This window comes from Ovis aries, chromosome 3 (assembly GCF_016772045.2).
Source record: "Ovis aries strain OAR_USU_Benz2616 breed Rambouillet chromosome 3, ARS-UI_Ramb_v3.0, whole genome shotgun sequence".
NCBI classification, from domain to species: domain Eukaryota; kingdom Metazoa; phylum Chordata; class Mammalia; order Artiodactyla; family Bovidae; genus Ovis; species Ovis aries.
Genome location: NC_056056.1, coordinates 62,207,477 through 62,495,834, shown reverse-complemented (window position 1 = coordinate 62,495,834; position 288,358 = coordinate 62,207,477). Strand labels below are relative to the sequence as shown.

General features: G+C 49.0%; 2 protein-coding genes and 2 long non-coding RNA genes across 9 annotated transcripts; 1 reads left to right on the top strand and 3 right to left on the bottom strand.

The window, feature by feature from the left end:
- Positions 1-15,592: 15,592 nt before the first annotated feature.
- Positions 15,593-20,060, bottom strand: SOWAHC (sosondowah ankyrin repeat domain family member C). The gene has a single exon (XM_012170629.4). It carries the CDS (start codon positions 19,972-19,974, stop codon positions 18,814-18,816), a length of 1,161 nt encoding a protein of 386 aa, XP_012026019.1. The 5' UTR covers positions 19,975-20,060; the 3' UTR covers positions 15,593-18,813.
- Positions 20,061-36,678: 16,618 nt separating this feature from the next.
- LOC105606430 (uncharacterized) lies at positions 36,679-84,823 on the bottom strand. 4 transcript variants are annotated; one of them, XR_009599828.1, is made up of 4 exons: positions 68,288-84,823; positions 51,758-51,951; positions 46,806-46,906; positions 36,679-46,244 (listed from the first exon to the last, which is right to left on the bottom strand). It is a non-coding gene; the product is annotated as an uncharacterized LOC105606430 (long non-coding RNA). The 4 variants fall into 4 exon arrangements; XR_006059192.2 differs by having other exon boundaries at positions 84,791-84,823; XR_009599826.1 differs by having other exon boundaries at positions 46,806-51,951.
- Positions 84,824-89,170: 4,347 nt separating this feature from the next.
- On the bottom strand, positions 89,171-249,136 carry SH3RF3 (SH3 domain containing ring finger 3). 3 transcript variants are annotated; one of them, XR_006059191.1, is made up of 11 exons: positions 247,547-249,136; positions 168,142-168,396; positions 156,332-156,427; positions 144,314-144,667; positions 138,615-138,688; positions 125,142-125,312; positions 123,401-123,654; positions 114,501-114,811; positions 94,887-95,215; positions 92,352-92,432; positions 90,336-90,449 (listed from the first exon to the last, which is right to left on the bottom strand). XR_006059191.1 is itself a non-coding variant. In XM_027966794.2 (10 exons), exons 1-10 carry the CDS (start codon positions 248,066-248,068, stop codon positions 90,281-90,283), a joined length of 2,535 nt encoding a protein of 844 aa, XP_027822595.2. In that variant the 5' UTR covers positions 248,069-249,136; the 3' UTR covers positions 89,171-90,280. The 3 variants fall into 3 exon arrangements, 2 of the variants coding, with proteins under 2 accessions (XP_027822595.2, XP_060268115.1); XM_027966794.2 differs by lacking the exon at positions 92,352-92,432 and having other exon boundaries at positions 89,171-90,449; XM_060412132.1 differs by lacking the exons at positions 90,336-90,449; positions 92,352-92,432; positions 94,887-95,215 and adding an exon at positions 106,319-113,824.
- Positions 218,999-223,288, top strand: LOC114113930 (uncharacterized). Its single transcript, XR_003588715.3, has 2 exons — positions 218,999-219,284; positions 219,753-223,288. It is a non-coding gene; the product is annotated as an uncharacterized LOC114113930 (long non-coding RNA).
- Positions 249,137-288,358: the final 39,222 nt, after the last annotated feature.

The following is a 288,358-nucleotide window of genomic DNA, read 5'->3' as shown; positions in this document are numbered from 1 at the left end:
AAGAAGCTGATGTTGAATGGTTCTATGAAGACCTACAAGACCTTTTAGAACTAACACCTAAAAAAGATGTCCTTTTCATTATAGGGGACTGGAATGCAAACGTAGGAAGTCAAGAAACACCTGGAGTAACAGGCAAATTTGGCTTTGGAGTACGAAATGAAGCAGGGCAAAGGCTAACAGAGTTTTGCCAAGAGAACGCACTGGTCATAGAAAACACCCTCTTCCAACAACACATGAGAAGACTCTACACATGGACATCACCAGATGGTCAACACCGAAATCAGATTGATTATATTCTTTGCAGCCAAAGATGGAGAAGGTCTATACAGTCAGCAAAAACAAGACCGGGAGCTGACTGTGGCTCAGATCATGAACTCCTTACTGCCAAATTCAGGCTTAAATTGAAGAAAGTAGGGAAATCCCCCAGACCATTCAGGTATGACCTAAATCAAATCCCTTATGATTATACAGTGGAAGTGAGAAATAAATTTAAGGGACTAGATCTATAGACAGAGTGGCTGATGAACTATGGATGGAGGTTCATGACATTGTATGGGAGACAGGGACAAGACCATTCCCATGGAAAAGAAATGCAAAACAGCAAAATGGCTGTCTGGGGAGGCCTTACAAATACCTGTGAAAAGAAAAGCCAAAAGCAAAAGGAGAAAAGGAAAGATATAAGCATCTGAATGCAGAGTTCCAAAGAATAGCAAGGAGAGATAAGAAAGCCTTCCTCAATGATCAATGCAAAGAAATAGAGGAAAACAACAGAATGGGAAAGACTAGAGATCTCTTCAAGAAAATCAGAGATACCAAGGGAACATTTCACGCAAAGATGGGCTCGATAAAGGACAGAAATGGTATGGACTTAACAGAAGCAGAAGATATTAAGAAGAGGTGGCAAGAATACATAGAACTGTACAAAAAAGATCTTCATGACCCGGATAATCACAATTCAATGACCACATCGTGGACACCACGATGGTGTGATCACTCACCTAGAGCCAGACATCCTGGAATGTGAAGTCAAGTGGGCCTTAGGAAGCATCACTATGAACAAAGCTAGTGGAGGTGATGGAATTCCAGTTGAACTATTTCAAATCCTAAAAGATGGTGCTGTGAAAGTGCTACACTCAATATGCCAGCAAATTTGGAAAACTCAGCAGCGGACATAGGACTGGAAAAAGTCAGTTTTCATTCCAATCCCAAAGAAAGGCAATGCCAAAGAATGCTCAAACTACCGCACAATTGCACTCATCTCACATGCTAGTAATGTAATGCTCAAAATTCTCCAAGCCATGCTTCAGCAATACATGAACCGTGAACTTCCTGATGTTCAAGCTGGTTTTAATAAAGGCAGAGGAACCAGAGATCCAATTGCCAACATCCACTGGATCATGGAAAAAGCAAAAGAGTTCCAGAAAAACATCTATTTCTGCTTTATTGACTATGCCAAAGACTTTGACTGTGTGGATCACAATCAACTGTGGAAAATTCTGAAAGAGATGGGAATAGCAGACCACCTGACCTGCCTCTTGAGAAACCTATATGCAAGTCAGGAAGCAACAGTTAGAACTGGACATGGAACAACAGACTGGTTCCAAATAGGGAAAGGAGTATGTCAAGGCTGTATATTGTCACCCTGCTTATTTAACTTATATGCAGAGTACATCATGAGAAACGGTGGGCTGGAAGAAGCACAAGCTGGAATCAAGATTGCTGGGAGAAATATCAATAACCTCAGATATGCAGATGACACCACCCTTATGGCAGAAAATGAAGAGGAACTAAAGAGCCTCTTGATGAAAGCGAAAGAGGAGAGTGAAAAAGTTGGCTTAAAGCTCAACATTCAGAAAACGAAGATCATGGCATCTGGTCCCATCACTTCATGGGAAATAGATGGGGAAACACTGGAAACAGTGGCAGACTTTATTTTTTTGGGCTCCAAAATCACTGCAGATGGTGATTGCAGCCATGAAATTAAAAGACGTTTACTCCTTGGAAGGAAAGTTATGACCAACCTAGATAGCATATTCAAAAGCTGAGACATTACTTTGCCAGCAAAAGTCCGTCTAGTCAAGGCTATGGTTTTTCCAGCGGTCACGTATGGATGTGAGAGTTGGACTGTGAAGAAAGCTGAGCACCGAAGAATTGATGGTTTTGAACTGTGGTGTTGGAGAAGACTCTTGAGAGTCCCTTGGACTGCAAGGAAATCCAATCAGTCCATCCTAAAGGAGATCAGTCTTGGTGTTCATTGGAAGGACTGATGCTGAAGCTGAAACTCCAATACTTTGGCCACCTCATGCGAAGAGCTGACTCATTTGTAAAGACTCTGATGGTGGGAGGGATTGGGGGCAGGAGAAGAAGGGGACGACAGAGGATGAGATGGCTGGATGGCATCACCAACTCGATGTACATGGGTTTGTGTAAACTCCAGGAGATGGTGATGGACAAGGAGGTCTGGCGTGCTGCGATTCACGGGGTCACACAGAGTCAGACATGATTAAGTGACTGAACTGAACTGATGCTTTTCCCTAATTCTAGAAGAGGACAACAGCCTGGTTTGGTGAGAAAAGAAGGAAAAGGAACTCCTGCCTAATTCTACTTGCTATATATTTAGTACTTTACTTAATATTTTAAACCATCCTTGTGACCAATCATTTGAATCTCAAAACCACTAAGTGTTGCTATATGTCCACCTGAAATAATTACAATATCATTAATCAGCTATGCTCCAATACATAATAAAAAGATAATAAAATAAACCATTAAGTGTGATGGGCTGTACATATGGGATTTATCATACTACTGAAACTCAAAAATACATAGCTGCATAAGTCTGAATGGCAAGTAGATGGTAGAGCAATCTTCAGCTGTAAAGAAATAGTAGTCACTTTAAAGGAGAAAAGAATGTGTTTTGCATGAGTCAATTATATCTAAGTATTTTAAAATACTAAAAGCAATACTAATTTCAGGTGAGATCAACATGAATGGATGAAAACTCTGAATTCTAAGACGTTGCATGTGTGATTGATGTCTATTTAGCAAACTCAAATTAGGCTGACAAACGTCTGTTTCAACACAGGTCCTGCAGTTAGCGAACACAGATAGTTACCTGCAGCTAGGTTTGTGGAGCATGACAAGAAGCATACATGTTACAGAAGTTTCTAATTAAAATGACCTCAAGGTTTAGGAGTTAGGAATGCTCTCTTCAACATCCTACACTAGGGGCAGAATTAGCCTCGAATGAAAGGCACATGGTGCTGGTTTAACGTTCACCCCCTCACTCCCATAGCAGCACGTCCCTTAAATACTCCTCTCTTTTGTTCACCTGCTTCATAATTAGCCAAAGGCTTAATTTCAACACTGCCTACACCTGAAGAGTCCTGGGTACAAGCAAGAGGCAGCAGGAGGTGCAGGAAGCCAGTGTGTGCAGAGGGTCACATGGTCCAGAGTCAGTTATCCTCCCTGCAGAGGTGGGGGTGGGTAGGGGAAGCCCACCTCCAGGAACACCCCTGATGGCTTGTGGTGGCTTCAGTATGCAGTGGGCAAGAGAGCTGAACACATACATCATAGCCCAGAATGCTGTTAGACTAACGAAAGCAACTGATTCAGCGAGCTACATCTCCTGAAGACATAAATGCATCCTGTTACAGTCCTGCTCAAGATACTCTCCAGAATCTGTGGGTGACCCCCTCGACTCCAATTCAGAGCAAGAAGTCCCAACCTGCTGCCACATGCCTCTCTCTCACTAACTCTCCCTGCAGCATCCCCAGGGAAGCTTCCCACAAAACAATTGTGTATGATAGGCTGAACCATGGTGGTGTTTTCCTCTTAGCCTCAGACCCCTTCCACGCTCCCAAGGTCTCCTTTGAACACTTTGACCTTCCCTTCCAGAGCCGGAAGACTAATAGGGGACACCAAGCCCTACCGTGCACAGAGGGTAACCATCATATTTCTGTAGAATTAAATGAGCCCCATGACAACACAGGAGATGATGGTCTGGTCCCTCCCTGGGGCCCTGGTGAGCACTGTATGCTGTCCATACCCCACCGCAGGTTCTCTGGGTCCTCCCTCCCTTGTCCTTTTCTCTCCCCACCCCTAACTTACTAAAGAAGGAATTTTTAGGAGACTGATTTTGTTTTGAAGGTCATTTTCCAGTTTTTTCCAGGAACCACAACAGATTTCCTGGGCTGGGGATCCAGCAAAGAGACTGAGAACCCCCAGGGAATTTGATTTGGGGGGCCGATGGGATTTGATTATAGAACTTCCACAGGACTGGGGAAACAGACTCTTGGAGGGCACAAACAAAACCTTGTGTGCACCAGGAGACAGGAGAAAGGAGCAGTGTCCCCACAAGAGACTGAGTTAGACTTGCCTGTGACTGTCAAGGAGTCTCCAGCGGAGGCGTGGATCAACAGTTTGGCCTCAGGCCAACAACAGGAAGGAAACACAGCACCCATCAACAGAAAATTGGATTAAAGATTTACTGAGCATGGCCCTACCCATCAGAACAAGATCCAGTTTCCCCCACAGTCAGTCTCTCGCATCAGGAAGCTTCCATAAGCCTTTTATCCTTATTCATCAGAGGGTAGACAGAGTGAAAACCATAATCACCGAAAACTAACCAAACTGATCACATGGACCACAGCCTTGTCTAACTCAATGAAACTATGAGCCATGCTGTGCAGGGCCACCCAAGAAAGACAGGTCATGGTGGAGAGTTTTGACAAAATGTGGTCCACTGGAGAAGGGAATGGCAAACCACTTCAGTATTCTTGCCTTGAGAACCCCATGGACAGTAGGAAAAGGCAAAAAGATAGGACACTGAAAGATGATCTCTCCAGGCTGGTAGGTGTCCAATATGCTACTGGAGAAGAGTGGAGAAACAAATCCAGAGAGAATGAAGAGATGGAGCCAAAGCAAAAACAACACCCAGTTGTGGATGTGACTGGAGATGAAAGTAAAGTCCAATGCTGTAAAGAACAATATTGCATAGCAACCTGGAATGTTAGGTCCATGAATCAAGGCAAATTAGAAGTGGTCAAACAGGAGATGGCAAGAGTAAACATCGACATTTTAGGAATCAGCGAACTAAGATGGACTGGAATGGGTGAATTTAATTCAGATGACCATTATATCTACTACTGTGGGCAAGAATCCCTTAGAAGAAATGGAGTAGCCCTCATAGTCAACAAAAGAATCCAAAATGCAGTACTTGGGTGCAATCTTAAAGATGACAGAATAATCTCTGTTCGTTTCCAAGGCAAACCATTCAGTATCACAGTAATCCAAGTCTATGCTCCAACCAGTAATGCTGAAGAAGCTGAAGTTGAATGGTTCTATGAGGACCTACGAGACCTTCTAGAATTAACACCAAAAAAGATGTACTTTTCATCATAGGAGACTGGAATGCAAAAGTAGGAAGTAAAGAGATACCTGGAGTAACAGGCAAGTTTGGTCTTGAGGTACAAAATGAAGCAGGGCAAAGGCTAACACAGTTTTGCCAAAAGAACACACTGGTCATAGCAAACATCCTCTTCCAACAACACAAGAGACAACTCTACACATGGACATCACCAGATGATCAATACTGACATGAGATGATTGATTATATTGATTGATTGAGAAGCTCTATACCATCAGCAAAAACAAGACTGGGAGCTGACTGTGGCTCAGATCATGAACTCCTTTATGCAAAATTCAGACTTAAATTGAAGAAAGTAGGGAAAACCACTAGACCATTCAGGTATGATCTAAATCAAATCCCTTACCATTATACAGTGGAAGTGAGAAATCGATTCAAGGGATTAGATCTGACAGACAGAGTGCCTGAAGAACTATGGACAGAGGTTTTGACATTGTACAGGAAGCAGTGATCAAGACCATCCCCAAGAAAAATGCAAAAAGGCAAAATAGTTGTCTGAGGAGACCTTACAAATAGCTGAGGGAAGAAGAGAAGTTAAAGGCAAAGGAGAAAAGGAAAAATGCCCATCTGAATGCAGAGTTCCAAAGAATAGCAAGGAGAGATAAGAAAGCCTTCCTCAATGATCAATGCAAAGAAATAGAGGAAAACAACAGAATGGGAAAGACTAGAGATCTCTTCAAGAAAATCAGAGATACCAAGGGAACATTTCATACAAAGATGGGCTCAATTAAGGACAGAAATGGCATGGACCTAACAGAAGCAGAAGATGTTAAGAAGAGTTGGCAAGAATAACATGAGAATGATACAAAAAAGATCTTCATGACCCAGATAATCACGATGGTGTGATCACTCACCTAGAGCCAGACATCCTGGAATGTGAAGTCAAGTGGGCCTTAGAAAGCATCACTATGAACAAAGCTAGTGGAGGTGATGGAATTCCAGTTGAGGTATTTCAAATCCTAAAAGATGATGCTGTGAAAGTGCTGCACTCAATAGGTCAGCAAATTTTGAAAACTCACCAGCGGCTACAGGACAGGAAAAGGTCAGTTTTCATTCCAATCCCTAAGAAAGGCAATGCCAAAGAATTTTCAAACTACTACACAATTACACACTCATCTCACATGCTAGTAAAGTAATGCTCAAAATTCTGCAAGCCAGGCTTCAACAATATTGAACCATGAACTTCCAGATGTTCAAGCTGGTTTTAGAAAAGGCAGAGGGGCCAGAGATCCAATTGCCAACATCTGCTGGATCATGGAAAAAGCAAGAGAGTTCCATAAAAGCATCTATTTCTGCTTTATTGACTACGACAAAGCCTTTGACTGTGTGGATCACAATCAACTGTGGAAAATTCTGAAAGAGATAGGAATACCAGGCCACCTGACTTGCCTCCTGAGAAATCTATATGCAGGTCAAGAAGCAAATTAGAACCGCACATGAAACAACAGATTGGTTCCAAATTGGGAAAGGAATACATCAAGGCTGTATATTGTCACCCGGCTTATTTAACTTAAATGCAGAGTACATCATGAGAAACGCTGGGTTGGAAGAAGCACAAGCTGGAATCAAGATTGCTGGGAGAAATATCACTAACCTCAGATATGCAGATGACACCACTCTTATGGCAGAAAGAAAAGAACTAAAGAGCCTCTTGATGAAAGTGAAAGAGGAGAACGAAAAAGCTAACTAAAACTCAACATTAAAAAAACTAAGATCTTGGCATCCAGTCCCATCACTTCATGGCAAATAGATGGGGAATCAATGGGAACAGTGAAAGACTATTTTTGGGGGCTCCAAACTCACTGCAGATGGTGACTGCAGTCTTGAAATTAAAAGATGCTTGCTCCTTGGAAGAAAAGCTATGAAGAAAAGACAGAATATTAAAAAGCAGAGCCATTGCTGACAAAGGTCTGTATAGCCAAAGCTATGATTTTTCCAGTAGTCATGTATGGATGTGAGAGCTGGACTGTAAAAAAGCTGAGCACTGAAGAATTAATGTTTTTGAACTGTGGTGTTGAAGACTCTTGAGAATCCCTTGGACTGCAAGGAGATCCAACCCCAGTCATTCTAAAGGAAATCAGTCCTGAATATTCATTGGAGGGACTGATGCTGAAGCTGAAACTCCAATACTTTGGCCATCTGATGAGAAAAACTAACACATTGGAAAAGACCCTGATGCTGGGAAAGATTGAAGGCAGAAGGGGATGACAGAGGACGAGATGGTTGGATGGCATCACTGACTCAATGGACATGAGTTTGAGCAAGGTCTGGGAGTTGGTGATGGACAGGGAAGCCTGGCATGCTGCAGTCAATGGGGTTGCAAAGTCAGACATGACTAAGCGACTGAACTGAACTGAACTCCCAGGTTTTTCATAGAGGAATGCACCGTTTTCTAGTGGTCATTATGGTTTCACATGTTCCCTCTCCTGGAAGGACCTTTCCAAGGACGGGGTCCAGCCCTGGTGGATCCAGGGTGATTCGAAGGTGGGGACGGAGTCGGCGTCTTTGGAAAAATACATATTTAATCACAGATATAGAGAGATTAGAAATGGATAGTGTAGTAGGAAGATCGGTGGAGAAAGAGGCTGAATAACTTGGATTACGTGGAATAGCATCCATGCTCCAGATGGGAATTCAGCCAGAAAAACGGTAGCGAGAAGCGACATGGGGGAATCAGTCTTTCCGGAAACTGATCCGATTTCTTTATTTTGGGGTTTGCTTATATACCTTTTGTTACACATAGGGATGAATACAGAGTCACGCGGGGGTCAGCAGTCCTGACCTTTATCAAAATCAGGTGCTTCACATAAATGTATAAAAAGGTACATCATCTTCTGGCCATGAGTGAGACCTGCTGACATTTTATGATCCTTTCTTTCTGATAACCAAAAAACTTATTTCTTCCAAGGGTGTTTTTTCTTAAACCAGGCACCACCCTCCAAATAAAGTTACATTTCTATAGGGTGAGGGTGTAGTGAGTTACAATCAAGAAAGGAATTTATTTAACCCAAGGTTAACATGATTAGTCTTAAAGGTTAATACTTATATGCTTAAAGGTTAATACTTATTTCTCCTATATGTTAGTTATAGTCATTACAAGGGTAGGGAACATGGAGATTTAGCAGCAAACATCAGCCCAACAAATGAAAATCCTTTCACCAATGTTCCCCTTAAGATCTATTTAGTCTTAAGATATGATAAAATTACATTTTTACATAGCAAGGACACAGTGATTTATAACAAAGTACAGTGATCTATTACAAAAGAGAAAATCCATTAACTCAAAAAGTCTAGTATTGTTAACATCAAACTACTATATTTCCTTTGCTATATTCCAAATACATTGATTAATATATTCCCAGGTGCCTAAGGATATGGAGGCCTGCGGCAATCATTGACTCAACAAGAAAAAGTCCTATGCTAATTAAGACTCTCAAAATACTCCAAAACTCTGTGCTGTTTAAGGTTGAGAGGTAGAAAACAATCATGTGAGTAGTGGCAGGAGTATGGATAATCCTGTCACACAAGCTAGTCTGTCAGCAGAGAGGTTTGACCTGAGACATCCTTGTCCCACCCAGAGCAGGGAATTAGCAGCAATTATTGACAGAACAAATGAAAAACCCTTCACCAATATAATTCCTAACCAACACACTATACTAATAATTTCTAACTCTCCAAAAGAATTTGCCTTTAGTAAGTCTAAAACATCTCGTGCCTCTCAGATTTGGAGGCTGTAAACAATCACATGTGGCCGGACGAACCTATACAGGCGGGCTAGATAACCTTAAGAGGAGTCCGTAAGCTGAAACACTCTTGTCATGCCCAGGAATTTTTATTGCCTTGGAGCTGCATCTCCCAGAGAAACGGTTATGGGGGAGAGCCCCCCGTAAAGTCAGAGGTGTAGGTGAGAGCATAAAACAGACTCTGGTTTGGGGGTTAGATGCTCGGGAACAGGGGGTTTCCTGAGGCATGATCAGCCTTTGCGTATGCCAAGCCTCCTTCCTCATGACCTTTGCCATGGGCGGAGTTCCTCACGCTGGCCCCTGGCAATTGGGTAAAACCTTGGGGAAGATAATCGGGGTAGGGGAGGGTGGCTTTTTAGAACCAAATCACTGCAGGCACACACGAGGCTCATCACCTAGCAGCTCTCCTGCAGCACCACTCAGCATAGGTCTGAGAAAAGAAGAGCTCAAGTTGTATCCTCTTCTTAGGGATCCAAAAGTTGTGTGCAAAGTAAAGATGGTGGGGGACCAGGTGTCCAGAAGAGCTCTTCGTTCCTCAGTCTTCACATTCAGGATGAATGGGCGAGGTGAAGGCATGCGCCTGAGAACAGATAGGTGGCCAGAAACCCACAGCTCCAAGAGCTAGGGGCACACAACGCCCAGGCAAGCAGCAGCAAACTGTCACACTGGTCAGGGTTGGGGACGGAGGCAGGGACGAGGCAGCGACAGGAAAGTGATACCACTGCCTGCATAGCTCAGAGAAGAGTGCCAGGCTTGGAAGGAGCCTAGCGCTGGCAACTAGTGGCCCAAGGTGAGGGTGGAGAGCAAAGGGCATGGTCAGGAGGCTGCAGAAACCCTGGAGGCCGGCATGCACAGGGGCTCGCAGGCTGGAAGCCCAATACCAGCTTTCCCTCGCTTCTTCAGTATCTGCATTAGGTATAACCCAGTAAAACATGGATAAATCATTTTAAGTCAAGGAGAGAGGACAGCCTGAATTAAGGAAAAGTCAAATACCCAAAAGTATAGAAGAAAGCGTCAGCTGGAGTTCTGATGGGGATGCAAATAGAGGAGAAATTAGTAGTTTTTACTTTTCACCCTATCTGTTTCAAGCTACCCATGAGCATACATTTTTTAAAATAGAAAAATAGTAAATAAAACTAGGCATTTTTGTTCATTTGAAGTTCATGCATAATTTATTGGGTATCAAAACTGTAGCAAGTGACTTGGTTTTTTAAAAGAAATTGTGAATAATGGAGCAAATATCCTTTGAGATTCTGTTCTTAACTCACGCATCACACTTTGTAGTGGAGCAAATGTAAGCTTCTGCATATTCTGAAATGAGATTCCAAAATTCAGAATTCAGTTCCGTTCAGTCGCTCAGTCATGTCCGACTCTTTGCGACCCCATGAATCACAGCACGCCAGGCCTTCCAGTCCATCACCAACTCCCGGAGTTCACTCAAACTCATGTCCATCGAGTCAATGATGCCATCCAGCCATCTCATCCTCTGTCGTCCCCTTCTTCTCCTGCCCCCAATCCCTCCCCGCATCAGAGTCTTTTCCAATGAGTCAACTCTTCGCATGAGGTGGCCAAAGTATTGGAGTTTCAGCTTTAGCATCAGTTGTGAGTTATAATTTTACTGTAAGGAAAGTGAATGCTGAGCTGCTGGTTTTCCTCCAGGTCCCCCTGGAATCCCAGGACTACGAAGGACGGTAACCTTCCAGTAAAGCTCAAGTGCTCAGACAACTGGGTGGAGGTTGCGGCCGGAGGAGAAATATTACCACACCCTACACAGTGAAGCAACCCCACCATCTGAGCTAAGGAGATGCCCTTTTCCAGCCCAGATGAATTCTATCCTATGTGAGATGAAGAAAACCAAACACCTCAAAGTCTAGTTCTATTCTTATTCCTGCACAGGAACCGTGTTAGGTGTACAAGTCGTCTGTCTCCCCCACTAGTGCTTATTGGTGATCTGTCGGGTCTCTTCCTCCACAGGGACTGTACATACTCTGCAGCACTGGGTGGTAGCCCTTCCTCTGTGCTCCCAGAGAAATGGCACAGCTAGTGGTTGCCGCGCGGCCTGGGGGCCCAGCTACTGGAGTTCAAGGCCAGGTTCCGCTGCCAACTTGCTTCGTGAACTTGAGCAAGTAGCCAGTTTCTGCCACTGACTGCTCATCAACAAAACAGAGATGCCAGAGTTGAGTGGGGGAGGGAGGTGGGAGAATTAAACAGCTTATTTTTATAACGTGCTTAAACCCTTGCCTGGTTTACACAGTCATCTCCTAGCAGCTGCTGCTGCTGCTGCTAAGTCGCTTCAGTCGTGTCCAACTCTGTGCGACCCCATAGACGGTAGCCCACCAGACTCCCCGTCCCTGGGATTCTCCAGGCAAGAACACTGGAGTGGGTTGCCATTTCCTTCTCCAATGCATGAAAGTGAAAAGTGAAAGTGAAGTCGCTCAGCCGTATCCAACTCTTCGCGACGCCATGGACTGCAGCCTACCATGCTCCTCCATTCATGGGACTGTCCAGGCAAGAGTACTAGAGTGGGGTGCCATTGCCTTCTCCACCTCCTAGCAGAATGAATGGCTTTTACGCAAAGAACACCCTCAGCCAGGAGTCACTCCCCTCTGTGCAAGTTGGGCTGCCAACTGCAACCAAGTAACTGCCTTGTGAACGTAAGCTCATCACAGACTGAATGTTTGCGTCCCTCAGAATTCACGCTGAAAGCCAAACCCCAAGGCGATACTGTGAGGAGGCAGGATCTTTTGGAGGGCTTCATCTCATGATGGGATTAGTGCCCTTGACAGAGCCCCTGTGCCAAGACACCAGAGGGACAGGGGGAGCACACGGCCGCCAGTAACCAGGAAGCAGACCCTCACTGGACACCAAGATGCCGAGGTCTTGATTTTGCACTGCCAGCCTCCATAACCATGAGAAACGAGCTTCTGTTGTTTAAAAGCCACCTATCTATGGGATGCTCTTTCATCAGCCCAAACAGACTAAGACAAACTTGATCACATTCATCAAGGTTGGAGGGACTTCCCTGGTGGTCCAGTGGTTGGGAATCCACTTTCCAAGGTGGAGGACGCAGGTTTGATCCCTGGTCAAAAAACAAAGATTCCACATGCCTTGGGGCAACAAAGCCCACGCACCACAACTAGAGACCCTGAGCACTGCAAACTAATATCCAATGCAGCCAAAAATAAGTAAATATTAAAAAAAAAAAAACCACCAGAAACTTCTGGACAAATCTCAAGGATTCTCAGTTATATTTCTAGAACATTTAGCTCAACATTTCTTAGCGAACCAGAATATTCTAACAGGTACTTCCAGGTTCTTTGATAGAACAGCATATAACATTTGTTTTCAAAAACATAAAACATAATATTTAATTTCATTCTAACCCAGCCAAATGTGGGCTGAAGCTTTGGTCAGTGAGTGGTCTGGAGCAACGTTTCTCAACACAGCATCAATCACAGGGGTGCTTTAAAATGATGTTTCACCTTTCCTGGTCCTCATGTAGCCCCTGACCAGTTATTTTCAAAGGCTGAGTGTTCTACTTCATGGGACAGATTCAGTTCATTTCAGTCACTCAGTCGTGACCGACTCTTTGCTTAAAATGATTATTAGAAAGCTCTCTAAGCTGAAGTAAACTTCATCTCCCTGTTCTCTTGCTTTTGTGGCTTCACAGGACAAGTAGTCATTTGTATGCATAATAATACTTAGACTATTTAAAGCCATTTAAAGCAGATTCTCCTAGGGATTATGTACTTGAATAAACTTGTAAGTAAAACTTCTTATAATCAAATTTACTGTTGAAAATCTCTTAAATTGCTTACAAAGTAAAATCCTAATAAAGCCGATTCCACCTCCAGGATTGAAATAGGTTGTTCTTTGGGCTGGGCTACAGATGGAGTGGTTGGCTGGCAGTGGAGTCACATTGTAGGAAAAATTCTTACCTTTATTCAATTGGAATGAAAGCATATTATTGAAATTATCCATGTAATGCAACATTATGAAAAATTTCCTTAGCGTTTCCATTAAAACAAAACACATGTTGTGTACCTTCAACATGTCAGGCCTCGTGCCAGTGGGGGCACCTGCCACACATTCCCCAATAAATATGGTAAAGGGGTTAGTTGCTCAGTCGTGTCCGACTCTTTGCGATCCCGTGGACGTAGTTCACTAGGTTCCTCTGTCCATGGAATTTTCCAGGCAAGTATACTGGAATGAGTTGCCATTTCCTCCTCCAGGAGATCTTCCCGACCCGGAGATCAAACCCAGGTCTCCTGCATTGCAGGCAGATTTTTTATCCTCTGAGCCACTGCGGGAAGCATAAATATGGACAAGTGGACACTTTATTATAAACTGAATGGGGAAGCCCCTTCCTGGGACAAAACTGACATTTAAAGAGAAGATTAAGGAGAAAAAAGTTTGGTTACATGAAAACAATATTCACAGGAAAAAAATCCGATAATGATGCAAACAACTGCTGCCATATCTTGAAAAACAGGTTCACAAAGGGTCACTTTCTAGCCCTCAAATTGTAACTATGTGACTCATCACTGAAGGAACAATGGTTTGCAGCAAATTCCCAGAGTACTTTCAGGATTAATTTAAAAGAAACTAAATATTAATTAAACTAAATACCATGTATTTAGCAAAATAAAAAATATCTTTCACTAGGAAAAATTACAGATATGTTCACAGGAACTCATCAATGAGCCCTTTTAAGATACACACTTCTAAGGAAAGAAGTTATTCTAGAAATAGAAACCTTGTTTTATACGTTGTCACAAAACATCAGCAACAACACTAAGTTCCAGCAGCAAGGGTAGCAGGATCTTCCTACAGGGAGCTATGAGCAAGTTAACAGCAAGGATTCACGACACTTTGTATCTGCTGAACTTCCTCAAAACAAAGATCAAGGGCAACCTTGATGAGGAAATTAATTAATTAATGTCCAATGCTTGATGGATATTGAAGAGAATGGAAAAAGGCATTCCCTTCTTTCTTAAGCTTCTGTCTGGATATGAAGGGTTTATGGTAGCTGGTTTGTGCAAGAGTCATAGGTTGTTTTTTTTAAATTAATTTTTGAGTATAATTGATTTACAATGTTGTGTTAGTTTCAAGTGTACCCCAAAGTGATTCAGTTATACAGACACATGTATCCCGTATTTTAGATTCTTTCCCCATATGGGCCACTGCAGAGCATTGAGCAGAGTTCCCTGTGCTATAGAATAGGTTCTTATTATCTGTTTTATATATAGTAGTTTATGTCAATCCCAATCTCCCAATTTATTCTTCCCCTTTTCCCCTTTGGTAACCATAAATTTGTTTTCTACGTCTGTCTCTGTTTTGTAAATAGGTCCATCTGTACCACTTTTAAGATTCCACATACAAGTGACAGCATATATTTATCTTTCTCTGAATTACTTCATTCAGTATGATAATCTCCAGGTCCAACCATGTTGCTGCAAATGGCATTATTTCACTCCTTCAATGGCTGAGTAATATCCCATTGCATATATATACCATATCTTCTTTATCCATTCTTCTGCCGATGGACATTTATGCTGCTTCCATGTCCTGGCTATTGTAAACAGTGCTGCTATGAACACTGGAGTACATTATCCTTTCAAACCATGTTCTTCTCTGGATACGTGCCCAGTGGTGGGATTGTAGGATCATATGGTAGCTCTATTTTTAAGTTTTTTATGGAACCTCCATCCTGGCTGTAAGTTACACTGCCACCAGCAGTGTAGGAGGGCTTCCTTTCCTCCACACGCTTTCCAGTATTTGCTTGTGGATTTTTTAATGATGGCCATTCTAACTGGTGTGAGGTGACACCTCATTGTGGTTTTGATTTACATTTCTCTAATAATTAGTGACAGTGAGCATCTTTTCATATGCTTTTTGGCCATCTGTATGTCTTCCATCCATTTTTTATTGTTTCATATATGTGTGTGTGTGTGTATATATATATATATATATATATATGTGTGTGTATATATATATATATGTATATATATATATATATATATATATTGAGCTGCATGAGCCATACGTTATGTTTTAGAAACTAATCCCTGTTGGTCCCTTTGTTCGCATTTTTTAAGGCAAAGGTATGACCCTCTCCTCTAGCTGAATCCTCCACCACTCATGCCCAACCAGAGCACTTTGGCCAAAACTTAGCAATTCAAAGTGCAGAAAAGATAAATGCTGTGGAAGAGCGCTGAGTCTTAAGGTCCTCTTGCCATTGCTTTGTGCTGAACAGCACCAACTTTCATCCCCTCACCTGTAATTAGGGATATATGGGCAGTGACTTAAGGGACAGAAAAAGAACAGATGGAAACTTAAACAAGCACTGTATGAAATGTAAAACACCATAAAATTACAAAAGATAAAAGACTACAGCGATTTAGACAATTCAGAGGGAAAATCTAGTGTGAATCTTTTATTCTGACAAAACAAACTTCATAGATTTTACTTTCTGAACTCCCAAAGTTTCATTTATTTGAAAAATAAGAGACAAGCCCTTCTGGATGCCAAGATTTCAGACATGAATAAAATAGCACCATATGTCGAGGTTGGATAAGCCAGCTGCACTTTATACACCGTAACAGTAAAGGGGGCTGTGACAGACTCATTAGTCTCCACTGCAACTGGAAGAAGCACATGGACATACCTGGATTTCCTAACCAGTTTCATCTCAACAACCTCTGAGTTACTGACATACATATTTCCATTAATGGTAGGCATAAATCCACAAATACCAAACTATATAAATCACTTGCTTTTCATAATCTCAATTTGGAAATTTAAAAAAAAAAAAAAAGAGGAACAGAGTTAAGCAGCTGAAAATGCTGTACTTACTGCACACAAGTACCTCATGACAAGGAATGCTAGAAATTGTTCCCCCAGGAATGATTTTTCAAACTTTAAAGTACATTTTATCAGAAAAGTTAAAATCTTTAAAGTGAAAAGCAAGTTAGGCATTGATTCAGTTTCTAAAGATCTAGCAAATTATAGATTTTCTGCAATTAGGTACTAACAACAACCCACTCCAGAACTCTTGCCTGGAAAATTCCATGGACAGAGGAGCCTGGCGGGCAACAGTCCATGGGGTTGTAACAGTCAGACATGCCTGAGTGACTAAACCAACCATACACATTTAGGTATTAACACTGTTCAGAAGAACATAGAGCTGGTTCTGCAGTGTTTTTATGGCTCACTTCAGCTTCACACGTCTGTAAGCCTAAGACTTAGTGACAAATTACAACTTATCCTGTACTCGATAGGAACCTATTTTTAATTTATACAAAAGTAGATTGTTTTTCACCTAAATGTATGGATAACAGTGCTTCTCAAATGTACACAGCCCACTTCCATAATCCTAAAACAAAACTAAAGGCACATGAATGGACAATACTTTGTTTTATATGAATACTTTTCATTAGCCTTTAAACAAATTCAACTACTATCTAGAGAGGTGTGACCAATTTGTTACAAATTTCTACAATTTGGGAAATTAAAGATCTAAGAACTCTCTAAACACTGCAGTTGTGTGCAATTCGTGTATTGGTTCATTCACTCTGCAAGCTATGAACTCACTCCGTCATCTCCATAGGCTGCAAAATGCATGTTTCAGGAACTGTCTTTTTCTTCTTACAAAGAAAAGACCAAGGGAGAAGGAGTTTTTGGAATTAGATATCTCTCAAATTGCTTTGAATCCTGTTACAAGTGAATTTAATATGTTTCTAAATTAAATTGAACAGTAATTGTAAAGACATTCACCCTAGCATATTTGAATGAAATGTAATTAAGTACACTTAAGTCTTTAATTGCAACGACTGATATTTTTCACTTATATATAAAAGGATTCAATAGCCAGCAGCATTTAAATATAGCAAATGTCCCATCTATTATCTTTCCCTTTTTTATAAAGTGCTATTTTTAACTGGGTAGATTTACTAGCCAGCTTCCCAATACCTTCACTCTATGTCTCTAATAGACTCAAAGAAACATGAAAACTAAAAAGATTTAGTATTTTAAACATTTGCAAAACACTGCTACAAAGTGTTGAGATTATGAATGTATTTCATTAGAAAACAAAAAGTGTACCTTATGTGAGAATCATTAAGTTGATTTAATAATTACTTCATAGAAGCATCAGCTAATATTTACATCAATTTTTGCTCATCACCTAAACCAGAAAACAGCTTCTGTAGGCAATTCAACTCTAAGCACAAAGAGGGTCATATCAAGTAGAGCCAATGGTTGTATAAGCCCTGGAACAAAAACTCCAAAAAATTCAGACTTTTACAAGAGCAAAACAAGTTTGTGAGAATAAGAACCAGAGGCTATTATTTTCCTAGAAGTACCATAAGTTGTTACAATTGTTTTCTTAAAAACTTGTGTAGTTACTAAAGTGAAAGTTGCTCAGTCCAGTCTGACTGACTCTTTGAGACCCCATGGATTATACAGTCCACAGAATTCTCCAGGCCAGAATACTGGAGTGGGGTAGCCTTTCCCTTCTCCAGGGGATCTTTGCAACCCAGGGAACAAACCCAGGTCTCTGGCATTGCAGGTGGATTCTTCAATAGTTGAGCCACAAGGGAAGCCCAAGAATACTGGAGGGGGTAACCTATCCCTTCTCCAGAGAATCTTCCCCACCCAGGAACCAAACTGGGGCTTCCTCATGGCAGGTGGATTTTTTACCAACTGAGCTATCAGGGAAGCCCTGTAGTTATTAATAATGTACCTTAATACTGAGTGCAGGGGTATTAGAGATAGTTAAGAGGAAACCACCCAACAGATTAACTCAAAAGTGAACGTTGCCCATATCTTCAGTTCAGTAGTTAAAGGTGAAACAGCTTTTGAAGAGTTGAACACAACTTACAAGTAGGGTACCAACAGAATTCCCAATTGTATTCACATTATTCCCTAATTAGTATTTGTGCATGTAAACTCTGACCTGGCCATCAGTAGTATCTTAAAGCAAATGAAATTAGTAAAAACAGACGGCGGTGTGTAGTTTTGTTTACACTTACAAATACTACCAGTTTATTACTACTTGCATGTCTTGCTGCTCTTGGAAGAGTGTAAAGTGAAAGTGAGAGTCGCTCATACGTGTCCGACTCTTCGGGACCCCATGGACTATACAGTCCACGGAATTCTCCAGGCCAGAATACTGGAGTGGGTAGCCTTTCCCTTCTCCAGGGGGATTTGCCCAACCCAGGGATCGAACCCTGGTCTTCTGCATTGCAGTTGGATTCTTTACCAGCTGAGCCACAAAGGGAAGCTCTTGGAAGAGTAACCACTTTTAAAAAGATACTGTAAAGTGCAATATTCCTTACTTTGCATGGCATCCGGCAATGTTTAAATCAAAGGAACCTGCAATCATTAACTCTGCACCGGATTTAGATACATTACTAGGTCTTCAAAACAGCGACTCCAGGGCAGAGAGGCTACAGGGGGCAGGGGGCCGAGGTCAAGGTTGGAGGAATCACTTGGAAAGCCACTGCAGCCACATTGCTGGGGAGACCCCTCGGATTAAGAACGCAGCCTTCAGTGTCTTTTCTGGTCTCACTTGCTTGTCTACACCTAGTATCCTATTCCTGACGACAAACAAATCTCAGAACTTTCTAAAAGAAATGATTTTTACCCAAATACATTGGACTTGGGTCTCAATTTGAAAGAGGACGAGTGGCCTTTAAGAGATCGGTCCTCTTCCTCGTCCTCCCCCTCCTCCAGAGGCTGCTCTGGGTCTCTGAAAGAGGGTGTGGTGTGGATGATCTGGGTTCGGAAGCGGATTTTGTTGAGTCTGGGTTTCATCCGGCCACTAGAGCTGCCTGAGGCTTTGCGATTCGGCTCCTTCGCTTTGCCCGCAGTCAACCCCTCGGCCAGGTGGTGGTGATGGTCCCCGCTGTCCTCCAGAGCGTGGGAGAGCCTGCCAGAGATGAGGTGCGAGGGCAGCACCCTCGAGAGCCTCCAGCGCCCTCCCCCGCTGCTCGCCGCACTCTCGCCTTCGTCCTCGTCCAGGGCGCCCACCAGGGTCCGGATCTCCTCGGCGGTGCTCGGGCTCAGGTACTGCGAGGCCTTCCTGCCGCTGTAATCGCGAACGTCCACATCCGCATCGTAGGCCCCGACCAGCAGCTTCACCACCTCCACGTGCCCGTGCATGGCCGCCAGATGCAGCGCGGTGTAGCCGCCGCTCGTGCGCGCGTTGATGTTCACCGGCAGCCGGTGCTGGCCCGCGAAGCGCACCAACAGGGCCAGCAGCTCCTGCCGGCCGTGCTTGGCTGCCCAATGCAGGCAGGTAAAACCGGTGATGAAGTCGCGCTTGGCCAGCAGCCCAGGTTCACAGGCCAGCAGCCCCTCCAGGCTGTCCCAGCGGCCGTCGGCGGCTGACAGCATCCACGCGTGCTCCAGCGGGTCCAGCGTCAGCGAGCCCGCGCCCTCCTCCTCGGCCGCCGCGCCGTCCGCGCCCCCGGGGCCGCGCCGCAGCTGAGGGGAGCCGCCTGCAGCTGGGTCCCGGGACGCGGTGCGGCCCGGCCGCGGCGTGGGGGGCGCATCGCCCAGCGCTTCGGGCCGCGCACCTTCCCCCACCGGACCACCGCGGGGTCGCCTTCCGAGCGACGCGCTCGGGGTGCCTTCCACAGGGTCGAAGAGGTCCGCGCGGTCTCCCGCAGCGTCCTCTGGCTCCTTGGGGCGGCCGCGGACACTGGCGCGCTGTTCGGGCGACCCGCCTAGGGCGCCCCCAACCGGCTGCTCCAGCTCGGCCTGCCGATCCTGAGCCCTGCACTCGGCGGGTCCCTCCATCTCGATAGCGTACCTGGTTGACTCCGGACCTACGCGGCGGGAGCTCCTCAAGTTCCTAGCGCGCCGCAGCCGCGGGACTAACAGCCACCGCCCCCTTGCCTCACCCGCGGACACGCCCCCGTCGGGGGACCCACCCACTTCCGGCCTCCCGGGAGGCGGCCTCCCCGCTCCCGCGGTCCCTGCCCCACTCCGCCCCACCTCTTTTGGGTCCTCGAACCGGCTGCATTCAGTGCCTTCCCTTGGACACGTCTGGCCCCACCCACTTCCGGCCCCTGCACTGGCCACAATGGCCACTCCCTCCAGAGGACACGCCCTGACACGCCCACTTCCGGCCCCGTACTATCCGCAATCAGTGCTTCAGCCCCGCCCAAAGGTCTGAGGAGCCATGGCCGCTCTTCCCCGCCTCTTTTTCTAACTTAGCAATTGTGCTCCATCCTCTCCCAGGCACTGACTGGTCATCCTCTAAAATAGGGGTCCCCAACCTCTAGGATCTAGTGCCTGATGATCTTAAGTGGAACTGATATAATAATAATAGATAGTGTACAATAAATATGTGTGTATATTTGTGTGCATAAATTATTCCGAAACCATTTTCCCCCTCCCCCATCTGTGAAAATTATCTTCCATGAAAGGGTCCCTGGTGCCAAAAAGGTTCGAGACCGCTGCTCTAAAACATCTGGGCACTCTTGTGACAGACCCAATTCGAGGACGCGTCTGGGAGCCCTGACTCGCAGCCCGCCCAGGGGCCCCCAGCTCAATGGAGGCTGCTGGACCCCTCCACTCTCCCTCCTGGACTCCTGCTTCCCGTGCCATCCCGCTCAGCCCCCCACATCACTGAGGCCACAGGACCCCGCCCTTCAGCTCTCCTCCCCTCCGGACCAGACCTGCCCCGCCCCCCGCGCCATCCCGCTCAGCCCCTCACGTCACTGAGGCCCGGGGACCCCTCCCCTCCGCTCCTCCCTCCAGTGCCCCCGCCCCGCCCCGCTCCATCCCGCCCTCCGCTGCTGGACGCGCGGCTCGGCCGCCCGCCGCCGCCTTGCTGGCCCCTCGCCCGCCCAGTCGCCCGGACCATGGCCTCCGAGGTGGCGCGGCACCTGGTGAGTCCGCCAGCCCTACGCCCTCGGCCAGGGACCCCCGCCCTGCCGGCTGGGCCGGCGATTCCCGCCCGCTCCCTCGGGCGGCGCCTCCCGGCTTCCCGTCTCCCCAGAGTGGAGTGTGAAGCGGGCGGTTTGTGTAACGGTCCCAAACGCGCGGGAGCGGGACTGGTGGCGGGCGCCCCACTGGACTCGGCCTCCCAGGCCTCCACAAGCCTCCCACCTTACCCAGCGTGGACATCTTTTGGATTGGAGCCTTTTTTCCCCGCCTTGGAGCCCTTGTCCGTTAAAAGAACGGATGCGACTGATGTTTTCCGTTTTCTGTCCCTCCTCTACTGGTCTCATTTCAGAGTAAGCCATGGGAGGGCCACAGAGGTGTTCTCGGCCACACCAAGCTGTTCCTTGCCCTTTTCACTCATTCTCTTGTGTCCCTGGAGTTTTCCCGACGCTACGCCGTGTGGAAGGACCACTTGTCTTTTGAAAAATTTAACTTCTGATACTATTCATACCAGCGATTGTAATCCACGTAAACAAAAGCTCTTCTGGGACCTGAGACCAAAAAGTGAGACTTGCTGGCCTGAGCAGTCTCTAGAAGTTAAGCTGGTAGGAACCTGGGAGGGTAGGTGATGGGTCCAGAATCACACAGCCAGTTTCTCTGACAGAGCCTGGAGGAGGGTCTTTCTCCTGATTCAGCCAGGTCTCTTTCTTCTCTGTTTTGTTTTTAGAGAAATCTCGGCTTTCCTCTCTGACCTGCCTTGTTACATTTGTTGTGTTTGTGTGCACGTCTTTGTTTCCGAGTGAAGTTTAATCTTCAGAATTAAACATGGGATTTCTTGTCCGTTGCTGTACTTATTTTGCAGTAATGTTACCTTTAATTAAACTTTTTGAGTTAACTGTAAATTCGTGTGCAATTGTGAGAAAAAACAGAATTCCCCAGTAACTTTGCACAATTTTCATTAATAGTTGTTGTTCAGTCGCTAAGTCGTGTCCAATTCTTTGTGACCCCACGGACTGCAGTGCACCAGGCTTCCCTGTCCTTCAACATCTTCTGGAGTTTGCTCAAAGTCACGTCCATTGAATTTGATGCTATCTTACCATCTCATCCTCTGCTGCCCCCTTCTTTTGCCTTCAATCTTTCCCGGCATCAGGGTCTTTTCCAATGAGTCCGCACTCTTCTTTAATAGTAAAATGTTACAAAATCATAGGAAAGGCCACTACCAGCACATGGACACTGATTCTGTGGAGACAGAACTTGCCCCCACCACAGGACCCTTCCCTTGTCCTTTTGTAGCCACACCCACTTCATTTCCACTCCACCTCCTCTTTAACCCCTAACTACTATAATATGTTATTTCTGTAATTTTTCAAGTCTGTTATATAGTGGAATCACCTAGAATATAACCTTTGGGGATTGGATGTTTTTCCTTCAGTAGCATTCTCTGGAGATTCATTCAGGTTGTTCCAAGTATTAGTTTGCTCCTTTTTAATTGCTGAGTAATATTACATGGTATGGATGTAACACACTTTGAAGGACACCTACATTGTTTCCATTGTTGAGCTATTATAAAGCTGCTATAAAACATTTCTGTATGTTAACACATAACATAAGGAAAATGTTGTCTTCAGTTCTCTGGAATTCACATGGCAGTTACTAGTTTCATTAAGAAACTGCTAAACTGTTTCCCAGTTTCTGCATTTTCCATTTCCACCACCAGTGTATGTGAGATTAGTTTCTCCACATCCTCACCAGCACTTGGGGTTCCTGGTTTTTTTTTAAGACGTTCTGATAGGTATGTAATTATATATTGTGGTTTTAACTTGCACTTTTCTAATGGCTAGTGATGCTAAACATCTTTTCATGTGCTTATTTGCCATCTGTATATTTTCTTCATTGAATTTCATTTTTTATGCCCATTTTCTAACTGGATTTTCTTTTTTTACTGCTGATTTTAGAAGTTTTTAAAATATGTATTCTAGATACCATGCAAAGCAAACATATTTAGTTTTGATAAAACCCATTTTACCACCTTTTTCTCTTATGGATTGTACTTTTTTGTCAAGTCTAAGAATCCTTTGCCTAACTCAGAATACCAAAGGTTTTCTCTTATTTTTTTCCTAAGAGTCTTGTAGTTAGTTTCAAATTTAAACCCATGACCCGTTTTGTTAGTTTTTGTATAAGGTGTAAGACTTAGGTCAAGGGTCATTTTTGACTAATGGATGCTCCAACATACGTTGAAAAGGCTATCATATTCTATTGAATTACTTTTGCACTTTTTGTCAATAACTAGTTGAGCATGTTGTGTGGATCTTTTTCTGGGGTCTCTGTTAATATGCAGTCTTGAGTCCTATAACTATATAAAGTAAATCTTGAAATAGAGTAGACTGATTACTCTCACTTTATTCTCAAATTCCAAAAATTTTTGGCTATTCTAGTTTCTATATCTTATAAATTTTAGAATAGTCTTGTCTATGTACAAAGAATTTTTCTGGGGTTTTGATAGATATTACATTAAGTCTAAAATTAAATTAAAGAAAATTGTTATTTCTACCTATGTTGAGTCTTCCAAATAATGAACATGGTGTTTCTGTCCATTTCTTTATATTTTCTCAGATTTCTTTCATCAGAACTATATAGTTTTCAGTATACAAGTCCTGCATTTGTTTTGTTAGATTTACATTTCATTTTTTATCAGTTACAAATGATACCATATTTTCATTGTCCTCATATCGTTTTAACACAGAAATACAATTGAGATGTGTATATTTATCTTGAGTCCTTTGACCTTGCCGAATTAATTTATTCTAGGAGTAAATTCCTTGGAGTAAATTATTGTGTGCATAAAAATTATGTCATCTCAACACAGAGACAGTTTTCTTCTTTCTTTCCAATCTGTATACCTTTTCTTTTCTGCCATATTTGAATAAGTGTGGTGACAGCAGACATTCTTGCCTTACTGTGATGTTGGTGGGAAAGAATTCAGTCCATCATCAGAGCAGCAGGCTGCTGCTGTTCTTTTGTAGATACTATTTATCAAGTTCAAGAGGGATATTTGTCTGCAGGTTTTTTTGTACTCTCTTCGGTTTTATGTCAGAGTAATACTAGTTTCAGAAAAGAAACTGGGAAGTGTCCCCATCTCTTCTGTTTTCTGGAAGAGATTATGTAAAATTGGCATTCTTCTTTAAATGTTTGGTAGGATTCTTCTGCAAAACCATCGAGGCCTGGAGATGTCTTTTTGGGGAGTTTTAAACTTACAAATTTAAATTCCTTAATAGTTACCTGTGTGTTCATGTTATTTCACACTGGGTGAGTTGTGATGGTATGTGGTTTTGCGATCCATTTCCTTCCAAATTGTTAAATTTATGTGTATAGACATGTTCATAATATTCTCTTGATCTCCTTTTGCTTTCTTTAGGGTCTACAGTGATAATCCCTATTTCATTCCTGATACTGGTAAAATTTTCATCTTCTGCCTATCTTTGTTAGTCTTGCTAGAAGTCTGTTAACTTCACTGACCTTTTCAAAGAACTATTTCTGTTTCATCGGGTTTTTTCTGTTATTTTTCTATTTTCAAAAAACTGATCTTTTTCTTTCCTTTGCTTGCTTTTGGTTTAGTTTGCTCTTCTTTTTCTAAGTTCTTGAGACCTTAGATCATTGACTTGAGACTTTTCCTCCTTTCTAATATATACATAAGGTATTAATGAATTTCCCTTTCAGCTGGGCTTTGGCTGTGTCCCGCAGATTTTGGTATGTTTTATTTTCATTTTCATTCCACCTTTATTTTTTAAGATTTCTGTTTTAAAACTCACTTGAAACTCTTCAGGTTTTCAGACCATTTTTTTTTTCATAGATGAGGACGTTAAGACTCAAAGATATATTGTACAACACAGGGAGTATAGCCAATATTTTGTAATAACTGTAAGTGGAAAGTAGCCTTTTAAAACTGCATTAAGATTCAGGGAGGTTTAGTGGCTACTCAAGGAGTCACAGCTAGTGATGATGAGATACACTTTGGCCGGACTGTGTCTGGCATGATCTCCAGCATGTCCTCTATTGGTCAGTTCAGTCGCACAGTCCTGTTCGACTCTTTGTGACCCCATGGACTGCAGCATGGCAGGCTTTCTTGTCCATCACCAACTCCCAGACCTTGCTCAAACTCATGTCCATCAAGTCGGTGATGCCATCTAACCATCTCATCCTCTGTTGTCCCCTTTTCCTCCCAACTTCAGTCTTTCCCAGCATCAGGGTCTTTTCCAATGAGTCAGTTCTCATCAGGTAACCAAAGTACTGGAGTCTCAGCTTCAGCATCAGTCCTTCCAATGAATATTCAGGATTGATTTCCTTTAGGATGGACTGGTTGGTTCTCCTTGCAGTCCAAGGGACTCTCAAGAGTCTTTTCCAACACCATAGTTCAAAAGCATCAATGCTTCGGTGCTCAGCTTTCTTTATAGTTCAACGCTTATATCCATACAGGACTACTGGAAAAACCATAGCTTTGACTGGATGCACCTTTGTCGGCAAAGTAATGTCTCTGCTTTTTAATATGCTGTCTAGGTCGGTCATAGCTTTTCTTCCAAGGAGCAAGTGTCTTTTAATTTCATGGCTGCAGTCACCATCTGCAGTGATTTTGGAGCCCCCCAAAATAAAATCTCTCACTGTTTCCACTGTTTCCCATCAATTTCCCATGAAGTGATGGGACCAGATGCCATGATCTTAGTTTTCTGAATGTTGAGTTTTAAGCCAACTTTTTCACTCTCCTCTTTCACTTTCATCAAGAGGCTCTTTAGTTCTTTGCTTTCTGCAATAAGGGTGGTGCCATCTGCATATCTGAGGTTATTGACATTTCTCCCAGAAATCTTGATTCCAGCTTGTGCTTCATCCAGCCCAGCATTTCTCATGATGTACTCTGCATATAAGTTAAATAAGCAGTGACAATCTACAGCCTTGACATACTCCTTTCCCGATCTGGAAACAGTCCATTGTTCCATGTGCCATTCTAACTGTTGCTTCTTGACCTGCATACAGATTTCTCAGGAGGCGGGTCAGGTGGTCTGGTATTCCCATCTCTTGAATTTTCCAGTTTGTTGTGATCTACACAGTTAAAGGCTTTGGCATCATAGTCAATAAAGCAGAAGTAGATGTTTCTCTGGAATTCTTTTACTTTTTCGATGATCTAATGGATGTTGGGAACTTGATATCTGGTTCCTCTGCCTTTTCTAAATCCAGCTTGAACATCTGGAAGTTCATGGTTCATGTACTGTTGAAGCCTGGCTTGGAGAATTTTGATCATTACTTTGCTAGCATGTAAGATGAGTGCAACTGTGTGGTAGTTTGAACATTCTTTGGCATTGCCTTTCTTAGGGACTGGAATGAAAACTGACCTTTTCCAGTCCTGTGGCCACTGCTGAGTTTTCCAAATTTGCTGGCATATTGAGTGCAGCACTTTCACAACATCATCCTTTGGGATTTGAAATAGCTCAGCTGGAATTCCATCACCTCACTAGCTTTGTTTGCAGTGATGCTTCCTAAGGCCCACTTGACTTCCCAGACTTCTCATTGCAGGATGTCTGGCTCTAGGTGGGTGATCACACCATTGTGGTTATCTGGGTCATGAAGATCTTTTTTGTATCATTCTTCTGTGTATTCTTGCCACCTCTTAATATCTTCTGCTTCTGTTACGTCCATACCATTTCTGTCCTTTATTGTGCCCATCTTTGCATGAAATGTTTCCTTGCTATCTCCGATTTTCTTGAAGAGATCTCTAATGTCTCTCCCATTCTGTTGTTTTTTCTCTATTTCTTTGCATTGATCACTGAAGAAAGCTTTCTTATGTCTCCTTGCTATTCTTTGGAACTCTGCATTCAGATGCTTATATCTTTCCTTTTCTCCTTTGCCTTTAGTGTCTCTTCTTTTCTCAGCTATTTATAAGGCCTTCTCAGACAACCATTTTGCCTTTTTGCATTTCTTTTTCTTGGGGATGGATGGTCTTGATCCCTGTCTCCTGTACAATGTCATGAAGCTCCATCCATAGTTCTCCAGGCATTCTATCAGATCTAATCCCTTGAATCTATTTGTCACTTCCACTGTATAATCCTAAGGGTCTTGATTTAGGTCATACCTGAATGGTCTAGTGGTTTTCCCTACTTTCTTCAATTGAAGTCTGAATTTTGCAGTAAGTATTAGTAATTGCTTACATTTTATGATTCAGGAGATCTTGACTGTATAGTTATGTATTGCTGACTGTGATAGTGGATCTTGTAATGACACTACCTTTTCCTGTTGCCAGAGAAACACTCATAATTTTCTCTATCTTCAGACTGCCCTTTTAAGTGGTATCCAGATCTTTCTATTTCTTGCCTGTTTTGTTTCCTGTTTAAGATGCAGTACTTCTGAATTCTTGTTTTTTTCAGTTATCATTCAGTGATGACATTTTTTATATCTCAGAAGTTTCCTGCATTTGTTTTACTTTCTCTCTTGAAGTTGTGACTTTTAATTCTCTTTTATGTCCTGGAGTTAATCACTACCTCAGTACCTTGTGTTTCTGATCTGGAGTGACATCCCTTCACTGGTCCATGTCCTACAGTCATAAGATAATGAGACCTGATGCAGGATGTAGCATGCTTGGGGCTGGTGCATGGGGATGACCCACAGAGATGTTATGGGGAGGGAGGTGGGAGGGGGGTGCATGTTTGGGAACACATGTAAGAATTAAAGATTTTAAAATTAAAAAAATAAAAAACTAAAAAAAAAAAAAAAAAGATAATGAGACCGAGTTTCCGTCCCATGTCCTCTGAAGCTTTTAACCCATGGCCTTCTGTCATTCCACTTGTTTGCCACTAGTCATGTGCTCCTTGCAATACCTAACATGTTCTGTATTGTTACTTTTTCCATTAAATTTTAGTGAACCTTGCATTGCCCCTTACCCCGTCAGTTAAATGATCTTTCCCTGGTGGCTCAGAGGAAAGCGTCTGTTTGCAATGCAGGAGACCTGGGTTCGATTCCTGGGTTGGAAAGATCCCCTGGAGAAGGAAATGGCAACCCACTCCAGTGTTCTTGCCTGGAGAATCCCAGGGACAGAGGAGCCTGGTGGGCTACAGTCCACCAGGTCACAAAGAGTCTGACACGATTGAGCGACTTGACTTTACTTACTTACGAAACACAGCTTGTAATATTCTTTGTATCCTCCATAACCATGATCATTTTTGAGTCATTTTATTCTTGTTGATTGTTACACATATTAGTTAAAAATTCTTATGGGCAGAGCTGTTAGTCTGCATTTATGTTCTAATGAGGCCCCTCCTTCTTCCAAGCCTTTGAGCTTTTCCCAGGCTGACTTTGCTCCTGACATTGTTCCAAACTATAACTGTTTTATTTACCTATTTATTTTGGTGTGGGAAAGGAGGAAGAAGGTGTTTTAAATTTTCATATTTTACTGCAGAATAGATTTCTTTTTCTCAAGAATACTTACTGGCCTTTTATTTTTAACCATACTAAATTTAATTTTCTCTGATGGAGATTTTAAGTATTCTTAATATAAAATACCTGATTCTCAAAGCTTTTCACTGAGAACTTTAATTTTTACACTTTCTTTTGATCATATCTGGGAGGAAGTCTGATTTAGATGATGCTTTAAAATTTTATTTAACACCCTTTATGTTTTGAAGATCACAGAAATAAGAAGCTCATAGGCTCAAACATAACCACGAGATTGAAAGCTATGATTTTGAATACCTTTAAGACCAATTATGATTTAGCATTCTTATAATATTTTATTACTTTTAGTAAATACGCATATTTTGCTTGAGCATTTTTCCTGTTTTTGAAATTTTTTATTTGGCAATTCCATTTATTTGAAATTAACTACTTTTTCTAAACAAGGCTGGAGATTTCTTCACTGAGAATTTAGCTGAAGCAGTTTAGGTACAATAGAACCCAATGTTCATTACATTATGTGATTCCTTCTAGAACCTGTCATTGTAAAAGTGAACATGTGCCTACATGTTAAAGTTGTCCAAAATTGCTTTAAGTGGTTTCTTTTTCCTTGTTTATTGTTTCGGTTAGTTTAAATAGTGTAACCTAGGCTCCAGTACTCTTGCCTGGCAAATCCCATGGACGGAGGAGCCTGGTAGGCTGTAGTCCATGGGGTCACTAGGAGTCGGACATGACTGAGCGACTTCACTTTCACTTTTCACTTTCATTCATTGGAGAGGGAAATGGCAACCCACTCCGGTGTTCTTGCCTGGAGAATCCCAGGGACAGGGCAGCCTGGTGGGCTGCTGTCTCTAAGGTCGCACAGATGTGGACACGACACGACAGAAGCAACTTGGCAGCATCAGCAGCAGGCTCCGCCTTGGCTGTCTGCAGACCTTTCCTGTCAGAGACAAATGAAGATGTGTGGCTATAGGGTTTTACCGGCTTAGAGAAGCTCTGAGAAGTCCTGGGTTCTGTGGATCAGTGCCAGGTATTTTCCCAGGTACAAAATACTTTCAGACCATGTGTTTGGAGTATCTATTTTGAGAAACATTGTGACCAGATTCTCTCAATAGCCATAAGTGAGGCTATATTAGGAATTCTAGAATTTTCAGATTTCTTTCAGTCTGCTTTTTCTGACACTAGAAAAATTTAAATTATGGAATAAATTGTTGGGGAAATTTTTTAAGATGAACCAGATAGTGAGACTTAAAAAGGAAGGCAGACTCAAACAGAGCATGTGAGGGATTTTTGAAATGCAGCCTTTGGGAGAAATGAAGCAAAGAAAGATGAACCCAGGTGTTTCACCCCAGTTTTGTATCACAAGGGAAGATGCCTGGACAGAGTGGCAACTGTGCCACATGGACATGGAGGGTTGAGGCCCTGGAACCTCTGTTAGGGAAGAGGGAAAAAGATACACCCTCTTGGCCGTGTTCCATTTTAGGGCCATCCTGAATCTTCTTCTGTTTGAACAATTCTCAATACTCTGAGGCCTGAGACAGCTGACAGATGGAAACGTAAGCATATGGTAGTTTAGTAGAGGTTGCATGGTAATCATTTAGTTCACAAACCAGAAGTAGAAATCATATAAGAGGAATAAGTTTTTTTCTGGGATGTCAGACCTGAGTAATACAACTTAAGGGGGAATTAAAATTATGCCATATGTTGAAAAAATAAAATATGCCTCATGAGGAATAAGGGGTTAAGGTTGGGGGAAAGTAGAAGAGGCAACTGCTGTTTGAGATGTGGGTGAGGTGGAGAGCCAGAAAGATGGGCTGGCCCTGCAGGTTTCCTGCCAGGTGGGATGGGTTCCCCAGCCCCTCAAGCTAGTTTTAGGCAGCTCTGTTGTCTCACAACTACAGGGCTCACCAGAGATGAGGCGGGAGAGCTGTGGAACAACTCTGGTCTCCTCTCATGCTGCTCTGAAAAGCCAGACCAAGGTCATCTTGCCTCTCTTCGGAGGCAGTGAGGAGGCCTTTTGTTCTCATTAGCCAGTGTGATGTGTGCAGAAAGAGTTCATAAGTAACGGAATGCTAGGTCAAAACATGTTGATAGATACCATGAATGTTCTGTGAGTGGTCTGTTCTCCAGTTTTTTCATGGGCAAAAATAAGTAGAACACAGTGATATTTTCACTTAGTCGAGTGTATACTTTTTAACTGGAATATTACTTTGAGTTATTAATAAACCAGGACTGCCTAGTTGTTATTCAGTCAGTCAGTTATGTGTGACTCTTTGTGACCCCATCCATGGACTGCAGCATGCCAGGCTTCCCTGTCCTTCACCATCTCTCCCGGAGCTTGCTCAAACTCATGTTCATTGAGTCAGTGATGCCATCCAACCATCTCATCCTCTGTTGTCCCCTTCTCCTCCTGCCTTCAATCTTTCCCAGCATCAGGGTCTTTTCAGATAAGTCAGTTCTCATCAGGTGGCCAGAGTATTGGAGTTTCAGCTTCAGCATCAGTCCTTCCAATGAATATTTAGGACTGATTTCCTTTAGGATTGACTGGTTTGATCTCCTTGCAGTCCAAGGGACTCTCAAGAGTCTTCTCCAGCACCAAAATTTGAAAGCCTCAATTCTTTGGCGCTCAGCCTTCTTTATGGTCCAACTCTAACATCCATTCAAGATTACTGGAAAAACCATAGCCTTGACAATATGGACCTTGGTTGATAAAGTCTCTGCATTTTAATAAATCCATCAGCAGAAAATTGGATTAAAGATTCACTGAGCATGGCCCTGCCCACCAGAGAAAGACCCAGTTTTCCCCTACAGCCAGTCCCTCCCATCAGGAAGCTTGCATAAGCCTCTTATCCTCATCTATCAGAGGACAGACAGAATGAACACCACAACCACAGAAAGCTAACCAAAATGATCACATGGACCACAAAATTTGGTTAAGAGTGAAGACAGGTGGGCAGTTGATTTAGGACTGACTTGGGTGAAGAAACTGGAGTGCAGGACAGTGTGGAGAGGGCTGCGGAGGAAGATGGAAAAAGCCACATGCAGACGTGGCCTGTTTCGGGGTTTACCTGAGCAGTAGTTCTCTACCATTTCTCATTACTGACCTTTCGGGACAAAAGTGAAATTTAAATCAAATTTAGTTAATAACATTTACCTAGTCTTATGAATTGATCCAGTTAATCAAGTTCTCCCTCATGAGAGGAATTCAGTACTAGAATTCCTCTAGGAGAAATGAGAGGGAGTTGGTACCAGGGAAGAAAGGAGAGGGAGTCGGTACTAAAGAAGAAACTAGGAAAAGAAGTTGTTTTCAGATAAGGTTGACTGAGCTTTGGAAGGCCACAAACCACTGAATTTTTTGGTCCCCCCCAGAACCAATTTCTGCTACCTTTATGGTGGGGATACCCCCATTGAGAATGCATGATCTGGAGTAGTCTTTTTAGGAACAGGGCAATAAATGTGCTTTGTCTGCTGCTGGATTTGAAAAAAATTAGTCTAAGATTATAAATAGTATGTTATGGGTTAAATAAGGTGTTTGTCAACCTACCAGGTCTTTAAATGTAATGTTGTTTCTGTGAACCCAAGCAGCTTATTAAAATGAACTTATATATGAGATCGTGATTTGTACTAGCTTTAAATATAAAGAGTGAAGCCTTTTTGGCAAAGCACAGCATTGAGGTGAGTATTAAAGGAAGAGATAGCCATGGATGAGCACAGAGGTAATATTTTAAGCATGAAAAAGATTCATCATCTCATACTCAGCCTGTATGCTCAATCTTAGAATATCACAAGATGCCTTTCAATTGTATTTGCCAATCATGGAAAAAATAGCTGTAAAATTTAAAATATATTTTTTGAAAACTAAAGGAAACTAACCATTATTTTCAACTTCTTTAGATATAGCTTTACGTTCTTAGTGATCTAGGAATATCTAAAGACTTTGCAAACTTTATGTATTGGAGATATATTTTTGTTGGGACACCACTGGGATAACGGAAGTCTCCTGGTGCTGACTGCATCCACTGGGATGGGTTTTGGCCTTGCATTACCACATTTCTCCTATCGACCCCTTGAGCTGAGGACTGTTTTATCTCCATTCTGGGGGGTAAGGGTAAATGGTCTCAAAATTTGTGGAACAGGCTGTGTCTTGCTTTGCTTCTGCGGTGCTGGTACATCTTTGCCTGGACCTTGGTGCATGGCTCCAGCAGCTACTCAGCGCTCCAAACCTCTGTTTCTTGCTGCCATGCACAGTTAACTCCAGCAGCCTTCTTAAACCATCCATTTATACTGTCGTCATGTTAACCGTTCCCTCCTGTGACACAGGTCATTGAGACAATTTCTAGGGGCTCTCTGTTTTAGGAAAAGATAGGCTGCTTGTCATATCGTAACAGATTCTGTTATGTGGAAAAGAATTATAACTTACAGTTTCCACATGACTCTGAGAGCCAAAAGAAACCAATAATGAACTGTAATTTGAACAGTTGGAGAAAATATTTTAATCTCATTTTGTATTTGCATATTTTGCTGTATATTTTCTTTATTGGTTCTCACAAATAATTATACATGTATCATCTCAAATCATTGTCTTCAGATAATCTAAATTTTTGTTAGCTGCTGCTTTCCCATGTATTAATTACTGTTGGAAAATTTTGTTATATCTTTAAGAATTAACTTTATATTGAGCTATAATTTATGCACAGTAACATTTACTTTTTTAGTATAAAGTTTCAGTATAAAGTTTTAGTATAAAGTTCTGATGAATGTATACCATTGTATAACCACAAACACAATGAAAGTGACAGAATTTCTGCCTCATCCTCCACCCCACATCCCCTGGTGCTTGCTTCTCTGTTGTCTGTCTCCTCATCCTCTTCTGCCCCTGCGGCTTCGCCTGCACCATAGATGTGGATTCCTATGGCCTCTGAGCTGGTTTCTTCAGTGCAGAGCAGACCCATCCACCACGTTGCTCACGTTCCTTTACTGCCGAGTGGTGTCCCATTGTGCACATGGGCCACAGTGTAATCTGTTCATCCATTTGCCGCTTGAAGACCATTTGGACTGTTTCCAGTTTTTAATAAAGTTACTGTATGTGTGTTTTAACTTCAGAAACTGCCAAACTGTTTTCCAAAATGTTTGTGCTAGAATTTGCATTCCCGCTAACAACTGCTCTGCGTCCTTGCCAGATAATTTTTTAGGTCATTCTGGTAGGCATGCAGTGACACCTTGTGTTTTCATTTGCATTTGTTTAATGAGTAATGATGTTGATTCTCTTGCCGTGTGCTTATCTGCCATCCCTATATCCTTGGTGAAGCGTCTGTTTCAATGTTTCCCTATTTTTAAAAAACTGAGTTATTCTGTTTCTGCTGCTACTAAGTCGCTTCAGTCATGTCCGACTCTGTGCGACCCTACGGACGGCAGCCCACCAGGCTCCCCCATCCTTGGGATTCTCCAGGCAAGAACACTGGAGTGGGTTGCCAGTTCCTTCTCCAATGCATGAAAGTGAGAAGTGAAAGTGAAGTCGCTCAGTTGTGTCTGACTCTTTGCGACCCCATGGACTGCAGCCTACCAGGCTCCTCCGTCCATGGGATTTTCCAGGCAAGAGTACTGGAGTGGGTTGCCATTGCCTTCTCTGGATTCTGTTTCTAGTTGTCCAAGTTTTTGAAAATATATAGATATTTCTTATGTAAGTCCTTTATGAGATAAATGACTTACAAATCTTTTAGCCAGATATGTGTCTTGTTTTTTCATTCTCTTAACTGTACTTTGAAGAGCAGAAGTTTTTTTAGTTTATTAGGTTCAGTGTATCATTTTTTATCTTGTGCATCACCCTTCTTGTATCTAAAAAATCTTTGCCTAAGCCTAAGACCACAAAGACTTTATACTTTTTCTTCTAGAGTTTTTAGGCCTATGATCTGTTTTGAGGTAATTGGATGTGGTGCGCTTGTTTTTTTTTTTGGCCTGCAGGAGTCCAGTTCTCTTGGCACAAGCCTGTCCTCTTTCTGCTGAGCTGGTCTGCACCTTGCTGAAACTCTGCCCCCACTGCCGCCCTGACTGCTCTGGGTCATGGCCCTCTCTGGCATTTACCACACTCTGTCACCTTCTGACATCAAGGAGGAGCCTCTGTGGGGGACAGAGGGCTGTGTGTGGCAGGGATGTCAGGCCCTGGAGGAGAAAGGGGAGGAAGCAGAATCCACAGAGGCTCACAAGCCATGCAGACTTGGCGAGTCTGGGCCAGCCCAGTACCTGCCAGGGCAGCCTTCACAGGGCAGAAGGGCCCAGGTCCTGCCCCCCTGCCCCCCTACTCTGTTCAGTCCTGGGCTAGGACTGCCTGGGAAGGAGTGGTCTGGGCTCCAGTCCTGCAGGTGCTTACTGGAGGGACAATCTGAGGGGCATACCTTCTGGCTGCCACAGAAGGATGTTCACTGTACAGTTACTACAGTAACGCAATTATTAGAAAGGGTATTTTTTTCTATAACACACAAACTATTCCTTTTCTACTTAAGGGAGGAAAGTAATTTCAAAATAAAATTTCATTTATATTTTAACCCTTATATACACATTACTGTAAAGGGTATGTTTTTTTTGAGCTTAAAATCTCATTATGAATTACTATCAAGAATTTTTCTGTCTTGATGATATTTTGAGGCTGCGTATCAGACTCTGTAGTTACCTTCTTTTATGTGTATTGGAGATGATGGTAAAATTGAAGTGATATTTTGATGGAACCTGGCCTACCCCAAGCTGTCCTAGACCAAGTCTGTCCTCGACCAAGTCTGTCCTCTGGGGAACAGGAGGCCAACACACTGCTTCTCCTGTGTCAAGTCTTACCGATTCAGTTGGATTCTTTTTTCCCTGGTTGTAATTACTATCTACTTCAAGAATCATGTTCCACATAATCTGAATAAGGTAATTTTACTATTTGTTTTTACGAAAATTTTAGATCAGCATATTAACATTTATTTAAGCTGAAGATTTAATAAAATGATTTTAAATAATGTATCTGTGGAACCTTTCAAAGTACTGTCTTAAGCCAAAGAACCCTGACCTATTGAAACCCATAAAATAGATCCAGTTTAACTATTTTGACCTCTCTGCTCTTTTTTTTTTTTAACTAAACTCTAAGAAATACCAGAGGACAGTTAGAAAATTTTGGTTCTGTTCCTTGGATTGGCTTTACAAAGATAAATAGTGGGAACATGAAGGTAAAATGAAGCAATTGTAACCCAAGTCATAATTCTGTTCACCCAAAGCTCATTGTTATGCCTAGAAAGAGGCTATCAGGCAGTCACAGGACTGTTTGTTGGAGGGTCAGAAGAGCTTGGGTCCTGTTGTGAAAGAATCACCAAATGCCTTCCTGTAGCTGACCGATAGGAAGAAGGTCCCTACCACCTATGTTCAGAGGACCCCAGAACAGATTGCGTGCCACATCTGTTGTGTTGCTCACACTCCCCAAGCTGATACTTTGAAGAAGGGGAAGAACCTGATCTTCCCCCAAATGTCCTGGCATTTTTGTGTGTGTGTGATTCTTTATATACTAAAACTTCTAAAAAATGAGTTAGACTTTGCTAAGAGTTAAAAGTACTATATACATTCTTCCTTTCTAGGATGTGGATGTATAGATTTAAATACATGTGTTTGTGTATCTATGATGCATGTATTTAACACAAAACCTACCAACTGTCATCAGGTGTAGATAGGGACTGTTGGTCTCCCTTTTGCCTTGAAATGAGAGTGGACTGTCAATCATTTGCCTATGTTTCTGTGAGATTAGTTCTTAAGATCAAGCACAGGGCTTGTACATGGTAAGAAGGTAGTCAGCAGTGGAGCAGAGTGGAATTCCACTTCCAGGTTTTTAATTTAGGATTTACCACTAGAGGTGCACTGGGTCAATTCTTGTCCCCTTGTTATTTTACCTTCAATAATGTCTTTGTTAATTTATTAAAAACTGTTTTCATTCTAAAATCTGTTTTGGAAATCTGACTAGCCAGGTAGTACCAGTGGAAATATAAAGAACAACTATTTATAATAGTTTTATGTGACTCATTTGTACTTCCTCATCAAACCATTTATCCACAGAGATTTTAAGTAGGCTTTCTGGCATGTGTTCAGAAACACAGGAAATGAATGAACAAAAGTGAATACTTGATATGAACTCATATAAATGACAGAAATGTAACCTTGGTCTTATTAGTCAAAGTTTAAAGTTTAATAATAAAGAAGTACAAAACCTTATTTTTTCTAAGCAAATTTTATATATCAATGATACTGTTTCCTAAGCAGCATTTCACAAAAATTTCAGTATGCTATCCATTATACTAAAAACCCAAGACTACTTACTGTAGTTTTTTAAAGACTAATCTTCATTAGAGTCCTATAGTTGATAAAATTAAGTTAGACATGCAGCACCCACTCCCATCTGATGCTGGCAGACACGGAGGCTCTGCTGTGCTCAGTCTCCCTCCATGGTGCCTGGTGTCCCGACAGCAGGTTCCACCCCAGGTGGACACTCCAGGCCTCATCCTGCGGCTCCCTGCTCCACTTCTGGCCTCTTCATAACTTGACATCAAGAAATGATGAGTCCTTTGTTTCCAGCAAACTCTTCTACTGATGGTTCACTTTATCCAGATAGGATACTCCATGTCAGTTTCAGGGCTCAGAGACGTTTTCTATCTTAAGTGCCGCCTTGCCTGACTGAGGCTGTTGTCTCCTGGGCCAGTGCAGTGTCGTCTTCCCTCTTCTGTGTGTGGCTGTGACCATGGCTGTCTTCCCAGTGCTCTGGCTCCTCTGTGCTGGCTCAGACTGGGGGGTGTGCTCTCCAGCTCACGTGACACATGGTGGCAGGGGTGGGGAAAGTCAGGGCAGTGTGTGTACAGTTAAAGCCACACTAGTTCAGTTCTGGTGGGCTTTGTATCAAGGTGCTTTTCTCTTACACATACACCAGTTCCTGTGTTCACCCTGAGACCTGGCTGTCTCTTAATACACAGTGCATTCCCACTGGCCAGAGCCACTCCCAGCATAGTGCGCTCAGCTGGCTGCTCAAGGTGCCTGGTGAGATCCCAGGGCCCACCTTCAAGAGCTCACGTTACCCAGAAGTACCACGGGAATGGGTCATTAGTGTTCTGCAGAATGCAGTCCTGGCCGCCCCACGTGTTGGCGTTCAAAGTGCCACACATAGCCCTCCCTTGCCACAGCATCAGGTTCCCCTTAGTCCCACATGTAGGCAAGCTGCTGTTCACTGCAGTGCAGCTGTTGTAGTTAAAGATGGTGCATCTGCATGTTGTGCAGTTTATAGAAGCGGCACTGTCCTGGGAGGGAGGGAGGGAGGGAGGGAGGGAGCTCATGCTCTGCTGACGCGGTCCCCACCACAGATTAGGTGGGACGGACAACCACTGCAGATCACCAGTCATGAGCCACAGACACTGTACGTTCACACTCCAGGCCGCCTCTACCCCCAGGGGAGAGAACTGCCAGCTTGCAAGGGTCGGGGGAGGAGGGAACTTGGTCTGCTCTCTGTTCTCCTCCGGCACTGTTTGCGCTTTTTCTTACTATATCCATGTTACTGTTACTTTTTAAAAAGGACATGTTTTCTCCATGTCCTGTGCTGCATGCCAGGATGGAGTGCTCTTGAGGCAGCGTTACTCTGAGAACCCCACAGCTGCTTGGGCCCCATTGGCCTGGGGACGGCTATAGCAGGGGTTCTGTGATGGTAACTTTTACATTTTTGTGAGTGAAGGTGTAAGTGCAATAATGTGTATCATGTGTTGACTATCACATGGTACTGACCTCTGCAGATATACTTCCAGCAAGAAAACCTTGTGTAGATCACAAGTCAAAGCCTGGTGATAATGAAAATACTAGAATTCCTTTTTAATGTAACTATTAATATATTACTTAGATATAGGTGTTTTGTTTTTTAAGTAACATCTGTGTTTTCTTTTTCAGCTCTTTCAGTCTCACATTACAGCAAAAACAGCTCATACGTCCTCACAAGTATCTGACCATGAACAGAAAGTGAGTATGTCTCTTAAGTAGACCAGACCCACCTTGTACTATGGATGCCTCTGTGGTTTCAGGATGCGGTTAGACAGACTTGTTGGTGGTACTCACCTTGAATATGAATTAACTGTTAACACTGATCCAAGTTCAAAATCAGTAATGAACTGAATCACTGTTGAGTGGCCACAGTGTCTCTACCCTGCCTGATGTCAAGCAGATTCAGGTTCCAGCTCTGCCATAGCGGTCGGGGGAGCTGGCCCTGCTCTGGCAGGCATCCTCACAGACTTTGGTGATGACAAGGCGAGGTGCCATGGGATGGCCCTGTAGGAGCCTTCCTGAGCACAGCAGCAGACTTTCATGGTTCCAAGGGGGTTCTGAATGTACTTGCGCAGGAGGATGGGTTTTGGTAGTTTTTTATTAAAAAGTTATTTGAAAAGAGAGGAGTAAATTTAATCTGGTGAACAAGGTGAGTTTTTTTTTTTTTTTTTAAAGAAAACTGCAAACGTGAGCATAGGTGATCATGATTGGTTTCCTGTAGTTCTGTGCTCTGTAGTCTCCTCTCTTCCTCCACACATGCTGCAGTCCCCATCATTTTGATAAATGGTGATTTGTTCATTCTTGCTCTCTTACTGGTAACAGTAGCCTATCCGTCTTTATTTTACCACCTCACAGACTTTCTGAATTACTCTTAACCTGCTTTCTGACACGCTGCTTTGCTGAATCTACTGTAATTGCTCGGTGACTGGTGCACTGAGTGCTCACGGTTGAGTCCTCATGTTCCCCAGCCCATCCTCTTCGTTAGATTGTAGGTAAATAGTAGACAGTCATAACACCACGCTACTTGGTGACTGCAGCCTCAGACCAGCTAGTGTGCATCCTTCAGCTTGTTCTTCTGCACGGTGATTCTGGTAATGCTAAGTCCTCTGGCTTCCCATGTAAATTTTACAATGAGCTTGTCAGTTACTGTACTGACAGCACAGAGTTGGGTCTTGCTCTTTCATCCAGTCTGACAATTTCCTTTTATTTGAAAAGCTTAGACCTTCACTGTCCAGTATGGTGGCCACTAGCCACACCTGGATATTTAAATTAGTTAAAATTAAATAAAATTTGAAAGTTCCTTCCTCAGTTGCAAGTGTCACAACCAGGTATGCCATGTCTGCATGTAGCTAGTGGTTCCTTTGGCAGCTTGGCATTGTCACGGAAGGGTCTACTGGACAGCTGGCTGGGACCACTTCCCTGTAACTACGGACGCGGCTGGTTTCAGTCTACTGCCTGGCCATTTATCTCCTATTTGTCCCATTTATTCTTTCTTTTTTTTTTTCATTTTCCTGCTTCCTTTTTAATTAATGGAGTATTTTTATGGTTGCATTTTATCTCCATTCTTGGCTTACTAGCTAAACTTCTTTTTTTTAAACAGTAATTGATGTGGGCTTTAACTTACCCCTCACTGCCTTTGAGCAGTGTGATGGCAACTCATGGACAGCGCAGAAGTCTTACAGCAGGGTGACCCCTCCCCTCCCATCTTCTGTGCTGTCACGGTCATGTATCCTGCTTCTCCATGTATCATAAGTCCTGCATCACACTGTCGTTAGTGCTTTAAACAGTCAATCTATATTTTCAAGAAATTACAACATGCAAAATATTCTCTTCTATTTATCCATTCTTTACCTTTCTGACCATCTTCATCCTTTCTGTAGATCTGAGTTTCCATCTGTTGTCATTTTCCTTTCTCATGAGAATTTTTAATATTTCTTATCAGGTAAGGCCCACTTGCAGTAAAATTCTTAGATTTTGTGTAAAGATGTTTTCATTTTGCCCTCACCTGTGAGGGATATTTTCACTGGATACAGAATTCTGGGTTGTCAGGGACTTTCCTGGTGGACCAGTGGTTAAGAATTTGCCTGACAGTGCAGGGGACAGGGCTTTGATCCTTTGGTCTGAGAACTAAGCCTGCACGCCACACTACTGCAATGAGAAACCACTGCAGTGAGGCGCCCTCGCACCATGACTAGAGAGTAGCCCTGCTCGCCACAACTAGAGAAAACCCAGCAACAAAGACCTAGTGTAGCCATAAAGAAATGAACAAATTTTGGAAAAATAAAGAACCTGAGTTGTCATTTTTTCACTTTTGGCATTTTACTGATGTCATTCTGTTGTCTTTTGGTTCACATCATTTCTTATGCCAATACTGTGACCATTTTATGTTTTACTTGTCTGTAGTATGTCTTGCCACCCTTGGCTGCTTGTAGATCTTTCTCCATTCTTACTTTTAAATGGTGTGTTCTGATGTGCCTGGCTGTGGATTCCTTTGCTTTTGTTTGTTTGCAGTTTGCTGAAATTCTTGGATCTCTGAGTTCATGCTGAAACAATTAGAATATTATCAGTCACTATTACTTACAAATTTCTGTCCTCCATTCCCTGCTCCCATCTCTTTTCCATCCAGCATTCCCACTGTAGGTGTGTTAGACCATTTGGTGTTGTGCCAGTGTTTTAAGGTTCTGTTATAATTTTATCTTTCCTATGAGAGATTTTTAGCTTGGACAAAGATATTTAGCATGGATATGATATTGAACAAGTCTTTCTCCCATTGTTTAATCTGCTGTTAATACTTCCTCCCATTGTTTGATCTACTGTTAATACTATTTTATTTCTGATGTTGCATTTTTCCATTCCAGGAATTTCATTTGTCATCTTTTGTTGTCAAGAGCTTTCTTGTTTCTGATCCTGTCACGTCACCTGTCATATGTATCTCTTCTGTAGAGAAAGAGAACATTTTTCTTTTTAACATATTTGTCAGAGTTAAAGTTCTTACCAGCTAGTTCAACATGTGGCTTATATGTGGATCTTGTTCTGTTGACCGTTTTCTTCTTCCTTGACTGTGAACTGTGTTGTTTTTTATTCTTTCTGTGTAGTACTTTGGTTGTACAGTTAGGTGTTGTAGATGACACACTGTAGAGGTGTTGGACTCTGTCTTCTTCTGAGGAATGTTGGCCTCTGGTCCAGCAGGCACTAGCTGAGTCACTGGCTGGTCACACTCCTCTCTGTTACAGCAGGTCTACTTCAGTTGTGCCTTAAGCACAAGGGAGGATTTCTGAGTGCTGGGACATGATCCTAACTCCTAAAATGAGGCCCATGTAGGTTTTCATGTGTTTACTGAGTCCTTTAACTTATAGACTTAAAGTCTAAACTCTCCAGGCTGGCCATTCCAATTCCCATTTTCCTGTTCATGTATAGGTCAGCACTCAGCCAAAGACTTGAGGGGTGTGTGTCTGCCAACTGTGGACTCCCTCCTTTCTGGAATTTCCCCTTTCAGCTGACCTGCCTGCCCTTGTCTCCACTGGCTTCTGAACCCAGTAAGACTAGTTCCCTCCTGAGCTCTGTCTGCTCGTACAGCAGTGGCTGGGTCTGCCTTCAGGGGAGAAGCTACAAGGGTGTGTCCCTCACTCCACAGTCTCTCTGCCTTTGGTTGCAGTGACCTGAGGGAACTAACTGTAACTTACCAGCACAAGGAGGTTGAGTGTGATATAAGTTACTCTGCCGCGACTGTGAGCTGGAACTCCATCTGTAACTTTGTGCTGTACCTCTTTCACTTGGCATTGTAATGTGACAATTTATATCTAAAATTCATCATAAACATCTTTCATGACTTTTACACACCACACTCCATTTTGTGAATGATTATGCCATAGTTTGAGTATTTTCCTGTGTGGGGAGATCAAATATTTTAATGTTATAAATGGTGTCAGGCTGTCATCGTAGGAAGATAATAAGAAATACATGTTTTGAGGGTCTAGACACAGGTTTCTCACAAACCAGTTGTATCCTGGGGGAGGTATAATGATCAAAAAAGTCTTTAGCTTTTTTGATGAATTATGTCTGTGCTTTCCAATGTGCCTATACTCTCTCTCAATAAAAGTTTAAAAACTGTTGCCATTGTTTTTGTTTTCTTGCAGCAGAAAGACAGTCCTCGCTCTTTAACCATGTCTGGCCATGTTGGTTTTGAGAGTCTGCCTGATCAGCTGGTCAACAGGTCGATCCAGCAAGGCTTCTGCTTTAATATTCTCTGTGTGGGTGAGTGCCCAGCCTGTCCAGACTTTCTCATCCTGTTCCTGTGCTCACCTCCTTCTTGTGATGGGCAGTATGGTGCCCATCTGAGCAACCTGAGAGCACAAGTACAGATTTTTCTCAGTTATTTAAGTTCTATCAGTTTTTTCTTAGCCGTGCTGCTTTAAGCTTTCTCTTTGCTCTTTAAACAGTACAGTGCCTTCTTCAGAGTTCTGAGTAACTCGGCATACAGGACTCATTTTTATGCTCAGCTTAGAATGAACCACCTTAGCGTGTACTTCTTTCAGGGACAATCCAGCCTTTGCAATATTTGAAATATTTGGGATTCATGAAACCAAATCACTGTAAAAGTTTACCATTCTGTTCTTCATCCATCCTGTGCACCTGTGAATATGAATATGTATCTGCATTTCTTTCAGGGGAGACTGGAATTGGAAAATCAACTCTGATTGACACATTGTTTAATACTAATTTTGAAGGCCATGAATCCTCACATTTTTACCCACATGTTAGACTTAAAGCACAGATGTATGAACTCCAGGAAAGTAACGTTCGACTGAAACTAACCATTGTGAATACAGTGGGATTTGGTGACCAAATAAACAAAGAAGAGAGGTACATGCTTTCCTCTAGTAATAAAACAGTTTTTTTCTTATTACAGGACATCTGCCTTCTTGCTCTGTGTGCTGATTTGACTTTAATCTGTAGAAACCCATGCCATTCTTCCCAGACTTAAATTCTTTAAATAATAAAGCAACATTTTGTTTTTGCTAACAAATTGACATTTTTCTGTCCAGTTGTCTATTTTCTTTAGAATAATTTGAATCACGTTTTTAAAGTGTGCATGGCAGCAAAAACAGTTTTAATTTTTTCCTGATATGACAGTTCGGTGTATATTAAGTGATTTTTACTAATTTTCAGGCAAGACCCGTTTTGTTGAGAAAAAAAAAAAGGCATACATGGGAAATACATAATCACCAAATCCATGGTACATGAATTTTTTTGTGAAGTTCTAACTAAATTAGCCACATTAAGCATTGCAGGAAAGGTGTGATGATTCAATTTTAATTTATATTTTGTATTAAATTAAAAAAATATTAGGTTACTATTTTTTGTCATTATTTCTCCTATGGTATTACAAAGATGATTTTAACTTAAATATGAAATTTAAGCCATAAAAGGAGGAAACAGACTGGGACAATGACTGTTCATTCTTTTTCCTTTTTGAAATTCATATATTTACCTTGTTAGAGGTAGTTTTCTAGGTCCTAAAAGTTTGCTTTAGAGAGAAAATATGTTGCAAAACTGACTCTCATTATGTTTTAACCTGTTTAGCACATTTGTGTGTTCTGCTGTAGATTTCAAGAAACAATTTTTGTGGGCTTTCTGGAAGAAGTAGATTAGTGGAGGAGGCAAAGGCCCATGACACATGGCTTTTTTTTAGTTTTCTATATAGGAATTATGTAAGGCTTTACTTAAATTTATCCTTAGATATTTGGTATTTTTGATGAGCTCATAAATGATATATTTTACAAATATTTCATTTCCCATTTAATGTGTGGAAATATAATTGATCTTGTACACAGAAACTTCTGTGTATTCTCTGGTTAATTCTAGTTAATGCATCTCTAATAAATTTGTTTAGGTTTTCTATGTATGCAATAGTATAGTCTGCAAATAATGGCATTGTTCTTCCTTTCTAATTTGTTTATAAAAAAGTTTTATTGATGTAAAATTTATATACAATAAATAAGATGCATTGGTTTAAGTATACAACTTAATTTTGACAAATGTGTAGTTTTCTATCTACCACCAAGATGGTTATAGGAAATGTCTGTAGTCTTGGGTCCTCTCCTCACATGCCCACACGTCAGTTCTTCCCAGAGGGCGAGGGGCTGCTCTGCAGCCCCAGGGCAGTGCTTTCTCTTGGGGTCAGGCATTTCAGGCAGGAGGATGGATCCAGGCAAGGACTAAGCCTGTCGGCTGTGATGGGCCTTCCTCTGCTTGTAAGTAAATGAGAATAAAGTTGTGCCTCTGTCACCAGTTATGATACTTCCATGTGGGTGTGCCCTTTCCTTACTATGTTAATGCTTTCCACACCACACGAATTTAATTTCAGAAACAAGAAGTCATAGAATTTGACTTAAATAACTTTTAAGTTGCTGATACTCATGTAGGGTTATATGCCATGTCCAGCATGGTTGCAATTAGATGCTTATCCTCCTTCAGCAGCCTGGCAGGTTTGGGGAGCCATGCCAGAGGGCTCCAGGTGTGAATGAGTGTGAGAGGCACATTCAGTGTCATTTCTGTAAAATCATTTAAGGCACAGGTTGCTGATAGTTTCAAAGTACTGCCTATGTACCTGCACATTTGCACATTTGTTTTATTACTGAAGTTATCTATTTAGCATAGAAGTCAACTGTTTGTTCACTGGTGAAAAAACAGATTTCAAACTTTAAATTTATGCAAATACTTTATCAAGATACCATGAATATATCATATTAAATATTTAAATATTTTTTCAGCTACCAACCAATAGTTGACTACATAGATGCTCAGTTTGAAGCTTACCTCCAAGAAGAGCTGAAGATCAAGCGCTCTCTCTTTAACTACCACGACTCCCGCGTCCATGTGTGCCTCTACTTCATCTCCCCGACAGGCCACTCCCTGAAGACACTGGATCTCTTGACCATGAAGAGCCTGGACAGCAAGGTGGGTCTGGAGAAGAACCAATGGTTGCGTTTCAGGATTTAGAGTGGACTATTAAATATATAAATCTATTTATGATATGTGCATATGTCATAACTATCTCATTCTATAAAACATTTAGCAAGTTTCAATTTTAGGATATTTTCCAGAGAAATTCAGTTTGGAAGATGAGACACAAAGAAAAAATGTTAACATAAAATTTCAGTCCTTTTTTAGTGATTAAATTGCATGTCAGAATATGTGTATTCATTTTCATTTAACTACAGAATTTATTTGACATTAATTTTACTTTATGACACTATTAAATGAGAAGAAGCTCACTGATGAAGATTAAGGTCTAAAGTCTCATACAGTAAATTAACTTTAATTTGAACTGTATCCAGAAAACCTATTTTTAATTTCTGAGCCAATGAGCTATATATAAATTCAGGGAGCTGTAAGTAGTAGTATCCAGAAACTAACTCACTTCAGGTTTTTTTGTTTAAAGGATAAAGACTACACTCTCACACTAAAAATGTCTCCAAGGTTCCCCTGTGACCTCTGACCTGGCTAAGCAGCCTGTGAGCTGGCACTGGGAGAGCATGGGGTCTACCAGGGCTGCCTTCTGTACAGGAGTCAGTGTGGGAGGCAGGCGGTGGGCATTTCAGTGCAGAGACCAGCACTGTGGTCCCCTGGCTGAGACAAACCTGGAGGAGCTTGGGTGAGAGTCTGTTCACCTGATGGGATATTGTAACTATTCAGCCAGTTATCTTCACAATTGAGTCTGATGTGTGGAAATCCACCCTTACTAAAGGGACATGAATGCAGGAGTGGGCAGCTTCATCTCAGGCAGACAGAGCTCCAGGCTGAGGTCTGTGTGGAGTTGTCGGGGTGACTTTCAGGGCTGCTCTACTTGATCTCCCCATGTTCTTGGCAAGTTTCCACCACTCTGAGCTTCAGTTTCTTCACTTTTAAAATCAAAACTACAAGAGCATCTACCTCTGAAAGAGAGACGAGGGTGATTAAATCGATAGTGCGTCTTGTTCTTAAAAGATGACTCCACTGCTCTACATGGGGAATTTCCTGTGCAGGTGGTGGTATGTCCCCATCTGCGGGACATCTGCTTTCAGCCTGTGTTGTGTCCTTCAGCTCACTGATGGTGATGAGCTTAGCTGGGAATGCAAGTGCTCCACACCTGCATTTACTCACAGTGGGCCCTCACACGCTCTCCCACCTCTAGGGACACTGGGCCGGCCCCCGTGGTTCTTAGAAGCCCAGGCGGCACCTCAGCAACAAGCACTGGGGGACTCTGAGGATCAAGGGTTGTTCCTACAGAATCTGAGGGTACACAGTGCAGCAGGTGCAGAGGGAAGTGGAAGGGAGGGGAAAGGGAGAGGGGATCAGCCTCTATCAGGATCTGAGGGCGGGGCATCTAGGGCTTCTCCAGTTCCCTCTTTGTGGGCGACTTTAAAGCACCCCCATGGGACCTGGGGCCTGAAGGGAGAGGTGGGTCACCTAGACTTTTTGAAAGGAGTCCTCCAGGAGGGTGGCCTGTTCCTTACCTGATGGCAGCCAGTAGCTGTGTCCTCAGGTGCTGGCTGTTTATTCTAATAGATATCTGAAACAAATGCCTCAGCAGTCAAATGTCAGTCAGATTTTCGCACTACAATGGGAAAGCTTAATGTCAGCTACATACACTGGGGTGCTTCTGCTATTGATCCTGGAATCAATTAGAAGTATAACTTGGCATAGTTTACTGAATATCTAAGTATATATGATACTGAAATCAAGAACTTGGCATCAAAGTTTTATATACTTTGACTAACTTATCTTGAAAGGTATTTACCCAAAATTGCTGGAAAGTTTATTTCATGGTTAGTTGGAAAAATATCCCCTTTGGAACATATTTAAGACTAATAAATCCAAATGTACACACAGTAAATCAATGTGAAGCTGGAGAAGAAAAGGATGTTTAAGAATAGAAAAAGAATTATTTGTTTTTATTTCTACTCTGAAAATTATACCGACAGTTCACTCTTTTGACACACGTGACTACTCAGCCTAAAGTTTTTCACTAAAAACAAGCTAATAAATAACTAAAAACCTACAAACCCTTTAATCTGTGGTGATATCACTCCTTTGTGGATACATTAATCTTACAGAACTGGGACTTCCCTGATGGTCCAGTGACTAAGACTCTGTGCTCCCAATGCAGGGGGCCCAGGTTCATTCCCTGGTCAGGGAACTAGATCCTGCATGCTGCAATGAAGACTGAAGATCCCACATGCCACAACTCGGACCCAGCACAGCCAAATAAATAAATATAAATAAATATAAATAAATATTTTTAAAAAATTTCACAGAACTAGCCTTGCAGGTTAGTCTTCATGTCTCTGCATCTCTTCCACTCTGGCCAGTGACCGGACTTTTAAATAATGCTGAAAAACTAATTCAAGTCGTGAATGTTTTTAGTTGGTATCCATAAAACTTCCCTCTGTCAACATGTGGGTAAGATTCTGACAGTAGGGTCAGATCAGATGCATTCACTGGGAAAAGGGGCTTGCTTCAGTGAGAGGCAGAGGAGGCCTATGGCCTGACCCATAGGTCTGCTGAAATCAGTCACCAGATTACTTAGTGCTGAGATTATTAACAGATAAAAATTCTTAGTGAATTATGCAGGTGATTTCAGCTCATCTCTTACATTCTATTTATTTTGTGTATGATAGAATTGTAAGAGACAGAGGGGAAAATGTGAGATTTCCGAACCTGACTTCAGATGCAGGATGAATTTTGTAAGAGCTCTGCTTCTGAAAAGCAGTTATTACCAGGCCAGCATTTGCAGGAATGGCTGTGTAGGGCTGTCTGGTAAGAATGAAGTGGTGATTTCTACATCAGGAGCCTTCAAGCTTTTCCCTTGAAGGGCCAGGTAGTACATACTTCAGGCTTCACAGGTCATGGGCCTCTGGTGCAACTGCTCACTTCTGCTGTTAGAAGAATGAAAGTGATCGCAGGAAATACATGATGTGTAATGAGTGGGCTTGGCCGTGTTCCAGGAACTCTTTACCTATGTAAACAGGCGATGAGTGGACCACAGTTTGCCTGTCCTAAGGAAATCTGTCAGAGCTTGAGTGGTTTTGAATTCAGAAACTTTGTTATTAAAAAAATAAATCCTTGATCATTAGATTTTGTTTTTCTTTATTCTTAATAGGTGAACATTATACCAGTGATTGCCAAAGCAGATGCAATTTCTAAAACTGAATTACAGAAGTTTAAGATCAAGCTCATGAGTGAACTGGTCAGCAATGGTGTTCAGATATACCATTTCCCAACAGATGATGAAACTATTGCTAAGATCAATGCTTCAATGAATGTAAGCTCTTAATTGAATAATTGTTTTGTATACAAAAAAAGTAACATTGCTACTACATTTGTGAGCATTTTTCTTCCCTATTTTGACCTAAATGAAGTGATACATTTGTGAGACTGGGATTCTCCTTCTGTGGAACCATTTTTTATTTCCTTAGCAAGAGTCCTTTCTGTCCTCAGGACAGGAGAAGATGGCATAGCCTCCCTCTTGAGAGACTTTACAGGGAGCTTTCTAATCTGGTATTTAAGCTCCTCCCTTACAGTGTCACAAGTACATGTGAAATATTCACATAACTTTTAATATAGAATATATTTAGTATATATTTTAATTACACATAACAGTATGATTAAAGATAACTAAGTCCTTTGTGTTACTTAAGGCTACCAAATTTCTTAAATACTTGGTTGGATTTTGATGGATCAAAGGTTTTGGAGTTCTTATGGAACTTCCTAACCTCCCTGAGACTGTTAACTTACCTATAAAATGGGGCTCCCCATTTTCCTGAGACTGTTAACTTACCTATAAAACAGGGCTCACTGTTGCAAGGAGACAGCTTTGTTCACTGCTTGGCAGTGACATTCAATACCTGTCCATTCCATTTCTCCTCTATTCCTTTTCTGATTTTTTTCACTTTGTCCATATTAAGATACTTAAACTAAATATATAAAAAGCTAACTTGTATAAAGGAAGTGATATTAATTCCTGTGTTAAACTCTTTATATCTGATTTTTTGTGTGTGTGCCCACCTGGAATATGTTTTCAGAGGGTAACAATTAAGAGATTACACACTGTCAATCATTAAATATTAAACATAATACTGTTTACATTAGATTTTTCCCTAAATTAATTCTCAGTGTCTGACAGGACAGTCTCCTCACTGCCGTTAAATACAGCCACTGTGTCTTTTTTCACAATCCTCCTCTTGCTATGCTGTTTCTTCCTATTCTGCTTGCTCTGTCTCCAGCTTGGTTGTGTCTTCCTGCCACAGCGGGCTCTCCCTCCTCTAAATTTCTGTAACATTTGTAGTTAGCATAGTTTGGGACTTAAATACTACTTGATATTGGTGTTATGCATGTATGTATACCCTAAATATAGTTAGATACTTTAGTTACATGGTATGTATGTGATTTCTTCAACATTGTCTTTTATACCCAAGATCATGAGGTAAATGATATCTGTGCTAGAATTCTTTTCTTTGTATTCTTATAGCAAAGTTGGAATGCATGTGGGGCATTCTCAGTAACTACTTTTCTCTGTAGGGCCTGAGGATGACCGTAGAACAGCTGGCATGTATTCACAAAGCAGGTTTTAAAAGCTAAGGCATAGCAGACCATTTGACTTTGACACACTTGTCATTTAGTAAATGTCCTTTTCTCTGTTGTCATTGGTATGAGATGTGATTGATATGCTGGCTCCTTTCAAGGGACACCTGCCATTTGCTGTGGTGGGAAGTATGGATGAAGTGAAAGTTGGAAATAAGATGGTCAAAGCTCGCCAGTATCCCTGGGGCGTCGTACAAGGTAAAGGAGATCTACGAGGACATGTGTACTTGTCTGACAGTCTAAAAGCTGAATTTCGTGCATCCTCTGTGGTGATGCTTATTTTGGGTTCTGACTAGCTGTCAGAAGGGCTGGCTGTGTTCTGTTTTAGCCACGTCTGCAGAGCCAAATCGGAGAAGGCAATGGCACCCCACTCCAGTACTCTTGCCTAGAAAATCCCATGGATGGAGGAGCCTGGTAGGCTGCAGTCCATGGGGTTGCTGAGAGTTGGACACGACTGAGTGACTTCACTTTCACTTTTCACTTTCATGCATTGGAGAAGGAAATGGCAACCCACTCCAGTTCTTGCCTGGAGAATCCCAGGGACGGGGGAGCCTGGTGGGCTGCCGTCTATGGGGTCGCACAGAGTCGGACACGACTGAAGCGACGCAGCAGCAGCAGCAGCAGCAGCAGCAGCAGCAGCAGCAGAGCCAAATAGAGCCTCCCCACTTCTTGTGTTAGACCAGTTAGTTACCTGTCAAGGTGTGCTAAGACACTCAGAAGGTGGGAACCACTAGTTGGGTACTTTGAACAGAATTTGAGTGTAAATAGTATTGTTTAAACATAGTACATAAATTAATTACTAGATAATTCTGGAACACAATAAACCTTATAAATTTATATATTTTTACTTATCAAAGTATTGCCAACTATTTCCCAGCCAGCCAGCCAAATGAAGATTTTTAGCATGTATCTAACACTGCAGTGAGTGTGAAATCAACTCTCTGGTTCATTCACTCATGGTGCTAACTAACGGGGAATAGACTACCCCTGCTGATAATGGTTTCTCAGTGCTGTTTTTTTTAATTGACAAATTTTTTAATTAGTGGAAAATATTTACAAAACTTAACATTTTTAATGTTTAGAAGATATAAAGATAATTGTATTTACAACTATTGGTCACAATTAGGTACCTGACTCAGGACCACAAATGTGGCATCGTGTTGGACAAGGATTTGATAATCACAGCATGCAGAGATGGTGTTGTTGAATGTGCAGAATTTACCACCTTGAAGTTTTACTGAAAAAATGTTATATGCTCTTCTCAGGTGGTATGTGAAATGTCCTGAGGATGGTTTATAAACTGGTAACAAAATATTAGTGAAATTAGTGGAGCATACAGTACCAGACAATGTATTTCTTTCCTGTTTCCCTTGGCTACCAAATTTAAGCCAGCGCTCTGGTCTGTTAATGAGCACTGCCTATAATTTGGTGTGTGTGATACAAGAAGTGCTTCCTTGGCTACTTGGGCGAAACAGCCATAGCTCTTTGTCAGATTGATCATTTCGCTGTTGCTTATTTCAATATGTTTTCATTTACTTATCCATTCAGCAAATACCAATTGTGTGTCAGGATTGAAAGTCACTATTGGTATTTTCTATCTCTCTGGCTAGTGGAGAATGAAAACCACTGCGACTTTGTCAAGCTCCGGGAGATGCTCATTTGTACAAACATGGAGGATCTTCGAGACCAGACCCACACAAGGCATTATGAGCTGTACCGGCGCCACAAGCTGGAGGAGATGGGCTTCATGGACGTGGGCCCAGAGAACCAGCCACTCAGGTGAGCAGCCAGCCAAGGAAGGAGGGGGTGGCGGGGAAGATGGTACCTCTATCTGTCCAGGATGATGGGAGAATCTCCCACACATGAAAGACCACTTAATAATGATTTATTATCACGCTTTCTATGCTGCTTGAATCACTGGAAGGCTTCTTGCTCTTGGAGGTCTCCAAGTCCTCATCTGACTCAGGGAGTTAAGTAGAAGGAAGAACACAGGGTAGAATCTCAGGATTTCAGTACCTGCTGAAATGGAAACCAAAGGGAAAAATTCTCATTATTTGATTTTAATTTTGTATTTATATGAAAAAAAAATGAAAGTATATTATTATTTTAAAAAGTTGCAATATGAATCATTAAATAAAACTATGAAGCTGTTTTCTTTCATCCTGATGGAAGATCTGGAATGACTAAATTTAGGAAAATTTCTTATAAAGGAAGCATGAACATTTTTGTGGGGAGTCAGAGATTAGACTAAAGATATTACCATAAGTTACAGGAACTGTTAACTGGCTCAGTGGTTACAGCATGAAGTGTTGTTGGAACTTCTTTTGTTATTTTATATGCTGCTACACTCCTGAGGTCTTTTTTAAAATTAAACTGTGCAAACATGCTAAATCAGGTTTCTTTTTATGTCACTTTCCTGAACAATTCTGCTCAGGACCAGCACTGTTTTAAATCTGCTATGGGACCAAGGGTTCCTCGGCATCTCATTACTGACTTTGCAGCCCCTCCCTGGTGTCCTGTCTGCACCAGAGCAGACACCATGGGAGGGGGGAGCCCTGGAGCCAGCTGCCACTGCAGGTGACCTTTGGGAAGGTTTAGTATCAGGTGAGGCTAAACTTAACACTTTTCCATTCTACAGATTAATGACTGTTTCAGCTCTGACAGCATAATAAACTAAGAATTCTATATATCTCACCCTCCTCACCAATTTTGGGCATGCTATAACAGACTGGTTCTAGTAAAGTGATTTTCTCTGCTGAAGAGAAATTGTCCAGCACTGGCATCCCTAGTGTTTCCCAGAGGCAGCTTCATTTCTCATTCTTCCAAGTCTGAGGTTACACAGAGGTCTCTGTGTGCACAAAGGAGAAGAGAGATAGATCAGTCATCAGTCACCTGTGGATGATGTAGAAATACAGGCTCGGAATTTCTGGATATGGAGCCTAAGAATCACATTTAAGTTAAAATCTGCATCCAGCCCTTTGTCAGGTATGTCCTACTGGTCAGTGGGTAGATGTGCACCATGGGATAGAGAGACCCTGCCTGTGGAGGCCCCCAGGGTGGGGCGGGAGGAGGACACTCCTGCCCTGTTATGATGAGCAGAAGCTGGGCATGAGGAGACCCAGGCGGAAGGCTTCTATGGGCATCCAGGCATAAACACAGGGGCTTGGTAGTGGTGGGGGGGGGGTGGAGTGGTCAGATGCATGTTTACCCTTCCAGGGGAACTGGAAGGTGGACTTAATGGGACTCAGGAAGGGAGAGGTGGGCCGTATAGAGGGGGACCGGGTTGTGCTGTGGCTGTACAGCAGTGTGATATAGTCCAGTCGCTTCCTTTGCCATTCTCAGAAGAGCAGGCCATGTCAGTCATGATTACGGTGCTGGCCAGGGCTTGCAGGTTCAAAGGGAGAAAACCAGTAGTTTCATTCTACTGCTGGAGTGAAAGAATGAACAGACCATTTCCAGTCTTTCTTCCAGGAAAGTGAGATGTCTAATGGGCCCAACTTAGGACCTGTGCCCATGTCTTGGCAGGGTGGGCATAAGCCTGACTGGCTGTCCCACCAAGACGCCTCCTGTGGGGAGAAGCAGCAATACAACAGGAGACAGGTGGTGGGCAGGCAAGGTGAACAGCCATTCTTTTAGTATTTCTTCAGTTTGGGGAGCATCTGTCCATTGGACAGGTGGAGAATGGGAAAGGAGGCTCTTCAGTGGATGGTAGGTAAGAGGGCAGGAGTAGTGGCTACAGGCTGCTAGAAGAGGATGGATGGTAGAAGTAGGAAGGACAAGGACTCCACTCGGGGAGGGGGGGGGCCTGCCTGCTGCCCAGGAGCCAGTGGGCCTCTACCCTGCCCTGGCCTGCAGTCCTAACAAGACGAGATTCCCTGGGCCAGGCATGCACAGTATCTCTCCTCTTCATGCTTTCTCATTTGTGGATACACTGTTTGATAAAATTTCTGTCATTCTTTCTAGTCTGGGGTCTTAGGAAGGATTCAGGAGTGTGGTTTCAAGAACTTATATTCCATCTTTTGGGGAATCTTCCCATTTACTTCGTGTGTGTGCAACAGCAGTCACTATAATTTGGCTGGCATGTAAAATCTGTCCCTCGATATTGTATCAACTAGAAAAATGAGCCTGTCTAGATGATCTCTTCTTTTTAAGGCCCCGCTTCCTCCCTGAAGCATCTTCATTTCCTTTCACTGACTGGTTGTGCAGAGTTGTGATTCATGTCCCAGTCTACCTACGCCAATCTCGTGCTTGTCATGAGGTTCAGGTAATGGCATTGTGTGTACCCTGGAGGTCTTAATTAACTGATCTTTAATTATTTAAACTACATGAAACATGCTTTTATAAACCTCAAATCCCTAAGCTACTTTAGATGAACGTAACAGTCTTGTTGATTATCACTGCTCTAGAGTTTGGAAGATTGATTTGTGTGCTATTTTAGAGTTCCTTAAGTGTCTGGCAAAATTTCTGTGTCATACACTTTGTTTCTTTGCAACTCTCAAGAAGTAGTTCCCTTTCTGTGTTTGGCCTACAGCAGAAGCGGGGGCGCTCAGCAGTCCTGGGAGAGCTGGACCCTGAGCTCAAGGATGAGGTCCCAAGAGAGGGATATAGTGGTTTTCCTGACAGACGCAAGCACCTAGGGTGCTTTTTCTTCTTTGGTTTTCAGCTTTGCCTTAAATCAGTAATGTTTGCAACTAGCATATATGCCACATTAAATACAGCAGCAAGAGAGCTATTTTTCATTCCCAATCCATGGCAGTCAACAGTGGTTGCATAAGTTTCACAACACTAACTGTATAGACCATCCTTGCAGATCCTCTCAGGGTTTCGTTACCACCTTTTTTTTTTTTTTTTTTTTCGTTACCACCTTTTGAAAGACAGTGTGGTTCTTTCCTTACAGTTGGCTCTGTAAGCTTCCATGTCATGGTGGGCACGTGTAACAGATGGAGAGCACATCAGAGCAGTGTTTCCCTTTACCTTCTGCTGAGGCATCATTATAGGCAGGATTTATCGGGGTTAGGAATGTGGGCTTTGGAGTAAGTCTGACCAGGTTCCAGCTCCAGCTCTGTCCTTGCTAACTCTGTCCCTCTGGGCAAATGACCTTACTCTGAGTGTCAGCACACTAACCCTGCAGGACAGTGTTGGTGTCTGTTCTTCAAGGTGCCACAGGGACTAGTGAGAGTCCAGACCAGTCCCTGCTGGCAGCAGCTATTCTCTTAAGTGTCTGGTCTTTTCTCTTTGTCAAGTGGCTTGACTTTCCTCCTGAACAACTCAAGGGCTTGTATAAATAAATTTCTGAGAACATTTTAAAAGTTAGATTTGACATGATTTAGATACATTATTTAAACCAAGTTATGTCTTTAAAAGCTATCAGTCCAGTGTAGGACCACTGAAATGTGAGTGAAGGTGGCATGACTGATTTAGAGGCTTCTTTAAAATAAGACCTAAACATACACAGAAAAACAAAACAAAACAAAACAAAACCTCATAAGAAATAAGATGCCTCCTTGAGACCAGAGGCATTGATGTGATCGAGAACACTGTGTATATTTATAAACTTTGCTCCTAAAAACAATGTATAGGATTGTTCCTCCTTGGAACACATGCTGTAAGTACCACACACTCATGCTCAGCTGTGACAGCTAATATGTAACATTTCTTACTCTGATTTTCCTTCAGTTCAGTTCCGTTGCTCAGTTGTGTCCACCTCTTTGTGACCCCATGGACTGTAGCACACCAGGCTTCCCTGTCCATCACCAACTCCCAGACCTTGCTCAAACTCATGTCCATTGAGTCAGTGATGCCATCCAACCATCTCATCCTCTGTCATCCCCTTCTCTTCTTGCCTTCAGTCTTTCCCAGCATCAGAGTCTATTCTTTTTTTTTTTTAAATTTTTATTTTTACTTTATTTTACTTTACAATACTGTATTGGTTTTGCCATAGATTGACATGAATCCACCACGGGTGTACATGCATTCCCAAACATGAACCCCCCTCCCACCTCCCCTCCCCATAACATCTCTCTGGGTGATCACTGTGCACCAGCCCCAAGCATGCTGTATCCTGCGTCGGGCATAGACTGGCGATTTGATTCTTACATGATAGTATACATGTTACAATGCCATTCTCCCAAATCCTCCCACCCTCTCCCTCTCCCTCTGAGTCCAAAAGTCCGTTATACACATCTGTGTCTTTTTTGCTGTCTTGCATATAGGGTCATCATTGCCATCTTTCTAAATTCCATATATATGTGTTAGTATACCGTATTGGTATTTTTCTTTCTGGCTTACTTCACTCTGTATAATCGGCTCCAGTTTCATCCATCTCATCAGAACTGAATCAAATGTATTCTTTTTAACGGCTGAGTAATACTCCATTGTGTATATGTACCACAGCTTTCTTATCCATTCATCTGCTGATGGACATCTAGGGTGTTTCCATGTCCTGGCTATTATAAACAGTGCTTCAATGAACATTGGGGTACATGTGTCTCTTTCAGTTCTGGTTTCCTCAGTGTGTATGCCCAGAAGTGGGATTGCTGGGTCATAAGGTAGTTCTATTTGCAATTTTTTAAGGAATCTCCACACTGTTCTCCAAAGTAGCTGTACTAGTTTGCATTCCCACCAATAGTGTAGGAGGGTTCTCTTTTCTCCACACCCTCTCCAGCATTTATTGCTTGCAGATTTTTGGATCGCAGACATTCTAACTGGTGTGAAGTGGTACCTCATTGTGGTTTTGATTTGCATTTCTCTAATAATGAATGATGTTGAGCATCTTTTCATGTGTCTGTTAGCCATCCGTATGTCTTCTTTGGAGAAATGTCTATTTAGTACTTTGGCCCATTTTTTGATTGGGTCGTTTATTTTTCTGGAATTGAGCTGCATAAGTTGCTTGTATATTTTTGAGGTTAGTTGTTTGTCGGTTGCTTCATTTGCTATTATTTTCTCCCATTCAGAAGGCCGTCTTTTCACCTTGCTTATATTTTCCTTTGTTGTGCAGAAGCTTTTAATTTTAATTAGATCCCATTTGTTTATTTTTGCTTTTATTTCCAGAATTCTGGGAGGCGGATCATAGAGGATCCTGCTGTGATTTATGTCGGAGAGTGTTTTGCCTATATTCTCTACAAGTTTTATAGTTTCTGGTCTTACATTTAGATCTTTAAGCCATTTTGAGTTTATTTTTGTGTGCGGTGTTAGAAAGTGATCTAGTTTCATTCTTTTACAAGTGGTTGACCAGTTTTCCCAGCACCACTTGTTAAAAGAGATTGTCTTTACTCCATTGTATATTCTTGCCTCCTTTGTCAAAGATAAAGTGTCCATATGTGTGTGGATTTATCTCTGGGCTTTCTATTTTGTTCCATTGATCTATATTTCTGTCTTTGTGTCAGTACCATACTGTCTTGATGACTGTGGCTTTGTAGTAGAGCCTGAAGTCAGGCAAGTTGATTACTCCAGTTCCATTCTTCTTTCTCAAGATTGCTTTGGCTATTCGAGGTTTTTTGTATTTCCATACAAATCTTGAAATTATTTGTTCTAGTTCTGTGAAAAATATGGCTGGTAGCTTGATAGGGATTGCATTGAATTTGTAAATTGCTTTGGGTAGTATACTCATTTTCACTATATTGATTCTTCCGATCCATGAACATGGTATATTTCTCCATCTATTAGTGTCCTCTTTGATTTCTTTCATCAGTGTTTTATAGTTTTCTATATATAGGTCTTTAGTTTCTTTAGGTAGATATATTCCTAAGTATTTTATTCTTTTCATTGCAATGCAGAGTCTTTTCAAATGAGTCAGTTCTTCTCATCAGGTGGCCAGAGTATTGGAGTTTCCATTTCAGCATCAGTCCTTCCAGTGAACACCCAGGACTGATCTCCTTTAGGATGGACTGGTTGGTTCTCCTTGCAGTCCAAGGGACTCTCAAGAGTCTTCTCCAACACCACAGTTCAAAAGCATCAATTCTTTGGCGCTCAGCTTTCTTTATAGTCCAACTCTCACATCCATACATGACTACTAGAAAAACCATAGCTTTGACTAGACGGACCTTTGTCGGCAAAGTAATGTCTCTGCTTTTTAATATGCTGTCTATGTTGGCCATAGCTTTTCTTCCAAGGAGCAAGTGTCTTTTAATTTCATGGATGCAGTCACCACCTACAGTGGTTCTGGAGCCCCCCAAAATAAAGTTCTGTTTCCATTGTTTCCCCATCTGTTTGCCATGAAGTGATGGGACTGTATACCATGGTCTTTGTTTTCTGAATGTTGAGTTTTAAGCCAACTTTTTCACTCTCTTCTTTCACTTTCATCAAGAGGCTCTTTAGTTCTTCTTCGCTTTCTGCCATAAAGGTGATGTCATCTGCACATCTGAGGTTATTGATATTTCTCCCAGAAATCTTGATTTCAGCTTGTGCTTCATCTAGCCCCACATTTTGCATGATGTACTCTGCATATAAGTTAAATAAGCAGGGTGACAATACAGCCTTGACATACTCTTTTCCCAATCTGGAAACAGTTCATTGTTCCATGTCCAATTCTAACTGTTGCTTCTTGACCTGCATACAGATTTCTCAGGAGGCAGATAAGGTGGTCTGGTATCCCCATCTCTTGAAGAATTTTCCACAGTTTGTTGTGATTCACACAGTCAAAGGCTTCGGCATTATCAATAAAGCAGAAGTATGTTTTTCTGGAACTCTCTTGCTTTTTTGATGATCCAACGAATGTTGGCAAATTGATCTCTGATTCCTCTGCCTTTTCTAAATCCAGCCTGAACATCTGGAAGTTCACAGTTCACATACTGTTGAAGCCTGGCTTGGAAAATTTTGAGGATTACTTTGCTAGCGTGTGAGATGAGTGCAATTGTGCAGCAGTTTGAACATTCTTTGACTTTGCCTTTCTTTAGAATTGGAATGAAAACTGAACGATTTTCCTTAAATGTATACAGCTCTAGCCATAAAAGATTTATTTCTCTGGTTAGACAAGATTAGTAAAATTCCTAAATTTTATCACATTTTAAATCTATTTAGCTATAAAATATTTTCATAAGCAGTAAAAATTTCTAATCATGACACACCTGGAAAGCCAGTTTATTGTATTCCCTGTTAAACATTGGGACGTTCTCTCAGTGAGTTGTGATGGAAGGGCTCAGCGCTTCTGCATGTGAGGTCTGTGGTTCCTCTGAAATTTCACAGGTAAGAGAGGCGCTTACCATGGAGTTCCAGGAAGTCCCTGCTTTGTGGGCTACACTGGCCCTACTTCCCTGCAGTCTCTGATGAAGAAACCACAGTGTCAGAGAACTCTGCTGGACAGCTGGATTACAAAGATGCTGAGCTGGTGGAAGAGAGATGCAGTTGGGGTGGGAATGCCCAGGAAGCGGTATAAACAAAGAGCCATGGAAGTGTGTGGAGGGAACAGGGGATTCCACCGAGGGAGACTAGAGGTGGATTCCTGGAGGGATAGGACTTGTGGGGCAGAGTGAGGGCAGGGCAGCAGGCAGTGGCTGGAGCAAGAGATGTGTGCCTGAAACCTGAGGAGAGGTCTGTTTGCAGGATTCTGCAATTTCTAAAGTGCTCTCGTTTTGCAGATAATATAACTAATGCAGAAGGAAAAGATAAGAGAGATCTCTGTTTTTGGTGGAAAAATCTGAGGAGTGGCAGGAAGAACAAAATGAAAGAAAGATGAACTCAAATCCTAGAGCTCAAAGATTATTATTATTACAACAGTGAAAGCAGAAAAGCTCAAAGATCAAGTTGGGCTGAACAATGTGTCTGTAGAAATCAAAACAAGCCTGGACTGAGATGATGCTGGGGTCCCAGGCTGAAATCCCAGATCCTGGTGATCAGACATGGTGACAAATAGAGGGGAGGAGTCCAGAGAGATGGATGGAGGAACCCATGTGGGGTGAAACGAGCACTTCTGGGAGTGCTGGCACAGCAGGGACCCACAGACAGACCCGCACTCCCTGAAGGAGGTGGGCTCTCCCTGCCTGCAGCCCCCTGGAGGCACACACGTGGTGACAGTCATGAGGCCTAACCTGGAAGTTTGAATGTTTGCAGGTTTCTACATCATCTTGCTAACATGAGAGTAACACAAGTAACTTTTCAGTCTTCAGGAGACCTACGAAGCCAAGAGACACGAGTTCTATGGTGAGCGCCAGAGGAAGGAAGAAGAGATGAAGCAGCTATTTGTGCAGCGTGTGAAGGAGAAAGAAGCCATCCTGAAAGAAGCTGAGAGAGAGGCAAGTGTGCTGTTTGCTGTGATTTCTATTTGGGGTGTCCTATTAACCTGGGGATCTATCTCAAGAATTAACAGGTGGTTTTGAAGATGAGCTGTTCTTTAAGAGTAGCTATACTAACACATAGTCTTTGGATGCAGAATTTTACCAAAAAAAAAAAAAAATCACAGGCTGAAAACAAAAAGTTTTGCCTTTGTGAACAAAGTGTCTTTGATTAGAAGTGGTTTATCGAGTGCTGGTAGAGGACTACATTACCAAGAAGGGTTTCAACTATCTTAACTAGGAGGCAGAGATGCTTTACTATGGTTTGATAAGCCCTTTTGAGTTTTGAGAGTCACTCACACTGTTGTTTGCTGGGAGTGGGTGGCTCAGAGCTGTTGAGTGTGAAGTTAGGCTTTCTGGGGTAGGTGGGTGGTCCAGGTGGCCTTTGGGTGGCCTTGGTACAGAATTATCTGCAATGAATTTTGTTTGGTTCTCTTTAGTTTTGTCTGCTTGTGGTTCTTCAAGGATAAATTTTACTTTTACTTGAGTTAAGGTATCTTCTGTAGACTTAACTGTGATGGCTGCATCTAAGTAAATGGATTCTAAGTTAAGATGAGGATCAAAAAGGCAGAGCTGCAAAAAAAATTTCTGAGAGAAGACAGAAATGTTAATACAAATGAACTTGCTAATATGAGAGTTCCTGAAGAGTTATTTGTTCTTGTTCAGTCACTCAGTCATGCCAACTCTTTGAGAGCCATGGACTACAGCACAGCAAGCTTCCCTGTCCTTCACCATCTTCCAGAGCTTGCTCAAACTTCTGTTCATTGAATCAGTGATGCCATCCAACAATCTCATACTCTGTTGTGCCCTTCTCCTCCTGTCTTCAATCTTTCCCAGCATCAGGGTCTTTTCCAGTGAGTCACTCTTTGCATCAGGTGGCCAAAGTATTGGAGCTTCAGCATCAGTCCTTCCAATGAATATTCAGGATTGATTTCCTTTAGTATTGACTGGTTTTATCTCCTTGCAGTACAAGGGACTCTCAGAGTCTTCTCCAACACAACAGTTCAAAAGCATCAATCCTTCGGCCCTCAGCCTTCTTTATGGTCCAACTCTCATATCCATACATGACTACTGGAAAAACCATAGCTTTGACCATACAGACTTTTGTCGGCAAAGCAATGTCTCTGCTTTTTATGCTATCTAGGTTGGTGATAGCTTTTCTTCCAAGAAACAAGCATCTTTTAATTTCACAGCTGCAGTCATCATCTGCAGTGATTTTGGAGCCAAAAGAAAATGAGTTCTGTCACTGTTTCCATTGTTTCCCCATCTATATGCCACGAAGTGATGGGACTATATGCCATGATCTTAGTTTTCTGAAGTTTTAAGAAAACTTAAAAAAGTTTAAGCCAACTTTTTCACTCTCGTCTTTCATCAAGAGGCTCTTCTTCACTTCCTGCCATAACGGTGGTGTCATCTGCATATCTGAGGTTACTGATATTTCTTCCAGCAATCTTGATTCCAGTCTTGCTTCATCCAGCCCGGCATTTCACATGATGTACTCTGCATAGAAGTTAAATAAGCAGGGTGACAATATACAGCCCTGATGTACTCCTTTCCCAATCTGAAACCAGTCTGTTGTTCCATGTCCTATTCTAACTGTTGCTTCTTGACCTGCATACAGGTTTCTCAGGAGTCAGTTAAGGTGGTCTGGTATTCTCATCTCTTTAAGAATTTTCCAGTTTGTTGTGATCCACACAGTCAAAGGCTTTAGTGTAGTCAATGAAGGAGATGTTTTTCTGAAATTCTCTTGCTTTTTCTATAATTCACCAGATGTTGGCAATTTGATTTCTAGTTCCTCTGCCTTTTCTAAACCCAGCTTGAACATCTCAAAGTTCAAGGTTCACATACTGTTGAAGCCTGACTTGGAGAATTTTGAGCATTACCTTTGCTAGTGTGTGAGATGACTGCAATTGTGCGGTAGTTTGAACATTCTTTGGCATTGCTTTTCTTTGGGATTGGAATGAAAACTGACCTTTTCCAGTCCTATGGTCACTGCTGAGTTTTCCAAATTTGCTGAGATATTGAATGGAGCACTTAATAGCATTATCTTTTAGGATCTGAAATAGCTCAACTGGAATTCCATCACTTCCACTAGCTTTGTTCGTAGTGATGCTTCCTAAGGCCCACTTGACTTCACATTCCAGGATGTCGGCTCTAGGCAAGTGATCACTCCATCCATCGTTGTTATCTGGGTCATTAAGATCTTTTTTGTCTAGTTCTTTTGTGTATTCTTGCCACCTCTTAGTATCTTCTGCTTCTATTAGGTTCATACTGTTTCTGTCCTTTATTGTGTGCATCTTTGCATGAAATGTTCCTTTGGTATCTCTAATTTTCTTGAAGAGATCTCTAGTTTTTCCCATTCTATTGTTTTCTTCTGTTTGCACTGTTCACTTAGGAAGGCCTTCTTATCTCTCCTTGCTGTTCTTTGGAACTGTGCATTCAGATGCGCAAAATGATTGTCTAAGGAAGTCTTACAAATAGCTGAGAAAAGAAGAAAAGCAAAAGGCAAAGGAGAAAAGGAAAGATATACCCATCTGAATGCAGAGTTATTTATAATCAAATTATCCATGAGAACATGCATGCATGCTAAGTCATTTCAGTCATGTCCAACTCTTTGCGACTCCATGGACTATTCCCCACCAGGCTCCTCTATCCATAGGATTCTCCAGGCAATACTGGAGTCAGCTGCCATGCCCTTCTCCAGGGGATCTTCCCAACCATCTCTTGCCTTTCTTGCACTGGAAGGCAGGTTATTGCTAATGCCACCTCGGAAGCTTAATTTAACTATACAAACCTATTTTTAAAAATACTCTGATAGTACTTGCTATTTAAATAAACCCAATAGTAAGTAGTTTTGTAAATTTAATAATGTACAAATATATCTTGTCTATAATTTGATCTTTATTTTCAAAAAGTTCAGACAATGGGAAAGTGAATGTATAGGGTACCCATGTCCATCCCCATACCTAGATTTAGAATGGACATATCACCATCTTTAGAGTGTGCGTTTTCCTGGATGCCTGAAGGCTGGTGTAAACATTAAGGGCACTTCATGCATTCCTGAAGCTCAGGTGCCTTCTCCTCCATAACCATGGTGCCAGTATTACACCTAAGAACAGTAATAGCAATGCCACAATCTAACCTGATCATCAGTTCATAATCAAATTTCTCCAGTCATCCCAAGATTATCTTTTGTTATTCCTTTCTATTTGGTGATTTTTTGTTTTTGAACCAGAATTCAATCTCAGGTCTAATATTGCATTTAGGTGTTCTGTTTTGTGTCGTCTCTTATTCGAGAACAGTCCCTAGCTTGAGGTTATTTTGAAATACAAACATTGAGGAAGACTGTGATGAGTAGGAAACTGTGCTGGCTTTTCTTCTGATTAGCATACATTTCTCTTGTAAGAGTTTCTCTCTCATATATCATGGTTCTCAGTTTCTCCAATGAGAAGATGTAGAAGTGGCTTACAGTTGAATTTTAATTTTAAAAAGCCCCCATAAGAATATCTGGGCTTCCCTGGTGGCTCAGATAGTAAAGAATCTGCCTACAATACAGGAGACTTGGGTTCAATCCGTGGGTTGGGAAAATCCCCTGGAGGAGGGCACGGCAACCCACTCCAGTATTCTTGCCTGGAGAATCCCCATGGACAGAGTACCCTATCAGGCTACATTCTTTGGGGTCACAGAGTCAGACACAGCTGAGAGACTTTCACTTCACTAACTTCTTCAAAACATCTGTTAGTTATTCATAATTATCCATGAGTTACACATAATAAAGGGCTTCCCTGGTGGGTCAGATGGTAAAGAATCTGCCTGCCAATGCAGGAGACACTGATTCGATCCCTGGTTGGGGAAGATCCCCTGGAGGAGGGCATGGCAACCCACTCCAGTATTCTTACATGGAATCCCCATGGACGGAGGAGCCTGGTGGGCTACAGTTCATGGGGTCGCAAAGATTTGGACATGACTGAGCAACTAAGCACAATTTTGCTCAAATGTGTATTACTTAAAAGCAAATTGAAAATTCAGGGTGACCAAATGGTTGAAAGAAAAAGAAGTATTATTTGTCACTAGGTGCTTTGTACATTTTTTTTAATGATTCAAACACTGTATTGTATTAATGATGAAATTATGAGTTTAAAGTTGTCACAAGAGTGACAACTTATAATTATGTAAGCTTACAAATAGTAGATTAGGGGCCTGTTTTATTCATATTACAATAATATTAAGAAGTTCCCTCATGACCAGTTTCATCCTGCAAAGCTGATAGGTTATCATCCATACTTTATAGTCAGGTCTGGTGAAGAAGGGCGTCTGGGGTCATCAGCAGTCATGTGAGTGATGATTCACTCAAGAACCATCAGGTGAGCTTCCCTGTGGCTCAGGGACAAAGAATCCATCTGCCAATGCAGGAAACATGGGTTCCAATCCTGATCCAGGAAGCTTCCACATGCCGAGGAACAACTAAGCCCTTGTGCCACAACTATTGAGCCTCTGCTCTAGAGCCCATGCTGTGCAACAAGAGAAGTCACTGCAGTGAGAAGTCCTCACAGCGCAACTAGAAAGCAGACCCCACTCGCAACTAGAGAAGAGCTCATGCTGCAACGAAGACCCAGCACAGCCAAAAATAAGTAAAATTTTTTAAAAAGAACCATCAATTGAAGTTCAGATGAAGGAGGACCATATAATTTATCCTCAGTGTTCATGCAGTTTTGCAGAGAGAAGGCTTTTTAGTAATGACATTGAACAACAGATGTAAATCAGGTTATCTACTGGGTAAACTGGGACATTCAAAGCTAGCTCATCAGTAAGACACTGGCAGGTAACCCACAGGATCATCTAAGTCTGAATTAGCTGACCCTGTTATTAAAATACCCTTGCCAATATGGTTATAAACAAATACCTCCTAATTCACCTTATATATACATTAGGATGATTCTCATGTGGAGTACAGATTTAGCTGAAGATGCGGTGAACATTGGACAGGTAGAGCAGGAGACACACAGGACGGATGTCTTGTCAAGACACTGTTTAAATGTTACCTTTTCTACATCTCTGTCCACATCATTCTAGATGTATAGCCCTTCTTATATCACAAGAAAAAGTACAGTATATATTTATCCTCCAAGTGAAGTATATAACCATCATTCAAATGCTGCTGCTGCTGCTAAGTTGCTTCAGTTGTGTCCAACTCTGTGTGACCCCATAGATGGCAGCCCACCAGGCTGCCCCATCCCTGGGATTCTCCAGGCAAGAACACTAGAGTGGGTTGCCATTTCTTTCTCCAATGCATGAAAGTGAAAAGTGAAAGTGAAGTCACTCAGTTGTGTCCGATTCTTCACGACCCCATGGACTGCAGCCTACCAGGCTCCTCCGTTCATGGGGTTTTCCAGGCAAGAGTACTAGAGTGGAGTGCCATTGCCTTCTCCCATTCAAATGCTAGTACTTCCCAATTTTATACGTTAAGTAGGCTTCTCTGGTGGCTCAGACGGCAAAGAATTCACCTGCAATACAGGAGACCTGGGTTTGATTCCTGGGTTGGGAAGATCCCCTGGAGAACAGAATGGCAACCCACTCCAGCCATGGACAGAGGAGCCTGGCTGGCTATAGTCCATGGGGTTGCAAAGAGTTGGACACAACTGAGTGACTAACACACACACACACACACACACACACAGAATAATCTTTCCTGGTTGGGCAGTTGGCTCAGCCATCATGCCCCTACCACACAGAGCTTCACTGGAAACTGTCTTCTAACTGTAAACACCCAGTTATCTATTGGGGCTTCCCTGGTGGCTCAAACAGTAAAGAATCCACCTGCAATGTTCAAGACCCAGGTTCGATGCCTGGGTCAGGAAGATCCCCTGGAACAAGGAAATGACAACCCACTTCAGTATTCTTGCCTAGAGAATCCCATGGACAGAAAAGCCTGGCGGGCTACAGTCCACAGATTGCAAAGAATTGAACATGACTTAGCAACTAACACACACATGTCTATTTCTTAATTGTTCACTTAATATTTATGCCTCTCCTGTTTCCACAATTACTGTAGATACTTTGAAGTAAACAAGTACAGCTGCACTAAAACCCAGACCTGGAGAGTCCAGAGTGAGTATATGCAGTATATATACTAGGTGTGGCTGAGCCATGGTACTGGGTGCTTCTCAGAGACACTTCTGGGACCCCAGCAAAGTACAGAACTCAGGAAAAAGACACTGGCTAGTCTGGCAAAAAAGGAATGTTGTTTCTGGTATTCACTTTTAAAAATAGATACTTTAAAAAGGTCACTGCACAGCAGAATGTATGATGTCCTCAGAAGCTCCTTTATACAAGAGACAGCAGTGTACCATGTGGACACAGACGCTTCAGAACATCAGCGAGTAGTTTCAACAGCACAGAAGGTCTCCTGCTTTTAACTTTTCAAGTATTTGAAAATGTGTCTGAATTAAAGGCCTTGTAGTGAAAAGTGAAACCACAAGTGAGTGTTTCATGTATGTGGAGTAGACTATTGCTGCCAAAAGCTGTGAATTCCATGTAATGTAAATAATAGTCAGATTCCGCCCACCCCCTTTTCTAGGCCATTTTTGTCTTTACAGTTTTCCTGTAATTTCTAGTCAACCTCATGAGTGACATGTGAAGTACTCTACAGCTTTTCAGAATATTTAAGGATATAAAGTATGTACTCTCCATTTATGGAATCAGAGATTGGAGTCTACTCACATAATGTATAATACACCTGCCCTGCAGCCTCCCTTTCCAAGCATTACCCTCCCTTCTGCTCCTCTTCCCAATTCATGGGGGTGCACACATGCTCAGAGAGCTGCCACTCTACCAACTCTTTATAACTTTTTAAATTAATTTATTTTAATTGAAGGACAATTACTTTACAGTATTGTGGTGGTTTTTGCCATACATTGATATGAATCCTGAACCCCCTCCTTCCCTACCCTATCCCTCTGGCTTGTCCCAGAGCCCCAGCGTTGAATGCCCTGCTTCATGCACTGAATTTGCACTGGTCATCTATTTACATATTTTACATGTTTCAATGCTATTCTCTCAAATCGTCCCACTCTTGCTTTCTCCCACAGAGTCCAAAAGTCTGTTCTTTACATCTTTGACTCTTTTGCTGCCTTGCATATAGGATCATCGTTACCATCTTCCTAAATTCCATATATGTTAATATACAGTATCTGTGTTGTCTTTCTAACTTACTTCACTCTGTATAATAGGCTCCAGTTTCATCCACCTCATTAGAACTGACTCAAATGCATTCTTTTTTATAGCTGAGTAATATTCCATTGTGTTTATGTACCACAACTTCATTATCCATTCATCTGCCGATGGACACCTAGGTTGCTTCCATGTCCTAGCTCTATGTAATATATATATATAAAGGCACATGCAGATGCTAAGGCACTGATCTCTCTGGAAGTGACAGTCTCAGGAATACAAGAGTCTTTGGGCCTCACCTCACCTGTTCAACACTATTCTGTCTCTGCCTAAACTCTTCTGTGAGGTTTGCTGGCTCAGTAGACAGCTGCTCTGTATCCAGAGCATTGAATTTTATTAGGAAGCAGCGTAGCTCTCTGCTGTCTCTGCCCTCAGCCTCTAGTTTTTAGCAAAGTATTTCCTCAGTGATCATATGCCATCTTTTCTATAAACCAAGTCCTACTTTTTGTATACACATTAGGTTGCTGCCCAGAGCTGAAAATAGAAAATGAAACCAGACCCAGAATCACCCCCACCTAAAAAAGTGACTTTTTGATGCAGATTCTAGATGCTGTTCTTGTGTTCTTGGCACACGGCTGATTCATAAGGAACCTGCTAAAGTCCCTAGATTTTTTTTTTTTTTCAGATAAACAATTAAACCAGGGAAATATGAAATCTCTAAACTTTGGCAAAACTCATTTTAATGACTGCATCGAGTATATTTAGCATAAATGAATTTTAAAGTGTTATTTCTCTTAGAGACAAAGGTTTTTTTTCTTAATTATGGTGTAGATCCTACTACGGTGAGGGCAGCTAACCCTTAAACCACTGGGGAGTGAGCTGCATAAGCCCATTTATAGGTGGGTGTTTTCACTTACTAAGTCCACAAGACTGCGCTGTCCACACTCAGCTGAATCACAGATACAGAGCTGACTGTGACATATATCTTCAACAGTGTTTGATTTAGTTCAGATTTCAAGAAGGTGAATGACTGTGGAAAAACACAACAGATTTTTAAGGTTCTTGATTTAAATTGACACTGCTTTCCACACAGGTTCACCAGTGTAACCAACAGCTATTTCACTAGTACATGGTAAATTTATTTGGAAAAGATGGACTTTTTCCCCTATTTCTGATAACTCAATTCTATAATTTATGTCCCTCACTTTTATTAAGAACAGTTTTAGAAACTTTATTTGAAGAGGCTTTTTGGTGAAAATGTGTAGAGCAACTAAAGAGAAACTCTAAGAAGAGGTCAAATGTTTAAAAAACTGAGGTAGGTTTGTGAGGCTGTTTTTGTTTTGCTCATGTGTTTTTGCATGGGAGCTCATTTCAGTTACTGTTAAAGCAGTTCCACATGTGACCATCTGCCTGGTTGCTGTACAGGCAGCCTGAGCAGGGCTGCAGCGCCAAGAGGCGTGGGTGTGTGCTGCCACACAGCATCCTCAGCAAGAATCTCACTTGGCTTCGCAGCTCCAGGCCAAGTTTGAGCACCTTAAAAGAGTCCACCAAGAGGAGAAGCTGAGGCTGGAAGAGAAGAGAAGACTTCTGGAAGAAGAAATCATGGCTTTCTCCAAGAAGAAAGCTACCTCTGAGATATACCAGAACCAGACCTTTATGACCCCAGGCAGTAACCTGAGGAAGGACAAAGACCGCAAGAAGTAAGCCCTTCCCCTGGTCTGACCCCTCCAGCCTCAGTGCCCCCTCTTCACGGCTCTTTGCCCTGTCTCCTTATTCCCCTCTGTCTCCTGCACTGAAACAAAAAGCTCCTTGAGAGCAGAGCCCTGGTCCTTCCCGGTATGCGGATTCCCCAGCAGCTAGAAGGGCACCTGCCACGTGTCTAGTGCTCTGTGCACATCTGAGTGAATGTTTGAATGAATGTGTGAGTGAACCACAACACAATTTGCCACAACGTGTGAGGGTCTGTGACCTGAGGGCACTGTCCACTCCAGGACATGTCCAATAACTACTGACCTCTTGTCAGTTCTGTCGACTTTCATGCCTGACAGAAGCTATATACTTTGCTGGGGAAATTAGAGACATAAGATAACACTTGATAAAAAATTAATTCTTAGGTTTACTTCTTTTAAACAAATTCCGCTAATGATTTTGTGAGAATTTTTATTTTAATAAGGGAACCGAGCTATCGATTGGAACTCCTGTGCTTTGATGTCAGAGCTTGTGAAACGATTGGTGGACGTAAAGATGCAGAGGAAGGTAGAGAGGGACCCCGTGCGCCAGGGCGGCCTTGATAACAGGTGGAGGATGGCGCCAAGGCTTGTAGGTCTGGGGTATGTGTTTAAATCAGTGTAACCAAAGTCTTAGAAAATAAGGTGGTTTTCCCTCCTTTGTATTTTTTTAATGTATTTCTTCCCCTTGAATGTCCTCCTCACTTTGCCTGTTTGCACGCTCTGCTGAGCATCCAGCCCGCCTTGTGGCAGCTCAGATTCTCCTGGGCCTCACAAGGCAGTCCTTGGGTTTCTTTTATCACCATATTGTATTTCAAACCGGTATTATCAGAATTGTTTATAAGTCACCTTCAAAAAGTTAGGAAAATATAACATTGCCTGTGATAGCTTTCCACTTTTGAACTATGGAGTGTTAAATCCACAGGGTTTGGAGTGGATTTAATTGGCCTGTGGACATTAGGTTTGTGGGAAGAAGGAATTCTCATGTATAATCTTTTAACATAAGCTCTTCCAGGCAGTGGATCTGTTTTGTTGGCTGATGTATCCACCCTCAGTTCCTAGAACAGTGCCTGATACCAAAAAGGCATGCCATTATTTGTAGAAAAAATGAATACACTGAATTTAAAAAAATAAACCACCCTATTATCTGTGGGGGGCTGGTTCCAGGAAGACACCAAAATCCACTGCTGCTCAAGTCCCTCATATCAAATGCATAGTTTTTGCACAGAACCTATACACATTCTCCTGTACATGTTAAATCATTTCCAGGTTTTTTCTAACACCTAATTCAATGCGAACAGAATATAAGTGCTAGGGAGATACATGCCAGCAAGTGGCACATTCAAGTTTGGTTTTTTGGAACTTTCTGGAATTTTTTTCCCAAATACTTTCGATCCTCAGTCAGGTGTGGAACCTTCAGATCCAGAGGGCCAACTGTTTACATATAATGTATGACTTCTTTTCAGTGTGTCTTGAATTATAAAGCTAAGGGGCCTTTCACCTTCTCATCATCTCGACTTAGTCCAGTTTTACTAGACTTGGACTCCCCCACTTCATTCCATGCTTGAAAAACCTTTATAGTCACCTTGTGAAAATAAGGTATGGGCTGCTGTTCGCAAAATCAGGGCCAAGCCCACAGTTTAAGAGCTCAGAAAAATATACCCTCAAGAAATGTTGGTGTTTTTCTTTTCCAGAGTCTCACAGCTAGATATCCTATCATATACTAGATGTGTATCTGTAAAAACTTTGTAAAAGAAGTGATTTTTATTTCCTATATAGTTTTCTATTGTACCAAACAAAAGGTTTTTTTTCTCTTTCCAGCTCCAATTTTATGTAAAACAAAGGTTCCAGATCACAGAAGGTCATCACAAGCAAAAGCTATTAAAATGTTAGAAGTATGCTTTGATTTTCTTGCTGTTTTTATTTGATGTATCATTTATGCTGTACTACTTATTCTTTATCTGGCAAATGGCCACAGTTACTGCCATTTATGGGAAAATACTTTTAAGTATGAGGTCAATATATAAGCCAGACTGGATGGTATTACTTATTCACTGTTAGTAGTTTAAGATAAGTTTGTGACGAATTGAGATAATTTCCCCTGATGCCCACTGTCTGTCACTATACTGTGACAAGAGTGTCTGTTGGTGGCTTTGAAAATACAGGACTCATATATATTAGGCTCTGATTGCATATATATTCCAAGATGAATCTTTTGTGTACATACCAAAGGTATGTAAAGGTAATCTTTGGGGAATATGTTTTAAAATGTATTATGTACCTGAAACTCCAGCAGCTCAAAACTTTTAAAGTTTTGATACAATTATCCAGTTGGAAACATGATCCTAAGCTTCTGTATCAGATTACATAATATGTGCATCAGCATTGTGGTCCATATGTTGTGATATGTTTAAGAGCAGAAACACTCAGGTAAATAAGCCCTTTTCTAGTGATAAGTAACTTTAGAACTGGGTGTCCTCACACTGTGTGCATCAGTCTGTATTACATAATTGTTTAAAACTGTCTTCCAGGGTAAATAAAGTTAAATCATCTTACTAAAAATATTTAAGAAAATAGCTATGAACATCTAATATTAAAGATAAAAATGTAGGTAATTCATATTGTAAAGGATATTTGAATTCAGTGCCTTAGCATTTGAAGAACAATTTAATGGCTTCTAACTTTTTCTTAACGTTCATTAAGTTTTCACTTTTTGTACCTGAATATTCTAAATGAAACTGATATTTACTCTTGACAAATAAAATGTATCTACATATTTACTAAACTGTATTTAAGTCACTTTAACTTTTCTTTTTGTATATTGATCTTAAACACTTTATCAGAACTATGTTTGAGTTATTTTAAAACAGAGGTGGATGATCAGTACTTCTCAGACAACAGAGTATTTTACATGGCAGATGTCAGATTCTGAGCAGTGTATTTTTCACAAATTTCTGTTTAAGTTGCAAAAGAAACCTTTCCTTTTGTAGCACAGCTTATCCGGACCAACACTTTAAATTCCATTTTTAATCTAAAGTTCACAAATGTCTCTTAGCCCTTTAGAACTTTAGTAACATAAGTTATAAGTATCACAGAAAAAGCTCTGCACTTTCTTCTCAGGATCAGTAATGCCCAGCCTCTGGAAGGTGGGAGCAGGAGAGCCGGTGAGTCCTCGCAGCCAGGTAGCCTGGCCTCCCGAGCCCGGCCAGTGCTGCAGCGCTGAGCCTTAGCCCAGGAGCGACGCGGCAAGCTCAGTGACCTGACGCGAGTGGGTGTTGTTTGTAGCCTATGATATCAAACTGTGTATAAACAGCTATCCTGAACCATAATAAAGTTACTTTTAAGTGCCACAGTGGTTGTTGGCATGTTACAAAAAGTTATTCAAGTTCCTAGTTGAAAAGATCATGGACATCTACCTCAGACCCTGAGCTGAACAGAAGGGCTGGCGCCTGTGCTGCTGGTGACTCTGCTGTGAAGGAGGCTCACCACGTGTGCATGCCCACAGTGCGAGTCCTGTATCTGCTTCATGTATCTGTGACTCCATGTAAAATTCTACTTTAGAAGAGCTGCATGGCAAAGAAAAAATACTGTTTAAACAACTACAGTACAGGCAGACCTCAGAGACAGTGCAGGCTCAGATCCAGACCACCCATCCAATATAGTCAGTATTGAAATAAAGTAAGTCACATGAACTGTTTTTGGAGTGCATACAAAAGCTATGTTTTCACTGTGCAGTGTTTTTGTGAAGTGTGCAATAGCTTATATCTAAGAAAACCATTACACATACCTTAGTTAATACTCAGTTGCTAAAAAATGCTAACCATCCCGAGCCCTCAGCAAGCTGTGGTAGTAACATTAAGATCTCTGATCACAGATCACCATAACAAATGTAATAATGAAAAAGTTTGAAACACTATGAGAATTACCAAAATGTGACAGACACACAAAGTGAGCAAATGCTGTGGGAAAAATGGCGCCGACACACCTGCTTGACAAAGGGCTGCCACATGCCTTCAGTGTGTAAAGAACACACACCTGCACAATACAGTGAGGTCTGCCTGGATGAAGCTCAGCTTCTCAAAAAGCGTATTAGTTCTCCAAGGTTACAGAGTGAGGTATTATCCACTGATGCTTGAAGCAATAAATTTCAGGGAATAAAATAAAGCTAGACCTGTTTTATTATTTTTATTATAAAGCATTTGAAACATAATTGTCTTTGACTGCCAACCACTAACCTTCATACCAAGGACTGAATTTTTAAGTTCTTTCACACACATTCTGATTCCAGGTTCTAAGCATTATGTGGAAGATTACTACCCCCATCTGGAAGATGAACTGTTTTAAGTCCTGTTTTCCTATTTGGATAGGAAATGGGGGCACAAACCGATGAGGTCCCTGTGGAGCAGCCTCTCTCAGAAAGGCTCCTGCCCAGGAAGCACAAGAAAGCACCGAGGTGACTGGCCTTGAAGGACTGAAGCAGCTTCAGATGTAGGAGGGGAAGAAGGTGACCTGGGTACAGGGAAGCCTGGGCACCTGGGGAAGCAGCTTGGTGTGAACAGAGGATCAGGGAAACCTGGGGGGCAGGATGTGAGTGAGGGTGGGGGTTTAGAGGGAGGCAGGGAAAAAACAAGGAGTTCATAAACCTAACCCATTGAGCAGGAGGAGTCACGGAGAGGTCTGACTCATGCAGTCAGATACTCATTCCAGAGTAGAGGGAAGGGTGTAATAAGGGATGAGCCAGACCATGGGCAGGAAAACTCAGACTGAAGCCCATGCCAGTAGTTCCTACCACAGCATGCACAGGAGAATAACCAGGTAGTGTTTAAATAACACTGAGGCAGAAAGGAATATATAGTAAAAAAAAAAAAAAAAAAAAGTGGCATGGATCAACCTAAATGAATAATGGCTGTGTAAAACCCTGAAAATGTCCTCTGGAGCTAGAAATACAGAGGGAACTAAAGTTCAAGACTTCAGTGGCATGCCAGTTGGGAGTGGAATGAATGGAGTAGGAGGGCCTTGTGTTAACTGGGAGCAGGCAGAGATCCCCGTACACCGTAACCATAACTGAGAGGCAGGAAGAGCACATAAGTGTGGGGACAAAGTGCCTTTCCAGCCAGCAAAAGGAAAACTAGCCTGATAAATGATAACCCAGAAGGAAACTAAATAAAACAGATATGACAGTCAAAAAGCATTTAGTAATATGGTAGATTTAGGCCCAAACCAGTAATCACAATAAATTTTCTTAGGCAAAAGTGTTTTAAAATCTGCTATGTCACTTTACAAGAAAGCATTAAATTTTTCTGTCCTGACAGGTAAAGGTACATTATGTGCATTCAACCAAAAGCTGCTGTGCAGCTGTGCTATGCCGTTCTTAATTACTCAGTTGTGTCTGACTGTGACCCCATGGACTATAGCCCGCTGGGCTCCTCTGGCCACGGGGATCCTCCAGGCAAGAATACTGGAGTGGGTTGCCAGGCCCTCCTTGCTGTTCAGCTATGTTCTCTATAGAAGGCATCACTTCTATAGGATGAAGACAGCCTTGCTGGGGGGCAACCTGGCCTCAGGGGCAGGAAGAAACCAACAGCTGGTGCAGGCACCTCAGGTCTGCAGTGTGTGGGGATGATGTGGCTACAGAAGTCTGTAAAACTCATGCAACTACACACCTTAACAACCTTAATAATGAAGCCTAATAAAAACATTTTGAGAAAGGACAAAATAATCTAATCTCGTATATAAGCAAAGATACAAAAATCCTAAACAGGTTACTAACAAACTAAATCCAGAAAAATGTATTTAAAAAGACAGTTCCTCATATCCAGGAATGCAATGATGTTTTAACAGGAGGAAATTAACCAGTGTAACTCAAAGCATGAACATTAAAAATCATGTCATCCCTCTAGAATCAGAAAATATTGTTAAAATATAGCATCTTCAATATTTTTAAAAAAGATAAGATTCTTAGAACACTGAATAGAAGGAAACGTCCTCAATTTGATAAAGGGGGCCCACAAACAGCAACCCAGAGCAGGCATCACACTTTAAGGCTGGAGGCAAGGAAGAGTGGCAAGACCATCCCTTCTGTTAAACACATCACCGGAGCCAGCAGTCACCTCTGGAGGCAAAAAATTAAGATGACTTCAGTTCTCACAGGTTGACACGGCTCTGTCTGCAGCAAGTCCACCAGAAGCAGTGGTCAGAGCACTGGGGTCAGGAGTCCACAGGGTCACGGACACAGATGCCCACCTGATGCCTGACTGTGGCTGGCCACTGGGCAGGCTTGGTGCCTGACACTATGTTCTCACTAAGCAGAGTCTCAGCTCTTGAAGCTGAGTCCTCAGCTCTGTTCCGCCTACTTTGTATGGCCTCGACAACTGCCCTTCATTAACTGGTTTGTGCTCAGGTTCTGCTTCCCCAGGCCTGTCCAACTGTGGTTCGAAGTCAAGGTCCTCCACAAGGCCAACCAACTTGCTCTCAGGTGCCTGTACATGGCCTGTGCCTCTGTGAGGGAATCCCAAGCAGTCTTTGCTTCAATTCCTGCCTCTGTGGAAACTGTCACTTGTGTGGGCAGAGTCATCACAGGCTGGGGTCGCCCACCACAGAGCCGCGTGGTCCCAGACCTTCAGTTCTCCTGTCCGGGCTCCCAGGGAAGAGCCGACCAAACAAGTAAACCACCCCAGGGCACAGCCCACTGCACGGCCCCTCATGGCTTACTACAGTTGCTCCTTCTGAGGCCTCCCACTCCCAGTAGCTCTCGAGACTCGGGCTTCTATTTGAACTTTGGGAAGCAGGCAGGCTGGGCTGCTACCCCACCAGACAGATCAGCAAAGAGGGTGAAGTGAGGTCCAGGGAAGAGAGACCTGCACTCATGGAGGTGGAACAGGAGTCAGAGTCTGGTCTGACCTGTCTCCCCCTGTGATGGTGGCCATGCCGGGCAAAGGAAACCTGGCACTTCTGAGTCTTTCCAAGCGAACAGTGAAGCTTTCTGTCCACAATACCTGTCTCTGAACGTCTTATGCATCAACACAGGCTGCTGCACAGAAAGAATGCCTCCAGGAAGCAGTGAACTGAGGGTCACGTTCCTGGGCATCAGGAAATAGCTTATCAAGCCCCTTATGTCAGAGAACAGGAGCGGAAGGCAAACAGCCTCTGAATCAAAGCCAGGGCCTGCCCCAGATTTCATTTTTACTCCCCTTTCCCTATTTCCCTGTGGATTTGTTGACTACAGTGTTTAAGATGTTACTCCACACGGGAAAAATACTAGCTTTAAAAAGAGACGTGTACACCTGTGCTAGATTCATGTTGATGTATGGCAAACCAATACAATATTGTAAAGTAATTACCCTCCAATTAAATAAATTTAAATTTAAAAAAAATAAAAGAAAAAGATGCTTGCAAAGAAGAAATACAGATGGCTAATAAACATGAAAAGATGCTCAACATCACTCATTATTACAGAAAGGCAAATCAAAACTACCACGAGGTATCATCTCATGCTGGTCAGAATGGCCACCATCCAAAAGTCTATAAACAATAAATGTGGAAGAGGGTGTGGAGAAAAGGGCACCTTCTTACACTGTTGGTGAGAATGCAAACTGGTACAGCCACTATGAGTAACAGAGTGGAGATTCCTTAAAAAACTGGAAATGGAACTGCCATATGAGCCAGCAATCGAACTGCTGGGCATACACATCAAGGAAACCAGAATTGAAAGAGACACGTGTACCCCAATGTTCATCACAGCACTATTTACAACATCTAGGACATGAAACAGAGAAGGCAATGGCACCCCACTCCAGTACTCTTGCCTGGAAAATCCCATGGACGGAGGAGCCTGGTGGGCTGCAGTCCATGAGGTCACAAAGAGTCGGACACGACTGAGCGACTTCACTTTCACTTTTCACTTTCATGCACTGGAGAAAGAAATGGCAACCCACTCTAGTGTTCTTGCCTGGAGAATCCCAGGGACGGGGGAACCTGGTGGGCTGCCGTCTATGGGGTCGGACACGACTGAAGTGACTTAGCAGCAGGACATGAAAGCAACCTAGACGTCCATCAGCAGACAAATGGATAAGGAAGCTGTGGCATATATACGCAATGAAATATTACTCAGCTATAATAAAAGAATGCATTTGAGTCAGTTCTAATGAGGTGGATGAAACTGGAGCTTATTACATACAGCGAAAGTAAGTCAGAAATAGAAACATTAATACAATATATTAAACATATATATGGAATTTAGAAAGATGGTAATGACGACACTATATGCAAGGCAGCAAAACAGAAACAGATGTAAAGAACAGACTTTTAGACTATGTCAGAGAAGGCAAGGGTAGGATGATTTGAGAGAATGGCACTGAAACATATATTACTGTATGTAAAATAGGTGGCCAGTGCAAGTTCAATGCATGAAGCAGGGCACCCAAAGCTGGTGCTCTGGGACAACCCAGAGAGATGGAATGGGGCGGGAGGGGGGTTCAGGATGGGGGTACACATGTCAATGTATGGCAAAACCCACCACAATATTGTAAAATAAAGAGACTCCAATTAAAATAAATTAACTAATTTAAAAAAAAAGATGCTTGAAGAAGGAAACATCTTCAACACTCCAAGGAGTCTGAATGGTGGTGTTACCAAGCTCATGCTCATCCTGCTCTCAATACAACGGGTCAATAAATCAAGAGACGAGTTGTTGGGACAAGGAGTAGTGACTTTATCTGGAAAGCCAGCACACTGAGAAGACTTGTGCCCCAAAGAACCATCTTGCCTGAGTTAGAATGCAGGCCCCTTTTATACCAAAGGGGAGGGAGTAAAGTCAGACACTTCTAGATTCCCATCAGCCTCCAGAGGGAACATGTGAATTTCATCCTCCTACAGTCACTCACAGGTAGGCCTGGTCAGGAGGGTTCCTGGAAGGTATTTTAGCTTACTGCTCATTACCTGGGAGGTGGGGTTCCCAGAGATGGGCCATTATGTAGAATTTAGGCTTATAGTGAACATCCCTTTAATGACTAACATAGAATACAAGTTAATTCTATTAAGAGGTTTTTCCCTATTACTAGAGAAACTAGGTTAAGAATAAACAAAGATCTCATCGAGAACAATGCCAACCAACAGACAATACCTTTTCAAATGCTAAATGAAAAAAGAACCTAGAATCCCATGCCAGTAGAAATATCTTTCAAAAATATAGGCAAAAGAGAGACATTAAGACAAGCAACAGCTGAAAAATTTCACCACTAACACACCTGGATGACATGAAATGTTAAAGGGGGTGATTCAGGCAGAGGGAAAATGACACCTAAAGGAAATTCAGATTTATACAAAGTAACTGGAAATGGTAAATATGTAACTTAAAATCTTTTTTTCTAGTTTAAAAAGTGCTTTGATATCATACTACTATGTATAAAATAGATAACCAACATGGACCTACCACAAAGCACAAGGAACTATACTCAATATTTTGTAATATAAAGAAAAAGAATCTAAAAAAAACAGATATAATTTTATCTCTGAATCACTTTGCTGTACACCTAAAACACACACAATACTGTAAACCAACTATATACTTCAATATAAAAATCTTTTAAACTGCTTTAAGATAATCAATTGTTTAAAGCAAAACCAAAACAGACTATGGGCTTTTGTGACACACACAGAAGAAAAACACATGAAAACAGCAGCCTGGAGACTGAGGGCAGAATTGGCATATTTGAATAATAAAAATGCACAAAACAAGTGAAGAGGCATAATATGTATCTTTAACACCAGAATGACTTAATTATCAATGATAACTAAATATACATATTGTAAACCCAAAGCAATCACAAAATTTTAAAACAGAAGTATGCCTGGAGTCAAAAAGGAAATAAAATTCCTTTTTATTTTAGGAAAACAGAAAAATAACAAATCCAAAGCAGTCAGGGAAAGAGGGAGAAAAAAGAAATAACGAACAGATGAAAACTAGCAAGACTGTAGATTTAAATCTGATTACATTGTTGTGACCAGTCAGAACACTCCAATGTTAACAGGCAGAGACTGTCAGGTTGGATTTTAGAAGTAAAATACAGTTATACACTGTCTACTAAAACACTACTTTAAATATGAAGACAGAGTAAAAGGATGGAAAAATATATCTCCCGAAAACACGAATGAGACAAAAACTAAAATGGCAGCATAACCCAAGGGGTTAGTCGCTCAGTAGTGTCCAGCTCTTTGTAACCCCTGGACTGTAGCTCGCCAGGCTCCTCTGTCCAAGGAATTCTCCAGTCAAGAATACTGCTGTAGATTACCGTTTTCTCCTCCAGGGAGCTTCCCATCCCGGAGATTGAACCCAGGTCTCCTGCATTGCAGCCAGATTCTTTATCCTCTGAGCTACCAGGGGGGAGCATAACCAAGACAAAGTCAATTCAGAACAAGGACCTGCATAGGGATAAAGGGGTCATTCTGAATGATAATGGGGCTGATTTACCAGGAGAATCTATCAACCATGTGTGTTTGCACCTAATAACTAAGTAAAAGTACATGATGAAAAAACTGATAGAACTTGAGACCTGCAGATACCACAGACGTTAAAAGAATAAACCCACCCTGTGACAGGAAATGCCAACAAGGTTCTCTCGGTAAATGATACAACAAAAATCTACAAAGCTCAAGAAGACTTAAACAACACTATCAATCAGTTTGATCTAATGGACATTTAGAGGTCACTCCAAACCCCAGGAGAGGACACACATTCTCTTCAAGAGCACACAGCACATTCACACAGAACATTTTTTACCATAAGATCAGCCTCAGTGAATAAACCTAAGAGGGCTGAAATTGTGTAAAGTATGTTCTCTGACCACAAAGGAATTAAACTAGCTATCAGTAATGGAAGGAATACCCGGGAAAATACTAAATATTCAGAAATTAAATAATACACTTCAAAAAAACCTACAGCTCAAAAAGAGGCAAATTTACAAAATATTTTTAACTTAATAAACACAAAACACACACAAGAAAATCATGCAATGCAGCTGAAGCATGTGACTGTGTTTGATGCAGGGTCTGTAAAAAGGTCAGTCAGTCAGTCACTGAGATGTGTCCAACTCTGCAACTCCATGGACTGCAGCACACCAGGCTTCCCTGTCCATCACCAACTTCCGGAGCTTGCTCAGACTCATGTCCATCAAGTCAGTGATGCTATTCAACCATCTCATCCTCTGTCATCCCTTTCTCCTCCTGCCTTCCATCTTTCCCAGCCTCAGGGTCTTTATCAATGAGTCAGTTCTTCGCATCAGGTGGCCAAAGTATTGGAGTTTCAGCTTCAGCCATCAGTCCTTCCAATGAATATTCAGGACTGATTTCCTTTAGGATGGACTGGTTGGATCTCCTTGCAGTCCAAGGGATTCTCAAGACTCAAGAGTCTTCTCCAACGCCACAATTCAAAAGCATCAATTCTTCAGCACTCAGCTTTCTTTATGGTCCAACTCTCACATCCATACATGACTACTGGAAAAACTATAGCTTTGACTAGACGGAACTTTGTTGGTAATGTCTCTATAAAGTGGTAAATCAGGTAAATGAGGTCATATGGGTAGCCTCTAATCCAACAGGAAGAGATCGAGACACAGGCGCCCTGAGGGAGCCACGTGAGGACCCAAGGAGGGGATGGTGGTCTACACCAAGGAGAGAGGCCTCAAGAGGAACCAGCCCTGTTGACACCTTGATATCAGACCTTCAGCCTCCAGAGTTGCAGGAAATTAAACTTATAGTGTTTAGGCCCCATTTGTGGTCCTCTGTGATGGCAGCCCTCACTCACTAAAGGGCCCCTTCTCCCAAGAATCATTCTGTGATGCCCATGTTCCAATATCCTGTGTTTTGTCTGGTTTTCTAGCTATGTTAGGTGGCAGGGTAAATCCAATTCTGTTTTTCCATTATGTCCATAAGCAAAAGTCAGAACTGGCTTTTGGTCACTCAGAAACATCTGCTCAATCTATGATCCATTCATAGAATGTCAGATTAGAAAGCAATCTGGTGAAGACTGGTGTCCTCCCAAAAATAAGTCCACAGGTTTACAAGGAAAAGGTTGACTATTATAATAAGAGCCTCCGTGTGACAATGGCTTAAATAGACAGTGTTTCCTTCTCTCTCCTGTGGGCAGGCTGTCCACCGAAGCTTTGACTGGTCAGAGCCCCCACCTCCTCCTCCTCTTCCTCCATCCTGTAGAGTTTGCTCCTGTCTTCATGGCCAGAGACTGAAGTCAACACATCCACACCCCAGCTCTCAGAAAGATGGGAAGGAGGAGGGCATCCCCATTCAGGATCAGGCCTGGCTGCAGGGCAGTCTGGAAAATGCATTTAGGGGCCATCCTGCCCTCAGAGGAAGGAGGTAAAGCCACTGTCTATCAGGTGAGGCTTTTCTATCAAGAGAGAGAGGATAAGAAGCCCTTTCACTGAGACGCAGGAGTGAATTAACCTCCATGGAACCCGGTTTTCCTGCAGATCACGGCAGCTGTAGCTGGGCTTCCATTATACCTCAGGCTGGTCAAGAATCCGCCCACAATGTGGGAGACCTGGGTTTGATCCCTGGATTGGGAAGATCCCCTGGAGAAGGGAAAGGCTACCCAATCCAGTATTCCAGCCTAGAGAATTCCAAGGACTGCACAGTCTATGGAGTCACAGAGTTGGACACAACTGAACAACTTTCACTTTCATGACAGCTGTGTGGCTTAGGAGGCAGGAGCCCCAAGACCGTGAAGTGGCCACTTAGGGACATCCCGTGACAGTGGTCCTTAGACTAAGTAAAAGGAGAAATGAGCAGATCGGATACACTGGGCCCAAAACAAAATGTTGAGGCTTTCTGGGAGCATAGCCTCAGCTGAGTATGATGGACAGGACTGAGTGTAGTCGCTGAAGGGTTTGACCAAACTTTGTGATTTCAATTCTGGATACATTTCTGGGTCTAAACATTCTGAAAAGACCCTCAAGGAATTTAAGAATAGCAGGCCCTAGCCCACCGATGGCTTGTTAGCTGTTATAGAAACAAAGTATAGAAGCTCCTGTTTGTCTGGGAGACCCAGAGGGCAGTGGATTGTGGGGGCTTCCACTACTGTTTCAAGAAAAGCCCTTCTTTCATCTGGTTTGTATACTAGGTTTCCAGATAAGATTTCATTTGAACAAAGAGTTCTGGGGATTTGAGGATATAAAGTTTAAAACAATTTTTACAATTTTACCTGGTTGATGCAACCTGACCTTTTCTATTAATAAACGATTAATTCCAACACCTGGAAATCACCTGGTCTGAAACTGAGGGAAGCCTGCCTGCCTTTCCAGTCCTGCCTAGCCAACCTGGGAGTCCTCTCCCACTCCTGATTCCTGAAGGCAGCTGTGTGGCCACGAACCCTTCCCCAGACCCCACCACTGTACCTGCTTTCAGCTAGACTTTTGGGGGTGGGAGGCCCTCTCCCTGAACTCACCTTGGCAGTTTGGGACTTACTTATGTCATGTCCTGCTTATGGAGAACCCAGTCATGCTGGTTGGTCAAACACAATAAACCACACATTTCTGGAAATACAGTTCTACAATCACTTGAATTGTGCATGAATCTCTTCCTTTGAGGAATGCGTGTCGGTGATTCTGCCGTCTTGTTATATCTACATGTGTGGCCAAGCTTTAAGCAATTGATAGATGTGGTATTTAATGCCTTGACGCCTTCATCTGAATTATAGAATACTCAACTGGGCAGAGCCCTGTGGTATGTCACTAGACCTCCCTGCGGATTGACAGTGGGCCCCACAGAAGATTGTGAAGCATTTGATCAGAACTGTAGGTCCTGGGCTTCTCTGGGGGCTCAGTGGTAAAGAATCCGCCTGCCAATGCAGGAGACGCAGGCTCCATCCCTGCTCCGTGAAAATCCCACAAGCTGAGAACAACTAAGGCCGCCTGCAGAGACCACGCTCAGGAACAAGAGAAACCACCACACCGCAACTAGAGAGCAGTCAGTCCCCGCTCCCGGCGACTAGAGAAAATCCATGCAAGCAACGAAGTCCTATCACAACCAAAAATACATAAATTACTTAAGAAATAAATAAATAAAGAGTAGGTCCTTTGATGAGTTCGCTGAAAAAACATAACTCTGTGATGGGGCAGGCGAGCAGCTGCGAGGTCATTCCCAGTATGATTTACGTTTATTGGAAGGAATGATGCTAAAGCTGAAACTCCAGTGCTTTGGCCACCTCAAGCGAAGAGTTGACTCTTTGGAAAAGACTCTGATGCTGGGAGGGATTGGGGGCAGGAGGAGAAGGGGACGACAGCGGATGAGATGGCTGGATGGCATCACTGACTCGATAGACGTGAATCTGAGTGAACTCCGGGAGTTGGAGATGGACAGGGAGATGTGGCGTGCTGCGATTCATGGGTCGCAAGAGTCGGACACGACTGAGCGACTGAACTGAACTGAGGGCTCTGACGCACATTTAAGATGCGTATTAAAGGGCTGAGTTCAGAGGGACGTACTGGACGTGCCACAGTGTGGGTAACTTGGTGGTGTTGCAGGGCCTGCCCCTTCTTCCCGTGATCAGTCAGCGTTCAGGCCACAGAGCTGCCCTACGACGCCCCGAGGGCGGCCGCCAAACACGATCCAGCATGGAGGGTTGAAGGCCTCAGCGTCTGAAACAAGCGTCAGGACAGCGTCTACGACCGTACACAGAGCGCACCCGCACCCAGGCCGAGCCCGCAGGGCGGCCCAGCTCTGCTGTCCAGGGTCCACACGCCCGGCCAGGAGAGAAGGTCCGGCCGAGTTGGGGTGAGGAATAGGCGGAGGTGTGGCGGAGGGGCCGCGGGCAGCCGGAGGCGCTGGTTCCCCCTCCCTCCTCCGGGGCCTGCCCCGCACCGCCCCGTTTCCTCCCCTCCCCCTCCTCCGCCTGCTCAGAGGCTGCCTCCCGCGCCGCGCCTCAGCCCAGGCGTCTCCGCCGGGTGAGCGCGGACTCAGGATCCCTCTCAGTGGCCCCGAGAGGCAGCAGCGGCTCAGCTTCTGACTTTCACTCAAAACGGGTCATTGGCAGCAAAAAGACACAGATGTGTATCACGGACTTTTGGACTCAGAGGGAGAGGGAGAGGGTGGGATGATTTGGGAGAATGGCATTGTAACATGTATACTATCATGCAAGAATCGAATCGCCAGTCTGTGTCCGACGCAGGATGCAGCATGCTTGGGGCTGGTGCACGGGGATGACCCAGAGAGATGTTATGGGGAGGGAGGTGGGAGGGGGGTTCATGTTTGGGAACGCATGTACACCCGTGGTGGATTCATGTCAATGTATGGCAAAACCAATACAGTATTGTAAAGTAAAATTTTAAAAAATGCAAAAAACGAAAAACAAAACAAAACGGGTCATTGGACTTTTACACTGAAAATTAAGTTTTAAAAAAGCCAGTTACTTAAGTGGTTACAGAAAACAGCATGCCCTGAGAGACCTCCAGACACGGCCCGCCCACCGCCCGGTCGCGCTCCCCGCGTCCTTAACCTTCTCGTGTGAAACACGGCACGAACGAAGCACAGCCGTGTGCCCGTCACTGTCTCACACACACACACACACACACACACACACACTCACTCACTCACTCCCCACGCCTCCCGTTTCTTACAAGAACGCGCGCCATCCACTCCTCGTCTGCCTCTTCAACCAGCTAACGAGAACCGCTGTAAACTTACCTCCCGGGCGGACACAGCTGCCGAGCCTCGAGTGCGAAACCCGTGCGTAAGCCCGAGCGTCGACATGCCGTGCGTGGGCCCCGTGCGTGAACGTACTGTGGACGTGTGTCCCGAGCGTCGACGTACCGTGCGTGGGCCCCGTGCGTGAACGTACTGTGGACGTGTGTCCCGAGCGTCGACGTACCGTGCGTGGGCCCCGTGCGTGGGCCCCGTGCGTGGACGTACCGTGGACGTGTGTCCAGTGCTCCTGGGACACGGGCGCGCCGAGTCCCCTTCCCGAGCCACACCTGCGTCCCTGCGACCAAGCAGCATCCGCCTGGGATCCCCGTATTGCGTGGACCCCGTTTTTCTGATTCCGAGGGCGGCTGCACGTCTTCTCTTAAGGGGCCGTTGGTGTTTCTTTTTGGAAACCGTCACGGCAAGAGCTGCTTAATTTTCTTATTTAGAGAAAAGGGCAGTGAGGTGCCAAAAAGCCGAGAACCTGAGGTGCCTGGCACGGGAGAGAGTCATTCTGCGAACTACAGAGCGGGCAGGGCTGTCTCCCAGCTGGCCTGCGGCTTCACCCAGGGCGTGGGGTCCCTAGGAAGGATCCTCGTCCCCACCCCCAGGTTGAGCCCCGGGGCAAGAGGCAGAGCCCGTCGTTCCGCCCCTCCCCACCCCCCAAGTCCCCGCTCGTCGCCTTCCTAGGGATCTGCGCTCTTTCCTTGATCCGTGTTCAGTCCCCACCACTGCCGGGTGCAGCCCTCTCCTCGCGGGGCTGGCGTCCAGCCCAGTCCCAGCTGAACCGCCCCCTTGGTGGTCCCTCCGCGGCTCGGCCCCGGTGCTCACCTCCTTGGGGGCCTCCGTTACCTGGAGCCTCTTCCTCAGCAGTTCCTTCAGCTCTTACCGGGACCCTTACGGACACTTCCTTATAGGAGACCCCTCTCCTTTTGCCCGACTGGCCCACTCCAGCCCTCCTGAAACTGAGACCGGGGCCTGGCGGCTTCCCCCGGGTCACTCAGGACCCGACCTGGCCCAGAAGAGACTGTGGCTTGTCCAGCTTCAGAGCCAGCCCTGGGCACCGAGTCCTTCCCACGCAGCGCCTCTCCAGCCTACCTGAAGTCCTGACAAGGACCGTGTGATCACTCTGGGCCCACCAGGTGGCCAAGAGTGGCTCCCAACTCCTGTCCGCTGGCTAGCAACCTCAGCCCATCTCTGTCATTTATAACCTGAGAGGGATTGGGACACGCAGCACGCTTGACTCACAGCCCCTCGCTGCTGCCCTCCCAGTCCCCTTCCTGCTTTAGAGGGGGACGGTCCCTTCTGTTTCACTCAGGGGTTGGGGTCCCTGGGAAGGAACCTCGTCCCCACCCCCAGGTTGAGCCCCAGGCAAGCACCGGGGCAGGAGGCAGAGCCCATTACCTCTGCATCTCCTTTCTGCTTTCCTTTTCTTCTGTTACCTCGCCCTTCCCCACAGGGGTGAAACCAGCAAAGGGAAACCTGCCAGGACTTAGATGTGGCTCCTGGAGTTGGGGGAGGGGGGCAGTGGTAGGTGGTTGATGTGTTCCTCTCTGCTGTCAGGACCCCACTAGGCGGCCTGCAGATCCTGAAGGCACTGCCCTCCCTTTGCCCTCATGCCCAACACACTCTCCATGGAGGTCCCGGCTTATTGCCCAGCCTTGCGAGTTGGTCTTGGAGGTCCACTGAGCCATGAGATCTGGGCGCTTCATTTATCTTCTGAGCTCTATTGCCCTTTCTTTGGGATTGGAATGAAAACTGAACTTTTCCAGTCTTGCTGACTTTTCCAAATTTGCTGGTATATTAAGTGTAGCACTTTAACAGCATCATCTTTTAGGATTTGAAATAGCTCAACTAGAATTTCATCACCTCCATTAGCTTTGTTCGTAGTGATGCTTTCTAAGGCGCACTTGACTTCGCATTCCAGGATGTCTGGCTCTGGGTGAGTGATCACACCATCATGGGTCATGAAGATCTTTTTTGTATAGTTCTTCCGTGTATTCTTCACCTCTTAATATCTTGTGCTTCTGTTAGGTCCATGCCATTTCTGTCCTTTATTGTGCCCATCTTTGCATGAAATATTCCCTTGGCATCTCTAGTTTTGTTGAAGAGAGCCCTAGTCTTTCCCATTCTATTGTTTTCCTCTATTTCTTTGCATTGATCACTGAGGAAGGCTTTCTTATCTCTCCTTGCTATTCTTTGGAACTCTGCATTCAGATGGGTATATCTTTCTTTTTCTCCTTTGCCTTTAGCTTCTCGTTTTCTCAGTTATTTGTAAGTCCTCCACAGACAACCATTTTGCCTTTTTGCATTTCTTTTTCTTGGGGATGGTCTTGATTGCTGCCTCCTGTACAATGTCACAAGCCAGGTTTCAACAGTACAGGAACCGTGAACTTACAGATGTTCAAGCTGGATTTAGAAAAGGCAGAATAACCAGAGATCAAATTGCCAACATCCGCTGGATCATCGAAAAAATAAGAGACTTCCAGAAAAACATCTACTTCTGCTTTATTGACTATGCCAAAACCTTTGATGGTGTAGATCACAACAAACTGTAGAAATTTTTCAAGAGATGGGAATACCAGATCACCTTACCTGCCTCCTGAGAAATCTGTATGCAGGTCAAGAAGCAAAAGTTAGAACTGCACATGAAACAACAAACTGGTTCTGAATTGGGAAAGGAGTACGTCAAGGCTGTATGTTATCACTCTGCTTATTTAACTTATATGCAGAGTACATCATGCAAAATGCGGGACTCCATGAAGCACAAACTGGAATCAAGGTTTCCAGGAGAAATATCAATGAACTGAACCTCAGGTACACAGATGATACCACGTTTATGGCAGAAAGTAAAGAACCTCTTGATGAAAGTGAAAGAGGAGAGTGAAAAAGTTTGCTTAAAACTCAACATTCAGAAAACTAAGATCATGGCATCTGGTTCCATCACTTCATGGCAAATAGATGGGGAAACAATGGAAACAGAGGCTGACTTTATTTTTGCAGGCTCCAAAATCACTGCAGATGGTGACTGCACCCATGAAATTAAAAGATGCTTGCTCCTTGGAAGAAAAGCTATGACCAAACTAGACAGCATATTAAAAAGCAGAGACATTACTTTGTCAACAAAGGTCCGTCTAGTCAAAGCTATGGTTTTTCCAGTAGTCATGTATGGATGTGAGAGTTAGTCTATAAAGAAAGCTAAGGGCCGAAGCATTGATAACTTTTGAACTGTGGTGTTGGAGAAGACTCTTGAGTCTTGAGAGTCCCTTGGACTGCAAGGAGATCCAACCAGTCCATCCTAAAGGAAATCAGTCCTGAATATTCATTGGAAGGACTGATGCTGAAGCTGAAACTCCAGTACTTTGGCCACCTTATTGGAAGAACTGACACACTGGAAAAGACCCTGATGCTGGGAAAGATTGAACACAGGAGGAAAAGGGGATGACAGAGAATGAGATGGTTGGATGGCATCACCAACTTGATGGACATGAGTTTGAGCGAGCTCCAGGAGTTGGAAGGACAGGGAAGCCTGGTGTGCTGCAGTCTGTGGGGTCGCAAAGAGTTGGACACAACTGAGCGACTGAACTGAACTCCATTGCCCATCTGGCCAAGTGTCTTTGGTCTGGTTTCCTGGAGAGGTGAGTGGAGGCTTCATCATGGCAGTGCAGCCCTCCCCTCCCTTCCCTTCCCCACCCCCAAGTTCACTCCATTCCTGTAGAAGAGAGAAATAGCTCTTGGGGCTAAGCTCCCCTCCAGCTCAAGTGATGTGAAAGTCCAAGGTTCTGGGCAGTAGTCCAGGCCAGGAGAGCAGCTCCGGGGCCGTGGGCAGTCCTCCACCTGCTGCTGGTGACAAGCTCCCCTTTGGAAATTGGCAGCCTCCTGACACCCCTCCTGCTAGTGGCTGTCAGGCACCCCACACCCAGTGTTCCACGACAGGTTTCCTTGGCCCAGACGCCTGAGGCAGAGCCATGAGTGTGCTCGTCTAGAGGCTGATTCCAGGCGCCCCGAGCCCACAGGACCTGCATGACTCCTGGCATGATGGCTTCCCACAAGCAAGGGCGGGGGGCATCACCTATAGACAGCCATTCTGCCCTTCCAGGCAGGCAAGACCCTGCAGGGCACCTAGAGATGCCCACGCCCACCCAGGCTCAGCTCTGCTGGCCCAGCAGTGGACTCCTCCCTGTGCCGGGTGTGGCTGTCTGGTACCCCCATACCCTCAGTGCCCTACCACCCTACCACACAGACAGGTTTCCCACTCCAAGGCTCTTGGCGGTGGCAGGGCTGTGCACCCACAGGCAGTGGAGGGGATGTGGGGGTCTTCTACCAGCTTAGCTCCCACCCAGCCCGGCCCCACCTGACTGCTCCCCCAACCAGAAACCAGACTTCTCCACGTTCAGTTTTATTTAAAGACTCGGAATCACAGGCATCATGGTTTGTCATCAGTTCGTTCCTCCAAAATCACACACATCTGTGTCTAACAGAAACAACGGGTGCGTGTGTGTGACTGTGCAAAGTGCCAAGCATTTCCCAGCCAGAGCCCGCATTCAACGCATGGCTGCCACCCCTGACTCTGCTCCTGTGGGCCTTTGGTGGCCCTGGTTAGCCCCGTGTCTCTGGTCTCGAGACCAAGGTTTGCACTGAGAACAGAGTAGTTATCTATTTAAAGGAAACTTGGTGAAACCTCCACAAGGTGGCAAATCTGAACTGCGGTGACCACTGCACGTTTTGACAGTGGAAGCCTTGGGTGTGGTCTCCTCTCTACAGTGACAGGAGGGCCTCGTGGCCTGGGGTCCCCCCTCTTGTTCCTTCACTGCCATCCCTGTCAGAACATCTCCAGATGCAGCGGGGCCACTGGCAGGCTTTTCCTAACTCCCACCAACACTGAGGCCCCTCTACCCCCAGGAGGACCGAGGCTGTGAACACCAGGCTCCTCAGGCTCACAGGGTGCCTGCAGAAGTTCTGCCCATTTGCTGTCTCCCCAGAGATCTTTTCAACCAAGTCCTACTAGTTTTACAAAAAGGCAGCACCAGATGTATGAAAAATAGGCAGTGTACGACCTGTTAGAGATTTATAAAGTCTAACAGCTTTGCAGTAAAAAGGTGTAAGAAAGAAGCACGGGAGCAGGACCGTGGTAGCAAGGCAAGAAGCACTGTGTACACCTTGCCCGCGGGAGCCGAGCGCTTCCTCAGGGACCTGGCCGACAATGACCTGGGCCAGGGCACCATGCTAAGGGTCCTGGTGGTGGTGCCTGAGGTATAGATGGGGTGAGGAGCAATCCAGACCGAAGTGAAGCCCGGAGCTGCCTTGAGAACGCTCTCCAAATGCGCTGGGCCTGTGCTCCCTGTCAGCCCCATGAGTAGAGGGCAAGAAGGGTCCTGGGAGCAAACCACCCCACAGTGTGTGGGTCCTGCCGCCTGCCTGGAAGGACTGGGGCCTCTGGTGGCTGCTCCCCTGGGGTCCCTGCACCTCTGTCCCTGGGGGGCAGGCACGGCCTCAGAAGCTCTCCACGAAGCTGCCGGGGAAGAGGCCCGTGCGGCCGTTCCTCTGCAGGGTCCCCTTGTACCAGCCATCCTCACGCTTCTTGTGCACGAAGACCACATCCCCCTCCTTCAGCTCGATCTCTGCCTCGCTCTGGGGTGGGTATGAGACCACCACGCGGTACCTGGGGAAACAGACACCGGGGTGAGTGAGCAGCCGTCTCCAGGGTTCCAGGGCCTCCCACCCGTTTTTGGACCAACGTGCCATAAAATCCACCTGGGTCTCCACTGTGGGAGCTTCTGCCTGCTGAATGCCTGGGCTCTGATCAGGAACAGACACACAGGCCTCAGCAGGTGGCCCCCTCCCCCCTAGGGCTCCCCAGATCTGAGATAGCCCTGCCTGGACAAGGGCACAGGGTGGGTCTGCACTCCACACCTGATCGGAAAGCCTCAAGGAGGCAGCTCTGAGGACCAGCCTTCTAAAGCACCCCCAGGATGAGGGCGGATGGCTGTGACCCGGCCTCCCTGCCATGCAGGCCAGCAGAGCTGCTGGTCCGCACCCCTCCAGCTGGGGGCCACACAGGCATCCCACTGGTTTCCCACTGGCCCTGTGCCCACTGCCCTTCCGGGGGTAATGACCGGGCAGGGGGCTGAGGACTCCATGCACGCCCCACTCTGGGTGATCTGGTGGCCAGAAGAGCACCTGTTCTCACCGGCTGCAAACCGCAGACACCACGGGCTGGGAATGTAGGGTCAGCAAAGTCTCCGCAATGGACCCGCCAAGCGCTGGGCCTCGCCATGCTCCTCATCTCTCCCCACCCCACCCCCACCCACCAGCCCACCATCCACACCACCCTCCTGGGCTAGCACCACATGGCTCAGACGAGAAGCACTCTGGGAAGAGGACCTGTGCTTCCATCTGTCCCCACTCCCTCCAGACCTACCTCAGCCCCACGGCTCTACCTCCCAGCTCAGCTCTGCCCACTGGTCTGGCCCACAGGTGACCCGGACAGGGACCTCCTGCTCCTGGGCTCAGTCTGGCTCACATCCCTGCTGTGGGCAGTGGCAGAGAAGGAGTGGTCGAGGCTGGGCTGGGGAGAGCCATTCTCAGCCAGGCCACCCTCTGTTCTCCTGCGAGTCCCACAAACCCCCAGGTGTCCTCCCTGGGCCAGGGTGCAGACTGTGACATGCTTTCTCTCCAGTCACCCCCTGCCCCCATGTTCTCGGAGCTCTGGGCCCTCCCTCCCCTCCCTCTGAGGGCTGCCCACCAAGAGAAAGAGGGGCAGCAGCTCGCGGCACAGTCCTGGTGTCGTGCGTCAGACACACACAGCAAGTCTGCAGAAGGGGCTCAGAAACCACTCAACTGCTGCAGGCACCATTGCCTGGCGTGCGGGGTGGGGGGCATCCTCTATGTCACATGAGGGGCCCTGGTGAGGACTAGGGGTCCCAGGTAGGGACTGAGGTCATCACAGCAGTGCCTACCAGACCTTGGAAATGATAAAAATATACGCTGGACACCACACCTAAAGGTCTACATGGGCCTGGGGTCCCTGCGGCGTCTGACAGATTCCCACAGACAGCACGTAACAATGTACACATCTGGCAGTTCTAAAAGCCTGACGATTGTCACAACCTCACGGGGACACAGTTGAGGGTCTCGGGGAGACCCCTCCCCCGTGGGGTCCCTCCCCTTCTCCTGCCCCTAGAAGCTGCCAGCATTCCCGAGGAGCATTCGTCCTTCCTCCGACTCAAAGCCAGCACGGCAAGCTGAACTCCTTGTCTGCTGTGAGGACTCCTGTGGCCACACAGGCACGCCTGGGTCTGGGTGACCTCTCCACTTTAGGGTCAGCTGCTTGGCCCATCTGCCATCCTATCCTTGGTGTGGGGATTAAGGCAGAGATGTCTTTGAGAGCCATTATTCCACTATCATGACCCACAAGAAATCAAAGCAAGAAATTTCTAAATCCCAACAGAGCTCGACAGCTGACAGGCCAGCGGGAGGTGAGGACATACCAGCTATGTATGTGAACAGGAAGGACTGTCAATCAAAGGGGGGAGACCACCCCCCCCACCATGATCTCACTCACTGTCATGTACGTGATGTCACACGACACTGTCACACACGTCATCTTTTGTGTTGTTATGGTTGTCCTTGCCCTTGGTGTTCACTGGGAGGAGAAGAGGGCAACAGAGGATGAGACAGTCGGATGACATCACTGACTCAATGGACATGAGTTTGAGCAAACACTGGAGACAGAGAAGGACAGAGGAGCCTGGCGTGCTGCAGTCCATGGGGTTGCAAAGAGTCAGACATGACTTAGCAACTGAACAACAAATTTGTTGGTCCTTTCCTGGGTACTAATTCTGCTGCTTTGCAAATATAATAACCCCCAGGCACCATCATCCTCATGTTGTGTGTGGGGACTGGGACTCAAACAGCAAAGGCACTCATTTGGGTGACATGGCTGTTAAGCGGCGGACGGTGGTACACAGGGGGAGGACGGAGAGGGAGCGCAAGCCGGAGCTCAGCCGACCCCAGCAGGACAGCCGGACAAGAGCTTTCCTGACTCCTAAGCAATGTCCAGAAACACAACTCCCTGTGCACTGCCCAGAGGCTGAGGTGCTGCAGACCACCCAAGGCTAGGTTCCTGGAAGGGCAGTACCCTGGCTCCCAAGGCCCCCTCCTGAGAGCCTGGGGGGTGCTCCGCATGGTTCCTCCACACACACCTGGGCAGTCCCCCTCAACAGCACCCTCAACCTAAAGGTCCTTCCTCTGAGATCACTGTCAGGAGAAATGGCTTGCACACAGGCGGCACCAGACAGACCAGTGGCAGCACCCCTCATCCACACATTGGGAGTGTGGCCTGAGGCTGGGTGAGCTGCCCCAGCCTGAAGGTTACATTGCTGTCATCACGTCCTTGGCTCCAGCCTGTTGGGGGCCAGGACCTGGTGTCCTGAGGGCTGCGCAGGGCTGCACAGGGCTATGCAGGGCAAGGGCCATGTTAGGCAGTGCTGGTCACTAATGAGCTGTACAGGATGCTGGGCAGGAGGGCATCCAGGTCCCCAGGGATGACACCCAGATTAGCCGGGACTGTCAGCGAATGGGAGGAATTCCCTGAATTTTCTAGTTACTCAGAGACTCCTGAGATTTTTCACAGCAGGGTCTTTTAAGCCCCGCATGGAGTCTGGAGGTTGAGAGAGCTGAGAAGAAAAGAACTAGGAGGAGATGTGAGGGCAGCTTCAGGACCTCCAGGGCCTATCACCCTGACTGGAGATGCTCTAGGAGCCCAGCTGTGGGCCTTGGAGAAGGCCAAACCCCTGCAGAGACCATAGCAGCTGGGCTGGTCTCGGGTAAGAAGGAAGGCTCTGATGTGGGAGAGCGGCCCCAAGGTGGAGGGAAGTGGAGGAAGAAAGGCAGGTGTGTGGTGTGTGAGGTTGTGGGTGGCATGTATGTGTGTGTGTGGTGTCTGTGTTGTGTCTGGTGTACATGGTGTGTGTGGTATCTGTAGATTTCCATGGTGTGTGTGTGGTGTCTGTATTGTGTCTGATGTACATGGTGTGTGTGTGGTGTCTGTATTGTGTCTGGTGTACACGGTGTGTGTGTGGTGTCTGTATTGTGTCTGATGTACACGGTGTGTGTGTGGTGTCTGTATTGTGTCTGATGTATATGGTGTGTGTGTGGTGTCTGTATTGTGTCCGGTGTACATGGTGTGTGTGGTGTCTGTATTGTGTCTGATTTCCATGGTGTGTGTGTAGTGTCTGTATTGTGTCTGGTGTACATGGTGTGTGTGGTATCTGTAGATTTCCATGGTGTGTGTGTGGTGTCTGTATTGTGTCTGATTTCCATGGTGTGTGTGTGGTGTCTGTATTTGTCTGATGTACATGGTGTCTGTGGCGTACATGGTGTGTGAGGTGTGTCTCAGGCCACACGGAAGAGCTGGCATTGGTCAGTGTGGCCGATGGATTCTGGGAAGGATTGGTCAGTGGGAAGGATTCTGACCAGGACTATGTTCTCAGGAGATGCCCCTCCTTTTACCATTCACGCAGCTCTCGGAAGAGGAGGTGCTCAGAAAGGAAAGTACTTCCTCCCTGCAGGCTCCTGGCCTGTCTGAAGCTCTCTAAGGACTGATGAGTCACATGGGCCTGCTCACCAAGAGGACGCTGACCTGTGGCCCTTCCACCTGATGCCTTGGTGAACTCAGTTTCCTAATCTAGAAACTCTGTGCTGAACTCTGTGAAATCGCTGGCTTTGGTGAAAAGCAGACGAATACTGGCCATGTCATATGGTTTAACCCTGAGCCAATCTCAGGTGAGGGCGCCAGGCTTCCAGGAGAGTTGCCTGGGGTGGGATCACTCCAGGTTCCTGCGGGGCTGGGGGCGCAGCTCATCTCTTTGGGTTCTGAACACCTCAGTTCCACCAGATTCTCCTTGTAAATCCAAACTCGGGTTGCACATGGACTCAGAATGTGAGACCTGCTCCTGTTTTATCCGAGTCTCTGGGACAGTGCGGGACACCAGGCAGGTTCACTCCCCAGGAATCCCATCATCCCTTTCCCCAGAGTGGCTCCAGACCTCAGAGACCACTGCACCCAGGCCCGGAAGCACAGAGCTCCCCCCGTTACCTCTCTCTGGGAAGTGGCTTGGGCTCAGGGCGGACAGCGATTGTGGAGAACGCGGCTGGTCGGGTGGGTGACGGGAAGCTCAGATCCAATGAGCCCGCCTTCCTGTGCAGTGGCTCCATCCCCAAGGCGCCCTGCATCTCGCCTTCGATGGGACAGGACCCAGCCCTGCTGTGGATGGACAGCAAGGACACTTCGGGCCCCACCGCGCCCTGGAGCGAGGCATCCACTGCCTGGGGGTCATGGGTGGGAGAGGTGGATGGTGGGGAGCGTGACTTCCTCCTGGTGGACGCACCGGCCAGCAGCTTCAGCAGCCCACTCTTCCTGTCTTTCTAGAGACACACAAAACAAAGTTGGGTAAGTGCTTCTAGCAAGCGGTGTGGCCCTGTAAGGAGACTCTGGTCGGTCAAGTAAAGCTGCCTAGAGGAGGGCAGTGAAGATGGAAAGCTTTCCCATCTCCCTTTCTTTCCTGAGATGTGGAAGACACACCAGCACAGACCTAGACCTGGAAGTGCCAACCCGACAACCCCCGCCTCAGGGCCACCCCCTCCAGACTCCTGCTCTCAGGAACCCTGACCTCAGGACCCCCCATCTCAGGACCACATCCCAGCCTGGAAACATCACCAGCGGAGGGCACCATGGGTCTCCTACAGTGGGAGGGGGTGGTTATTCCACATTAGTACCGAGTATCCCGCACACCTTCAGTTGGAGGCCCTGACAGCACTGTTTGTGGTTGTACCACACGGGGAGCCGAGTTCCACGTGTGTCACATGTGTGTGCATGTATGAGTGAGGGTGTGTGGAGGAGGAAGATGTGTACACGCAGAAGTGCTTCCATGGAAATGTGCTGGCCTTGGTGTCCAGTTTGGCAGCTCTCCTGGAACTGACTGTTCTGACATTGGATGAGGACTAGCTAGCTGGCAAGGGGTGTGGTGTGAAACAGGAGGCATTCTGAGTCTGACACGGAGCCCCGGGTCGGCGATGGCCACCACAGCGTCTGATTGGGTCATGGGGCTGGTTGGACCCTACAGTGGCCCGATGGGGACTCTTTTTTCCACCCCAGGCTGTTGGGGAGTCAGCAGTGCTGAAATCGCCATAAAGCACACTTAGCAGGGATGTGTGCCTCAAGGTAAGTCAATAACACTTTAGTAGGAACAAATCCGAAGTTTTTCTCTACTCCCAGCACTGGTACTGATAGAAAGGATTGGAGCTGATGTCCTGAATGCACACCACGGCTGGCATGGGCAAGCCCCAGCCTGGAGGGGAGCAGGCATGGGGGCAACGTGGCACAGGGCAGCCTTGATTAGCATCCACCAAGAGATGAGCATGGGACACATTCAGGAGAGCTTTGGTCAGTTAGCCACCAGGGGGAGCCATGCAGCTGGCTCGGAGGCGTTGCCACCCTCCAAGTAGCCAGGTTCCTGAGGCCCTTCCCGCAGAGGAAGGGACTGCCAGGATGACAGCTTCCTAACTGAGACCAGCAGGGGGAGGGCACCAGCTCAAGTGCACAGAGGGTCCTTGGCGCTCACTTGGGGGCTCTGGAAAGGGAGCCAGGCTGGCAACAGATCCCCAAACTCTGTGGGGTCTCTGGCAAAAACCCACCAGCTATCAAGTGGTCAAGTGGGATCTGGAGATGAAAACTCTAAAAGTAACCTAACAGTATATGTGTGTGCCTGTGTGAATATGCGAGCCTCTGCGTGAATGTCTGTGCCTATGTGTGAATGTGTGTGCTTATGTGTGACTGTATCAGCATGCATACGTATGTATGTGTATGCAGGCATATGGGCATACGTGTGTGTATGTGCGCATGTGTGTGCAAGCACACACAGGTGAATAAAATTAAGATCCACATGATGGGTCCCCAGGCCTGCCAGTGGCCCCGTGGTGCCATCCATGACAGAAGGAGGGGCATCACTGGCTCAGCCTGTATCCCAAGGGGCTGAGGGCTGACTGCCCTTCCTGCTGCTCTGCTGGGCCAGCCAGGTTCTCAGAGCACAGGGACTGAATTCTGGACACTCACCAACAAACCCTGCTGGGGATGCTGGACCACGTGGGCACCAGAGCAGGGACAGGGGTTCCAGGCATGAGCTGGGTTATTGGTGGCATCATAGCCAGAGAGTCCTGCTGGGTGAGTTAGCCAGGACGTGCATGCCCAGTGGGGAGGGGCCTGCATGAGACCTGCCAGCCACCAGGGGGAGGGGCTCTCGAGCCCCGGTGAGGTCTGCCTGTGCCCATTGCTAGGTCTCACCCAGCTCAGAGCTCTGGCTGCTGCTCCATATAAAATCAAGGCGAAGGAGACACAGTTAGGACAGGCCCAGGGCAAGTAGGCAAGGCCTCTTGGGAGGTTTCTTGGCAAAGCCACAGCCTTCCCAGGAGAGTAGGTCGCCAGGCCTACCACCAGGGCTGCCAGCCCTGTGTTGGGCTCCCACCACCTGCACCTGCCAACTGGGTGACAAGGACCACCGTAGGAATAGGGGCTCAATGGGCACAGCAGCCATGCCAGGCACAGCAGACAAAGGAACAGGCGAAGCCAGGCTGTCAAGGTCCATACCTAGGTCAGCACATCCGAGAAGAGCCCAGGGGGACATTATAAAGACAAACACTTATGCACTCACATACACACACACACACACACACACACACACACACACACACCCTGAGATAAAGTCGTAGCCTACTAGCAAAGAATCACCTGGAAACCAGTATATAAAAGAGATATACATTCATTACAGGAGAACCGTAAAACACGTTAAAAATAATAAAATGATAGCTTCTGTCCCTAGAGGGTTTGTTCCTTAGAATGTTAATGCAAAAGGAAATGGCCAAAGGAAAAAGAAATTTAAAGCTTAAATGAAGAACTGCTGCCAATTAAGTCAGTTAAAATTGTGGAAAATTATCTCTGAAATTAAAAGAAGTCAAAGAGAACAGAATATGATTTATAAAATGTGACATTAATTTTTTTAGGGAGTCAATTCATGTAATTAAACGAAGTAAACCTGAGTGCCACGTCTTCCTCATTAATCCACGGGGTTAGATGGCCCCACCTCTCTCACACAGATGTACCCTGTGTCCTGGCTTCTGTTCATAGGACATTTAAAGCTGCTGGTGGGCACACGCTGGATGCTGGGCAGGTGTGGTGGGCAGCACTGACATGGACATGGTTTGGTCTGCAAGGCTTAGCCCCGATCCCCTAGGAAAACCTCAACCTGCAGGACCAAACGCACTTGTGGGTAGGGCAGGCTCTTCCCACCACCTCCAAGCACAGGGCACAGACAGAGCCACACACGTGCACTCTGCCAGATGCCCAAAAGGACATTTCCACGAGCTGAGACAGGAGTTCAGGGTCATGGGTCAAGGGTCATGGACCATGTTCCGACTGCGTCCACCCTCAGTGGCCTGGGGGCATCGCTGCCATCGGGGAAGCGATCTAGTCCCCCAGACGGCCAATGTTGGCTCAGGAGAGCAGGTGCAGGAGGGGCTCAGTGGTACTTCATCTTATTACATATTTTGGAATTTTCTGACTTATTATGTCAAATGTTGTTTCTTCTTAATTTGAGAGGAAACATGATGAAAGCAAAACTTGTAAAAGTTGCTCTGCTCACAGGGTACTAGACACGATGTACCAGAAAGAACTTTTGCTGTTCCACGGATGGGAAGGGAGGTGGTTTTGGAGGAGTGGGGTTGGGGTGGCCCGAAAGCTGGGCTGGTTGCCAGCCAGCTGGGCAGGTCCAGGTGAGAAGCCAGGAGGTGGGGAGGCGGGTGGTGGGGCCTGTGAGAAGAGCAAAACAGTGGACAGCTCCTCGGGGGCCTGGTTGAGAGGCTGGAGTCGTTTGGTGGACACGGGGTGGTGCTGGAGGCAGGGCCAGCGGGATCGGAGGGGAGCTGGCAGTCTGCATACAGGATCCCAGCCACTCTCTGACCCCAACACTGCCTGTTCCATAACTGCTGGAGCAGCATGAGCGAGGGTGAGGGCGTTTGCTCTCCCTTCACCCTCCAGGCGTTACTGCCTTGCGCCTCAGGTCCTTACTCAGTGTTTGCTGACCCACCGGGCCTCCATCCAGTGTCCCGAGAACAATCACACGGTCAGGGCTGACTGGCCCAAACCTGCCTCAGGTCCTGGAGCTCCTGGGACCGAGCCCCACCTTCTCCTGCCAGCCTCAGGCTTCCCTGACACATGGCCCCCAGCACTACGGGTAACCACACACTGCAACAGTGTCCTGCGTACCCCGCTGTCCCAGAGGTACCCCATGTTCAGTGAGGGCCATGGTGTGATATGGACTGGCTAGCAGCCTCCATAGCAGGAAACCTGGGTGCTATGCTGAGCTCTAGCTCAGCAGGTCTGGGCGGGGGGCTGGGTTACCTCCCTGTGGCCCCTGGTCCACCAGACGAGCAAGTGCTGACATCCGCCACTCCTCACCGTCACAGCCTCCCAGGGCCAGGACTGGGTGGCCCAAACCCCTGGGGTGTCAGCACCCTGTGAGGGCCCTGAACTCAGGATTGGACCCTAGTGGTCCCACCTCTGCTGTGTAGCCCAGGACTCTGTCATTGCACCAAGTGGTGTCACAAAGGCCAGCACAGGGAAGGAGGCACTGCGGCCAGGGTTCTATGAAGGCAGGAGACCTGTGCACATGCGCCTGCCCCAAGGGCCCCAGGGTGCAAAGCCAGGCTGGGGCCCAACATGAGAGGGTGGGGGCAAGGGCCACGCCACCTGGCACTCCTCCCAGCAGGTGCCCCTGGGCCTCGTTTCCTCACCTGTGGAGTGGGGGTGACGACAGTCCCTGCTCGGGAGAGCTGCCTGGGGACCGGATGAAATAAGACATGCCAGACATTTGCCTGCTGTCCCTAGCACCCTCTTGTCACCATGGTTACCAGAGCTGGCTGGAGACTTCTTTCTGAGGCCACCAGTCTACCCAGTGACACACGGGTGTCTCTCCACGGCTGCATCTCACTGTCTGGGCACGGAAGTGCCACGCTCAGCCAGAGGAACAGTGCCAGGACCTCGTCTCTTCAGACAGCAGTCCTCACAGGATGCGAGTGTTCACGCTGTGCTTCCCACAGGCTGTGATGACATGTGTGGCAGAGGGGGCCTCTTCCCTGTGCTGAGCTGCAGGGGCTGTGAGCAGAGCCAGAACAGGAAGGAGAAGGCCTGAATGTCTTTCCCCAACAGGAGTGTAACCTGCTGGGCCATGAAGGGCCTCACGGCTCTGAACAGAGGTGCTTCCTGGGTTCTCTGAAGCCCCTGGACTTGCCAGGCTGGGTGCAGGTAGCTTCTCAAAGCAAGTCACGCCCTTCACCAGGGATAAGAGGCTATGGTTTAATTCAGCTGAGAAACGACAAGGTGAAGGGCGGTGGCTATGAAGCTCTGACCAGCTGCCCCACGTCCTGTGAGGTGAGGCTCCCCGACTGACAGCGCAGGACTGCTCAGGTGTCAGGCTCCCAGGGTCTGCCCGTCCCTCCCCTCCAGCAGCCCGAGGCAGATGCTGGCGATGGCCTTCTGCACCCAGGGCTACACTGCATCCCAATCACCCCCACCCTTGGTTCTGCAACCTGGGGGCTGACATGACCAGCTTGGAGCAGCTCTGGGAAGCTGGGGCATGATGACTCCATAGTATGTGTCTCCCCAGGGGACGAGGAGATGGAGACAGAATGACCCAGAAGCCCTTGGAGAGCTATGGAGAGGGACTCGGGGAGGGGTGCTGCCCTCCCTGGTGCCAAAATGGGCCAGCTGGGTGGGCCCTGGGAAGGCCACAGGGTTCTTTAGTCACGAGTGAGGGCAGGGCCTCATGGGTCAGAACTAAGGTACTTCCTGGGCTCTGGGAAGTCCTGCAATTTCCAGGCTGGGGCCCCACACCCACTATCCCAAGGAGCAGCTGGGAGTCTGGCACCCATGGGTCGACTAGTACATATTCTAGGCCAAGCCCCCTGGATCTGTGTCTCTGAACACCCGCAGGCTCTGAAAACTGCCATCCTGCCAGCCTCACTTTATTCATCCCGAGTGGGAGCCACACCCCAAATCTAGGGTGATGAGTCCAAACAGAGGCAAGGAAGGTTCCTCTAGAAATCCAGGGGAGCCCCACCCAGGACCGCATCTCTGCGGACTGACCCGAGCAAGCGGGCTGCTCCAGGGGTGGGGACGCAGTGCCCCCAGGAGAAGGGCGGCTGTGCTGGTGGGATTGGGCCGCACAGACAGTGGTTAGGAGTGAGGGGACTGTGTGTGCTGCCCCAAGTCCCATCTCACTGGCACGTGAAGTGAAAGTGAAAGTCGTTCAGTCAGGTTCGACTCTTTGCGATCCTGTGGACTATACAGTGTGGAATTCTTCAGGCCAGAATACTGGAGTGGGTAGCCGTTCCCTTCCCCAGGGGATCTTCCCAACCCAGGGACTGAACTCAGATCTCCCACAATGCAGGCAGATTCTTTACCATCTGAGCTACCAGGGAAGCCCTTTTATGATTTATATACATATATATAATACCATAACCTGTTTATGATTCTTTTTAAGAATCAGAAGACTCAGGAGGAGCCTCCACTAATGCCGAGAAGCAGGTGGGTAGAGGGCAGCTCCCAGAAGGGACTTCCCTGGGCAATGGCAGTGAGGCCAGGTGTGTGTACAGGGCAGAGCCTGTGGTCGGTCTGTTCAGACGCCGCTCTGTGTCCAGGGTCCTGCCTGGCCTCGCATTTAGCAAGCACCTGCTTTCCCATCTCCATGTGAAACTCCTTCCTCTTCTATGAATCCCAACCCCACCCCCTCCACCACCACCACCCTCCTCCTGCGGCCTGAGCAGAGATGGTGTTCAAGGTGAGGCCTCCCCCATTCTGGTGATTCACTTTTCCTGGGTCTCTCCCACGTGCACATGTTATTAAACTTCGATATCCTCCTATTGATACACCTCATTTAGTTCTTAAATCTGCCAGAAGGACCCAGAAGGGGAGAGAAATGTCTTCCCCCAACAGGAGACACCCCAGGAGAGAGCGGTCGCGGGTGAGCCCCAGTGGGAAGTGGGGTCCCAAGGCCTCCCAGAGTGGCTCCCTCAGGTTCTCTCTGGGCAGCGGGGCTGTTGGGGTGGGGGTGGTGGGCTGGGCAGCCCATCCCCGGTGAGCATTCCTTTCTGGGAGAGCTTGTTTCTCTCTCATCTGCTCTGTCCACCTGCACGCCTTCAGGTCTTCAGCCTCTGTATGTTATTTTCTACCCCCTCCCCTACATGGACCACTACTTGAATTTGTGCTGTAACCCAGCCCCATGGGCAGTGGTGCCTGCACCGGGGAAGTTCCCACAGGAGCCCAGCCCTGGAGCGGGGCCAGACCAGACCTCTGGGCGCTACCCTTGTCCCCAGGCAAGAAGCCACTGGGCAGGACACAGTGAGATGAGGGAGGGTTAAAACGCTGAGCTTTCACTGCATCATAGCTTTCCCTGGACTCAGCGCTCTGACCTTCTCCTTTCTCTTCTCACCCTGATGCAGGAAGGCCTGTTAACTTGGCAGGATTTATAGCTCAACACTAATGTCTTTAAGATTGCTTCCGAGGAGGTCAGGCCAGAGGGCAGATGGCAGAGGCGTGAAGTCAGAACAGCCCTCTGGCTCTAGGCTGTATCTGGGCTGCTCTCGGCTTCCTCCACCAGGACAACCTTGCTTTGAATGTACGTTTCCAATGGGCCTCTGCTTGTTTTCTATAGAACAAATGTGGGGCCACCACAAAATATTAGATTAAATGAAATGCATTCAGATGAAATCTCTGCAAAACCTGGTATCCTCCAGACAGGGTTCTGGAATGGAACAAGGAAGATCAAACACATCCTTATCTACTCAGGTGTGCCAAGTGCAGGTACTTCTGAAAAATTTTTTAAACAAACAGATGGGTAGAAACTACCTCATCCAACCAGAAAAACGGCGGCAGGACGGTCGCCACAGGGGAGGGGCTGGCCACACCGGAAGGGCTCTGCCAGCGGGATGCAGGATCTCGGAGGCTCAGGTAGGGATCTAAGCTGCTATTTCCACTAGCACTAACAACCAGGCCTGCCAGATCTCAGGGACACCGGAGTTGTCTTCCTGGACTCATGTCCTTCTTAGCACAGCTGTTTCCAGGCAATGTCAGGTGACACCACCTGGGCACCAGCTCGGAGTGGCCGGCCTCAGCCCTGCAGATCCCAGACCCTGGTCTGGCTGCTCCTCCCTGAGAAGGGCCTGACTGGGCTCTTCTGCTCCTAAACTCTAAAGAGCTGCCACCACATGCACATGGCTGCTTGTCATCATCACACTAGAATGATTAGGAAAGGATAGATATTTGGAAGAACTCAAGGTGTCAGGACCCCAGTGAACTCAGGTCACCAGGAGCCCCTCCTGGCTCCTCTCGGAGCTGCTGATCTAACAGGGAGGAAGTGGCCACCTCGCAGACGGAGGGAGGGCCTCAGAGTCCACCTCGCAAGCAATCCTGGCAGGAGGATGTGGGAAAAGTTTAACTAGAGCTGCTCACGCCAAAGGGCAGGGAGGGCTGCCTATGGGTTGTGGGTAAGTTTATCTTCCACGACTTGACTCCTGGGGCCGTTTCTACTACGGGTGCCGAAAGCGGAGGCCCTGGACCCTCTCCCAGCGTGTGCCCTGGGGCAAGGACTCAGCCCAGCACAGAGAGGGGCCACAAAGCCCACATCTCTCCCTGGGATGGACTTTGTTGTTCCCCAGTCTTGCCTCAGTGGCAGTGTTTTCTTGCCATCGGCACAGAGGAGGGAGGTGCCAGTGTCCTTCACAAACTACGAGTGTCTCTCTGGCTGGAAGGCAGGCTTCTCTGCACAGGAGGCTGAGGAGCCGCCTGCAGCTTCCCTGCGTATCTCCCTGCTGCCCTTCGATGGGCCCTGCCTCCGGGTTCCAGGGCGACCTATGGAGCACCCACTTGTTCAGCTCTGAGCCGGGGCACAAGCCAGGGCTCACCACCAAGCAAGCGCGCACCAAGATTCTGCTGTCAGTGGGTCAAAGAGCACATGGGTGGCTGAGGGCAGCCCAGGTGTGCAGTGAGGAAAAGGGTGAGTTCTGGAAAGCAAGGCTTGATGACGTGCTGCCAGGATTTCTGGTCACGGGGGAGTCGGTCTCTGGGGAGGGGGCCCTGTAGGGGTGTGAGTGTGTGAGGCACACTGCCGAGGGTTCTGGGTCCTGCAGAGCCCCCCGTCAGACTCCTCCTTCACTGATGAGCAGGGGAGCTCATTTTCATTCTGTGATGAGGTCCTTGGACCCTCTGGTGGGGGTGCTGTCAGCCTGCTGAGATGGGTCCTTCCACCCCAGGGGGGCTCTGATCCACTGACCAGAAGCAGTTCTGGGCTTGCCCACTGCCCGGACGGGCTGGTGTGACAGCCACCAACAGAAGCGGTGTCACCCAGGCTGTGTCCTTTTCCCACCATGGCTCTAATGACGCTCTGCTGCAGTGTGGCCTGGCACCTCCTCCCTTTACTGCTCTGCTGTCCCTGGTGCCATGCACCAGACATGCCCGTCCCCCCGACAGCCGCCTGACCTCTGCGCTGTGTCACACTCGGAGTCTCACAAACGAAGCTGCTCTGCACACTCATTCTGGAGCCCATGGGGCAGGAGATTCCCTCTCTCCTAGGAAGACCTCCAGGAGTGAGTGGCTGGGTTCATGTCTCTAGGGACCGCTGGGCTCTCTTCCAGACCATGTGTACCATCTTCTATTAATATTCCCACCAGCAGCGACCGGGAGCTCTCTGCTCAGCCTAACCCTTTAAATACTAGCTCTGCCTCCCATCTTCACAGAATATGGGCACCCCCATCCTCCCACACACGCAATAAGGAATACGGTTTCTACATAAAAACAGGCACAGGTCTTGTAGACAAGCCCTAGCCTTGTTTTGCACACAAGTGGCTTTCTCATGTCACGTGACAGCCTTCTCTGAATGGGCAGAAAACACAGACATAACTCGTGTCCCGTGTATGCTCCCAGGGTGACCTCAGCAAAGAGGGGCTCATGACCCATCCTGTGGCCACCAGTCAGCTCTCTCCCCAGCAAGTCCTATCAAAGTGGCCACGGTGGTAGGGACAGAGGCAACGTGTGGGCTCAATATCACAGGTGTCCTCCCACCAGCACCTCCTGGCTGCGGCCACTGCCGACTGCCCAGTCTGCCAGAGACCAGCAATGAGCCCCCAACACGCCCCCCACCTCTGGATGGTCAGTGCGCCCTGGCGGCAGGCTGATTACACGGGACCACTTCCACCACGGATGGGGCAGCTTTTAGTTCCCACTGAAATAGTCACTTATTCTGGACTCATGGCTCCTCCCCCACATGCAATGCTTCTGCCAAAACTCCTGTCTGTGGACTCAGGGAATACCTTACCCAGCATCACGATACTTTACATAGCAATGCTTCTGGAAAAAATCAAACTTGACGATGGGCCCCTGCTCGTGGAATTCACTGGTCTCACCCTGCCCCTCACTGTCCACAAGCAGGCAGCCTGACAGAGTGGTACAGTGACCTCTTGAAGATCCAGTGAGTCTGGGGCATCTCAGTGTCACCATGCCCTATGCTCAGGGTCATTGGGAAATGACAACAGCTCATCCCAAGCAGGACAGCTGACGGCCCAGACCCTTCAGCATGGAGCCCTGGGTCCCCAGATCAGAAGCACAGCAGCCGAGCTGCTTGCTGGAGGCAAAGAGGCAACGGAGCGGGTGGTAGGAGAGGCAGTTACAGACATGACAACTGCGGTCGGCCCAGAGATTGCCTTGTTCTGTTAGGAATGCAGCCGTGTGTGTATACCTATAAAACACCTTTGTTTCTTCACTCTCCCATTCCTCATCATGGAACATCAGCAGTGCTGACTTTATACCTCGGCCTTGCAGTTACAAGACACCACGGAGAAGCACAAACATCATAGAGGACTCGGCATGCCCCTGTGGGGGTCAGCTCATCCCAGTGTCTCGCAGCACAGTGATCTCACATCAGCAGAAGCAAGCCCCTTCGCTGTCTTTACTCAGAGATGAGGCTGGGTCAGAGTTGGGCTCCGGGTCCGGCTAACAGGGTACACTGTGATGGCTGCTTCGTGCGGCAGGATGGCCAGGCTGTGGGGCCAGTGGTCAGCCCCTTGTCTGGACACTGTGGGGAAGGTGTGTCCAGATGTGGTCAACTCCACAAGCTGGGGCTTTAGGAGAGCAGGCTCCTTGCAGCATGGGCCTTGATGGCCGGGTGGCTGGCGCCAGCAGTCAAGTGCCTAGGGAACAAGCAAGGTTTCCTGCGAAAGACCTTCTGCCTCCAGATAGCACCTTGATTCCTGACCTCTGTCAGCCTGTCGGTGCCAAGGTCTTTGGCTTCCAGCCTCCGTGATCATCACAGGACCCAGGCCCTCGGATGAGCATTAACTCAGGCCCTGAGGTGTGTAAATGTACCTCTCTATTTGCTCTGCTTCTCTGTGGAACTCTGATTGAACAAACCAATAATGAAGAAAGACTTTTGTAATCAGCAGAAGACATTAGTCCCATCTTTATTCGGTTGCTCAGTCGTGTCTGACTCTTTGTGACCCCATGGACTGCAGCACACCAGGCTTTCTTCACCATCTTCTGGAGCTTGCTCAAACTCACGTCCACTGAGTCAGTGATGCTATCCAACTATCTCATCCTTTGTCACCCCTTTCTCCTCCTGGCTTCTATCTTTCCCAGAATTAGGATCTTTTCCAATTAGTCAGCTCTTCGCCTCATGTGGTCAAAATATTGGAGCTTGAGCTTCAGCATCAGTCCTTCCAGTGAATATTCAGGGTTGATTTCCTTTAGGATTGACTGGTTTAATCTCCTTGCTGTCCAAGGGACTCTCAAGAGTCTTTTCCAGCACTATAGTTCGAAAACATCAATTCTTCGGTGCTCACCCTTCTTTATGGTCCAACTCACACCCTCATACATGACTACTGGAAAAACCATAGCTTTAACTAGACAGACCTTTGTCAGCAAATAAATGTCTCTGCTTTTTAATATGCTGTCTAGGTTTGTCATAGCTTTTCTTCCAAGGAGCAAGCGTCTTTTAATTTCATGGCTGCAATCACCAACTGCAGTGATTTTGGAGCCCAAGAAAGTAAGTCTGACAGTGTTTCTATTGTTTCCCCATCTATTTGCCATGAAGTGATGGGACTGGATGGCATGATCTTAGTTTTCTGAATGTTGAGTTTTAAGCCAGCTTTTTCACTTTCTCCCATCTTAGCATTAAACAGAAATTTCCCGGACTTGTCTAAGGTGATAAAAAGCAAAGACATTAGAAGACAGTGGATGCAGCCAGAAATGCAGCCACAACTGCTAGTCTTACAAAGAGACCATGAAGTGATAACATTTTCTTTAAATTGACCCATCAGTTCTACTTGAGATATGGTTGCAAAGAGAGTGAATCCTCTAAAAAGATGAATGTGCTTCATTCCCAGGCCACGGGCGAACATGTCTTATAATTTATTAAGATGTGGCCTGGAAGGAAATAGGGAGCTCATAACAGTCAAGCCTGTCCCCAGAGTGATCTCGCCCTGGAGGGAAGCGCAGGTCTGCAGCTCCTGTCCTGCCCCAAAGTGGGGATGCTGCCCCTGCCTCCACACAGCTGCCCACACGATGGCATGTGTGACAAGATGGGAAGGCACTGCAGTTCCTGAGGGCCACCTGCTGGCCTGGCCTCCTGTGGGTACTACCTTCGGTTTATGGGCTGTGCCCAGGTTTTTCTCTTGAACTGGTTACATCAGCTGAGATTCCCTGGGCATGAAGGACTGGAAAAAAAAGTCTCCCACCTCTGATGAGGACTCAGCGGTCTCAGAAGACAGCACTAGTGCTGGGCTGGAATTCTGTACCAGATCATTCTAGCTGAGGTTGGATCTCTTGGGCCCATGGCCCACGGCCGCTCGGATGTACTTGGACATCCACCTTTTGTACCAGTTCTCCTGGCTGCTCTGGGTGTTCAGGTGTCAAATCTCCCCCATCCTGATTAGTTACAGTAACATTTGCCCTCCTGGGAGACTTACAGGAGGTGGCTATTACAGGTGAGTCACAAATCGTTTCCATTTGTAGAGTTTATTGTTATTTTAAAAATGAATTTGGGGGACTTCTCTTGTGGTCCAGTGGTTGAGAATCTGCCTACCAATGCAAGGGACACAGGTTCGATTCCTGGTCTTGGAGGATCCCACATGCCCTGGGGCAATTAAGCCCATTTGCCACAACTGCTGAAGCCCAAACACCTAGAAGCCCCTGCTCTGCAGTGAGAGGTCACCACAATGAGAAGCCTGAGCACCACAACAAAGAGTAGCCCCACTCACTGCAACTAGAGAAAGCCTGACGCAACAAAGGCCCAGCACAGCCAAAAAAAAAACAAAACTTCAACACTCTAAAAAAATGAATTTTGGTTTAATGTTTTGCAGCAAAAACCCAACTTCTGACTGGAATAGTTTTCTTGGGTGTCATCCATCCTTCAGGCTAAATGTCAGGTGTGAAACTAAGACCTTAAAAACTCTTTACACCCTTGTTTCTTGGTGGACACAGGAAATGGAGCCTCCAGTGTGGAGATGAACAAGTACCGTTTCACAAACAGAATGCCAACTGGCCCAGGTTCATTTCAAGTAGGCAGCATCTCTTGGTTTGGCAACAGTAAGTGTCCTTTTTCTGAAACTGCAAAATCAAATCCCCTTTTAATCTTTCCTCAGGAGCTTCAGGAATAGAAGCTGTGCATCTATATCTAACCCGCAGTTCTTATGGGGTCTGGCCTTCAGTGAACTGTCAGATACCTAATGCTTCTGGTGCTGCTGCTAAGTCACTTCAGTCATGTCCGACCCTGTGCAACCCCATAGACAGCAGCCCACCAGGCTCCCCTGTCCCTGGGATTCTCCAGGCAAGAACACTGGAGTGGGTTGCCAGTTCCTTCTCCAATGCATAAAAGTGAAAAGGGAAAGTGAAGTCGCTCAGTCGTGTCTGACTCTTTGTGACCTTATGGACTGCAGCCTACCAGGCTCCTCCATCCATGGGATTTTCCAGGCAAGAGTGGCTCCTAATACTTTCGTCCAAATACCTATGCTAGGCATGTATGTAAGGAGATCAAGCCAGTCAGTTCTAAAGGAAATCAACCCTGAATATTCATTGGAAGGATCAATGCTGAAGCTGAAGCTCCAGTACTTAGGCCACCTGATGTGAAGAGCCGACTCACGGGAAAAGACCCTGATGCTGGGAACAATTGAAGGCAAGAGAAGGGGACGACAGAGGATGAGATGGTTGGATAGCATCACTGGCTCAATGGACATGAATCTGAGCAAACTTTGGGAGATAGCAAAGGACAGGGAGGCCTGGTGTGCTGCAGTCCATGGGGTCACAAAGAGCCAGACACGACTGAGTGACAGAACAACAAAGCACGAATGAGCACTTCCTCCTTCCAATGGCATGGTGGCAGGTGCCATGCTGCTACCTCACCGATGCAGGAATCTAGCAGCAGAAGCCCCTGGAGCCCCCACAGGGGCAGTGACGTAAGCCTCCACACCTTTCACACACATCCATTCATTTGGGCCCTCCTTCTCCAAATTCAAGCTCCACTCACTGTGTAGTAGTTTTGGCTCCTGCCCTCCCCCGTCCCCCACCCCATACCCTGATGCCCTGGGCACCCAGCAGGAGAAGCTGACCAACAGGCCCGAGGAAAGGGCATGGGCACTGGCTGAGCACCAAGGCCTGGCCTCACTCCTGGGGGTTACCAGATGCCTGGCCTTGGCCCCCAGGTGTGCATCACACCCTGAAAGCTCACCAGCACCACACTGAGCTAAGGCCCAGAAGTTGGTAGATTGAGGCTCAGCCCAGGACAAGGGCCAGGGGCCTCAGAGGGAGGCCTGGAGGTTGGCCAAGCCCTTCTGGGAGAGTGCAGAGGAGAAGGTCCCAGGCTGGCTCTGAGCTCTCCGCAGACCAGAGGGCCCTGTCCTGTCCTACTTCAGAGTCTGCGACCTACCCGTGTCACCGGCGGAGGGACACTCTGATGGCACATTCTCTCCAAAAGTAAGCTGCCTGTAAAGCCTCACTGTTCTGACAGTGGGGACATGTGCTTTCAGGATGGGCTCACTGTCTGCCCGAGGAGCACTCATCTGCCTCACGCCAGCCCGCCTTCTCCCACCAGCAGTCCAGTTGTAGGGAGCCAAGGTGAAGGGCTGAGGTCATGAGGCCTCCAGAGGCCTGGGGCAGTCAGCAAAGGGCCCTCCACCCACCAGGGCACCAACTCCAGCGCCGCAGCAGGCAGGTGTGCCCAGCACACATGTCCCTGGGAGGACACAGGTCTCCATGGCCCATGGGGGGCCAGACGACCACCGGACTCCTCAGCGACTCATTTGTGGGGTGAACAGGTTCCTGAAGCCCTTGAGAATGTGCCTCCTGGGCTGTATGCTCAGTGAGTTTCCTGTGTAATTGAGCCCCACTGGGGATGCAGCGATGATTGCGGGCAGGGTGCCCTGTGTGGGGGCCTGTCCTCCCCGTAGAGGTCAGTGTGATGTTGGGACCTGCAGGGGATGCCACTCCTGGTGAGGTCAGACCTAGCCCACTCCCCCACTGGGTAGGATGTTTGCAGGATGCCTCCCCCTGTCCTGCTGGTGGGGCTGGCAGGGCCGGGGGCACTGGCACAGAAAGCCAGGGCCTGTCCTGAAACTGGAAACACTTTGGCAACAACCGATATGCTGGTTACAGAGCCAGCAAAGCCCTCCTCCTAGTCCACATCTTAGAAACAGCATGGGCAGCGGCTTGCTTGGCGCATGGATGCCCAATGGGGGAAATAAATTCACAAACCAGGGGTTCTTCACTTTAGGAAAAGGTGCCTGGTTGTTTAAGAGCTTCAACTTTGGGGCTTCCCTGGTGGCTCAGTGGTAAAGAATCTGCCTGCCAATGCAGGATACTCATGTTCCATCTCTGATCTGGGAAGACTCCACACGTCAAGAGCAACTAAGCCTGTGTGCACAACTATGGAGCCTGTGCTCTAGAGCCAGGGAACCGCAGCTACTGAGCACACGTGCCGCAAGTGCTGAAGCCTGAATACCAGAGCCTGTGCTCTGCCGCAAGAGAAGCCGTGCACTGAGAAGCCTGCACACCACAGCCAGAAAGTAGCCCCCATTCACTGCAACTAGAGAAAAGCCCATGCACCAACCAAGACCCAGCACAGCCCAAAATGAAAAACCTTTTTAAAAAAAGTCCAGGGACAATTCAAAAAAAAAAAAAAAAAAAAAAGCCTCATCTTCACGATTTCTTCAGATTGCACATTCCTGAGTTTTCATTAAACATGTCACTGTATCCCTCCCATCATGTGTGGTGTACTTGGTCGCTCTGTTTTGTTCAACTCTTTGAGACCTCATGGACTGTAGCCCGCCAGGCTCCTCTGTCCACGGGGATTCTCCAGGCAAGAATACTAGAGTGGGTTGCCATGCCCTCCTCCAGGGGATCTTCCCAACCCAGGGATCGAACCCAGGTCTCCCGCTTTGCAGGCGGATTCTTTACCATCTGAGCCACCAGGGAAGCCAAAGAACATTGGAGTGAGTAGCCTATCCCTTCTCCAGCAGATCTTCCTGACCCAGGAATCGAACCTGGGTCTCCTACATTGCAGAAGGATTCTTTACCAGCTAAGTTACCAGGGAAGCCCCCTCACATCATATATACACACAATTTTAATCTGGGGCTGTGGTTAATAAAGGACAGTTCGCCTGCAAACTGGTCACCATGAGGTCCCTACAGTAAGCAGGCCTGCCTGCTCTGCCCTGGTCATTGGCCCAACCACAGAACCATGTGAAGTCGTTCAGTCGTGTCCGACTCTTTGCGACCCCATGGACTACAACCTACCAGGCTCCTCTGTCCACAGGATTATATAGGCAAGAATATCGGAATGGGTTGCCATTTCCTTCTCCAGAGGATCTTCCGACCCAGGGATGGAACCCTGGGCTCCCACATTGCAGGCAGACGCTTTACCGTCTGAGCCACCAGGGAAGCCACCGGACTCCATTGGCCCAAACCCACCCCCAAAGGCTTAGCCCACAGAGGCCACACCTTCTGCATGAGTTTGGTCAAATGGTTCACTCTCATGGGACCCCTTCTGGCTGCACTTGAGTCATGTACAACCAGAAGGCAGATGCCCCAGGCTCAGAGTCCCCTCTTCTGGGCCGACCTCAGGGCCTCCTGCCAGCAGTTACCCTGGACTTCTTGCCCTCCAAGTCCTGCACAAGCCAAAAACATCAGCAGTCACGGTCTCATGGAGAGGGGAGGCTACCACAAGTCAGTGCACTGGGGCTGGACAGCCTGGAGACCAGAGTCCTCAGCCTGGCCCCACAGCCAATGCTCTGTGATCCCAGGCAAGTGCCTCAGCATCTCTGAACCTAGGAGGGTCATCAAGAATGAACAGTTTAATGCGAAGATCTTGAGAAGTTCTTTCCAGTTCCCAGACTCTATTACTCTGTGAAAAGGAAATACCAGGGGAAATACTAAGGAAATACCCTTCATCGGCCAGGGGAAAGTTAACTTTCTTCCAGCCCATAAAGTAAAGAATTTTCTACCAGTCATGCGGGGGGAACGTTACCGGCAGTTTTTCCAACTCTCTTCAATCAACAAACATCACCAGATGCCCGCTATGCATGATGCACCTCCAGGGTCAGTCAGGGCTCTGAGATTTCTGAAGTAAGTTTTAAATCAGGACTTAGCACAAAATAGCAACCAACCCCCACATACGCTGACCCTCCTATGTGCTGGGTCTGCCGACCCGCTGCATGTCCTTTTCCATATAAACACACACTGGTCCAAATCCACTAAGCTGGTCTCGTGACTCCTGAAGGTCGTTTCAAACATGGGTCACAAGAAGGACCCTCAGCATGCTGGGGCCACAGACAGTGCTGGCTGGAGCCAGCAGTCAGCCTTGGAGTGGATGCAGGGGAGGGAGGCACGTGAGCGTCCCTGGTCAGGTCTAACCCCCATCCTCCTCCCACCTGGGGCCTCTCAGCGGCTCTTGGGCTGCCTCTACTGGCTACGTTCTTTGGCCTTTGCTCAGCTGAGGCTGCCAGAGGCCTCCTCTTACTGACAGGCGCCCTGCTCCCCATTCTTACCACCCTCTGGGGTCCAGGCAGACAGCCTCACCATCTGGATCAGGTGTTGCCCCCAAGGGACCAGAGAGGATGCTGTCTACTTGAGGGGCATGCTCCAATCAAAGCTGGTTTCATACTGAAAGGTCTGAAACCATCCACAGGGACCTCCCTGGTGGTCCAGCGGCTAAGACTCCACACTCCCAATCCAGAGGGCCTGGACCCCTGGTCAGGGAACTGGATCCCTCCCACATGCCACAGCGGAGATTGAAGATCCTGAGTGCCACAACTGAGATCCATCAGAGCCATAAATATGTGAATGAAATGAGAGTGAAAATCGCTCAGTCGTGCCAACTCTTTGCAACCCCATGGACTGTACAGTCCATGGGATTCTCCAGGCCAGAATACTTTCCCTTCTCCAGGGGATCTTCCCAACCCAGGGATCGAACCCAGGTCTCCCACATTGCAGGCGGATTCTTTACCAGCTGAGCCACCAGGGAAGCCCCTAAAGTGAAAGCTCATTCAGTTGTATCCCACTCTTTGTGACCCTAAGGACTGTAGCCTGCCAGGCTCCTCTATCCAAGGAATTCTCCAGGCCAGAATACTGGAGTGGGTAGCCGTTCCCTTCTCCAAGGGATCTTTCCAAGCCAGGGACTGAACTCAGGTCTCCTCCACTGTAGGAGAATTCTTTACTATCTGAGCCACAAGGGCAGTGCAAATATGTGAATGAGTATTTTTAAAAAGCGTACACTAGAAAGAGAGAGAGAAAAAATACCCCAGGCTGTAGCAAAGCCAAGAGCATGAGAAAAAGCCACCTGGACAGTGAGGCCAATAAAAGGAGTGACCCCTGCTGGGGATCGGGCCCGCCGTCCAGCACAGCCTGGGAAGCACAGTGGCCTGACCACTGGACACGTCTCACTTGCCCTGAAAGACCAAAAGTGAAGAAAGGTCAAACAGCTCATCAACGATTTTTTTATACAGATCCCATGCTGAAATGACAACATTTTTGGATATTGGGTCTAGTAGATTACACCATTAAAATGAATTTCACTTTTTATCTTATTTTTAACTTTCCACAATGTGGCTACAGGAAGACGGCAAGTTACATGTGTGGTCTGAATTATGATTCCATCTGCGGCACTGACATAGAAATCTGGACTCCCGTCTTGGCTCAGCTGACCGCTAGCTGATGGTGACTGAGGCCAGCTCCCCAGGCTCAAGTTTCTTCCTGAAATAAGCCCACTTCCCTCACTGCTGGGGAAGAGTTGAGGGCCAGCCACACCTACGAGGAGGCCGGCACTCTCCCCTGGCCTGTGGCCCCGCTGCCCTGGTGTGCACTGTGGACAGAGCACGGAGGGGAGGATGGCAACTGCTCACATGCGCGTGAGGTCTGTGGACGTGTTATTAGACGTCCTGACACCTGGCAGTGTCTAATCCCAGCAAAGCGAGTAGTTCACCACGACTTTTCTCCAGAAGGAACTGAAGTGTCTTGAGGAGGGGGTGGGTGTTTTTTCGATGTGCGTGAGCACGCTGGGCTTGGATCGCCCTCCCTAAAAGGCGTCTGATGCCAAAGAAGTAGGACCACCCACTTGGCACTTACCTTCTCGTTTTTCCTCTCGTCTGCTCTGCCTCCCGCGCCGGTGGGGCTGGATGCGGTCAGGCCACCGGCGGGGCCCCCTGCGGCCTCCCCGTTGAGGTTGGCGGCGCTGACATTGGGAGGGGTGACGGCCGAGGCTGCCGAGGCGAGCGGGATGGCCGGCCGGGGGCACTGTGTCACTGGCTGGGGGCTGTGCTGCGGGGACCCCAAGGCGGGAGGCCTGAGGCTGGCGGGCAGGCGAGATGGGGAGTTCTGAGTGCGCAGGGGCGACACCGTGGCGGTCGGCCGGCCCTGGACCTGGGCCTGGTGGGCAGCTGGGAGAGAGGGGTGGAGAGGGCGGGGGAAGGTCAGTCTGCAGGCAATCCTGGGGCTTCGGCCTCGCCATCCCGCTCACACCTCTGCCTAGGCCCTCGCCTTGGCCCTTCCCAGGTTCCTACAGTATGAACTGCAGTTGTCTGCCAGTACACTCCAGTTTTACAAACATCCTGTTCAACCCTTCTAGACCTGAAGCCCCTAGTGAAATGAAATGTTTCCTGCTTTACTCTCTACAAGCCTTTTCCAAATGCACATTTCTGAGCCCAGGTGAAACAAAGCCAGCTATTTGGAAGCCATCAGCTGCTTCCTCTCCTGTAAGCGCTGAAGAGCTGGGGGGATGTGAGAGGCGACCACACCCGTTACATTCACCTTCTTTGACGGTGAACAAGGAATTAGTCTGTGAACAATAAAGAAGCAGGATTGGCCCCAGATAGTTATGTGCATATGAAAGAAATGATTTCAGCAATCCTGGACGCTTGTATCTTCCCATACATAGAAGATCACTAAATCTCTTCACGTGAGAGATATAGTTTTCTCTTAATTAACAGTAATCTTTTAATATTTACATTACCTGCCTCTCCCTGCAAACTTGTATGTAGCCTGGCTCCTTCTCCTCAAAGCACGCTCGGGGTCACCTGAGATGCTGTCTCCTGGGCTCGAGTCCTAACATTCCTACTGAATAAAACCTAACTCTCAGCTTTTAGGTTGTGCGTATTTTTTTTAGTGGACACTGTGGAGGATCCTGGAAGAAGCCTGGGGAGGCCCTGGGTTACCAGGCACCACTGAATGTGAGGGGATCTCTGGACAGTGTGGCTGGGCGGTCTCCACCTGGAACTGGAAGTTATGGCCCAGCCCCTGGCTCCCATACCCAGTGGTCAAGCTGGCCCAGCATTAGCCATGATCACTGATGAAGGCTCACCGTCTACCTCCCTACCCCAGCGTAAGTTTTGCATGGTGGGATCTTCACGTTTCATTCACTAACATGTTCCAAACAGCTGGAATGGTGCCTGGCACATAGTAAGCGCTGAATAAAATTGTTTCAGAATATTTGTGTCTGAGAAAAGAGAACTCAGCTAAAACACCTGTACAGATTTCACAGAACTAAACCACTGGAGAAGAAAAGAACACTTCCCAGGAGAGGTGGGGCTCACTTCACAGCTGGTACGAGGGTTAGAATCCATGGGCCCTCAGTCGCCCGCCTGGCAGGACCCAAATGTGTGCCTGTTACCAGCTAAGCCTGCTGGTCTGTGACACCAGAGTAGACGTGGGCTGCTGGAGGAAAGACTGTGGACATGCCATTGCTCTCAGTCTGCCCCCCACTTCTCTAACCTGTCATCTCAGTAACTCTGGGCCCCTGAATCCTGCCAGCTCTCACAGGTCCACTCCGCCTCCCAGGACTGGGTTCAGTGAGCGCTTTACAAAAAGCAAGTGAGTGAAAAATGATCTGCTTATTGTCACCTCTGTCCTTCCCTCACTATCAGGCCATCACGTCCTGTTGCATGGAGGAGCGGATGCTGGAAAGTCCACAACTTCAGGGCCATCTCTGTCTGGACACAACCCCTCAGCCTCCAGGCCCGGGGCATGCACTCAGTTTCTCCTGTCCACTTTGCCCGCTCCTGTAGCTAACCCCGCCCTCAGGCCAGAGCTAGACTCACCTCCAAGTCCAGGTGGGGCTCCATTCCCTCCCCTACTCCAGGAGGGGTCTCAGTACAGAGCACGCCCAAGAAGGGCTCAATACTGACCACCCCTAGAAGGGGGCTCAGTACTGAGCACCCCCCAGCAAGGGGTTCAGTACTGACCACCCCCAGCATGGCCTCTGCCCTTAGATGTCCTCAAGGGTCTGCCTGTCGGTCTTCTGCAGGAGGTGAGAGTCAGCCAGCACCATCAGCTTCATCCCGGAGCCGAGGAGGCCAGCACGTCAACTCTCTTGTGTCCCATTTGTTTACATCCAAACAATTGCTTCTTGAAGTATCAAAATTAACTACCCTCTCTGTGCCTAGAACAAGGGGTAGGAGTCCCACATGATTCCCTCTTCCAGGAGTCTCAACTCACTTCCATACCAGAAACACCACTTCTCACCCCATTCTTCCATCATGTTATCTGGACAAGAGCAACTGTGACTCCTGTCTCATCAACTTAATGGACACTTTAATGTTTTCAGAAAAAGTACTTATTGATCCAGTCATTTGTCTTCACACCAATACCACACTGATGACTGCGGCTTTATCAGTCCAGTTCAGTTCAGTCTCTCAGTCGTGTCTGACTCTTTGCAACCCCAAGGACTGCAAAACACAAGGTTTCCCTGTTTATCATCAACTCCCGGAGCTTACTCAAACTCATGTCCATCGAGTCAGTGTTGCCATCCAACCGTCTCAGTCTCTGTCATCTGCTTCTCCTCCTGCCTTCAATCTTTCCCAGCATCAGGGTCTTCTCCCATGAGTCGGCTCTTCATATCAGATGGCCAAAGTATTGGAGTTTCAGCTTCAGCATCAGTCCTTCCAATGAATATTTAGGACTAATTTCCTTTAGGATGGACTGGTTGGATCTCCTTGCAGTCCAAGAGACTCTCAAGAGTCTTTTCCAACACCACAGTTAAAAGCATCAGTTCTTCAGCCCTCACCTTTCTTTATAGTCCAACTCTCACATCCATACATGACTACTGGAAAAACCATAGCTTTGACTAGATGGACCTTTGTTGGCAAAGCAATATCTTTACTTTTTAATATGCTGTCTATGTTGGTCATAGCTTTTCTTCCAAGGAGCAAGCGTCTTTTAATTTCATGGCTGCAGTCACCATCTGCAGTGATTTTGGAGCCCTCAAAAATAAAGTCTGTTGCTGTTTCCATTGTTCTCCCATCTATTTGCCATGAAGTGATGGGACTGTATGCCATGATCTTTTCTGAACGTTGAGTTTTAGGCAAACTTTTTCACTCTCCTCTTTCACTTTCATCAAGAGGCTCTTTAGTTCTTCTTTGCTTTCTGCCATAAGGGTGGTCTCATCTGCATATCTGAGGTTATTGATATTTCTCCTGGCAATCTTGATTCCAGCTTATGCTTCATCCAGTCCAGCATTTCTCATGAGGTACTCTGCATATAAGTTAAATAAGCAGGGTGACAGTTTACAGCCTTGATGTACTCCTTTTTCTATTTGGAACCAGTCTGTTGTTCCATGTCCAGTTCTAACTTGCTTATTGACCTGCATATAGATTTCTCAGGAGGCAAGTCAGGTGGTGTGGTATTCCCATCTCTTGAAGAATTTTCCACAATTTGTTGTGATCCACACAGTCAAAGGCTTTGGTGTAGTCAATAAAGCAGAGGTAGATGTTTTTCTGGAACTCTTTGCTTTTCCAATGATCCAACAGATGTTGGCAATTTGATCTCTGATTCCTCTGGCTTTTCTAAATCCAGCTTGAACATCTGGAAATTCATAGTTCATGTACTGTTGAAGCCTGGCGTGGAGAAATGCGGCTTTACAATGTGTCTTAAAATCAGTGTTAGCTTTCAACTTTGTTTTTCTTTTCCAGGTTTTTTTGGCCAAGGTCCTCTGCATGCCTATATGAATCTAGGTAGCAGATTGTCAGGTTCTACCAAACAAATGGGTTAGATCTTGATTGGTACTCCACTGACTCCATAGGTCAGTTTTTGGAGAATAAACACCTTAACAACATTAAGTTTTCTTACTCCTAAATAAAGTATATCTCTGTAAATACTTAAGACTTCCTTAATTTCTCTCTTTAATTTGCAATATTTTAGAGTGTTCAAGTCTTATTCATCTTTCATCTGATTCAATCCTAAGTAATTTATGTTTTTAATGCTATCAAAACTGGTATCATTTTTTAAGTGCCAATTTCCAAAAATCATTCCTGGTACAGAGAGAAACAAAATCGACTTTTGTATGTTGACCTTGTATTCTGTAACCTTTGTGTAGATGCCTGTTCCCACCTGGTATGTTTTTCCTTCTTTCTAAAGACAACTGTTTGACATTTTTCATGGTGTGTGGTGACATCTTTTTAACTTCACTGTGTCTGAATAATTCTTTATTTTGCTTTCATTTATGAGAGACATTTGTTGGGTGTAGAATCCTAACTTGACAGATGCATTGCTTTCAGGACTTGTTAGGTTTTCCACCGCCTTCTCACTTGTAGTGTTCCTGACAAGAACTCTACTGTCACCCTTGTTTTTTCCCATGCTAGGTATCTTTTCTTTATTGCGACTCTCAAGGTTGTCTTCATCACAGATTTTGAACAATTTGATCATACTTTGCCTTGTTGTAGTTTTCTTCATGTTCCTTGTGCTTGGGAGTCACTGAGTGCCACTGATCCATGAGTTTACAGTTTTTATCAAATTTAGAACAATTTTGGTCATTGTTTATTCAACTCATTCTTCTGTCCCACCCTTGTCTCCTCTTACTTTGGGGATTTCAATTAAAAATATATTTGGCCACTTGAAATTGTCCTACTGCTCACTGACGCTCTGTTCATTTTTAAAAATTCTCTTCTATCTCTTTGTTTCATAGTTTCTACTGCTAGATCTTCAAGTTCACTACTATTTTCTAAGCAATGTCTAATCTGCCATTAATGCCATCCAGTGTGTATTCTTGATCTCACACTGTAGTTATTTTTAGAAGCTTGATTTCAGTCTTTAAAATATCTTCCATGTTTCTACTTACCTTTTTGAGCATATGAAATGCAATCATAACATCTTTTTTAGCATCTTTGTTCTGGGTCAGCTTTGATGACTGGTTGGTTGATCTCATCTCTGTGGGGCATTTTTCTTGCTCTTCTGCATGCCTGGTGCTTCATTATTGCTATCAGACACAGGTGGGCGAGGTGCAGCTGCCCCAGCCAGGTGAGCTCCTCTGCACGGTGCCTGGTGTCCTGGGAACCGGCTGGTGGGAACAGGCACTTCCCAGCAGAGTGCTTGTGCTCTTGGCTCACGTGGTCCCTCACATGCCCGCTCATCAGTTCTCAGTGTCCTGAGCCAGGGACATTGCACTCTCTGGGGCTCTGTTATCCGGACCCTCATCTCCATACCCCCACCCAGGGAGCCTTCTGGCCTGGCCCCATGCTGTCCCTGTGCTGACACCTGGCCTTCTCCCCAGGAGGTGAGCTGGGACCTTCCTCTGTGTTCTCATCTCTCATGGATCACCATCCTTGGTCTTCTAGTATCCAGTGTCTCACAACCACTGTTTATATATTCCTTGTTTTTTTCAGTTGTTTCTGGTGGGAGGGTAAATCCTGACCTCATTGCTTTATCTTGGCCATGAGCAGAAATCTAGCTTTATCCTTTACATACAAAAATCTGGTTATATCTATTATTTTAAATCCTCTTCGGAGCCCTGCTGCCCACAGGATAAAAATTGAGGTTCCTTGACCCAGTGGAAGAGAAACAGCCTGATCTGCTTCCCTCAGCTTTGTCACAGGGCTCACAGCCGCCAACACGCTTGCCCTCTGGGGCTCAGAGCCTCCCTCGTGCTCCACATTGCATGCTCTGCTCTGAGCTTTAGACCTAACGTCCACCTTGCCTCTGCAGAGAAACTGTCACCAACACTGCTCCTCCTTCCCACCTCTGTCTCAGTCACACTAAAACAGTCATAATCACTCCAAGCACAAACTGTGGTCCTGCTCATCTCCATGCCTTCATGGCCAGAATTCCCCATCTGTTTGGTCCACTCAGGTATTTCCTGTCTGTCCTTTAGGAACCAAGACAGCATCACATCCTCCTGGAGATGGTCCACAGGCCCCTCCACAGTCACCCCCTCCTTCCTCCTTGGTCTGAAGGAGGCACCCCTCCTGCTCCCTATATCTTCACAGCCCCCAAGCCTCCACCCAGTGCTTTTCAAACTCCACTGTAACCTGGGTCTCCTCATCTTCCTCTCTAAGGTGGGGGATAGAAATGGGTCCAGACCCCAGCAGAGCCCTCCTGCACCCAGCTCTCTCCTAGTGCATTTTGCTGATAAATGAATGGCTATGTGGGGCCCTTGCCCTCTGGGCACCATGGCCAAGGCAACCAGGCATTTGTCCATGACTGTGGTTTGGTCTGAGGACACTAACAAGGATCTCCCAGGTGCCAGAGCTGGGGTTTGCTGAGATGGGGCAGTCACTGCAGTGAGTGATCCTCTGCCTGTGCACACTGTCAGCAGTGTGTTCTTGCTCTCCAGACACAGAAGGAAGTGGAAAATGCTGTGGGGACTCCAGATACCTAATTACTGCAATGATGGGGGCATCCTGTATCCTGGCTGCGGCACATGAGTTGGGGACGAGCCCTGGGCTGGAACGCACTCAGCATGCCATTAAACCATCCTGTGCCTCACTCTCCCACACGTGAATTAAACAGATGGAAGAGCATGCCTGTTACCCATGCTGGTTACCATGGTGATTGAGGACACAGAGAGTGTTGTTCTGCTCTGGCTTGCCGATTTCTTTGATTCTGCTGTTATTCCATTCCATAAATGAGATGGGCAGATCATATTCCTCCTTGAACTGGTGGGTTTCTGATATGGTGGAGTGTGGACAGGCCCTCGTAGGGCACTTGGTGCAAAGCTGGGTGGCTGGGATGGATGTACACTCCATGAGAGGCAGGCTTGCCATGGCTCTCAGCATCATGGAGCACAGAGCAGGCTGGGGAATGGATGAGGGGGTCATAAGCAGGAGGCCCTGCCTGGGAGCTCCAGGCCCAGGAGACCAGCACCTCAGTGCACGTCTCCCCAGCTGTGCAGCAGCGGACGGGCACTCCCTGGGCATGCGATCTCTAGGCCTTAGGGGCTGCATCCACAGCTGAAGGCTACAATGAGCACCATCAGCTACCCTGAGCCATGGCCGGCTGGAGGGTAATGGCTGGGCCGAGAGGTCAGCCACAAGTGATATCGCTGCAGATTCTTCCAGGGCAGAGACAACTAGCTCTTCTCCAGGGCCCTACTGGCCAGGTGAAAAACAGACATCACTTTTCACTAATTTAAGGGAAAAAAGAAACATATATGAAGGACTCTTGTTGTTCAGTTGCTAAGTCGTGTCCAACTCTTCATGACCCCAGGGACTGCGGCACACCAGGCTTCCCTGTCCTTCATTATCTCCCACATTTACAAAGTGAGTCTTAGCAAACCTACACCAAGGCAGGGCCAAGCCCACCCACAGGGCTTCCTTGGTACAGAGCCCACTGTGACTGAATGAGAACACCCAGCATGAGGCTGGACACCAGGGTGGGGCTGCTGTCGGGGACTTTCCTGGTGGCTCAGTGGATAAGAATCCACCTTCCAATGCAGGGGACACAGGTTTGATCTCTGCTCCAGGAAGATTCTACATGTAACTAAGCCCGTGTACCACACCGACTGAGCTTGTGCTCTAGAGCCCATGAGCTGCAACTGCTGAGCCTAATGTGCCACAATTACTGAAGCTGGGGCACTCTAGAGCTCCACAATAAGAGAAGCCACCACAGTGAGAAGCCTGAGCACCACAATAAAGAATTGCCTCCACTCTCTGCAACTAGAGAAAGCCTGTGCACAGTAATGAACACCCAGCACAGTCAAAAATAAATAAATTGTTGTTGCTGTTTAGTTGCTAAGTCATGTCCGACTCTTTTGCAACCCCATGGACTGTAGCCTGCCAGGCTCCTCTGTCTGCGGGATTTCCCAGACAAGAATACTGGAGTGGGTTGCCATTTCCTTCTCCAGGGAGTCTTCCTGACTGAGGGAATAAACCCTCTCTCGTGCACTGGCAGGTGGATTCTTTACCACTGAGCCCCCAGGAAAGCCCAAAATAAAATAAATAAATAATTTGGGGAAAAAAAAAAAGACATTCTGAGAAAGAGATTATTTTTAAGAATGGGGTGGGAGTGGAAAGGAATTCTGAATCATTTAAATGAAACTCAGAGGCACATCCTCCCATCCTGGGTCCCTTTCACCACGCAGTGACAATGTTACTGGCTTATGTGTCGGAAAGTTACTGGCCTGGCTCCCAGGAGGACCACGTGAGTCAAGCTTAGCAGTTCTTCTTAGCAGACTGCCAAGCTTCCAAGCAAGATGCGTTTACCCTGTTCACACCTTCAGGAATCTCACCACACTTCCTCTCGTCTCATGCTACACAGGGAGCCACCTAGACTGTCCTGACTTCCGGTTGGTCTTCTACTGATGAAGCTGCATGAGGAGCAATGGCCATGGCTCTTCAGCCTCAGAGCATATCAGGAAGCACCTCTGTGGATTGGTCTCATTACCAGCTCTGTCCTGGGCAGTGGGCAGCGGGGGTGGGGGGTGCTGCCTCATCAGAAGACCCCTTGGTGCCTGGCATGTAGATGCAGGTGACCCACAGTGGCTCACAGAGCCACCCAAAGGTGCCAAGGTAACCTCACTGGTCCAGCCAGTCCTCTTGCTGCATGAAGTGTATAAACACCTGTGAATTTTCTAATCCATTCCAGCTACAGGACAGGCTATGAAGATATGTCAACATGTTCCCCAGGAGTAGCATAAGTTCATGATTACAGGGCACCCCTCCACGGACCGCTCAAGACCTGGGCCAAAGGACACTCATGTGTCCCTGAGATCACCTTCCTCAAATTTTCCACCAGAGTGAGGTTCCCAGGAGGCTGCTACATACCAGTGGGGCCGGCGCTCCGGGCCTGGCTGGCTGCTGGCTGGACGGTGTGCCTCAGACAACTGCCCAGTGGGGGAGAGGCGGCCTGGTGCTGGGCCGGGACCTGGGCTGTGGTGAGGGGAAGGGCTGGCCTCAGGGCTGTGGCTGGGCTGCTCAGACTCCCACCGCCTGGGTGCATGGTTGTGGCCATCCCTTTGGCCAGGGGAGACCCTCCGACTGCATTATTCCGGGGTGGCCCAGCCCCTCCTACAGGAATCCTGAGGAAATGAACAGAATGAAGTCAGGGGAGGGCACAGACTGATAAAGAACCACTCAACCCCTTGGCTCTGAGAGCTGGAGGCCACGCCATCCAGGACAAGTCCTATAGCAGCCCCAAGATGACCTGGGCATGTGGTGCCCAGAGGCCCGGCTGAACAGCAGAGCCCCTGACAACCACACGGTCTCTCCACGTGCATATGTGACAACCAGTGAAAGAGCCATAGGAAACAGGGAAGTGATGCTAATCAAATATTTTGTTCCAGAGTCACTGCCTTGATTTCGTCTAACAAACAGCTGTGTGTCCCCAAACAGAGGCAGAAGGAACGGGCTTGGCACATCTGGCAGGCAACAGGAGGCAGGGGCCCAGCTCCTTCTGGATGACGGACTCCTGGGAGTCCAGGAAAGGGCACAGACAAGCCTCATGTTTGCGGTTTTACCCTAGACTTTCCTAGAGAAAGTGATGTGGAGAGTCCAGGACACACCGTGGAGTACAGGACTCTGAGACAGGCCCCGGTGGCTCCTCCCTTGCACGGGCCAGCCTGAACCACGCACCAGCACCAACCGTGTGGGGCTGAGGTGGGGAGCTCCTGGGATCCACTGTCAGGATCACATGCCTTCCATTTGTCCAAGAGCCAGGAAAACTCCCCATCTGTCTCCACTGGATCTCAGCTGTGAGGCTCAGGGAGCCACCCATGGTGGGAGCAGGCAGAGCCTCTGCTGAGCAGCTGTGGGGAGAAGGGCCTTCCTGCACAGGGCCACAGGGCCACGGGGCTCACAAGGTGGGCCTTTCCAGGAGGGCATGGGGGATGTGGCTCCCGGGCCTGCTGCTGTGAAGGTACAAGTCAGGCCGTGTCAGTGCAGTTCTGGGTGTTTACTTTGCTTGGAGTCTTATTGCCAAGAGAGCAGAAGCTGGTGGGGTGGGGAGAAGAGGGGGTGGGGTGGGGGGGGGCGGTCTGCAGCAGGTCTTTGCAGGTTCTGTGCTGTGAACACAGGGCTGAGGCATCCCGGGCTCCCCAGAGCAAGGCCAACCCTAAATCAAACCTGCAGGGGATGCCCCTCTCCATGAAAACATCTGACAACCCTGGGTCACCTCGAGCTAACTATTAAACTTGCTTTTGCCAGTTTATAAAAATAATGTAACAGTAAATTCGTAAAACACAGGAAATGACAAGGAAAGAAAAAACTTAATTACTCATAATGCTCCACTCAATAATAATGGTTAACTTTTGGGAACATGGAATCTTTCCTTCACATGTGTGAATGGCGTGTGCTTTTTGCACACACACCCACTGTACCATACGTGTGCACACGTACATGCATGCACCTGTGCCCATGAGTTCTGGTCCTGTGACGCGCCCCTGTATGGTGCTCCAGCTCCTCCCGGCCACCTTCTCCCCAGGGTAGCGGGCAGCAGGAAGGCAGGCAGGGCACGGTCCCTGGTCTCCACACGACTGCAGCCACAGGAGGCGGGTAGCGAGGGCCTCACCTGGAGACGGGTGTCACGTAGTTGCCAGGGAACACGCCCGAGAGTCCGGTGCGCAGGGCCGTGCCCTTGAACCAGCCATCCCGGCACTTCTCCAGGACGCGGTACGTGTCGCCCTTGCGCAGCTCCAGCTCGTCACTCTTCTGGGGCTTGTAGGCGTAGAGCGCCAGGTACCTGTGGGCAAGATGCAGGTGGTAAGTGGTGCCGCGGACAGAAGGGTGCCCTCACACACTTGGTGGGCAGTCAGGGGCCAGGAGGAGCCCCCGGGGAAAGACCCCTGGAGCCATGGGCTCCACACCCTTCGCCAACCTGCAGGCTGAACTCAGAGAGGCCCTGCCAGGACCAGATTGGGGGCCGGCTCTGGGCCCATTTTGTTCTCTTTTCTCTGATTAATACCTGATTCTCTGGGCAAGAGAAGGCTTTAGGGAGAACTACGCAGCTTTGGGTGGGTTTTCTTGTTTAGTTCCACCTGCCCACTCACCCAACCATGCAAACTGGAGATTTGGAGGCCCTTTTAAAGAAAAACCAGCCCAATTAGGGACTCCTTAGATAGGTGACTAACTGAAATTCTACTTTTAAGATCAGTGACTAACTGAAATTCTACTTTCAAGATTTTCTAACAGTTTGGTGGTGTGAGCCCTAGCTGAAGGCTTAGACACTGCTCCTCACTTGCCAGGACTCTTTGAAATGTCCTGAGACCCTGGTGCCACCCTCAGAACCTCTGATAAGTGCTTTGCTACTTTGGGGGTTTGTGGAAGGGGTGATTTGACCTAACAGAGAGAATGGTTTCAGGCAAATACCCTGTTTGCAAGATTTGGGCAGTAAAAGTGGTGGGGGCTTCACTCCAACAAAGAAACGAGATGCATTAAAACAATTTTATTTGGCTGTAACCACGTGGCATGTAGGACCTTAGTTCCCTGACCAGGGATCGAACATGTGCTCCCTGCAACAGCAGCATGGAGTCTTAACTGCTAGACTGCTAGGGAAGTCCCAAGATGCATTTCTAAAGAAGTATCATCTCCTGGGCCTCCCTTCAGGATGGGCCTGGTGGGCACACTGCCCCTGCTGGGCCCCAGGAGCCTCCTTCTTTGCCTCCTAGCCTCTGGGATTGGGTGACTTCAGGGGCTACCTGCACCGTCCACCTGCCCAGTGGAGCATGAAGCTATGGACAGAGGGCCATCCGAGGGAGAAGTACTGTCCCTGCTGGAGAGAGTAGGACCTTGGGCAGTGAGCGAGAGGCTCAGAGGTCCCAGTAGCCAGGGCAGCCCCCCCGCCACATGGCATAGTCCTCACACACACCCAGCAAGCCTCCCCCACACCCAGCACAGCACCCACTGGCACCTACTTCCACAGTGGCGTCAACCCAGATTCTAAAAGTAAGACACGTGTTAGCAACTGCAGCAAAGACCCAACGAGCTGTGTGTATGTGTATGTGTCTGTCTGTGATCCAGGGAGGGGCCTTCAGATGACAGAGTGATCTCTGGGGATGAGCTGATGATCCCACTCAAAATCCTGGAATCCCTGAGCCATTCAGGGAACAAGGTTTGTTTTCATCTCTCAGGATCTTCCCATCACAGTGAGAATGAGTTATTTTCAGACTGTGGGCCTTAAGGCACCCTGATTAAGCCTTTACAATGAAACAGTCTTCTTTCAAAATCCCACTTGTACTTTAGAGAAACACACCGTGGTTCCTAATGAGGTAATAAAGTCAGAAAACAGGCAACAGAAGTGAACTTGGCTGAAACCACCACCCGACTCCCCAAACATGGACCAACTACGGGCCCCCATTGGGTGGGGGCACCTCCCCGCCTCACTCTCGCCTCTGGGACCATGGGCTCTGCTGAGCCAAGTCGTGAGCGGGTTTGCAGGCATATCTGGATTTATCCTGTGTCCTGCCTCCTCTAGAGTCATAGCAGTGGGAGGTGATGTTTCCTTCCATTTTCAGCTGTTCATTCATTTACTAGACATCCAGTGATCTTGGCACCCTCAGGCGCTAACCATGCAGGGAGATAGGCTTGCTTCCAAGGACCCCTTCACTCCAAGGGACGGGGCATCCTCCTCCATCATCAGTCAGAACTCTGTTTAGGAGGCACTGCCGTCACCTGTGGGACAGCGTGCAGAGCCCACCCCCCTCAGGTGTCTAGAGTCCAGGCAGGGTGGGAAACTGGAGTCTGTTACAGTCTCGCTGGAGCCCCACAGGAGCTCTGAGGCTGGGCTACTTACTCATTCCACAGCTGAGCAAACTGAGGTTCAAAAAGATGAAGTGTCTCTGTTTATGGAGTGAGTTGGAGGCAAGCAGTTGTTCTTGGCCCCAGGGCCTCGTAGCCCCGTGGGAAGCTGGAGTGAGACCCAGAGCAGGGGGCCCTGAGGCCTGCCATCTTCATCTTTATTCTGAATTCATTCTCCGAGGAGCAATCTGTTCTCTGGTCTCAACAGTTCAAGTTCAGTCTTTCTGTGTGCACTGCTGGGGGTGGAGTGTCAACCAATCTGACTTCACCTGGCACACCCCTGTCCCCAGCCTGTTCCCTTCGATGCCTCAGGGGAACCCAGATTGCCTTGCCAGCGTTTTTCCTGCACATGGGGCTGCTTGTCTGCCTGCGGCTCGTGCGCAGGCTGGGGATGCTCCGGAGGGGCTGGTGGCTCCCAGCCTGATGTCTGCAGTTCTGTGATCCCTGTAGTGCACTGGTCACTCAGGCCTGGTCCGAGTGTGGCCACAGGGAAGGGTGCATCGTCTGTACCTCTTCTGTCCCCACCCGCTTGGCTGTGCCCGCCAGCCTGGAGGGTGCCCTCGGCTGGACCTTGGAGCTGTAGGCCGATGCCCACAGAGCCCAGGGCGGGGAGAACCAGACAGCGCCTGCAGGATTCCCGGCACTCCACCTGCCGCTCCCCTCCGCCTCCCCTCCATTCCTCCTCCGCTCCCTCTCTACTCCTTCCAAAGGACTTCAGCTCTGCACATGCCTCCATAGAGGACACAGCGCCGGCTGCTCCAGAACTGGCCTGGGATTCATTTGTCTTGTTGGATTCACTCACAAAGGCTGGTACTGAAGGTACTTGGTTCAGGCAAGAGTAGGAGGTCTGGTTCACAACGCTCTCCCCACAGCCGGGTGGCCAGCAGGGGGCTCTCCTGCCCATTGGAAGAGGCGTCCCCTCCTCCAGGCTGATGCAGCCCTGGGGGAGTGAGTCTGGGGGCACGTCAGCCCCTTTCCTGGTGCCCTTGGCTGGACAGCATGCAGTCTGGACACGCGGCAGCTGTGGCCACCCAGCCTCTACTTGCAGCTGTGTTCCCATGAGCAGCCTGCTGGGAACAGCCGCCGCTCACCGCATAACTGCTCTTTTCTATGGAAGATCTTCACTTGCTGCTAATTGTCTATAGACTCTAATCAAGCAGTGATTAAAGAATTTTAGCGCCTTCATTAACTTCACACCCTTCTGCTTCCATATGACAGCTTGCTCATTTCTTCTGAAATAAGTGAGATTCTCTCCCATCCTCCTGCAAAGAGCCTGCTCCTGCTCCTCTAGGTGCCAGTGCCTCATGGACTCAGGCCAGCAAAACATGTGCCTGCTTGCTGACCTTAGATCAGCAGGATCGGCTGAGGAAAGGGTTTCAGATAGTGGCACAGGACACTCCTGAACTTGTCTTTTCCCAGGAACACAGCAAACCCACAACCACATTATGGGACCACCTCCTCAGAGAGGGACCTGAACACTGGATGGACAGAGCCTCCACCACTAAGGCCAGGAGGACAATAGAAAGCACAGGAAACAGAGAGACGGACTCTCCAGGAAACCCCTCCCCAGCCACCACAGTCCAGTCAGAAGGGACCCAACCCCTTGATCCTTGCTCAGGAGAGACCAGCCCCCCAAATACCTGGCTTTGAAAACCAACAGAAAATACCAGGAAAACTATAGAAGCACCTAGAATGGAAAACGTGCTCTCGATGGGCCTGTATGCAAACTCATTCAACCCAGAAACCAGCATAAAAATACCAAACTGAATAGCGCACAGGCCACCGAGTAATGTGGCAGCATCTGCCAAGGGTCAGGAGCCGGGAGGATGACGATGATCCCTGGGCACTGACTCACTAGCCAGAGCCATTTCAGAAATTGCAGGCTACCTTGCTTACGTCACCCAGTGGGTACAATTTTGGAATGTTCCATCTAACTTGTCATATCTTTTTGCCTTTTCATACTGGCAGAAATATCAATAGCCTCAGATATGCAGATGGCACAACCCTTATGGCAGGAAGTGAACAGGAACTAAAAAGTCTCTTGAAGGTGAAAGAGGAGAGTGGAAAAAGCTGGCTTATAACCCAACATTCAAAAAACGAAGATCATGGCATCCGGTCCTGTCACTTTATGGCAAATAGATGGGGAAACAATAGAAACAGTGACAGACTATTTTCTTGGGCTCCAAAATCATTGTGGATGGTGACTTCAGCCATGAAATTAAAAGACGCTTGCTTCTTGGAAAAAAAGCTATGACAAACCTAGATGGTATATTAAAAAGCAGAGATATTACTTTGCCAACAAACGTCCATCTAGTCAAAGCTACGGTTTTTCCAGTAGCCATGTATGGATGTGAGAGTTGGACTATAGAGAAAGCTGGGTGCCAAAGAATTGGTGCTTTTGAACTGTGGTGTTGGAGAAGACTCTTGAGAATCTTGGACTGTAAGACTTGAATCTCCTTGGACTGCAAGGAGATTAAACCAGTCAATCCTAAAGGAAATCAACCCTGAATATTCATTGCAAGGACTGATGCTGAAGCTCCAATACTTTGACTACCTAATGCAAAGGGCTGACTCATTAGAAAAGACCCTCATGTCGGGAAAGACTGAAGGCAGGAGGAGAAGGGGATGACAGAGGATGAGATAGTTGGATAGAATCACCGACTCAATGGACATGAGTTTGAGCAAATTCTGGGAGACAGTGAAGGACAGGGAAACATGGTGTGTTGCAGTTCTGTTAGGCTGCGAAGAGTTGGATGCAACTGAGTGACTGAACAACAAAATCTAACCCGTCAGCGTCAGTGGGCGTACCCTGATGAAGCCCACCCACCTCTGCACCTAGGTGAAGTCTCACCCTGGCTGAGTGAGAACTCTGCCCACCACCGTCCAGCAGCTGCTGTGGCTGGGCCCACACACCAGTGTGCCTAAGCAGTAACTACAGCCCCCTACAACAGGGGGGAACACACTGCCCACAGAGGGGACCCTTGAGTGCCTGGCTCTGGTGACCAGGCAGGCTGGTGCCTCTAGGCCCCACAGGATGTCTCCTAAACAAGGCCACTCCTTTAAGACATGGGGACACAGCTGATTTACTAATACACAGACACAAACATAGAGAATCAGGCAAAATGAGGAGACAGAAGTGTATGTTGCCACTGAAAGAAAAGATAAAGCCTCAGAGAAAGAACTAAACAAAATAGAGATAAGCAATCGATCCATTAAAGAGTTAACAGTAATGGTCATCACGATGCTCACACCAAACCCACAAGAATGGACCCAGTGGACCTGATGGACACATACAGAACAGTCCATCCAAAAGCAGCAGGATACATATTCTTCTCAAGCACACACAGAAGGTTCTCCAGGATAAATCACATCAGTTTACAAACAGTCCTCTGTGAATTTACAAAGACGGAAATCATATCGAGCATCTTCTTGATCACAATTGTGGGAAACCAGAAATCAATCAAAAGAAAAATCGGAGAAAATAAAAGAAATCAAAATTAAAGAACATGAATGGGCCACTGAAAAGAAATATCAAAGAAGAAATTTTAGAAATACCTAGAAACATATGGAAATGGAACCACAATGATCCAAAATCTATGGATCACTGCAAAAGCAGTTCTAAGAGGGAAGTTTATAGTGATAGGAGCCTACTTCAGGAAATGAAAAATCTCAAATAATCAAACCGTACACCTAAACAGAAATGATCAACAGATCAACAGAAAACAACAGAAATGATCAGTGAAATTAAGAGTCGGTTCTTTGAAAAGGTAAATTCTCCAACTTCTAGCTAGGCTTATCAAGAAAAAAAGAGAACTGGTCCAAACAATAACATCAGAAAGGAAAAAAGAAGTTATAACTGACACCACAGAAATATAAAGGATCATAAAGACCACTGAGAACAATCATATGCCAACAATCTGGAAGAAATGAAAAGATTTCTAGAAACATATGTTCCAAGACTGAAGAAAGAGAAAATCTGAACTGACTGATTAAAAGTTAGCAGACACAGTTAGTGATCAAAATTCTCCCAAGGAAAAAAAAATCTCAAAGAAATAATATTAGTTTCACCGATCATTTCTGTTGTTTTCATACTCTCTATTTCATTTATTTCTGCTCTGATATTTATTATTTCCTTCCTTCTATTAACACTCAGTTTTGTTTTTCCTTCTTTTTTTCTAGTTCTTTAGGTGTAAGATTCAATTATTTGAAATTTTTCGTGTTTCCTGAGGTAGGGCTTCACTGACGAATTCCACAAAATATTCAAAGATTTAATATCAAATTGCAGGTTGTTTGTGACAAACATAGGTGCAAAGATCTTTAAAAATGTTAGCAAATCAAATTAAAAAATATACTAAAAGGTTCATACGTTGTGACCACTTATTCCAGGGATGCAAGAATGGCTTAACATCTGCAAATCAGGGTGATAGATACTCTATATTAACAAACTGAAGAATAAAAACCATATATCATCTCAGTAAATATTGGAAAAAATGTTTGAAAAAATTCAATATCTACTTATGATAAAAGCTCTCAACAAAGTGGATACTGAACTAACATAGTAAGAGCTATATATGATAAGCCCACAGCTAACATCAAGAGAACACACTGGTCGTAGCAAACACCCTCTTCCAATAACACAAGAGACGACTCTACACACAGACATCACCACGTGGTCAATACTGCAATCAGACTGATTATATTCTTTAGGGCTGAAGATGGAGAAACTCTATACAGTCAGCAAAATCAAGACCTAGAGTTGGCTCAGATTAATAGCTCCTCACTGCAAAAGTCAGGCTTAAATTGAAGGTCATTCAGGCATGACCTAAATCAAATCCCTTATGACTATTCAGTGGGGCTGATGAACTATGATCTAATCAAGGGATTGGTAGACAGTGTGCCTGAAGAACTATGGATGGAGGTTCATGCTTGTCATGTACAATAACATTGTACATTGTACAGGAGGCAGTGATCTAAACCATTCCAAAGAAAAAGAAATGCAAGAAGGTGAAATGATCATCTACAGAGGCTTTACAAATAGCTGAGGAAAGAAGAGAAGTAAAAGGCAAAGAAAGGATAAAGGGAAAGATATACCTGACTAATATCTGATAGACAGAGTGCCTGATGAACTACGGATGGAGGTTCGTGACACTGTACAGGAGACAGGGAGCAAGACCATCCCCAAGAAAAAGAAATGCAAAAAAAAAAAAAAAAAGGCTGTCTGGGGAGGCCTTACAAATAGCTGTGGAAAAAAGAGAAGCAAATAGCAAAAGAGAAAAGGAAAAATATACCATTCAAATGCAGAGTTCCAAAGAATAGCAAGGAGAGATTAAGAAAGCCTTCCTCAGTGATCAGTACAAAGAAATAGAGGGAAACAATAGAATGGGAAAGACCAGCGATCTCTTCAAGAAAATTAGAGAGACCAAGGGAACATTTCATGCAAAGATGGGCTCAGTAAAATACAGAAATGGTATGGACCTAACAGAAGCAGAAGATATCAAGAAGAGGTGGCAAGAATACACAGGAGAACAGTACAAAAAAGATCTTCATGACCCAGATAATCACGATGGTGTGATTACTCACCTAGAGCCAGACATCCTGGAATGTGAAGTCAAGTGGGCCTTAGGAAGCATCACTACGAACAAAGTTAGTGGAGGTGATAGAATTCCAGTTGAACTATTTCAAATCTTAAAAGATGATGTCTGAAAGTGTTGCATTCAGTATGCCAGGAAATTTGGAAAACTCAGCAGTGGCCACAGGACTGGAAAAGGTCAGTTTTCATTCCAATCCCAATGAAAGGCAATGCCAAAGAATGCTCAAAATACTGCACAATTGCACTCATCTCAAACGCTAGTAAAGTAATGCTCAAAATTCTCCAAGCCAGGCTTCACCAATACGTGAACCGTGAACTCCCTGATGTTCAAGCTGGTTTTAGAAAAGGCAGAGGAACCAGAGATCCAATTGCCAACATCTGCTGGATCATCTAATAAGCAAGAGAGTTCCAGAAAACATCTATTTATGCTTTATTGACTATGCCAAAGCCTTTGACTGTGTGGATCACAATAAACTGTGGAAAATTCTGAAAGAGATGGGAATACCAGACCACCTGACCTGCCTCCTGAGAAATCTGTTGCAGGTCAGGAAGCAACAGTTAGAACTGGACATGGAACAACAGACTGGTTCCAAATAGGAAAAAGAGTATGTCAAGGCTGTGTATTGTCACCCTGCTTATTTAACTTACATGCAGAGTACATCATGAGAAACTCTCGGCTGGATATAGCACAAGCTAGAATCAAGATGGCTGGGAGAAATATCAATAACCTCAGATATGCAGATGACACCACCCTTATGGCAGAAAGTGAAGAAGAACTAAAGAGCCTCTTGATGAAAGTGAAAGAGGAGAGTGAAAAAGTTGGCTTAAAGCTCAACATTCAGAAAGCAAAAATCATGGCATCTGGTCCCATTACTTCATGGGAAATAGATGGGAGTGAAAACAGTGGCAGACTTTATTTTTGGGGGCTCCCAAATCACTGCAGATGGTGACTGCAGCCATGAAATAAAAACACACTTACTCCTTGAAAGAAAAATTATGACCAATCTAGAGAGCGTATTAAAAAGCAGAAATATTACTTTACCAACAAAGGTCTGTCTAGTCAAGGCTATCTAAGGTTTTTATAGTAATCATGTATGGATGTGAGAGTTGGACTATAAAGAAAGCTGAGTGCCGAAGAATTGATGATTTTGAACCGTGGTGTTGGAGAAGACTCTTGAGAGCCACTTGGACTGCAGGAGATCAAACCAGTCCATCCTAAAGGAAATCAGTCCTGAACGTTCATTGGAAGGACTGATGTTGAAGCTGAAACTCCAATACTTTGGCCACCTGATGCAAAGAGCTGACTCATTAGAAAAGACCCTAATGCTGGGAAAGATTGAAGGTGAGAGAACAAAGGGATGACAGAGGATGAGATGGTTGGATGGCATCACTGACTCAATGGACATGAGTTTGAGTAAACTCCAGGAGTTGATAATGGACAGGGAGGCCTGGTGTGTTGCAGTCCATGGGGTCGCAAAGAGTCGGACACAACTGAGCGACTGAACTGACTGACTGACCCAACTGAATACAGAGTTCCAGAGAATAGCAGGGAGAGATAAGAAGGTCTTATATGAACAGTGCAAAGAAATAGAAGAAAAACAATCAAATGGGAAAGATTAGAGATCTGTTCAAGAAAACAGGAAGTATAAAGGGAACATTTCATGCAAGGATGGGCACAACAAAGGACAGAAATGGCAAGGACCTAACGGAAGCAAAAGAGATTAAAAAGAGGTGGCAAGAATACACAGAAGAACTGTACAAGAAAGATCTTAATGACCCATGTTGGTGTGGTCACTCACTTAAAGCCAGACATCCTGGAGTGTTAAGTCAAGTGGGCCTTAGAAAGCATACTATAAACAAAGCTAGTGGAGGTGATGGAATTTCAGCTGAGCTATTTCAAATCCTAAAAGATGATGCTGTCAAAGTGTTGCACTCAATACATCAGCAAATTTGGAAAACTCAGCAGTAGCCACAGGACTGGAAAAGGTAAGTTTCATTCCAATCCCAAAGAAGGGCAATGCCAAAGAATGTTCAAGCTACGGTACAAGTGTGCTCATTTCACATGCTAGTAAGTTTATGCTCAAAATCCTTCAAGCTAGGCATTAGCAGTATGTGAACCAAGAACTTCCAGATGTACAAGCTGGTTTTAGAAAAGGCAGAGGAACCAGAGATCAAATCGCCAACTTTCCTTGGATCGTAGAGAAAGCAAGGGAATTCCAGAAAAGCACCTGCTTCATTGACTACACTAAAGCCTTTGACTGTGTGGATCATAACAAACTGTGGGAAATTCCTACAGAGATGGGAGTACCTGGGAGTACCTGCCTCCTGAGAAATCTGTATGCAGGTCAAGAAGCAACAGCTAGAACCAGACATGGAAAAACTGACTGGTTCAAAATTGGGAAAGGAGTAGCTCAAGGCTGTATATTGTCACCCTGCTTATTTAACTTATATGCAGAGTACATCATGTGAAATGCAGAGCTGGATGAAGCTGGAATCAAGACTGCCAGGAAAAATATCAACCACCTCAGATAGGCAGATGATACCACTCTAAAGGTAGAAAGCAAAGAGGAACTAAAGAGCCTCTTGATGAAAGTGAAAAAGCTGACTTAAAACTCAACATTAAAAAAATCTAAGATCATGGCATCAGGTCACATCACTTCATGGCAAATAGAAGGGGAAAGAGTGGAAGCAGTGACAGATTTTCTTTTCTTGGGCTCCAAAATCACTGCAGATTATGACTGTAGCCATGAAACTGAAAGATGCTTGCTCCTTGGAAGGAAAGCTATGACAAACCTAGACAGTATATTAAAAAGCAGAAACATCACTTTGCTGACAAAGGTCCATATAGTCAAAACATAGTCACGTACAGATGTGAGAGTTGGACCATAAAGAAGGTGATGCTTTTGAATTATAGTACTGGAGAAGACTCTTGACAGTCCCTTGAACTGCAAGGAAATCAAACCAGTCAATTCTAAAGGAAATCAACCCTGTATATTCATTGGAAGGACCAATGCTGAAGCTCCAATATTTTGGTCACCTGATAAGAAGAGTCAACTCAACAGAAAAGACCCTGATGCTGTGAAAGACTGAAGGCAAAAGGAGAAGGGGCCAGCAGAGGATGAGATGGTTAGATACCATCACCAATTCAAAGGACATGAGTTTGAGCAAACTTCAGGAGATAGTGGAGAACAGGGGAGCCTGGTGTGTGGCAGTCCATGGAGTTGCAAAGAGTCAGAAATGACTTAGGACTGAAAAACACCAGAAACAAAACATAATACTCAACAGTGAGAAGCTAAAACCATTTCCTCTAATATCAGGAACAACACAAGGATGCCCACTCTTGCCACTTTTTTTTCAACATAATACTGGAAGTCCTAATCATAGCAATCCAACAAGAAAAAGAGAAATCCGTGCAGGAAAAGAAGTAAAATTGTCACTGTTTGCAGATGACATGATACTATACATAGAAAATCCAGAAGATGCCACAAAGAAACTACTAGAAATCTTCAATGAATTTTATAAAGTTGCAGCATATGATATTAATATATAGAAATCTAGCAACAAACTATCTAAAAGAAAAATGAAGACTACAATCCCATTCACAACTGCATCAAAAAGAATACAATATCTAGGAATAAATTTAACCAAGGAGGTGAAAACAATGAAAACTATAAGACACTGATGAAAGAAACTGAAGAAGACACAATAAATGGAAAGATATTTTGTGCTCAAGGATTAGAACATTGTTAAAATGTTCATACCACCCAAGACAGTCTATAGGTTCAATGCAATCCCTATGAAAATTTCAATAGCATTTTTCATAGAACTAAAACAAATAATTCTAAAATTTGTATGAAATCACAAAAGACATCAAAGATCCAAAGAAACCCTGAGAAAAGAACAAAGCTATATTTCAAAAGATAGAGCTACAGAACACACACATTACGGTGCAGTAGCCAGTTAAACTCATGCTGGCCACCATCCAGGTGACGACCACCATGACCAGCAGACACATTACTGCCAAAATGCTCATTATCCTTTGAAAGATGGATCAGACTCCCTTCTGTCAGCTAAACGAAGATCTCCACCCAAACAGCCATGCTCTGGGGTGAGGCAGAGGGAGTGGGCAGGGGGCTGGGGACCACACTGACCCCGCAAGTCCCAGGGTGGTGGTGGGGGGTCTGGGAGAGAAATAAGTCCCTACATGCTCTGCCCCAAACTTAAGCTCCCTGTGATATGGAGGGTCCTTAGGTGGCTGAGGCCTCCAGAATGTTCTGATGGCTCTCTGGGGTGATACTCCTGGAACTCGTAACCTTCTGGGGTCTGAGGCAGAGCCGCCTTCTTGCGTAGCTGACTGGGGCACAAGAGCAGGGGGTGGGCTGCCACCAGGACCCTCAGCGTCCAGCAGGGGAGGACTGGCTATCTCTGAACAAGGAAATAGCTCCTGAGAGCCTGCATGCCAGGCACCTTGTTGGGGATGCCAAGACAAAACCTCTGGGCTTGTCCTTGAAGAGCTCTCCTGTCCCGTCTCGCGCTCAGGAAGCGACAGGAGCCCCACTGTCTCCCACAGAACAGGCTGCTTCTTCAGAAAAGGGTCTGGCACCCAGTTTTCAAGAATGAGATGACTGCCCCGCCTGCCCTTGTGCTCCGTTCCCAGGCTGAAGCGGAGACCTGGCTGGAAGGGAGCGCCTCTTGTCCAGTGTTGTCCTGAATTTCTTCCTGGAGACTCTAGACAGCACCTACTAACCTGCGTCCCCTCAGGAAGCTGTGTAAAGGGGGAGGGTCCCCAGGCCCTTGGTTGGGTCGGTTGCGGCAAGAACGCAGTTCCCACAGAGCGAGCAGGTAAGCGAGGCGCTCGGGGATTCCCATCCGCCGCCAGAAGAGGGCGCGCGTCGGGACTGGACTCTGAAGAGAAGCCGAGCCTGCATAGCGGACGGACGCAGTCGCCTCCTGGGAATCCTACCTAAGACAGGCAGGCTGCACTGTGAAAGCCTCGCGTGTTCGAGACCCTCAGTGTTCCGCAGCGACACAGGCTGACACTCTGGCCGTTCTGGACCCTGGGAGCTTTCCACCCTGCCACGTTGTTTGCCACATTCACATTCTCCACCTTAAATGTTCATTCAAGTATCTGAACAGCAGTTACTTGACAGCAGCCGGCAAGGTGCTCTTCAGAACGCTCCTGAACGGCGATGTTAAATGGCATATCTTTCAGAAGCTGTCATTTAATAAGAGCAGGTTATCTTAATAGACAAACATTTCACTTCCCAGCAGCGTTCAACTGGCTCGATTTGGTGATGACGAGCAGCTCGTTTTGGGGAGTGGGGCGGCGGGAGGCTGCGTCTGGGCCGTTGGTGGCACCTGCTTCTCCGGTCATCCTCTGCCCCATGGGGCCCACGCACACCTCCTCAGGGGCCTCTGGGGCCCTTTCCTGAGTGATCAGTCGGTGTCAAGTGTCTAGACCACCCTCCTGCTCTCACTGAATGTTGGCGAGGCAGAGACGCGGATAAACCTGCCAACCCGCTCTCCAGGCTTGCCGCATCAGCAGTCCTGAGAGCCCAGAACCTAGTGGGTGATACACTAGAAAACCCCACACGGACACGCTGGTAGGGAGGGGGTAGGTACTGAGAGCTGGGGCCCAACACGTGAATGGCAGCTCACACATTGAGAGGCAGCTGGACTCTGGGAGCCGTGCTCTGCTGTTCAGTCGCTGGGGTGGATCCGGCCGAGGAGTCCTGGAAACAGACAAGAACACAGTGAGTGGACTGCAGGCTCCAGGGGGAGCCTGGCAGCCAGTGAACCCTGTCCCTCCCACAGCAGCTCAGGAAACCGCTCCTGCCCACGTCTGGTTGGACAGCGGATGCAGCATTCAATGTGCAAGATGGGGGGTGGGGGAGAGGGCTGCCTTTATTCTCAGGACTTGCATTAGTTACTCCTGTGTTTGTCCAAAAAAAGCCAGACAAAACTTTTCATGCTTCAAGATGTAAGCTTATTTAAAACCACATCCCTGAGTGCTAAGGAAAACCAGTCTTTCCACAGTGAACACAGCAGCTAGAGCGGACAGGATGTGAAACACGGCATCTCGCCTGACCAGGTGTGCAAAGCCTCAAGGGTCCATTCTGCAAGATGACGGAGGGACGGCCCCTCGCAGGTGATCCCTGCCGAGTGCCAGGCACACGGTGAGCTGCTGAGGGGCTGGCTGAGGCAGAAGGAGCCCGTCCACCTGGTTTGCTACAGCAGCTCCAGGAAACTCAACAGGGGAGGACCCCGGGGGTCAGTCTTGCTTCTCACTGACTCTGGCCCTCTGGACTCCTCTCAGAAGGTTACAATGGCCCAGAGGGTCCAGAGCTGTCTCTTAGCTCCATTTCCTGGTCTCCTGCCAAGGAAGGCAAAACACTCATGAGTTCTGGGGATCAGGGCTGGACATATTTGGGGCTATCATTCCCCTCTACCAACAGGACAAGTGGATTCAGGTGAGGAATGGCGTGCAAGACAAGGAGCATTGAGTTTCCTTCCATAGTGACTGGCAGGACAGAGATGCTGAGTGAACGGAGTAGGGAGTGTGAGACCTGGGGGAGGTCACGGGGCTGGGCACTGGACACAGAGAGTCTGATGTGCTTGGATCCTGAGGATAACACAGCAGGAAGCTGACCAGGGGCTGAGAAGTGGGGGCACGGCCTGGACATGTGCGTTCAGGATCAGCACAGGGTCCCTGAGCCCTGAGCTCTCAGCCTGCGACCCTAGGCATGTTTCACCCTTGGGCCCTGACTTCTGCCCCGACCACAGCTCAGTGACAGGGACAGGGTGCACCCCACTCAGAACAGCTGGGCACCAGACAAAACTGTGAAGCCTGGTCCCCAAGAATCAAGCAGTGAAGATAGGGCCTGGAGGGGTGAGGAAATGGCCACTGAGGGGCCTCACCTTCCAGGTGAGATGGAATATTAGACACAGTAATTCACAGCTGCGAGCAAGGAAATGCTGGCCTCATTCTTTCTCCAGCCATTGGAGGTCAGAGGTGAAGATTCAGCCTCGAGAAAGGGCGGAGGAAGGACAGAGGCTGAGCTGAGACTCTGCCGACCAGCATGCCCCACAGACAGGGAGAAGGATCTGCACAGGTGGGTGTGGACAGCTGCGTGGAGCACATCGAACGGGACTGGGTGAGGGAGCTGGACACCCAGGTTTAGCTTGTTTCTGTAAAAGACACTGTGCTTCCATTGGGAAATTTACATATAGATGATAAAGCCAGTACTTATGGAGTTGGGATTTGAGTTTTTAAAAAATTGTTCAGGTTTTCCATCATTTTATTACCAACAGTGAGTGGTTCCAATACATTTTCAAAGTGAGATACACAGAACGACAGAGTTCAATGATCTGAGGTCTGTTTCAAGATCAAGCTTTGGTTGATGTGACCACATGTTTCCTGGATTCCATACATGCCACCTTTGTGGGGGGCCAGGAGGGGCCAGGAGAGGACTGTGGGGTGACCCTGCTGATCAGCCACGCTGCTGACCAAATCTGGGCACTGTGGCCACAGTGCCATTGGAGGGCCTCAGCTGGATGGCAAGACCCACAAGATGACTGGCTTGGATGGAGCTAGACTCACAACCCAACTCTTATCAGAGGGCTCCTGTGCAAATAAAGCCTCCTGAAACAGCTACCAGCCAACAGGCACCACATGTGAAGCCGCATGACCTGGCGTGGCTGCTGAATCCCACTGTGCCTAGAGGTAGCCTTCCCTGGTGTCTCTCTGCACCTCACTGCTCTCCAGCCACTCCAGCCATGATTCACCCGGAGGAGACAAGCTCAGATGAGGCTGCCTCTGCCTCCCAGCCAGAGGAGAGATAGGCTGGTGTGGCTGAGCTCTGAGCCGCAGAGCTGAACCTACGGACTCAGCCTGTCACTCTGGATGACAGATGCTGGGGGCAGGAGGACAGGGTGCTCACCCAGCATTGGAGCCATGAGGATGCCCTACAGGAGCCACAGGGGAGCAGTGTCAGACCCTCCCTGGACACCTGGCCCTCAGCTGAGATGGACACGACAGAGGCCACAGAGCAAATAAGTGGGGTTTCAGGGCAGACCCTCCATTAGAGCAGGGATGCAGGCATGAGAGGCCACGCCTGTGATAACCTCTTTTCCCAAGGGATGAAGAACATCTGAGGTCGTTCAGTGCAGCCCCATGCCCTCCGTTGTGACCACGTGGAACAGGCTTCCTGCCCGGTCTGGGGCCTGTCTCCTAGCTGAGGGCTGGAGGCTGATTCCGCTTTGATTTTTATAGTTGGACTATAAAGAAAGCTGAGCGCCAAAGAATTGATCTTGTGGTGTGGAGAAGACTCTTGAGAGTCCCTTGGACTGCACGGAGATCCAACCAGTCCATCCTAAAGGAGATCAGTCCTGGGTGTTCATTGGAAGGACTAATGTTGAAGCTGAAACTCCAATACCTCACCTGATGCGAAGAGCTGACTCATTTGAAAAGACCCTGATTGATGCTGGGAAGGATTGAGGGCAGGAGGAGAGGGACGACAGAGGATGAGATGGTTGGATGGCATCACCGACTCGATGGACATGGGTTTTGGTGGACTCCGGGAGTTGGTGATGGACAGGGAGGCTTGGCGTGCTGCGGTTCATGGGGTCGCAAAGAGTCAGACACAACTGAGCGACTGAAGTGAACTGAACTTTTAAATGATTCTGGGCCTGAAGGAATTAGCGAGGGCTTGGTAGGAGTGAGGGAACTGGGCAGGGATGAAGGAAGGAAGGAAACGACTCCAGAGCTTTCAGATAAAAATTATTGGGAACGCAGCTCTGGGACAGGATCTTCCTGCCTCCTGGTGACGCCTAGCCCGCCCTCGCCTAGGCCCCGCCCTCGCCCGCTCCCTCGCCCGCCCCGGCCCCGCCCTCTCTCCCGCCCGCCCCGGCCCCGCCCCGGCCCCGCCTCGGCTCTGGCCCCTCCTTCCCGGCCCCGCCCTGCGCCTGCCTGACCCATCTTGGTAAGGTATCGGCTGAGATGAGGCGGAATCTATTCAGTAGACTCCTAATGACCGCGTGCTGGGACTCAGCCCCGGAGGCTAGCACAGCCCGACCAGGGGAGCCGCCAGCAGGGTGAGGACGTGGGTGGCACAGTCCTCGGGGCCACTAACCACGGGGGGGCCGATCCCAGTGACCCATCTGGCCTCGTTCAGCAGTGGCCCACGGAGCATTTGACAGGAGTCTAGGACGAGCCCAAGAAGGAGTGATTCTAAACTGTCAGGTTGTTATCAGGCGCCGGAGGGCAGGCTGTACCGCGGCGTTTCCCGGGGACCCTGAGCAGTAGCCGGGAACCAGGCCTTTAATTTCCCACTGGGATTAATAAAAGGGAAAACGGTCTGTGGGTGGGTGGACTGCACCCCTGCTAAAAGGGGCTCCAAGTCACTTTTCTTGACGCAGACCAAGACCCTAAGAAGAAACATCTCACTTTCATTTTAGTATGTGTCCAGAAAACACTGTCATCACCCTGAGGAGCTGGGAAATGGGCACATTCACTCATCACTTGCTACCACGCTGGAACACAGGGTGTAAAAGATTCTCAGGAACATGCTTCCCAAATAAAAATTCAGAATAAAACGTTTACAGCCAAACTCTTTGCTTAGTTCCAAGAAGAACAGCCAACAGCCTGCAGGGCCAGGGTGCCCGGAGGCAGGGTCTGGGTGGTGAGCCCAGCCCGGCAGAGCCTGGCCTGGGCTGGCCAAGCTCACACCGGCAGCTAGAGGTCAGAGGCCGAGGATCTGAAGGAAACAGTTTGTCCTGGGAGAAGGAGCCATCGTGCTGTGCCAATGGAACATCCACAGTTCTCTCCATCAGCCCCGGGAAAGCTGGCTGGCCATGCAAGACAGAGACCGATGGGAGGCCAAGCTCACCTCAAGCGGCTCCACTCACACTTCACCTGAAGGGGCCCTGACCGGTCCACAGATTCTCAACGCAGCCCTGAGCCTCTGGCTCCAGGTCCACTCGGGTCCACAGACCCACTTGAGGTCATGTCTGGCCACTGCCGCCCCTGCCTGATCAACAAGATTCTCCTGGCTCCCAGGGTGGAAGGAAGCTGCAATAGAGACCACGAGGTTGCAAGCTCTAAAAGGCCAAAAAGCTGGCCGACCCACTTGAGTGCCATCTGCAGAGGACACACCTCCAGACCCTGCCTTCGTCCCACTGGGCCACAGCTGGGCCAAGAGCTGGATAGGCCTCCCCGGGTCACTCTGAAGGGGAGGGACCCCTTAAGTGGGAAGCTTGGGAACCATTCAGTCAGACGCTGAAAATCGCAAAACGCTAAGGAGCTGGGATGAGGGAGGCGGTTACAGGACTACTTCTGACCTGTTGGATGTCGTAAGGTTTGACTTTGAGTCAACAGGTGGGGCCTTTTTTCCACCAAGAAGCGTCCACCACCCATGACCACTGCCCACGAGCACTGCCATTCATAGCCCTGTGAGTGAGTGTGCGTCGTGTCCAACTCTTTGCAACCAATGGACTGTAGCCCACCAGGCTCCTCTGCTCATGGGATCTCCCAGGCAAGCATACTTGAGTAGGTTGCCATTTCCTCTCCAGAGGATCTTCTGACCCAGGGATGGAACCCCTGCCTCCTGTGTCTCCTGCACTGGCAGGTGATTCTTCACTGCTGAGCCACCAGGGAAGCCCCGCAGCCCTGCCGGCCTGCTCTTAACTCACAACGATCGCACCCCTTCTTCCTCCCAACAGCTGAGCGACAAGGGTCCAGAGATGGGCGCAGCTGCTTCCCTTGACCTCTCACCCCTCCTGATGGCCTCACTGAGGGCCTGAGCCTGGTCACAATGTTTGCTTCCAGTGTAACTGTAGGAACACAGGTCCCAGGACCCGGTCATCTCTGCTGCTGACCCCAACCCCTCAACTCTTAATGGACTGGCCTTTTGTGCAGCGAGCAGAACCAGTCTGGCTCTACTAGTTGGCTGTGAGCGAAGCAAATCCCCCTGACTTCCCTGGTAGATGGAGCTGGTGCCTCGTCCCACACAGAAGGGCTCCATAGACCCACAGTCACAGACAGCACATCAGCCAGGCTCACAACCAGATGCTGAAGACATAGGAGTGCTAGTCCAGGCTTTCTCCTGTGTCAGAGGGCTCGGGGGGCTGGGACCGCACCTTCAGAGGCTGTCTTGGGCCCCTGAGAAGTCCCTCATGTCCACCAGGGCTGTGTAAGTGCTGTGGTTGAGATGGAGACTCACCTCCACTGGGACCTGGGGGCCCTGAGGCTGGGGCCCCAAAAGGCACAGGTGCCTGGCCTTCTCATGCCCGCCCAGGGACTGGGGGAGGAAAGTGAGTGGCACTGAGGAGGGCCCCCAGGTCGCAGGCTGTGGCATTACCTGGGCAGGAGCACTGCGGGACAGGTGTACCAGGTCCCCAATCCTGGCCGCGGCCCGGGGATCGCTGGAGCTGATGAGCACGGGGGCGCTGATCTCCATGGAGCGCCTGTGGCCGCTGGCCTGGGTGGACTTGTGCGTCACGCTGAGCGCCGTGAAGGAGTGCCGCTTCTTGGCGTTCTTCTTGCTGTCCACACGCCGCTGGAAGGCGCTGACTGCCCCCGTGCTGCCTGAAGTGGGACCCAGGGCCACGTTGGCCACTGCGCCGGCCTCAGAGGGCAGGGAGGCAAGGCAGCCGGACGCCGAGGCCAGGCCCAGCTTGTCCATCTCCATCAGCTGCTTGGCGGCATCATTGAGCTAAAGAGAGAGGAAGAGGAGGGTCAGTGAGCAGCAGCCGCAACCCACGTCCAGCCTTCTGCTCACGCCTCAAAGCTGCCAGTGTGTTTGGGGTACTGGAACCTTCCAACAGCACGTGCAATAGGAACAGTGTTGAGGAAACACAGTAAAGGCCAGGATGGCATCTGGGCACTTGATTGAAAACCTGTGTTTTCAGGGGTCTGCTCCCTTTGCCGCACTGTGGCCAAACTGTGCTGCCTGGGAAACACCCAAGGGGTGGGGAGAAGTGCCCCCATGTGCTCCCCACCTCGTGGGCCAGCAGGACACACCACCCCCGTCCATCCCCTGTGCATGCAGCCTCTGCTGCGGCAGAGCCCTGTCCCCACAGTCCAGGGACGTGGGCAGAACAAAGGCCCCCCTGAAACAGGACGCACCTGTATACCAGGTGGGGAGCAGGGCCCAGCAGGAACACAGCAGAGCCCAGGCCTGAGCTCCGGGCCACAGTGGGGCACCGTACCAGGGGCTGGTGCAGAGAAGGGTTGCAAGCCTTTGCTGCTGGATTTGCACAGCGGAAGGAAGGGATGGTGCGTCCACAGGCCAAGCTGACAGATCTCAGGCGCTGGAGTACAGCCACACCGAATGGCTCAGGCACAGGGCTGTCTGCATTTCCACTGCAAACACCCGTCCTTCACGGGGTTGGGGTGGGGTCATACAATTCACTCCAGGCCCCAAAACCTGGGATCTAAATCCAGGATCATTTCCTCTGAAATGCTGCCTTCACTGAGGCTCAGCTGTTTTGCTCTATTTTAAGGTTTTACTCATTTGCTCCCTCTACAGTGCTGAATCCCCTCCCCCTTCTTTGCAGGGGCCCTCTGACCCTGGAGGCCGGCTTCTGTACCCCCTGTTCTGCACCTAACTGCGGGGCCACCCAAAGAGCAGAAGCAGGAAGCATGGGCACCAGAACCTGGTCTAAACTACCCGCCCTGTGCCTCCACGTGGCAGGTTTCTGTATGGAAATAATGGCACTGCCGCCACCGCTGGGCTCAACTCCCCCTTAGCCGCAGAGCAGCAGCCCTGGAGCCCCTCACTCAGTCCCAGGGACCCTGTGGAGTCCGTGTCAGAAACCACAGTTTCAGGACCAGGAAATCCAGGGAAGGACAAGGCAGGTATGTGCACGCCCAGAGCACGTGTGCACACAGCAGGACCAGGTACGCCCTGGCCCCACAGTCACACCAGCCACTCAGCCACACGATCAGCAGCCCACCACATGTCTGCCCCGAGCTGACATGTCCACCACCCTGCCCCCACAAGGAGAGCTGGGCTTCAGGGTGGCCTGAGTGCCTCCACGGGTGCTGAAAGGAGGATGAGCCAATGTCCACTGAAGAAGATAGTCTCCACAAACCGCAGGGAGAGTGATAAACGCTGCTTCCCGGCGGTGAAGCCTCTGCACCCCTCCCACCCCTGCCGCGGGCGAGGGGACCCCGGAGGAGCACCCTCCAGAGGCAGAAAAACAGTTCGGCCTCATCCTGTTCACCGAATCTTTGTTCTATGACAATGGCAGAGGGGTCTGGCCTGAAGGTCATGTGGTGGGGGCGGGGGCGGGGGTGCGGTGAGGAAGGGGTGAGGCTGACAGATCCCTCAGGCCTGTGGGTCTGTGGGCTGCAGAGAGGAGCCTGGATTCATTCTGAGAGTAATGCCCCCCGCCCCAGGGACACAGGCAGGAGTGAGGCCTGAGTCACCTTTGTAGAGATGGTCCGGTCCGTATGTGACAGTGGACCATGGGGAGGTGACAGCGGGTGGAGGGTCGGCTGGGATATGGTGACAGATGGCAGGGCTGCTCCGGGAGGGCTGACACCCAGCACAGCTGAAAACTTTTCCTCTGAAAGTTTCTCTTTACCTTAGCTTTATGCTATCAACTCCAGGTAAAGGCAAAGTTCGAAATGAATGACATGGTTGGGCATAGGGGTCAGTGGACAGAGGGACAAGGGCTGTTCCTGGAGCAGGCAGGGGGGCTGGAGTCACCTACTTCTGATGTGTGGAGCAAACTCTGGAGTCCCTAGAGTGAGCAGGCTGGCCTCCCATGGCCCCTGCCCTCTCCCCACGCCTCCCCACTGGGCCTACTGGGTCACCCTGGCCCCACAGTCCCTCAGCCACAGGCACTGGGGGCTGGCCCCTCACCCTTCCTCCTGTCCCCAAGGTGGCTTCTCTGCGGGTTCCTCTGAGCAGGAGAGTTACAGCTCCTCCCCTAGCTTCCTCCCATTTCCAGCTCCGTGTCCTCCACGGAGGACACACTCCCTCTAGACTTCACCTTCTCTCCATCTGTGTCTCTTCCCATGAAAACCTAGGTTTCAAGATGACTCTCCCAGGGCCTGGCTCACAGCAGTCGCTCAGTAAACGAGAGGCAGCTTGGATGGCCACGTGCTGAAAACCACTCTTTCGGTCCAGGGCTCAGATGTGCCAGCAGACTGAGAGGCATGGAGTCCTCAACAGCTTCACACTCAGCTCCTAACTGCTCTCACTTTGAGGCTTTGGAATAAACAAAAGCCACAGAGGAGAGCTCTGAGCCTCTCTGAGTGGGCGCAGCTCAAATTAGCTGTGTTTTCTCTCTGCAGTAACTGATGGAGTTGCAGCGGTTGCAGACAGTGGACAGAGTACACGCACGGGTCAGGTCATCAGGGACACACAGCCTCTCCTCCACACAGAAATGCTGCCAAAGGGAGCAGGAGGAACATGATGATGGGAGGGGTTTCTCCAAGTGGCCCAGAGAGTTAATCTCAGAAGTAATTCCTGGTCAAGTCTTAGAATGAATGTGGAGGCAGCAGAAACAGCAGGGCCATCTCCCCACAAATGCTCTCAGCTCTGGAGGCAAGAAGCCTGGCGGCCTGCGGCCCTTTCCAGCTGCACAGTCAGCCAAGCCGTTCCTTCTGCACTGAACACAGCCTGAACCTCAGCCAAGCCCGGCTCTGTTGTCACCTTATAAACACCTAGAATCAAATCTCTCCATGCCAAATCTGCTTCCACCTTAATTGACTATGCCAAAGCCTTTGACTGTGTGGATCACAATACACTGTGGAAAATTCTGAAAGAGATGGGAATACAGACCACCTGACCTGCCTCTTGAGAAATCTGTATGCAGGTCAGGAAGCAGCAGTTAGAACTGGACATGGAACAACAGACTGGTTCTAAATAGGAAAAGGAGTATGTCAAGGCTGTATATTGTCACCCTGCTTATTTAACTTATATGCAGAGTACATCATGAGAAACACTGGGCTGGAGGAAGCACAAACTGGAATCAAGATTGCAGGGAGAAATATCAATAACCTCAGATATGCAGATGACACCACCCTTACGGCAGAAAGTGAAGAACTAAAGAACCTCTTGATGAAAGTGAAAGAGGAGAGTGAAAAAGTTGGCTTAAAGTTCAACATTCAGAAAACTAAGATTATGGCATCTGGTCCCATCACTTCATGGCAAATAGATGAAACAGTGGAAACAGTGGGTGACTTTATTTTTCTGGGTTCCAAAATCACTGCAGATGGTGATTGTAGCCATGAAATTAAAAGACGCTTACTCCTTGGAAGGAAAGTTATGACCAACCTAGGTAGCATATTTAAAAGCAGAGACATTACTTTGCCAACAAAGGTCCATCTAATCAAGGCTATGGTTTTTCCAGTGGTCATGTATGGATGTGAGAGTTGGACTATAAAGAAAGGTGAGCGCCGAAGAATTGATGCTTTTGAACTGTGGTGTTGGAGAAGACTCTTGAGAGTCCCTTGGACTGCAAGCAGATCCAACCAGTCCATTCTAAAGGAGATCAGTCCTGTGTGTTCATTGGAAGAACTGATGATGAAGCTGAAACTCCAATACTTTGGCCACCTGATGTGAAGAGCTGACTCATTTGAAAAGACCCTGATGCTGGGAAAGATTGAAGGCAGGAGGAGAAGGGGACGACAGAGGATGAGATGGTTGGATGCCATCACCGACTCGATGGACATGGGTTTTGGTGAACTCTGGGAGTTGGTGATGGACAGGGAGGCCTGGCGTGCTGCAGTTCATGGGGTCTCAAACAGTCAGACACAACTGAGCGACTGAACTGAACTGAAGGAAGCCCACCCAAGGGGCAGGTAACCCCATATCCATGGCCAAGGTCCACCCTTGGGGCCACGTGGAATCTGCAAAAGAGCCTTTTCCCCAACTTATTTCTCAGACACGGGTCCACCCAGACCCACTGTGAGGCTTGGGGCTGAGCCTGGGCTTTCTGGGCAACTTTAATGCTCACTGAAGTTTCTGAGTCACTGACTGGATGGGATGAGTCGGGGTGGGAGGGGGGAAGTCGAGCAAAGGCACCTGTGGAAACCATGGCCAAGGGGAGGGCAGATAGGAGGGTGCCTAGGGCGGCCTGAGGTGGGGGGTTGCTGAGGAGCCTGTGTCCCTGAGCAGAATGCAGAAGAGTAGACGGCAGCTGAGGACACAGAGATTCCAAGCCAGGGGGCATCCAGTGGGGGGGGGCTCAGTTGGCTGAAAAATGTTCCCATCCTCATGTGCCTGGTTTGCAGGGACACTGCTGCCCACGCAGGGAACACATGATGGGAAGGGAGGAGAGACGCTGGCACCTGAGCAGAAACAGTCAATGCAGCACAGCTGGCAGCCGTCCCCATGCTAGGCGGGCTAAAGCCCCAGGAGAGGCGTGGGCCCCACCGGCAGCCAGGCCGGGCACCTCCCTGCATTTCAGCCCCAGGTTGCCACACTGTCATCCCACTGGTCTATGGAAGATGGACATTCACTCATGGCAGCGCCTCTGCTTTCTTCTGGGCCCTCTTGCAGCTGGACGGCTCCAGGGAGGCTGGCAGTTCAAGGCCCAGAGGGACTGGTCTCACAGGACTTGCTAGGTCCCTGTGTGCTAATAAGCAGGTGCGCTGAAAGGGTCCCAGCTAAGACCTTGGTGATGGCTGGTGGCTTAGTCCTTATAGAATAGTTTGACTTCTATGGAACACTGGCCCACAGCCAAACAACACTACGCAAATGAACTAACTGCCTCCTGTGTGCTGAGTACTACACCAGGACGAGAAGGGAAAGGAATTGTCATTGGTCTGGCCTCAAACTGGCTACCTGTGCAGCTGTAGAGACAGGACGACAGGGAATCCAAGTCATTACCTGTTAACATGTTACCTCGTATGCATCACATTGTAAGATGTAACTTCACAAACAGTTCAGAAAGTGCTACAGGGGAGAGCGGTCAGGAAGAGCTGGTAGCTATGCACCTACCGGCCTCTGTGGAGGACCCAGGGCCACATCCCATTGCCCGGATTGTGTCTTGGGGTGCAGACCCGAGGGACGCTGAAGTCCGTCGGCTCCACCCCCGTTGCTCCCTCACCCAGCTGCCCTGTGGTGACTGGGCATCACCTGTAAGGGAAGCCCATTAGGTCTGCGTGGAGGCACAGTCTGAACCTGGACACAGAAATGTGAGTAGAACTCATGTCCAGGTCCAGAGGAGAATCCCCTGCCCCAGCTGCCCACTGATGGTGCTCACGATGATGCTCATGAGAAACGGGACATGAAGAAGAAAAGGGAAAAACAAAACGGAGCTTCAAGCACCATCACGTCTCCCCAGCGTTCTACTGCAGGGACCCGTGAGCAGCTCCACTCTTGTTTCTTCCCTGGGACTTTGTCGGGTCACCTCTGGTGTGGCAGAATCAGGGTGTCGTGAGAGTTAGGAGCTGAGTGAGGAAGCAGGGGTTACCCTGGCTTGGGAGATGTGGAGGAGCCCCACCCCCCAGCCCACCTGGAGCGCTGGTCACAGAACAGTGTTTGGACGTGGTTGTAACCTGTCTCCATGGAGAACAATGACCCCAAAGGCTTGCACCTGGTCCTCACTTCTCTGATGGAAGCTGTTTACTCTAGGCCCTGAGCTGAGGGGCCTCAGCATGCGAGAGCCACACCTGACCTACAGACTTCCTGTTCTGCCAAAAATACCTCTCGGGTATCCCAATTTTATCATCCTTGTTTGTCCCCAACTGCAATTATATCAATTATTGCAATATAATTGATATATGACATTGTGCTAAAGTATACAACATAATACATAATGTATTAATACATATGTATACACAACATAATACATAATAAAGTATACAACTGCTTCCCTGGTGGCTCAGAGGTTAAAGCATCTGCCTGCAATGCGGGAGACCTGGGTTCGATCCCTGAGTTGGGAAGATCCCCTGGAGAAGGAAATGGCAACCCACTCCAGTATTCTTGCCTGGAGAATCCCATGGACGGAGAAGCCTGGTGGGCTACAGTCCACGGGGTCGCAAAGAGTCAGACACAACTGAGCGACTTCACTTTCACCTTTCTTTCATACAACATAATGGTTTGTCACCCTTATTTCAAAAATTCTAAACCATCACAGGTTAACAAGAAGGAGCAACAAGGACCATATTTACCCTCTCATCTGAAATGCTAAACACAGATGAAAGAAACACGGCTTTTAGACATGGAACACTGGACAGTTCAGGAGTGAAGAACCTCATGAACCACAGGACATGCAGTAGAAAACATAGCTTTAGAAGGGCGTCTAATCAGCCCCACACTGAGGCGCCCTAGTTCTGCCTAACAAGCTATAAGCAAGGCACAAAAAGTATCACACAGCCTCTCTGTGCATAGCTCAGTACATCCTGCACACACTGATAGGCATGCAAGAACACCCCACATCCAAGAAGCCAAATTCACAACACCGCATCCCCTCAGAGGTGCTATACATGCAAAGCGGCAGGGAATGCAGCCCGTAAACCAACTGGGTCAGTATTCACAGGGCAAGAGTCATCAGCAGACCTAGAACCAGAACCAGAGCCAGCCAGAACTCAGTGTCTGTGGGGAAGCACCAGGGGACACCCCGACCACACTCCCCACATCCGAGCAGCGAGGCCAGTGTGCGCATCAGGAGACACCCCCAGGACACGAGGAAGACACCATCCATCTTCTAAAGACTAGTTCCCTGGATGCCCAGCCCACCCGTCCGTGGCGCAGACGCCCTGTCCATTTGTCCGTCCATCTGTTGGGCACATGCTTCCCATGTGCTACCCCACCGAGGCCGCTTCCTGCTTCCTTCCACACAGGTAGGGCCTGAAGCCCCAGAGTGAAGCAAAACCCTCTGTAGGAAAGAATGGGGCAGGAGGGTGGTTGTTACAAGATGCCCCAGGGAGGCTCTGGGGCCAGTTCCATCCACCCACCTGCTGGCCATGAGGGAGGCCGTGGGACGGGAGAGTCTCAGGAATAGCTACCGCCACGTGAACCCACCTCGAGCTTCACAGTCAGTCATCCAGACGTGGCTGCAGGCTGCTGGTTTTGAACTGATACCATGCATCAGGCCACTAGCCTGGGGGCCTGGGGGTCCGCGTGGCTGCCCAACAAGGGTCCCATCCCACTGACTCTCTTTGGAGAACCCACCTGGCTGCACACCTTTCCTGACCCTCTAACAGCCTGACGGTCACACAGCCATCCCCAGGTCGGCACCAGGGCCACTTCATAGAAGCTGGCAGTGCCGGTCGCTTGTAGGTAGGAAAGAAAGAAGTAGCTAGAAGAGTCCCTTTATCCGAGAGAGCCCCTCTGCTCGGAGTCTCTGCCCTGACTCCCTGGGTGGCTGAGAGAGTGGGAACGGCTGGCCAGGTCCCTCAGATGCTGTGAGGGCCTCCCACCCCTTCCAGAGGCCTTGTTCCCTAGACATGCTCACAGATGCCAGCGGCCGCTAACCATTGCCTCTGGGTGGTGCTGACCACCCACATGGGGCTGTGCCTGGTACCTCCTTGGGTCCTCCTGGTGCCCTCTGGACATGGCACCGTCCACACTGGCAGAGGGAGAAGCTGGGTACCAATGTATCACACAGCTGGGTGAAGCCCAGGTAGCCTGTGGGTCCAGAGTTGGACCAGGACAGCAGCCTTCCAGTACCCCCCAACATCCCCCAATGGGAGCAAGAAGTCAGAACTCCGCCCCCTCACCTCCCTACTCCTCAGTGGGAGCAGGAAGTCAGAAACCCCCACCCCCAAACCCCCAATGAGAGCAGGAAGTCAGAACCCCACCTCCCAGTGCCATGCATCCCCAATATGCAGGGTTTCTTTCCCAGGAGCTATGCCCCCCAACCAGGGACACCCCTGCAGGTCTATCCACCTGGATCCCAAATACACCTAGGGTCTGTGGAGGCACTGAGGTTTGGATGGGGCTCAGGGCTCCTGTGTCTTTCTGTTTCTCCCGAGCCTGGGCGTGGACCTTCTACTAGAAGCCGAGGACCCTCCCCAGACTCCTCCCTGGAAACACTCTGCCTGCCCTGGGGCCTGAGACAAAGGTGAAGAAACAGCCAGCAGTTACTGGGTCAGCAAACCCCATGTGTGCGGGGCAGCCCGCACCTTTGAAACAGAATAGACAGCTTCAACGCTGTTTGTCTCCAGGGATGTTGGCAGCTCTGAGACCACAGATGCTGATGGACGCTCAGAATAACATGCTCTTTTCATAAGGCAAAGTGACAAGGAGACGATAGTGCTCCAGGAGCAAGAAAGGCCAAGTTCAACATCGCAATTAGTGGAGGCTCAAGCGACTTCCACAGCAATCATCGCGCCAAAGACCAAGCTTCTCACACGGGAAGCAGTTGCCATTAGCAACCATACCATTTTGGGCATTACATCTATTTGGCTAAATCAAGACTTCAGTTTTTGCCTCCATCTTCTCCCGGATCCGTAAATAGCACCAATCAGCCTCAGGGATCAGCAGAGGCCTGCAGCACCACCAGCAGACAGAGGCTTGGATCTGGTCCCAAGGTCAGAACTCTCTGGACACCCCCTGCCCGGGATGAGGCTGCCCCCACTTTCTGGGGCTCACTCAGCTTCCCCACCTCCTCATCCAGGATACAGGCGTCTGCAGTTACCCCATGGCCGTGGGAGATCAGGGAGGATCCTGATCCCAGCGTGTGGGGCAGCAGAAGGGGGAGCAGGAGCCAGAGGACAGGCCCACCAGATGCACACATGGCTCCAGGTTTAGGACACAGGCTCTCAACAGACACCACTACGGATGTGTCCATCCAGCTGCGTGGACAGATGGACACAGGCAGCTCTGATGGATATGGAGAGTCAGTGGGAGGGAGACAGGACTCCTGCAGCACCACTCTGGACATCCCCACCTCCACCCTCCAGCCCCTCACGCCCACGTGGAGCCTCTCACACCCACGTGCAGCCCTGGGCTGCAGCCTGCAGCCCACAGCCCTCTCCTCTGGGCTATGTCCTCTCCTCCTTGAAAGCCGCCCTCACCAGTCACTGCACCTGCTCTGTGGCTGTGGTGCCCGCAGCCGCACACCTGTTCTCTAGCATGTCCACCACTGCTCAGCTGACCAGGAGCTGCCCAGCCTCCACGTCTTCCCTTGGTTCCTTGCCCCTCACAGGTCTCAACACCTCAGATGAAGTCCCCATATCACCTCCTACTGCGTCCTGAACACTCTTTCTTGACAAACAACCTTCTGCGAAGAGGCTGAGATGAGGACAGCTGGGCACAGACCTTCAGTGCCCCCTCCTCATCTCTTGTTCCTTCTGAGACCCTCCTCTCCAGCCACCTCCTTCCTGAGGGCAGTCAGGTCAGCCCCTCTACCCCTGGAGTGTGGGCGGCCCTATCTGTGATGGAGCTCCTGCTGCAACCGCAGGTGGGGCTGACCTCCACCCCATCTGTGGGGACAGTGAGCCCCATCCAGTCCTCGGGGCCCTGGGGACTCAAAGACCTCCCACCTCGGCCTGGTCCACCAGAGCAGCCCTAATATGTTTTGGCTCTGAGACTCCAGGGTCACGCCTAGGCTCCTCGCGCCTCCTCGGAGTCTCCCACTCCCCGCTCACCTCTGCTTCCAGACTTCTCCCCTCCACAGAGTGGTCTTCCTGGAATCAGCTCTTCTCACTACAGGGCAGGGGTCCCCGGGGAAGCTCCCGAGAAGTGCTGGCCCCTTGGGCAGAGGTGCAGTGGCCTCATCCTTCGAGGTGTGGATTCCAGTGACTGCCCACGAGGACGTGAGGAGCCAAGCCAATCGGCCTCCCAGGGCCCAGAGCACAAAACGAGGAAACACTGGGCTCCAGTTTGGGGCGTCACGATAGGCTCCTAGGAACATCCCATGGCTGTCTCTGAGTGGCCCCTCGAGGGTCTGCCTGGGAAGAGGTTCCACTGACCAAAGACATCAGGGGCGTCTGGCTTTGCACATCTGGATGGCACTGTGTGGTTTCTGGGTCTGAAGCAGTAGGATGGAGACCACCCCAGGCAATGGAGCAAATGCACAGGTGAGGACAGGGGTCATACCAGGAGCCAGAGGGCAGAGTGTGTGCCCGCGAGTGCCCCTCACGAGGTACCAGAGAGGAGCATGTACATGCGTGTGGCTTTACTGCTGGGGAGGGTCTCAGAATTTCCTGGGCAGCTGATCCAGAGTGAGTGTGAGAACTGCAGGGGGCAGGACATTTAGGAAATAGGGGGAAAGGACCAGAGATGTGGCTGGAAAAGCAGAGGAGGCCAAGGTGCAGAGAGCCCTGGCTGCCTGCCCCAGAGAGCAGCCTTCATCCTGCAGGACCCGGAGCCCACTGGCCCACAGGGCTCAACAAAGGCAAAGCTAGCCACATCCTGGAACTCATGTGCAGTGCACCCTGAACTGGGGACCGTGGGCTCTGAGTGGCAGTGCTGGGAGCTGAGTCGAGACACGTCCACCTGCGATCACAGTCGGCTCTGAGCCTCTGCTGGCTCATCGGTCGCTTGGGGGCAGGGGGTGCAGTCCTGGTGTTCATGCTCGGGATGTGTGAGAGGCAGGACGAGGACTCCTCAGAAGGGTCCAGGGTGCAGGCACCGTGAGCACTGGCTGAAATGATTTCCCAGGATGACTCGGGGGTGCATGGGTGCAGTGTGGAGTCAGGCTGGGGATGCACACACGGACATGCCTGACAAACAGCAGACACACACACAGCCCACGGCAACCAGGACTTGAAAGGTCAAAGGTTGTGGACACTCCCCACTTGGCCACTGTCCGTGACACACTCACTGGATACCTACAGCACATCAGCCATCAGCCCCAGAGAACAGGCAGGCAGCCCCAAGTGTGCTCCACCCCAGGAACTGGCCGCTGACCAGCTGCCCCAAACCCAGAGTCCGGGAGCCTCAACATCTATTCGGTTGCTGGCAGAGTCAGGGGCAGCGTGTAGTGGGGGAAAGGCAGGTGCCTCTGGGGGAAACCCAGAGAGTCTCGAAGAAAGAAATAGGGCTCAGGCTCAGTTGTAAAGAGAGAAGCAGAAGTCCGCAGGGGAGCCCTGCCTCCTGCCACATGGTGAGATGAGGGAGTGACCCACAGGTCAACTCCCCCTGAATTTAGAAGACTATGGGGCAGCTTCCTTCTCTTCAGAAGAGGGGCTCCAAGACCAGGGCACCCCGGGGTCTGATGAAGCAAACCACAAAGGGTAAGAAAAGGGCTGGGAGTCTGGCCTCACCTCTACCTGCAGGGGGCGGGGCTGGGGCGTGGCCTCACCTCCACCTGCAGGGGGTGGGGTTAGTGCACTGTTTCACCTCCAGGTACAGCAGCGGCGGGAGGCGCTGGGGCAGGGCCTCACTTCCAGGTACAGCATGGGGCAGAGCTGGGAAGGGACCTCACCTCCAGGTACATCGGGGGGCGGGGCGGTGTGGGGGTCTCACCTCCACGTATAGCAGTGGGAATATCCCGATCTTGTCTCTCAGCTTCCCCTCCGCCCAGTTGTCATCCACTCTTCTGATTACGGTCAAGACTTCATCCTGGAAGTGGCCCATGGAGACAAGCCCAGGGACATGCACAAAAACAGACACAGAAACAGAACCAAGAGATCAGTCAGTGTCACTGATGCTAAAGAAAGACTCTGAGTGGCAACTCGTTAGGAGATCTGACATGAAAACCGTTCATCCCCCCATCTTCACCCGTGATCGCTTTTCCTCTCTGGCATTGATTTTAGAGGCCAAGACCCTCCGATGGAAGTGTATGGCAATTTACAATCTAGTGAGCACTTTAAAATTCGTGTTCCTAATAATTACTTATGGATAAGATTGTTTTCAATAAATATAAATTCAACTAATCCTTTCTGTGTTTCTACCTCTATCAAAACACAAAATATGACCCAATCCAACTCATTTACTTAGAGTTGTGGAAGTCTGAACAAGCCTGTTAAATTCTTGTCATGCCAGACAGTATCAAGGATACAGGCAGAAGGTGGACAGAGGCAGAGACAGGGGGGTCCCGAAGGAGGGAGACAGGTGGCCAGAGAGAGTGGCCCCACCTAATGCCCACACAGGTGCCCAAAGCTGATAGGATAGTCGAGGGTGGCAGAGGACGAACAGCAAGGGGACGACCTGCCTGGTGCACCCACAGGTGCAGGGACAGCCGACAAGGTGGGGGGCGGGATGAGGAGTGAGGGGATGACCGGCAGCAGCGAGCGTCGGGACCCAGGCTGGTGAGGCCAGGGGAACAGAGGAACCATTCAGGGGCGACCAGGAGAGCCCTGTGCCCACAAGGAACTCCACTCAGATTCAGCCAAAGGGTGGCGCCGAGATCCTGCCGACAGTGCAAAGGAAAAGACAATCGCAGGCTTCTAAGTCAGCGCTTTTGTGAAAGCAAAATAAATCAAACAACAAAAAAAGACATTTAATTTTGTGAAATTAAAAAGAAAAAAATGCCAGATTAATTTTGGTTAAAAAAAAACAACAACAATATCCACGCTGTTATTTGAGACTGGTCAAGAAATTAGACCCAAAGAAATAAAAGAAAAAAATAGGAAGTACAAATACTGGAAAAAAGACCATACGATTTTCTACCTAGAAAAACAGAGTATCAATTAAAAATTAGAATAAGTAAGAACTTGAGAAAGGCTGCTAATTTTAAAATAAATACATAAAAACCGTTGGTTTCCCTATCTACCACCAATAATCAGTTAGAAAATGTGATTAAAATTGGCTGATCATTAAAAAAATAAAGTTGATTCTCTAATTCACTGTATATGCCAAAATTAATTCCATAAGTATTCATGATTTAAATGTTAGGGAAAAGAAAAAACAAACCTTGAAAGTCCAAGAAGAAAATATGAATAGATGTTTAATCTTGAACTGGGGATGGTCTTAAGAAGTAAATAACAAAGACTTGGCTAGAGAAAATTGAAATTCTCTACGTTAAAAACAGCAAGAACAAGACAAAAAGGCAAATACTCTAGAAAAATACTTGCAGAGAATTGGAAAGAAAGACTGAATATTCTTGCTACATGAGGACTTAGAGACACAGCAGGAAAAAGAGATAAATACCTTAAAAGGAAAACGGGGCAAGGGCAAATCACATAATTCACAAAAAGGAAGAAAAGCAAACTGCTGTTAAATACATTTTAAAATGTAATACCTAACATTCAAAAAGTACAGCTTTAGAGAGGAAAATTCCTTCTCTCCCCTTTGTTCTTTGGGTATCTATCAGATGAGCAGGGATGAACACAAGCCAGCCAGTGTGGTCAGTGTGAAGTCTACAGGCACTTGACAACTGCTATCAGGGATATAAACTTATGGCAGCAGTTTGTCAAGTCCTATCAAATGTGAGACCCTATATACACACTGACCTGAAAGAACATTTCTAGAGCCTCTTTCTTAAGAAGATCAAAGACACACAAGAAGATTCAGCTCTGAGCATGTTCATTACAGTGTTTGCTCAACTAGAGAAAAACTAGAGACAAATGTACAAAGAGGGTTAGTTCGATAAATCATGGTATGTCCACCAATATAACGCCAGCACTGCCTAAGGAGGATGGGAAGGTGGAGAAGCTCACAGTCTGGACGTGCAGCAATTCAGAAGATGGGACCCTAAAAACAGAACCTCTCCTCCCCCACTAAAAAGCCAATTTACAGCAGCACCTTTCATGTGTTACATTGTGTCTGAATATCAAAAAGGAAAAAAAATCACTAAATGTCCTAAAAGGCAAAAACAGTTTGAAGACAAAGAGCAAGCATCAGAACCAGACTTAGATATGGAAGGAATGTTGGAATTATCAAACAGGGAATTTAAAACAACCATGATTAATATGCTAAGGGCTCTAATGCATTAGGTAGGCACCATGCAAGAATAGGTAGGCACTGCAAACTGGCAGGTGGTACGTCCAAGAAAGAACTAAAAAGAAATGCTGGAGATCAAAAACACTGCAACAAAAATAATGACTTTTAGAGACTTATTAGTAGATTTAACACAGCTGAGGAAACAGTCTCTGAGCTTAAGGATGTCTCAATAGAAACCTCTCAAACTGAAAAGCAAAGAGAACAAAGACAAAAAATAAACAAAAACCGATAACAGAATGGAATATCCAAAAATTGCAGGATAACTACAAGAGGTGTAATATACACATAATGGGAATATAGAAAGGAAAAGAAAGAAAAAAGTAAACAAAAGAAATATTTGACACAACAATAACTGAGGGTTCTATACCCTGCAAAATAACTCCTTCATCATAGTGAGGGAGAAATAAAGACTTTCTGAGACAAACAAAAATTGAGGGAATTTGTTGCCAGGAGACCTGCCTTGCAAAAAATGTTAAAAGAAGTTCCTTAGAAGAAAAGCTGCATAGGTCAAAACCTTTGAATCTACATAAAGTAAGGACATTGGAGAAGGAATAAGTGAAGGTAAAAGAAAAAATAGGTCACAATAATAACAGCAACAATGAATCTGATTAAGTATACCTATGTACCTACCACATATATGTATATCTATGTATACATAAGTATATATTACATAGTATGTTAGTATATTGGAGAAGGGCATGGCAACCCACTCCAGTATTCTTGCCTGGAGAATCCTGTGGACAGAAGAGCCTGGTGGGCTGAGTGACTAACACACACACAGATTAAGTATATATATTATATATATTGATATACATGTTAAATGAATATCAGCAATGACACAAAGGACAAGAGGAAGGAATTAGGAATACTTTATTATTATATGGTACCCACACTGTATAGTGTTATTTGAAAGTGGACTTGGATTAGTTGTAAATGTGTATTGCAATCTCTAAGGCAACCATTAAAAAAATTGTTTTAAAGGTACAACTGATAAGCTAAGACAGGAAAGAAAATGCAATCATATAAATTGCTCAATTAAGACTATAAAAGGCAAAAGAGAGTAGAAAACAAAATAGGAACAAAAATCAAAGACAGCAAATAGAAAACTAACAAAGGTGGTAAATATTAATCCAACAATATCAACAATCACTTTTAATAGCAATAGTCTAAATGTACAAATTGAAAGAGAACGCCGTGGTGGATTAAAAATTAACAAGACCCAACCATATGTTGTTTACAAGAAACCCACTTTAAATATAAAGATACACATAAATGAAAAATAATGAGATAAGGGAAGATATACCACACTAAAACTATTCAAAAGAAAGCTGCAATAGCTATAAATGAGAAACAACACAAATCACTAATATTAGCAATGAAAGAGGGGACATGACCGCAGATACCTAGGGCATTAAAAAGATAATAAAGAAATATTATGAACAAATCTATGCCCACAGGTTTAATAAACAAAATGGGCCAGTTTCTTTAAAGACACAATCTGCCGAAATTCACACAAGAAAAATACTAATAGACAATCTGAATAAGTCCATATCTGTTAAAGAAATTGAATCAATAATTAATAAACTTCCCAAACAGAAAGCACCAGACCCAGATGGGTTCACTCGTGGATTCTACCAACATTTAAGGAAGAAATTATGCCAAATTCTCCAACAATTTCTTTCAGAAGACAGAAGCAGAGGGACTACTTCCTAACTCATTCTATGATGTCAGCATTATAACATACACCTCACTAAAGAAGATACACAGCTGGCACATGAAATGATACTCCACATCATGTGTCATCGGGGATATGCAAATTAAAACAACAGTGACATGCCACTGCACACGATTATTAATAGAATGGCCCAAATCCAGAACAATGGCAACATCAAAAGGATTGTCAAAGGATCAGTGGTTACCAGGAGTTGTGGGGGAGAGAGGGTAGTGGCTTGTGCAAGCTTCCTGATGGGAGGGATCGGCTGTGGGGAGAGCGGGTCTTGCTCTGGTGGGCAAGGCCACACTAAGTAAATCTTTAATCCAATTTTCTGCTGATGGGCGGGACTGTGAGCCCTCTCTATTAGCTGTTTGGCCTGAGGCGGCCTAGTCCTGGAGTCTGCAGTCTCTATGCTAAGGCTATCGGCTGGGCTGCGCACGAGCAAGTGACCAGCTTCCTGATATCACTGAGGCTAGTTCCCCACCACTCTGCTCTGCTCCAACCCAACCCATACCAGGGACACAACCTCCATGAGGAGCACTGAGAGCCGAGTGGCACCACAGAGCCACCAGCACCAAGTTCTATGGGTCCTGCCAACAGTCACACCTTCTCCCACCACCGACACAGGACCCAGAAAACGATGCCTGGGTCCTCATCAGGCCTCAGATTTGCTGTCATATTTCACAGCCTAGGGCCAGGGTAGGCATCTGCTCTGCAGCCTCTTGAGAATGTGAAGAAATGCACCCCCTGGAACCCTAGCTGCGCTGGACAGGGCAGGCCCGAGTCCAGGGCACAGTGCACTGCTCATGGGGCCGCTGAGGCCTCCGTGAAGTCAGCTGAGCAGCTACGCAGGGACCTCTGGGCAGCACCACTGAAGCTGCAGACTCTCCAGCCTGGGCCAAGGAGTTGGCATCTCAGGATCTGCTGGCCGTACCTATTCTGTCTCATGCTCAACTCCGCTCTTTTAGGATGGGAGCTGCCAGAGACGCAGGAGGAGAGTGGGTGAAGGGGTCTGGGTGAGGGCCAGCAAGACTAGATGGAAACTGCTGCCAGTGGGCAGGTTGGCCGGAGCCTGGTTCCCCAGTGCTGCCCAGGGTGGAGCAACAAGTGTCCTCTTCCTGATGCCAGGACACCAGTGAAGGGCTGGAGAGTAGGACAAGGTCTGGGCCAATCTGGCCGCGTCAAGGATTTTCTGGACAAAAGTTGCTCTGTGACATCTTTCCACCTTCAGACACACAACTCTGCTTCCCTTCCAGGCTCCTCGGCAAGGACTCCTCTCGTGGGTCAGTGGATCCCCTAGGCTACCTCCCTGTTCCAAGCTCAACCAACATCGAGGGCCAGGGCCTAGAGGCAGAGCTCAGGGTGGTCCTGAGCGGCCTTGAACGCACACTGGTCATATGACGAGTGGCCCTCCTTCCTGCTCAGGCTCAGCGGGCAGCACACTGGCAAAGGAGTCAGGCCCCACCTCAAGGGGCTTTAACTGCATTTCTAATTAATTCATCCAATTCTCCCGTGTTTGTAGGGCTTCCCTGTGGCTCAGTGGTAAAGAATCCTCCTGCAATGCAGGAGACACAGGTTCAATTCCTGGGTCTGGAAGATCCTCTAGAGGAGGAAATGGCAATCCACTCCAGCATTCTTGCCTGGAGAATCCTATGGACAGAGGAGCCTGGCGGGCTACAGTCCATACGGTGGCAAAGAGTCGGATACGACTGAGCAATGAAGCATGTATGCACACACTCCTGTCTGTACATGACTCCTGCCAGGGAAAAGCCAAGATGCAGATAGATGAATCTGTTAGGAAGCCCAGGCCTGAGGCTTTTCCCCCCGACCTGCCAGGAGACTGGAGTCTCTACCTGCACTGAAGTCTCTGCCTGCACTGAAGTCCTGGACACCACAGGGTGGCTGGCTGAGTACACTGTCCCTAACACCCTGTCAAAGGGACATCTCACACACTGAGGGCCTGGCCCACACTCAGAGAGTTCCCACAGCAGCTCCAAGAAGACCAGCCCTGGGGGTTGGACCATTTCCTAAATGTGTTGTGGGGTGGATCATACATGGGGAACCTGCCCTTCCAGGGGCCTCCCAGCTCCTCGGCCCACTCTCCCTGCAGCCACGTGGTCTCCAAGAGGCAACGAGAGGCAGAGACCAGGGAAGGCCCTTCAGAACCATCTTGAGAGCGTCATGACTGCCCTCAGGACAGAGGATACACGGGGGCCCAGGCTGCTCACAATGGACACAGTGGCCTTGACCTGGGGGCTGAGGGCTTCCACACCCCCGCAACCCTGCCCGGATGCAGTCACCAGGACGAGATGGGCACATGGGACCCATCTGGGGACTCAGCTCCAGTGCGTGTGTCTGTGGAGGAGGCCCAGCCTCATGGAGTGTCCTGGGCAAAGGCAGAAAGGACAGGAAGCCGTGGGCGTGGAGGTAAGCCCCTGATTGGTGCCTGTTTTGAGGCTGGCTCCCACAATGCTTTTGTTCATTGAATCCTATTAACTCCATTTTATAGTCAGAGGTGAAGTAAATAATTCAAGTGAAAGTAAAAGTGTTAGTTGCTCAGTCATGTCCAACTCTTTGTGACTGCATGGTCTGTCCCTGAAATTCTCCAGGCAAGAATACTGGAGCGGATTGCCATTCCCTCCTTGAGGGGATCTTCTGGACCCAGGGATTGAACCTGGGTATCCTGCACTGCAAGCCCATCTAGGCTACCAGGGAAGCCCTAAATGACCCAAAGTAAGAGATAAAAGTGAAGGTGTCACAATTTGAATCCCATCTCACTCAGGAGCTGAAACTCTGAATACATTTGATTTCTATCCCTAATCAGAACTTGCTTTGGGATTAATGCTGGGCCAATTCACAAAGCAGAAAATCCCCTCATTGAGGAAGGACCAGTAAACAGGAAGGAAGGAAGACCGTAGGGAAGGTTTGGCGGAGCTGCCAGCAGGAGGGGCATCTGCCGGAGTCAGGACAACAGTGGGGCTTTAAATGGGCTTGGCCGGCTCAGAGCAACCAGCCCAGCCCCACCGTGTCACATGGAGGGCACTGTCACACGGATGCCAGTCCAGAGGAATGGGCTGGCAGAGCGGGATGATGCTCTGCTATCACCTTGAGTCTTATCCACACATGCCCAGCTCGTTGGAGTAATTGTGCTTTTTATAGCTGCTCTACCTATAAGAAGTAATTATGCATTCTCTTCTTCAATGAAACAAAGACTTTGGCTTTAGAATGACTTTAATTAATGCAATTTTAAAAAGACTGTTTAAGAGCTGACATCGAAGGTAAGAATCTTGCTTTGATGCACATGCCTCATGCCTTTTAAAACCTCATCCATCCCACCACAGTGATGTCTTTTAGAGGGAAGTTAGCACCATCTGTGGATTTTACACACTCCTTCTTTCCTTGCTGAGTCCAGAAAGGAACATATCCAAACAGCAAAATACTCCCTGGAGGCAAAACCAAGCTGGTCAGAGCCACGTGGTCACTCAAGGTGGTGAGAGGGAGGCTGTTAGAACCAGTATTCCAGGCCAGTGGAGGGAAGCTCAGGCTGTCATGCAAGGTGGCAGGGATGGGGGCAGAGAGAGTGGCAGCTGGAGGGGAGACAGGAGAACGGGCAGGTGCTCAGGCAAGAAGGCTGTGCCCTAACTTAAGGGGTGTGGAGTGGGTGCTGGTGACACGCCTATGTGAACACGGTGGGGAACACAGCGGGGCCACAGTAAGGTCTTCACCAGGAAGCATGCCCTGCCATCTCCAAGTCTCCATGTCAGTCCATAGACTGAAGAGAAAGAAAGTCCTGGAAGAGCAGCCCGAGGGATGCATGGCCCACCAGCTCCCACACCTCTGCTCCCTAAGCGGGCTCAAAGTCCCGGGAAGACCAGGGACCACCTGTCTCAATGGCACAGTCCAGGTGCCAAGGCCCTCGTGATGCAAAGTGGCAGCAGCAACACCACAAGGCGAGGCTCAGGGACCTGAGTTCGCACCTTCTCCACGAGACACTTTAATGCCTCTTTTGAAATACCACACACGTTACCCACTGCCTCGACCAGATACTCCGCACACCTCCTGGGTGACCCACACTGCCTGTCACTCTCAGGAACTGTCCCCTGGATTCCTGCCCTGTCTCCCCAGCCAACGTCAGGCTTGTTGGTACAGCCCAGCTCCCAGCGGGGCTTGGCTCGGCACGTTTTGTTGGTTAGCAGCCAGGTGCCCCTCTGTCCTTTGTCCAGTAGGCTCTGGACTTCCCCCCGGAGGTGAGGGTACCAGGCAGAGGCTGGCACACAGAGCGTGTGATGGAGGAGGAGGACAGGGAGGCCTCTCCCTTCTCTCACGGGGAGGAGACGCTGGCGGCTCCCACACTGCAGCTGTCCACTCAGGGAGCCTCCTCCACGAAGGTTGTAAGGAGGGCCCACCCCGACCCTGTCAGCCGTGATGGGTCTATGTCCTAACAAGGGCTCAATCCAACCCCCGAGGGGCAGCTCTCTTGATCCTTACAGCACAGAGCACCAGGGCCCAGGGGTCTCAGGGCAGGCTGGACAGGGGAGCTGGGCATGAGGGGAGTGGGCACCAGGGGGTCTGCTGCCTGACCTCACTTGGCAGCCCATGCTCCAACCTCAGAGGGGGATGCCTAATGCTGTGTTCAGGGAAGCTGCAGGGCCGGGTGACAATCACAATGAACACTGATGGAAGGGAAGTGGAGAGAGTTAAACGTGAATGAAAAGAGATCATTCACCTTTGGGCTGAACAATGGAATGACCTGCACAGAACAGGCCAATTTTGCTCAAAGTGGAGCACAGGGTACTCATATCCTTGCACAGCGCTCAGCACCACAGCTAAGCTCAGGTCTGAGCAGAGCAGAGGCTCACAGTGAGCTGGAACCTAGCTCTGTGTTTACAACTGCATGCAGGGAGAGACTGGGGGAGGAGACACAGGACAGGACACAGGAGAGGGGCAGGTCTGTGCAGCCTCTTAGAGCTGTGGCTTTGCTAGACACCCACTGACTGGAAACCCCCTCCACAGGCGGAACCTGTCCACTCTGGCTGGGCATGATAGTAACCACTTGCGTTAGTTACCTTACAATAGGTGATACCAACAGGGAGCTTGGAACCAAGAAGTTACCACCAGCTGGAAGAATTTGGGAGAACATACCAGCCCATAATAAGCTCTGCAACCTCCCAGGAACCCTGGTGCTGGAATCCACCTTGGCTGAGACAGGCACACGCCACCAGCAAGGACCCTGAGTCAGACCAAACATAGGCCAAGCAAGATGACTGGCCAGAAACAAGCCGGTAACTAACCCCATTACCTTAAAACCAGAGACTGGGAGCCACATGGAGAGTGGCTCTCCTGGGGTCCTGCTGTTCTCTGCCTGAGTGCCCTTCCCAGTTAAGTCTTGTGCTTTTTCAGCACATGTATCACCTTGGACAATTCATTTCTGAGCGTTAGACAAGAGCCCACTCTCAGGCCCTGGAAGAGGCCTCCTTCCTGCAACAGCTTCAACATCAGGAAGACAGGCTTCCAGGGACCCTGGCAGGCAGTTGTGAAGATCAACAACAAATTGATGATGTTTCCAAGGTCCAGGTGCTCTGGCCCTCCCAGCCCTGGACTGGGATGAAGTGAAGAAGCCAGGAAGCAGGGATGTTCACAAGCCCTGACTCTGCTACCTCTGCACATTGACACTGCACCCTCAAGGCTGGGAGGCTGGAAGCCAGGCCCCTCCGTGTCTCACTTGGTCCCCAAGACAGTTCAGTTCAGTTCAGTCACTCAGTCATGTCCAACTCTTTGCGACCCTATGGACTGCAGCACACCAGGCTTCCCTGTCCATCACTAACTCCCAAAGCTTGCTCAAGCTCATGTCCACTGAGTCAGTGATGCCATCCAACCATCTCATCCTCTGTTGTCCCCTTCTCCTCCTGCCTTCAATCTTTCCCAGCATTAGGGTCTTTTCTAATGAGTCAGTTCTTCCCATCAGGTGGCCAAAGTATTGGAGCTTCAGCTTCATCATCAGTCCTTCCAAAGAATACCCAGAACTGATCTCCTTTAGGATGGAGTGGTTGGATCTCCTTGCAGTCCAAGGGACTCTCAAGAGTCTTCTCCAACACCACAGTTCAAAAGCATCAGTTCTTTGGTGCTCAGCTTTCTTTATAGTCTGGCTCTCACATCCACACATGACTACTGGAACCACCATAGCTTTGACTAGATGGACGTTTGTTGACAAATTAATGTCTCTGCTTTTTACTTCGCTGTCTAGGATGGTCATAACTTTCCTTCCAAGGAGTGTCTTTTAATATCACGGCTGCAGTCACCATCTGCAGTGATTTTGGACCCCCCAAAATAAAGTCTCTCACTGTTTCCATTGTCTCCACATCTATTTGCCATGAAGTGATGGGACCAGATGCCATGATCTTAGATTTCTGAGTGTTGAGTTTTGAGCCAACTTTTCCACTCTCCTCTTTCACTTTCATCAAGAGGCTCTTCAGTTCCTCTTTACTTTCTGCCATAAGGGTGGTGTCATCTGCATATCTGAGGTTATTGATATTTCTCCTGGCAATCTTGATTCCAGCTTGTGCTTCATCCAGCTGGCCATTTCACATGATGCACTTGGCATAGAAGTTAAATAAGCAGGGTGACAATATACAGCCTTGACATACTCCTTTCCCAATTTGGAACCAGTCTGTTGTTCCATGTCCGCTTCTAATTGTTGCTTCTTGACCTGCATACGGATTTCTCAGGAGGCAGGTCAGGTGGTCTGGTATTCCCATCTCTTTCAGGATTTTCCACAGTTTGTGGTGATCCCCACAGTCAAAGGCTTTGGCATAGTCAATAAAGCAGAAATAAATGTTTTTCTGGAACTCTTGTTTTTTGATGATCCAACAGATGTTGGCAATTTGATCTCTGGTTTCTCTGCCTTTTCTAAATCCAGCTTGAACATCTGGAAGTTCATGGTTCATGTACTGTTGAAGCTTGGCTTGGAGAATTTTGAGCATTACTTTAATAGCATGTGAGATGAGTACAATTGTGCAGTAGTTTGAACATTATTTGGCATTGCCTTTCTTTGGGATTGGAATGAAAACTGACCTTTTCCAGTCCTATGGCCACTGCTGAGTTTTCCAAATTTGCTGGCATGTTGAGTACAGCACTTTCACAGCATTATCTTTTAGGATTTGAAATAGCTCAACTGGAATTCCATCACCTCCACTAACTTTGTTCGTAGTGATGCTTCCTAAGGCCCACTTGACTTCACATTCCAGGTTGTCCCCAGGACAAGCACGCAGGAAATATGGCTGGTTTGCCACTGACTGGGTCCCGAGGTCTCAGTGGAGCCTCATATGGCCCAAACACATGCATCCACCCCCAGAACCTCCAAGAAGGGCTGGGCCGTGCTGATTTCTGGGCCCAGCTCCCACTCCAGGATCTGATAGGGGTCTCTGCCAAGGTCTCCCCAGCAAGCTCCCTCCAAGGGCCCATGAGCCCTGCACACTCATGACCTGGGTAACAAGGGTCCTGCCCCCACTACCAGAGAGCACCTATCAGTTGGGCTGGGTGCCCCCTCTTCCATCTGGCAGACCCTCAGTAAGAAGAAACCACTGCTGTCTCCATCGTGGCAGGGCCAGGATTCACATGCTCACCCAGGCTCCCGGCTGGGGCTGTGGTCGGGGGATGGCTGCATTCGAACCCACCTTACCTTGCTGAAGCTCAGACAGTCTTTGTCCTGGTCTCTGTCCTTCATCTCGAAATCATAGAGCGCTTTGCCCTGGGGCGGGGCCGGGGGCAGCGGCCGCACGCTCTGGACGAAGCCGGCAGGCAGGAGGCCATGGTACCAGAGCTCGTCACTCCGGCGCTGCAGGACGATAGCATCCCCTTCACCACACCTGAGTTCCCCAGGCTCTGTCCCCTCGAGGTTGAGCAGGGCTTTGCCGGCAGGTGGTGGAGGAGGGCCCTGGAAACAGAACATGTGTTACTCAGCGGCTGCCTGGCCAGTGCCTGACCTGCAGGGCCCCCAAGTCTCAGAGCCCAGGAGCAGGGATACCTCTGAGGAATACAGGGTACTCACAGCCCACCAGGTACGCACAGCACTTCGCACAACAGCCTAACTAGACTCATCCCAGAAATATGGGCCACGCCCTGCTGGACGGGGTCTGCAGAGGGTCCCCAGATATGCCCCAGGCCTCCCTGAGGGCTGCCTCACACTGAGCTGGAAGGATGCTGAGGAGAAGCTGGGAGACCTTCATGCAGACTCTGAGAGGGATAGGGCCCCTACCCGAGCTCTGGCTCCAGAATGCTTGCCTGCTACCTTGTGGCTGACTGATCATCCCCTGGGTGCCACCCACCCTGCTGCATTCCCGGCCACCACCATTGCACAGGACGGTGACTCAGAACGTGTGTCTGGGGGGTTTCAAGCTGAAAGGACAGACTTGCTGGACTGTTTCACACCCTCCTATATCACCACTGCAGGGCCTGGGGGCACAGGATCCAGGCCAACCAGAGGGAAAGGCACCCCTAGGGCTGAGAGTGCTAATGAGGGGTCCTGGCCACCCCGCCACTCCCCATCTTGCCTGCCATGGCCCCTGGCTTCTGGAGGTCATGGTGGCCTCATCCAAAAGAGCCTGAGGCAGGTCCTTTTTAGGTCATGGGATGCCCCTGTCCTCCTGTCAACGGTTACCCAGCCCACTGCCCTTCTGATCTGCCATCTGGCCTTGAGCCACTCTCGGGCCCCCTGCTCTTGGGTAACATGGGTCCACTGAGCCCTACACCTCACCCCTGGGGCAACTGCCAACTAACTCCCAGTCTGGTTTGTGAAGGCCAGGGCACCTGAATTTCTCTCCTGCTTCTCTGCAGTGGCCAGTTCCCATGGGTCCCAGCCTCTGAGCGAGGGAAAGACAGAGGTCAGATGCCTCTGGAGCAGAGGCAGGAGCAGGCCTACCAGATGGCTCAGGCTCCTGCCACAGCCTCAGGCAGTCACGCCCATCTGGAGGTCCGAGTGCTGGGCCGGGAGCAAGCACACAACCTTACCAGCTCCAGCTACACCTGCTGAGGTGGCCACTCTGCTGTTTGGTCCTGTCAGTGGACCAGGAGGTGGCAAGAGGAGGCAGACGAGGGGAGCAGGATTGGGAGACAGGGAGACACCCACCTCACTAATCCCCTCCCACCCCTCAGACTGCCAAGACCGGCATCTCCTGCAGAACTGAGAGGAGGGGCCACCTTGAGCTTTGTGGTGGGGAGGGGGAGGTGCACTCCTGGGGGTGAAGAAAAGAAGTCAGATGGTGCTAGGGGGCAGCTGCTGTGGGAACCTGAGCCTCTCCCCCCGGCAATGCTTGGAGCTGGTGGGTCTCGCACCTCCAGCCTCTCACCCTCTCATGCTTGATGAGATGAACGAATGAGTCCATAATGAGGTCCTGGCAGGTGGACGCAGGGCCAGGAAAAGACTCTGCAGATGTCACAGCGGTAGCCAGAGGACCCCAGAGACCAGTCCCGGGCCCAAGCTGAGGAAGCCTGCGGGGTCTCCGTGGCCTGGCCCTCTAAGCACCCCTCGGAGGAATGGCTGAGTTGAACACTGCTGCCAAGTTCCACTCCACAGGCTCAAGACACCCGGGAAACAAGATGAAAGGGGAGTGAGAGGGACACACAACTGGGGTGCCTACACTGATTAACACAGCTACCCTGTGGGGCATCCGTGATAATGAAGACAGATGACGTCGGGCTCACGGCTCAGGACTCGGACGTGGAGGAGCTGCGGGATGTCACCCAGGCACGGCAGCCCTAGCTCTGTCTTCACTGGGATCCACATATAGGTGAGCTTTGCAGACGCACTGCTTGCACTCGGCTGCCCACAAGGCCCCCGAGAGACCTTCCCACACCCAGGTCTCACTGTCTAACCCCTGGAAAGACAGAGTGAAGAGTGTGGACAAAGAACTCATTCAGTCTTCAGACTCCAAGGACTCGCAGGTTCTCCCTCCATGCTGCTCCCCAGGGGGCACATGTTACCAGTGTGGAGGCCCCCAGGACAGGCACCACCTGCTTCTACATTCGAGGCTACATCCCCGACCCTGGCCTGGTTCAGATCACATGCTCAAAACACCTCCAAATGGCTGACCCTGTGGGCCACCAAGACAATCTTCTGACTACAGTTGGCTTAAGGGCCTCGGGCTGGAAGGACTTCTCCCAGGATGGGAGGTCAAGAGTTGACACAGCTCTAAACCTTGTTACCACTGGCCGGGCCCAGATGACTGAAAATCCCCGTGGTCACTCAAAGAGGAGTCAGGCCAAGCAAGGGCTAGGAGCTGGAGTCACAGGGCCTGCCTCCTGGGAGAGACACACCCTGGTGAGTTCCCTGGACAGCGGGTGGGCCCCAGGGGGAGAGCACCCAGCCTCAAACCAGTCAAGTGTCTCAAGGTCTCAGAAGGCAGCAGTGATGGCCAATTGTCCCCCAAGTCTACCTGCTCCTCCTGTCAGGAAGAATATTTCAAGTTTCAACTGGCGCCATGCTCACCACTTAAGAACTTCACCTCCCAGCCCTGCTTGAGGGGAGCCCTGGCCACACGCCAAGATTCCAGTCAATGAAGGCAAGTGAGAGGGACTTGAGCCAGTTCTGGGCTGAGCTGCGTTTTGCAATGACATTTAGGAGGAAATTCCATTTCTAGTCCCTCGCCTCCCAACACTTACCCAGCACCTCCCTCCCTGGGGGCGTAGTGGGGGGGTTGCAGTGTTTTCCACAAAGATGATACTCCAAGCAAAGAAGGAAAGGACCAGGTCCTCACGTTGGGGAGCAGGGCCCAGATGTCACATGAAAAAAAGGAAACTGTATCCTGATTGAGCTGTAGTGTTTTGAGATCTTCTCGGCAGCAGGTTAGCCTGTATCCTGCCTGGGTCTGAGGTGGGACTTACAATTTCTTTGCTCATAAGCAGTTTTAAGTCAAAGCGCTTAACATCGCCATGGAGGTCATCACACACACACTTTCCTTCCAACATGGACACTCAGATTTAGAATTACCTGAAAAGGCACATGTTACTAATGTATTTAACCAGAAAATCCCTGTCTCCTAGTCTACAAATTTCGTCTGTAATGAAGTTGTCACTATATCACACTAGAGCTGGGAGGTTCTCGGGTTTCACTTTTATTGTAGGTTAAAATTTAAGCTCCTTCTTCTCTTTTTCTTATTAAAAGCTTCCTTTGGATCCTGGCTGTTTCTTTCTCTCTTTTATTTTGATGGTTGTTTCCTTCTTCATGTTTGGACACTTGTTTCTCCAAGAACTTATGGGATGCCATGATACACCAGGTCCTGAAGCAGGCTCTGTGCCTCTGGGGAGTGAAACATCCCTTATCCTGAAGGTCATGAAAGCTTGCAACTAAAGACAAGTGCACAACATGTCCCCAGGCAGGTGGAGTGAGGACAACCCCAGGTTTGCAGCGCAAACACTGGGCTCCAGGCATGGACTTTTCTTCCCCGCGCACCTCTGTCGGGGCAGGGGTGCTCTGTAATGTGCAGTTCCCAAGGAAAGCCCAAGCTCTTCTGACAAGTATGAAAAGGTGAGGTAGAAGGTCAGGGTGAGTGCGGCCAAGGTCAGAGATGAGACTCTACTCACCCTGGGGGAGCAGGGCACCTGTTACACTGGGGAGCAGCCCCACCAGGCACGTGGGGAGCAGGCTCCGCACTCAGGCCTGGCTCACACACCGGGTCATCAAATCCACCCTCCCACATTCCCCAGGAACCTGAAGAGGATAGAACTGGTGGTACATAAGGAGCTTCTTATCTCTTAATGGAGAACCCTCTATGAAAAAATTCTCATGGACCGCTGACTGAGGCAAACAAGTGTTTCAGGAGCCTGGATGCTGTCCTAGAAAAGGCAAATGCTTTTAAGCACAGAAAACGGACAATAAGGAGCCCAGCTCTCCAGCAGGAACACAGGTCAGAGAGTACAGTGAGGACACTGGCCGGCCTGACAGCTGCACACATTGGCTCTAAATTGCATCCGACAGAAGTGATACCAGAGAAGTAGAACCCTGTGTAACACCCCCTCTCCCTCCTGCATCTCTGTGGGCACTGGCTCAGGGCCCCTTTGATTCTAGGGGACACTCTATCCTGACTCACAGTCACTGTCACCCCTTCACAGTGAGGACCAGCTCCTTCCTCCTGAGCACCGGGCTGCACCCCTTTCCACCCACCAGACACTCACATCAACCCTATGAGGCTGGCCTTATGTCATTGCCACTTTGCAGACAGGGAGCTAAAGCCCAGTGAAGTTCAGTAACGCGTCTGGGTCCCAGAGGTGGCAGAGGGGTAGACTGTCCTCTGGAGCCCAGCATATACCCGCCACTCACGCTGCTCCTGATAACATGACCACTTATCTAGCTGTAGACCCAGAGCCATGCCTGCCAGGCAACTTGATTACTGCTCACAGGAACCGTGAGAAGTAGGAAACAGTCATTACTGCCACTTGACAAGTGAGAAAAACTAAGAGGCAAATCAGCTCCTAGATGTCGTGAGGCTGGTAAGAGGGGGCCAGCCCTCTTCTCTTAACCACCACCCAAACTGGAGAGGTGAGGGGCCCTGACAATTCTCTGTTTAGTGCAGAAGGAAAAGGGAAGGTGGATTGTTGACCATTAGGCTGGGAGGGTCCAGACTTGTGTTGCATTTATCCAGTTTGGAGAATTGTTCATTTGTCCACTCTCGGGGAAAACAAGCAACCAGCAGACTGACTCTGAGAAGCTCCTAGTCATATTCTGGACAGCGGTTACCACATAAGCATATGAACAAGCCCCTAGAGGGTCTGTTTGGTGGTGTGTGCCCCAGTGCTCCCCTAGGAGATGAGGGGCTAGCTGCCTGAAACTCCCCAACAACCCCAGGTCTGTTGTGGCCTCAATCCAGGGATGCTCAGCCAGTCATATGTCCCCACATTCCACCAGGGATCCTGCGGGAAGGTGACTCACCAGAGCCTGCTTTAGAGGGAGGGGCTTTGTGCTGGGATCTCCAGCCACATATGAAATCTCCAGCCTCGTATGAAAGGGTGTCTGGGTATCTGGGCAACAGGAAGGAAAGCAGAGGCTTTCATTGGCTCTGTCCCTTCTCAGGAATGAGAGGCAGATGGCTTCTTTCAGGCCCTTATTTTAGCCTTCACTAACACCACCTTATTTTAAATACTTTAGAAAACATCATTGTTTCAATGCTACCAAAAAAGAGCTGGATCATAAACAAGGCTGAATGCCAAAGAATTGATGGTGCTGGAGAAGACTCCCAAGAGTTCCTTGGACTGCAAGATCAAACCAGTCAATCCTAAAGGAGATCAGTCCTGAATATTCTTTAGAAGGACTGATGTTGAAGCTGAAGCTCCAATACTTTGGCCACCTGATGGGAAGAACTGACTCATTAGAAAAGACCCTAATGCTGGGAAAGATTGAAGGCAGGAGGAGAAGGGGACAACAGAGGATGAGATGGTTGGATGGCAACACCGACTCAATGGACATGAGTTTGAGCAAACTCCAGGAGATGGTGAGGGACAGGGAGGCCTAATGTGCTGCAGTCCATGAGGTTGCAAACAGTTGAACACAACTTAGCGACTAAACAACAACAGCAAGGGAAAAATAAGGTATTTATAAATATCCAGGTTAAAAAATAATCAGTTGCCTTAGGAATCCAGCTCCGAAGACCAGAAGGGAGACCACTGTTAGAGCAGGTCCCAGGCCCTGGAGGGGTCAGGAGTGACGAGGCATCAGCACGTTTAAGAGCCTGGCTGTGCAGGACATGATGTGTCCTCGCAGCTTGTCCACATCACACGACAGGCGACATACACAATGGTGAGCTCTGTGGACACAAAGACCTTAGGCGGTAATCTGATCAAGACATTTCATCTTTTGATGTTATTTGGCACCATCACTACAAGATGGAAATGGGGGGCTTCCGGGGGGACTTGGCTTTGCTCCAAACGTGCTCCACGTGCTGGAGAACCAGCCGGCTGTGTGCCGTTGTGCCCACGGGAAGTCCCTTCTCGCCTTCATGCTCTCATGTGATTTCAGAGAGTGGACGTAGGCAGACCCTAAGGTGTCTGCCCAGGGCCAGGGCCATACCTGGCGGGGGGGGGGAGGGGTGGCTGCTCCACCCAGCCAGGCTCGGCCGCACTCCCCTCCCACGGCACAGGCCGCCACACAGCCCAGCCCCACGCCGATAGCAGAGGCGGGTGCGCAAAGGCCGCCCTTGCCTTCTGTCAGAGGCCACACCGAGGCCTGGCTTGACTGTTCATTCCCTCATCAGAACAGCTCAGAGGAACCCAGTGGTTGCAGATCATTTATCACTCATGGCAAGAAATGTCTCAATGCATTTGTGAGAACATGATTAACATACTGTGTGAATTTAAGAGCGTGGTATGCCTCTCCACCCACACAGGCAATGAGCGGCTGCCTGTGGACCCCAGTCTGTGAGACCTGCCCAGCAGAGATGCTGATGCCCCCACCTCCTGCCCAACAGATAAAGCTGGTCCTGCCCACCAGTCCTGCCCACCATGGGCAGCCCAGCCTGCTCAGAGCAGCAGGGAAGTTAAGAAGGTGTCCTGGCATGACTGACGGCACAAAGCCTTCTGAGCAGAGGGGAGCCTGGGGCCCCGCACGCGGGGGTGGGAAGGCTCTGTCTCATTCCCACACGGCCCTGAGAGCAGGCAGGGTCAGAGGCAGCAGGAAGCAACTTGGAGGGGTGGCCCTTGGTCAGAGCTGAGCTGTTGGCAAGAGGGAGGCAGCCCTGGCCAGACGCTAGGCCTTCACAGCATCTGCCACAAGGCCGGCCTCGGTGGCCAAGGGCGTGAGCTCCTGTAAGACAGGGCCTGAGGACACAGCAGGCTCAGCCCACAGAGGCACAGAGGCCAGGGTGGGCAGGACTCGGGCAGGCTGAGGGGGCTACAGGCCATAGGCCTCTGGGTACAGAGCCTCCGCTGCTGCCCTTACAGTCAGCCTCAGCCACCACAGGGCCACACCAAAGCGCCCGGAGGACAGCAGACTGCACTGTCTTCTCACTGCGGCTGGAGGGAAGGTCACCATCTTGGACCCACCACCGGCTCGCAGGCCCCCGAGGCTCAGTGTGGACAGGCTCAGCCCCAGTCCTGCGTAGGCCCAGATCACCACAAGGTCATAGGGAGAGCCGGGGAGCTGCAGCCCCTTTCGGAGTCTTAACAAAAGACTCTTCAGAACTGTTAGTAGTATTTGGTCCTCTGCTGCATGTACACTGGCCACCTAACATGGGCCAGACACATTCTAGGAACTGCTATTATGACAGATTTTATTTTCTTGGGCTCCAAAATCACTGCAGACAGTGACTGAAGTAATAAAATTAAATGATGCTTGTTCCTTGGAAGAAAAGCTATGACAAACCTAGACAGCATATTAAAAAGCAGAGGCATCACTTTGCTGACAAAGGTCCACTAGTCAAAGCTATGGTTTTTCTAGTGGTCATGTATGGATGTGAGAGTTGGACTATAAAGAAAGTTGAGCACTGAAGAATTGATGCTTTTGAACTGTGGTGTTGGAGAAGACTCTTGAGAGTCCCTTGGACTGCAAGGAGATCCAACCAGTCCATCCTAAAGGAAATCAATCCTGAATGTTCATTGGAAGGACTGATGTTGAAGCTGAAACTCCAATACTTTGGCCACCTGATGAGAAGAACTGAGTCATTTGAAAAGACCCTGATGCTGAGAAAGATTGAAGGCAGGAGGAGAAGGGGACGACAGAGGATGAGATGGTTGATGGTATCATCAACTCAATGGATAAGAATTTGGGCAAACTCTAGGAGATACTGAAGGACAGGGAAGCCTGGTTTGCTGCAGTCCACGGGGTCACAAAGAGTCGCACACAACTTAGCAACTGAACAACAACAATACATCAGAAACAAAGTGGACAGAAAATGCTCCTGCCCTGAGGGGCCACACATCTTGGCATATCTCAGAAGTAGGGAGAGATGTACAAAATGAGCCATCCATACACGCAGCATGCTGAAGACAGAGAGCCCTGGACAAAGAGCAAGGCAAGAGAGTCCAAGAGTCAGTGGGTGGAGGCTTCACAGTTTAAGTCAAGTTGGCGGGAGAGGCCATGGGGGGACCTGAAGCCTGCAGCTTAGGGGGACACACTCCGGGCAGGGATGACAGGCAGGGGCCTGAGAAGGTCCTGCCTTTGAGAATTCCTCTTTTCATACTCAAATTGGTTTCTTTATGAAGCAAGGGGGCTGCAGAGAGGAAAGAGGAGGAGGCAGAACTGGGGGTGGTTGGGGTTTCAGTGTCTTGATTCCAATGCTCAGGGCAGCAGAGCTTCAGGCCCACAGCCTGGCCTTTCAGTTTTTCTTCTCTCACCTTCCTGTGCTCATGAGAAAAGCTGAGGCATCCTCTTTAGATTCTGGTTCAAAGTCAACCACAGACACTGAAGATTCCAAATCCCAGGCCTTTCTCCTGGGCTTGGACCATGAGCTTACCCTTGGCAGCCCCTGTGCTCAGCACATGTTTCAGGGCTCCCATCACAAACATGCCCAGGGTGCTAGTGAACAGTGGTGAGCAGCTCAGGGACCCTTCCAGAGGGTTCCCAGCCCATCACACGGAGCCCATGCATGGTGGGTCAGTCTCTCTCTCTCTCTCTCTTTCTCTCTCTCTCTCTCTCACACACACACACCCCTCCTCATGGGGCTGGCGATGGCGGCCTCTGTTTTGCGTCTCAGAGCAGACGAGAAGTACTACCTTGTTCCACCTGTCACCCACCTGCTTCCTGGAAGATGAAGCGTTCATTTATACAACAATACGAGGAGCTTACATACTTGAAAAATCTACAGTATAAAATTCTTGATGCTTCTGAGATATGCCAAGATGAGAAAAAGAAAAAAGTAAGGATGGGGCAACATGGAGCAAGAGATGGGGCAAGGAGGAGCTTGCCATTTCTCTTTAGTTTTGCAATAACATTTGAAATCAAACCAAAACTGAGGAAAGGCAGCGTTCTTCCTGCCCCTGGCAGTGCAGGTCGATCATACACGTTCACTGTGACCGAAGCCGGGCACAGGACGCGTTCCTGCGCTTTCCCTCAGGGAACCTCCCGCAGCCGGAGAGGAGACAGACAGTTGGTATAGGCACATGCAGCTCATCACGCACATGCCTTGAAAACCTTTGAACTCTTGCTTCATTTGTACGAAAAGAAACACTTCTTCAGGGCCAGGAGCCTTATGGCGTCCCCTTCTCAGTGCCTGGTTCCATGACTGGTGGGCCAGGAACCCATCAGACCCAAAGCTGCAGGTTCCCCAGAGAGACTCCTGGACACTGTTTGCTTTCACAGGTCTTTCTTTTTCTGTTTGCTGAGCTCCACATACCACACAAGCACCTGAAGATGGGTTATGGGATCCAGCCACCAATATAACCACAACCATCAGTTGTTTTTCTATACACACTCAACAAGCAGAGTATATAAGTTTTAAAAATACTTTCTATCTTTGTTGCTACTACAGTGTGTTAGTTGTTCAGCCATGTCTGACTCTTTGCAACCCCATGGCCTGTAGCCCACCAGGCTCCTCTGTCCATGGGATTATCCAAGCAAGAATAGTGGAGTGGGTTGCCATTCCCTTCTCTAGGATTATAAATGGTACTAGGAATATATTTAAGAAAAAAATATGCATTCCCTTTATGGAGAATATTATGAAAGTTTATTGAAAGACCTTAGCGATCATCGAAATTAATGGAAAGAAATACTATGTTTTTGAGTAGGAGGATTTAGAAAAGCTATAATTTTCTCTTAAATTGATGCACGGTTCAAATGCATTTCCAATGGAAATCCCAGCAGGATTCTGACAAATTGATTCAAAATTCATGTGGATCAGCAAAGTTCCTTTTCCTACTAGACATCAAGACTTTAAAGATGGTATAGCAATTATTAAAACATAATGGAATTAGGGATAGACAGGCGGAGGGGACTGAGTCAGCCCAGAAACAGCACCCCACAGGGAGACATGATCCTGAGCATGGGTGCTCAGACAGCAGAGGAAGGCCAGGCGTCTAATAAAGGGTGTTGGCAAAATTGGAGCATCCACATGGGAAAAGATAGCCCTTTGCATCATACCGTATGAAATTATTTCCAGCCAGATTACAGTCTTCAACATGAAAAGCAAAACTATGAAACTTTTAGAAGCTAATCTAAAGATCTAAGGTAGGAAAAGATTTTTCAGATCAGACACAAGACACATTGACCGTAAAATGTGTTCAGTTCAACAACACTAAGGAAATGTCTCTTTATCACAGGACACTAAAAAGAAAAAGATAATCCACAAGCTGGGAGAAGATACTGAGTAGTAGTCCCCAGAACATATAAATGAGTCAGTGGTTAGAGTGTCAGGGGCCATCCCTGACCTGCTTTCACCTCCAGGATTGGGCAAGACACTCCACCTGGCCCTCGGTTGCCTCACCTAGGAGGCAGGCATCACCCTATTAGCAACTACTTCACTGGGAAGGATCAGAACTGTCAGAGTGTCCAAACCACTGAGAACAGTGGCAGTAACCAGAGATGAACACTGTCTGCTTGTTTTCAAGGAAAAAGCAGGAAATTCCAACAGGCATTGAATAAAAGACAGACATGAATGGTCCATGAGTGCACTGGTCACTGGTCATCAGAGACCTGAAAATTAAGGCACACATGATGCCATTCCAACCCACCAGGTTGGCAAATATTGAAAAGTCTGATGATGCCAAGTGTGTGTAAGGGTATAAAAACTAGTGTCTGCGTGGCAGGTGAGAGCCCTGCGTGTAGGCCCAAGAGCACAGCCCAGGGACCACATGCAAGAACACGCTTCCTCATGGGCAGGGAATGCCCCTGGGCTTCTATCGGGAAAAGTCTGACTCGTCCATCATGAACACTCTCCAGTGGGAATGCTGGATGTCTCACATGAGGACACGGCGAGTCCCTGATGAGCAGAAGGTCATGGAGAAACCACAGCGGTTCTGAGCACAGAACGTGTCCGGTCAACCACCCAGACCCTGTGGACATGTGCATCCACGTCCGCATCCTTGCGTGGCTTCACCCAAAGGGAACGAAGGAGGGATGGCAGGGCCTCAGGTCCCGTGGGTCTGGCTGTGTGGAAACATCCCCGCCTGTCCCGCTCTCACTCTGTCAACTGCACACATGAACCCCCTCTTGTGTACAATGCATCTCCCAACAAAAGTGCTGCTAGAAACAAAGCTTACAGACTTTCATCATAACCTAAGCACCACACACACTTTTAACCCTTTGAGCTTTTCAGCAGGAGTGGTTTGGAATGAAGACCTAAGACGCTCCTGTTGGGATCAGGAGAGGCGTCCATGATAATTGCAGGCCCCACACATGGCTGCAGGCCTGGGGTCGCTGGAGGAATGGGGGGCTGCCTGGACACTGGGTCAGGGAGGGGGCGGTAATGGCTGTTTTTAAGTTAGCTGTTTTCATTAAAGTGCTGCCATGGAAGACTGAGCCACGAGTGGCCACAGGCTGAAGCCCAGGCTGCTGGGGGGTGTTCCTGGGCAGCAGACTGGGAGGCCACAGAATAAAGAACCTTCCAGCTGAGAAGAAAGGAGAACTGAGAAGAGAACAGGCTGCCTGGAGGTGGTGAGCTCCTCGCTGTCTGAGGTGCAGGCAGACGGGAAACAGCCACTCTGGGGGCTGCAGTTAAAGAGGCTAAGCCACTGGGGGTGGGGGGTGGGTACCAAGGAACCAAGCAGGGCAGGGGTCCCTGATGTCCACCTCAGTCCAGAGATGCTATGACTTCTTGTCTTGCTCTGTGGAGACTGACCCACCCACTCGGGCGGTGCCAGCACTGCTCTGTAGAGAAGGTCAGACTAAGCGCTGCTTCTGGGCCACATAAGGACATGTGGCCTGCTGGGTGGCCCCCACACTGACCCCTAGGGCCCGCTGAAAGGCATCAAACCCTTTGTCAACCTCCAGCAAAAACAAAACCACACACAAGTTTTAAAAAGTTTCTTAACACAAGCCAAGGCCTGTCCCAAGATGGACTTTCCTTGCACAGTTGAGTATCGTATGTTCCTGTATGAACCATCATGTCACTTAGAACTGGGGACACAGAGGACCTGGGGAGGTGACATCTGTCCTGCTGCTTCCAGGAGAAGATACATCAGCACATGTCCTCGAAAATGTGTGGAGTTCAAGCTCACTGGGCCGTGGGAAAGAAGATGTGATGGGACTAGAAACGGATTCTGGTGTCTGCACATCTGTCCTGTCCTCAGCATCTCCTTTACCACCAGGAGATGTCCACAGCTTCCATCAGGGAGCTCAGAATAAAGGTCAGCTTTGCCTTCTCAAAGCATGACCGTTAAAGAACATAATTTATAAATATTAGTTCACAGACCGTCAGCATGGTTTTCCTTCCAAGGTAAGTGGTGGCCACAACCTTCATCATTATTTTAAAATCTAAAAGATAAACTGAAACCACTTCGCACCCACAAGGAGGGCTATAACCATAAAGAGACCTCAGTGGCTGTTGGCACGAAGGTTGAGAAACAGAACACTTGTAGTTTGTAGGCGGGAATGAAAAATGCTTTGGTAACTCTGAGCAACCATCAGGCAGCTCCTCAAAAGATTCAACAGTTACCATGCTATCCAGCAATTCTGCTCCTAGATCAACGAGGACACTCGTCCACACACAATCCGGACAAGAGCATTCACGGCAGGACTCACCACAGCTATCACGAGGTGATAGCAGCCCAAGCGTTCACGGGCCTACAGGCATCAGCGAGAACCAGTGAGCCTCTCTGTGTGACATGCTACTACTCGGCGTACAAAGAATGGGGTGCTGACACGTGTGACAGGCATGACAAAACTCTGAAAATGTGATGCTAAGGGAAAGAAGTCAAACACAAAAGGCCATATACTAATCCCATTTATATAGAGTGGTGAGAATAGGCTAATGCATAGAGACGGGAGGCAGCTGAGTGGCCCCAGAGCTGGGGGACAGGAGGGGACCAGAGGAGAGGGAGAGACTGCTACAGGGTGTGGGGTTCCTTTCTGGGGTGACGAAAACGCTCTGGGATCAGTGCGTTGGCCGCACAACTTTGTGACTATACTGAAAACCACTTAAAAAGATAAAAATGGAAACTCAGAAACTGAAAGGTGAGCCCTCTGAGCCCTTTGGGGACCTACACTGACAACAAGCTTGGACATCTGCAAGCCAGGCTGGCCGGCAATCTAGAACAGCGTCCGGACAGTCCCGCCACTGCAGGAGGGCGCGTGCAGGCAGCCTTGCCATCCAGGTTGGGTCACGCCGGACACTGCTGTGTTGGGGGCTTATTTCATGCCCCTCCCAGTTCCACTTATATTCCTCCTGGGGGTGGGGGCACCGTAGACGACTAGCAGATAACCACTGTGGTTGTTCCTTTAAACCTCACGGAACACTCCTTGGGATGGTGTGTGCTCCGTGAGCCCACGTGGGTGTGTGCCCATGTATCCCCATTCATGGAGCATGCACAGAGCCTGGAGGTGGAGTCTCCCAGCCTCTTCTTCAGGGCATTCTCTCTGGTATGACTGGCCTGACGGGGACCTGCCCCTGTGTCAGCCTGGACTGAACACCTGACGACCTCCAGACCAGGACCTGATGAACCAGAGAGTCCGGATGCCCCTCAGAAGTACAGGCCCCCTTCATCCCATGCCTCGTCCACAGAGGCCAAGCCCCCTCTGGGGTGCTCAGCTGGGAGCCCAGTACGTGGGCAGAATAGAAGCAGCAGAGCGACTGGGAGCCCCCATCTCTGCTGACGTTTCGCTGAGACTGCCTGGGGTCAGACAGACACAGACAGTAGAAGAGCCCCCTGTGCAGCCCTGACAGCCAGGCAGCGCAGCCCACACTGGGCTTTCCTATGAGTCTGTCTACTCATTAAATCCTCATTGAGCCAGGGAAGCGCCACCTCTTGGCCTCATCTGAACATTACAAGGCCTGAGCGTGGAACTTTCAACTGATGGCAATAAAGCTGTCAACCCAGATCTCAATGTGGTGAGCACATAGACCACGCAAGATTGACTGCCCAGGTGGAGAGGGTCCTCATTTGCATTCTTCTCTGCTGAAAACCAAGGATTGAGCTGACAGTCCATCGCTTAATGAACTGGCGATCACGTCCCTGGGCACTCTTTGTGCTCAGTTGCTGCACCTTTTAAGTGTGATTTCTGCACTGGACTGTCCTTTCACATCTGACCGGAGGCCACTGCAGATTCACTCATTCGGCAGATCCAGCCTTGCTGTAGCTCTCAAGAGCCAGCACACACATTGCTCTGCAGGCCCCACCATGAAATTATTCACAGCCTTATTTAGAAACACAAGCTTCCTCAAGACTCACGGTGTTCCTGGCTGACTTCAGCTCAACTCTTCGCTCCGTGCCCTGGGCTCCTGCCAGCCTTCCTGCCAGGCTGTCCTGGGAGGCAGTTCTCAGGCATGGCTCGGCCTCCTCTTGGCCTGGCTGCCCTCATGCACAGTGGCTTTACTTGCTTGGGGGTTCCAGGCTGTTAGAAGCCGTGCCAGGTATCCTGTCTGTCTGCCCCTCACCCTATTCAGTCCCTTCCTTCTTTCCCGCCCATCCTCTTGCCTTGCTGTGCCTTCCAGTTGTCAAGGTCCCTTTTTAAGAGCCATCCACTCCTTGAAACGCGGTTTTTGCCTTGGCTTTGAATGACGACTTTCCGAGCTCAGACTTGGAGGAAGTGACCCCAGCTTCCACTCCATAGTGGCCTCAAGTCCCAGCTATGTTGGGCTGTGGAAGTGGTGGGTGCTCACTGGAATCTGGGCAGGATTTTGGTTTTCTCATGGCCAGCCTCTGACGTCAGATGTAGACATGCCCTTCCTTTCACATCTCCCGTGTTCATCCTGGCAGTTAGAGGGAGATCCTCATCCCCTCTGCTCCGGAAATCTGCCTTTCCTAAAGCTGCCCGCAGGGACCAATCTGACACTGCTGTTGTTCACTCATGTTTACCAGGTCGCTGCAACCACAAGACAGCTGTATTCAGACAGGACTCCTAATCTGGCAAAATTTCATCCACTGTGGGTGTGTCTCATCTCTTGTAATCCATCAAGCCACTGAAGAGTGTTTGTCAAATTTCTATTTTAATAAAAAACGCTACTGACACACTTTCCTTCCTTTGTTAAATGGAAACAAAGCACAATCTAATTTTTAAAATACTACAAGCAGATAATCAGGAATCAACAAATCTGTGCCCTGACTCCACTCATTTCCACTTCAAATGCTTCCAGTCCGCGGCGGCTTTGGTAGTGAAAGATGTTCAGAGGAAGAGGCAATCTGCATGCCACACTTGCTCCACCAATTTTCTAAATTAAGTGGCAAGAGAGTTAAGGAGCGGCGTTTTGATGAGAACAGCCTAATTAAAAGAGACTCGGGGGGTGTGAGGCTTGCTCCTTTACTGCCTGCATCATCTCAGGGCTGGCACAGAGCAGCAGTCCTTGATAGACGTGCTCCCGGCCTTCCTTCATGGCCACGTTTCTGTGACTTTTGACTAATGCTTGTCGGCAGAGGCACGGCTCTGCTCGCGGAAGCTGGTTGGTACCCACAGCCGTGTTCTGAGCACCTGTGAACACCTCTGATGATGCCTTACATCCGTCTGTCTGGTCCTGGTTAAAACCCTGCAAGATGCAACATTATCCTTGGTTCACAGGTTTGTGGCTCAGAAAGCTTATGGAAGTTGTACAGGGTCCCACAGATGATGGAGCAGTGTAGGGGTCCAAGGCTGGTCTGGCCAAAGTCCACGCCCATTGGGCACACAAGCCTGGGCACTATGATTTTTCTCCAGAAGTGGTCTGTCTGCACGTAGGAGGCGGCTCACCACTGGAAGCACCTGCCTCCACATGGACACTTCATGGGGATTTCACACAGATAACGGTTCTGAGTCCTGTGTGATGAAGAGTGAAATTTTGACATGGGTCCTGATGACCTCAAAGCTGCGGGCTGGGAGGTTCAGCTCAGGCTGGCAGGAGTCTCGGTGGCCCCAAAGGACAAGCATGGATCCCACAGGAGAGGGGCCTCCTCTTGACCGTGGAAACTGACCTTGGATTAGGAAACCCAGGGGGATCCGAGATAGCTGATTCCTTCCTGTTCTTTGCAGGGAAGAGCCCCCGGCTCCTCATGCTCACCTGGCCCTGAGCTGCCTCGGGGAGCTGAGGAAAGAGCCAGAGCCTGAGCCCTGCTCTCCAGCGGAGGGGCCATAGGTGATCACACAGGGATGGGAAGCACCTCGCCTCTTGACCCTCCCATGCCTCCCAGAGACAGCCACGTGGGCAGGCCCAGCAGGACCAATGCCATTAGGCCGTCAGTCACCCTTACCCCAGATGCACCCAGGGCTCCCAGCCACGTCCTTCCCATCCTCACCAGATGCCCCACAAGGCTGCCCTCAGTGTCTTCATGAAGCCAGGACCGAGACAAAGGGTTAAGAGGGCTTTGTGGAGTGAGGAACTTCTAGACTTGGAAAGACAAGCAGGGGATCTTGGGGGCAGTGAAACTTCTCTGTGTGACATGCTAACAGCAGGCATAGGTCCTTGTCGTCATCATTTGGTTGCTAAGTCATGTCCAACTCTTTGCGACCCCATGAACTGTAGTCCACCAGGCTCCTCTGTCCATGGGATTTCCCAGGAAAGAATACTGGAGTGGATTGCCATTTCCTCCTCCAATAGGCCCTTATTCAGTTCAGTTCAGTTCAGTCACTCAGTCGTGTCCGACTCTTTGCGACCCCATGAATCGCAGCACGCCAGGCCTCCCTGTTCATCACCACCTCCCGGAGTTCACTCAGACTCACATCCATCGAGTCAGTGATGCCATCCAGCCATCTCATCCTCTGTCGTTCCCTTCTCCTCCTGCTCCCAATCCCTCCCAGCACCAGAGTCTTTGCCAATGAGTCAACTCTTCGCATGAGGTGGCCAAAGTACTGGAGCTTCAGCTTTAGCATCATTCCTTCCAAAGAAATCTCAGGGTTGATCTCCTTCAGAATGGACTGGTTGGATCTCCTTGCAGTCCAAGGGACTCTCAAGAGTCTTCTCCAACACCACAGTTCAAACGCATCAATTCTTCGGTGCTCAGCCTTCTTCACAGTCCAACTCTCACATCCATACATGACCACTGGAAAAACCATAGCCTTGACTAGATGGACCTTGTCGGCAAAGTGATGTCTCTGCTTTTGAATATACTGTCTAGGTTGGTCATAACTTTTCTTCCAAGGAGTAAGCGTCTTTTCACCATCTGCGGTGATTTTGGAGCCCCCAAAAATAAAGTCTGATACTGATTCCACTGTTTCCCCATCTATTTCCAATGAAGTGATGGGACCAGATGCCATGATCTTCGTTTTCTGAATGTTGAGCTTTAAGCCAACTTTTTCACTCTCCTCTTTCACTTTCATCAAGAGGCTTTTTAGCTCCTCTTTACTTTCTGCCATAAGGGTGGTGTCATCTGCATATCTGAGGTTATTGATATTTCTCCCGGCAATCTTGATTCCAGCTTGTGTTTCTTCCAGCCCAGCGTTTCCCATGATGTACTCTGCATAGAAGTTAAATAAGCAGGGTGACAATATACAGCCTTGATGTACTCCTTTTCCCATTTGGAACCAGTCTGTGGTTCCATGTCCAGTTCTAACTGTTGCTTCCTGACCTGCATACAGATTTCTCAAGAGGCAGGTCAGGTGGTCTGGTATTCCCATCTCTTTCACAATTTTCCACAGTGTATTGTGATCCACACAGTCAAAGGCTTTGCCATAGTCAATAAAGCAGAAATAGATGTTTTTCTGGAACTCTCTTGCTTTTTCCATGATCCAGTGGATGTTGGCAATTGGATCTCTGGTTCCTCTGCTTTTTCTAAAACCAGCTTGAACATCAGGGAGTTCACAGTTCACGTATTGGTGAAGCCTGGCTTGGAGAATTTTGAGCATTACTTTACTAGCATGTGAGATGAGTGCAATTGTGTGGTAGTTTGAGCATTCTTTGGCATTGCCTTTCTTTGGGATTGGAATGAAAACTGACCTTTTCCAATCCTGTGGCCACTGCTGAGTTTTCCAAATTTGCTGGCATATTGAGTGCAGCACTTTCACAGCATCATCTTTCAGGATTTGAAATAGCTCAACTGGAATTCCATCACCTCCACTAGCTTTGTTCGTAGTGATGCTTTCTAAGGCCCACTTGACGTCACTTTCCAAGATGTCTGGCTCTAGATTAGTGATCACATCATCATGATTATCTGGGTCGTGAAGATCTTTTTTGTACAGTTCTTCTGTGTATTCTTGCCATCTCTTCTTAATATCTTCCGCTTCTGTTAGGTCCATACCATTTCTGTCCTTTATCAAGCCCATCTTCGCATGAAATGTTCCCTTGGTATCTCTAATTTTCTTGAAGAGATCTCTAGTCTTTCCCATTCTGTTCTTTTCCTCTATTTCTTTGCAATGATCGCTGAGGAAGGCTTTCTTATCTCTTCTTGCTATTCTTTGGAACTCTGCATTCAGATGCTTATATCTTTCCTTTTCTCCTTTGCTTTTCACCTCTCTTCTTTTCACAGCTATTTGTAAGGCCTCCCCAGACAGACATTTTGCTTTTTTGCATTTCTTTTCCATGGGGATGGTCTTGATCCCTGTCTCCTGTACAATGTCACGAACCTCGTTCCATAGTTCATCAGGCACTCTATCTATCAGATCTAGGCCCTTAAATCTATTTCTGACTTCCACTGTATAATCATAAGGGATTTGATTTAGGTCATATCTGAATGGTCTAGTGGTTTTCCCTACTTTCTTCAATTTAAGTCTGAATTTGGCAATAAGGAGTTCATGATGTGAACCACAGTCAGCTCCTGGTCTTGTTTTTGTTGACTGTATAGAGCTTCTCCATCTTTGGCTGCATAGAATATAATCAATCTGATTTCGGTGTTGACCATCTGGTGATGTCCATGTGTAGAGTCTTCTCTTGTGTTGTTGGAAGAGGGTGTTTGCTATGATCAGTACATTTTCTTGGCAAAACTCTATTAGTCTTCGCCCTGCTTCATTCCACATTCCAAGGCCAAATTTGCCTGTTACTCCAGGTGTTTCTTGACTTTCTACTTTTGCATTCCAGTCCCCTATAATGAAAAGGACATCTTTTTTGGGTGTTAGTTCTAAAAGGTCTTGTAGGTCTTCATAGAACTGTTCAACTTCAGCTTCTTCAGCATTACTGGTTGGGGCATAGACTTGGATAACTGTGATATTGAATCGTTTGCCTTGGAGATGAACAGAGATCATTCTCTTGTTTTTGAGATTGCATCCAAGTACTGCATTTCACACTCTTTTGTTGACTGTGATGGCTACTCCATTTCTTCTGAGGGAGTCCTGCCCACAGTAGTAGATATAATGGTCATCTGAGTTAAATTCATCCATTCCAGTCCATTTTAGTTTGCTGATTCCTAGAATGTCCACGTTCACTCTTGCCATCTCTTGTTTGACCACTTCCAATTTGCCTTGATTCATGGACCTGACATTCCAGGTTCCTATGCAATATTGCTCTTTACAGCATCGGATCTTGCTTCTATCACCAGTCACATCCAGAACTGGGTATTGTTTTTGCTCTGGCTCCATCCCTTCACTCTTTCTGGAGTTATTTCTCCACTGATCTCCAGTAGCATATTGGGCACCTAATGACCTGGGGAGTTTCTCTTTTGGTATCCTGTCATTTTGCTTTTTCATACTGTTCATGGGGTTCTCAAGGCAAGAATACTGAAGTAGCTTGCCATTCCCTTCTCCAGTGGACCACGCTCTGTCAGACCTCTCCACCATGACCCGCCCGTCTTGGGTTGCCCTGCAGGCATGGCTTGGTTTCATTGAGTTAGACAAGGCTGTGGTCCTAGTGTGATTAGATTGACTAGTTTTCTGTGAGTATGGTTTCAGTGCATCTGCCCTCTGATGCCCTCTTGCAACACCTACCATCTCACTTGGGTTTCTCTTACCTTGCAGGTGGGATATCTGATTCATGAAGGAGCAGGTTTGTCTTATGCATCTAAGGAAACTGACAAATGTATACACAACCATAAGGATGATGCAGAGTGACAGACGTGTGCAAATTAGGATACAGACACTCTTCCCCGCGGCTGGGGTGATGACAGTGAAGAAGCTAACTGTTCTGTTTCGGTAGTGGCAGTCTGCATGCCAGCAGTGAGGAAAGGCTGAGATTCAGGCCACTGGGTGGTCCACTGACTCTGGGCACCATGTCCCTGCCCTCCTGGCTACACCCAAGCATTGTTATTGAAATCCTGAGCCTCTAGAAGATAACTGAGGATTTATCAGTTTAATCATTTCAGGAAAAGCACATTCTTCTAAACAGTATTCTAAGCCCTGCTTTCTTAAACAGGCTGCATGACACACGCGGCCCCTCCTCAGGGTCCCCTGGCTGCTCGCCCAGGTTGCCTCCACCCACCTTCAGGTACCGGCTCAGGCCTGCCACCTTCTGCCTTGGGGCCCCACCCCATGGGCCCAGGTGCTCAGAGGGTCTTCTCTGCTGCCTCTTCCCTCTCCCCTGTTTCAGGGAGGAAGGTCCTGGGGCTCCGTCCTCTCTGTACCCCTGAAAACCCTCCCCAAACCTCCTCTCACTGCTCCTCCTGAGGCCTCTTTGCTTCCCAAGCCCAGCACCTGCTCCTGCCCACTAGCACCTGGAAGGCCAACCCCTCTCCTCGGCTTCTGCTGCCATGGTGGGGAGGGTTACCCACCCTCGGTGTCTGAGGTTGACCACCAGAAATGGGCTTAAAGCAAACACCACTACCCATGGAGAACGTCCCTTTTGTGAGCCAGGAGACTAGATCCCCCTGAACACTGAGCTCCAGAGTATTCCCTTCTCACCCTCTTGTACTCACAAAGCTTGAAGAGGCAGGTCCATGTCAGCTGAGTTGTGTGGCCTTGGCTAAGTAAGCAGCCCCTCTGGGCTTCAGTCTCTTCAATGCATCACACACAGAGGGCACAGAGCAGCTGGCACACAGCAAGCACCCAAATGTGAGGACCAGGGATGCCCCAGCTGTGGCTGCACTCCTGGTGACACCATGACCTCCCGCAGTGACCACAAACACAGAACCCCATCCTCGAGATGTCAGGGTGTGGTCTGGCCCTGCCCAAGGAGGATAGGTCCTGATATCGGGCCACAGTCGAGGATGCTGGTGCAGACAAAGGTCCCACCCATTTCCAGGTCCCGCCTGGCTTCTCAGTGGAGGTGATGAACACAGGACACACGACCCCTCCCCGGTGGGCTTGAGCCAGGGCCCCCTCTTCCATCCCTTCTCAACCCTCCAGACAGGCCACCTGTCAGTCTCTCCTGCTTCCACCTTAGTGCATTTGGAAACAAAACCCAAGAGCTGTTGGAGGTTCCTCAACAAGATAAAAACAGAATTACCACAGGACGCAGCAATTCATGCCCCAGAATACACCCCAAAGAGCTGAAAACAGGTGTTGAAGCAAATGCCCACACAGCAAGTTCCGTGCAGCACTGCTCACCGCAGCCCAGAGGTGGAGGCAGCTCGAACGTCCACAGGTGATGGACACACAAAATGCGTGTAAGCACACAGAGTATCAGCCTTGAAAAAGAAGGAAATTCGGGGACTTCTCTGGTGGTCCAGGGGCTAAGATGCCACACTCCCAAAGCAGAGGGCCTGGGTTTGATCCCTGGTCAGAGAACTGGACCCCACGCGCTGCAGCTAAGAGTTCACATGCCACGACTAAGAGCTGGCTTGCTGCAGCAGGCAAGATCCCACCCGCTGCTCTGGAGATCGAAGCCTTGCATGTAGTATTCAAGACCTGGCACGGGCAAATAAATAATTATTTTAAAAGAAGAAGAAGGGAATCTTGCCACAGGCTACAACACAGATGAAAGTTATGAACATCATGCTGAGAGAGAGAAGCCAGACGCTAAAGGACACATCCTGAATCATTCCCTAACCCCAGAGAAGGGACTTCAGAGTCAGACAGCAAGTGTTGGGGGCGGGGGTGGGGCAAGGAGAGTGACAGCTTCGGGAGTGCAGGTTCCCCCTGGGGTGACGGAAGGCCCTGGAGCCAGGCAGGGGTGACAAATGTACACCTGAAAACGGTTCTGACGGGGCATTCATGTGATAAAAGTCAGTGAAAGATAAAGGGCCAAGAACTGAACTTGCTAGAATTCTAGCCACAGGGAAGGGAGGATTGAGACCTGAGCGGCGGTGCACTCTGTCCCTCAGGCCTCATACATTTTGTTTGCTAAAATCTGTGATTCTGTGTAAGATTCTGAGTTTTCAAATAAGCAAGGTGCCAGTTCTGAGTAACTGACATGTCTTTCAACCAAGGAGCACACTGCAGTCTTGCCCTGGCTGAGATCAAGCTGCGGGACTGGCCACATGGTGCCCAGGTCAGCTCCACAGCAGTGCCAAGCTCTTTCAGCCTGGAGGCACCACCTTGAACAAGCATGGTTGAGGTTTACAGAAACATCAGCTCCGGGGTCTGTGCGACTCTATCCACCGCTAGGGGCTCCGTGTTGGCCCACACCGTGGCTACATCCTCTGCCCGCTGCTGACAACAGAGCAGAGCGTGAGCAAAGAAAGCCTTGTGAGGGGGTTCTTCTGTATTTCCTGTCCCTCTGACTCTTAGGATATAATAACTGGGCAGAAAATGAGGAAGTGGCATCGGGGCGCAGGTACAGAATGGGACAGGTGCACAGAAAGACGAAGGGTCTGTCTCAGTGTGACCTGCTCATCATGCGAAGTCAGGGCTGCTCCCAAAGCCAGAAAAGACAAACACAAGCTCCCTTCGGCTCCACCAGTCAGAGGGAGCTTCCAGAGATTCCCCTCTGACTGGGTCCCAAGTCACCCCTCAACCATCCATGACCCCAGGAAGAGCTAAACCAAAGGGAAAACACCCCTGTTTCAAGTGCTGCCGCACAGAAGAGGGGGCTCTGGGCAGAGAACTGGCATTGGCCTTGACCCCTAACCCCAGCCCCTGACACCTGACCTCACTGGGTACCCCTGAAGATGCTACAGTAACAGGTCTCAGATGGCACATGCGATGCTGAATTTGGGGATGAGGGCAGTTTGCCAAAGGAAAGTTCAGTCTGTGAAAAGGTTCTTTTGTACATTCGCTTTCCCAACAGGCATATCTGAGCAATGGGAGCTAAACACCAGTGTCACTGGTGAGCAGGATGCCAGGCATGAATACTTTTCTGTCTCAAGTCACGGTAAGAGAGAAATAAAGAACTCATGCTGGTTATACAGAGTCGAGAAAGACACAGCCTCCCATTTACAAGTCACAAGCACACCACAGAGACCTGTGTGCCCAGATCACAGTGTCTGGAGCCAAGCGCAGACCCCGGGGTCCGAAGCACATGCGGGATCATACAGCTCTACTGCAGCCGCCAGAGATCTTGTCCACCCTCCTCCACTGGCGTCTTCTGCCTGGGGACCAGACCCCTCTTCACTCATCCCCTCACTTCCTGTGGATCTCAGTGCAAAGCATCCACTCCCCATCCATCTGTTCCAGCTCAGTCCAGGTCCATCCCTTCTCCTTCAGGACCCCCTTGGCCTCCACTTGGGGGCCAGGCCACCCTCTAAGCCCTCACGCCTGCAGAGCCAGGAAAACACGTGACCACTTAGCTGTCTGCAGCCTTTAGACAAGTTCAGGTCTCGAGCAGACCGGCCAGCAGCTCACAAGGATGAAGGCAGTAGCTGTCAGTCACTGAGAACTCGGGGAGCCGGGCGCCCCATGCACAGGGCTAGCAGGCCGCCAGCATCCCTGAGGGGATGAGGCCAGAGCCAGAGCTCTTGTTCTGATTTCCCAGGAAGGTGGGGGGCAGTGGGCACCAGGCTGAGCCGGGGGCCGGTCCTGCTAGCGTCCACTCCCTGCAGGCGGAGGGAAGGAGGGGCCGGATGGAGTAGAAGGAGCTCCTGAGGCATACTGACCTGCCACCCTGAGCTGTCCACGTGGAGACCAGACTCTGGCACCAGGGCCTCATTCAAGTCCTTCCCTAAGGAGGCCTCGGGGTGGCCAGCCCCTGGCTGGAGACACTTGCCCTCATGCCCACCGCCAAGCTCGTCCCTGTCCTCCGCCCCGGGTGAGCTTCCCTGCCTCCCTGCCTGCTCAGCGGCTGCACTGTGGGCCATGGTGCTCCGACTCCAAACTGTTGGCGGGGTGGGGGGGCGGTGGCCCTGCTGGCTCTGAGTCCTTCCCTCCTGGAGCTGCTCTGCACGGCCTGCTCATCACCCAGCAGTTCTGAATCTTCTTTGCAGGCTTTTAATTGAATGTTCAGCCTGGCTGTACACGCTGGGCTTTGTAAGCATTTTAATCAATAAATAAATGAGCCCGTACCACGACCACATCCTCCATCCGGTGCTGACAACAGAGCAAAGAGCCTTGCATGGGGTTCTTTTGTACTTCATGTCCCTCTGACTGTGAGAGTATTCCAGGCAGAACTGGTTTAAGATTTGCCAAGTGCAGGTGCCCTAAAGTCAGGGTTTCCGTGTCCCTGAACACACGGAAGCTCCCAGCCCAGCACCGGGTGTCGCCCACCCTGGTCCTCCCCAAGGAACAGTGCCTTAGGGGACGGTGCCTCTCCATCCTGGAGCATGCCCGAGGGCCAGCTCAGGAGGCCAGGTGCTGGTGGGGGCAGGCTTGGGGTTCCTCCCCAGGGGCCGGTCAGCTTTGGTCACCAGGCGGCAGAGTCTCACCTCTTTGCCCCCTTCCCCTCTGTTGTGGGCTTCCTTTCAACTGTTTTACAAAGGAGTCTCCAAGAAGGCAGGCAGAAGGCAGTCTTTCCTATGATTTAGAGCACTTGAAATAATAATACTAATATGAAATCGGGACTGACTCCTCCTGGGGACTTAGCATCTAGGAGCCACACCCTGACCCCCTCAAGACTCCACCCCCAATGCCCCCACTGTGGACATGTGTCTGGGCAGCTTAACGTCCCAGCTGTCTCTCTTGCCTGGACCAGAGCTCCTTGAGGGCAGAAACTGACTCGTCCCTCTCAGCTGTTCACTCAGGGCCCAGCGCTCGGCATGCAGTGGACACCAGGAAGCAGGTGACGTGGACATGGCGAGCGGTCAGACCCTGGGTGGCTCCAGGCCTCATGTGTCCCCACTTCAACCGAACTGTTGTAACCTTTGAGGCAACAGCTCCTCCCCTCGCCCACCACTAAATCCTCCTCATCGCCTATGAGGCCCCTCTTCTGGGCACCCCACCTGTGGGCTCCATGTTGGGGTTCGGCTGAGGCCTAGTTCAGCCAGCACCTCCTCCAGGTGGGCCTCCCTGTGGGACTAGGGAGGTGCTCAGATGTTTGCTGATCGGACAAAGGAACGCAAAGGAGACAAACTCCTCCTACAGAGCACCCATCTACCTGCGGGGATGTACTGCTGAGGCTCCAAGGAGCTGCACCTACATCCTTGACTCGACAGGAGAAAGGATTCTGGCTGCAGTGACCTGTCTCCTGGGTGGGGAGGGGCACATAACAACCGCAGACCACAAACGCCACCCCCCCCCCAACAAACAGCAAGACAAGAAGGCTGTGACACCCCCAGCCACTGGGCTAGGCTGGACTGCGGGCATGGGACGCCCAGTTCCACCGACACAGAGCAGCAAAGCTGTGTTGTGTCAAGGAATAGGACTCTGGACTGAAAAGAAACCCCCACATCCTACCCAGACCTGGGCAGGGAGGGCTCTGTCCCCAGGGATGCTGTAGAGGGATTTCAGGATGGCAGTGGCAGCGCAGGGGTGCTGAGACAGGACGCTGCCTCTTTGGTGAAACCCAGCCCCACTCTGACAGGGCACAGCCCAGGAAGACAGAGCCTGGGAAGCCGGGCTGATGGGAGGAAAGGGCTCCCGGGTTGGCACGGGCTCCCTGCCTTCCATCCCCTACTGGTCAGGGGGCCAGGTGAGCAGATGGGTTGCGGGTGAGGAGACCAAGCCCTCAGGTTTCTGTCCTTGGCCTGAGCTGGTGATGCTATGAGTGCTCAGACCAGCAGAAGCAGGGCCAGGACCCATGTGCTCAGCTGTGGTGGCCTCTGACTCCACGTGGGGGGACATGGTCCAGACCTACAGGTTGTGATGCATGCTGGCAGGAAAGAGCAGACTCTAGTCAGCTGTGAGGATCTGCAAGTCTCTGCTGCAGTGCTGGGTGTTTCTAAAAGGAGGGTTTTCCTCACCAATCCCACCAGGTCAACCCAGAGGCCACACAAACCACGGGCACGGCAGGTTTGGCGCCATTTCTGGGAGTTCTGCCCCCAGCCTTCTCCCCACCTGCCCTCCTCAGTCACTGTGAAGTGGACCCAAACCCTGACCACTCTGAGGTCCCAGCCCAGCCAGGCAGGTGGGCGCCCTGTCGTGCCCTCACCAAAACAGGTCCTGCCAGACAGCACATGCAGCTAGAAAAGTGACAGAAGGGAAGAGAAAAAAGACCAAAATAGAAGTGAGGAAAAATACAACTAGAAGCAATGAGATAAAATATTATTTAACATAGAGAAGAATGGGACCAAGCCCAGGTGTCTAACAGGAGACTTGTTCCACAATGTAGGGAAATATCAGCAATGATCCGTTTCACAGTCATTAAATATTCTGCCTTTAAAACATTCTAAAAAAGTGAAAATATTCTAAACAAAGGATGAAGCGGAGAGCCCAGCACACAAACGTGACTGATCATGTTTGGAAACAAACGCGTGTGCAGAACAACAGAGGCTCGACGAGGTTCACTCTGCATTAGGGGAAGGACAAGTTCTATTTCCTTCTTTAAACAGTACTTTTAAACATTTACACATCCTACATTTTCTGTAGTGAGCATAAATAATGCTTCTAATTAGATGCAAACATTTAAAAATACATATTACTTTCAGACTGAAAAGACATCAAATACGGCTCAGCTTTTGGTGGTTTCTCTGCAGGACTGAGACAGGAGAGTCACTGGAAATGATGTCACTGCTGAGCGGGGTGCCGGCTCTGGAGCCGCAGACGCCCTGAATAGGCAGCTACTGGGAGTAGGGGGCTCACCTCCCCACCATGCAGGGCCTCCTAGGCTTAGCAGTGCGTCCTCCATGAGTACCACGGGATGAGAGGCCCCCAGGCCTCCCGGACCTGAGCCCCTACCCCCAACTCCCACAACAGAGAAGCCCTCCCATCCCGAGTGAACACGGCCCACCTGCCTTCAGGCACATGGGCCTCATCCAACCAAAGCCGGTGGAGGCAGCTGCACATGAACACTGAAACTCCAAGCAGCCTCCCTGCCCCTCGAGCATAATGCAAACCCAGAGATTTCTCAGCTTCTTTTCTCTCCTGACAGCCTTCTGTTGCTGCTTTCCTGGCAATTCTCCACATCATCTTGACAGCGTCTTCAAAGGCTCATGTTCAATGGAGCACCCCCCATCCCAGATTCAGGAGAACAAGAGGCTCAAACCAGGCTTCATCCAACCATCAGGAACGGTCCTGGCCACCTCCCAGGTCAGGGAGCCATGGGCTCCATGGGCACTAGATGAGCCAGGAGACAATGTCAGGTCATCACCTACTGTGCACCCAGCACTATGCACCCAGTACTCTGCACCCAACACTATATCCAGCACTCTGCCCCTAGCACTGTGTACCTAATACTCTACACCCAGCACTCTGCCAGCCACCACCCCAGGGAAATGGGAAATGGCAACAAGATAAGTAGCCACATGCATGGCCCCCTGTCTCAGCAAGTTCACCATCTGGCCAAAGAGGCAGAAAACATACACAGAAAGAATGAAGGTAATATTTAAGCCCTGAACCAGGTGTGCTATTAGAAGCTCAAGACTGAACATTGAGTTTGCAGGACCTGAAGCCAGGAAGGGTGTGTGAGCGGAGCAGTGGGCGTGGCTGGGCTCCTAGGGTCAGGGAGGCTATCAGGCACAAGGAGCTAGGGGCTAGGCAGCTACAAGGAGGAATCTGGGCTGAACTGATACGGTAAGTGACGAGTTATGGGGATGTTCATAAAGGAGACACTGAAAAAAGAGAGGCTGTGTTGGAGGGTAAGGTGGCGAGAACTGGGCCTTGGGGCTCCCAGCAGGGACCTGGGGTGTGCATATGTGCATGTGTGTGCAGGGGTGTGCTCACGTGGACACATGCTCATGTGTGTGCCTGGGGGAACTCTGAGTGTTGCAGGCTGGATATCCAGGCCTGGATATACACAGTCTGGATACAAACTTCTTTTCCCATCAGTTAACTAATAAATGTTGATCAAGTGGCTGGTATGATGCATCGGTTTTGCTCTGCATCCTTATGTGTCTTTGCTGCTGAGGGAAAAACAAGAGGAGCTCCGGCAATTTACAGATGAAGAAGGACCCAGAGGCCATGGCATCTGCGTCCATGGATCTCAGAGTCAGATTCTGTACTTTAACAAGCCCCCAGCACACAGTAAGCATCTCAAGGTGGGAAGCCAGACCCAGGTTGAAAAGCCTAGGATCCAACCCTTGGTTGGTCTGAGGGCAGCTCAGTGGTCACCTGGCTCAACCCACCATGTGCTGGACGAGCAAACCGAGAGTTACTGGACTGAGACCTGGATGTATCATTCCGTAGAGTGTGGTTTTTTGTATACAGATTCGCCATCTAGATAATGTGTCTCAGCTGAATCTTGGCTGTGGTGGAAACGTGTGCAGCGATCAGTAACCATGATGACTATGGGGCAGCCCTGGGATGTGCTCTCTGAGAGTGCTAACTGGTTTCCCAGTGTTCCCCCTTTTAAGATTTCACTGTCACCCAGTTTGGGGCTAAAAACCCCAAGCCATCATTTCCTGCCTGCAGGTTCCCCCTGACCCCGCCCCCAGCACATGCTCTCAGTGTTAAGAACCTGCCGCTTCTCATCATGCGTGTTGTCACATGAGGCCACGGGATGGAAATCTGCTTAGCTTCCAGTATGTTTCAAAACCAAACACAGAGACACCTACATACTGGGCACATCCCAGGGCTGCCCCATGGTCATCGTGGTTACTGATCGCTGCACCCATTTCCACCACAGCCAAGGTTCAGCTGAGACATATTATCTAGATGGCAAATCTGTATACAAACAACCACACTCTACGGAATGATACACCCAGGTCTCAGTCCAGTAACTCCCTGAAATGGTGGTTTTTAAGGTTCTTTTGTGTAGAAGCAAAAGATCTGAGATCTGCTCCAGTTGAGAGTAAATAATAAGCCTGGGCGGTGACAGTGCGTCATCACCAGGCGGCATGGAGCCACATGCCAAGTCGTGGGCAGCAGGGAAGGGCCTTGTTCCCGGGGATAGAGAGAGGATGAGAGAAGGGTAGGTAGGATTTCTTTTCATTTGACAGCTTGGAAAACTCCCATTTCGTCTCGATAATGCCAGCTCCTCGGTTACAATTTAACACCTATTCCAAGAACAGTTGACAACCGAATGTTAGTGACAACACAACGCCAGTTTCATGCGTGGCCAGATGATTCCTTTATGTCCTCAACGAGCCCACAACAAGCTTGTCAATCTGGCCACATGGGTGTGGGTTCTGCAGACGGCCCCGCCATCTGCTGTCCCGCACGCGCCCAGAAAGCGTCTTGGGAGCTGCCGAGCACGGAATAGCTCTCCAATCACCGGCCGCCTTGCTGTGTCCTCCATCACCCTTGAGGCTCAGGGACGGTGAGGAGGAAGTCGGCACCAAGAGCTTAAGGATGTCTCCTCTGGGAATGGCACCTTCCTTGCAAAACTCGAAGCAAGCAGTCAGCAATGCAGGCCCACCCTCCACAGACAGGAGGCTTCTGGTGCCAATGACATGGGGCTTCTTTGTAGGGAACCCTTATGTCTGGCTTCATCTTGTTTTCAGGAGCTGGTGTATTCATGTTAAAACCCTCCTTCCTGAACTGGGCTGAGGGACCATCCCCCATGTGTTCGTGGCCCCAACATGCTAAGAACTCAGATGGCTTCTGGCCTCCAGGCCCCACTGGGACACCGACTGGAGTTTGCAAAAGCAACTAAGACGGCTGCCCCAGCTATTAGTTTTCTTTTCTCACAAGGCTGAGATTCAGATTCCTTGCCTTCCCCAGGTTGCACGTGGGGATGTCTGGTTCCCTGAGTCCCTCTCGGAGCCTCATCTTTTGGGCAGAGAGCTCAGGGCCACAGACTGATGGGCTAGCGTCAAAAGGAGCAACGTCACAAGGGGCCACCAGCCAACGGGTGTGGGGATGCCCTCGATGGGGCTCCAGGATGTGCGGGTAGGTCAGGAACCGCGTCAGCATGGGGCGGCCCCATGACCAGCAGCAGGGGGAGGGCGCGGCATCCTGGCTGGGCAAGCGCCCAGCAGAGTCCCCCTGGGAGGAGGCAGTGCAGGCAGACACTGGACAAGTCCGACGTTGTGGTCCCAACAGCTCAGCTTTCTGGGCTCATACAGGTTGGGGGAAGCTCTGCAGGTTGGGGGGAAGCCCCTGGGAAGGGGGTTCTCAGAGACTCCTGGGCAGCTCAAGACACCTCAAGAGAACCTCAAAACTGACCCAAAGAGATGCACCCCACCTCAAAAGTGACCCACAGAGATGCACCCACTTATCCACAGCCATGGTCAAGACAATCTGGAGACCCCCGTGCCACTCTTCTACCAGGGGTCAGGAATTGAGAAATGGATGCAGTGGCTAGGTAAGTCTGGGGTCCACCATATCCACACACAGAGGAGACTGAGTGCTTGTCACAGGACCCAGCAGGAACCAGTGCTGGGTGACATCATCACATCCCAGGTGATGTCATCACATCCTAGGTGGTATCATCAGTCTCAGGTGATGTCACACAACCCTGGTGATGTCATTGAAGACCCTGATGACATCATTAGTCTCCAGTGATGTCATCACAGTCCCAGATGATACCACCACATCCAAGTGATGTCATCACATCCCAGGTGACATCATCACACTTCCAGATGATGTCAACACATTCCTGGTAGTGTCATCACAGTCCCCATGACATCATTAGTCTCCAGTGATATCATCACAGTCCCAGATGATACCACCACATCCAAGTGATGTCATCACATCCTAGGTGACATCATCACAGTCTCAGATGTCCTCATCATGACCAAGGCTTGAGCCCAGGTGTCCTAATTTCAGAACTTGCTCACACACTGTTTTTTTGCAAATGAGCTGCTTTGTGAATCAGCACATTTTGTTACAGGGGCACATGGTTTTGCTCCTACAAAGGATTTCCTGATTCTGGGAATAATGCCAGGCCTGGGTCAGAGCCCCAGATTCCACGTCCAAGCGTCCTAGGCCTCCGGAAGTTTACAAAAAGAACTGAGAATCCCCTGAGGCAACTTTAACTGGAAAATCTGAAGGTTGAGGAATCACAGCAAAAATGAAGATTTATGATGAACTTCCTGAATTGCTTAGTACACCATGCTGGCCAACTTCAAAGGAAAATCTTAGTGAACCTGGGTTCGGTTCAAGGGATGAGAAACAATCACGAAAATCCATGAAGATATTTTATAGACAGTCTTAAACTTGTCTCTCTATAAGGGGCAGCTAGTCCAAGAAAAACAGAAATTAACCAGGCTTCATCGCCAGTGGACCCTTGAAAAGGAGGAACTGATGTCCAAGTCTGTTCTCTAGACTCAGGATCTGAGTGTCCAGACTAAAATTGCCACAAAGAAATAAAAGCTCCATCTGAGCACCAAGAGAGGGTCCAGCTACAGTGGCAGCTGACACTGGTGTGAGCTGGGGACAAAGAGGTGACCGAAGGCAGGGGCCTCGCTCTGACAACAGCAGCTCTGCTTGCCTCTTTGTCTGAAAACCTTCAAGCACAGATGCTCGGACCTCAGGACGGCAGGGTCTTTTACAGGAAGGAGCCTGGAGCTCGCAGCCAGGCCTGGTGATGGAGCTCTGGGCAGGTGGAGCCAGTCCCCTCCCTTGCTGAGAGCAGGCAGGACAGGTCATGGGTCATGTCTGCAGATCATGTACAGGCAGGACAGGTCATGGGTCATGTCTGCAGATCATGTACAGAGTCACTATCAGCCGGCATTCAGTGAGAACGACATTCCCCTCCTTGGAGGCTCAGGGCCTGTTGGGAGGAGGCCTCCAGTCCACCACTTCTCCTCGACTCTGACTTGGTATCCACCCAACATCAGCTGGGCTTCAGCAGTGGGCTGCAGTGTGGAAAGCATGTGACTTCTGCTCGAAGCCCTAGTAAGGCTCTCCAGGGCCACAGCTGGCTACGAGGCCTGAGAACGGAGGCGCCATGCATCTCTGACTGGTTTCTAGAGGTTGAGACCTAGGGGCTGCCAACAAGGACATTCCTGGGTGCCCTCTGGGTCCCTGTCCAAAGGGGATTCTGGCAACGACATTCCTGGGTTCCCTGACTCTGCTGGCTTATCCCTGAAACAAGCATCAGGTCAAACCACTCTCCTCTTGAAAAACACTTCCACACAGTGCAGGGCTCTATAAATTCAGTGTCCAGTCTCATACTTGACATTTGTCTAGGGGTATTTCCAGCATATCAGGAAGATAGAATTGCACTCACGGGTGAAAACCAGTACTGATAGATTTGCCTAAAGACTTAACACAGTGTTTATTTTCTTAATACTGCCTGAGGTCTGAAGGGCTACCCTGCCAAGGTGGTCCTAAAATGCCAAGTGCACATTTTCTGGAGAAAGCTTTCATGTGACTTTCTCATTGTGGTCATGTGTGGTCATGCTTCTCAAATGTCTCACGCTGCCCTTACACTCCTCATCTCCAGCTCAGATTAGAATCCATTGTTTTTCAGTCTGTAAACAGTACATCCTTCAAAACAGTACAAGGAAAACAAAAACACAGCAAAGGAGGATTTGCTTAATTTTCATTTCAAGCAAACTATAGTTTCCATCAGAATTATAGGGAACCCAGGACGAACAGAACAGAAAATAACATCCCTACAATTACCCGCCACAGGTCTGACCATCACTGCTGGGAGCGGGAGGTGGGCAGACGTACCAAGGAGCATCTTGTGGCAGATACGCTGCATCCATGCTCGGTCCAGACTGTCCAACCATCCTGAGGTTCCCACCCATACCCTCGTGCCCCAGCTCAGCCATCCACCACTCATTTATTCACGTTTGTCCACTCATCCATCCAGCTTTCCTCACTGAACTGTGACTGGCCAGGGCTCAGAGGGATGATGAGAAGAGAAGACACAGATCTGGCCCTCAGGTGGTCTGCAGTCCAGGGAGGGGACACAGCCATGCACTGTCTACCACACGAGGAATAATAAAGGATTCCCTGGTGGCCCACTGGTTAGGACTTGGAGCTCTCCCTGCCAAGGACCCAGGTTCAATTCCTGGTCAGGGAACTAAGATCTCACAAGCCTGAAGCAAAACAAATAAAACACACAGAATAATAAAATTGTTGCATGAAAAGTCATAAGCAAAGTGCTGCGGGAATCCAGAAGGGCAATTAATTCAGTGTTGGAACCTGAGATGACATTTAAGTTAGCTCCTTGGTAATAAGAATTGGGCTGAAAAGTGAAGAGCAGGAGGGAACTGCATGCTCCCAGTCTTGACAGTCCCTTGGACAGCAAGGCGATCCAATTAGTCAACCCTAAAGGAAATCAATCTTGAATATTCATTGGAAAGACTAGTGCTGAAGCTGAAGCTCTAATACTTTGACCACCTGACACGAAGAGCCGACTCACTGGAAAAAACCCTGATGCTGGGAAAGTTTGAAGGCAAAAGGAGGAGGGGGCAACAGATGGTTGGATGGCATCATTGACTCAATGGATACGAGTTTGAGTAAACTCCAGGAGACAGTGAAGGACAGGGAAGCCTGGCGTTCTACAGTACACAGAGTCACAGAAAGTCAGACATGGCTGAGCAACTGAACAACAACTCCACTTCCACTTCCCTCCCTCTTTCCCTTCTCCGGAGCGGGGAACAGGGAGAGGCTGGTAAAAGATCAACAAGCTCTGAAGCTCTGATGCAGAACCTGGTGACCAGAGGTGACAGCTCTGTGCTGTATAACTGAAATTTGCTAAGAGGATAGAACTTCAATGCTCTCAGCAGACCAAAAAAAAAAAAAAAAAAAAGTTAAAAGTGTGATAAGATGGATGTATTAATTAACCAGATGGGGGAATACTAAATAAAATATTTTCAATAAAAAAAAAAAGACACTCCGCAAATATTCTTTCCTGTCTTCTCCCCCAATACATATATGTAAGGCATTAAAAACAGGGGAGTGTCCCACCACACAAAGAATTTTGTATCTTTTTTTCACTTAAATTGTTCTAGTATCCTTCCACTCTTTATAGTGGCCTCAATGTTGGGACGATCTTCGTATTTATTTATATTTGGCTTCACGGGGTCTGTGTTCCGTGCACGGGCTTCTCACTGCAGTGGCTTCTCTTGTTGTGGAGCACGAGCTCTAGAGCACACGCTCAGTAGTTGTGGCCCACGGGCTTAGATGCTCCTCTGCATGTGGGATCTTCCTGGGTCGGGAATCGATCCCGTGTCCCCTGCATTGACAGGTGGATGCCTCACCACTGAGCCACCAGGGGAGCCCTGGGATGAACTTCTTCATGAGTGAATCACTGTCCTTTTCTCCCTTTCCTGGTAGAGTCTCAGACTGAAATTGCCAGACCAAAGCTGCTGTGTATTTTCTGCAGATGTAGACAAGCTGCTTTCGACTTGTGGAAACAAAAACTTGCCTCATTCTCTTCGTCCTCATTGATGATTATCTGATTTTGGTTAATTTATTAGACAATGAGGCCTCTCATTCTTAGAGTTTATTACTGAGGTCACTGATTTTAAACATGAAAATGAAAATCACTCAGTCATGTCCAACTCTTTGCAACCCCATGGACTGTACAGTCCATGGAATTCTCCAGGTCAGAATACTGGAGTAGGTAGCCTTTCCCTTCTCCAGGGGATCTTCCCAACACAGGGATTGAACTCAGGTCTCCTGCATTGCAGGTGGATTCTTTACCAGCTGCACTACCAGGGAAGCCTGATTTTAAACATATATTTTAGTAATTCTTCTGCTGCTCAATACAGTCCTCTGGGTCAAAGGAAAGTGAAGAGTGGGTGTGGGGGACCCAGTTGTGGCTAGAAGCGGGGCTGGGGAAGAACTCCCTGGAGGAAAGGAGCCAGAGAAGGATGGGTTCTCATGGATGCAGAGCCTCCAGAGTCCAGGGGGGATTTGCCTCAGGGAGGAGAAAAAACCCAGGGGTTATAGTGAGGAGGGCCCAGGGGAGTGTGAACAGCTCAGGGGTGGCGGTGGGGAAGGCAGTTCTACCTGACAGTACTGCCCTCGCATGAAACACTGTGTGCAGGCTACCTGCCTGGGAGGCCGTCTACCTGGGAGGCCGTCTACCTGGGGAGGCCATCTACCTGGGAGGCTGTCTACCTGGGAGGCCATCTACCTGGGAGGCCGTCTACCTGGGAGGCTGTCTGGGAGGCTGTCTACCTGGGAGGCCGTCTACCTGGGGAGGCCATCTACCTGGGAGGCTGTCTGGGAGGCTGTCTACCTGGGAGGCCATCTAACTGGGAGGCCGTCTACCTGGGAGGCTGTCTGGGAGGCTGTCTACCTGGGAGGCCGTCTAACTGGGAGGCCGTCTAACTGGGAGGCCGTCTAACTGGGGAGGCTGTCTACCTGGGAGGCTGTCTACCTGGGGAGGCTGTCTACCTGGGAGGCCGTCTACCTGTCTAGGGAGGCCATCTACCTGGGGAGGCCATCTACCTGGGGAGGCCGTCTACCTGGGGAGGCTGTCTACCTGGGAGGCCGTCTACCTGGGAGGCTGTCTGGGAGGCTGTCTACCTGGGAGGCCATCTAACTGGGAGGCTGTCTACCTGGGAGGCCATCTACCTGGGGAGGCCATCTACCTGGGGAGGCCGTCTACCTGGGGAGGCCATCTACCTGGGAGGCTGTCTGGGAGGCTGTCTACCTGGGAGGCCATCTAACTGGGAGGCTGTCTAACTGGGAGGCCATCTACCTGTCTGGGGAGGTCATCTACCTGGGGAGGCCATCTACCTGGGGAGGCCGTCTACCTGGGAGGCCGTCTACCTGGGAGGCTGTCTACCTGGGAGGCCGTCTACCTGGGGAGGCCATCTACCTGGGAGGCTGTCTGGGAGGCTGTCTACCTGGGAGGCCATCTAACTGGGAGGCCATCTACCTGTCTGGGGAGGTCATCTACCTGGGGAGGCCATCTACCTGGGGAGGCTGTCTACCTGGGAGGCTGTCTACCTGGGAGGCCGTCTACCTGGGAGGCTGTCTACCTGGGAGGCCGTCTACCTGGGGAGGCTGTCTACCTGGGAGGCTGTCTACCTGGGGAGGCTTTCTACCTGGGGAGGCTGTCTACATGGTGAGGCTGTCTACCTGAGGAAGCTGTCTACTTGGGAAGGACGTCTGTCTGGGGGAGATAGATGTCTACCTGGGAGGCCGTCTGTTTGGGAGGCTGTCTGTCTGGGGAGGCCCTCTCTCTGGGGAGGCTGTCTGTCTGGAAAGTTGACCTGAGAGGCAGAAGTGGCAGTGGGATGGAGAGCTTCTCAGCCATCACCACATGAAGTTCCAGGGGAATCCACACAGTCTGGATACTCGGCTGCAGCGTCGTCAGTCACAGGCTTAAAGACTCAGTTTTATCTCATCATGATCAGGAGAATACATAACAAAATCATGACACACAGAAATGGTAAATCTGCTTTAAGGCTTAATAATCTACCTGTCAGCTGTCTTCTGTTCTCCATGCAGAGGTTTATGAGATTTTAAAAAATACAGTGATAACAATGTACACGCCATTTGGTATCCTGCTTATTTTTAAGAACCAACACTCGCCTTTCAAATTAGTCTTAATAAAAATCAATCTAAATTGGATGTATAACATTGGACTCACTGTGTATAAGAGACTTTAGTGATCCCATGCTATTAATTAATACCATGAAGCCAGTCTCCCCTGTTGGCTGCTTTTCACAACACTAAAGGAAGCCTTTGTGGAGCTGGTGTTTGGCTTCCGTGTGTTTTGAGGCTTGTATTCTGGTGGTGGATCCCCACGGTGACCACGGAGCTTCAAGGCTCTCAACCCACCGCGCGGGCCCCTGGGGATGACCATCACCACCACTTCCTCCAGACTGCACTCTCTCACATTCCTCGTCAACTCAATAGCCGAGGAACAGCATTTTACTGCTTTTGCAAACGTATGCCTCTCTAATTACTCAGATCACACATTTCTTCACGTTTTCAGACCACCAAGATCAAATGTTTTCCAACACTTTTGTCATTTTCTCTGTTATGAATTATTTACTTTAGTCTTTGCTGTTTTACATAATCAGTAGATTTAAACAACTGCTTTCAACAAATTCTCCACAGATTAAGAACATTTTTGAAATACACTGTAAATATCTCTCCTGGTGTATATCTTGCCTTAATGAGACTTCTAACTTGTCTGGATTTCCTTGGTGGTCCAGTGGTTAAGACTCTTTAGAGTTTCACAGGTGGCTCAGTGGTAAAGAAACTGCCTGCCAATACAGGAGACATAAGAGGCATGGGTTTGGTCCCTGGGTGGGGAAGATCCCCTGGAGGAGGGCATGGCAACCCACTCCAGTATTCTTGCCTATAGAATCCCATGGACAGAGGAGCCTGGTGGGCTACAGTCCACGGGGTCGCAAAGAGTCAGATGTGACTGAGGGGCTAAACAACAGCAACAGCAACTTGTCTGTAACGCTGTGCGTGGCTGGCCTTGAAAGCACTGCCTCCCTCTCTGAGTGGGGACTTGCTCCAGGAGTCGACTCTAGGGTCTTTCTGTGGCCTGGCCCCTGGATCTCAGCCCCGAGCTGGCTGACCCCTACTTCTCCCCATCCACCCGAGTCTAGCCGCAGTGGCTGAAGCGCCCGCCTCACCCAGCATGGGGGCCCTCTCACCTGTTCCCGAGTCTCCAGGTGACCAGGCGGCCGGGTGCCTCACACCTGTCACCCTGCAGGGACTGATGTGAAAGTACAGACTCACCTGGCCCAGTGGCCGAGGAGGTTCAGAGAGGATGGGGGTCTCAGACTGGAGCCTTGGAGGTCCAGAGCGTGGTTGAGGGGAGGGAAGGGGAAGGAGGTGGAAGCACAGTCATGTTCCTGGTTCCCCGCCACTCCCGCCCCAGAACTCCTGGGTTTCCCCTACAGGCTGCCGTGCCTTGAAGAGATCTCCTCCTTCACAAAGTGCTTGGAGACCCAGGGGGCAGGGCTACAAGGGTGCTGCTCTGAACCTCTTCAATCTGGATTCTGGCTTTAAAGTGATGCCTCCAAGGAGGAGGAGGTGGGGCAAAGGGATCAGGGCGGCTTCCAGACCCACATCCCATGGCGGCGAGCCATGCATGAGTGGGAACAATGCGGCTGGGACATAGAACAGGGGCAGAGCCCCTCCAGACTCAGGGGGTGACCAGCGGCTGCCCCCCAGGTACACATCCTGGACCAGACCCCAGGAAGGCAGGTGCAGTCCGGGGGCTTGTTCTGGCCAACGAAGGTGGGTGAAATATGTCACCTGCAGGCCCGCACAGACATGGCAGATAACCGGATGGAGCACCAACAAGCATCTGTACTTTCCACCCCAGTGTTTCCCAAACTCAGTTCCAAAGGATACTGGCTCTATGAGACATTTGTCATCAAATAAATTCAGAAAAACTATCTACTCACCTCCTGCCTGGAGGGCAACACGTTTTAGTGCTTAATGTCTCACAATAAAGGAAGGGTTTAACATTTTAAAAGTTTTCCTATGTTAACTGTCCACAGAATGTGCACTTCATGGTATTCTTGCCAACAGCCTGAGAACCACAACCCTGGTCACTACAGATGAGTCAGAGGTTGTCAACACAGCACATACATCCCAGTAGATGCATGGTAAGGTTTAACTTGGAAAAGTAAAAGTGAAAATCGCTCAGTTGTGTTCAACTATTTGTGACCCCAAGGACTATACAGTCTGTGGAATTCTCCAGGCCAGAATACTGGAGTGGGTAGCCTTTCCCTTCTCCAGGGATCTTCCCAACCCAGGGATTGGACCCAGGTCTCCCACACTGAAGGCAGATTCTTTACCAGCTGAGCCACAAGGGAAGCCCAAGAATACTGGAGTGGGTAGCCTATCCCTTCTCCAGGGGATCTTCCCAACCCAGGAATTATACCAGGGTCTCCCACATTGCAGGCAGATTCTTTACCAACTGTGCTATCAAGGAAGCTCTAACTTGGAAACTGACTGATAATGACATCCCTGATCAGGCTAATGTTAAGACCAGGATGTGTCCTCCACAGCGTGTCGACTCAGAGCAGAGGGAAGGGGCTGGTCCCCTAGGAGGTGGCAAAGCAGATCATCACTGAGTGCAGAACTGGAGAGCCTGGAGGCACCTATGGACCAACACTGACACTCACTCTTGTATGTGTTTCTGCAAAAAGAATTTGAGCTGCACGTTGGAAATAAGTGAGACCTGGTGGGCATGAGAAGAGAAAGGTCCATGAGCCATGGTGGGGCGTGAGGATGACTTCTTCCCAGAGCTCTTGTTCTGTCAGTACGGCGTCGGGTCTGCCCAGCTGCTGCCCACCAACCCACTTGTGGAGGAAGAAAGAAGGAAGTGACCAAGGAGTAAGGGCTCTAGCCACTGCACCAAGCCCTCCACACACTCTCTGGAGGCTTTCCCACAGTAACCAGAGTTCACCTTCCTCCCCTGCACAGCCTCACACAGTCAGCCTCCCTCCTACTCAAGTGACCCTGCCTTCTTGCCTGAGATGCACCTGACTGGCCCCAAAGGGAAGCCAATGGGCCAGTGAACTCCCAGGAGATTCAGGAATGAAAATGAGATATTCTGTCTCCTCTAAAAGTAGATACAGGTAATGGATGAACAAACTGTGTAGTATGTATACAAAATGGAACATGACTTGGCTCTAAAAGTAGGGGTTCTGACACCTGTTGCAGTAAGGGTGGACCTGGAGGCCAGCAGAGATAAGTCCTGCATCATTCACTTACAAGGGGGCCTCTGCTGATGGTCCTGTCTTATTCTGCACCCAATGCTCTGCGTCCGGGGCCTGGCTGACCCCGCAGGAGGCCTCACCCAGCACTGCCCAGTCTGGAATGAGTACATGACAGCCTGGGAGAGGGCCTTTCAAATGCAGTCCCACAATCCCAGGTCTACACTGCAACATCCCCTGCTCCACACATGGGGCCTCACACTAAGCCCTCACTGTGCCCTCATGACCAGGATCAGATGACCTGGGCAGCCACTCCATCCCTGGAACCGCAGCCAGGCTCTTGTTCATAGTCCCCACTACATCTGCCCCCATCCACCCCAGTGCTTCCCTGTGTGGGAACCCTCTGCTGCAGGCACAGACATCCTAAAATTAAAAGGGCAGGGTGGACACAGAACTAGCATCCTCGGATAACAGAGGCTCATCTCCCAGGACAGAACTGGTCCCCAAGCATCCTCAGATAACAGACACTCATCTCCCAAGACAGAACTGGCCCCTGAACATCCTTGGATAACAGAGGCCTGTATCCCAGGACAGAACTAGTTCCTGAGCATCCTCGGATAACAGATGCCTGTCTCCCAGGAAAGAACTAGTCTCCGGGGATTCTCAGATAACAGAGGCCTGTCTCCCAAGACAGAACTGGTCCCCGAGCATCCTCAGATAACAGGGGCCAGTCTCCCAAGACAGAACTTTGGTATATGGTCAGGTAAGAGTCTCACTCCACTCTTCTGCATGTGGACATCTAGCTTTCCTAGCACTATCTGTTGAGGACTGCCATTTCCTCACTGGATGGTCTTGCTGAAGACCAATTAACCACATTTGCGCAAGTTTACTGCCATGCTAGTCCATTGGTCTGTGGTTTCTACCCAGGCCAGCACACTGATTCCACTTCTGGAGCCTTGCGATATATTTTGAAATCTATGAGTGAGTCTTTCAATTTTGTTCTTCTTTTTCAAGATTGATTTTTGCTATTCAGGACCTCTTGAGAGTTCACACTAACTTTTGGACAGCTTGTTCTACTTCTGTAAAGAAATTCCATTGGGATTTTGATAGCAATGGTGTTGAATCTGTGGACCACTTTGGGAAGCATTGTCATCTTAGCAGTATTAAGTTTTCCAGTCCATGTACAAGCAATGACTTTCTATCTATTTGTCTCAGAAATGTTTTATAGTTTTCAGTGTGCAAGTCTTTTACTGCCTTGGATAAATCTATTCCTATTTTACTCTTTTTGATGCTGTGGTGAGTAGAATTGTTTTTTAAATTTCCTTATTGGGTTGTTTTTGGGTTGAGAAGAGCATGACAACACACTCCAGTATTCTTGCCTATAGAATGCCATGGATGGAGGAGTCTGGCAGGCTACAGTCTATGGGGTTGCAAAGAGTTGGACACAAATGAGTGACTAAGACAGCACATTGGGTTGCTCATTGCAAATGTACAGAAATACAACTGAATTCTGAGTGTTGATTTTATATTCTCCGACTTTCTTGAATTCATTTATTACTTCTAAGTACTTCTTTGGTTTACTATCATAAGCTCATGTCATCTGCAAACATAAAAATATTACTTCTTCCTTTTAAATTTGGATGCCTAATTTCTCTGGCTAGACTTCCATTACTTTGTTAAATAGAAATGGCTATATTATCTACTTGTGATATCAAGATATTTGTTATTAAATGATGGTGAAATTATTAAACTTTGTACTTGGAACAATGAAGTGGAAACTATGTAGTTCAAATGTTTTGGAAACTATACTGAACCAAAACCAAATACTGATCAAAATGTCTGGCAGTGACCGTGTGAGATACTCTAGAGACAGCCAAGACCCTGGATGCTCCAGGGGATGGTGCCTCCTCCTCTGCCACAGGTGGGGCTTGGGATGAGGGACTGGGGCTCCATGCAGCCAATCAGGTGGATGCCAGTTGATGGCAAGTTGGAAATTATTCAGGTCCAGGTCAGTTACATGAGGACTTGAGCCCCAAAGAGCACCCCGCCCAAGAAGGAAGGGCCAGTCCCCATGAAGGGTGTAAAATCAGAAAAGAAAGGAAGAGACAGCATCCAGGAGCTTACACGCTGGACAGAAGGCAGCAGGCACCTGGCTCTGGTGGAGGAAATGAGGTGATGCTCATGGGGCCTGAAGAGGCCAGCACAGGGCCCCGCCAACCCAGAAGGATGACTGCACCACTGACAGCTGTCCCCACCCTGTCCTGTGTGTCCCATGCTGAGAAACATGGCCAGGGATGGGCAGCAGGGCAGTGAGAAAGGCTGGGAGGGTAAGACAGTGGTGAAGGGCCCAGTGGAGGCCAGGCAGTGAGGGGTCAGCACTGGACACCCTGCTTTTGGTCACTAGCTCCTTGACCCCTGCCTTGTCCTGTCCAGGGTGGGGTTGCCTCCCAGCCCATCAGCCGCTCATGGGAGTGTCCTGAGGGTGAATTGGGCACACGGGACAGCTCTGAGACTCTGATGGGACAACAATGTCATGGGTGGACAGTGGGGACCAGATCTGGACTCACATCCACAGTGAGTCAAGACCTTCCCATGGCCTGTCACCTCCTTGGTGCTCAGTACTCAGTGAGATAGGTGCTCTTTCACCTGCTCACTGTGGGTCAGGAGAGGAGCCCTGGGCTGGAGTCTGAGCCTGGCCCTGGTCCAGCTTTGGGGTTTGCCCTGCACCCAGTTTAATGGGGAAGGTCCCTGCCACCCTGGGCTCAGCTCCTCTGTCTGTGAAGGAGGGATGGGTCCAGCCCAGTGACGCCATCCAGGAGAAGGGACAGCACACCCAGAAGGGGCCTGGCCACTGTGAGAAATGCAGGTTCCGATGAGACTGGTGGCATCAGAAATCTGGGGATAGGAGGGGTCCCAACTCCAGAGAAAGGCATCTCAGGTTGAGAGGTCTGGGTCTGTTTGCTGAAGGTCCCGACTCTCTTCTAAAAACAAAGTCATGGCTGCATTTGCTTCCCAGACCATCATCCACCAGCTCTGCTGGGTCCAACCCCGCCCTGGCCCAGAGGTGTAGACAGCCTTTGAGGGCCCAGGTTTACAAGCAGTGAGGCTTGGCCCTGGGATGAGCCAGTAAAAGGGCCCTGCCTGCCTCCCTGCAGGCCAGACCAGCATTCACTGCACAGAGTAGGGTGACCATCTGTGTTGATTGCCATGGTTACTCGGGGTTAAAACACAGCCCCACCCCCAAAGCCTGGAATATGGGATTCCTCCAGCTACTGGTACATTTCAGTCCCCCTTAGGCTTTCTGTTCCTGTTCTGAGCTCTGATTCTGTTCACCAAACACTCATGATAGGAGGCAAAGTAAACTGCCCTGAGGTGGACATTCTAAAGATGCCTGTGGTCTGGGGAAGGCCAAGGTGATGTCCTTTCTCAGTGAAAGGAGAATGAGCCCTCTCTCAATCAACCTTCATCTGGACAAACCAGCAGAGCAACTAAGGTCAAGACCAGGGAGACCTGGAGGACAGGCAGTGACTGCAGACTAGCAGGTAACAGTCTCATGGGAGCCCAGCGGCCACCTGGCTCTCAGTGTGGTACCTGTAGCCCCAGGTCTGTGTCTATAGCAAAGGCCTCCCAGTTCTCCAAGGACACGCTGTACACTAAAAATAAGAATAAAACATGATCAAAGCTCCAAGGAAAGACAGAATTATACCGAGTGACTGTTCCCCGAATAGTCTACAAAAATGTCTGCAAAAGCAACCCAGCAGCAGATGATGGATAAATGGAATGTGGTCCATCCATGCCATGCAATGTTGCTCATCTTGAAGAGGAAGGAAACTGACACCTGCCACAGCATAGGTGAACCTGGAGGATGCGATGCTCAGGGATAGAAGCCAGACCCAGGAGGACAAGCGCTGTGTGATTCCAGTCCTGTGACGTCCCCAGAGGTGTCAAGTCCATAGAGACACGAAGTAGATGGGGGCAGGAAGTAGATGGGGGCAGGAAGTAGATGGGAGAGACAGGAAATAGATAGGTGGCAGGTGCTGGGGGAGCCAGGGTTTAATGGGGACCAAGCAACAGCACCCCACTCCAGTACTCTTGCCTGGAAAATCCCATGGATGGAGGGGCCTGGTAGGCTGCAGTCCATGGGGTCGCTAAGAGTCAGACACGACTGAGCGACTTCACTTTCACTTTTCACTCTCATGCACTGGAGAAGGAACTGGCAACCCACTCCAGTATTCTCGCCTGGAGAATCCCAGGGATGGGGGAGCCTGGTGGGCTGCTGTCTATGGAGTCGCACAGAGTCGGACACGACTGAAGTGACTTAGCAGCAGCAGTAGCAAGCTTCACTTTGGGAAGATGACAAAGTTCTGCACACGAGGGTGTGATAGTTGCATAGTGACATGACTGTGCTCAATGCCACTGAAGCAGACACTTAACAACTTTTAAAATGGTGAAGCCTACTTGTATTTCCCCACAATTTCCATTTACATCGAGTTCTATCAGACGATCAGTACGTGAGTGACTTTGCCCACCCAGCAAGTCTGGGGACAAGGCTCAGGCAGTCCCCACATCGGAGCCTGGCTTCCCTCCCCCAAGCTTCAGGGTTCACCTCTGCTCTTTGTTATCTCGATGGTCCAGCTGGACTGGACATGAGGCCAGGCTTAGGGCATCTTCTCTCTTGGGGTCCTGGCTTTCTCCTCTGCTACATGGGCCTGTCCACTTTCACACAGAGCATGGCTCTAACCCCAGTTCACGGAGCTGATGGTCAGTAGACAGTGTGCCCGGCTGGGTCCCTAGAGCCCCCTTCCTCTACATTCGGGGCTAACTCAGCTCTGTGAGAAGCTGCTCGGGGATGGAGGAGGTGGTGAGGCAGCAGCACTTGCTCTGCTGGGGCCAGCACAACCCAGGGAGACAGACTCCTCCTCACGCCTCTGCGCAGCGGCCAGCTCTGCGACCTAACTGCTGGCTCTGCAGCCCTGGCCCACCAGCCAATGCTGGGCTGGGACCAGAGCCACCAAGCCCCCTCTGGAGGCTGACATGCTCAGCCTGAGGTTAATTGGTTGGCGTCACTCCCCCGTGGCCATGCCGGAGCGTGCAGCCAGCAACAGGGATGTTAAGCCCTGGGGAACAGGCACGGGAACTGGCTCGGGCGCCCTGTGACCTCCAGGCCCTGGCCAGGAAGGAGCCGAGAACACACGTGCAGCTCTGAGAGGACCCCACACGACATGTGCCCTGGGAACCTAACATCCCCCCTCAGAGGAAGGTGCCCATGGGCAGCTTCTAACTCCTCCTCGCATCCTGGAAGCAGCCGAGCAGTGTCACCCAGGAGAGGCAGCACGGGGCCTACAGGGCCAGCATCAGAGGTAAGACCCAACCTCTTGGCCACAGGGAAGGTTCACCTGCGAGGTCCTCAGCAGAGGCAGGTGGGTGGCTCCTCAGAGGATGATACACACAGGAAATCAGGCTTATCCTCTGGTTCTGTTTCCAGGAAGCCTGGGACCATGACCAGCCAGCTACAGGCCACTGGACCAGCCCATTCACTGAACATGGAATCCTCCGAAGTGCCCCCAGGATCAGTGGCTCCCGGGACCCTGGAGCCAGCCCGCTGCCCAGAGGGCTCAGGGTTCCAGGCAGAGGCACGGAAGGGGCCACGACAGCCCTCCGATCTCCTGAGGCCCGTCCCCTGGCCTCTGCAGGCTGCCAGGCCCTGCGCTTTTCCAGATGTGGCTTCGCCACTTACTGCCATATTCCCTCTCGATGCAACATCATCTGTGAATCTCTTTAAATCCCTGTTAACGGGTGCTTCTAGCATCAATAACCAAGATGTTAAACAAAACCGAGGCTTGGAACTGGTGACTGTGTTGATGCGCAGTCCCCAGGACAGTGACTTCATGTCTCTGGGACCTTAAACCTGGAGCATGGGTCCAGCAGAAACAGCCTGAGTGTCCAGCATAGGTGTTCAGTGAACATTCACTGAGCTGTGGGGCTGATCCGGTCCACACTGAAGTGCCCTCGTGTCTTAAACCGCATTGGAATCCCAGCCCGGGGCTGGGTTTAGAGGGTTCTCCATTCACACGGGCAGAAGACGGGATTCCAAACCTGAGCGAGACGTGAGGACAGACGGAAACGGCATGTGTCAGTTTGTCAAATCAGTCTCGCAAATGTATGATATAGTTTCACATTTAGCCACTGACAAATCTCAGTGAGTCTTACGAGACCTGCCTTATTTCTAGTTTCTATGGGTGACACACCACCTCCTACAGCAGCTGTCCCTCCATCCTGCCCACCCCCAGGAACAATCACACCTCATTGTTCACATGACAACATCCTAACAACACACAAACAGCATCGTGCTCCTCCCAGAAACACCGTTTCACCGTGAAATTCCAAGACACACATTTCCAAGGAAGATAAGTCTGCCGCATGACATCGTTACATACATAATCATCTGTGTCACCAATATTTTCAAAATTGAAGCGGAGCCTTTTTGCTGTCACTCTTTCTTTTGCTGTCTCCATAGCAACAGGCCTCCCCACCCCCTGCGAGACAAGAGAACACAGGAGACATCTTTAAATTGGCATAAATTCGAGACAAATTCTTTATTTAATCAGATACATGGCTTACGCTAATGATTACCATCCACCAGCATGGTGCAGAACTAATAACCCATAAAACTAAGCCCCTATAAACAGTCCTCTCCGCTGGACAAAGGTGTAATTATATGCTTGGATCTCGGCCCCCACCCTTCCCTCCGAATGATCCAGAAGGGTCCTGCCCCAGCTTCAAGGGCTCACGCACAACTCCCACGGCCAGAGGCAGAGCTCGGCCAATCACTGGTGACCTTCCTAACCCAAGGCAAGCTCGGGGCCAGAGCAGGGTCGAGTGGTGACCTGAGCCCCTGGGTCAGGTCTGTGCTAACAACACCCCACAGAGCCTGGAGAATAACATCTGATGCTAAGCAGGATCCAGGGGGCGGGGGCCAGCCCTCCATCCTCACACCTTCAGTCACAAAGTGCTCCACAACCTCAGTGACCTCAGAGTCCAGGAGACGCCCAGAGGATCCCACTGCCACCAGGTCTCTAAACGCTTTCCAGAAAGTGAGTAGAGTCATCTCAGCGCTGCTGGGAGCTGAGAGAAACACGGCCTTTTACTTCTAAGTAAACACACAGCCCACAACCTGCAGCTGGCTTCCATGGTAAACACGAGGACGGGGTGGGGCGGGGGGGGGGGAAGGTCAGCCGAGGCCCAGGAGCACTGCTCACACAGGTGTCACCTCCATAGGTGAGGTGGTGCTGGGAGGACAAGGGGAGACCCCTGCCCAGCCTGGCACAGACAGGAGACGTGGCCCTGTGGAGCCTGGTTTGAGCTGGCCTGACTTGTCATCCATGCCCCCCACCCCCCACATGTGAAGGAAGTTCCTCAAACCTATTCTCGCTGTGAGCTTAGACAGTCACATAGGCTGCTGTAATTTAAAAGTCACGCTTCCAAAATCATTTAGCTAGGAGGTAAGAAAGCCTTCAGTGTGGCCCCCAAGCCCAGTTCAGAGAATGACACCCACAAAATGACCCGCAAACACAGAATGAGGTTTCTACAGAACAAAGGGCTTGGGGTCATCAGAATTTGCAGCCTTGGAGAGCAGGGCTGGGGAGACATTCCCCGCCCCCCCACAGCCTCTCTGGGACAGTGAGGTTGGCACCTGCCATTGCAAGGGAAGGGGAGGCAAGGTGCTCACCTGCTCATCTGAGATGCAGCCATGGTGTTGAGGAGCCCTGGTCTGGATCAGAGCAACCAGAGACACATTACAAGGAAAAGTAACCAATGAACTGTGTTTTAACAAAACCCACAGGATGAATTTTAAGGGACAAGTGGTGAAACCCAAACATGGACCACATGTTCCATGCTGACCTGACAGTGACAATGTTAGGAGGTTCTTGCCGGTTCTCAGAGTGAAGGCAGCGGGAAGAAAAAGGGGTGGCAGAGGATGAGATGGTTGGATGGCATCACCGACTCAACGGACAGGAGTTTGAGCAAGCTCCAGGAGATGGTGAAGGACAGGGAAGCCTGACATGTTGCAGCTCATGGGGTCACAAAGAGTCGGACACGACCGAGCGACTGAACAAGAGTGGAGATGCTGGCTCAGCTGACATGCCTACAAAATCAAGGTTTTGTTTCACTGTTCATACAAGATCTTGGACACACAGACCAGAAGGAAAAGCAATCGTGCAAAACTAACTGAATTTGAACAAAAGTGACAAAGACCCCAGCTGCCCCAGACTTTCCTTTTGTCTTCTCTCCTGTACACTTGGGTTGGCGCAAGGAGGAGATCCTGGCCACGTGTGATCGGTCTTCTAACGTTTTCTCCAAGGTAGAATATTCCGATTCTCTGACATTCTCTCGAACATAGAATATTCTGATTCTCATGTTCAGAACGTCTCCCAGGCATCGATGTGTGCATGTTTGAGGGTCTCGTGGGCATTGCTGGAGGATCTGCAGGGTCTGTCCCACCGCGCAGTCCATCAAAGAACCAGACTCAAGGAGGGAGGGGAACAAGAGGGACCCTCGTGAGACAGAAACTGGGGTTCCAGGCAGGAACCGAGACAGATCCAGGCGGGAACTGAGACAGATCACCTGCCCCACACTCATGGGCACAAAGGGCAAGTCTGGGGTCCGGGCGCGTCTGCACCCTGTGGGAGAGGAACATGCTGGCCACACGATGGGAGCCCCACTTCTGAACAGAAGCGCCAAGGAACCAGACTCCGTCCTCAGTGATGAGGTCATGGGTTATGGCTGAAGCTTCCCAAGGGCCTGTCACTCTGGGCTCCAGGGCCACCACCTGGTCTGCATGTCCACACAGGAAGCCAGCTCCTGATGGCAGTGCATCTGCCATGTAGAAAACCCCCTGCTTTCTTCACCTTCCCTTCCCAGGCTCCCTGACGGATGACAGCGGGGATGTAGGCTGGCCCCGCTGTGTTGACCAGAGAAGCCCAGACCCCCACTTTGCTGGAGGGAGCCCCCCTTTGCCAGGGAAGCCCCTGTACCAGGGTCACCCAGGAAGCTGTCAGCGTCTCAGGGCAGAGGGGTGCCTGGTGACCGTGACAGCAAGTCTGGGATCCGGGCTGCAGACCCAGGCCAGGGCAGGGGCTCCGGGGGCCCCTGACCAGTCAGGACACAGGGCCAGAGCAGACCCAGGAAAACCCAGGATGGGTGAGAAGGATGAGGACAGTCCACGGGATGGGGGCTTGTTGCCACAGTTCACAGGATGGAGGAGGCTGTGGGGTCTGTGAGGGTCTATCCTCCTGCAAAACTCTAACCCCCTGACCCCAGAGGACCCTCAGCAGCACCTCTACAGACGCACATCTGGAGTTTGGGTTTCATTCTGTCCTTCTGGAAACTGGAAACAGCAGTACCCCCCAGGGCTGCCCTAAGAAAACATGGAGGCCACATGTAATACCCCGCTGGCCCCTGGACAGGGAAGCACCACAGTCTCCGCAGAGACAGATGTTGGCCCCTGCCTCCCTCTGGGACTCTGTGCCCTGGCCGAGCACTTGGCCCCACCCCCGGCTCTCCACACAGAGGCTGGCCGCAAGTCCTGGGCTGGGACCACCAGGCTGCCTCCAGACGCTGACAAAGTCTGGGGGCACACATGGCCAGACTCTGTGCGGCAGCCCCTCCCCACCCCCAGCTCTGAGTCTTGTCAGCTGGATCTTCAAGTAACCCCCGTTTCGTACTATTGAGGATTTATTCTCTGGGGTCATATATTTCTCTGCCACACACATGACACTGTAGCTGTGATCTCACAGGGCGAGACTGCGGGTGTGTCTTACTTTATTTTTCATTTGCAATCCAGGCCATCAGTGTCACTCACAGTCCCCGAAGGTCCTGAAAGTAACCATCCTGACGTCTGGATGGAGCCTGTAAGGGGCCTTCTCAGGGCCACACTCCTGCAGGGAGCTGACCCCACATGCCCTGATGGTCCACTGACAGGGCAGCTCACGCTAGACGCGTCCCTGCTCAGGCTGCCAGACTGGGCCGGTCCATTGTCCGTGGGACTCTGTGGAAACAAGTCAGGGTCTTTGAGCAAAGGCAGGAAGGAGGCCTTTCCTCAGGGTGAGCCAGGACAGGGCAGGGGGACGCATCCACAGACCGAGGTCAGCCTCCACTCCCTCAGAGGCGGCCTGTGATGGGCCCAGGGAATAACCACCCCAGAGGCCACCTGACATGCCCCGAGGGTGGACAGGATTTCAGAGAACCAGCTCATACCTGGAGCAACCCAACCCCTCTTGGCCTCTGAGTAGTTTTGAACAAGATGACCAAAGAGGTCTACTGTCCACTGCTAACATACGGGGATTCCTGCTTTTAAAAAACACATGCCTGGGGGTCAGCAAACACAGGTCCCTGGAATCTTCCATAAGAGCTGGCCACACTGCCGCCCTGCTCACTGCAGGGCGGGCACAGGCAACAGGACACCCAGAGGAGGGAACGGAGAAACGTCTAATTACCTGCCTTGGCCCCAGAGTCGAGTGGTGACAAAAAGCAGAAGAGTAACTTTAGAAGTCCAACAGCCCACAGGAGTCCAAAGGCTATTTTAAACACCTTATCAGAATTCTGGGTTAACTGAGTACCTACGAAACCAGGAATAGAAAGTGCTCAGAAAAATAAAACACCACAGAGCCATCTGGCATGGTCAGAGGCTGCCTGCGGGGAAAGACTCATCTTCCAGAAAAGGACCCAAAAATAGCTCCAACGAGGGAGAAACCGCCATGTGCGCCAGGAGAGGTGCAAACGGGAACTGAATTAAACAGCCTCCAGGGAACGTGGGCTCCCACATACAACAGCTCCTGCCATGCCCCGCTGGGAGGAGGCAGGCGGGGACCTGGCTGGACCTTGGAATAAGCAGCACACACTTTTCTGCAGGCCAGGTTGCCTGGATGCAGTGGGCAAGCCCTCTGTCTCCGCTGCTCCCCAACCACTCACCCGGAGCTTGGAGGACACCAAGTACCCGCCCAGTCGTCAGCCAGCGGCAGGGAGGTGAGCCTGGATGAGCCAGGATGGGCCACTGGGGCATGGGGGGCAGGAGGGGGTAGCACACAGGGGCAGGAGGGGATGGCATGTGGGGGTAGGTGGATGGCACATGTGGCCCTAGCCTGAGCCTAGGAAGCCCTCCTGTGGGTGAGAGAGAGAGAGTTCTGGGTAGGTCAGAGCCGACCTGACACTGGAGCTCCTGGGAGGGCTGGTGTGGGTGGGGGGCTCAACGCAGCCCAGCCACAGCCCCCGCCCACAAACCCAGAGCCCAGGGACATTTACCAGAATGTCCCGACACGGAGGCCCTGCATGCCGAGTGCACACAGGCAGAGGAGGCTGCATGTAGGGCCTCCTCTCCTCCAGGGGCACCTGGACTCTGCACAGCCATCCCTGCTTACTGGCCAGAGACTTCAAGAGAGTCCCGAGACTGGCCGGACACTTAGTCTGACCTAATACTGTCCCTTTAATCACCAGGAAGTTCTCATGGGAGGAAAAGGACAGTTTGGATTCCAGAATGGACAGTGCAGACTGGTCTTTCTGTGTGATCATCACAAGCAAATGCAGAGGTGGCAACATCCCCAGGGTCCATCAGCGGGGATGGTAAACACAAAGGGGTATTATCTACTCAGCCTCAAAAAGGACTGGCATGCTGGTTCCTGCCATCATGGGTGAGCCTGGAAAACCTTATTTGAGTAAAGAAGTCTGTCTCTGAAGGTCACTAACTGTATGGTCCCTGCACAGGAAAACCCAGAAACGGGAAACCTAGACACAGGAAGCAGAACAGTGGGGGCTCCAGAGGTGGGGGGAAGGAAGTGGAAGACTGTTTCAGGGTGAAGGAAACTTCTCAATGGTGACTATGTGCTGTTCTCACATGCCTGCGTGAACTAGAAGCCCCTGTGTGAATTGTAGGGAATGCTTATTCTATCTCAAGAAAACTGCTAAAAAAAAAGTAAATGTAGGAGGGATGACCAGGGACATACTTTGCGTCCCCTCAGCTTCTCTTCCGGGAGCTCGAATTGTCTACTCTGATTCCACTTCTTTTACAGTGATGCCTCTGGCGTGTCCTCTGGGATCCCAAACCCAACTGTTAGAACTATTGAGACATCTCTCTCCACAATTTCTCTGCTCGCTCACCTCTGAACCAGGCTAAGTGATTTCTCTCCAGACTGACCTCTAGGTTGTTAGCAGACCTGCATTGCTGCTGCCCAGAAGGCTGGGTACCGGGTCATAAGAGCTCACCTTGCTCCCTCTGTCTGAATTGCCCTTAATTTAAATAACAAGGCTGCCGCAGTAGAGGTGGCATCTCTCAGAGGAAGGTCGTAAATTAGCAATTCATAGAAGCAGGACACATGCGCACATGACCTGGAGTGAGTCCAGCGTGTCGGTTCACCTCTGTCAAGGTTGAAGCTCGTGGGTCCCTGCTCGGACCTCCGTGGTGGCTGCCCTGGAGTCTCAGGAATGCAAACCCATCTCCAGATCTTAAAGTCAGGCCTTGAAACTGTTGCTCAGGATAGAAATCCCACCCTGCAGCTGGAATGCAAGCCAGAGCCATCTCCCGGACCTGTCCACTGTCCCCTGCCACTTCCGGATAAAACCCGACTTGAGGACCACGCTGACAGCTGCAGAAGTGACCACATGTGCACACAAGTGCCTTCATCCAAACCAGTACAAAGTGCGGCAGGCTAATGAAAACTAAATCCTAATAATCAAAGTCTTTTCCCATAGTAATAAATGCCATAAACACTCTGCATTTTGGAAATGATGGCTGCTCAAGAAAGGGGATTTTTCCAAAACTCTTTCTCCTGCTTTCCATATCCAAGCACCTCAAATAAATTTGGTTTTGGTAAGCCATGGTTTCCCCAAACATCCCCACGAGGCTGAGTGACGCGACAGGTCCCCTTTTGGGAACAGACAGAACCAAGAAGAAGCTAAGTGGCTGGTGCCCCATGTAGGTCACTGCCATCTGCAGACTGCTCCCACGGAGCTGGCACGTGACCGTAAACCAGCTCATTCTGACCACTGTCACTGTTTCCCCATTTGGGGAACAAAGCAAGGCAGACCAGGTCAGCAGTTTTAAGCCGCTTCCTCCAAAATGGTGGCCAGGTCAGAAGAGCTGGGCCTACTCATGGACCAGAAAAACACCACATTGAAGTGTTCCCGTTAAGCAGAGCGATCTTCTGCCAAAAACAAAGAAATGAAGGTGCCCACAAGTCTGGCCTGAATAACCCAAATGATTTGTGGTAGCCCCAGCCTGGCTACTGCGTTCACCCCTCGCCTGGTGACCCTGCAGCGGAGGCCCCAGCATGGGCTTCCTCTGACATCCACACAGCTGGCCATGAGGGGGCTCATTACACCTGCCACACCACCTCCACCATCTGGACTGCATTGTCCTCAATTACCATTTCTTCACGTACAAACATGGGCAAGGCCTGCATGTCCAGCCATATGACACGAGGACAGTGCCCTCCACCAGAGGAGACCCAGAGAGCACTGGGAGACAGGGGTCTCCCCAAGCCAGGCTGCTGAGGGTGACCAGAAACAGCTCACTGGTGCAGCCGGGCCCCTCCCAAACTCAGAGATTCGCTGGTGATCCCACTTTCCTCAAAACAGGACTCAGCAGTCAGGAAAATCCAGCCCAGAGCAGAGTCCCCAGGGCCTTTGAGTCCTCATGGACTCTCAACGGGTTAGCAAATGCCCTCTCTGTCTCTAACCACCTCCCCTTCTGTGTCAGCCAGGAACCTCCCGCTCGCGTGTCTAAGCCCATACCTCCCTGCCTCCTCTTCAAGGGCATTGTCCCTGCCTCCCCCACCCCCCCAGCCTTACATGGCCCCCCTTGACTCTCAGCCTTCCCTGTTTCTCTCCAATTGCATTTGCACATTGTCCTCGGCCACCAGCCTGCTACCACGACATAGGTAGACTATTGGTGTCTGCAAAGCTTGAAATATTTCTCAAAAGATTTGCTGACTCCTGTATTAAAGCAATTATTTAAATTAATTGGAGTTATCTCCTCTGCAAAAATATTTGCTTCTAGCTGGCAAAACAGTGCCTTGCATTTTCTCATTGTGTATAGCATGGTGCTTTGCATACCACACGTGTCTCATAAAATATCTCCTGAATTAATTATTCCCCTAAAAATGATTAATTTAAGCCCCAGCCTTGTGTGTGTTGCACCTACTGGTGTTCCCATCCCAGGGGTGTCAGGCCATTTGACTGGAAAAGGAAGGGACACCAGGCACAGCGAATGATTTTAAACAGTTTGCAGGTGACTTGAAATGCACATGGCTGTGGAAATGCAACAATAAGAAAAGTGCGCCCCAAGGGCCACATAATTAGGTACAATGAGAGGCGGGGAACTTGTCATCTCATTAACCATCTGCTCACTCAGTGTCCTGAAATTCCACAGGAGAAGAATCAACATTTTGGAAGTTTACAACCTGTCAGCAACAACCTATAAAAATAAGATGCCAATTTGATTGCAATCAAGGGAGAGAGCTTCATTGTAGCTTTTGTTAAAGCTCATGTAGGCAAAATCACCCAATTACAGGAGGGTTTAAATCAATGACAGTGTCAGAAAGTCCAGAGAGCTCCCCCTCCTTGTGGACAGACCCACAACCCTGGCTGTTCCTGGCCCCTTAAGACCACCTGCAAGGCGTGACCCCTGCCTTCCACCAACCACCAACCACGAGTGCGCCTGATACCGCAGTCTGTTCCACCAGCAGCCAGCAGACCTGGACGTGTGCTGTGGGGTGGGGGGCACCCTGGGGCTTGTAATAGGTGGTCAGAACTGCTGGATGCTCTGGACAAGTAGCCAGGAGAGATGCAAACGTAAAAGCTATTTTCTGGGTTTTTAATGTCAACTTTGGTTAATAATAAGACATCAAATTGATCTATTTCCAGGATCTATATTTGTGATTCACTAGAAAATCATTTGGTGGGAGAGCATGAAAAATGTAGAACACTGATATAAATAATAGGCTTTTTTATTTCACTGAATAAAACTGTGGAGAAAGTGTGGTTGTGATGGTCATTTCTCCCCAGGAGGGTGACACAGAAAGTCAGAGGGAGGGGGTATCCAGCAGGTAACCCCCACCCGTCAGGCCACAGGGCACGCGACCCTGGTGGTTGATGTAGGGGTGCAGCCAGAGTCCCCCCCTAACTGGGCCCCACACCAGGTACCCTCATGACACCCGAGGCCTCGCTGTCACTGTGGGGCACAGACTGTTTTTCACCTAGAAGAAACTCAACCTTCAGTGAAGTCACAGGCTCCTGGGAGCCTCAGGCTTGGGCTGGAGCTCGGGGTGACCCCGACATTCCCCCCAAGGCCCTGAGAAGCTGGATGTACTGCTGGGGGCCTGCCTCCTCCCCTCAGAAGAAGCCTCTAGTCTTCAGACTGAAACGAGTACTTCAAATGTATTTTTGGATTCTTTTATTAAATACAAAAAGTGCTAGAATAAATGCCAGCTGCTATAAATGCCCCAGAAAAGCAAACACTTTCTCCCTCTCAGTGGCACTTGGAGGAGCAGCCTGGAATGCCAGCACCGTTTTCATTGTGTTCACGGACGTCAATAAATAACCAGATTGTAATGTTTTGCTTTTGCAACGGGGCCTCTCAGAAAGTCTCAGAAGCCAGCCGACAGCAGCCTCATGAGTGCTAGAGAAAATCTGAAGCAGAAGGAAGCACCCTGTGAGGAAGCGCCCCCCAGCAGCCAGAACCAGAGTGAACTTCCCCCTTCAGGGAGCCAAGGGCAGCTGGGTCCCTGGACACCACGTGTCACCTGCCCGTCTAGCCTTGATGTCCTCAGGAACCCAAGGGTGGCCATCCATGTCCACACCAGGGGGCATCTGTGTCCACACTGGGACCCTGTAATGCCAGGGACGCCGCCCTATCTCCTACTGAGACACTGAAGATCAGAAGCTCAACCACAGATGAACGCCTGTAACAGCTAGACTCATGTGTCACCCTGGACAAGCCTTGTGTCTGAAACGCAGGAAGCTCCCACCTCCTGTCCCCAGCGCATCTTCTCCCCCTAAAGCCATGAGCTAGAGATGAGGTGAACCGGGGTGTCCTGTCTATGGTGGGGACCCCCCACTAACACCCAGAGACCCGCTGGCCTGGGGCATCGGCAGGTCTCAGCACTGCTGTCTCTCCAGGAAGACAGATGCCCTCCTCTCTCTGTTAGATCAACTGCCTCTTCAGACAAGGATTTAAAACAAGTTCCCAAAGAACAAACGCGGCTGCCTTCACTCTATGCTGAAGCTCTAACAATCCAATTTTTTATTGTTTAAATAAATGCACACACATTGAACTTGTCTTACAGGGGATTTTATCCACATCGATTCAGAAAGCACCATTTACCTGACGACACATCCCTGCCATGTGATTCTGGTCGATACACAGAACAGCAATAGCCCTTCAGACCCACAGCAGTCTTGGAAGAACATTCCAGATGCAACGCAGGGTCCACTAGGGGACAGGATCTAGCCGGTGACCTGTGATCACCCTGCAAGTGACTCAGAGCCACACTAAGAGGACAGCCCATGGGCCCTGAAGCCAGGACCTGGGTGTGATGCCGTCAGGGCACCTGGGAATAAGGGGAAACGTGGACACTTTTCATGGCTGATGAGGCCCCGTGTCCCAGGACCTTTGCCGGACGTCCCACTGGAGCTCAGCTGCCCCGATGGGCAAACATGTCCTTAAAGGTGGCATGGCCCCTGTCCCCCAAACTCTGGCCGGCGGCCCTGCCCACCTCAGACGAAGAACTGGAGAGAGGGCTTCCTCAGGGGGAGGAGAGGGAACGCCCGAGCAGGGGTCTGGGGGGACACGCTCTCATAGGAAGGCTGAGTGATCCCGAGTGGAGCCTGGGAAGCAGCAGGGACAGCAAGACGGCAGGACACCAGCACCCCACCCCCACCCCCACCCCTGAGCTGGCCACACCCCCCGTGTCCACCCTAATCAGGGGTCACTCTGATGAACAGGGTCTGGACCTGCTCATCAGGAGATGGGAGAGAGAACCTGCTGAGGATGATTTGACCACACGTTCCCCAGGACCACCTGGAGGGGGACATGGACCTGCCCAGATACCATGCTCAGCCAGTAGCGCCCTGGGTGGGACACATGGCATCCACCAGAGATCAGGCAGCCAACATGCACAGGTTAACACAACCAAGCATTAACCCCGTCCACGACTGCTGTGTGTCTGGTTACAGATGAGAAATGGGGGGCTGATATGCTAAGGAGCCCATCCCCAGCCAGTGAGGGGGCAGGGTCACTCGAGAGCTCAACCCACAGGATGAGGCCTCAGAGATGAGACACTGATGGCCTGCGTCCTATGACTTGTGTGACCTTGAACCAGTAACCTGCCCTTTCTGGGCCTTACCTCCATGTCTAAAACATGGAAAAACTATTCCTAACCGGGCAGAGTTTCTATAAGGACCAAATCCTCCAGGTAGGGACATGTTGGGGGCAGGGGTGGGGGGGGGGATGTTGCATTTTCAGAACCAGAGCTTTCCTGGCCATTATGATGGTCTGTTTTGGGATCTGGGCTCAGGACACCAGCTGCTCAGGCAGGAGAGGCAGCCTGAGCGGGAGGAGCAGAGACTGAGTTGGGGGAGAAGGGTGTAGACAGACCTGGGCTGAGGTCAGCAGGAGAATGTCTGGAGAGAGAAGCTGGTAGGTGGGCACACACCCGTAGGGCAGCTGTCCCCTGGGTCGGCCTCTCGCGGGGCTTCCGCCTCGTGCACCCCATGCTCATCTGGGTCCCCAAGCGGGGGAACCTCCAACAAATGCCCACCGCCTGACGGGTCTGAGTAGGTTTGTTTGTTGCGATCACAAGAGCCTTTAAAGAACCTGGACAAGCCAGCCTCTGTTTAACAGCCCTGGGGTTTTTTGGCCCCTTGATTTTCTTTCCACAAGGAACACTTCAAGGGTGGGAGGCGGGGTGGCTCAGCCAGAAGGGCTCTGGGCTGGAGGCTAAGAGCCCTGGGATGCCAGCTTGGGGACCAGGACTCAGGGAGGTCAGGGACCCAGGATGCTTACCTGCTGCCCCGGGAGATCCGAGTCTCTGGACCACTCTTCTCATATCATCCTCTTGCTCCCCAGTATCATGTCCACAACCAGAGAGGGCACTAGACCCTCACTCTCCCCAGAGCTGCGGTGAGATGTCACCTCCCTGCTCAGAGACACCCCACAGCCCGGCTCTCCCGCCACCACCCCAGCCAACTCCAGGCTCGTCCAGTCTCAAAGGACACCAGCCCACTCTCCTTACAGATGCTCATTCTGGTTAAAACCACATGCACACACCCAGGATTTTCACCATCTAAAGGAAAAAGCACATTTCTTTCCTCCAAAACCTCTATACACACATAAAAAGTCAATTTTCATCTTATGCTGAGAAGATAACCCTAAACCCAAAGTTCTCAGGACTTTCCATGAAGTAATCATTTAGCTCATTTATTAATTTATATTCATTTCGCTGTAACACAATTATTTTGCTCATTTAACATTTTGTGCTGCCAGAGACACCTATGAAATCTAATAAGCAGCTTCCAGAACTACACAACATGCCAATTAAATATGTTAATTAGATTTAAGTGAGCGACACAAGATTTTTAACCAAGTGAATTCCAGGAGGGAGAGTGGGCCAAGCCACTGTCTGCCTCATTCAACTACCATAGATCGATTCTGAAACAGCACATTTGAAGTCACAGACTTAGGGCCCAAAAGTCAACGTGATATGGTTGTCCCTGTGTTACCAAGTCTAAGCTTGCTCTGCTCACCGCACAACAGGCCAGTGAATCCGAGAGATGAGGCGTTGAGGCAAGGAAAACAACTTTATTGGAAAGCCAACTGACTGAGAAGATGGCAGGCTAGCGCCTCTTCTAAATAACCATCTTATGGGGTCTGGATGGCAGGTTCTTTTGTAAATCAGAGATGGAGGCAGGGAAGGTAAGGAAGCAAAGTAAAAAGCCAATCAATCTTGCAAATATCTCCTAGAATGGCAAGCCTCCAGCAGGGGATGTGTTAATTTCTTCCTTCCTGCGATCTACAGCTAGACAGAGTTCTGAACAAAAGGGCTTTAGTTTAATGCCAGCTCAGGGACCAGGACTCTGAGAGGTCAGGGACCCAGGATGCTTATCTTCACCTGTCAGAGGGGCAGAGTCCTTTTAAGCAAGCCATTAGGTATGATTATAACAACAAGAAAAATGAAAAGCGAGTCAAAGAAACAGTTTTCAACATCGAGTCAGAATTGGCTTCTTCTCTGCACCACCTGGGTACCCTTGGGACTGGTTCCAGCACCCTGAGGATATCTAACTCCAGCAGCTCAAGTCTTCTGTACAAAATGGTGCACGCAGCCTACTCTCATCCTCGGCAGACTAGAGGTCATCTCCAGGTGACTGAGAATACCTCAGACAGCATAAACGCCATGCAAATAGTTGCTGGGGCGGCAAATCCAAGTTTTGCTGTTTGAAACTTTCTGTAACTTTTTCAAATATGTTTAGCTGTGGTTAGTGTAACAGGACAGATGGGGTTTAGACTTAGGAAGGGAAAGTGTTTTGGTTTTAGAACATGTGCTTGTTTGTTTTGCTTGTATCTTAACATTGAAACCTGCTTGAACAACTAGGAGAAAAGACTTGGGTTGTTAGGTCTGCTGGCTTCCCGAGCAAGTTAGATGCTTTGGGAGATAGAAAGACCAATCAAATGAGGCTCCTGCTCCCTAGAAACTTTCAATTTAGGACAGAAATCCTATCTCGAAGGAGAAGGACGGATTAAACAAACAAGCTTACTAGATGGTGACCTACATGCCATCAGGCAGTCAGCCAAAATAAATCAGAAGAACTGCCTTGTCTAATAGGCTTTGATACTCCTTACATCAAAATCTACCGGAGGATCAAGTGGAACAACTTCTGTGATTTTCCTCCGAGCATTCCTAGCCTGAGTCACTTTAAGAGTTTTCAGGTTCCTTTAAAGATCAGGATCTCAGCGTGGTTGGGACACTCAGGCCGCCTGGCACCGGATCCACCTTACACACTTCAGGACCCCTGTTTGCTCCAGATCACGGCTCTAGCCTGGTAGGGTCATGCCCCCACCCCTACAGCCATGAGAATCTGACAGCCACAGTCCCCAGGAAACTAGAATCTCCACGAGAAAGCACTTACGGTCCCCAGGGTCACAGGGCTCCAAAGTCCATCCTCAGATCCTCTTGGGAGCCACAGTCTCGAGGTAAGAAACCCCTGCCCCAAACCACTTCATGTCCAATTGTTCCTGCCTGGTTGGTGACACCCATGAGTCCCACCACAAGCACTTTTATAGAAGTGAAAGAAAGCCACTTGTCCCTTTTTGTGCACCAGCCCCAGGTGGCAACTTAACCTGCCTGTCAAACAGCCCTGCCAAGGGGCCACCACTCCTGTTCTAACAGATGAGAAGAAAGGGGGTTGGGTGTATCTCACTGGCCAACAGGGCCCCACACAGGTGACACAGTGCATTGCTTTAGATTTGGGAACAGTGAAAAGTAACCGCCTTCAGGTCACAGGGCTAGTGGGTGACAAAGCTGGGAGAAGCCTGACTGCCTAGCCCCGGGACAGGGCTCCCTCCTCAGCTCCTTGGTCTGCTGCTCGGTCATCTTCTCATCCACTCTCCACGGCCTCAGGGGGCTGTCACAGCTCACCTAGAATCCAGAGCCTCCTCCATATGTGGTCTCATGGCTCGCCGGCCTCACCTGAGGACTATGTCCCCACCTCTACACACAGCTGTCCCTCCCCCCTAAACAGTGTCATCTCTGCTGAAAGCATCCGGCGATGCCCCGGCTCTTGTGAACTCAATTTCAGGGCTGAGCCTGGCTTCTGCCCACATAACTGCCCTCTTTCCTGCCTCCATGGCCCTTACACATTTACCCAGAAATCATGACAACTGTTGGTCTCCAGGACAGGCAGTGTCCTTCCAATTGGACAATCTCTCTCATCGCTATTCATCCATCATCTTTCAAAGCCCTCCATCCAGCCCTCTCTGAAATGACCTCTCACCTGACTGACTTCCTTCTCTGCACTTTTACATGTTTTGAATGTCTATAATTACCATTTAACTCAAGCTTTACAAAATAACAGGCTTCCCTGGTAGCTCAGATGGCAAAGAATCTGCCTGCAATACAGGAGATCTGGGTTTGATCTCTGGGTCCAGAAGATTCCCTGAGAAAAGAATGGCTAACTACTCCAGTATTCTTGCCTGGAGAATCCCACGGACAGAAGAGCCTGGTGAGCTAAAGTCCACGGGGTCACAGAGTCGGACACGACTGAGCTACTAACACTTCACAAAATAACTATGGTACAGACTGTTTTTCCCCCACTAGGCTGTGTGTTGGTTATTATCCTTTGAATTCTCAGCACCCAGCACTGTGCCAAGAAAAGAGCAGGCATCCAGGAATGCAGGTTGACTCAGTGAATTCTCCCAGTATGTTAACCAAGAGGAGACAACCCCCAGAGGGACACCAAGAAAGTCTCATGGATATAAACAGAGGGGCAGGTGGACACGGGCTTGCTTGGCTCTTTGATGTGCTTCAATATGAGTGATCCTGATAAGTGAAGTATCACCATAAAATGTTCAAAGGACTCTCAGGAAAAATAAATCAGCACTTATCCCATAAATAATTAAAATGCAAAACTAAAATGCATGTTAAAAACTAATCTGTTGGAATGACAGCTTAAAGTTGGTGAAAAATGAATTATTTTCTATTAAGGTCACAGTGTTAAAAACTACTCATTTAATTTTAAGTTCACCCACCTAGAAAAATCCCCTAGGGAAAGTAACTTTTCCTTTTACTGATTCTTTATCCTTAAAAATAAAGGTTCTGCTCAGAGCCTCCTTTTTTTTTTTTTTTTTTTGAAGGCATATTTTATTTATTTTGGCTGAGCTGGGTCTTTGTTACAGCTTTTCTCCAGCGGTGGTGAGCAGGGGCTACTCTTCGTTGCAGTTCACAGGCTTCTCCCTGAGGTGGCTTCTCTTGTTGCAGAGCATAGGCTCTAGGCAAGCAAGCTCAGTAGTTGTGGGATCTTCCCAAACCAGGGATTGAACACGTGTCCCCCCCATCACCAGGTGGATTTTTAACCACTGGACCATGAGGGACGCACACAGCTCACTTTTACGCCAAAGCAAAGACCTAAGATTTCAGATTTGCTGCTCTCTGAGTTGTTGTTAAGGGGGCTAAGAGCTCACTGTGTTTGCTCAAACAGGACTCGGTCGTCTGTGACTGAAGACCCGCCCCCCGAGGACCTACCGGTTGTACAAATGGCCAGCTCCTCATCAACCATCCTGTGCAGAGGGTTCCAAGAGGAAGAAATGCTCTCCAAGACCCCTGCCTTGGGGTCATTTCAATGGAAGTGCCTTTGACTGGGAAATGGACAAGTCAGCTCAAAGCCACTCAGAAAATGATCGAGTTTAACCACAAAGGAGGTAGCTATGGTTCAGTTCTCTGCACATTCGTGTACTTAATGGAACATGAAGTGAGATTTTTCACAAACAAATCCACATGAAACACAAACAGGTCTTCCGTCTGTGAAAGAGATGCAGCCCTTCTCCCAGGGTGGAGTGAGTTAGGACCCCACAGGCCCCGAAGGACCATCTGGGACACAGAGCAGGGGCTTGGGGGGCACCGAGGGGTGGGGCCTCCAGACAGCATCACGGGACCAAACTCCCGGAGCAAGCGTCTCCTGGACAACAGACGATGAGGAGGGAACAGCACAGCTGCTCTAGGTACAGATGAACTTACTGTCCCATCTCAGGCAGGAGGGTCCTGACGCAGCTGTGTGCCCAGGCCCCCAGCGTCCTTCTGAGAAGGACAGAAAGGAGCAGGGCTCAGGGCACAGGGGAGGTCATTGCCTTGGCCCACAAGAGGAACTGACAGCAGAGCTCACCATTCTCCTTGAAGACGACAAAAACCCAGAATTCTAAGCAGACTGCAGACAAGACACAGATATGGCGAGGAGATGAAAGGACAGTCAACCAGACAGACGCTGGCAACCAACAAAAACCTGGTGAGCTGCTTAAGTTCTGCAAAGTATTCAGGAAAAGAAAAGTCAGAAAGCAAGCAGGGTATCCATGAACTACCCCTCCCCCAGCCCCACCTTCCCTTGCTAGGACCCACTCTGCTGCAGCCGCACCCAGGTCCAGCCACGCGCCCCTCCCCAGGCTCCTAGACTCGGCAAGCCGTCCTGTTCACCTGGGAGTCACTGAACCCTGAGCCCATTGCTTCCCTTGAACTGAGGAAAAGATCGTATGTCTCCGCCAGCTTGGAAATCTGCCCAGGGACTGACCCTGAGACCCTGGGGCTCCCCATCTCCGCCCTAGATAACTGCTGAATGAATGTCCCGCTGCAGGATGAACCAACCCTCAGAAAATACGGCCCAGCGGCCACAGGAAAGGCAGGAAGAGCGGGACAGCAGGTGTGAGACACCTGGGGTCCCAGGGTTCCTCAGGGACCCTACTTCCCCATGGCCACGGGACCACACACCACACCTCCTCCACCCTCAGGGAGCTTTTAAAGGCATGAGAACTGTACTTTTAATAACATCTTTTGGCCAAAATGCCATCAGAACTGTAAGCGCTTCAGGCAGTAGAAAATGAAGGCTAAGCTCTGTGTCATTAGGGAAACAGGAGCTGATGTTTCTTTCACCTCAATTCATGTATTAGCATCCCTAAGTTAAGGACCCCAGGAAAATTAAAAGTCCAGGAAACAGTGATGCCCCCGCCTTGTTCGAGCACAAAGTGATTTATGCCAGGATCTGCTCTGCCCAGAGAAGCAGAGTAGCAAGTGGACCTCTGAATAAATTGGCACCCAGGTGATGACAGGCCTCCAAAGCTCCCTCCACTGCAGGGACCCCACTGCCACCAGCACCATCACCTCCCTTACCATCATCAGCTCTATCACCTTCATGACCATTATCACCTCCATCACTTCCATCACCACTGTTACCTCCATCACCCCCATCAGCCTCATCACCTCCATCACCCCCATCACCTCCATCACTGCCATCACACCACTATCACTTACGCCTTCACATCACAGGGCAGGGGAGCCGTCCTGAAATCCTGGAATTCATGGGGAGGTGCTCTGAACTTAGCAGAAGCTGCTCCCCTCCTCCTGGTCACACACATACATCCCAGCCATGCTTAACTCTCAGATGGACATAGAGTCATCCCACGGTGGACTCTCACCCCAGTGAAGTCAAGCTCAGGTCATTAGATCTGGCAGGGCTGCTCCGTGGAAAAAGCTAGCCCCTCCCAGGACTGGTTGGCCCAGAGGCATTGAGAAGCTGCCCTCAGTGACTGAAGAAGAGCCGCCCAGACCCTGTGGGCCCTTCCGGGAGGCGAGGAAGCTGGAGGAGGGGAGCCCATCAGGGCACAAATACCATTCACCCGTATCCTGACACCACACAGTCTCCCCTAGGAAGGCAGAGACTCCCTCCCAAGAGGAAGGCTGACTATGCTGATGGCCTCTCACCAGGTGGCCCTGGGGGTCAAGACAGGCCCTTGCTCCTGGACTGGCAGGTTCACGGCCGGAGAGATGGACGCCCCTCCTCGCCGGGGGATCTACATGTTCAAAAGGATCCACCCTCAACTCTCACATGCAAAGCCCACCAGGTGGCCTGTACTTACCCACACAACTTCAACAGACTTAGTCTCATCACCCCCAGTGGCTGCAGTGGCAGCCTCCCTGCCCACTTTCGCATCATGTGCATGGCACTGCCTCTGGACCCACACACCCGTGGGAGCAGCAGCTGCTGGGAAGAGAAGCTGCCTTGAATGACAGGGCAAGAGTGGGGCTCAGAGCCTGAACGGCTCAGACTCCCACGGCCACAGCTGCCCAAGCCCAGCTTGGGAGTTAGCCCAGACCTGGGAGTTAGCCCAGACTGGGGGCCCAGAGCATGAAGTAGGTCAGAGTGACTTATGTGAAGATCCTCGGTCACCATCACAGCCCCTGGGCTTTCATCCTGGTGGATGAGAACATGCCGGGCACATCACAGGAAACCCACATTCACCAAAGAGACGCCAGAGCCCTCCAGGTCAGAGCTGCAGACCCTTTCCACAGGGAGCAAGCTGATGGGATGTATAATCCCTGTGCTATTTCAGGGAGAAATCGGCCTTTGTTATCTTTACTCGGAAATCTTCAAACAAGAGAGTATTTAAACTGAAAAGAACACACTGTGGATACTATCAAATCAGGAGCAACTGGTTGGTAACTTCCCATCATCATGGAAAGTCACACAACCCCTTACATCACTTTTCTAAAAACATAAAAATTACAGCTTTGTGTTCACACTCAGGGACGCTGCCCCAGAATCACCCGAAGGTCCCCAAACAAACACCTGGGGTAGCCTGCTTCCCTGTGAGATCCTCACATTGGATGGAGCATGGCAGTGTCTGCACCTGGCTTGGGAGCCACCAACAAGTTGGAAACACATACTCACCCTTGGCCATGGTGAGACTTGTCGGACTTCCCACCCCAGCTCCAGAGTGTCACCAAGCCCAGCAACACCCTCAGCGGGTTCCATCTGCAAAGGGTGACTGCAAATTAGCTGTAGGAGCAGGGAGGACAGCTCGAAGCCAACAATCACCAAAGTGACAGCAAAGAGGGGAGGCCCTGCTTTTGCCAATGTGGGGCATTTCATACAGAAGCACAGGAGCCCCCAGGGCAGCTCAGGGACCCCCAGGGCATCCCTGACTCAGGGGACAGCTCAGTAACTGCCATGAGTGACCCCTAGTCACCAAGAAAAGCTAAACCAACCCAACATCTTTGGTGCAGTGAACACAGTGAACAGAAACACTAAGAGTTAAGATAGTCTTGCAGTCTGGGGTGAGGGCGTGTCTATGTTGCATCAGTTACACACCTGGGCCTGTGCACTCTTACACATGCACCATTACATGTGCACTCTTACATGTGTGTTGTTACATGTACAGTCTTACACGTGCACCGTTACATGTGTGCTCTTACATATGAGCCATTACACATGCACTCTTACACATGCACCCTTCCATGTGTGTCTTTACACGTGCACCATTACATGTGCACTCTTACACGTGTGCATTACATATGCATCAATACATGTGCACCTTTACATGTGCGCCCACACACATGCCGTTACATGTGCACCCTTACACGTGTTACATGTGCACTCTTACACGTGTGCATTACATATGCATCAATACATGTGCACCTTTACATGTGCACACACAGACACGCCGTTACATGCGCACCCTTACACGTGTTACATGTGCACTCTTACATGTGTGTTACATTTGCACTCTTACATGTACACCATTACATATGCACTTATATGTGTGCTCTTACACGGGTGCCATTACATGTGTAATCTTATACCATGTGTGTTACATGTGCACTCTTACACGTGCGCCCTTACATGTGCACTGTTACATGGAAGTCACATTGAAGCTTAATGTTATAACTCAGAATTAAATCACAGACCCAACATTCTGCTTGAAATAAATCCTAAGTAGCAAAAGATGTGTCATCAAAGCAGAGACACAACTTCAAATGCTACAGTCGTTCACCTTAGTCACCAGGGTGTGGGGCTGCTGACCAACTAGGAAGGCCACCAGGGGACACCCAGTCCCTGCCCAGGCCCACTCCAGCCGGAACCCAGGAGCTGAATTTCCAGTGAAATGCTAACTCATCATTAAATCATGGAAAAGGAGTACGTCAAGGCTGTATACTGTCACCCTGCTTATTTAACTTCTATGCAGAGTACATCATGAGAAACACTGGGCTGGAAGAAGCACAAGCTGGAATCAAGATTGCCGGGAGAAATATCAATAACCTCAGATATGCAGATGACACCACCCTTATGGCAGAAAGTGAAGAAGAACTAAAGAGCCTCTTGATGAAAGTGAAAGAGGGAGTGAAAAAGTTGGCTTAAAGCTCAACGTTCAGAAAACTAATATACGGCATCTGGTCACGTCACTTCATGGCAAATAGATGGGGAGATAGTGAAAACAGTGACTGACTTTATTTTTTGGAGCTCAAAAATCACTGCAGATGGTGACTGCAGCCATGAAATTAAAAGACGCTTACTCCTTGGAAGGAAAGTTATGACCAACCTAGACAGCATATTAAAAAGCAGAGACATTACTTTGTCAACAAAGGTCCGTCTAGTCAAGGCTATGGTTTTTCCAGTAGTCATGTATGGATGTGAGAGTTGGACTATAAAGAAAGCTGAGTGCCGAAGAATTGATGCCTTTGAACTGTGGTGTTGCAGAAGACTCTTGAGAGTCCCTTGGACTGTAAGGAGATCCAAGCAGTCCATCCTAAAGGAGATCAGTCCTGGGTGCTCATTGGAAGGACTGATGTTGAAGCTGAAACTCCAATATTTTAGCCACCTGATGCGAAGAGCTGACTCATTTGAAAAGACCCTGATGCTGGGAAAGATTGAACACAGGAGGAGAAGGGGACGACAGAGGATGAGATGGTTGGATGGCATCACCGACTCAATGGACACGAATTTGGGTAAACTCTGGGAGCTGGTGATGGACAGGGAGGCCTGGTGTGCTGTAATTCATGGGGTCGCAAAGAGTCAGACATGACTGAGCAACTGAACTGAACTAAGTCCTCACAGCCTGAAATATAAATCTGATAATACACAGTGCAAACCAGAAAAGGCAAAAGCCTGAGTTTCAGGTCATGAACTTTCAAACAATCCATTAAACCAGCTTTGCCCTGGATGCCGCCCCAGGGGCAAGTCAGACTCAAACAACCCTGCCCTGCCCGGTGTCACTGAAAGGAGCTAGGGTACCCCCCGCCACCATCACCCTGAAGAAACTGCAGGTGACTGAGAAGGGAAACACCCCTCCCCCATGGTGCACCTGTCACCTCAGGAAACCGACAGCCGGGCAGGTGACAGTTTCATAACCATTTATGTGTGGGACGCTGGCCCTCCTTCTACCAGAGCTGGACTTCACTCTGTCCAGGGGGTAGAACACCATGCCTGTCAGGACCCAAAGAACAGCCCGCTGACGATGAAGCTGGTGAGGAAGGGACCCAAGTTATCAACCAGGCAGGAGACCACCACACTTGGGATTCAGAGGGTTCCTCGAGGTGCCTTCCTGCTGCCCTCGCTGTCACCACACCAAATCCCCAGAGCCTGTGTCATTGGAAGATCCTGTCACCTTGACACTTCAGAGGGGCTCCTGGTGTGGCCCACAGACCCTCCAAATCACACGGGCACAGGTCGCTGGAAATGTAAAAACAGGAGACACATGCCCTCTATCATGGTGTCTGGAGCTCTGCCAGCAGCCCGGTGTCCCCAGGGGCTCTGCAGCCACGTGTGGGCCTTGAACCATTGCTGAGGTGCGCTGGCTGGTGACAAACACAGTGGGCTTGGCGCCAGGCGCGGACCAGGGAGGCAAAGCACCCTGAGAATGTATTGTGCTGAGCAGCACTCAGGTACACATGTGGGTGGTGTGGTTAAATAAGATACGTTATTAAGCCAATTTCATCTGTTGCTTTTTGACTTCTGTAATGCGACTATAGAAGCTTGTAGGTTTCACAGGTGGTCTCCACCCTAGACCTGCAGACAGCACTGCCTGGAGGATACAATCTAGAATTTGTCCCATCCGAAGGCTTTATCTGAACATGTGTAAATCCGGTAGCTTTTTGTGCATGTGTTTGAGCCGTGGAGGCACAGATGTCCAGGAGAAGATGCTGTATCTAGTCCATCTCCATGGCCACCAGTGTGGAGCCCTGAGCAAGCACATCTGGCCCAATTTTAACACTCGGGCCAGGGGGCGGGCAGCCTCAGATGGACAGCAGAGGCTGCCATGTGAGAACACTGGACAGAAGGACTCTTCTGGGGACCCAGGTTCACTAACCACATTTCCATAATGTTGGTTTCACTGTTGAATGCAGAGCCCTTCCAATGCAGGAAGACCCCACAGCCCCACCTCCCCAGCACAGGGCAGGTCCTCGTGTTCCCCTGGCCTCTGAGGTGAGTGGCTGCCCCTGGCTCCAGCCCTGAGCGACAGCAGGCCACTCTCACCTGCCCCTCAGGTGGGAAAGGAAGACTTTTTCCCCTCAGCCCTCCCTCCACATCTGCCCCTTCTGTTCCACCAGGAAATTCTCCCACCCACCTGCCTCTTTCACGACGTGGTAAAGACTGCAGGAAGTATCCTGGCATCTCCCCAGTTGCATCCTGGTGAGGTGGAAACGATGGGAAAGAATCTGAACCCAGCTCATACCTCGCCTTCCCGCCCTATGGAGAGGGGCTCATAGCCCCAGCCCTCCACCTAGCATGGCCCCAGAAGAGCCCAAGTTCCTACACTCCTCTGGGTCTGCAAAGAGTGGAGGCAACCACAGCACCCAGATCGCTGAGTCATCACAAGGACTGGTGGACTGAGTCGAATTTGTTGCTTTTGTATGAAACTTTTTCCCAAAGAATTATTTATTAAGTGAATTAATGAGCTGAGCAGTGTCAGGCTCCTAAGTAAAATGGCTGAGGATGACCCTCTGTCTCCAGCTCCCCTGGAGCCTCCTGTCCACCTGGTCACTGACCCTCACTGGCCCTGATCACCTCCCTCCAGGACCAAGTCAGCTCCATGCACCTTGGGGCCCCAGGCCTCCAAGCCCATACTCCCTTTCCACTTGGCCAGCCCTCCGGGGGGTAGGGCTTCCAGAAATGTCCTCCCAACGCCTCCAACCTCCCCAGCCTCTGTGGTTCAGGCTAGCACTGCCCAGAGCCAGTGTCTGCACCACCTGGGGACTTTGACAAGCCAACGCTGGGCTGCATCCAGATCGAATGCATCAAGACCTCTGGGCTGGGGCCACGCTGCAGTGTTTATAGGACTTCAATGTGTGGCCCAAGCCCAGGAGCACCAGGTTCATAAAAGACCATGGCTGCAATCCTTTCAAGGACAGTTTCTTCCACAGAATAAAGACATCATCTATAGAATGCAAAGAGAGCTCACTTTTTTAAAAAACCTAAATTAATCCATCTAGAGTATAAAACACACACATCACAAAACATCTCCATTGCATCTGACATTTTTCAGCTGGCACCCCACTTGGTCTCTTGAAACACCCACACTCTGAGCTCCAGGGGGTCAGAGACCAGACCCTGGCCTCTGCGAGGCCACAGAGCCACATGGATGCCTGGAGGAGCCTTGCAGCCCTCTTCCCCCAGGGATGCTGGTGGGAGGCACAGAGCAGACATTTGGAGCAGTGACCTGGGCTCCCATTTGTGTCTGTCGCTACAGGAGGGGGCCTGCCTCCTGGCCTGTGAGGAGCTGCAGGAACCCCTGGGCTGAAGAGCAGATGACTGTCAACATGAATATTAATAGCAGCATAATTAACAACTGAGGTTGTCTGCCAGACGCTTGACTCTGATTAAAAAGAGTCCAGGAGCCAAGGCCCAGCGGGGCACACGGTTCTCTCAGCGTTGGACGGAGAGGTCTGAACGATCAGGTGGGTGACAGCCAGGGCAGTGCTCAGCCCAGCCGCTGGGCCGACTCCCCCCACCGCAGAGACCCAAGCCCCCACCCCACACACCCCCACCCCCCGACCCCTGCATGAATAAGGAAGGGACTGGGAGCTGAAGCTGGAACGTGCAGATGGGTCTCAGACCAGCGCTCACCTGAGCACAGCCTGCTCCACGGAGAACAGAAACAGGACTTCTGTTTTGTGGTAGAGTCACCAATCAGAACTGTTCCACAGCTGTAAATTCACCTAAAATAAGCTTCTAAACCACCATGGCTTCCGTCACTACAAATATCTGAGACTCAGGAGGACACCAGCTGTCCTGTGAACAGCCACCCAACTGTCCACAGGCAGCAGCTTCAGACTGGTTCGCATCCTGCCTCCCCCATCCCAGATGCAAGCTTTAGCCTGAGACACCATTCCTTGCACACTTTTAAACGCTGTGGTTTCTGCCTGACTAATGCCGTCTTTAATTATACATCATCGAGCACCTTGCTGGATCTAATGGGGTCTATTATTCATCAAAACGGCCCCATCAGCAACCACAGTCCCCAGAGCCAATTACTCAAGCCTCCCTCCAGGTTTCACAAGTGCCCGCCCGCCCCTGCTGACGCCTGCACACACCTCAAGCCCCAGCCTCTCACTAATTGGCCCAGAAGACCAGACCGCACGATGCCAGCTTTCCACTGGTCCCATGAAGCCCAGTGACAGCTGGCAGCTCTCGGGCAGCCACACATCCAGGTCCTTCATGCCATGTGCTCTGCCCGGGCAGCACCCAGAAGGCCAGCGCTGCCCAAGCCCTGTGGCAGCTGGTAGCAGAGCCAGAGGGGCCTGCCGGGACTGGACACAGTGTGGGCTCAGACAGGTCTTTCCTGTCACCACTGGACAGTTCAGTCCAGCTGGACGGGCTTTCTTAGCACATGACTCACTGTGAGGAAACTAAAGGTCACCAGAAGTCAGCTAGTCCCCAAACTTTCATTCAAAGGGATGAAATGCCAACCAAATTAATAATGGTAAGTGTGTAACATATAAAAATGATACATATATATTTATACTTCCTATATATTAGTATATGTGTATTTGTTGTTGTTCAGTCACTAAGTCATGTCCAACTCTTTGCAACCCCATTGACTGCAGCCCACCAGGCTTCTCTGACCTTCACTGTCTCCCTGAGTTTGCTCAAACTCATGTCCACTGAGTCAGTGACACCATCCAACCATCTCATCCTCTGTCACCCTCTTTTCCTCCTGCCTTAAATCTTTCCCAGGATCAGGGTCTTTTCTAATGAGTCAACTCTTCGCATCAGGTGGCTAAAGTATTGGAGTTTCAGCTTCAGCATCAGTCCTTCCAATGAATATTCAAGGTTGATTTCCTTTAGGATGGACTGGTTTGATCTCCTTGCTGTCCAAGGGACTCTCAAGAGTCTTCTCCAGCACCACATTTCAAAAGCATTAATTCTTCGATGCCCAGCTTCTTCATGGTCCAACAGTCACATCCATATCTGACAAGTGGAAAAATCATAGCTTTGACTATACAGAACTTTGTTGGCAAAATGATGTCTCTGCTTTTTAGTACATTGTCTAGGTTTGTCATAGCTTCTCTTCCAAGGAGTAAGCGCCTTTTATGTGCATGTATCTGGGCTTCCCTGGTGGCTCAGAGGTTAAAGCGTCTGCCTGGAATGCTGGAGACTCGGGTTTGATCCCTGGGTTGGGAAGATCCCCTGGAGAAGGAAATGGCAACCCACTCCAGTACTCTTGCCTGGAGAATCCCATGGAGGGAGGAGCCTGGTAGGCTACAGTCCATGGGGTCACAAAGAGTCGGACTCGACTGAGTGACTTCACTATATACATAAATCCATTTACATATATTGAAATACATTTGTCACTGAGTGAGAATGAACAGGTCAGGCTCTAATTCCAAACGATTTACCTAAACAACCGATGATTTACCTGTCATACTTGTAAGAGAAACTCAAGTTACTAAACCAAGTGCCCTAAGACCTAGAAGCAGAAAGATATAACTGGAAAGGTCACTCAGTGGACAATTAAGAAGTAAATCACTTTTGAAAGCACTGGGAACTGTGACAGTGTGAGACCTCGTACGTTCGACCCTCTTGAATAATTGACGCTGCATCTTTCTCTGGCCCCTTTATGGGGCTATGTTTAGAATTCCATTTAGTGCAGCAAGATTTTCACTCAACGTGACTCAGATGTGTTGACCAAGCAGCAGATGAAAAATAACAAATACACAAAGAGCATTTCTTTGCTGTCCAAGTACTGTAGCTTGTCCCGGGCTGGCCGGCGCAAGTGGACTGGGTTCTGCCTGCAGCATGCTGTCCATGCAGCAGCTCACTGGGCTTGCTGGGCTCCAGTCCTCCCATCGGAGCTGGATCCGGCTCGAAGGAGCAGCAGCCTATGAGGAGACTCTGAGTCATGCTGCTGCTTCCCCTGCTCTTTTTAGTCCAGTTTCGAGTGCAGGGAGAAGGGAGCCCTACCACACTTCTTAAACCATTCACCGCAGCCACCACCTCTCTGACACTCTCGCATTTCAAGGTGAATTAGAATTCCAACAGGACAGACATCACACATGCATCAAGTACATCGGACTGGAAGATCTTCCAAGGAAGGCAGATCAGATCCAAAGTGACCTTGGTCTCTTCGAGCACCATAAAGTTAGAGCATTTCCCCACCTGAATCCTGCTGATGTTTTATTCCAAAAATGTACCTCGAAAAAAAGCATATTAACCGCGAAAATAAAGGTTAAATACAGACTGAAGTGAAATGCACACTTGAAACAGCTCTATAATTGAGACTCAATCTCATCCTGCTCCAGCGAGCCCGCGAGCTCTTACGGGCTGGACGAGGGAACAACGAGGGTAAGTCTGTTCTGTAGAGGCAGGAGGTGTAGATGAGGCCCCCACCACTTCCTACACAGGTGGGAGGTATAGATGAGACCCCCGACTCCTCTCCCCCCATCCCACTACCCCTATCCTGCAGAGGAGGAAGCTGTGCCCCTTCCCTCTCAGCAGAGCCCCAAGCAGCAACTCAGCACCCAGCAGGGTTATTAAGCTGCCTTCCCTAAAACAGATGACCTTCTGGGCTGTTTTTCAGTTCAATGAAGCTTGTAAGGATCAAGAATGCTACCTCAATAACAGATAAAAGTTGGAGGCAATTTAAAGGTGAAACAGATTCAAGCCCTTAGACGCTCCTCAACACTCAGAATTTCAGTCATGGGAACTGGATTTGAACCGACTTTGAACCTAGAGGTACAACATGTATGAGATACATACACACACACATAACTTAGGACACCATATTCCGACTCCACTAGCAGTCAGGTGGACCCGGGGAGCGCACCTCGGTGGTGATTTGAGGTTTCAAGATGTGTGCGGGTGATGGTACCCAGCCGACAGCCCCTGGGTTGTGTTGGTCCCCACCTGCATCACCTCCTTCACCCACTAATGTAGACAGGCTCTCCCCTGCACGAGTGCAAAGGCCCAGAAGAGCCAAGCCATCTGCCCAGGCATGAACACACCCATCCTCAGTGCCAGTCCTGGTTGTCCACCAAGTCCCCACCCACCCTCCTCATATGGCCCTCAGGAGCCCAGAGACCCGCCAATACCTGAGGTGGGGTGGCAGGGCGCAGCCCAGGGGGAGGTGGGCCTGGGTCCCAAACCCTGAGGAGCAGGACTCCAGTCCTCAGGGATGGGGTGTGGGGGTGTGTGGTGTGGGGGTTGTGGTGGGGGGTGGCCAAGTTGAGTCTGCTCCCTGACCTGAATGAACACCTGGCTCTCACGGTGTCACGGTGCCCCTGCATCTGCTTTGAGACCCCTGGTATCATCCCAGGATGGTGACAGAACAGGATGGACAAAGATACATCCCTGAGGACAGAATGGAGCCCTGGACAGACCCAGGTGCCTGGGCCTCCACACTTAAGCTGCCAGCAACCTGTCCCCAGAGCCATGGCCAACATGAAACTCTCCCACTGGGAACCCCAAACTCAGCACCAAACTCTGCACAGGCCCGCCCACAGGGCCCAAGACACCTGCAGGTGTGAGCAGAGTGACCTCAGGACCCAACCGCCTGGTTTGGGACCAGAGTCTCTAATTGACTAGGTCTGTGATAGTTAGAGGTAGCTAATCAGGAAGCCAGTAGGCTGGTGTGTCCAGAGTTCATCTCCAAGGTCAGTTTCCATTTGCTAAGAAGCAGCCTCACTGAGCTGAGGTTGGAAAGCAAGGAGACACACTTACACCGCCCGGCCCACCTGCACACAGCAGGCACTCAGTAACGGCTACACGTCCCAGAGGAGCTGGTTCTGCACCCAGGGCCCTTCTAAAAACATGTCCTGAAGGACTTGGCATGACTCTTCCATCACAAAGGCTGGCGTCTGTCCTGGAGATACCGTGACCGCGGTCACCACTGCTTGCCGTCCTGGGAGCAGCTCGGCTTGCATAACCTCCAGGTCCCTTCTCTGGAGCCCCTGTGACACCCTAGAGAAAGCCACAGCCTCCCTCCCTTAGGACACAGTCGTGTCCTAGCCCTAACCTTCCACAGGACAGCCAAGGTGTCCACCCCACAGAGGGCTGCACCTGACTGGCCACTGTCCAGGTCAACACTCCTGCTGGGGAGGCCGGTGCTCACCAGGAGTCCGCTGTCTGGATTCTCAAGCATGTTTATGCAAGCATGCCTGCATACTTACATACAGATACAACTCTAATTAAATAATACGTAAACCAAAGAAATCTAAGTGCAGAAAAAGTCACTTCTTGGAAAACCAAGGTGATGACTTAGGAAAGACTTATCAAAGAGAGATGGCTTTAAAACTGTCACTTGGCAGGAACAAAAACAGAACACATTCAGGGGGAATTATTTAAAATCTGGAAGGTGCTCCACTCGGATTATTTTGAGTCTCTTAGTCCTCAGTCGGAGAAGGCAATGGCACCCCACTCCAGTACTCTTGCCTGGAAAATCCCATGGACGGAGGAGCCTGGTAGGCTGCACTCCATGGGGTCGCTACTAGTTGGACACAACTGAGCGACTTCACTTTCCCTTTTCACTTTCATGCATTGGAGAAGGAAATGGCAACCCACTCTAGTATTCTTGCCTGGAGAATCCCAGGGACGGGGGGAGCCTGGTGGGCTGCCGTCTATGGGGTCGCACAGAGTCGGACATGACTAAAGCGACGCAGCAGCAGCAGCAGTCCTCAATCCATTTGAAAGAAACAAATAGGAAACCATAAATTGTGACTGTGGCTTAAACTAGAAAGGCAAGTTAGAACCCAGAGAACACTTTGAGTCTGCATCCAAAATATGGTGAATTATTGTATGTGTGTGTTTATAAGATAAAATAGCAAATAGACATCATTGGTATGGGTCATTTTGCTGCTCCCATTACTGGGTCGCTCCCATTACCCGGACTCCATCCAGAGATACTGCTGGCCAAGAGACAACACAGGTTTCCAGCTTAAACAGCCCCAAGTACCTGTGGGCAAACTAGTCAGACTCTAGCACTATGTTTCCCATCAGCAAGAGCCTTAGCCAAACCCTCCATAGGCCTTTAACTGTGATAATATCCTTCCTTTAACCACCACAAAGTTCTGGCCAAAACCTGCCTGGCGCCCCCAGGAACCTCCTGAGAGTAGAATGGCTCTGGGCCCTAATGTCAGCTCCACTGGGGATACGCCTACCTGGTCACCCAGGATGGTGCCTGCACAGTGCAGGTGTATGCCAAACACAAGCAAGGGATTTTCCAAAAAATCACTCAGAAAAAGACTGCAATTGTCTGATATCTGTGCCCTACTCATTCACATTAAAAAGTACTTTCTGAATTACTCAACTGGGAACCACAAAACCCTCTCAGGAAGACCAGTGGCCCTAAAAACCTCCATCAATTCAGTTAGGGTGTTTGAGGGGTCACCTTGCAAAACTGTAAAACAGAAGAAAAAAAAAAAAAAACTTAGGCTGAGAAACTCAGCAATTGCAGTGGCAGCACATCCCACAGGCTAAGGCGACTCTGATAGCCACACAGGATGGTGGCATCTGACAGCCATGGATGGTGGGCACCAAAACCAGAGTGTAAGAGCTCCAGGGCAGCAGATTTAACTCATTTCTAACACCTTGTCCCAGGCAGCACAGGTGAATGCAGACCCCCACCCACCAGGCTGGAGGGTCCGAGTACCTCCAGTGAAAGATGCAAGTGAGGGTTTGGAAAGTGCTCCCAGAACCAAATGGAGTTAAGTCCACTCCAGCATCTACCTGTCACTAAATTAACAGACATCTAAGCAGATACCTGCTAATCCACCCATCTAATAAAACTTCCCTGCTGACCCAAAGGAAGGTTGGAGGAGCTTCTCACTAGGAAATGGGACTGTCTTATATTTAGTCACCTACTACTAAGGCATACATAGTACCCACTGATGACAAGTGCCCATCTATGAAACAGCACACGGCAACAGCCGGGTCCAGATTTATTCCAGTGGACAGTCAAGTACCAGAGCCTACTTGGAAGTGATGCTCAGCTTAAGGTTTTGCCTGTGACACTCACAGGGCTGCTAACAGTCCTCTATGCAGGACATCTGGTTGCCAAGAAGACACCCAGCGATTAACCAGTGGCTAAAAGGATAGATGATACTACAGTCCACATGGACGCTACTCTTTCTTTCCTCTCTGAAAATGATCAAATGTAATATCAGATTTAATTCGTACCCTTCCTAAGACACAAGCTTAGTCTTGGTGAGGGGGACCTGAAAGAAAGGACTGAGCTCACACAGGTAAAACAGGAAAATGAAAAAGGGAAATGTGTTCCAGAGTCTGCTGGGTTCAGACAGACCTGGACAGAATCTGTTTGCTGCACGTATCCAGACAGAAAGTCAGTTCACCATCCCCAACCCCAGGCGACAAAAAATTAATTCTCTGGAACTAAGTGTCATCACTAAAAATTATAAGTTCAGCCCCTTCACAAATGTCTTTAACTGCTGCAAGTGCCATGGATTCCAGGAGCTGCCTCAAGGCCTCCCACCCTCCTGATCAGACTCCATTCACAAAACGTTCTCACTAGAAGAATCATTCAAAAATCATTTCATTCTCTGAGCCAGAGGAGGTAACCCACTTGTTTCGTAAAAAAAGGGGCCTTCAGTTATAATACCTTAGACAATAACAGCAAGGCAGGAAAGAAAAGTTTGAAAATCTGTAACAAGAATACTTATAACTGGATTTAATCACAATTAAAAACCAAATTAATTAACACAATCGGGCTTCCCTGGTGGCTCAGCAGTAAAGACTCTGCCTGCAATGCAGAAGACACAGGAGATGCCGGTTCCATCCCTGGGTCGGGAAGATCCCCTTGAGGAGGGCATGGCAACCCACTCCAGTATTCTTGCCTGGAGAACCCCATGGACAGAGGAGCCTGGTGGGCTACAGTCCCTGGAGTCGCAAAGAGTCAGACAGGACTGAAATAACTGCACATGCATGCGATTAACATCCTCAATTCTCCTTCAGCAGGGATCCCATTATAAATATTCCTTGACTATTCTTGACTTGAGAATGGTCATTCCCCCTGATTAATAGGAAAAACCCAGTTTGGCAAAGTTTGACTTTTAACTCCAAAGCTTAACTACCCAAGGGCTTAAGTTCCTAACCTCAGAGACACTGCAGCGCTGAGCAATTCGGTGGAGACCTTCCCTCACTGCAGTACTTCAGATATAAGAAGGATTCATTAAATGGCTTCTGCACCACCACACCTTTAAAAGGTCAAAAGCAGAGGGGTATGGCTGTGCTTTCTAAAGTGAATATTTGCAACATATCAACAATCCTTTTAAGCTTCTCCACATTTAAACAAAACACGAAACACAAGTACTTTCTCATCTCTCACTTAAACCAGCATCCCATGGATTGGCTTCCCCCAGCCACAGAGCCCAAGGTGGCCGAGGTGTGAAATGACACACTCTGAGTAGCTCTTGAAACAAAACCGCCAGAACCCTCCAGATACCGTCTTTGAAACAGAAGCAGTCCACACTGTACAACGGAGCTGCACCAAAGGCAAAAGGAGAAAAACCCTCAAATAACAACCCAGTGGGAACACGGCAGGCCTGAGATCCCAGGACAGGACCAGGGCTGCCAGACAGGCCCCGTCCACCAAGGGCTGAGGCAGACATTCCTGGGCTCCAGGTTGACTTCTTCCCTCCTGCTAAACGGGTTTGCAGTGTGTGTTCTAATCCAGGCGCGCACTGGCCTCTGCCAGACTCCCCCTTGCCAGACACCAGGCAGGAGGCTCCCCTCCCCCTCCCAGCAGCCAGGACCTGGGAAATCAGCAGGCACTAACTTCAGTCCAGGTGGGCAAGGGTGTACAGACGGTTAATCTGGGGTCCAGGAGAAGAAGACTATGTTCAGAGAGACCAAAGGCCCAGCAAAGTTACAGGGGGAGAAACAGGTCCAGTCCAGCAAGGGACTGGATGGGGACAGGGGCAGGAAGTCCTGGCCACACCAAGTGGTGGTGGTGGGGGGGCACTGACACACACGCACAGGCCACATAACAAGTGCAGGTGGGCACAGGGATTCCAGAGGGAGAGGATGGACGTCAAGTCACAAGGAGAAGTTGGAAGGGGGTGGGATGGGAAAACGGTGATGCCCCAGAGTTGGCAAGTGGGACCCGGAGTGTTACACCTACGGAGTCGATGGAGGGAAGCCAGTCGAGAAAGAAGCACAAGGTGAAGGCCATCGCAGAACACCCCTGGTCCCCCGCCCCTCCGCACTGCCCCCTGCCCCCAACACACGCACAACTCGGAGAAGGGCACACCCACCTTTGCTGGGGGCGCGCTCCTGCTGGTCGCCAGCTCGCGCAGGCTGGAGGTGGCGCCGGTAGCCGCGGGGAGGAGGATTGGGGATCCAGGGGAGCTGACCCCGCCACCCGCGAGGGCCGAGGCCGCCCCCGAAGCGGGGCTGGGGCCCGGGCCAGGACGCGCGGGCGGACTGCTGCCGGGGCTGGCGCCAGCGCGGGGCCGCTGGCGGATGCCGTCCAGCAGGCGCACCAGCAGAATGTTGGCGGGCAGCTCGTCCACGCCGCAGCCCACCAGGATGCGGCACTCGGGGCAGCGCAGCTCGCGACGCGAGCTCACGATGCTCTCCAGGCAGCGGCGGCAGAAGGTGTGCTGGCAGGGCAGCACCTTGGCCGTCGTGTCCAGGCGTTCCAGGCACACGGAGCACTCCAGCAGGTCCAGCAGCGACGACTCGTCCATGTCCCCGCCCAGCCTGTCGCCGTCGTCTTCTCTCTGCGCCGCGGCGGCCGCCCGGGATGCGCACAGCCTGGGCGCTCCGAGCAGCATGGGGGCGGCGCCGGCGGCGACCGCGCGCACCTTTAGGTCCCGGGGCCGTTGCGGGCGCCGCCGCGGGCAGTGGGAGCCAGGGTCGCGCCTGGACGGCCGCTTGGGGACCGGGCTACACCGCGACTTCCTTCCCTGAGGCTGGCAGCGCCAAGGGGTGCCAATTGGCCTGCGCGGCAGGGACCGGAGCTCCGAGTCCCGCAAGCCCCCTCCGGACCGCCGAGCCCACCCAGTGCTTCGGAGCGCAGCGCCCGCAGATGCAGGCTACACCTGTCCCTCCTTTGCGAGTCCGGCCGGCACGGGTTCCAGCGGCGCCGCCGGGCGGGCAAGACACCCGGCGGCTCTGAGCTCTCAGCCGCCAGTCCGATCCCGGGGGAGGCGGGGGCGCGGCGTGCGCGCTCCCCCGCACTGCCTCGGTGCGCCCTGGGCCTCCCCGCGAGCCGCTGCCCAGCGGGTGCAGCCAGACCCCTCCTCGTCCTCGGCCGCGAGCACGTGCGCGGGGAGCGCGCGGAGGTCACGGTCACTGCGGGGCGCCGGGAAGGGGCAGCCGCGCCCTGGACCTGACCCGCCTGGGCGCAGGCCGGACACCAGTCCTGTTCTTAAGGCGCCTTCAGCGTCCCCAGGAACTCCAGGGCGCTCCCCAGCGCAGGCCCGGGCCTGTCCCCTCTGGCGACAGAGCCTCCTGCGCTCTCCGTGAGCCTCTGAGCGGGATGTTTCCGCCTGACGCTGCAGCGAAGGAAAGTTTGGGCGGCGCTATCCCGACCGCCTCCTTGGGCAGCGCCTGCCAGCAGCCTGGGGACGCAGCCAGCACCCGGGCATCCTCCTCGACGACGGCCGGTCCCCTGCCTGGCGGCGCGCGGAAGTGACAGCCCCAGAGTCGGGTGGGCGCGCGGGGCGCCGGGCGAGGCGGAGGGGGGAGGGCGCTGGAGTCCTCCCGGCGACGCGGGTCCGAGCCTGCGCCGCTGCCTGCCGGACCCCAGCCTCTCACGGGCCGCCCTGGGGACGCGCTCGATCCCTCCTCCGGAGGCGCAGACGAGGGGAGCAGCGGTCTCCTTCCCGGCGCCCGCCTTCGGGCGCGTCAGAGCGACGCAAGAGCGCACGGAGGCCCGGGGGCCGCGGGGCCGCGGCCGGTGGCGCAGATTCCCTGCCGAGCGCTGCCCCCTCGTGGCCGCTCTGGGCCCCGCCGAGGCCGACACTGCCTGGTCCAGGACTGGGCTACCGAAGAAAGGCGCGAGAGCCTGACGGCTGGTCAGGCTGTCTTGAGGTTTGTGAAGCTGTGTGTGTCTTTTTTGACGTTTCAGGGAGAAAATAATATCTGTTGAGGCGTCAATGCCAAAAACGTTCATCTTTTTATTTAATCCTCTAAACGGCCCTATGAGATAACTTTAACCTCATTTTTGCATGCAAGGAAAATGAAGCTTATGCTTATGAAATCATTGCAGCTGGATTTTTAAAATCTTTGTGTCTCCAGAACTGAAGGCATAGAAAAGATCTCAGTCCACTGTGATACAAGTTCCTGACAAGCCACATAGTTTTACACTGGAATATCCCCAGTGCCTAGGGAAACACCAGGCACATACTAGGTGCTCAGTAAACATTTGTGAAATTAATGGAAAAATGGTCTCCAAGTCATTGCCTAGTGGTGATTTGAATGCACATCTTGGTTCAGGGTATCCAGCCAGAATCGTATGCGTATTCGTGCATGCTAAGTCGCTTCAGTCACCTCTAACGCTGTGTGACCCCATGGACTGTATGTAGCCCACCAGGCCCCTCTGTCCATGGGATTCTCCAGGCAAGAATACTGGTTGCCATTCCCTTCTGGAGATCCTCTTGACACAAGGATCGGATCAGCATCTCTTATGTATCCTACAGTGTGAAGTAGGCTCTTTACCACTAGCATCAACTGGGCAGCCAATCCTGAGTCATATGCTCAGTCTATTATCCATGTACCTGAGCATGCATTCATCATGTAGGGTACAGCCCTGGCCCCAGAGAGTCAGCGAGAGAAAGTTCACAGCACATCCTCAGAACTTGCTGTCTGCACTGAAATGTCGCCATGAAGGGCGGCCTGGAGGGCTTCAAGGAGGAGGCCTTCAGCCTCATGAAGGAGGTGAAAGGACCCCCGAGCAGGGCATCTGCAAGGTCAAAGGTACAATGTGAGGAGCCGAGAAGACACCTGATTGGCAGGAGAACAGGGAACAATGGGTGTGCTAGTAGAGCTCAGGCTGATGGTGGAGCAGGAGGAAGTCAGGCTTGGTGACCAGCCAGCCTGAGGATGCATGGGTCTTGGGAAGGCTTGGGTGGGCAGCCCTGAATGTGGTCTCTTGGGACAAGGAGGAATCTGACTCAGGAGAGATAGTGTGATGACAGCAGACATGTACTTAATGCCACTGAACACCTAAAATGGGTGAGCTGGTATATTTCATCACACTGTAAAAATAAAAAAGCCTCAACAGGGGCTCCGGGGCTGAGGACTGTGGCCCACGAGGAGGATGAGCCAGAAGCATTTGGACATACAGCATCAGCCTCCACACAACCCACAAGGTGAGTTAACAGGAGGCCTCTACTTTGCAGGGGAGGAAACCTGGGCACAGAGAGGACAAGTGAGTTGCCGAAGGTCACACAGCTGCTCAGTGGAAGAGTCAGAACCTGCATCCAAAGGGTGGAAATCTAGAGTCAGTTTCATATGTGCCCAGCTTCTCAAGCTCATGAATAAGGCAAGCACTGAGGTTTATCAGGTTGTAGGCAGCCAGGAGCCCCAGGCAGTAGATGATGAGGGAGAGCAGAGCCATGGGCACCTGGTGCCATGGGCAGCGGGGAAAAGCAGCACCTGAGAGCCCTGAGACAAAGCCATGGAAGGGCAGGGAAAGAGCAGAGGGGCCTGAGGAGGGTGGGCCCCTGCTGGTGAGCATGGTAGGGGATGCAGATGTGAGCCGGGCTGACCCCAGGAAGCCTGGGGAGCCACACAGTCACACTGTCCCTGGTGCCCCCGCCTCCACAGCCAGATCACAGTCCATGCAGGTTGCCTGGGTTCTTCACGGCTGTCCACTGCTACTGAGGCAAGACCACCTGCCTTAATCGGGCCCCCAGAGACACAGTGCAGGTGTGGTGGGGGCTGTCGGGTCTCGAGGTCACTCTCCCCACAACACCCGAACAAAGCCCAGCACTGGGCTCTCTGCGCTGGACAGAGGCAGAGGCTGCAAATGCCAGGCATGATCCGGGATGGCAGGACAGTTCCCTTGGCCCTGGGAGAGATGACACTGTGTGATGCCTGAGTGCCCAGAGGCATAGAGCTTTACTGGCCAGGGAACTCTTTATTGGCTGAGTACTCTGTATCCTTCTTCTCCTATAGGTTCCTGGGCTCCCCTCTCAAATAAGCCACATGCCCCCAAACCTGCCCTGAGGAACTGCTTCTGGGGAAACTGAAACCAAAGCAAGTGAAGGGTGGGCAGCCTGTAACCTTCAGCCCTCATTTCCCTGGATACCTGCTCCTCCCTTGACCCTATCCTCTCCCCCATGCAGCACAGAGACTGTGTCTCCCTTTTCTGAATCCATGCTCTTGCACGTTTGGATTGAAGCTCACATCCTCCCCACAAGCAAGCAGGTGCTGTGCACACCAGAGGAAAGAGACACCTCCACTGGCCAGGGAGGAACAAGGGAAGGGGTGGGAGGCACCATCAAGACCCCCAGCAGAGCACAGGGGCTGAGATAAGAGGCCAGACAGCAGGTCTTATTTTGGGCGTGAGTCTGAAGTTCTGGCAGCTCCGGAGGCACAGTGATGTGAACAGAACTCTGGAGGGAAATCGGAGCCTGGCATGCAGGTCTGGGAGAGATTTTCCTGGAGGTGATGGATGAGGCCGCGGGTGAGAAGAGGAAGCTGCGTTCCTTCTTTGGATCTAGAAGGGAAGAATCTTCCTGCCTTCTGCTCAGAGGACGAGGATGAGGCCAGGGAGCCTGTGGCAGGGGGTACTCTCAGTCACTGCAACACAGTGCATCTGCAGATGGCAAAATGCTTACAGGTGTGAGAAGTGCTTCGCAAATGATGCAGAGGGGATGACAGAGCATCCGTCTTGGGCTCACAGAACATGTGCTGGTGTTTATGTCTGAAGCAGTGGCTCCACGTGGTTTCAACGTAAATATCATTAGTCCAAGGTCAGGATGTGTCCTTGCTCTGCAGAAGCCCACGTTTGCTTCCTTACCTTGGGACACCTGGACACCTGGCTGGGCAGAATGTGAGCTGCTTAAAGCAGAGGAGCCACCACGAGGGCCGTGGAGGGAGGCTGGGGCGTCTGTGCGGGGAAGAGACACCTGAGCTACAGGCAGGTAGGAGGGAGCTGTCGCTGCTGGGGCGACTCTGACCGGACAGGAGCCACTTTCCCCAAATCTCTGGGGATATCAAGTGAAAGGCTGAGTTGGTTTCCAGTCCTCTCAACCTCTTGCCAGGATACTTTCAGACTGAAGGCTGGTGGACGGAGAGGTCACCCTGCAAGAAGCGGCAAAGTTGGTCTGAGGCTCAGGTCTCGGTGCTCGTGGATAGCCAACCCAGTAAACACGTGGCCGAGGCTAGAAGACTGCCCCTCCCCGCCTGGCCTAACATCTGGGGACCACGGCCCGAGTGTCTGGATGATTCCAGGAGGTGCCCCCAGGAACCTCGCTGCCTGAAGGTGGCTGTGGGCAGGGACTGGCCTCAGAATATCTCAGGGTCTTCCCCGCTGTGTCAGGTGTAAGAGAGGGTGACGCCAGAACCCAGGCAGGCTGAGTCCTGCCAGGTGACTGCCGTGGAAAGGGAGCCTACCCCTCGGGGTGGGGATTCATGGGTGACACAGAGAGGGGTCCAAACCAGACTCTGGGCTTCCCTCAATTCAATCCAGTAGGGCCTTGAGTGATTATCTGAATGTGAATTTGCTCAAACTGATGGAGCAGGCCATTCAGTTAAATAAACAAGTCAGAATTGCCTCCGCTCAGCAGGAAGGACCACGGCTCTCGGGCGGGGCTTCTCCCTGCCAGCAGTTTCCATAGCACTGGGACAGAAATATTGCAAGTGCTTTCGGGGATTAAAAATAATCCTGCCATTGCCTGTGTTTTGTTCACAGCCTTCAAAAGAATTATAATAGATTTTCCTGCAATCTGGAGACATCACACTTTATTTCAGTCTGGCCCCAGATCTCAGAAGATACTTGAAGCTGTGCGCCATCAGCTAAAGCACAGGGACACGTTTAACCTGATAAAGAAACTCCCATGTTTAAATTACAGTCATAGGTGAAATGAATGAAAATTGAATATAAAGAAAATCTTCCTGAATAATCACAGCATAATTGACATTGACTAATATTTAATATCTGAATCCATGTCTTGGCAGAAGTATGTCTTAGATCACCCAAGGGGAGGCTGTCAATTATAAATGATACTGATGTGTTTTCTAGAAAAATGTGAAATGCTTATGAAAGACATAGTGTTAATGTAGAAGAATCAATCTCACAAAGAAGAAAAATGGAGCCTTTTCTCAGGTAAGATAATGCTCGCCTCCTTCCGAGGAAAGATTAGGATTGTGTGGCTCTGCCAAGCACACTTTCTAATCTGAGCTGCGGTGAAACACGTGGACCTTCTGGGTAAAAAGCATGTTGAAGGCCTGTATGTGCCTCTGTGGACAGGACACACCGCTCACTCATGGAGGGAGGAGGGATTGGGGACCCTTCTGTGAAAATGGGGTCACAGCCTCATGTGTGCTTGGGACAAGGCTTCCCCAAGAAGTTCCCCAAAAGCAGCGGGAACTCAGACAGACTCACTGACGCCATGTCAGGGTGTCCCCCCTCCAGCCCCACACCCGCTCCTGCAGCCCAGGGGCCAGGCCTGGGCCTCCGTCCACACTATCCTCTCCAGTGATACTGTGAAGTACCTCCAGCTTCCCTTGCAGGGTGGCTGCATCCTCTTCCCCAGGCAGCAAGGGATGAGTGTGGACGCTGACCGCGGACGAGGAACACTCGAAACCCAGACTTTGTTTTCTGCTAAGAGGCCTCCTGGAAGGCCTGGGATGGACTTCAGCATCTATGTAGGCTGTCCTGGGGCATCACAGCGTGTGGTCTAGTGTCTGTGCCATGTGGAAAACAGCCCAAACTTGGAGGCTTGAAACCAGGACACCATTTATCTTGCTCACGTATCTGTCCCTTGGGCCAAGTGGGCCAACTTCTCTCCCTGGCTCAGGCGTGAGGCCCACGTGCCAGGCCTACAGTGTGGTCCTTGGTGACCAGTCCCTGGGAGTGAGCAGGGCACAGACAGTGTAGCCCCTCAGAAGTCACACAGGCCCCTCTCTGCCCCTGCTCACCCAGCGGTGGGCCCAGGAGCTCTTCGGTGTGAAGATGTGCAGACATGCAGGCCCTATCCAGATGAGGGGCAGGACTGAGGTGTCAGAACTTATGATGGAAATGTCGATTTTCCTGAGAGAACAGCATCTCCCAGCTCAGTGGGTTTGCAGCCTCCTTCCAGAGGCAGGCCCTGAGCTGCTGGAGAAAATGTGAACAGAGCCAGTGAGCTTTCTCTCTGGGTCCGTCAGAGCCTGCTCTGGTTGCATCCTGATATTCAAATATTCAGTGGTGGAATGGGTGTGTCATAGCATTTCCAGCTGTTAAATTCCCACAATAAAGCTGTATTTCAGTTATCAATAAAACATAAACCTTTGAGGACTTCCCTGCTACTGCAGGAGATTCAGGTTCGATCCCTCATCCAGGAAGATCCTACATGCCGAGGAGCAGCTGAGCCCGTGGGCCACAACTACTGAGCCTGTGCTGTAGCTCGTGCTCCAGCACAAGAGCAGCCACTGCAGTGAGAAGCCCGTTCACCACAGCTAGAGAGCAGCCCCCACTCTCTGCAACTAGAGTAAAGCCTGCAGAGCAACAAAGACCTGGCACAGCCAAAAATAAATCAAAATAACTTTTAAAAATTAAAAAAAAAACCATAAACCTCTGAAAGTACAGATCCACGTGTAGAAAATGAGCCACCACGTGGCAGGTAGAGGGAGGCAGGATTTCGATCATGATGAGAAATGGTGGTCTATTAACTCAGAAACACAGTGGACTGCCCGCAAAGCAGGAAGTCTCTCAGCTCAGCATGAAAATACTCAAGCAGGAACAGAGTCACCATGTACACTTTTATTAGGGTACTGATGGTTTTTGCAGTAAACAAACACCACGTTTTCTGTGCATGGACACAGTGCAGGTCCGCTTCTGACTCATGTGGAGGGCAGCGTCCCAGGTGGTAGGGGTGATGGTGTGGGACCCACACCCTGCATGGTGCTGCCTGGCCTGCTCGGGGTTCAGAGCACCCTGCAGCTGGAGGACTGGGCCTTAATGACTCCCATCACCTCTGCTCCAGGCTTTGCAGGTGACGCTGGTGGTAAAGAGCCTGCCAATGCAGGAGACATAAAAGGCACGGGTATGATCCCTGGATCAGGAAGATCCCCCAGAAGAGGGCATGGCAACCCAATCCAGCATTCTTGCTGGGACAATCCCATGGACAGAGGAGCCTGGTAAGCTACAGCCCATGGGATCGCACAGAGTCACACGTGACTCAACAAGTTAGCACACACACACCTCTGCTCCCATCCTCCTGCATGAACTGTTCCTGATCTCACCTGATGCAGGAAGGCGTGGATAGCTGCCTCCCAAGACCATCCCATGCCGGCCTTCCAGTGACTGCCAGCCCACGCTGACCAGCAGATCACAGATGAAGGGAACCCTGTACTGGCCACTATTAGCCAGTTATCCTGCAGGTGCCCACAGCACCAAGCCTGTGATTCTAGCAACACACGTTCTACACGCTGCTGATGCCAAGTTGGCAGAGTTAGTCTCAGTCCCAGGAATTATTCTGTGGGTCGGGGTCTGAACACGGCGTGGGAAGAATCCCTCAAGCACTCAAGCATCTCTAGGGGCCGCAGAACTGGGACATGGACACCCAGAATTCTGACAAATGCCAGCTGCCCGGGTCAGGTGTTCAGGGTCAGTCAGGCCCTGTTGTAACTCCCAGCGTGCTGGTCCACTGCCCACCCACACAGAGCCAGTGCTACTTCCTGAAGGAAGTGGTGAACCCTGCTTCCAGGCACTCTAGGAGGACAACCATCCCCATAAGCCTTCATTTATCATCCACCTTCTGCCTGTTGTACAGAAGTGCCCTGTGCATCAGAGTCCTGCCTTCCCACCTATCGCAAACAAGACAGAGAAGGGTGACGGTGCAAGGACCATCCTGGGATCCTCAGGAGCAGAGAAGTGCTACGTTCAGGGCCTTTTGTAAAGAACTTTCAGCACAGAGCCAAGGAAAGGGGGGCTATGGAACTCTTTGTTCAATTCTCCAAGTATGTGGTGGCAGAATTAAAGATCAAAAGTTCTTTTTATGATGATGAGAACAGAAGGACCACAGAAAAAAATTTTAATTCATTCCAAGACTACTGTTTTCAGGAAAAGAAAATTGATTCAATATCCTTTTAAGTTCACCTAATTGCATCAGGATTAGCCGAAACGAATCTCTAATCTATTGATACGAGTTAAATATAATTTGCACCCACATCTATGAAGTCTTCATTTGCCTGTAAAGTACAATGGGAAGGTAAGAATCCACATTCGTGTAAATAGAAAACATACTTTTATTAATCAGCAGTGGGCTGCATTTGAAAGAAGCAATTTAATTAAATCTGCAACACAAACCATAACAGGTTGCAGGAAGCCCATTCACTCCTGGATTTCCTGTCTGCCTGCCTGGGAGCCATTGCCCGCCTGCACTTACCTGGGTGACCTGCAGTTAGACACAAATGCCATTTCAAGAAGCCATCAAGGTCCTGAATTAAATCAGATCCCCAGAGTCGGAGCCCCACACCATAGCCTCTCCTCAGGCCTCTCTGCGCCCTCTCTGCGGGGTTGCGGGGGGAGCGGTGGTTGCTGGGGTGCATGCTTTGGCTGGACGCCATTTCTGCTTCCATATCTTCATCTTCATCTTTTGAACGTTGTGTCGTGCTTAGCAACCGCATAAATACTACAGATGAGCTGCCCAGTGTGCACTCTTTCACATCTTCATTGAAGTGATGTTGGCCACGGTAATTGGCAGAGCTCAGGGTGGAGCAGCCGCCTCCCTGCTGCCCCTTCCCCCCCCCCCCCCCCCCCCCCCCCCCATCCCCCCCCCCCCCCCCCCCCCATCCCCCCCTCCCGCCCACCTCCAACACATGTGCAGTCAATTCCTTGTGGTCAGGTGACCCTGAGGGATGCTCTCAGTGAGGAAGATACTATCACAGTTACTGAGGGCAAGGCTGAGCTCCTGTCTGGCAGGAAACGTGGGGAAATTCCCTAAACTAACCTCTTCCTCTGGTTAAAATTTAGGGCATTCTCTTTGCCTCTGCTTTGCAGATTCTCTTTTTATTTCGAGGGCTTCACCTGACTGGCTGTTTAACAAGCCCCCAGGTGGGCACAAGGAAGGCCGGCTCTGGTCCAGGCCTCATGATACTGGGCTGGAATTGCCATAGCCCTAGGTACCCAGCTCGCAGCTGTCATCTCTGCTGCCCTGGGCCCTGGCTTCCTCATACCAGGGTCCCTTCTTTCTTCATCACTTAGAGACCTTGATCCTACATAGAGAAGCCGACAAAATCCATGAGAAGGGTCCTTTTGTGCCAAATGGTCCTCTTCTGAGGACAAGCCGTGGGCCCTTCTCCTATCCTTAAGTCTTAGGAAAGCCCTCTTGTGTTTGTCTTCATGGTTTCACAGGCCTCAGCTCATGCTGATCTTAAACATCCCTGGCAATATTCTGACAACATCTAGGTCACCCCCCTCAGCCCCCACCCCTCACCCCTGCGGGAGACAGAGATGAGAAGCCGCAGCCTCTTAGAAGCCGACAGGGACAGCGGGGCCATGGCCAACCTCAGTGTCTCAGGCCAGTTTGTAGAAACTTCAGGAAGGTGAGGGGTGAGGTTTGTAGGAACTTCAGGGAGGTGAGGGGTGAAGTTTGTAGGAACTTCAGGGAGGTGAGGGGTGAGGTTTGTAGGAACTTCAGGGAGGTGAGGGGTGAGGTTTGTAGGAACTTCAGGGAGGTGAGGGGTGAGGTTTGTAGGAACTTCAGGGAGGTGAGGGGTGAGGACTTTGTCTCCATCTGGCCATTCACACCGGTGGCATCCTCACCCACAGCGGGAACGTGAGCCTCTTGATTTCCTGAGAGATTCATGGCAGCTTTCAGAAAATGCATGAGTGGCAGGTGCCTTTTTCATGTGAAAATCTTAATTCTGCAGTCTCCAAATTTCCCCTTCTCACCAAAGTAGGGACTTGCTGGATCTTTTTAACATATGAATTTGGTTGACATGAACTTGAAGCTACAATTCCTGAGAAGTAAGGACATGCTGGCACCTGGCTGGTTCATTTTCTCTTTGTGTTCCTTTCACTGTAGATTTTCCCTTCGAAGAAGGACAAGGGGGGCAGGGTGTGGTCTTTGAGAGGTGACAGAAGAAGCCACCATCAGAGCTCACCTGTGGAGCAAAGTGACTTTCTGGGCAGCTGTACCAGGAACTTGACCTCTGAAGGGCTACAGAGCTCTGCTTTGTGGCCATTATGCCATGGTTTAAGGATGCCCAGAGCATAAGACCAGTGGGAAAATGGTGAAACTCAATGTTTCTCAAGATCATGAGTGTGCAGTATCTTTGCTGTGAGACTCTACTGTCTACTGCACAAGGGCCCTGACATTTCTCTTAGCGTAACATCCCTAGAGCCATCCAAGTTGTCACAAACAGCAGAACTTCCTCCTTTTCATGGCTGAATAACCCTGCATTTTATGTACAGCTACCATATTTTCTTTATTCATTATCCCTTGGTGGGCATATAGGTTGCTTCCATGTCCTCACTATTATAAATAGTACTGCAATGAACATTGCAGGGGAGGGGGATGCATGTATCTTTCCAAGTCAGTATTTTTGTTTTCTTCAGATAAATGCCTAGAAGTAGAAATGCTGGATCATATGGGAGTTCTGTTTTTAATTTTTGGAGGGACCTCCATACCTTTTTTCATAGTGGCTGCACTAAGTCACATCCCCGCCAAGTGTAGGGGGCTCCCTTTTCTCTGCATCCTCGACAGCATTTGTTATTTCTTGTCTTGTTGGTGATGGCTGTCCTGACAGCTGTGAGGTGATACCTCACTGTGGTTTGGACTTGCATTTCCCTGGTGATCAGGCCCTGTGATGTTGAACCTCCTTCCGTGTGCCCGTTGGCTATACATCTTTGGAAAAATGTGTATCTCGACACTCTGCCTGTTTATTTGTATTTTTTTCTTCAATTAGGTAGGTTGCTTCTTCATTTTGGTGGTGGATTCCTCTGCTGTGCAGAAGATTTTCAGTTGGGTGTATTCCCACTTGTTTATGTTTGTTTGTTGCCTGTTCTTTTGATGTTAAGTTTAAAAAGTCATCAGCAAGACTGATGTCAAGGACTTTACTGCCTGTGTTTCCTTCTAAGTGTCTTATGGCTTCATGGCTTATGTTCAAGACTGATCAATTTTGAGCTAATTTTGTTGTGAGGTCAGACAATGTCCAGTTTCACCTCTTTGCAAGTAGCAAATTTCTAACACCACTTATTGTCAAGACTGTTCTTTCTCCATTGTATATTCTTGCCTTCTTTATCATAGATTAAGTGACCATATATGTGTGGGTTTATTTCCAGGCTCACTATTCTGTTCCATTCATCTATGTGTCTGTTTTTATGCCAGCACCATATTGTTTTTTATTACGATAGCTCTGTAGTATAGTTTGAAATCATGGTGTGTGATGCTTCCAGATTTGTTCTTTCTCAGGATTGATTTGGCTATTTGAGTTCTTTCCTGATCTTTTAGGATTGTTTTTCTATTTCAATGAAATATATCATTGCAATTTTTATAGAGACAGCCTTGAATCTGTATGTTGCTTTAGACAGTATGGACATTTAAAAATATTAACACTATGACCCTCTGAAGTTACACCACTTACTTGTTACTTGGCTGATTTTCCACAAGATCGTGGGAACTCAGAGTACCGTCAAGCAGCTTGCGTACATGCTAAGTTGCTTCAGTTGTGTCAGACTCTGCCCAGCAGTAGTAAGAATCTAATAAATAACTGTTGGACGAATGAATGAACTAGTGCCTCAAGGAAAGAACATGACTCCCAGAAGCAGAAGTGAAGATGTGAATGGTGCTGCCAGGTGGGTAATATTTACATTCACCACGTTTCCAAGGCTGTTTCAGGTTTAATCCCCACTGAGCAGAGGGTGGGGCTGAGACCCTGGCTCTGGCATGAGCACACTGGCCCGACTTTGATGTCATAGGTCTTACCACAGTCTCACACAGCTGTCATTGGCTAGGTTCACGGCCAGCAAGCACCACACTCCATGGGTCCCAGTCCCCGAGGGAGGGGGCCCCTACCCTTGGGCACGTGTTTGCAGATCACTGTGTGCTGGCACCTTGGCCGTGTCCTTTGATGTTTTGTTCAGAAGAAACATGATCCCTCCGTGTGACACGTGTCCAAATGGAACACCAGGGTCCTCAGCTCGAGGCAGCCGTGGGGCCAGCTAGAGGTCCAGGCTCTGGACTCACAGTCCCCACCTTGCATGTTTTTCATCTGTTCCATTGGGTTTTTCTTTGATTACTTTGTTTTGTGTCTGTCTGAGAAAAACTACTCAAGATAGAAAATTCATTAGCACTATCCTGAGCATATTGCCTGAATTTTAAATGCAAACACTGATGAGTGAGACACCTGCAATGTGTCTTAAGGGCCTTCTGCTTCTCCTCTCAAAATGCCTGTCTAAAGGGGGCCTTCTGAGTTATAGGGAACAGGCCCCTGACCGCTGTGGGTGTCCACTGTTGTGACATTAGTGAGATTTCCGCCTAGCAGAAGGCACCTCATAAAGGCAGTAATTTAAAGGTATTTGTTGCTGACAGCATTCTGACACAGGATCGTATCTGCTCATCCCATAATCTGACAGATTAAAGAGAAAAGCCAATTTGATTCCACCTAGTGGAATAAGATCCCAGAGAGGCGAAGGGACTGGCCCAGAGACACACAGCTCCTGCAGCTAGGCCGAGTCCAGACCAGTCCAGCACCTGCCCACTTGGCTACATCACCCAGGAGACAGGCAGAGGCCATTCAGAAAGCCTTAGGCTTGGAAATTCCATGAACCCATCAGAAATAACATGCGAATATTTACCAGGTCCTGTGTATGTACCAGAACCTGCTTGTTCAACATTCACAGAGCATCTCTTGTACCGACTCCTGTTCTGGGCGCTGGAGACACAGCAGTGACCACACTTATTCTCCACGTGTACACCTGCCTCTGCAGCTAACACCTGGGGCCCCTCCTGGGCATCCCTGCCCCCCACCCATCACATGCCAGCAGCACCTGCAGCCAGTTACAATGACCCAGCGTCCCCAGACGTGGCCAAGGTCCTGAGGGTGACACTGGGCTCCAGACAGAGGGGCAGGGCTCCCCTCATCACCCACTGACCCTCCTTCCTTTAAGGCTTATCCCAGAGTCACCTCCTCGTTCATCTTGGTGTCCTGGCCACAGTTCCCAGCCCAGGCTCCCATCACAGCATCACGAGGGGGAAGGCAGGGCAGAGAGGAGGGTGTGTGGGGCAGGGGTAGCACACCCAGGACCCAGACCTTCCCCAGAGCAGCTGGGGGCAGGAAAAACCACAATGTCAGACAGCAGCTCCCTCAACAGCAGAACCCAACCTTGCCCCCCTAACCCCCCCTCATCCCCCCACTGAGAGCATGTAGCACTTCCCTTCTGCTCAAGGCCCTTGGTCTCCACCGCTTCCCACCCACTCCTTATGCTTCTCTTTGTAACCATGCAGTGTCAGAACCTCATGATTTTAAAATAGCCACTGGACCCCCAGCAGCCCCTACTCCTTTCCAGGCCAAGGACCACAGGTGTCTGGCCTTCAGCAGATCGGTCACTTCCAGCTGGTCCTGACACCTGGGGCTGCAGTGACATGGCCGGTATGGGTAGACCAGGGGTTGGGGATGAAGGCTCACGGCATCCATTCCAGAAGCATGAAAACAGGAGCAAAAACTCAGGGTTGACTTAGTTGGGGCCCTGGAAATAGTCAAAGGTCTACAGAAAGCCAGTGGACATGCAATCCAGAAAGGGTGACTAGCATGAGTGAATGCGGAACCCCATCAGACCAGTAGCTGGAACACTGGAGGCTAGCCACAGCTCACAGACAGAGGACAGACTCCGCTGGGGATGCCTCCTATCTCTGCGGCTGTGTCAGACTTCGGGAACCGCCTTTGCTCCGTGGTCTGTGGTTGACCCCGCTCTCTGCCCTCCACCTCACGAGGGACCAGGAGCCCTGGGCCCGCGCATATCTGCTCAGTCTTTAAACCTAAGTATAGACAGTACATGAATCCTATCAGATTCCTTTTTAATTTATTTAAGCCCCAAGGCGCCTGTCTTTCAAGTCTTTTGAAATTTTACTTTGTATCCTGCTCATAAGCTAGCCCTCCCAGGTTTGTGTTCTTGGTAATTTCTAAGACATCCTGTCTACGTCTTCCCTGAAATTATTGATTAAAAAGTGTTCAGCAGAACTGGATCGATACAAAGCTTCCATGGGAGCAACCCTGGTTCTCTGGGTACATCTATCCATCAAATACACCCCTACAGAAGTCTTACACCCCAGATGGCTATGCTGAGAAAGCCAGTTGATTTTGGCTCAAGTTAAACCTGTTTAAAAATCCATGCCAGAATTTTGCTGGAAACGGACTCACTCCAGAGGTCATAGATTTCCATATTTTCTGCCTCTAAGATCATGACATCCAGTCCCATCACTTAATGGCAAATAGATGGGGAAACAGTGATAGACTTTATTTTCTTGGGCTCCAAAATCACTGCAGATGGTGACTGTAGCCATGAAATTAAAAGACGCTTACTCCTTGGGAGAAAAGCTATAACAAACCTAGACACAATATTAAAAAGTAGAGACATTACTTTGGCGACAAAGGTCCGTGTAGTCAAAACTACGGTTTTCCCAGTAGTCATGTATGGATGTGAGAGTTGGACTATAAAGAAAGTTGAGCACCAAAGAACTGATGCTTTTAACTGTGGTGCTGCAGAAGACTCTTGAGAGTCCCTTGGACTGCAAGGAGATCAAATCAGTCAATATTAAAGGAAATCAGTCCTGAATATTCATTGGAGGGACCAATGCTGAAGCTAAAGCTCCATTACTTTGGCCACCTGATGTGAAGAGTCGACTCACTGGAAAAGACCCTGATACTGGGAAAGATTGAATGCAGCAGGAGAAGGGGGCAACAGAGGATAGTCCATCACCGAATCAATGGACTTGAGTTTGAGCAAGCTCTGGGAGATGGTGAAGGACAGGGAAGCCTGGCGCTGCAGTCCATGGGGTCGCAAAGAGTCCGACATGATTGAGAGACTGAACAAATGTTTAGAGAACTAACCAAGTACTGACCCCCCAGCCCCAGGTGTCCCTTCATTTGCTGCTGTAAAGAGCTCCCACCTCCAGCTGTGGCTGGATAGACTGGGACGACGTGGCTGAGTAGACAGACTGTTTCCCGGAAACAAAAGATCACTGGGGGAAGGTGGGGAGGCAGGATGCCTTCCAGCTGGAGACACAGGGCTATCCAGTCAAGACATGGGTAGAGGTCCCATCCCTCCACCCCAGGGTTCAGGTCATGCCCCACACTCACTCACCTCCTTCCCACTCCTTCCTCCAGCCACAAGGAGATTTTAGTTTTTAAAGAGCTTCTGAAGCACTTGCTATGTATTTCCACTGGAGCAAACCTAACTCGACCGTGTGTGAAAGGAAAAGGCTGTATCGAGATGAGTGGGCTCTGGTCCACACTCCGCTGTTTGTTGCTGCTGTTCAGTTGCTAAGTCATGTTCGACTCTTTGCGACACCAAGGACTGCAGCATGCCAGGCTTCCATGTCCTTCACTATCTCCCTGCATTTGCTGAAACTCATTTCCAACTCTGCCACTTACCAGCCCATAGTCTCTCTAAATTTCAGTTTCTTCATGACTTAAAATGGTAATAACATTAGCACCCACATATAGAATTGCCATAGGATTAAATGAGAAAATGCTTGTCACTTTGAACATATGTTTCTCTTTTCTTAGGAGCCCAGCGGGTACAGTCAGAAACTAAACCTACCCACCTTGAATGGATGTAATGGCTGGAGCAAGGGGCAGCCAACCTGTAGCCATATAGCAATGGGCATGAGTATGAGAACAACAAAATTGCTATTAACAGCTACTGCTGAATGCCTGAAACAAAACTTCAGCTTAGTATTTGGTGAGAAAAAAAAATTCTATTTGTTAAAGACACTAAACTAGCTTTTCAGTTACTAGCAGTTACCCCTTTCAGCCAGCCTGCCTAAGTCAAGTCACTGCCTAGATGTGATTTGTCATAAGAAAGAAAATCATCTTCTTTTATGGCAGCAAGCCAGGGGTTTACAGTGCATGTGTGGGGCACACGTGCCCATGTGTGTACTCAGGTGCTGGCAGGAACATTTGCGTGTTTGTTCCCCAGCCAACTTTCTGCCTCCTTATTGGGCAAGATCTCCCGGGAGTGCTCCCTGCACACAAGGAGGTGTTCCTGAAGAGCAGCTGTGACTGGGCCGTGTGTGGGGGTCCCGCGTTCTGGTGTCACAAGACCTGGGCACCTGGGAAGGGAAAGGAAGACCCAGGTTCAGGGCAGGCGCTGAGGGGGCCAGGAAGCACTGGGAGGCTCGACCTGTAATTGGAGGCAGGATCAAAAGCCAGGGAGTGGGTGGCTCACTTCCCACCCCCCTGGCCCCTGGGGATGTACAAGTACACCTGGAAAACCTCCAGGTCTCACATGCACAGTGTCAGGGGCGGGAGGGGGGAGATGGCAGCCCCAGAGTGGGTGGCAGCTCTCCGGTTGGCCCAGGGGTGGGGGCAGCATGGGCCGGCAGGTGGAAGCGGCTGCAGAGGAGGAGGGGCAGGACAGCGTGGGTGGTGAGCCGGGCGGTGGGGGCTCCGTCGGCACAGGTGGTCGCCCTGAGGCCCACAAGCTGGAGAGGCTGCCAGCACCCTCCCCCGCAGCCCCCCGGCCCCATCAGAGGCTTCCGCTGCCGGGATGGCCTGAGCTAGTCACCCCAGAGAGGGCGGTGTGGGTAACGGCCTGAGGGCTGCTCATGGCTGGGGTCCGCCTTCTCCAGCCATGGTGGTCCCATCCCAATTGGTTCAGAGCCTCTGGCTGAGTGGGGTTGTGGGGCCTTTGTGTCGCCCTGGGTGGTGATTACATGGTGCAGACACTGGGGGCAGGTTCACCAGTGTGCCAAGACTGTGCCTGACCCATGTGTAGAGGGTGCCAGAGACCCTGGGGGAGCGCCACCTCCAGCACCTGGTTGAAAGGGCCTGGAGGCGGCTTCACACCTCGAGGAGGGGGTCAGCGCCAGGGAGGAGGGGCTGAAGCCTCATCACTTGGCCCCGAGTCTTCTCCTCATCACTTGGCCCCGAGGGCCTGTGTGCGGAACTCTGCCCCGTCCTCCAAGGTGGCAGGACGAGGCCCAGCACCAGGCCCCAGGGCCCAGCGGCCCTCCCTCCTGTGAGGGGACAGCGGGCTGGGTGTCCCAGGCCCTGATGACGGAGGGGTGGCCTCAGGAAACAGGGTCCCTGGGACGTGACCACTCCCCGAACTTTAACCTGTGGGATGGGGAGGGGTGCATGACACCCACAAGTTGAGACTGTGAATTAACCACTAACACTAACTCCAGCTCTATCCCCCACACATAATGGGAGTTACTTCTTTCGCAGAACATTCATAATCACCCGAGTCACTATGAATTCTGGGATTTAAAAATTACTTTGCATTTATCAGTTATGACGTCATGTACTCAAAAATCAGGTTCTCATTAGATGAGGTGAGGGACCGGGTCAGTCCTGATGGCTGGGCTGCTGGGCTGCTGGGACAACGGAAGGCCACCACATCTCCTGATCCTCAGGGCTCCTTTACCCAGTACCCCGTTTCTTCCCCAAGTTGGGGGCTTAGAGCTATGACTGTGCTTCCTGGAGCTGCAGGGCAGGGATGCTGCGTGGTCAGAGACCCTCCTCCCACAGCCTGGCCACGAGCAAAGATCAAATGGACACCACATGTAACCCTGGAGCCATGCAGTATGGCAGACAAGGCTGCAGAAGCAGACAGGGGACACTTAGGAAAAGACACAACCAGAGAAAAGTGTCAGCAACCCAGGGATCTGCCGGGGAACCGGCCACACTTCAGTGATAAGAAGATGAGGATCCGGCCGGTGACTGGATACCAGTGAGCCTGCCAGTGTTTACAAACACTGACTCATCCTGTGGGTGCCCAAACCTGATACAATGTTACACGTCATTTGTACCCCAACAAAACACAAATTTCGCCCTCTGAAAAAAATATATATAACACACAATAAGCAATCCACTGCTTATAAATGGGCGAAAGACGTTAACAGATACTTCACAAAAGAAACCACACACATGAGAAGATGCTCAGTCCAATCGGTCATGGTGCGTGAATACTCAATTGTGTTCGACTCTTTGCGATCCCATGGACTTAGCCCCCCAGGCTCCTCTGTCCATGGGGTTTCCCAGGTAAGAATACTGGAGTGGGTTGCCATACCCTCCTCCAAGGGATCTCCCTGACCTGGTGATCAAACTCACATCTTTTAGGTTTCCTGCACTGGCAAGCAGGTTCTTTACCACTAGTGCCACCTAGGAAGCCCCATGAGTCATCATGGAATCGGAAATTAAAACCACCAAGGGATTCGGCTTCACACTCACTGACGTGGCTGCTGTCAGGAAGATGGACACACCAGGAGTCACATGTTCCCAGGGGAAGCAGGAAATGACACAGTCCCTGGGAACACACCTCAGCATCGTCATCTGATTTCTGAACCAGCCATTTTTCTCCCATTTACCCAACAGAAATGAAGACCTCTGACCTCTCAAATTATAATAAAGTTTATAGCAGCTGTATTCATAATTAGCAAAAACTAGAAATCACCCCAATGTGAATGGACAAAGCGGGGTACACACATATAACAGAGCACTGCTCAGCAATAAAAGGGACTATTGAAACTCAAAACACCTCCAGTAGACCCCATGGGTGTGACATTCTAGAATGAGCTTAACTGGGCTCTGCTGATATGGAACAGGAGGGGCTGGAGGTGGGGGGTTTGACCGGAGTGGAGGCTACACAGGTGTAGGGATGTGTCCAAACTCATCCAGCTGAAAGTTTCAGATCTGTATGTTTTTACCTTATGCAAATCATACTTCAATTAAGCAAAGACGCAAGGCAGGGACTGGGAAATCTGAGTCAGGCCCAGGCCCCCCAGGAGGGAGGGATGGCGCCTCCTGCCTTTTGAAGTTTGATAACAGATCAGCTCAATTAAGAGCAGAGGCAGGAAAGTAAGCAAAGACCTCAGGGAGGCTGGGGGTTAGAGAAGGGGGGCTGCCCCGGTGGTCTCAGCAGGACTCCAGACTCAGCAAGCACCTTGGGGAGTCCTGGAGCTAAAGGAAGGGGGGCCTGCCCTGGTCGTCCTGCCAGGAACCTAGACGCGGTGGCTGAGGGACCCACTGGGGACAGCCCACATGCGTGACAACAGGCCAGAGAATAAAGGAGACTGAGACCCCTGCCAGTTGGGTCCTGGAACTCAGAGGAAATGTGGGGTGCTGGGCTGACCCCACAGGCAGGGACTCCCAGATGCCCCAAAGCAGAATGGCGGGTTTGTGCAATCCAGGAGTCAATAATAGCCCTGAGCACATGCCCCGGCTTTCCGACTGGATTCTCCCAGCAATACTCACTTATGTAATCATGACTGAAAGGATTTAGCATGTGTTATATGTCAGGCACTGAGCTGGACACTGGGGTCCAGCAGTAACTGGAATACATAAATCCTCGTGCACTTGACAGGAGAGAGCAAGCGTCTAACATGTCAGGTGGAGAACGTAAAGCAAGAAGAGAAGACAATGGACTTCGGGGGCTGGGAGCGCCTTCTACTCGAGGGTGGGGATGGTTCTGGCCCGTGGAGTTTGCAGAGGGTGGCGGGCGAGGTGGAGGGCTGAGGATGGAGGTTCTGAGCCGAGGGCTGCCTGGGGCCGGGAAGGTCTGTAAGGCCCACCCGCCTGGCAGCCCAACCCTCCCCGGAGCTGAGACCAGGAAGACCGCTGTCTCCTCTTTGTGCATGGGCTGGTCAGAGCACAACCATGCCGTGTGCCCAGGACAAGAAGTGCAGGGCTGGCCCCCAGCAGAGCCCAGACTGGGTCCTCACGGCTTCCTCACATGGCAGGCTCGCAGACCTGGCCTCCCCCTGATGGGCTCTGCCAGGCATTTCCACCAGCACTCTGGAAGCTCATACGTGGCTCCAAACAGACAGCAGCTCCCAGGGGCTGTGTTTGCTTCTACCCAACCATCTGAGTGGACATGCCCTTGTGCAGGGACTGCACTGTGTGGGGTTCTTCTCGGGCAGAACATCCAGGGACCCAGGCCAGAGCATCCTAGGGGATGGGGGCCAGGAGCGGGTGCCTGTGGGGTCAGGGCCTCAGTGAGGAGGAAGCAGGGTCCCAGACACCAGCATGTTCTGGCTGAGAAAACCCAGCTGAGCTTGTTTCCCTCCGTTTTCTGGGGCTTGAGATGAGCATGAAATGAGGTGCCATATGCACCAAGGGGCCCTCTGCTCACTGGGAGAGCAGTCCAGCCAGACCAGAGGCTGGAGGGCCACTGCTGACAGCTCAGGGCGGCTCCCCAGAGAGCGGGGCACTGTGACCAGGTGACAGCCAGACCCACCTCCCGTCAGTACAGCCAGAGGTCACCCTGGGAGGGGCTCAGCCCAGCCTGGCTGCTCCAGGGCACAAACCACGAGGAAGCTGGGTGAGCGTGTTGACATGCCTTTCAAATACATTTGGGGAATTTTGTGTTTTGCTGTTTGTGCCCCAGAGAAAACTCAGAACTACGAATTTGCTGCTTTAGAAAATCAGACTATGCTCAAAATTTATTCCAAAAAATAAAAATGGTGACTTCGCCAAAGTATAAATATTTTAATATGTCAAAGCCGTGCTCAAAGCACCAAGACAGCCCCCTCTTCCTATAAATTATGCTATCTCTATTTTTATTAGGACTTCCCTGGTGGCTCAGACGGTAAAGCATCCACCTGCAATGCGGGAAATCTGGGTTCAGTCCCTGGGTCGGGAAGATCCCATGGAGAAGGAAATATCAACCCACTCCAGGCCTCTTGCCTGGAAAATCCCATGGACAGAGGAGCCTGGTAAAACTTAAGGTTGAAGGACTGTCTGACATTTCTCAGGAAACTGGGAGGATTCCTGGAGCATCAGAAAACCCATGTTAGTGATTATGATTCAATATTGTGATTACTGTTAGCGATTAAACTTCAAAGCTGAACCAACAGAGGTGAATAAACACATCCCTTCCTTCAATTATTTACACAGTCAATTACCATTTGTTAAGCACTTATTGTTTGACAAGCACCGCAGACCTTTTAAAAAGATGGAGGGGCCGCCTAATGGCTCTGAAAGTGGTTTAGACTGGATGCTGACCCGACCCGGTGACCAGCAGCGGGGTCCTGTGGACCCTGCGATGATGGGCGATAACCAGGAGCCAGCCTTGGCCAGTTCCCCCTGGAGTTTGTCTCCACCTTCTTGCGCCCTCCAGAAGCAATCCAGAAACTTCAGTTGCTCCTGCACCACCTCCTCTCCCAAAAGAATGTAAAATATCACAAACACGAAGTTTCTTGAGCAATTGTAATGAAAGCAGAGGGACCCTGGTGACCCAACCAGCTGCCTGTTCCTTGCATTTGAAAAGCACATTCTTTCCTATAACTTATTCTTCTCCCTCTTGGGTTATTATTTCTAAGGCTGATGTACCAAATATTGATTTGAGCCAAGAAATGTTCAGACAATATTCTAAAGCAAACATTCCGCATACTTTCCTGTGGGCTGCGGAGACCAGAGTGGGTCTGAGCCGGCGTGAGGAAGTGGAGAAATCCCCCTTGGGGAGAGAACAGGGGTGGGGTAAGCAGTCTGATGTAGGGTTTGTTCAGGACCTTAACGGGGGAGGGAGAGGTTTAAACCTAGAGCAGAAAGCAGAGCCTGGGGTTTCTGGGGAAACAGCCAGGATGGGGCGCGAGGCTGCCGGTGGGACAGCAGCTCAGGGCGGATGAGACGCAGACAAGGAGCGGAGTGGCTTCCTCCACATCCTCTGAGTCAGGAGCAGAGGGGGCCCTGCCCGCACACAGCCCCCAGGCTCAGATAGCAGGGTGGGGGTAGACCGAGCTGGGGAGCAGAGGTGGTCACAGGCAACCTGCTGGAGACTTCTGTGTGAGGCACCCTACCGAGCCACACAGCCGGACGCTCTCTTTGCAGTAGGGGCCCAGCCTCCTTCAGGGGAAGCCGGGAAGGCATGGGGGACCAGACACACGGCAGAAACCCAGGGTGCGGAGGGCTCAGAGGACCCTTCCCTGCTGCACCCTGGGTTGTCCCTGGTCATCCCTCCTCTGTGCCCAGAACCTGCTCTAAATATGCAATTCTTCACTCACAGTCCTGGTTTCAGGCCTTGGGTGCACTGCCCACAGCAGTGCTATCTAAAGGTAACAGAACATGAGCCAGAGATGCAGCAGAGAGAAAAGGGGAAAGTGATTTTAATACTATGTTTAATGATTTAATTATATGATTTAATACTACATTTTACTTAACCCAATGTATCCAAAATATTATTGCAACATGTAAGCAATTGTAAACCACTGAGACATTTTACAATTTTTTTCACACTTAGTCTTTGAAATCCAGGGGGTGATTAATGGCTACATCATATCTCAGCTTCAACCGGCCATTTTCAAGGGCCAGGGAGCCACAGGGGCGTGTGGCTGCACAGACACCCAGGCCCACGTGCACACACACACGCACGCACACACACACACGCGCACATACACACACACTTGATTTTGCTGTTAGTCCTGAGCAAATGAAGAATAGCTCTAACGAGGGAAAAGCTGAAGTTCTGAGGAGGTTTTCCCGGCCAGCACGATCCATAGATTTTATTTAAAACCTCCATAAATTTCCGTGTCCCATAAACACTCGACAGAGAAGAGAGGCAATTTCTCAGAATCGAGGGGCCCCTTGAGAGCCTGCATAATGAGAGTCCCGTGACACTGACGGAAATAAATATGAAAACCAGTTTAATCGGATCACATGGAGCTTCTTAAATCAAAGGAAGAGGGCCTCGGTCGCCTCTCTGTTCTCAGATCCTGTGTGTCCCTCTGCACATTAACCCAAGGTGGGGGCTTCTCCAAGGGGTGGGGAGGGCGGCTCCAAAGAGCACAAGCAGAGAAAAGCTCGCTGTCAGACAATGTCAGATAAGCTCCCTGCTCTGGAGAAAACACCCTAAAAATACAGCCAAGTGCCCCTCTCAGAGGCAAGTTCAGCAAACCTGGAGGATGGTGGTGGGGGTGCCGAGGGAAGGACAGGATGCCAAGGTTGGCTGGACTCTGCCCTTGACCTCCCTGCGCTGCTCTAGCTCCCTGGTTCCACCCATCCCATAATGAGCTCACAGTCTCCTAGGAAACTTTCACTTGAAAACACCTTTGTTTGAAATTATTGCCTTCTGGGTCCTTCAGGAAAAACGGTTTTCTTTCTTCTCCATCTTATTCACAAAGGGCACATTTCACAAGACGGTTCTTTGAAAAGGAGACAGACAGGAAACAGTGGATGGTCCAAAAAGGAGAAACGCGACACCGGCCGGCAATTCAATCTTCTCTAAAGAAAACGGGGCAGTTGTTCAGGTCCGTTAGCCCGCTTCACTGTTTTCATGGTCTGGACACAGGAAGGCACTGTGTGTGAGGCAGACCTTGCTCCTAATCTGCTCTCCATCCACCCAGAGGGGAACCCACAGGAGAAGACAAGGTGTGGATGCGGAAGGGAGGCAGCTGCAGGGAGTTTCACAGGTGCATGCAAACAAGGTAGCGGCAGGCTGCAGCAGATCCTCGTCCTCGAAAGCGTGGCTCACTTTCCACAATGATTAAAAGCAGTGTGCAAAAGGAACATGAACGGTCTCAGAAGGGCAGACCCTGGGGGCTGCCGGTAAGGGCAGCACGTGTGGTCCTGGTGCCGGTGGGTCAGTGTGCGGCTCAGAAGGGCCTCAGCTGCAGCTTAACCACCAGTTATGCAGACAAAGACCTGACTGTGCGGTCACAGCTGCTCTGAACCCAGGCTCCAGGACAGCATCACACGATTGCCCAAGATGGTTAAATGTAATGTCTGCACAGCTTCACAAGTCACCTCTTCTGGGAGAAAGTCTGAGCCTAACTCTAATGCCAAAGATACAATTAAACCCTGGAGAGTAAATAAATTAATCATATCTAGCAACAGAGAGAAAAAATATTCTACCACAATGATTATATTTACAGACAAAATAAACAGCCTGAATACTTGGAAAAAGTCGGTTATCCAGAACGTGTTTTATCAAATTACTTTTTGTCTGAGTTATGCGGATACACTCAGAGACCTAGGAAATCCTATTTCACTTCGGCGGGTAGGATCAGCTGACTGAGACGGTGACAATGACACCCTCCCACCACCCAGGACCAGGGTCCTGCTGGGTAGAATGGACAGTGTGTGGCCAGTGAGACTGTGGGGTTGGGGAGGGGCTCTGATCTGGACCAAGGAGCTGTTGGTTCGGTGGCTGCTGTAATCGGGACACCAAGCGGTCCTGGGGATGACTGAGGCAGGGCCCAGGCAGTGACTGGGGGCAGAGCAGAGCATCTGGTGGGCCAAGTGTTGCCTTCCCCTCTGGGGTAGTCAGGAACCCCAACAACAGTGGGAAAAGGCCCCTCTCGCGCCAAGGAGAGCCGTGGAGGGGTCAGAGGTTACGGAGGGCCTGGATCCTGCCTTGAGTGGCCCCTCAGGCTGTCAGGCACCAGCATAGCTGTGGGGATCATGGGGCAGGGCTTCTCTGGGTGGGTGGGACCAGGGAGAGCCAAGGAGGGGGCACCCAGCTGACCCCTGCCTGCTCTGGTGCCCGACTCGGTCCAGGTGGGGTCTTGGCAGGTGCAAGGCAGGCAGGAAGGTGGGAAGGGCTGTGTGCCTCCTGTTCCCCAGCCCCCATCAACCTTCTGGACTCTGGCTGCTGCCCCCAGACCCCAGCTCAGAGCAGGCTGTGACGGTCAAGACAGGTCCGGAGCCATGGGTGAAGGGGGTGATGTTTGTCTTCTCCCGTAAGTTCAAGTGGAAATAGCCTATCCCTTTGCTTTCTTTTCTCTTGGAAAACAAAAAGCTGTATATGCTTGTAAAATTTTCACCTAATTCAAAACAAATTAAAAAAAGTAAAAACAAACAAACAAAAATCATCCATGATCTAACCACCAAAACCAAAACCTCCGTGGGTTTCTGGCACGAATGACTGCACAGACTGGCAGACTGAGGCCAGAAGAGGCCTGGCCTTCACTTCCTGTAACTGTGCTCCTCCTGCCTGGACCCCAGGCCTGCTGACGGGGGAGGGTTGGCGGGAGGAGGATGCTCAGATTCCCAGTTCCAGATAACGGACCCGCTGGAAGTAACTGTGTGGTCTTCAGGCCAAGGAAACAGAACAGAAACACAATGGCACCCACAGGTGCTGCTTTCAGGCATCCAGGCTGACCTCATGAGGGGTCACGCGTCAAGGACAGTCATCTCCCCCTCCGGGAGTCTCCCGGCTCTTGACAGCCTTTCTATCTCTCTGCTTTGGCCCCATCCCCTGAGAGGGACCTCATCCCCACCCTGACCTTGACCTTGACCCTCACGTCTATGCCTCCCATCCCAGCCCAAGTCTGGTTGCCTCTGCTTGTGGGAAATTCTCTGACCAGGCCCCAAGCTTCGATATGAAGGCCCTTCCTCCCTGGGGTTGCCGTGCTCCTGGCTTAGCCCTCATGGTGAAGATGAACAATGAGCATCAACTGGTTCAGTGCTTTCAAAATGTTGTTCCTGTTGGATACAAAGCATAGAGCTGGTGCCCTTTCTGTCTTAATCGCAGACTTCAAACGTCACCTGCGCCTGGGGCCTGCCCTACTCTCTTGACCCCGGAAACCCCTCAGATTTTCTATGTGTTTGTCAGTAGGCCCCCTTTGCCCCCAGCCCCTCAGCCGTCCCTGCCCTTAGACCCAGTGCACATCACAGATTCCTGCAGGGTCCTCCCTCTCCTGCCCTCACAGCTCACGGGGCAGGACATATGGGGTAAAACTCACATGGAGCTGCCCCCACGTCCACTCATTCCTAACACATGAGTCCTTCCCCTATGAAGACTCTGGTAGAATCACTTGCTTGTACAAAAGAAACCACCCTCTTATGTGACAGAAATACTCTGGGGTGCTTTTCATCAAAACATTACAGGTTTGCTTGCCGGACACACAAGGTGCCTGAGTTGCACAAAAGATGTCCAAACCTGAGCTGAACAGACAGGAGTCAAATACCTTCTTTCCCCTGCCCCCACCCGTCTCCCCAGAGACACTTCAAAGCAGGACTTCAAAGGAGGAAGACCTGAACAACAAACCTTAATTTGTTTAGGTTCTACCGCCTTACAGTTCTGTGATGTTGTAAAAATTTTATTTTAACAGAATGAGTCAGAGACAGACAACTTCATAAATACTGTTTTCTACTTTAAAATTGGCAACATTAATTTTATTTTTTCAATTCTATTCTAATTAAACTATAATAAGAGATAACCCCATGGTTTCTCTCCCCTTACTAACTTACTTAGGGGTGAAATAATTCTATTTTTTCCATTATATAAAATTCCATCAGAAGTGCCCTTACTGGAGCTGGACCTGGGGAAGGACCCCTTCTGATTCCTCCCACTGGTGAGGCAACAATCTGTATGGAGACCTGAACACTCTCCTGCCTCCACTCCACGGCGGAGCAGCTTGGGACTGCCTGCGTCCTTCCAGTTATCCCAGAATAGTTGCAGTGTAAACCCATGGAAGCAGTAACAATGGGAAGAGATCCAGCTACTGCAACGTGCTGTTAGGTCTCCCGAGGGCCTTCCAACCGGATCAAGGGCTCACTCATTCTATCCTTTGATGCCTGTCTTCCAGCACCTGGCCAGGCGATATCTGGGTAACGGTGCCTGGGCACTTCTGAAATCCATTCATGTCACGAAATCATCCTCTCTACTCGTGTGCTCTTACGCAAACAAGAGACTTCACTGCAATTCAGAGGCAAACTGTAGTGAAGTTTACTCTGGTATTAACTATTCTAAAAAAAAAAAAAATAACGGTTAGACAAATGAATAAGGCAAATAAAATCTAAAGAAAGAGCCTCTTAAGTGAATACATTTCATAGAGTAACTCAGAAAACAGAAGTTACATACAAATGACTAATTGTAAGCCATCCCTGGTTATTTGTTAACTCGGAAAGCTCCTGCTCCAACCCGCCCCTGGGTGGGAAGTGGGTCTCCAGGCCTGCAGATTCTGAGGACAAACTCCACCCTGTTTATCTGTGGAGCTCCTAGCTAGGGCCATTTTTAGTCCTCATGCAGGTCACACAAAGATACCTCCTCTGGGTGGAGAAAACCCCACCAATAAGTGTGACCCAGGAGCCCACGTGGTTGAACATGAGCCACAGCTGGACACGGGCCATGGTTCCCTCACTGGGCCTGACCGAGAAGAGGCACTTACTAAGTGTTGGTTGACCTATATAATAGAGTCATTTTCCTTGAATTCCTTTACTCAGTAATATGTATTTAACATGTGGACTAAAGAATTTAGGGCCATTATTGTGAGTAGTTCCTGATTCTGTGTGTGTCTCAAGAGCTTGTGTACATGTGAACAACTATTTTTCACATATATGTGCAATTATTACAATGAAATAAAACGCATTTTTAAAGTTCATTAAATTCACCGCAGAATGTGACTATTCAATAGTAGCATAGTCATGAATTCTAAAATAAAACAAATTTGCTGACTATGAAAACAGTCATTGAAAGTGAAAGTGTTAGTCACTCAGTCGTGTCCAACTCTTGGCAACCACATGGACTGTAGCCCACCAGGCTCCTCTGCCCATGGGATTTCCCAGGCAAGAATACTGGAATGGTTTGCCATTTCCTCCTTTAGAGGATCTTCCTGATTCAGGGATCAAACCTGCATCTCCTGCATTCGAGGCAGATTCTTTATCACCTGAGGCACTATGAAAATGGTCATGAAGGTTTCCATTTATGTAGATTAGACAGCTTGGATCAATCTTCCCTCCTGGGACATCTCTGAAAGCTGAACAAGCTATTTTTAAATCTTCTTAGGGCCCCGGTGAGACTTTTGAGGCTAACGTCCAGCAGATACTGAGTTCCAGGTCAGCGAGCACGGCCTGCTGAGCTGCCCTTGTGCCAGAGCCATGGTTAGAATGAAGAAGGCAGGTGAGAGCTGATGCGTTGCTGGCAGCTGTTGGGGTGCAGGGGGCAAACGCAGGGGGGCAGTTCAACCTGCAGTCTTGAGTCTGAAGGTGTCTGGAGGCAAGAGTCCCTTTTCTTTGGAAACCTTGGTTTTTGTCCTGATTGGATGAGGCCCACCACATCATGAAGAGCAATCAGCTTTATTCAAAGTCACTGATTGAAATGTTAATTAAGTTTGAAAAACACCTTCACAGCAAAATCTAGGCTCAGTTGACCGAACAACTGAGCTGATTTGACACACAAAATTAACCATCACATTCACCTCCTTCATAGCAGAAAAATGCAAATTAAAACTGCAAAGAGATACCACTGTACATGTACCAGAATGGCTAAAATGAAAGAGACAAACCACATCAACTGTTGAAATGTGGACAAATTGGAGCTCTTAAAGCTGTTACTGGAGGACATGGAAACAACCTAGATGTCCATCAGCAGATGAATGGATAAGAAAGCTGTGGTACATATACACAATGGAGTATTACTCAGCCGTTAAAAAGAATTCATTTGAATCAGTTCTGATGAGATGGATGAAACTGGAGCCGATTATACAGAGTGAAGTAAGCCAGAAAGAAAAACACCAATACAGTATACTAACACATATATATGGAATTTAGGAAGATGGCAATGACGACCCTGTATGCAAGACAGGGAAAGAGACACAGATGTGTATAACGGACTTTTGGACTCAGAGGGAGAGGGAGAGGGTGGGATGATTTGGGAGAATGACATTCTAACATGTATACTATCATGTGAATTGAATCGCCAGTCTATGTCTGACGCAGGATGCAGCATGCTTGGGGCTGGTGCATGGGGATGACCCAGAAAGATGTTATGGGGAGGGAGGTGGGAGGGGGGTTCATGTTTGGGAATGCATGTAAGAATTAAAGATTTTAAAATTTTAAAAAATAAAAAGCTAAAAAAAAAAAAAAAAACAAACCAATACAGTGTTGTAAAGTAAAATAAAGTTAAAAAAAAAAAAAAGCTGTTACTGGATATGAGTTAGTACAGTGCTTTAGAAAACTGAAGGTGATCTTTATAAAAATAAATTATTTTTAAGTTTGGCTGCTCTGGGTCTTCACTGCTGCTCAGGCGTTTCTCTAGTTGTGGCGAGCGGGGCTAGTCCCGGCTGTGGTGCTCGGGCTTTGCATTGCACTGGCTTCTCTTGTTTCCGAGCACGGGCTCTAGGGTGCTCAGGTTTCAGTGCTCGCAGCACGTGGCTTCAGTGGCTATGGCTTCCAGGCTCTAGAGCGCATGCTCAGTAGCTGTGGTGCGTGGCCTCCGTTGCTCCCTGGCTTGAGGGATCTTCCCGGATTGGGGGCTGAATCCGCGACTCCTGCACCGGCAGGCGGATTCTTTATCACTAAGCCACAAGGGAAGCCCAGTTAAAGAGAGTTACTGAGAGCCAGTAACTCTACTTTTTGATATTCACCCCAAAGAAACACCCACAAAAACATTTCTTACAGTGGCCAAACAACCCAGTTGAGAAGAAAGAGAAAGACATAATAAACTGTGGTACACTATTCAGTGGAGTATTACATAGTAAATGAAAATGAAAGACCCATAGGTCCAGGAACATCTTAGATACATCTTATAAAACACATTGTTGCTGAGTGTGATAGACAAGCATGATGTAATAGACTATGTATGATTCCAACAGAATAAACTTTTAAAAAATCTCTAATGTTCAGAAATGTTTGGTTAGATGGTAAAGAAAAAAAGTAAGAATGTGGGTACTATAAAAGTTAGCAGGTAAAATATAAATAGAGAGGATCTGAGATTTCATCTTGTGAAAAATGTTATATAAATAGTTTACAGTACACAAAATTTGGGTTTGGCTGTTACTCTCGCATGGTTCCCTGGAGTTGTGTATCAATAGCTCACTCTATTGTGTCCTGAAAAAGAGTACTCTGTGATACAGATGCTCCAGGTTTCCCTTAATCACTCACCCTTCGGAGGGTATCTGTTGTTTCCAGTTTCTGACTATTACAAGTAAAGCTGCTATGAAGCTCATACATAGGTTTTGATGTGAATATAAATCTTCACTTTTCTGGGATAAATGCCCAAGCGTGCGGTTGCTGGGTCCTGTGGTAAATGCATACCTACTTTTATAAGAAAGTGCTAAACTGTTTTCCAGAGTGTCTATCATTTTCCACCCCACCAGCAAGATGTAAGCAACCCAGCTTCAGCATTTGGTGGGGTTGCTATTTCTCTTTTAGCTGTTCTGATAGGTGTGCAGTGCTAGCTCACGGAGGTTTTGATTTGCATTTCCCTAACAGTTGCTGATGTTGAACATCTTTTCCTGTGTTTATTTGCCGTCTGTTTATCCTCTTCCTTTCAATATCCCCTCCTGTTTCCTGCTTATTCTCTAGCTGGATTGTTTGTTGACTCAAGTTTTAAGAGTTCTTTATTCCAGATGCTAGTCCTTTATCAGATGTGTGGTTTATAAACATCCCCCTGTCTGGAGCCTGCTTCTTGATCCTCCTCACAGAGTCTTTCATGGAGCTCAAGGTTTTTATTGTGATGAGGTCCAATTCATAAATCTGTCCTTTACATCGAAGCCTGTGATGCACTTTGAGCTATTTTTGTGTCTGAGTCTTGGGTATGAAACAGGAGGGAAAGGGGCAGGGCACAACTTTTGAAAGAATGACATAGCCCCGAGGACACAACACAAACTGATTAGAATCAAATGGGTTCACCATGGCACACAAATCAACTTCTACTAGACCTTGATCCTCAATTAGCAAGCTAAATGACACACCCAGAGGCACCATTACAGTTCCAAGGCACCGTCAAAAGACCAAAAAGTCGGTGGTGGCACAATTCTGGAAATCTCTACCCCTTCCCAAAAACAGCTGAAATAATCCTCCTCCTCATTAGCCTATGAAATTCAATTCAGTTCAGTCACTCAGTTGTGTCCAACTCTTTCTGACACCATGGACTGCAGCAAGCCAGTTCCCTGTCCATAACCAGCTCTCGGACCTTGCCCATATTCATGTCCATCAAGTTAGTGATGCCATCCAACCATCTCATCCTCTGTTGTCCCCTTCTCCTCCTGTCTTCAACTTGCCCAGCATTGGGATCTTATCCAATAAGTCATTTCTTCGCAGCAGGTGGCCAAAGTATTGGAGTTTTAACTTCAGCATCAGTCCTCCCAATGAATATTCAGGACTAATTTCCTTTAGGATTGACTGGTTGGATCTCCTTGCAGTCTAGGGGACTCTCAAGAGTCTTGTGCCACGCCACAGTTCAAAAGTATCAATTCTTTGGCACTCAGCTCTCTTTATGGTACAGCTCTACCATCCATACATGAATACTGGAAAAAACCACAGCTTTGGATAGACGAGTCCTTGTCAGCAAAGCTATTGTTTGCCAACTCTGCTTTTTAATATGTTGTCTAGGTTGGTCATAGATTTTCTTCCAAGGAGCATTTCACGGCTATAGTCACCATATGCAATGATTTTGGAGCCCAAAAAAATAAAGTCTGTCACTGTTGCCATTGTTTCCCCATCTATTTGCCATGAAGTGATGGGACCAGATGCCATGATCTTCGTTTTCTGAATGTTGAGCTTTAAGCCAACTTTTTCACTCTCCTCTTTCACTTTCATCAAAGGGCTCTTTAGTTCTTCACTTTCTGCCATAAGGGTGGTGTCATCTACATATCTGAGGTTATTGATATTTCTCCCAGCAATCTTGATTCCAGCTTGTGCTTCATCCACCCTGGCATTTCACATGATATAGTCTGCATATAAGTTAAATAAGCAGGGTGACAATATACAGCTTCGGCATACTCCTTTCCCAACTTGGAAACTGTCTGTTGTTCCATGTCCAGTTCTGACTGTTGCTTCTTGACCTGCATACAGATTTCTCAGGAGGCAGGTCAGGTGGTCTGGTATTCCCATCTCTTGAATTTTCCACAGTTTGTTGTAATCCACACAGTAAATGGCTTTGGCATAATCAATAAAGCAGAAGTTTTTGTGGAATTCTCTTGCTTTTTCTATGATCCAATGGATGTTGACAATATGATCTTTGGTTGCTCTGCCTTTTTAATATCCAGCTTGAATATCTGGATGTTCAAGCTCAAGTTCACAGTTTACATACTGTTGTAGCCTGGCTTGGAGATTTTGAGCATGACTTTACTAGAGTCCCACGCCCAAGGTAAGAGAAACCCAAGTAAGATGGTAGGTGTTGCAAGAGGGCATCAGAGGGCAGACACACTGAAACCATACTCACAGAAAACTAGCCAATCTAATCACACTAGAACCACAGCCTTGTCTAACTCAATGAAACTAAGCCATGCCTGCGGGGCAACCCAAGGTGGGCGGATCATGGTGGAGATGTCTGACAGAATGTGGTCCACTGGAGAAGGGAATGGCAAACCACTTCAGTATTCTTGCCTTGAGAACCCCATGAAACAGTATGAAAAGGCAAAATGATAGGATACTCAAAGAGGAACTCCCCAGGTCAGTAGGTGCCCAATATGCTACTGGAGAACAGTGGAGAAATAACTCCAGAAAAAATGAATGGATGGAGCCAAAGCAAAAACAATACCCAGCTGTGGATGTGACTGGTGATAGAAGGAAGGTCTGATGCTGTAAAGAGCAATATTGCATAGGAACCTGGAATGTCAGGTCCATGAATCAAGGCAAATTGGAAGTGGTCAAACAAGAGATTGCAAGAGTGAACGTCAACATTCTAGGAATCAGTGAACTAAAATGGACTGGAATGGGTGAATTTAACTCAGATGACCACTATACCTACTACTGTGGGCAGGAATCCCTCAGAAGAAATGGAGTAGCCATCACCGTCAACAAAAGAGTCTGAAATGCAGTACTTGGATGCAATTTCAAAAACAAGAGAATGATCTCTGTTTGTTTCCAAGGCAAACCATTCAATATCAAGGTAATCCAAGTCTATGCCCCAACCAGTAACGCTGAAGAAGCTGAAGTTGAACAGTTCTATGAAGACCTACAAGACCTTTTAGAACTAACACCCAAAAAAGATGTCTTTTTCATTATAGGGGACTGGAATGCAAAAGTAGGAAGTCAAGAAACACCTGGAGTAACAGCAAATTTGGCCTCGGAATGTGGAATGAAGCAGGGCAAAGACTAATAGAGTTTTGCCAAGAAAATGCACTGGTCATAGCAAACACCCTCTTCCAACAACACAAGAGAAGACTCTACACATGGACATCACCAGATGGTCAACACCGAAATCAGATTGATTATATTCTTTGCAGCCAAAGATGGAGAAGCTCTATACAGTCAACAAAAACAAGACCAGGAGCTGACTGTGGCTCAGATCATGAACTCCTTATTACCAAATTCAGACTTAAATTGAAGAAAGTAGGGGAAACCACTAGACCATTCAGGTATGACCTAAATCAAATCCCTTATGATTATACAGTGGAAGTGAGAAATAGATTTAAGGGCCTAGATCTGATAGATAGAGTGCCTGATGAACTATGGAACGAGGTTCGTGACATTGTACAGGAGACAGGGATCAAGACCATCCCCATGGAAAAGAAATGCAAAAAACCAAAATGGCTGTCTGGGGAGGCCTTGCGAATAGCTGTGAAAAGAAGAGAGGCAAAAAGCAAAGGAGAAAAGGAAAGATATAAGCATCTGAATGCAGAGTTCCAAAGAATAGCAAGAAGAGATAAGAAAGCCTTCTTCAGCGATTAATGCAAAGAAATAGAGGAAAACAACAGAATGCGAAAGACTAGAGATCTCTTCAAGAAAATTAGAGATACCAAGGGAATATTTCATGCAAAGATGGGCTCGACAAAGGACAGAAATGGTATGGATCTAACAGAAGGAGAAGATATTAAGAAGCGGTGGCAAGAATACATAGAAGAACTGTACAAAAAAGATCTTCACGACCCAGATAATCAAGATGGTGTGATCACTCATCTAGAGCCAGACATCCTGGAATGTGAAGTCAAGTGGGCCTTAGAAAGCATCACTATGAACAAAGTTAGTGGAGGTGATGGAATTCCAGTTGAGCTATTCCAAATTCTGAAAGATGATGCTGTGAAAGTGCTGCACTCAATATGCCAGCAAATTTGGAAAACTCAGCAGTGGCCACAGGATTGGAAAAGGTCAGTTTTCATTCCAATCCCAAAGAAAGGCAATGCCAAAGAATGTTCAAACTACCGCACAATTGCACTCATCTCACATGCCAGTAAAGTAATGCTCAAAATTCTCCAAGCCAGTCTTCACCAATACGTGAACCGTGAACTCCCTGATGTTCAAGCTGGTTTTAGAAAACGCAGAGGAACCAGAGATCAAATTGCCAACATCCGCTGGATCATGGAAAAAGCAAGAGAGTTCCAGAAAAACATCTATTTCTGCTTTATTGACTATGCCAAAGCCTTTGACTGTGTGGATCACAAGAAACTGGAAAATTCTGAAAGAGATGGGAATACCAGACCACCTGACCTGCCTCTTGAGAAATCTGTATGCAGGTCAGGAAGCAACAGTTAGAACTGGACATGGAACAACAGACTGGTTCCAAATAGGAAAAGGAGTACATCAAGGCTGTATATTGTCACCCTGCTTATTTAACTTCTATGCAGAGTACATCATGAGAAACGCTGGACTGGAAGAAACACAAGCTGGAATCAAGATTGCCAGGAGAAATATCAATAACCTCAGATATGCAGATGACACCACCCTTATGGCAGAAAGTGAAGAGGAGCTAAAGAACCTCTTGATAAAAGTGAAAGAGGAGAGTGAAAAAGTTGGCTTAAAGCTCATGGCATCTCGTCCCATCACTTCATGGCAAATAGATGGGGAAACAGTAGAAACAGTGTCAGACTTTTATTTTGGGGGGCTCCAAAATCACTGCAGATGGTAACTGCAGCCATGAAATTAAAAGATGCTTACTCCTTGGAAGAAAAGTTATGACCAACCTAGATAGCATATTCAAAAGCAGAGACATTACTTTGCCAACTAAGGTCCATCTAGTCAAGGCTATGGTTTTTCCTGTGGTCATGTATGGATGTGAGTTGGACTGTGAAGAAGGCTGAGCGCCAAAGAATTGATACTTTTGAACTGTGGTGTTGGAGAAGACTCATGAGAGTCCCTTGGACTGCAAGGAGACCCAACCAGTCCATTCTGAAGAAATCAGCCCTGGGATTTCTTTGGAAGGACTGATGCTAAAGCTGAAACTCCAGTACTTTGGCCACCTCATGTGAAGAGTTGACTCATTGGGAAAAACTCTGATGCTGAGAGGGATTGGGGGCAGGAGGAGAAGGGGACGACAGAGGATGAGATGGCTGGATGGCATCACTGACTCGATGGACGTGAGTCTGAGTGAACTCTGGGAGTTGTTGATGGACAGGGAGGCCTGGCATGCTGCGATTCATGGGGTCGCAAACAGTCAGACACGATTGAGCGAGTAAACTGAACTGAACTTACTAGAGTTTGAAATGAGTGCAATTGTGTAGTAGTTTGAACATTCTTTGACATTGCTCTTCTTTGGGACTGGAATGAAAACTGACCTTTTCCAGTCCTGTGGCCATTGCTGAGTTTTCCAAATCTATTGGCATATTGAGTGCAGCACTTTAGCAGCAGCATCTTCCAGGATTTGAAATAACTCAATTGGAATTCCATCACTTCCACTAACTTTGTTCATAGTGATGCTTCCTATGGCCCACTTGACTTCACATTCCAGGATGTCTGGCTCTAGGTGAGTGATCACACCATCGTGATTATCTGGGTCATGAAGATCTTTTCCATATAGTTCTTCTGTGTATTCTTGCCACCTCTTCCTAATCTCTTCTGCTTCTGTTAGGTCCATACCATTTCTGTCCTTTATTGTGCCCATCTGTGCTTGAAATATTCCCTTGGTATCTCTGATTTTCTTGATGAGATCTGTAATCTTTCCACACAAAAATAGAATTTTCCTCTATTTCTTTGCATTGACCACTGAGGAAGGCTTTCTTATCTCTCCTTGCTATTCTTGGGAACTCTGTGCATTCAAATGGACATATCTTTCCTTTTCTCTTTTGTCTTTCACTTCCCTTCTTTTCTCAACAATTTGTAAGGCCTTTTCAGGCAACCATTTTGCTTTTTTGCATTTCTTTTTCTTGGGATGGTCTTGATCACTGCCTCCTGTGCAATGTCACAAACCTCTGTCCATAGTTCTTCAGGCACTCTGCCTACCAGATCTAATCCCTTGAATCTATTTGTCACTTCCACTGTATAATCATAAGGGATTTGATTTAGGTCATACCTGAATGGTCTAGTGGTTTTCCCTACTTTCTTCAATTTAAGTCTGAATTTTCAATAAAGAGTTCATAATCTGAGCCACAGTCAGCTCCCGGTCTTGTTTTTGCTGATTGTATAGAGCTTCTCCATCTGTGACTGCAAAGAATATAATCAATCTGATTTCAGTATTGACTAATTGGTGATGTCCATATGTAGAGTCTTCTCTTGTGTTGTTGGAAGAGGGTGTTTACTATGACCATTCTATTGTTTTATGGCCTATGAAATTACCTAGTCCATAAAAGCCCACCATAACATATTCATTGGCTATATTCATCCTCTGCAATGGCCCACAGTCTGACTGTGGAGTGGGTTTCTCTAAATAAATCCATTTCTTACCTATTGTAAGAAACGCCACGGGAAGAAAGAGCCACCTCTATGGACCGTTGGTGAAGGCCTTTATTGGGCGGTCGCTCTCGGGCAGAACTCCCGGGGGCGGGTGAGCAAGGAGACAAAGGGAGTCTGTGAGGTAGGAGGGGTGAGGAAAGGTTTTATAGCTAGGGCCAGGTTCCCATATAAGGAAGAAAGCTCGGGTTTCAGCGGTGTCTAAGGGCTCCGTGTCGGCTTCCTGATTGGATGGCTTGGTTGTTGGCCCACCTCCTGGGCTTGTCTGCGGCTCTCTGCCGGGACATGTCCCGACATGTCCAACCTTGCCCTTACCTTTCACCTATCACTTTGTCTCTCGCTGAATTCTCTCTGTGATGAGACATCTAGAACCGGAGCTACATTAGGTCCTGAAGCCAGGTCTGTAATCCCAGTTGGAAGACTGTAGGTTTTGGCTGGGTTCAAGACCCAGCACATGGATTCAAGTCCCAATCTGAGGTAAACTGTTTTAGGTCGAGGTTTATTTCTGCCCGGGCACCCTGGTGAGGGTCTATTTTTCTGGGGTTGGCCTCTGTCTCTGTGCTGATGTCAGGGTAGGCACACTGCTTGACACCCACCCTGGCTGGGAACCATAGTAACCATTTTTGTGAGTTATTTTATGACAGGTAAGGAACATGGGACTAACAAACCACCACCTGGAAGATTTCAGGAAAGGTCAAAAGGAGACACCACATGTCCGACCACTTCCCAGAATCCTCCTCGCTGGCATCCATCTTGGCTGAGCAACGTGTGAGCAGAAAAGGCTCTGAGTCAGAGGGATTGGCCAAAGACAATCCAGAGACTAATCCCATCACATAAAACCTGAGACTGAGAGCCACATGGCAGAGCAGTCCTCCTGGTTTCCCTCATCCTGCTGCTCTCCACCGAGGTGCCCTTTCCCAATAAAATCTCTTGATTTATCAGCTTGTGTATCTCTGAGTGCTAGACAAGAGCCCCCTCTGAGGCCTTGGAAGGGGTCCCTCTTCCTGCAACACTGGGACCACCTTCCCTTGGTCCCTGGAGCTAGACAGTAAGACATAGAGGCTTCTCCCACTTTATTCAGTGCTTCATGATTTTTTTTTTTTTAAAGCTGTTCTAGGTCCTGTCTTTCTACATAAATTTTGGGATAAACATGTATCTAAAAGCACCTTGCTTGGATTTTAACAGGAATTGCATTAAACTTTTTGGTCAGTTTGGATGTGTGTTGACCCAAGCTGACCCCGGAAAATGTGATATAAGGCAGTTTTTCAGCAAAGTGACTCCTCAAAAACCCAGGACAGCTCTCCACTGCTGGCCATATGGCAGAGCCTCCACCAAAGGGTAGGACTAACCTGTGTTCCAGCCCCATTTTCCCCTTGCTTAAATGTAGCCCTTCTCTTTTCTGTGATTTTCCCTGTGCCCTTTTCAAGCCCTCTCCTCCTGGATGGGCTTCCAGGTCATCATTCAGTTCAGTTCAGTTCAGTTCAGTCACTCAGTCGTGTCCGACTCTTTGCAACCCCATGAATCGCAGCATGCCAGGCCTCCCTGTCCATCAACAACTCCTGGAGTTCACTCAGACTCACGTCCATTGAGTCAGTGATGCCATCCAGCCATCTCATCTTCTGTCGTCCCCTTCTCCTCCTGCCCCCAATCCCTCCCAGCATCAAAGTTTTTTCCAATGAGTCAACTTCACATGAGGTGGCCAAAGTACTGGAGTTTCAGCGTTAGCATCAGTCCTTCCAAAGAAATCCCAGGGCTGATCTCTTTCAGAATGGAGTAGTTGGATCTCCTTGCAGTCCAAGGGACTCTCATGAGTCTTCTCCAACACCACAGTTCAAACGCATCAATTCTTCGGCACTCAGCCTTCTTCACAGTCCAACTCTCACATCCATACATGACCACTGGGAAAACTATAGCCTTGACTAGACGGACCTTAGTCGGCAAAGTAATGTCTCTGCTTTTGAATATGCTATCTAGGTTGGTCATAACTTTTCTTCCAAGGAGTAAGCGTCTTTTAATTTCATGGCTGCAGTTACCATCTACAGTGATTTTGGAGCCCCAAAAAATAAAGTCTGACACTGTTTCCACTGTTTCCCCATCTATTTCCGATGAAACGATGGGACGAGATGCCATGATCTTTGTTTTCTGAATGCTGAGCTTTAAACCAACTTTTTCACTCTCCTCTCTCACTTTTATCAAGAGGCTTTTTAGTTCCTCTTCACTTTCTGCCATAAGGGTGGTGTCATCTGCATATCTGAGGCAATTGATATTTCTCCCAGCAATCTTGATTCCAGCTTGTGTTTCTTCCAGTCTAGCGTTTCTCATGATGTACTCTGCATAGAAGTTAAATAAGCAGGGTGACAATATACAGCCTTGATGTACTCCTTTTCCTATTTGGGAACAGCCTGTTGTTCCATGTCCAGTTCTAACTGCTGCTTCCTGACCTGCATACAGATTTCTCAAGAGGCAGGTCAGGTGGTCTGGTATTCCCATCTCTTTCAGAATTTTCCAGTTTCTTGTGATCCACACAGTCAAAGGCTTTGGCATAGTCAATAAAGCAGAAATAGATGTTTTCTGGAACTCTCTTGCTTTTTCCATGATCCAGCGGATATTGGCAATTTGATCTCTGGTTCCTCTGCGTTTTCTAAAACCAGCTTGAACATCAGGGAGTTCATGGTTCACATATTGGTGAAGCCTGGCTTGGAGAATTTTGAGCATTACTTTACTAGCATGTGAGATGAGTGCAATTGTGTGGTAGTTTGAGCATTCTTTGGCATTGCCTTTCTTTGGGATTGGAATGAAAACTGACCTTTTCCAATCCTGTGGCCACTGCTGAGTTTTCCAAATTTGCTGGCATATTGAGTGCAGCACTTTCACAGCATCATCTTTCAGAATTTGGAATAGCTCAGCTGGAATTCCATCACCTCCACTAGCTTTGTTCATAGTGATGCTTTCTAAGGCCCACTTGACTTCACATTCCAGGATGTCTGGCTCTAGATGAGTGATCACACCATCTTGATTATCTGGGTCGTGAAGATCTTTTTTGTACAGTTCTTCTATGTATTCTTGCCACCGCTTCTTAATATCTTCTCCTTCTGTTAGATCCATACCATTTCTGTCCTTTGTCGAGCCCATCTTTGCATGAAATATTCCCTTGGTATCTCTAATTTTCTTGAAGAGATCTCTAGTCTTTCGCATTCTGTTGTTTTCCTCTATTTCTTTGCATTAATCGCTGAAGAAGGCTTTCTTATCTCTTC

Excerpts from the sequence above, each read along its gene's own strand:
- SOWAHC (XM_012170629.4), bottom strand. The coding sequence starts at position 19,974 with ATGGAGGGACCCGCCGAGTGCAGGGCTCAGGATCGGCAGGCCGAGCTG.
- SH3RF3 (XM_027966794.2), bottom strand. The coding sequence starts at position 248,068 with ATGCTGCTCGGAGCGCCCAGGCTGTGCGCATCCCGGGCGGCCGCCGCG. Across the intron at positions 123,655-125,141 it reads TACGTGACACCCGTCTCCAG|GATTCCTGTAGGAGGGGCTG; the intron begins GTGAGGCCCTCG and ends TCATTTCCTCAG. Across the intron at positions 95,216-114,500 it reads ACGAGAGGAAAAACGAGAAG|AAAGACAGGAAGAGTGGGCT; the intron begins GTAAGTGCCAAG and ends GTGTGTCTCTAG.